Raw genomic sequence first — 288,358 nt, forward strand, 5'->3', positions numbered from 1 at the left:
GGCAGAGGGCCACAGGGGGCTTGTATGCCCTGCATCGTCCACCAAGGCGGAGGATTGTCCAAGTTAAGTAGCTCTTGTCACCCCGATGCTCCGACCACCCTCAACAGGGGATATTTCTATTTTTGTTGAATCATTTTGGTGTATACCTGCATATGAATACATTGGGATAGTGTAAAAGTGCTATGCTGTCAACCTGAGATTTTCCTTCTTGAAACCATTTTGCTACTTACTGATTAATTACATGTCTGCTGCATGATTGTTATTGCTTGACATACATACCTTCTTTAAAACAAAATGTGCAGTTCCTCCGGACATTTTGTGCTCCAACCCTAAGCCTGTATTCCATCATTTGGCAATGCAACATGTCATATTGTGGATATTCCACTGCACTACAAAATAAAAAAGGTAATTGGGGGCACACCCGGATTGTGAATCTGGCAGGAATGGTGCTATGCAGTGACCAGAATTTATACATAATACAGATTAAGGAACAGCGCACTCATAAAATATATTTCAAAATTCTATAAGGATACTTAACAGCACCTATCTCAGCAAACAAATATGGGATTCAGTTCCACCATATGGCCATATTGCGTTAAGCCAAGCATTACTTCACAGTACCCCAATATCAGTGGGTCCTACACTAATTTCAACATGGGAGACAAATCAAGTAGTGCTAGTGCTAAATAAGCTGATGTGTAATTAAATGATCTATTTGTAAGAGCACTGTGAATATATATAATGGAAAATTAAAGTGATAAATGCAATTTAAAAAATTCAGTGTCAAAACTAAACAATGAAAGTGCTTTGACAATGCAAATTATTTAGCTGCTCAATGAAAATTATAATTGAAGTAACATTACTATCCAAAACCTCCTCAATTATATACCCGTGGTCACCCTGAGGGTACTCTGAAGCTGGGGGGCACCATTCCTGCAAGATGCATGTTCCGGGTGTGCCCCCAATTCCCTTTTGTTTTTACTATGTAAGTTTGGAATCCAGACCAGATTTCCTTTGGGCTTTGAAGCCCAAATTGAAGTTTGTGAAGTTTGTACCAAAAATGTAGTAGTGTGAAGTACAGGGGAAGTAAGAACAATGCAATAAAGCTCTGCCTCAGTTGCAGAGATGCTCTGCATTGCATGGTGTATTGATAATGATTTCTCCATGATATCCAGGATGTTTGCTAGGAATTATGGAACTTTTTCAACTTACATTGTGCGCCAGTAGTGTACGCACAAAGTACATAAAGGTTTAGGCACTCCAAGGTTTAGAAACGGCAATTTATTGAAGCCCAATGCCACCCAACGTTTCAACCTACACGGTCTTTGTCACGCTTTGTCAGCTTGACAAAGACCGTGTAGGTAGAAACGTTGTGTGGCATTGGCATTCAATAAATTGCCGTCTCTGAACCTTGGACTGCCTAAACTTTTTTGTACTTTATGCGTACTGTTATTGGACCTGGTGCCGAGTCCCGGTTTGGTCGCATCCTGGCTCAGGGTGATGGGATAGAGGTCAGTTCCTTATTGTTTCTTTGAAAGTAGTGTACGCACTGTCACCACATCCTTTGTTTTATTTTTTATGCACTTACTCTAGAGCCATGTCCTGACAAAAAAACATAACTTTTGCTCTAGCCATTGCTAATTAGGATGGGATTAACAATATTTTTTTTTTCTGGCAGCAATGGTCACCAGGGGATAGGAGTCATTATTGCAACTCACATCACATGCATTCATGCGTTACAGCCCCCAATGTGCTACTTCAGCTTCTCTTAAATATGTTGTAAGTGGCAACTATTTGACGGGATTTTGGTAGTGAAACTGGACTGCAAATCTCAGCATGCTTATCAGGAGCTAGCTAAGCAAACATGGTTTTGTAATCATGGCACAAACCAAAAGCACATGGAGAGACAAAGTATATCAAATAGCTAGTTGCAAACTATACAAACACTCCCTCAAATGTTACAAGTATCCAAATATCTATGTAATATAGAATGCACACTATAACCACTACGAATAGTCAAAAGTATAACTTTATTCTGTACAAAAAGTACTACAGTGAAAAAAATACAGAAAAAAATATATAAACACAATGACAGAAGCAAGGGCAAATACAATAATGCACTCCTACAAAGTAAAAAAAAAATAATTAACCAGCCTTAGGACAGAGACACGAGTCACCAAACCCCCAACGTTTCGGCACCAACCGGCTGCCTTCATCAGGTACCCTTGATAAAGGCAGCCGGTTGGTGCCGAAACATTGGGGGTTTGGTGACTGACACCCTAAATACTCAAACAATATCCCGGAAATAGGCGTGAGTAGTGCCTATCCATAAAAGTGGTGACACTTTTATCATTGCTCCCGGTATTGTCAAAAATCTTAGAAAAATTTGTCCACACGCAACTATGTGAGTATTACCAACAATCAAACTATTTGACCCCTGATCAATCAGGCTTTCGCCAGAATCACTCCACTACAACTGCCCTCGTAAAAGTTTGCAATGACATCCAAACTGGCATGGAACAAGGAGACCTAACTGGAGCTATTTTCCTTGATTTTGCTAAGGCCTTTGACACAGTAGACCACGACATTCTACTGCACAAACTCAAAAACTCAGGTATTGGTGATCATTCGCTAAACTGATTTCGATCGTATGTATCGGAACGCTCGCAATATGTGTCCATTTCTGACAGCGACTCCCTCCCTCTCCCAGTCACGTGTGGTGTTCCCCAAGGTTCCATTCTCGGCCCCCTACTATTTTCATTATTTATAAATGATCTGCCTAATGTCTGCAACTCCTCAAATGTACACATGTACGCAGATGACACAGTAATCTATGCGAGCAATTCCGATCTACCGCAGCTTGAGGCTGTGCTCCAAGACCAGTTTACAGAGGTAGAAAAGTTGATCGCAAAAAACAAACTGTTCCTGAACACTGACAAAACTGTCCCTATGATCTTTGGAACAGTACCTAAATTACATAAATTACTCAATTCCCACCTATCCATCAAGACAATTTCAAATGGCACACTGACCGCAGTCCACTCTTTCAAATACTTGGGTATGATGTTAGACCCCAATCTATCTTTTGGCCTGCACATAGAAAAGCTTGCATCTAAACTTTATCCGAAACTAGGTGCCCTGTACAGAAACAAATCCTGCCTAAGCCCTTCAGTAAAGGAAAAGATTGTACAGCAAATGCTGATGCCAATCATTGATTATGGGGATGTAGTATATGCATCTGCATCGCAATCCCACATTAATAAACTCAACACATTTTTTAACTCGTTCTGCCGATTTGTGCTACAATGTAATTACAGGACCCACCATTGTGACATGCTAAAAGAACTAAACTGGCTGTTGCTGGAATCCAGACGCACCCTTCATCTTTCCAGCCTTGTGTTTAAGAGCTTTTCTGGGAAACTCCCATGCTACCTGAACGCAATGCTTTCCCCGGCTGTTCCCACTTCCTACAACCTCTGATCCAGTACCAACACTTTACTTAGTCTACCTCAATATAAAAAGAAAGCAGCTCAATCCTCCTTCTCCTACAGAGCACCGCATTTGTGGAACGACCTCCCGCACAAATTAAAATCTTCCCTAAGCTTAAAGTCCTTTAAGAGATCCCTCTCTACATACCTCAAAACAGAATGCACCTGTCATGGTTGATTATATATTTCCTATTAAATTTTGTATATATTGTATATTGATATTGTTTTTGTATTTTATTGTACACTAACAGTAACAATGCAATGATTTGTGGACCCAGGATATACTTGAAAACGAGAGAAATCTCAATGTATCTTTCCTGGTAAAATATTTTATAAATAAATAAATAAATAAATCACACACACAATCTGACAAACAATGTATATCAGAATGTGTGTGTGATTTCCAGGATTTTTTTTATACCTTAATAAATTAATGACATTTAGCATATGTTAAACCCCCCCATTAATATTATTTCTGAGCAAAGGCCCTGTTGGGTGCCCTGCCCTTTAAGAGCCTGACAGGGTCCCTGCAGTATCTGCCCGCTGGGAGGAAGTATTAAACAGCCTGTCACTTCCACCCAGCTAAGAAGACAGCCGCATGGGAGGGAGGAGGCTGGAGGAAGCTGGAGCACACACAAATGTGGAGGCAGAGAAGAGGCTAGAGTGAGCAGCTACATGCTCACTCCCATCAGCCTCAGCCAGGACACAAGGTAAGCTAAGGGTGGCTGCAGAGCAAATTATTATGCCTTGTGTGTGTATGCTAGTGTGTGTTGGTTTATATCTGAGTGTGTGTGTGTGTGTTTATGTGTGTGTAGATGAGTGAGTGTATGTGCCAGTGTGTGTATGTATCTAAGTGTGTGCATGTACCAGTGAGTGTATCTAAGTGTGTGCATGTACCAGTGTTTTTGTGTGTGTATATCTGTATGTCAGTGTGTATCTGAGTGTGTGTGTATATGTGCAAGTGTGTGTATCTGTGTGTCAGTGTGTATCTGAGTGAGTGTGTATGCAGTGGTGTATCCTGGTTTTGTGCTGCCCTAGGCAGGACAAAACTCAGGCGCCCCCCCCCCACCCTCCCCCCGCGCGCCACCCTCACCCAACCTTTACCCCACCCCGCATTCTAAATACACACACACACACTGACAGATACGCATACACTAGCTAACAGAAACACACACTCGCTAACAGAAACACACACGCACTAACAGACACACTCACACTCAGTAACAGACAAACACACTCACTAACTAGCAGACACACACACTAACTAACATACACATACACTCACAGGCAAACACACACACTAACAGACACACACACACACTCACTAACAGACACACACTCACACTCACTAACAGACACACACTCACTAACAGACACACACACACACACTCACTAACAGACACACACACACTCACTAACAGACACACACACACTCACTAACAGACACACACACACACTCACACTCACTAACATACACACACTCACACTCACTAACAGACACACACTCACACTCACTAACAGACACACACACTCACACTAACAGATACACACTCACACTCACTAACAGACACACACACTCACACTCACTAACAGACACACACACTCACTCACATTAACACTTTTTTTTGTACTTTAACCCCCCCAGCCTCCTTACCTTTGGGAATGCTGGGGGGGCGGTCATCTTTCTCCCTGGTGGTCCAGTGGCTGCTGGGCGGTCGGGCGCTGGCGGGCGGCTGGCGAGGGAGCACTTCCTCTGAGCTGTCTGCTCAGCTCCCTCGCGCGCCGCACAGTGAGGCTGGGAGGCGGAGCCGGAATATGACGTCATATTCCGTCTCCCAGCCTCACTGTGCGGCGCGCGAGGGAGCTGAGCAGACAGCTCAGAGGAAGTGCTCCCTCGCCAGCCGCCCGCCAGCCCAGCATGTCTTGTTAGCCGCGAGGCTAACAGGACATTTGCCTTGGGCATTTGGGGGCGGCTTTTTTTGCCGCCCCCTGGAAAATGCCGCCCAAGGCAAATGCCTTGTTTGCCTCGCGGCTAATACGCCCCTGTGTGTATGTGCCAGTGCGTTTATCTGTATATATCTAAGTGTGTGTATGTGCCAGTGAGTGTATTTAAGTGTGTATATACCAGTCTGTGTATCTGTATGTTTATGAGCGTGTGTGTATCTGTATGTCAGAGTGTATCTGAGTGTGTGCCAGTGTGTGTATCTGAGTGTGTGTGTGTGTATGTGCCAGTGTGTATCTGTGTCTGTATGTGACAGTGTGTGTGTATATGTCAGTGTTCGTATCTGTGTGTCAGTGTCCATATCTGTGTGTGCATGTGACAATGTATGTGTCAATTTCCGTATCTGTGTGTCAAGGTATGTGCATGAGACTGTGTGTTAATAGTGTGTGTAAATAGTTGGAATATGTAAATAGTTGTGTACTGTCATAGTAAAATATCATGTCATTGTTCATACATGTTTGGTGGCTGTGTGTGTTTTGGGGCGCGCATGTGTGGGTGTACATCTCTGGGCCCATGAATGTGGAATAGACCCATTGTGAAGGATTTCCCACAACCCGTTCGGTTGTCTCCACTCCCTGCTATTTTATTCACTGGATTATTTTGTTTATTTTTCGTTGTTCGGTAAAACATTTGTTTTACCGAACGGAGACCACCCTGGGTACCAATTAGAACGTGGAACACTGAGTAACTATACGAAAACTGCAAGTTAATTGAATGCTCCTAGGTGGCCGCCATTTTGTGCATACGAACGCACGTGGTGAGAACAATGATTGGCGGCCATCTTAACTCCCGAACGCGGCCAGCAAGACTTGGTCGTCGAGTGCCTGGAACTGTTTGGGGCATAGCACTCCCATACGTTTGGGCATAGTCCCATACGAACTACTTCCCCATACGAAAAAGAGACTAAAAAGGGATTTCCAAATGGTCCTCCCAAATATCAGTCCCTATACCCTTAAAGGAGGAACAAACTATTCTGCACACTCTGAGTTCACTCTGGAACTACTCAGATTTGTTCTTACACATAATTATTTTGTATTCCATGACAGGTTCTACCACCAGGTGTGGGGGGCAGCGATGGGGACAGCCTGTGCCCCATCATATGCGAACCTACACCTGGGATGGTGGGAGGAAACAGTCATTAGATCAGCTAAATTCTCATCTTTTGCCCCTACATCTATGGGCAAGATACATAGATGAAATCTTAATAGTATGGAAAGGTACATCTAAAGACTTCAATACTTTTGTGGCTCTTCTAAATGAAAATGACTCTAATCTCAGATTTACTTCTAAAGTCGGAGGAAAAACTCTCAATTTTCTGTATCTATCGACAACAAACTATCCATCCAGACTACTCTCTTTAAGAAGCCTACAGCTTCTAATAGCCTGCTAGACTAGGGTAGTTTTCATCCAAAGCCCCTAAAACAAGGCATTCCTATAGGCTAATATTTAAGGGCCCGTAGGAATTGCAGCACCACTCAAGAATTTAAAACCCAAGTGGATATATTGCGACAGCAGTTTAAGGACAAGGGCTATCCCAATCGGTGTTTGAAGAAAGCGTATAAGAGAGCCTGAGAGTCAGACAGAGAGACTCTATTGAGCAACAACAAACACGTGACATCTACTATCTCTGCTCCTCGTATGATTGCAACGTATGATGCTGGATGGGATAGAGTAAAATCCGGTATTCAGAGGTTCTGGCCCCTTCTAACGGGGGATGTCCACCTTAAAAAGATTTTTGGACAAAGAGTGGAATTGACGGAACGTAGAGGCAGAAACTTGAGAGATATTTTAGTTCCCAGCCCTTTCCAACCACCAGGCCCTGACACCAAGACCTGGCTTAATAGACCTATCACTGGTACATTTCAATGCGGGCACTGCGTTGCCTGTAAATATATAAAACGTTATTCCAAGAAAGTGTCTGATAGTGAAAATAAACAGGTCTTCTATATCACTTTATTTTTTAATTGTAATACTTTAGGGCTGGTATATTTGCTTACCTGCGAATGTGGATGTAAATATGTGGGAAAAACTTTCCGTCCTTTCAAAGATAGGTCACCTAAACTCACCACTGAGACGCCAATAGCCTTTCACCTTAAGGAACATCATGCAGGAAAATCACATGGCCTGCGATTTTGCGGATTAGAACTAGTAAAACGTGACAAGAGGAGAAGTGACTATGACAGGTTCTTAAGGCAACGTGAAAGTTTTTGGATTTGCAGACTAAAAACTTTGCAACCCAAGGGGTAAAACGAAGGCTTCTCCTTTGCACCATTCATTTAAAATCTGTGTATTCCTTTCCAATTATTGGGAAATGTAATGGCTGAGGAATGAGATGTATATATTCATCACTCAAATCTCTCCCTGTCTAGTGATATCCATAGATTCCTGGCTTAGCTAAGATGTAATGCAGCAATTAGCCAGGGGTTATATTTTGACTCCTGTGTGGGGGGGGGGGGGGGGAGGGGGGATGAGAGGAAGAGATTCTCTATTTATACCAATTACATACACAGATATCCTATTTTGATCAGCTGTATTTATATGTTTGAAAGGAGTAGAAACACTACTTAGGACCATTTAACATGTAGTCTTCTATTCGGCAAATGAGGGGTTAATACATCCCCTCATGCCAAGCAGACACTCATGCCACTCACTTGCCCATTCTCCACCCACCAACTGATGCGTCTGGGAGTGACGATGACGTCATGAATTGTATGGGTGGAGACTAGGGGGTTTAAAATGTGGCATTTCCCTACATTCTGGTAAGCTCTTGATAAAGGCACATCTTGGCGCCGAAACGCGCGTTGAGCTGAACTGAGACCACGGGTCTTTTACTTAGAACGTCTACTCTTTTTTCTAGATGCAATTGGGAGGGGGGTTTTGGCATTCGTCAGGACTTAGTTTTAATTTATTACCCATCCGTAATCTTAGCTATTATACTAGATTACCACTTAGGAACAAACAGCCAGGCGATTATTAGCAGACAAGAAGCTGTATATATACTCCTAAAGGTGGTGTTATACTAGATTAATCACTAGGACTACTTCTGCCCATATGTAACATAGAGTGACTTAGCACCCTGTATATAGACGGGGCTACAATACTAATGTCCAGTGATCGGGACTATGATGTGGTATAGATTGTTCGATATAGAGAGTGTATAGGTGCTTGCACCTAGGTCCGGCCGGACTCATCTGACACTTGGTTTCTCTCTATCGGCATTATCCTTCTTTACCTGCAATAAGGGGGCTTCTCTTTGAGTATTACAATGGGGGCTGGAATATTGTTATATCGGCTAGTATCCTGGCTATATTACTAGTGAGGCAGCACTGCCGTTTACCTCCCCCAGATACTCTATTTTTCCCTCGGTATGGTCCTGACGTATGTAACTCCTACCCATATTCAGAAATCAAGTGTATTATACCTTGTGTAGCTGAACCAGCTTCGCCACTGGGCATTGGAGAAGACGGATTGCCAGCCTCCTGCCATGTGACTATGGCCCCTGGGATGTATTGCCTCCTCTCCTGTACTGCTGAGGATTGCAACCAACCAGGTGGATTTGGCTATGGAGCTTGTGTAGTGTCCCATGTTGGTAGCAACAGTAACATGCACTACCTGAATAGCAAGACTGGTAATTTGCATATTCTGGTAGATTTGCATATCGCTAATTCTGCATGCAGGAGAGACATTTTGTGTTAATTATGGTCTTCCCCACCCATTTATAAATATGTAATTATGTTATAATAAGTCACTGTATGTTGCCTCTTGCCTGCTATGATTTGACTGTTTGTAATTTTATTGAGTTTTCACAGCAATGTTACTGTAATGACCATATGGGCTAGTCCCAAGTAAAATAACGTTTTAGACAGTTCTACTTCACCCTCAATTTGGAGTCCTGTCTGTTATTGGGGGAATCTGCTACAAGGGATTGCTATGCTCTGCATATTCCCTTGCTATAATCACTCATAAGCTCTTTTAAGAGCTTGTTCCTGCTTTGCTCTGAAGGAAGAGAGGTTCAGCCTGCGGTGGTTGGGGTGTCGGCTAGAAAGCTTGGAATCCTCAAGAAGCGCTGGCAGCATCCATCAACGCAGGTACCCAGGCGGCGTGCCAGGTGATCCGTTACACCTTGTAAGGGCATTAATACCTACACTAGGCAGGACATAATCACCTATTGCCTAGTGAGAGGCAATTTTTTTGATGTCATGTCGCTTCAGTAGGTTTAAATTGACTTCCTTAGATTCACACAAAAAGTAATATTGGGGGGGCGGAGCCTAGCTGCCAATCAGGGTGGATGTGCCAAAACCCAGCTCCTGCAATATCTGCCTGATTTTGGGGAAAAAACCCCGTAAACCTGGCACTGATCCACTCTAAAGGGGCACGATTGAACGGGGAATCTCGAGGTGCACCTCTGGACACCCTAATCGACGACCTACTCACCCGAGACCCCAAGTTGCGGTGACCGAGGCCTACGGAATGGCTGGCAGAGGGGAGACGGCCGCTTCCCTTTCCTCCTACCTGTACCACGACCTCGACGCTCAATCATCCTACCCCCCCCCCCCCTGGGACCGGTGGGGGATATCCCGGTCCTCGCCGCGAGCTCAGAACGAACCTATAAACAGCGTGGGGGCATCAGGGCCGGCGACACGAGGCCCATCGAAAATGGCAGCGGAGTATTCACGGCTGCAGCAAACTCAGCTTACAGCACCTGAGCAGAGCTCCGACTGCGGCACAGACCTCATGCAGCGTCTGGATGCACTATTCCATGATTTCTGGGTGAAGCTCCAGCACCGTGCACAGCGCGCCAAGGCAAATCGACCAGATCCCTTGACCCCAAGAAAGATGAGCTATGGGCAGCCGGGCGAGAGGGGAACTCCCTCGGGCATAGCACCGGACCAAAAGCTGATACTCACCTATCCCAGCCCACCCGGGCTGAAGGCCAAACGGGCCTCAACCCGCAGGCGTCGGCCAAATGGGCGGAAACACAAGCGGCAATCAACCCACAGACCTTCCGCCACCCCCACGAGGGGGAGACACTCGGGCAAGGTATGCTACCGAGTCTCAGGCCAGAAGACGCAGGCCTACACACCAGCCTGGGGCAGGAGGGACACCCCCACCCCCGCCAGAGCGGCAGCATCTCCTCAGGACCAACCGGAGAACCTCAGCCACATTCCCACAGAAGGAATAGGATGAAGGGTGATTCCCCACAATCTCTCCTCTGACCCGCATACGCTAACCCACGGGCCCAGATGCAAGTGCCGGTGACGGAGATCGCTGCATACCAGTTTGAACTCATGTGCTGATGACTGCTTTTTGCCAACCATTGAATATCTTATTTACGCTTGTTTATATTAACCTTCTATCAGTCAAGCTTAGAACGCTAGAGGTTTAATTTTATCACTGCAGAATCGCACTGTTAATTGTATCGCATTTGCATGCATAGACTTTTATATCCGTTAAGCGCATAGTGAGATGCGAGAGTCAGAATGCCACTCAGATATACTGCCTAGTCAGCCTCTTAAGTAACGATTTTTCTTCTCTTTTTATTTCTATTTTTGTGTCTGAGTTTAAGATTGAGCATGTTTGAGCCTGTATACCAGAAAACCGATACATCTCGTTTCTGGGCTTGCCTGGGCAGCTTATCCACCTATATAAGCCTAGTATTCACACACCGAGGCTACTTACCTGCAGGGTTTAAACATTAAGACATGAGTTTCTTCTATAAGCTCAGTCGTAAGCATCTAGCTCCTTATGATGGGTCGCCTCTAAGCTTAACTTACATTACTACTGTAACCATGCTTCACTGCAATAGCCTGTGTAACTTACCAGCAATATAAGCTTGTACAACTCGTGTTATTACTACACTTTAAGCCGCTGCTGTAATGCTTTAACTACTTCTGCCTACTTATATTATATTATATTATTATAAAATTGTGCCTGTAAATCAAAACCCCGCATGTTTAGCGAGGGATATGCCTGAGGAATGCTGTCGGGGCACCTCAAGACTGTTTGTACCAACTCATTGCACTGCAAAAAAAAAAAATGAAAAAAAAAAAAAAAGTTATATTGGCCACTGAGACACTGTTGCAAATGAATTACTAGCAACAGTTTATATTAAAATCTCAGTTGCTAAAAGTAGGAGTTACTTGGTGTGATGTATATATTGTTTAATTAATAGAACAGTAGACGTTTTTTATATACACTTTTCACTTTATTGTATACACACTTTTATTATTATTATTTGCTATTTTTTTTCTCAAGAGGGATTAATAAAAATTTATTATTTTCTATAAGTTCTTCTTATGTTCCAATACTGGCAATTTATCACCGTATACTAGTGGAACAGCCTCCTTTAAGGGTATAGGGACTGATTTTTGGGAGGACCATTTGGAAATCCCTTTTCAGTCTCTTTTTCTTTTTTATATTAATTTTCTTGGGTTATGCCCTAATACCCTACAACCTACTCAACTCCCTTGAGGGAGGTTTTTCTTTCTCCGTCACTGTTGCTGTGCTTTTTCTACTTCCCCATACGGTAGACGAACGGCGTTCGGGAGTTTCAAACAGATGAACAAGGGGAGCATTCTACACAAATCATCTTTATTTCATCTATGGCGTTTTTCGTATAAATCCATCCGAACGGAGACCGGCTCTTGCTGCCAATTCTATAGAACTCTTGGTTAACTTTTTATGGCCAGCAGATAATTGAGTTTAGTATGTTCCTAAAAATCAATTATCTCGCTGGCTCAGAGGAGGAGTCTGATGTTGTATAAATGGAATGCCCTTGCTTCCATTAAATCAGTATTGTTCCAGCATTAAGCTTTGGCTCATGTGTGGATTATTATGCAACACCAGCAATATTTCACCCTGTGGATTATTGGCGATATTGTTTTATGGGAATAAGGGAATGATTGACGGTGATACATATTCAGACCGTCACACCCATCAATCCTGATTTTTTTTTAAAAGTTTTTTGTTAACTCCTTACATTCTTATGTTCTAAAATGTTTTGCAGAGGGAATAGAGAGTGAAAACTTGGGAGAGAGGAAAGGAAAATAAATCTTGTGTGGACTGGCTGGCTACAAAATAATGAACTCAAATGGTTACTCCAATCCCTTTTTCAAATGGAAATTTGTATTATTTTCCAGGTAAATATAACAATGTGCATGCAAGCACGTGAGAATACAATAACACACAGCAATACAATGACATGCGAAATAAAAGCACATTGAAGGCAGTGAGTCCGAGAGGCATCATGGCGTCTTCCTCGATGCATTGGACTGTCGTCGTTTTGTACTTTTTATACTGTTGGAGGTGAAATCTCTGTTGTACAGTGAGAGAAGTGTTAATAACATACAACAGAAGATACATAGCATTTACATTGTAATATGAAAAATACTCGGTTGGCAGCTTTGATAATGTATGTAAGTCTTTCATGGACTTCGTTGTCGTGGGTGTCCATACTACTGCACATGTTGGATATCGTGGAATATATATCTAACGGATTGGTGTTGGGTATTTTTTTTTCCAATAGAACCTCTCAGACAGTCTGTCATTGCTCTCACTTCATAGAACTAAGTTACTGTATGGAATATACAAAGTGGGTAATGCTGTTTAAGAAAGAGAGTTTCATTGTTCAGGATTATGAGTAGGGAAGTGTATTAGTGTGATGCATTTTGCCCGTTAGTGTAGCGTTAGGCAGGTTCCACTTATGTGTTTCTTGGTATTCCGATGGGAGTATCAAATTTACCTGTGTTGTTAAGTATATGTGTCGCAGAGATAATGATGTTAGAGCAATGTTGGGTTAAGAAGTAAATTATAGAGTAATGATATGGTTTAGTAATGATATTGTTTAAGCGCCACCTGGTTGAGTCTTGTCTGCCTGTAAATAGGCTTCCCACCTGGTCCGTGCCTAAAAAGCACCCTTGTTTAGACTGATATGTGTATGTCTCATATACTTGTAATCAAGTAATTTGATGTAGTAATATGTGTCTAAGACAAGTGGTGATTCTGTGGATTTCCATGTTCTGGCTTTTAACTTGTTAGCCGCAATAAGTATTTGGAAAAGTAAACTAGAGTCTATTTTGTTAAATTCCCTGAATGTAATGAATAGGTCAACTTCAGGTTTGAGTGTAAAGTATCAGTGCATTATATCGGAGAGAATTTTCTCAACCATCTGCCAATATGGTTTAAATTTGGTACACACCCACCAAGTGGTACACCGTCCCTTTGTCTGCCCAGCACCTCCAGTATCTGTTGCAGGAGTGTGGGCAAATAATTGACAGTCTGTCAGGCAAAATATACCACCGAAAATATAGTTTACACATCAATGCTAAATGGGCTGCACATGTTGTTCTGCTCTTGTGTGCCGTAAAGGCGTTGTGCCATTAAGTAGAATCAAATGTGCAGTTTAGGTTGGTTTGCCAAGCCAACATGTATCTGTCCCTGGATTCCGTATCTCTATTGTTCAAAATGTTGTAACTGAGAGACAGTTTTTTTGTTTTTTTTCAAATCTTTATTTTTTGGTGCTTAGAATTACAAACATGCTTGTGGTGCCACAACAACAGAGACAATCTCATGTAAACATATCAAAGTATACAATGTCACTTGATAAAATAGCACAGTTTTGGTATAATAGACATGCTCAACATGCTCTACCTACAACAGAAGTTGGATTGTCATGGATAATAATTAAAGTAGACTATGTAAACTGATGGTATGGTTAGTCTTAATAGCAAGGTATGAAAAACAACATTAACTGCATAGAATTATGATCATAGAAGCTGTAACGGCTACCCAGTTAGTGAGAGGGTATCAGCCGTTGGAAACGTCCTTTTTCCCGGCAAGTCGCTGTGTAGTAGTGGAGTTGCTTATTCCCATTCACTGGATCCAAGTAAAGAGTCAGGCAGAGCTCTTAAAAGAGCCAGGTGATTATGCTGTAAATCCCCTTTCAAGAACGAGACAAGGCTACGTTTTGAAGGGTCAAGAAGAACTGAATTTTAATGGCATACACTCTCCTTTTATGGCGGCCACCCAGGGACTTAAACAAAGCGTTCGTGTGTTTCCCATGAAGACTGGATTCGCCGATCAGGGTGGTAAATTACAACATAATTAGGTAGCAGGGTGGTCCGGTGTTCAGTAGTTTGCATTCGTATGATGAATGCTGTGTCCATACCGTCTGGGTCTCACAATTGAGCGAATGTTTTAAAAGTCCCGAACTGCTTTATAGAAAAATCCTCACGAAAGCAGGTAAGAACCTTCAATTTGTATCCAGCTTGATGTCCTTTACGGAGTAAAAAATATATCTTTATAATCCGAGGTTTCTGTTCCTGTGTATGTTCCCGGCTAGCTCTTAAAAGGCTGGTAATAGTAAATGTTCCCAGGCACAGGGTGGGGTTTTGTTACAGAAGCCACATGAGATAAGATGGTATTTTTGGAAGCAGGGACAGGAGTCCCATGCATTAGAATGTAGTGCATCATGAAGTGACAGGTTAGTGATTATGCCATACATGAAAACTAGAACGGGAATATGCTATCTGAGGGGTATGCCTGCTGAAATCCCAATAATGGAAAAATAACGGCTTCTCATGTATATATAAAATAAAGAGAAAGAAAAGCAAAGTGTGTCACTGCATGGCCTCAGGTTATACAAAGAGTAAGTAACGTGCTAGACAAACTATATTTATATCGCTCGGTACTATTAAGATAAAAACAATTGAAAAATTAAGATGAAACAACACTGTGCAATGCTGAAAATGAATAGCAGATAGCATCTCCATCTACAGTTCTGAAAACACCACAAGCGAGCCACGGAGAAGAGTTCATCACCGTGCCAGATGCCGTACAGCATCTTGCTTATGCAGGACTATGTGGGGCACGTTGATGCATCGGATGTCGAGTATTGCTGTGACTGCACCAATCCTTGGGCCCAGGTTGAAATGGGTGTTACCTCCCTAAGTACATGGATCCCCCTGTGATGTGCGTTAGGACTGCAGGTTCTTGGGAATTCCGAATCCCTGCTGTCCCTCTGGGTATATGTATCATGAGTTGGGTATGTATCCACATGGGCCCCCGGCCCAAAAGAAGAAAGGGTAATCCCAGCAGCTGCATGGGTCCGAGGTTGAGCAAGAGAGATTTAATGTGGAAGTCGGCATTGTCTGCGCTGGCTACAATGTGCTGCAGGCATTTTATGCACACTGCAAGAGCTTCGGGAGAGGTCGTCACTCTGCACCATTGTGGCAGGTTTCTGTATATATAGGGTAAATTTTCACCAGAAGTCAGTGAAGAGTGCAACCAGCTTAGTGGACAAGTCAGCTTGCTTACTTGTCCAGAAAACAGGGCTTACCGTGCTCTCTTTGGGTCTTGAAGGGGGTGATGTGGCGGCCATCTCAGGTTTGCCCTGTAGCTGCTGAAGGTTCTGCTGTGGTAATGAGGTGAGTATCTCCAGTGGGAACCGGGATATCCCCTACTGGTCCAAAGGCAGGAGGGATGGGGGGGGGGGGCAAGGGAAGATAGAATATCCTGAAGAAATTAAAGAAACGTGTAGAGCACGAACAAGAAGAAGGAAAGGCTTTTGCAGCTATTTGCTATTCATACCTTGCATTACCACACGTAATATGCCTATTGAGGGCCACTTCTAAAAGCAGATGTGGTTAAAGTAACCCTTTAAAGTTAACTGTATACATTGTGCAAGAGCTCCTTGTCACGGTTCTCACCGCGACATCCAGACTGCCAGACAAGGTCGCCCCAGAAGTGCCCAATAGAGGATTTGAACCTGAGTACTCTGCAGTCCTGGGGCTGCTGTTTTTTTGCCTCTGAGCCATCATACAGCTCAGGAAATATCCAGAAGTCTACTCTTGCCTTGTCTCCAGCATCTGAGACTGCTCCTGTCACTCATGGTTCACCTGTGGCTGATCACTGATTAGCCAGGTATAAGACACTGCCTCTCCCTGAGGGCAGTGTCAGTTCATTGACTCTGGTTCAAGTATTGCTGTTTCGTGTTCTCCTGTTGATTCCTGACCGTGGCTTGTTATTTCGTGTACCCTGACTTCTGGCATCCTCTGACCTCGGCTCTCTACTGGTTTATCCTGATTTCTGGCACCCACTGACCTTTGGCTTACCAACGACGATTCTCCTGTTTATGTCCGTATCTGCACTATGACTTGGAGCATCATCCTGCACAGCCCCCGTGCACCGACTCACAGGCCAGGTGAATTCTTACCTGACCACCTTGGCCTGTGTTTACTTGCAAGGGTGAGCACATATATCTGCGCTACAGCCTCCCATTCAGGTAAGCCCTGACACTCCTGCTGCTTCTATTTATCTTACAGACCAACATCCTTTGTCATTATATGACAGTGTGGAAAATTCACATTATGCTATGCTCATTGCATCTACATCTTTCTCTCTCCAGGCTGCATACCAAGCAGAACTCCATTAAGATTGCCCAGAGTACTAGGCAGGGTGACAGATTGGGGCCCCCTCCTAAATTCTTAGGGCTCTATTTTTAGGAGTGGTGTGTGCTGACTGAGTGTTGTGTGTGTGTGTGTGTGTGTAGTGGCTGAGTGTTGTGAGTGGAGGAGGATGAGAGCTGTATGGGGAGAGGCTGAGTGTGTCTGTGTGGAGTCTGAGTGTTGTGTGTAGGCGAGTCTGAGTGTGCCTGTATGGTGTGTCTGGGTATGTATGCTCCCCCTTCCTCCTGCTTACCTTCCCTTGTGGTCCAATGGATCTCTGGTGGTCCAATTGAGGAGTTTCATTGTCTGTACCAATATCAGTGTGCCCTCACAGTTCTGGTGCTCAGTCATTGCTGACTCTGTGTCTGATCTGCCTGCTGTCTGCCGACATCATCAGAAGTGGTGGACTGAGCCAATCACAATGCTTCCCAATAGAACGGGCTGAGATTGTCAAGGAGGCAGATTAGGGGCAGAGCCAGCACAAGTCAAACACATCCCTGGCCAATCAGCATCTCCGCATAGAGATGTATTGAATCAATGCATCTCTATGAGGAAAGTTCAGTGTCTGCATGCAGAGGGCGGAGACACTATATGTCAATATTGCAAAGTGTTCAGCCCTGCCCCAGGAAGCACTTCTAGTAGTCCTCTGAGGAGTGGCCAGATGAATTATTACTAGGGTGTAATGTAAACACTGCATTTTCCCTAAAAATGTGTTTACTGCAAAAATCCTGAAGGGAATGATTCTACTCAACAGAACAAATGCAATAATATTCTGCAGTGCAGTGTGTATGTGTGTATATATATATATATATATATATATATATATATATATATATATATATATATATATATATATATATATATATATATATATATATATATATATATATATATATATATATATGAAACATGGGGGATGGTTGCACTCACCTAAACATGCTTAAATGGGGTGCTGCTGGGGGCCATATTATACAATAAACAATACACAAGATCCAGCGCACTCTCCTATCTACTAAACAGCAACTTCAATGTTGACAGATTTTATTAGTTTGTAAAAGTTTTTTTTAAAAACACCTAATCTAGGCAAAAAAATGGGGATTTAGTTACATTATATGATCATACATTGCATAAGCCTGCCCCAACGTCAATGTACCCCATCTTTGGCAGGTCCTACTCTCACAGTCTAATGTCTGCTCTTATGAGATTAACCACTTACTTGGGAAAAAATTCCATCTGAGGCTCTCTGCAGTACAAGGCTAAATAGGGACCTGGGATGAGGCACCTGTAACAGGGAGGGGTGCAAAACCAAGGAGTTGGCTAGACTCCCAAATATATATAGGAAACATGGGGGATGGTTGCACTCACCTAAACATGCTTAAATGGGGTGCTGCTGGGGGCCATATTATACAATAAACAATACACAAGATCCAGCGCACTCTCCTATCCACTAAACAGCAACTTCAACGTTGACAGATTTTATTAGTTTGTAAAAGTTTTTTTTAAAAACACCTAATCTAGGCAAAAAAATGGGGATATATATATATCTCGAACAAGTCACCCAGACCACTTCTTCTCATTGAAAGGGTCTAGGTGCATTATACCTGTCCCCTTAACCCTGCAATGCAAAACACTACATTTTTTGAGAAATGTACAAGTTTACATTGCAGGGTTAAGTTCACCTCTAGTGACTGTCAGTATGGCAGCCACTCAAGGAATTTCCACTGCACTGACTCAGCTTTCCTATGGTGAAATTTGAATGCATGTGCAGAACTTGCTGCACATGCACATTAGGTATCTAAGGAGGAGTATTGTATTGGACATTGGTGGTAGAGGCCATTCTTTATGAAGAGCTATGGACATTATATTGTTAGCAATACAGGTATGTCTTCCTAATGCTATAATGTTCCTTTAAGGTGAAAATAAAAACAAAAGAGGATCCTTTTTCAGAGAAGTTTACAGTTTACATGAAGGGAGTAGTAAGAATACATTAGCTAATGAACAATGTAATCAGAATAAAAGAGATTGTCAAGTGTGCAATATGTATCCGACTAAATAAATAAATAAATCTACGTATGAGATGTGACTGTGTGAGTGCATGTTATCTGAAGTTAGATAGTGGTTGGCTGGTGAAGGAATTGTACAGTAAGTTGTAACGGTTTCTTTAAAAATGGTCTAACAGAGCCATCTTTTAAAATTAAGTATGCATCAATATTTAATAAATTAAATAACATAATCCCCTAGGGATCATCTACCTCTCAATTTCACCGCAGCAACAATCATATCAGATGCAAAAAAAGGCATCCAAGTAAAGCGTCCAGATTTTGCAGGCATTTCCAGGGATATCGTGCACAACTGGCGTAGTTTTTCCATAGTGAATATATGTCACATTTTGGCATCTGTTTGGCATTCTCTGGTATACAGGAGAAATGATACAAAAGGCAAAATATGGTATTTTTAAGTAAATCAATTATAAGTTAAGAAAATTTGAACTTACCATTCCTGACCATTTCAGTAAAGCAAGGCACAATCTATTATAGCAAAAATTTCCAGTGACTGACTTCACGCCAATATTTTGGAAAAGTGGTGATAGGTAAATCGTGCTTAAGAAGATGTAACACTTTTGGATAATGGAGGTAGACACGGTAGAACCAAATTAGCTAACAGGGTCTCCTTTCCTCTAAAATTGATGTATAGTAAACTTAGGTATGTCACATGAAGGTGGAAAAAGCAGCAAACAACTGAAATTGCTAAGGTACCTCTATCCCCATAATTACCAGAATTTAAGTAGCAAAAAATAGGTGACTGTACAGGCATTCATGAAAATCTTGAACTGTAGTCTACACCATGTTGCGCATTGTATGGAGAATATAAAACAAGATGGAAATTTGTCGTTTTATATCCACATGGCGCTTTTGAGATATGGAGTGTGGCCGATCGGCCCAAATTCATCCTGATCTCAATTCGGCCAAAATGAAATGTTTATGTCTTTAAGATAATTGAATCAATATTGCATATACCATACATAACCATATATATATATAAAGTAGTCCTGTCCATTTTTTGGAATTTGTAACTGCATTTTGTACTTTGGTTATATTTGTGTTACTACACAAATATAACCAAAGTACAAATTAGAGGGTGTTAATTCATATGGCCACAATCGCATTGTCACTATCACATTGCATGGAGTCTGCATGTACAGCGCTTCCCTGTCAGAGCTTAACCCTTTTCTGATAGAGGTGTAACTTCAACTCCGACAGCAGGTCCATTCCGTGGGCTGTAATTGTTATGATGCTTGGTGTAACCTTTTTGAGGTTATCAGGAATATGAATGTAATATACAAGAAAAGAGAGCGCTAGTACTAAAATGATGACTGGCTAACGTGATAACCAATGAATAGTCTAGATAAAATATATGAAAATAGTATAGTGGCTATTTCTGTAAAAATCAGCAGCTAAAAACAAAATAAATTTCCCAAGTCCTATTTAGAGATGCACATGTAGGTTTCAGCGCTTGATAGATAATCCCCTTATTAGTAATAAGGGTGTCTAAATGTAAGGAGCAATAAAAAACAATAAGACATATATAAATGTGGTTAAAAACAAGATGAAAGAAAAATAGTAAAAACCAGCTAAAGTCCAAAAATAATTGTCCAAAAATAATAGTGGAAAAATACCAATATAAAGGAAAATCCAAAGTCTGCAAAATTGGAGTATGAGTCCTGCACAAAAAAAGTCCAATGATGTAATGGAGGGTAGGGGTCCAAATATATGTGAAAATACCTTAGATAGAGGGAGACAGACACGGTATATAGTGTAACTCTATAACAAAATTTATTATTCCAGGTATAAAAATCCCCCCCTACATAAATACTCTTACATGAATAAAATGAAGATACTCATCATGAAGCAGAAAACAACTCTGTGCTCGCTCGTTGTAAGTTCAAATGAAGCTCCGGTTCCCCAAGAGGACAGCAGCTGCCCGGTGCACTCAGGAGGGCTGTCTGTAATGGCACTGGCAGGGAAACAACTTGTGGCGAATGCAGCTTCAGTCAGGAGCCTATGGAGCAGGATTTGCTGCAGATGAGATCTCTGTTGGCACCTAATCAACGCGTTTCGCCCTTTCTCCGAGGGCTTTTTCAAGATAGGTGCTTCATGCCTGGCTTGGCAGTTACATACTTTGCCGGGCAAAACTAATTCAAATTAGTTCAATAATGTAGCTTCAATAAAAGGTGGAATATTTTAAACCAACATAAATGTACCAAACTCAAAATAGTAACACCCAGGTCTAATTCAGAGGGCAATAACATAAAAATATATACATAAAAAATACTTATAGAACACATAAGACCTAAAGTATACAATTGTAACAATAATTGGAGTTGTTATATCTGTGCATCTTACAAAACACATAAGACCTAAAATATACAGTTGTAACAATAATTGGAGTTACAGTTGATACATCTGTGCATCTTACTCTAACATTGTAATATTTGATGAACTATCTTTGTAAGTATACAGTGATGACTAAAATGTTTCACTATTAGTAGTTTGATACGTGTTCTTGATGTATTGAATAAAAATAAAAATAATATAAAAGTAAATAAGCAATCTTATCTCAGAGGTAGCATTATTGATAAAATGCAAACATAGATTAACCAGAAATCCCACATTTTTCTTTAGGGACAGAAATTTGGTTTATCTCTTAAAGGGTAAGTGTTTGATATTATGCCCAGGACACCCCACATAACAAAAAATATAGGGGACATTGTGATGTTCTGTATTGAAACTAAAACCTAAAACACTATGCTCTAGATGTAACGATTTTAGATGCTATATAAACCATGATATCCTTGGGCTTTTTTCTAAGGGTACATATCCCAGATGGATTATAATATTCATAGATTCCTAACCATAAAGAAGAGGTATACATGCTAATCCTTGTGTATCAAAAATAAAATGTAAAAATGTATGTAATGAAAAAAGATGAAACACATAAATCGATCATATAAAAACTATAATATATTCACTAGTTCTAGTTCTGCATTTAAGCCCGAGGGGGTAAGGGTCTTCAAATTGTAGATCCAGAACATTTCTCGGTATGTTAAAATTTTGCTAAATTCCCCTCCCCTCCAGGGTACTTCTATCTTTTCAATACCACAATATGACAGGAGTGTGGGATCACAGTTACGATATATTTTGAAGTGATTCGAGGGTGTGTGTTTTTCAAATCCTCTTTTTATATTGTAGACATGTTCCCTGAGTCTAACTTTGAGTGTCTACAATATAAAAAGAGGATTTGAAAAACACACACCCTCGAATCACTTCAAAATATATCGTAACTGTGATCCCACACTCCTGTCATATTGTGGTATTGAAAAGATAGAAGTACCCTGGAGGGGAGGGGAATTTAGCAAAATTTTAACATACCGAGAAATGTTCTGGATCTACAATTTGAAGACCCTTACCCCCTCGGGCTTAAATGCAGAACTAGAACTAGTGAATATATTATAGTTTTTATATGATCGATTTATGTGTTTCATCTTTTTTCATTACATACATTTTTACATTTTATTTTTGATACACAAGGATTAGCATGTATACCTCTTCTTTATGGTTAGGAATCTATGAATATTATAATCCATCTGGGATATGTACCCTTAGAAAAAAGCCCAAGGATATCATGGTTTATATAGCATCTAAAATCGTTACATCTAGAGCATAGTGTTTTAGGTTTTAGTTTCAATACAGAACATCACAATGTCCCCTATATTTTTTGTTATGTGGGGTGTCCTGGGCATAATATCAAACACTTACCCTTTAAGAGATAAACCAAATTTCTGTCCCTAAAGAAAAATGTGGGATTTCTGGTTAATCTATGTTTGCATTTTATCAATAATGCTACCTCTGAGATAAGATTGCTTATTTACTTTTATATTATTTTTATTTTTATTCAATACATCAAGAACACGTATCAAACTACTAATAGTGAAACATTTTAGTCATCACTGTATACTTACAGAGAGTTCATCAAATATTACAATGTTAGAGTAAGATGCACAGATGTATCAACTGTAACTCCAATTATTGTTACAACTGTATATTGTAGGTCTTATGTGTTTTGTAAGATGCACAGATATAACAACTCCAATTATTGTTACAATTGTATACTTTAGGTCTTATGTGTTCTATAAGTATTTTTTATGTATATATTTTTATGTTATTGCCCTCTGAATTAGACCTGGGTGTTACTATTTTGAGTTTGGTATATTTATGTTGGTTTAAAATATTCCAGCTTTTATTGAAGCTACAGAAAGGTATATATACCTTTAACAATTTGAATTAGTTTTGCCCGGCAAAGTATTTAACTGCCAAGCCAGGCATGAAGCACCTATCTTGAAAAAGCCCTCGGAGAAAGGGCGAAACGCGTTGATTAGGTGCCAACAGAGATCTCATCTGCAGCAAATCCTGCTCCATAGGCTCCTGACTGAAGCTGCATTCGCCGCAAGTTGTTTCCCTGCCAGTGCCATTACAGACAGCCCTCCTGAGTGCACTGGGCAGCTGCTGTCCTCTTGGGGAACCGGAGCTTCATTTGAACTTACAACGAGCAAGCACGGAGTTGTTTTCTGCTTCATGATGAGTATCTTCATTTTATTCGTGTAAGAGTATTTATGTAGGGGGGGATTTTTATACCTGGAATAATAAATTTTGTTATAAAGTTACACTATATACCGTTTCTGTCTCCCTCTATCTAAGGTATTTTCACATATATTTGGACCCCTACCCTCCATTACATCATTGGACTTTTTTTGTGCAGGACTCATACTCCAATTTTGCAGACTTTGGATTTTCCTTTATATTGGTATTTTTCCACTATTATTTTTGGACAATTATTTTTGGACTTTAGCTGTTTTTTACTTTTTTTCTTTCATCTTGTTTTTAACCACATTTATATATGTCTTATTGTTTTTTATTGCTCCTTACATTTAGACACCCTTATTACTAATAAGGGGATTATCTATCAAGCGCTGAAACCTACATGTGCAGGAATATGAATGTATCAGCACTTTTTGGCAGTTGCCAGGGGGCCCCACCGTGCTGCCCATGTGCCCAGGTTGACAGGAGAGAGCCCTGCTCAGTTGCCATGGAGATCTACCTTACCAGCCCCAGGGGCGGATCCAGAACCGAATCTCGAGAGAGGGGCACTTGGAGATTATTTACAGGAACAATCCAGGCACAATAACCTCTACAGCTCTCTGTAGTGGTTATGGTTCCAGGAGTTCCATGGCGCCCTCCCAGTGTAAGCAGTCAAACCGTTTAAAAACGGCAATGTGTGTGTGTGAGGTAAAGTGTGTGTGTGAGAGAAGTACAGTGTGTGTTTTGGGGGGCAGTATGTGTGTATGGAGGGCAGTGGTACAGTGTGTGCATGGGGCCAGTATGTGTGTGTGTGTGTTTGTGTGTGTGTGTGTGTGTGAGGGAGGCACTGTGTATGGGGTAGGAGCAGGGCCGGTGCAAAGATTTTTGGCTACACAGGGGAAGATGAATTTTGCCGCTGCTCCTCCCCCCCCCCTCCCCCCCCCCACACACACACACAAATAAGATGTATCTTTAGCGGTGTCCCGTATCCAGCCTTTTGAAATCCCCATTTAGTGTATTGTATATATTAGTGTGTCTTACACCCCCTTGTATGTGTCTTACAACCCCCATGTGTATCTCCTCCCCCCCCCCCCAGCCCCTCTGTGTGTCTTTCTTTCCCACAGCCCTTTTCTGTGGGTCTCTCCCCTCAGTCTGTTTTTTGTGTGTCCCTCTTCCCCTCAGGGCCCTTTGTGTAACTTTTCCCTCCCAAGCCATATAGACATAGATATATAGCTACACACACATACAGGCACATAGTCACAGAAATATGCAGGCACACAATCAAACAAACAGTCATACAGGCACACAGTCATACAATCAACACATACAGGTACACAGACATACAGTCATACAGACACACACATATAGATAAATAAAGACACACTTATACAAACACAGACATACAGAGACATGAAGATGCAGGCATACAGAGACATACAGAACAAAGCATACAGATACATACAGGCATGCAGAGACATACTTACACAGGCATGCAGGTACATATATACACAGAACAAGGCATACAGAGACATATGGATATGGTCATACAGTGACATACAGACACATTCAGAAACACATGGACACAGTCATATAGAGACATTCAGACACAGACATACATACACTTTCATACACAGACAGACATAGTCATACAGAGACATGCAGACACAGGTATACAGAGCAGGGGCAGATCCAGAACCTAATCTTGGGTGGGGGGGCTGGTAGTGAGTTTTAGTGGGTAATAGGGGCTCTAATTGAGGAGTTAGTGGCTGTGGTAGGGGGGCAGGGGCTGTAGTTGAGAGTTAGGGGCTGTCATTGAGTAGTTAGGGGCTGTAGTAGGAGGACAGGGGCTGTAGTTGAGAGTTAGGGGCTGTAATCAGGGGCTTAGTAAATGTAGTGGGGAATTGGGGCTGTAGTAGGGGGTTAGGGACTGAAGTAGGTTGATGGCTGCAAGTGGGAACAGGGGCTGTAGTGTGGGGGATATAGGCAGCAATTTGGGGAGAGGGGCTGTAGTGGGGGTAAGGACTGTAGTAAGGGAATAGGGGCTGTACTGGAGTTATGGGGTGTAAAAGGGAGTGGAAGGGATGTGAAGTAAGGGAGTTAGGGGCTGTAGAAGGGAGCAAAGGGGCAATGTGGTTGGAAACGGGCAGTAGAGGAGATACAGGGGCAGTATGGTGTGGGCACAGGCTGTAACGAGGGACACTGAGGCAATAAAGTGGTGTCACAGGAACAGTATGGTGGGGTAAATGGGAAGTAGAGGGGGGGCGGGGGGAACAGGGGCTGTATAGGGGGTAGGGGAAGTAGAGGGGGGAGACAGGGGCAGTAGAGGCGTGTGATAGGGGGGCAGAGGCAGGGGGCAGGGTCTGTAGAGGGAAATAGAGGAGGCACAGGGGATAAAGAGGGGGTCACATAAGCAATAGAGGGGGACATGGGCAGTAGAGGGGGGCATGGGCTGTATAGGGGGCGCATGGGCAGTATGGTGGGGAAGAGGCTTTAGAGGGAAATAGAGGGGCTGTAGACAGGGCAGGGGCTGTAGATGGAAATAGAGGGACTGTAGAGGGTCAGTATGGTGGGGCAGGGGTTATGGAGGGAAATAGAGGTGCTGTAGAGTGGCACATGGTGCAGTAGAGGAGGACAGGGTCAGTATGGTGGGGGCAGGGGCTATAGAGGTGCTGTAGAGGGGCACATGGGGCAGTATGGTGGGGGCAGGCGCTATAGAGGGACGTAGAGGGGGCATGGGCAGAATGGTGGGGGCAGGGGCGATAGAGGGAAGTAGAAGTGCTGGAGAGGGGCACATGGGGCAGTAGAGGGGGCTGGGGCAGTATGGTGGGGACAGAGGCTATAGAGGGGCTGTTAAGGGGCAGGGGTAGTATGGTGGGGTAGGGGCTGTAGAGGGGGCAGGGGTAGTATGGTGGGGCAGGGGCTATAGGGGGGGCAGGGGCAGTATGGTGGGGCAGGGGCTATAGGGGGGGCAGGGGCAGTATGGTGGGGAAGGGGCTATAGAGGGGGCAGACGCATAGAGGGGCTGTAGAGGGGGCAGGGGCAGTATGGTGGGGCAGGGGCTATAGAGGGGCTGTAAAGGGGGCAGTATGGTGGGGGCATGGGGCTATAGAGGGAAATAGAAGTGCTGTAGAGGGGCACATGGGGCAGTAGAGGGGGCAGGGGCACTATGGTGGGGCAGGGGGAGTATAGCGGGGCAGGGAGAGTATGGTGGGGGCAGGGGCAGTATAGTGTATAGTGGGGCAGGGGCAGTATGGTGGGGGCAGGGGCAGTATAGTGTATAGTGGGGGCAGGGGTAGTATAGTGGGGGCAGGGGGAGTATGGTGGGGGCAGTATGGTGGGGGCAGGGGTAGTATAGTGGGGGCAGGGGCAGTAGAGAGGGGCTGCAAAAAAAACAAAAAAACTTTTGATTTAAAAAAATAAAAATAAACAAACATACTAAAAGTTATTCCCCTTCCAAAGGCTTACCTTGGGCCAGGGAGGGGAGAACCTTACCCCTAGTGGTCTGCTGGGACGGGCTACACTGGAGGCTGGAGCTGCAGTCAGGACCGCTGGGGAGTCTGGGAGCAGTAGAAGTCCCGCTCCCTTCTGACATCATCAGAGGAGGACGGCTGACTTCACTGCCCTGCTCCTGCTGTGTGCTGGCTGCAGGGAGAGAGGTGAGATTAAAAATCCGATTCTCCAGCCAGAGGCAGGGGATTTGGATTTTTGCACCCCACTCCTCTGGTGCCCTAAGGCGGCCGTTTGTGCCGCCTTATGGATGCACCGGCCCTGGGTAGGAGTGCCCAGCAGCCGATTCAAACCTGGGTACTCTGCATTCCTGGGGATGTGATGTTACCTCTAAGCCACTATTCAGTTTCAGTATGCCAGTATCTAGCCCTGTCTTGTATCCAGCACTGGGGGCTAAACATGTATTGGAATTACTCCTGTTACTCCTGGTACACCTGATATTGATGGTCTCATTAGCCAGGTATATAACCCTGCCTCTCCCAGAGGGCAGGGTCAGTTCCTTGACTCTGGTGATCATACTGCTGTTTCGTGTTCTCCAGTTTACTCTTGACCTTGGCTTGTTTTGTTTATTCTGATTTCTGGCATCCTCTGACCTTTTTGGCTTCCCACGACGATTCTCCTGTTTTATCCGTTCCTGTACTGCGACTTGGAGTATTATACTGCACAGCCCCTGTGCACTGACTCACAGGCCAGGTGAATTCTTACCTGACCACCTCGGCCTGTATTCACTTGCAAGGGTGAGCATATATCTCACGACGATTCTCCTGTTTTATCCGTTCCTGTACTGCGACTTGGAGTATTATACTGCACAGCCCCTGTGCACTGACTCACAGGCCAGGTGAATTCTTACCTGACCACCTCGGCCTGTATTCACTTGCAAGGGTGAGCATATATCTCACGACGATTCTCCTGTTTTATCCGTTCCTGTACTGCGACTTGGAGTATTATACTGCACAGCCCCTGTGCACTGACTCACAGGCCAGGTAAATTCTTACCTGACCACCTCGGCCTGTATTCACTTGCAAGGGTGAGCATATATCTCTGCCTGCCGGACTCCCACCTCAGGTAAGCCCTGACAGTGAGGCACTGTGTGTTTTGGGGGGAGGGGGCAGTGTGTGAGAATGTGTAGCTTAGAGCAAGTATAAAAATATATTTTTATTTAAAATAATACTTCTACTTTATATCCCCCCCTCCCTTCTTACCTTTACTGAGGGAGGGGATATATTTCTTGCAATTCCTGGTGGTCCTAGTGGTGGATCGCTGGCAGTCCAAGTGGGGAGTGAACTCTAGCCTGCTGCTCCTGAGGATAGAGTTCCCTCTAGCGTTTTTCGTGGTAACCACGGCAATGCTCTGTGCTTGCGAGAGGAGGACCCAGAGGAGCTGCAGGCTGAACTCCCGGGTCCTCTCTCCCTTCCTGCTGGCTGCCAGCAAAGTGCCTGCTGACCGGTGAGGGATGTCTGTGATCTCCCTACTGGTCTGTAAAGGCACATAGCAGGGTCGGCGCTTGGATATCACTGCCCTGCAGGGGAGAGCATTGGCTCTTGGGGGAAACACTTGCCCCGTTGCCCCCCACCCCCGGATCTGCCACTGACCGGCCCAAAAGCCCTTTGATCGAGGAGAGAGAGGGAGGAGTGACCTGGGAGGCTGTGTGGATCGTTGCCGCATGTTACTATGGCACCGCTCCAACATAGCATTCTGCGCATGGGAGAAGTGAAGACAGCCTGCAGCCAGAGGAGCTGCAGGCTATATATCTACTACTCACCACAGGACCACTAGGGCTGGCTGTGTCCCCCCTCTTTCACCAAAGGTAAGAAGAAGAGTGGGGGGATGAAGACTTTATTCATGTATAGTATTATTAAAAAAATAATTTGCTCCCTGCACCCCTCAAACTCTGCAACACACACACACACAACACCCCTTACACACATAGCACCCCACACCCCCGTGCACACACACAGCACCCCGCGCACACAAACACATTCACTGCAGTCTGTGTGTATTCCGCAAACTGTGTGTTTGTATTCAGCAGTCTGTGTGTGTGTGTGTGTGTGTGTGTGTATTCAGCGTACTGTGCGTATGTGTACTCAGCAGTCTGTGTGTATGTATTGCATTTGTTGGAGGTACCTATAAATATAAGCTTAATTTTATATAGAATTTACATAGTTGTTGTTATGTAGGCAGGGCCCCAGTGCACTGCTTTGCCTGGGAGCCCATGCTGCTATTAAGATGGCACTGGCTACTTTTAGAGTTTGGATGTCGCAATTCAGTAAGGTCATTCAAGGGTCAGGAGTGAGCTGTAGTTTAAAGCATTTGCTCAAAGCCTTTTTGAAAATTGGCTTAAGCAAAGTGCACGAATACAGGCAGGGAGGTAAATCCTCTCAACCCACATCCTCTGAAGAACACAATGCAGGGAGACTGGTCAATATGAGTTTATTTATTGGGGTGTGGATACCATCTTGAGAGGACCTATTTTCTTAGACCAGGGTTCCGACAGATAACTGAAAAGAGTGTTTAAACATGGAATTCCAATTGTCTCCCTTTAGTTTCTACCCTAAATCTGCTTTAGAATAGAAGATGATAGACGGTACCATAGGAAAGACTGTCTTAACTAACAGAATAATACAGATTATAGAAAATAGGTCAGACCCATACACTAGTACGGGTGCATTTCAAAGAAGCTTGTATTACCCTGCTAAAGATCAGCATGTAGGATCTAATGATATGTATTGGTAACGTTTGGAAATTAGTCTATCAGAGAAGATTAGATGATAAATAAGGAACATAAGGCAAGAACCCATGTGCAAGTGACCTTTAAATGTAGTCATGCAACAAAAATAAGAAGGCACACATCAAAAGGGCCCCCATATGCCTCCAGAGCAGCTCTACTCTCAAATCCAAGAAAGTAAAAGACTTGCACAAATTGGAGAAGAACCAGGGCAAGAAGAACAAGAACAATATATCAGCTCTAGAAGAGCTTGAGAAAGATTGAGCTTGGCAGTAGGCTACTCTGCATCTCCCCCTTCTAACATGTGAGAAGTAAATATACAGGCAAAAGTAATGCAAGAAGTGTGTGCCTCTGTGATTTGAGACCTAGAGTATTAACACAGGGTATTAATACCGAGGGAGGTAATCTTGGCCTACAATCTTTGCCTCAAGTATTGCAACTAAGCTAACACTTGGTGAGCTCTTAGACAGCAAAAAAATTTTGTTACCTAGATGCATTCTCAGAAATATAGATACGCACTCTGTCATTTTATTCTTTGACACTGATTTGCAATATTTCTGTTAGTTTTCAGTATAGTGAGCTCTGTCAAACACAGATAGTAAGTCACAAAAGTTCACATCAGCTCATGTTCCATAGAGGATAAGGTAAATTATTGCACAAGAGAAATTCTTTTCTTTCCATGTGTTTTACAATTTTATTGCCCTACAGACAGCTGCTCGGGTTATTATACACTGGAGCGCTCCTGCCTTCTTCCCAGGGTCATCTTTACCATTGATTGGACTTTGGACGCATTTGCTTGGTCCCCCTGGATCCTGCCCTTCCCCCACACTGCCACCCCCTGCAGGGCTGTATTTGTGAGCAGTGTTTTTGTGCATTTGAATGTGAGCATGTTGTTGGATAGAGTATTTGTGTGACTGTAGAGTGTGGTATTAGTGATTGAGTGAATGGGGTGCTTTTCTATTTAATTTTTGAGTTTGAATTCAGGGGTGTGTTTGTATGTAATGTTTGTGTTTGCAGGGGTGTGTTTGCATGTTGTGTTTCATTGCTGGGATGTATGCATATACATTCACAGGTATACATACACATTAGCATGCCGATGCACACAACCACACTGATACACGGACACATCTGGACACATGCACAAACAGACTGGCATATACACATACAGACACGTACGTACATAACACACACACACTCAGATACACACACTGGTGTACACACAGAGATAAAAACACTGGCACATCCACACACAGATATACACACACTGACACAGATATGTACATACACAAAGGTGCACATACAGACACACACTGACTGAGCTAGATGCACACATACTGACACAAACACAGCCAGAAACACACTGTCACAAACACAGCTAGATACACATATTGACACTCACACCGCCAGACACACTGAAACACACATACATACAGCTAGATGCACACAGACAAACAGCCAGATACACAAGCACGCACACACACACACACACAGCCAGATACACACACTGAAACATAGAAACATAGAATGTGACGGCAGATAAGAACCATTCGGCCAGTCTAGTCTGCCCAATTTTCTAAATACTTTCGTTAGTCCCTGGCCTTATCTTATAGTTAGGATAGCCTTATGCCTATCCCACGCATGCTTAAACTCCTTTACTGTGTTAACCTCTACCACTTCAGCAGGAAGGCTATTCCATACATCCACTGCCCTCTCAATAAAGTAATACTTCCTGATAATTTTTTTAATCCTTTGCCCCTCTTTACACACATACACACATACACACGCAGGCAGATACATACAGTCAGATACACACACTGACACCACAGTCATATACACACACTGACACAAACACAACCATATACACTCATACAGTCAGACACAAACCAATACAAACAGCCAGTTACACATACATCCAGATACACACACTGGCACAAACACAGCTACACACACTGGCACAAACACAGCTACACACATTGACACACGCAGAGCCAGATACACACATACAGTCTGATACACACACACACACACACTCAATTATACACACTGACACAAACACAGCCAGATACTGACACACACAGCTAGATACACACACTGACACCGCAGTCAGATACACAAACACAGCCAGATACACACATACAGTCAGATACACACACCGACACAAATAGCCAGATACACACACTGACACAAACACAGCCAGATACACACACTGACACAAACACAGCTAGAAACACACGTTGACACTCACACAGCCACATAGATGCGCACACACACATACAGCCAGATACACACACTGACACACATACAGCCAGATACACACACTGACACAAACACAGCCAGATACACACACACACACACTGACACACACAGCCAAATACACACACACTGATACACACAGCCAGATACACACATACAGTCAGATACACACACTGACGCAAACAGCCAAATACACATGCACTAACACAAACACAGCCAGATACACACACTGACACAAAGTCAGAGGAAAATGGAAGGTCCTAAAGAATGAGATCAGGGAACTAGGAAGTAAGCTAAAAAGGACCTCCAAGGTAATATTTTCAGAAATATTACCTGTGCTTCACGCTACAGCAGAAAGACAGTGGAAGATTAGAGAGGTCAATGTGTGGCAAACCTAGCCACTTCAGACTATTCTTTTATATGTCTAAGAGTTGTCCTAGAAAAGTATTCGCTTATAAATGTGATAGAGGGCATTCTCATGCTAGGGTCGCGAAAGCCGCTAGCATTCATATGCTAGTTTCACGAAAAGTGACTTTCAACACTGTGAAACAAACAAATTACTGAATGGGAGACCACACACAGGAGGTCGGGTGGCTCCCATTAATAGATTGCAACATTATAGCGTTCCCCAGTTAATTGATTCACAGGGTGGCCGCCGTTCGGATATCGACCACGCGGCGGCCATCTTGGATTCACGTTTAGCCCAGCGGTGTTCAGTCGTCTGGTGCCTGGAACTAAAATCAGCTACTCAACGGCACGAACACCGCTGGACTTCCAGACCGTTCGGGAACACCGGTCTTTCGGTACTCTTCTTCAAAATGTGCATTCGTGTGTTTTATTGAGAATTCATGTTAAACTGTATTTTATGTGGCGTTCGGCTGATTGTGCTGGGATCTGAGCAGTAATCTACCGAAGTATGCACTCAGATTACAGCTATCTACCTATAGGTCATTCGGTACAATAGCCCGAATGTGTCAGTTATGTATTTTTAAGTGAAAAGCCCGGTTCTGCTGTACGGAGCGATAATCCACTTAACAGGATATTCTGTGGGAGTATCCCTCTCGTATAGCAGTGCATGGTGGGAGAAATGTCTTGCATGTTCAGTTCCCCATGTAGTCCCCTACTGTATAACCCCTGTAAAAGGACTTAGGAAACCCCTTGCATGGGGGACCACATAAATACTGGAGCATGTGAATAAAATAGCCAGTTGACTCCCAGAACTGTGTTTCCTCCGGTTACTGGGGGATTTGGGATATTACCTTCATTTCAGCGCTTTTCTTGGATTACTTTCTTTTACCAGCGAAGATATTGGGATTTAATATTGCAGCTCCGCTACACAATGCGTGCCTGAAGTCTTGGTGCAGGAAAGAGGGTTTGGGGTTTTTAGAGCACTGGGCCATTTTTATGTTTGGGTACAACCTGTATAGCCGTGATGGATTGCACCTAAACGGAAGAGGATCTGCTGTGCTGGGGGGTAGGATGGCTAGAAGGTTGGAGGAGATTTTAAACTAGTAGTAGGTGGGGAGGGTCAAAGCAATCTATAAAATGGAGATAGGATAGAAAGGAGATGGGCTTTAGCTCAGAATAAAGGGGGTGGAGATGGGGGAGGGGAAAGCTCAGAACAGAGGAGGTATGTAATATTGATAATTCACAAAAAGTACAAATGACTCATGATAATAGTACATGTATGCTTACTAATGCAAGAAGCCTATATAACAAAATGGGGCAACTAGAGGCAATAGAAAACATTAAACAATATGATATAATAGGCATAACAGAAACATGGTGGGATGAGACACATGACTGGGCAGTTAACTTAAATGGGTAAAGTTTATTTAGGAAGGATAGGAAAAACAAGAAGGGTGGTGGGGTATGTTTGTATGTCAACCATGAGTTAAAGTCAAATCTTAGGCATGTGGAGTGTGACAAAAATGTGGAAGCTTTATGGGTAGGTATCTGCTTGGGGCAAACAAAGGGAAATCAATTATTGGTTGGAATATGTTATAAACCACCTAATGTAAATATTAATGAGGAAGAATAGCTGTTAGAGCAAATTGGAAAAGCTGCAAATCGGGGTAACATGTTAATTATTGGAGATTTTAATTACCTGGACATAAATTGGGATAGAGTGACTAGTACTTCAGCAAGGGGAATCCGGTTTTTGAATGTGTTAAATGACACCTTCATGTCACAGCTGGTACAAGCACCAACTAGAAAGGACACTTGTCTGGATCTCGTTATAACAAACAATGTTGATCTTTTGACCAACATTCAAGTAGGGGAGCATTTGGGAAATAGTGATCACAATTTGGCAATGTTTTAAATAAACTAAAAAAAGCAAACGCACGTGGGGTATACTAAAACCTATAAGGGGAAAAAAAAAGCCAATTTCAATAAGATTAGCACAGCTCTACAACGTATCGACTGGCATATAAGTATATAAGGAAGCCAATACTACTTGCAAAAAGGCAATTAAAGTGGCTAAACTAGAAAATGAGAAATGGAAAGCCAAAGAATGCAAAACCAAATCCAGATTTTTAAAAACAAAAACAAAAAATGAAAGTCTAGGTACACTGGAAACAGAGATGGGTCTGTTAGTTAATGAAGACCAGGAAAAGGCAAATGTTAAATAACATTTTTTTTCCAGTATATATTAATGAGGAACCTATGGCAAGAGATATGCAAATAACTGCAGCAAAAAACTTGCAGATAACTTGTGATTGGATGACTCGAGACAAGGTACTACAGCAATTAATGAAAATTAATGTAACTAAAGCTCCGGGGCCTGGCAGAATTCACCCATGAGTACTTAAGGAGCTACGTGGGGAAACAAGTAAACCTCTGTATTTAATCGTTCAAGATTCTTTCAGGTATTGTACCGGAGGATTGGAGGAAAGCAGATGTCGTTCCTATATTTTAAAAGGGTTCAAAATCCTTGCCTGGAAATTATAGACCTGTGAGCTTAACTTCTGTGACTGGGAAAATACTTGAAGGGCTATTAAGGAATAATATGCAGGGATTCATTGGGAAGAACTTTGTTATTAGCAATAATCAGCATGGTTTTATGAAACATAGGTCATGTCAAACTAACCTAATTGCATTCTACAAAGAAGTAAGTAGAAGTAGAGATCAGGGTGTTGCAGTGGATGTGATCTACTTGGATTTTGCCAAGGCATTTGATACGGTTCCTCACAAAGAAATTGGTCTAGATTAATATTCTTGTTCTTGGGTAGAACATTGGCTTAAGGATAGAGTACAACGAGTTATCATTAATGGTAAATTTTCAGGCCAGACAAAAGTGGTAAGTGGGGTCCATTGGGTTTCAGTTTTGGGACCACTTCAATTTAAAATATTTAGATATATACACACACACACAGCCAGCCAGATATACATACTGACACAAACACAGCCAGACATACACAGCCAAATACACTATACACACATACAGGCAGATGCACACACTGACTCCACAGGCAGATGCACACACTGACTCCACAGGCAGATGCACACACTGACTCCACAGGCAGATGCACACACTGACTCCACAGGCAGATGCACACACTGACACATGCACACTGACTCAGACCCAGGTACACACAAATATAAATATCAATTGACATAGTTTAGCCACCTTCCTGTCTCCTTACTTTTACAGAAGGGTGGCTTCCCTAGGGTCCAGTGGGAGCTGGATGGCCGAGGTTGATGGGAGTCTGAGGAACCTGGCTACCTAAGTCCCTCTCCTCATCCTCCTGTGTGTGCCTCCTTCACATGTGCCTCCTCCTCCCCAGTGGCACTTGGGAGGAAGAGATCTCACCTCACTTCCTCCCAGCAGGCAGGAAGACAGGTTTACTTCACCTGCCGCAGCCCACCAGGAAATTATTCAGTATCCCCGTGGGGTGGGCTGTCCAGTCCTGGTTACGGGCAGGGGTCCCACAAGGCAGCTGATTTGGACCCCCCTACCCCCCCCCCCCCGGTACCCCAGGAGTAACTGGGCCCTGGGCAGCTGCCCCATTTGTCCTGCGTTAAAAATTGCCCTACTTATGTCTGTGCACTCCCTTGGTTTCATGGTTAGGTCATGGTGTTATTGAAGGTATATCTACTAAATACACCTCTGATTCCTAAACTTAGGAAGGGTGACTGTCAAAAACCAGAACCAATTTATGTTTCTTCTTAATCGGCAAGTAAAACATTTAATTGTCTGATAATATGCGTCTAGAGGATATATAATTTTTGCATTTACTATGTTATCTCGACTGGTTTAAGCCGTTTACTACTATATCTCTTTTTTGTTTCATTTATCACTAGAATCCATACTCCACAAAGTTAGTTTACCAAATCACTAAAGGGGGCTTTTTCTTAGCAGTTCCTTTGAACATATAACATCTGCTGTTTGGTGGTTGAGCATCCATTACATTAGGATTCAGTTCCCTTCCTTTTCTACTAATTCACATGACTGGATGTTTCAAACACCATTACACATTTTTGCAGTGGTTATGTTACAAGGAAGTCGTGCAGTAATTTACATATTTTGCAAACCATTTTCAGACAGCCTGACTAAAATAGAGGATTCCCAGGCACTAAAAGCCTTTGTTAAACTATGATAAAGCCTCCCAGTTTCTCTAAGGTTTAGAGGGACTGGTGGACATTGTCATAATTTGACCTAATCTTGCAGGAAGCGTGGGTCTGTTAAGAGTCTAACCTGGCACAAGCACCATGTAAGAATAGTTCAATATGGTGGTGCCAAAAGAGTTAACATTGACATGGCCCGACAGTAACCTATTTACCTCCTAAAAATATTGTCAATGAATAACAAGGAAGTGGAACCTACACTTTAGTCTTCCAAGTGGGAGACTCTGTGAGGATGTGTTGGAGAGCTTACCATTGATACATTTTTGTTTCTTTTCCATATACACAAAACAAAGGAAAAACAACTTTATAACATTTTGAAAAGAACATACAATATATGTAGTTTGTATGAAGATTCTATCTATATTAAATCAATGTTAAATCAATGTTATTCACTAAACTAAGAATGTATGCAAAAAATAGCTGATGTGCATAGATTCTCGGACCTTGCCACAGTCAAAACTTTGCTTTTTTCTGTACCAGTGTTGCCATTTAGATATGATTCATGGAAGTTCAGAGTTTAGTGAATAAACCTGAGTTTGTTTCTCCTCATTTCTTTATGCTCTCTCCATGACACCGATAGGTGCAAAGGTCATTTTCTATAATTATGATTGTCTAGATTGTCAGGGAGCCAAAAAGACTTGTTTGCAGTTAGAGTGGTGTAGACATGCGTCCTTTTTCCTCTTAGTGCCAACCATATAACTATCACAAGTTCTAGTATCACTATGGGAAAGTTCTGTGGTTGGCTTCTGACTGTAGTAGAATGGCCCTTTTTCCCTTCCCTTTGTTTGGCTGTCCGTACTCCTCATTTGTTTACCGAACTCCCATCTGTGTGGTCCTTGAGTTTGGCTATTTTAACAACCTACCACCCCTGGCTGTTAACCTAAAATTGCTCATTAAAGATAGGTTCCCCCTGTGTGGCCGCCGTTCGTATTACCAATCTGTCCTAATATAATCACTTTTTCATTATACTTATTAAATGTTATATTTTATACGTGTTATTATATATACTCTAGAGCATTCACAAGTCCATGGCTCATTTCATCCTGGGTATTCCGCTACCCAAAGATATACCAGTGTCCAGCGTATCAGAGAAGACTGTGTTATTTATCGGCAAAGGTTCATTCCCCCACTGACCAACGATTCCCCTGTTATTTTAGACTGGGTTTGAAGCCATTATCAAGGACAACTGGTTTCTTGACACATGGCCCGCAGAGACATGAAGCCTACTCTTTTAGTAACCTAACCTTCTTGTTGTAGTATACTCTATCGCAGTCACTGCACACGCCTGGGGGTCTCTTTGAGGGAGGAAGTCTGTCATTTACTACTCAAACACAGCAGTATGCAAAGTTACTTGGCTGGCAGCAACACAGAAATGTTACCTTGTCTGCCTACACATATCAGCCTGTCACAACATAGCAGCTGAAGCCTTGTCCCGATTCCATTTCAGGTATTCCTCCAAACCATCCACGGCTGCTTAACCACATACGAAAACTCCTACATTCCAGGACCTCATTCTGAATTAGCTCATCTCATGGTCATGGTAGATTGCTGGCACACGTGGCTCTCTGCTTATACCAACCATTTATATACCAGAACTCTGGCCATTTTAATAAGTTCACTTCCGAATATCGAATCGTCAATCCGTACTCCATCGATACCATGGTGACATTCACATCCTTTTGCCACCTCAACCTTAAATTAGCTAACATACACTTAAACTTATCTCATACCTACCTGCAGACATATACCTACATATTATCAACAATAAATTGTGCCAGGTCAACATACTAGACCAATTGTCCGACACTCACAGGACTACACAGGCATATGCTCTTTTTTAAGGTTACACAGTAACAATTAACTACATCAAATTCATCCTGTACGTCAGGACACAATTCATATAACTCTGATACGACTCTTCAACATATTCAGGTCATTCTTTTAGAATAAGCACTGCTTCTTCAGCTTTTAGTAAACATCCCAGCGCACATCATAAAGTGGGACATTGGAATCGTCTGCTTTCTCCAGATATCCCTCAAATGGAGAGGGAACTGAGGCAGGCATTTTTAGTACTGGTTATTAAACTGTTAAACTTTTTGCCCTCTTTTACAGGCCCACCCGAACGTCGGTTTCGGCACACCACAACCAACTAATACTACTACTATAACTCGGCTTATTGTCCCCGACTACAAATGGAAAGGCGGAACCTGTAGTTGTGGGAGGGGTTTATCCAGCCTATAAATTCACAGGCCTCCCCTTCCTCTGGGCTGAGACTTCCTGGTTCAGCCCACCCACTGCACCCTTTATTAAGCATTCACTTGAAAGCCAACACAATTAATAGAAGAGGTAATGGTGCTTGAAGTGTCTTATAATTCCTTGACTACCAATACAATATTACATTATTACATTAAAAAATAAAATAAAATTAGTTTAAAACATTGGGTGCATAGCTACAACATAAATATATGATATATGAGCACATGTGTGTACAGATTGCTATCCAGACAAGCATAAACATCATAATGTTTTCACAATTTGTATTTTTCATTTATTTGTTTATCTTTTATAGAAATATTGGGGCAATGAAAATATTTATACAGTTTTCACTGTCTCTTATTTCACATAAGAGCTGAAATATAACTATAAAAAAAAATGCTATTTTTCTAACATACAGCAGGCATGACAAATATAGATTAAAAAAAAGGTTCTCATGAAATTGCTAGCATAAAAGCTTATTGAGAATGATAGTACAATGTGAAAAGAATGTCTGCATTTGGGTATAACGCCAACATACAGTAAATACATATCATATATTTTTAAAATAAAGGCATTTTATAGCAATCAGATATAACGCTGAAAGGCATAATACCATTAATATCATTCATTCCTTCCTCACTGTAGGAATGCTATGACCTTCGAAGTGTTCCTTTACAGTTGGAAGGAGGAGGGAGGCTGCAATTATCAGGATATTTGCAAACATTACATGGAATGGAATGGGCTCCTGGCAGAGATATTCATTCATTCGGCCAATCTGGTGATTATTTCTGGGATATAAATAGAGGTAAGTGGGGCTTTATGGACTAAATTTCATTTTTCCAATGCATATAGAAGGAAAAAGACATGCAGACGCAATTTTAATTGTGATGGGGTTAATCATGAATAGCAACATATAAGTTTATGCTCCTCTCTTGCTTTTACAGACCTTTATTTTTGGAAACATATATGCTTATGTTTAACATGATCATTAAAATCACTGCAGAAATTCTAATTCTGTAACATACCTTCCAATATAGGAGGTATGGGATCCGGGACAGGTGGATGGACCAGAATGGGGGGAGGAGGACAAAGAGGGGCAGATCTTACAGTTAAAGGGTAGGCCCATCTAGAAAGGGACATGTTAGCGTGCATGGCATGCTGATTGACAGCCTATTTAGCTGGGGACACTAGGGAACAAACCTGGGGTGGTGAAAAACAAATCCACATTCTGGGCATTCCCCCTGAACTTGTGATATTTGGAGGGTATGTCCACATTATATGATGTCCGCATAAATCAGAACATATCAAAAACTACTGAGTTAATGAATTAAAAATGAGAGATTACTATATTCATTAATTAGATTTTTTTTTCAATTTAACTGTATATATCTAGTTAACCCATTGATATGTTAGAACTCTGAATGGCATTGCTCAATTACATGTTTAGTTTAAACATATTGAACACGTACTTTAAAAAAAAAATTCATACAAAATAATAAACATTATTTTTATGATACAAAATAATTTACATCATTCAAAAGCAACATCCACCTGCAAAAGAAGGCATCGGGTGTTTTTAGGATATGTGTGTTTAAATAGCATTTCTGGGCATAGATCTAAACATGGAGCAATTGTAATAAAAAGTATGCTGCTGATTTATTCCAAGTTTAGAACTTTGCCCTAGAAAAACTCTTTATCTTTAACCCCACCCAATATGACCAATACATGTAGCAAGAAGCTTTGTAGTCCCTGAGCCACACATTATTCTGCTCTTGCATCTTAACTTGCAGAACAAAAATCTCAAGCAGCAGATTGACCCGTCACATAAATTCAAGTTTTGTTTCTTTTTAAGTTATTTATCCATTTCAGTGCTTTACTTCTTATTCACTAAGGGTAATTATACCACAAAACAGCTTCTGACGTGTTCACCAAGTGCAATTAAGACCTCTCACAACTTTTTGTAAGCATCACCTTAACCCCTGAAGGGCCAAACTTCTGGAATAAAAGGGAATCATGACGTTACACATGTAATGTGTCCTTAAGGGGTTAAAAAGAAGATACATGTAATTATGACATATGTAAAATTGCTAATTTTTAAAAAAAATTTATTAAAATTGTTTAGTTAAAAAAACAACCTTTCCAATAAATCTTTTAACCAGAAAAGTACATCACGTTTGCAAGAAATGTCCTTTAAGGATGAATAAGTCAATATAGATGGAAAGCAACTTCATAGGACACCGTGAGCTAAACAAGTAAGCTGCCAAAAGACACAAAAAGTTAATAAATATTCAAGTTATCACAACAAACAATGGTGTTATGATATGAAAACCTATTTGACTGATCTTTTAACCTGTTAGTCCACTTTTCTGTAGGAGATAGCATTTTTGTTTTGTCGAGGTCTTGATGTAAAGAAACCCTTGTTGTATGGAACTCTTGAAAGGCTAGTTTTATTAATGTAAGAGTGGGGAAAGATCAGCAGCAATCCCAATCCACTCAGGTAGAAAGGCAGCATCATAATGAAAAAGTTTTAGAAATTCTGAATCCGGTAAAGTGAAATTAGTGAGGTAAATAGCTTCTCCTCCTACAAGATAACTTGCCCAGTAGCCAAAGGTCCCAATAGTCATTATTGTGTGGTTACAACTCACAAGGAGTGCAAAATCTTTCCCAGGAGTTGATTCATTGCCATCACCTGAGAAATAAACATCTCCCCTTGAGTTGTCAATGTTATCTTTGCACCAATCCATCCCATTGCTTGTCACCACAAAGATAGGCTTCTTGTACTTTTTTCGGAAGTAACCCATGGCCTTTTCCAAATATCCTCTGTCTGCAATCACTCCTTTCCATACGTTGGGCATAACACTGACATAGTCACCTCTGCGAACGTGAACTCCGATATAGGTAACATCCGTCCGTGAACCTTTCATTCCGCGTAGCACTTGATTGGCTTCTTTCTTAAGATGGTCATGGATGGTGAATTCTCTACGGATATCATCACGAAGGTGATGGTAGAAGGTCCATGAACAGGGATACCCAGTAAACTTCAGAAAAGTTTCATCAACATGCTTATACTCCTCCGACATCCAGTCGTGTATCCAGTATTCTTTGAATGAAATAAGGTTAACAGCATCTTGATGTAAGACAGGCAACGTGATTTTGAAGATAGGTGCTAAATAGGAGTGCATTTCTGGAAGGATGAAAGGTTGGCGTCCATTTGCTTTGGCTAAGGCATACAAGGTTGCATACTCGCCCATCTGATTACCTAATCTTCCATCAGGTTTAATAGTCCAAATTCCGTTAATGTCACATTTTGTAGAACTCTCACTGTCTGTATTAGAAGTGTCCTTGTTTTGTGTGTCTTGTTGCTTATTCTCATTAAGGCACATGAGAGATAGAGGTGTTAGTTTCGTAGAGAACATTAAGAATCCAATGCGAACCTGCAATCTGTATAAAACTGAGAATGTAAGAACTGACACAAAAAACATCACGCAGAACATGAACCTTTTTTTCTTTACACAGTCCATGTTTCCTTTATATCTGATGCAGCACTTCATTCACAGCGACTCTTCCATAAATAAATGAATGCCTGTTTTAAAACAGAAAAAAAATGTAAGTATCTGTTTATTACAAGGACAACAATATATATATATATATAGTGTTTACCAGTTGTTAATCTGCAAACTGTATAAAATATATCTAGTTAATCTTGACTCAATGGAACACTATAGCGTTAGGAATACAGACCTGTTTTCCTAAAGCTGTAATGCGCATGTCCCTAGTTCTGTCCATTTAAAGGACCACTCTAGGCACCCAGACCACTTCAGCTTAATGAAGTGGTCTGGGTGCCAGGTCCAACTAGCTCTTACCCTTTTTTTTTTATAAACATAGCAGTTTCAGAGAAACTGCTATGTTTATACTGAGGGTTAAGCCAGCCTCCAGAGCCTCTAGTGGCTGTCTCATTGACAGCCGCTAGAGGCGCTTGCGTGCTTCTCACTGTGAAAATCACAGTGAGAGCACGCAAGCGTCCATAGGAAAGCATTATGAATGCTTTCCTATGCGACCGGCTGAATGCGAGCGCGGCTCCTGCCGCGCATGCGCATTCATCCGATGACGTCGCAAGGAAGAAGGAGAGGAGGAGGAAAGCTCCCCGCCCGGCGCTGGAGAAAGAGGTAAGTTTAACCCCTTCCTCCCCCAGAGCCCAGCGGGAGTGGGTCCCTGAGGGTGGTGGCACCCTCAGGGCACTCTAGTGCCAGGAAAACGAGTATTTTTTTTGGGTGACTATATTGTCCCTATTGTCCCTTTAACTGTCCCTTTAACTGTCTCAAACCAGGAATTCCGAATCATCAAATAAACATTGCCGCTTCATTGCAAAATGGGATCATGGGTTCTCATCAACACAGTCTATTGAATGTTCTTCAAAGCATTTTTTTTTAGGTGGTAACAGGCAATAAGCTTTTCAAAAAATGTGACACAATGTCAAGATGGCTCTTGAATGGCTCTGGGGGTAATTCCAGTAAAATGTACTTTAGTTGTGTTATATAAAAACATATTCCTAAAAGATTGATATTCATTTTGACATGATTCATGTAATGAAAGTTTTAGATTACAGAACTACAGGATGAATCAAAAGTCAGAAGCCATCAAAACATCTGCAAGATGCTTAACCCTTTAGTGACCAGACCGCTTTTCAATTTTCTTACCATTAAGGACCAGGGCTGTTTTTACATTTCTGCAGTGTTTGTGTTTAGCTGTAATTTTCCTCTTACTCATTTACTGTACAAACACATATATATATCGCTTTTCTCGCCATTAAATTGTCTTTCTAAAGATACCATTATTTTCATCACACCATCTAATTTACTATAAACAAAATTAATAAAATATGATGAAATTTTTAAAAAAAAAATAAACCTGTTATTAGCTTTTTTTTTGTGTGCAAGTTATAGGGCAATAAGTACAAGTAGCACTTTGCTATTTCTAAACCATTTTTTTCAAAATTAACGTAAGTTACATTGATAACTGTCAGGAATCCCTGAATAACCCTTCACATGTATATCTTTTTTAAAAGAAGACCATCTAAGGCAGGGGTGTCCAAACTTTTTTCAAAGAGGGCCAGATTTGATGAAGTGAACATGCAAGATGGCCGACCATTTTGCCTGACATTCTTTCAACCATTAAGATTAAATGCAAATAAACTATTTTATGCAAAGTTTATTGCAAACGGCATACATTTTTCATTTTAGCACTTATTTTTCATATTCTGTCTCAGATCTCTTTATTCTGTCACCATACAGATCTCTTTATTTTGCCTCAAATCTTAGTATTCTGTCCCTTCTCTCTTTATTCTGTCCCTTCTCTCTTTATTCTGTCCCTTCTCTCTTTATTCTGTCCCTTCTCTCTTTATTCTGTCTCTTCTCTCTTTATTCTGTCTCTTCTCTCTTTATTCTGTCTCTTCTCTCTTTATTCTGTCTCTTCTCTCTTTATTCTGTCTCTTCTCTCTTTATTTTGTCCCTTCTCTTTATTCCTTCTCTCTTTATTCTGTCCCTTCTCTTTATTCCTTCTCTCTTTATTCTGTCCCTTCTCTCTTTATGCTGTCCATTCTTTCTTTATTCTGTCTCTTCTCTCTTTATGCTGTCCATTCTTTCTTTATTCTGTCTCTTCTCTCTTTATTCTGTCTCTTCTCTCTTTATGCTGTCCATTCTTTCTTTATTCTGTCTCTTCTCTCTTCATTCCTTTTCTTTATTCTCTCTTTATTCTGTCTCTTCTCTCTTTATTCTGTCTCTTCTCTCTTTATTCTGTCTCTTCTCTCTTCATTCTGTCTCTTCTCTCTTTATTTTGTCCCTTCTCTTTATTCCTTCTCTCTTTATTCTGTCCCTTCTCTTTATTCCTTCTCTCTTTATTCTGTCCCTTCTCTCTTTATGCTGTCCATTCTTTCTTTATTCTGTCTCTTCTCTCTTTATGCTGTCCATTCTTTCTTTATTCTGTCTCTTCTCTCTTTATTCTGTCTCTTCTCTCTTTATGCTGTCCATTCTTTCTTTATTCTGTCTCTTCTCTCTTCATTCCTTTTCTTTATTCTCTCTTTATTCTGTCTCTTCTCTCTTTATTCTGTCCCTTCTCTCTTTATTCTGTCTCTTTTCTCTCTGTTCCAGATCTCTTTCTGTCCCAGCAGGGAGAAGGAACACGCCAAATCCTGCGAGGTTGACGAGATCCCGTTACGTCGACGAGAACGCAGACTGAGGACATGCAGTCCCATGGTGTTCAAAGATCCAGAGAATCTCTAGATCTTTGAACGCCGCGGCACTCAGGGATTTACTGGTGGCCACGACATATAGATTTAACAAATTACCTGTGCTGGACTTTGTACATGACTAATTTAAGATATTAAACTTGGGGTATTTTGACTCTTTTCATGCGTGTGTGTGGTTCTTATTTGCCATCACATTCTATGTTTCTATGTCTGTCTGTCTGTGTGTGTGTGTGTGTGTGTGTGTGTATCTGCCTGCCTGTGTGTGACTGCCTGCCTGTATGTGACTGTCTGGGCAGACTAGATGGGCCGAATGGTTCCTTTTTGCCATCACATTCTATGTTTCTGTGTCTGTCTCCGTGTGTGTGTGTGGCTGTGTGTGTGGCTGTCTGCCTGTGTCTGTGTGTGGCTGTCTGCATGTAAGTGTGTGTAAGTCAGACTGTGTGTGTGGCTGTCTGCCTGTAACTGTGTATGTGTGTTACTGTCTGTACCTGTGTGTTTCTGCGACTATCCGCCTGCGACTGTGTGCATGTGATGTATTTGACAGTGTATTTGTATAACTGTGCATCTGACTGTGGGACTGTGTGCAGATAACTCTGCAAAAATATACACCTGCATTCACCCATAGGCTTAAATGCATATTTTATCTGAATGAAATACCCATCACATACAGCCAATACACCCAGCACAAATATCACATACAACCAATACACGTATATCACACACAGTTAATACACCCATTACAAATATAACACACAGCCAACACATAGCATACATATCACACACAGTCATCACACCTATCACATACACAGACAACACAAACATTACATCATATTATAGTGAGATGCATTACAGTGGAGCTCTGGTATATAAAATGCACATTACTCTGTGTTTTATAGTTAGGGAGCTCGGTTATACACTAATATACACATTAGAGTTGTATTGTTGTGTAGTGTATGATCTTGTCACAGAGCTCCACATTACTGGGAGTTTTATTGTTTTGGAGCTCTGTGATAAATGGAGAAGTAGCGCATTACTACAACATTTTATTTCCAAAGAGCTCAAGGTGAATAAGTATAATCCAGAGCTCCAAAGCAAAACCACCCACAGTATTATGTGAGATACTTAATCTGCTCCTCTGTAATGTAGGGGAGGCAGTCTGGCACTTCTGTTGGCTGCAGACCAAAGGTAGCCATCTTCCTAGCTCGGGATAATCAGAGCGCTGCCGCAGATTACCACAGGACACTGCAAGTCCCTGAGCTTGTGACCCAGTTACGCATGGTCTGTACCCAGTGGAGGGGCAGACCAGATTCAGATCAGCAACAGGAAAGGAGGAATGAATATTTGTTTTTAAATCATTAATTTAATAAATCCCCTATACAATCATTTTATAGTGGCACTCCTATACACACACACCATACATGGATGACAGGGGGGGGGCGCTGTGAAGCTTTTTCGCACAGGGCGCCTAAAGGTCTGAGGCCGACCCTGCTCCTGAGTACAACAGTCCCCACAATGTACAGATTTTATGGGTTTTTGCAAACTTCCAGGGGTCAAATGTAGGGCTTTCCCGTTTTCCATGTTTGCACATTGAAATTTGCCAGATTGGTTGCTTGGCCTATGTTGCCTTTGAGACCGTATAGCATTCCAGGAGTGAAAATTAACCCCATCATGGCATACCATTTGTAAAAGAGACAACCCACGGCATTCAAAATGGGGTATGTTCAGTCTTTTTTAGTAGCCACTTAGTCACACACCCTGGGCAAAATTAGCATTTATATTAGTTTTTTTGCATTTTTCACACATAAACTGTAATTTTCCTGATAAAATTATCAGTATAATACATTTTACTGCTCTAAAACACTAATATTTGTGTAGAGTAATGTCTCACAAGTACAACAGTACCCCTCAAGTACAAGTTTTATGGAGATTTGGAAAGTTACAGGGTCAAACATAAGATTTGTCAATTTCTGTTTTTGTAAATTGCTATTTGCCAGACTGACTAGGTTGCCTTTGAGACGGTATGGTAGCCCAGAAATGAAAATAAACCCCACCATGACATGCCATTTGAAAAGGTAGACAACCCATGGTATTCAAAATGGGGTATGTCCAGTCTTTTGTAGTAGCCACTTAGCCACAAACGCTTGCCAAAATTAGCGTTCATATTTGTTTTTTACACAAAAACTGCACTTTTACTGGTGATTTCATCGTCGTGATAAGTTTTAATGTTTTAAACACTCATATTTGTGTTCAGCGAAGTCTCCCGAATATAACAATACCCCCCTATGTAAAGGTTTTATGGTGTTTTGGAAATTTACAGGGTCAATATATGGCTTGCCCATTTCAGTTTGCCAGATTGGTTTGTTGTGTCTATGTTGCCTTTTGAGACCATATGGCAGTGGTGTATTCTGAATTTGTGCTGCCCTAAGCACGACTAATTTCGGCACCCCCTTATCTAAATTTGCCCCACCAATTCATGTCGAGGCCTTTGTTTTGACTGACAAACACACACTCACAATGTCAGACAGACACACACACTCACTATGACAGACACAAACACACACTCACTATGACAGACACAAACACACACTCACTGTCAGACACACACACACACACACATTTTCTCATACACTCACCAATTATTATTTTTTTTTTAATCTAAAACAACATATCTCCCTCATCGCTCGGCTAGAATATTAGTACTTTAACACCTAGGGGGGCCCTAAGGTGGAAGCCAGCTCTTGGGCCCCCCCGTACACAAGACAAACAAGGCATTTACCTGGGCACTTGGGGCGGTGTTTTTTGCTACCCCCCCTGAAAGTGCAGCCCTAGGCAAATGCCTTGTTTGCCTTGTGGTAAATACACCCCTGCCATATGTTAGCCCAGGAAACTGAATTAACCCTATCATAGCATACCATTTTTAAATGTAGACAACCCAGGGTATTCAAAATAGGGTATGTCCAGTCTTTTGTAGTAGCCACTTAGTCACAAACGCTGGCCAAAGTTTTTATTTGTTTTTTGGCATTTTTTGCACAAGCCGGCTATTCCGGCCATGTAATCGCGAGGACCCCACGATCACATGGCACGGGAGGGCCGGATCGGGCAGAGGGGGTCTGCCTGAACTCCCAGGAAGACCCAAGGATCGTGATCGCCAGCCATCAGGTAAGTGGGGATTTTCTATCGGACGTACCAGGTATGTCCAAGGTCATTAACGGATTTTTTTTGTCGGACGAGGTGGGGAAGGGGTTAAAGGAACACTCTAAGCACAAAAACAACTTTAGCTTAATGAAGCAGTTTTGGTAATACAGATCATGCCACTGCAATCACATTGCTAAATTATCATTTAGGAGTTAAACATTTAGGAGTTAAATAACTTTTGTTTCTGTTTATGCTGCTCTAGCCACACCCCCCCTGACTGTGACTCAGACAGCTGCTATATAAAAAATGGTTTCATTTTGAATCTTTACTTACAGCACATAGTGTTTACTTTAGAAGTTTTTATCTCTTGTTCTGTTCATTGAAATTTAGTAATGAACAAGAAGCTGTTGAAGGATCTAGCAGGCAAATAGCAGACAGGCGTTAAGACATTCTTAATCAAACCTATAGTGCAACAAGAAAAGCTAAAAATAATTGCACTCTTTTTGATGAAGTAGAAAGGCTGTGTGAGTCTCAGCCAGGGCATGTGTGTCTATTGCTGCATAAGCAAAGTAATTTAAGTCCCAGATGGCAGAGAATGGAGCAGTGAGACTGCAGGGGCATGTTATATACACCAAAATCACTTAATTAAGCTAAAGTTGTTTTGGCTCTTAGAGGGTCATTTAATGTTAATTCATCAAAATGTTGAAGATTTCAGAGGGGTACATGGTTACATAAATCTAGTCTGAAAAAAAGGCTTGCGTTAATAAAGTTCAAAATGTTGGGAAATGAAGATCGTTATTACAGTGCGTTCTTTTTTTCCTGAATGTAAAACTATATGAATACTGGGACATTTCTACAAGAACTAGAGTAAAAAGATGACTGTATTCAACATTATTAAAAGAGTCCAGAAAAAAAGTTACTAAAAGATTGCCAAATGAAATATTTCTCACGCTACAGGGACATTGCAGCATCATGAGAGCTAGATATGTCTATTCACCAAACAACCACTAAATTCTGTTTGGTTGCCAGAATTAATCTGTTACTAAATACTTTTGACTATTCACAAGTGGAAAATATGGTCAGCCAAATTTGCATGTGCATTTTATATTTTGCTATTCACCAACAGCTGAATTGCAGCCAAATTGTCTTTATTTGGTCCAATTCTCAAAACAATTTATTCTTAACCCCCCTTAAACTTTTAAGGATACCACAACTTTAAATCCCCCCAAAACATACTCTTACATTAGTGGTGCATGTCCATTTTTTTGTTAAATGGAAATTTAATTCCGATCGGGCTACAATTCGTATAGAATTTGGTTGAAAACATTTAAAAAAACGCAAACACTCTGAAACAGAATCAAGTTGCATTTGAACTGGATGTAATACAACTGCACTTCACATGCATATTACACACCTCAAACCAGTTTGTGGCTGGTATCATCCAATCAGAACCATCCATTCGTACACAACTGTAGCACTCATCAACTGCCATACTTCCTCAGCCTCACAAGAAGCTTAGTATATATCGCTGGGGCAGAGGGATGTACAATATGGAGGGGTGTACTCGAATGCTAGGCCGGTACAGAGTCACGCTTTTGTTGGTGTGTGTGCTTTGTGTGAGATGTACAACAGTATATTATTTAAAGGCTTACATAACCCAAGTCAATCTTCTTCCAACTGTATCCATCTGTTTTTTTACTATTTGTTGGTGTCACTTTTAGCTCTGTGCTTCAGCTTTTTAAATATCAAACAGAATTAAAATACAAGCACTGTATAATATAATGCTTTTTTTATGGTTCTTTAAATATGTTTTTGTGTGATCCTGTGGTTGGTGGCATATTAGTGTTTTGTTGCACGTGTCAATTTGTACTGTGCATAGATGTAGCCAAAAAAGGTACAATGTACTGACGTGCTTTTCGAATCAGCAGCCTAAGAGTGAATTTTTTTTTTTTTTTGAAATGGTAGACAGCTCTGTAAAATAAATCGTTTGATCCTACATTTTATCATAAAGTGCATTTTTTAAAATTTGGCAGTTATGAAAATGTTAAAGTGTTCAGAAAAGAAAATAGTTTTTAGACGTAACGAAAAGTCACTTTGGCACGATGCTATGAGTTCGGATGTGATTATTGAGGGTTAATTTACAAATGGTTGTAAAATGCAGATAATGCTAAACTCAGTATTGGTATGCAGAAATCAGACTATACAAGATGAGTACTCTGTGATTGGTTGTTATGTAAAGCCACCTGTAGTAATTATGGTGCCTGAAGAGCCCTGGTATTACCCTAGTGTAACGTCAAAATGTTTTAACCTCTCTAACCTTGGTCCCACTGGGTACCCATAGCTGCAGCACCTGCTTCTGGATTCTACTGAGCTAGGCCATACCATATGTCTATGGGCCATACTATACAGGGCCATGCTCATTGGCTGAAAGCATCAGCTGATTGCTTTCAGCCAATAGGAGTGGTGCTGTATTGGTTGTGCATAGCTAATTGGAGTGCCTGGTTTATGCAGTAAGGTTGTCCAACCATTCTAAAATGATTTTAAAATTACCCTGGGAATACACCAACACATGCCTAGTACTATAACCACTACAGCATACTTTAGGAGTTTTGTGTTCCTTTGAAATACAAATTCTGGAAGGATGGCCTTATACAACAATGGAAGTGCCATCAGCAGCTTGTTCTACATATTTAGCTATTGCCGATTTTTTTTCATTTCAAAGAATTTTACAGAATCCATGAAGAATATAGTTAACAAGCAGGTGGGGGAATGTGGAGGTAAAATCCTTTTATTATAATAATATGGGGGTATTATTAACCCCCACAGGATTATTATTCCTTTTTGGTTTTTTTTTTAACTTGTTTAATGTGGCAATCACTAGCAAGCCACCATATAATTAAGAAAACAAAACAATACTATCACCACAATCACGTGTGAATAGTGTGAAATTTGTATGCAATATACTTATCAGGTAACTCAAGTGGACAGCCTCCCAAGGACCACATCCCAGGTAGTGATCTTTAGACCAGAATACAAGCAAAACACATATGGGATATAGATAAACATAATGAACCCTGTTATGTTGCTCTAGATGCTTTTTTAAATAAATTCTTTATTTTGATGTGCATAAACTCATGACAAATTAGCTTGCAATGCCCAACAGCATATACAGGCACATAGGACAGCGTTTCGAAACAAATAAACAGCATTGTGGTGGTATGGCACAATTTTAGATTAATGCTAATGATATAGACAATGACATTGGTATGACAGTGTATCAGTAGATCTGAAGTGATAGTACATCATGAATACAATTAATGGTAATAACTGACAGAAAACCATAAGTATAGCTAAAGAATAACTACCCGAAAAACAGGTGAGGACCACTTGGGCTTTGGTATCCTTCTTGGAGTGGCCATCGTGGTATGGGTCACTGACCCATCTTAGTGGAGGGAAATTAAAAAGAGAATGTTGACGGGAAAGATGGCACACTCTGATGGGGGTTGGGGGAGGGAGGGAGGGAGGGAGGGAGAAGGAGAGTGCACATAGCAGATTTTCGAAGTTCCACTTTAGTAGTAATGGGAGCAGTCGTCAGAAACATGACATATACACCAGAATATAATAAGTTCAGAGAGAAAAATAAATAAAACAAAAGGGAGAGACTAGCACATATACTTATATAAGTATTACAATCAATTATTGGAACAACTATAACTTGTAGATAACTGTGGAGTTCAGAGGGCTGCACATAGCCAGAGGAAAGGGATCCCCACTGGGACATGCGTTTCAGCCTGTGTCCACTCTTGAGCGGGGGAAGAAGGGGACGATGTTCTGCACATCCCAGGTGTTACGCATAGCAGGGGTCTCCAGTGCTGTACAAGGCCAAGCTCTGTAAGGAATAAGGTGGAAGCCTCTGAGGTCGTAAGCCAGTATATATCGCCGTCTTTGGTGACGATTAGAGTAAGGAATGTAGTTAATTCTGGCCTCCCTGAGTGCTTTCGTGACTCCGTGGATGGAACATCTCCACTCCAATGCATAAGTTCTGTAGGAAGGTAAGCTGCATGCCCTCAAACTTGAGTGGGGAGTTGGATTTGAGTGCTTTCTTTATCGCCAGCTTGTCCTGAAATGTTAGAAAGTGGAGCAGGACATCTTGGGGAGCTGCAACCAGTGCCCTTGGGGACTTAGGGAGTCGATGAGTGCCATCAGTGAGAGCATGTTTTGTGCACAGTTGGGGCAGTAGGACCGAGAAGAGGCGACTAAAGAAGTGTGGTAGATCACCATCCGTAACTGATTCCGTGTCAGGGTACCTGAAGTCTCTACCTCCGAGAGAGGTAGAGACTTAGACGTCCATCCGTCCGGACGGGCTGTTTCCTCTGTTCCTCGCGGTCCATCCGGTCACGTAAACGCCGGCCGCGAGGGACTCACTTCCTTTTCTAGCATGACGTCCGGAAACCGACGTCATGACGCCAACCCGGAACGACCTGTCACTCAATCCTTCAGAGACTAATCAGGACTCGTCGGAGGCGTGTCTACCCTTCCGAGCCAGGGTATTTAAACTTGCTTCTCCCATTTGCTCATTGCCCTGTCGTGGTTCTAGTCTGCCTAGTCACACAGTGCTCTTGTATTTCTGTTATCCCTTTGGTTCTGACCCGGCTTGTTTGACTTACTCTGTTTATCTCTGTTACCCTTGACCCGGCTTGTTCCTCGCTTACCTGTCTTCTCGTTCCCTCGACCTCGGCTTGTCTTTGACTATTCTCTATATTCTCCGTACGTTAGTCCGGCCATTCTAAGGTCCGGTATACGTATCCTGTACCTGTTTGTACTCTGCGTGTTGGATCCCTGTCCCGATCCTGACATTCCGCTATGCCAGTGACCTTTAGATTATTGCTTCAGCGGGCGTTGTAAGATGCAGGATATGTCTTCCTCCATCACCTCAACCCTGTCTGTAACCGCTAACACTTCCGCCTGGACCACCGCCAGATCTACGCGGAAGAAGGCCCTGATATTGACCATGAGGTCCATAATGTCCCATTTGGACATCCTGGGTTTAGGCTGCATGATGAAAAGTTCCCCTATGCTCCGGCTTCCTCCAGCGGGTAGTTACATAGTTACATAGTTAGATAGCTGAAAAGAGACTTGCGTCCATCAAGTTCAGCCTTCCTCACACCTGTTTTTTGCTGTTGATCCAAAAGAGAAAAAAAAAAAAAAAAAAAAAAAAAACCCCAGTTTGAAGCACAATTTTGCAACAAGCTAGGACAAAAAATTCCTTATTGACCCCAGAATGGCAGTCAGATTTATCCTTGAATCAAGCAGTTATTACCCTACATTGAAAGATTATATCCTTGAATATTCTGTCTTTGCAAGTATGCATCTAGTAGCTGTTTGAACATCTGTATGGACTCTGATAAAACCACTTCTTCAGGCAGAGAATTCCACATCCTGATTGTTCTTACAGTAAAAAAACCTTTCCTTTGCCTTAGACGAAATCTTCTTTCTTCCAGTCTAAACGCATGGCCTCGTGTCCTATGTAAAGTCCGGTTTGTGAATAGATTTCCACACAATGGTTTGTATTGGCCCCGAATATATTTGTATAATGTTATCATATCCCCTCTCAGGCGACGTTTTTCTAAACTAAATAGGTTTAAATTTGTTAACCTTTCTTCATAGCTGATATGTTCCATTCCTTTTATTAATTTTGTAGCCCGCCTCTGCACTTTTTCTAGTGCCATGATATCCTTCTTTAGAACAGGTGCCCAAAATTGCACAGCATATTCAATATGTGGTCTTACCAGTGATTTATAGAGAGGCAAAATGATATTCTCGTCCCGAGAATGAATGCCCTTTTTCATGCATGACAATACCTTACTGGCCTTGGCCACTGCTGATTGACATTGCACATTGTTGCATAGTTTGTTGTCTATAACAATTCCCAAGTCCTTTTCGTGTGTTGTTATCCCTAATTCGCTTCCATTAAGGGTATACGTTGCTTGTGTATTCTTTACGCCGAAGTGCATAACTTTGCATTTTTCAACATTAAATTTCATCTGCCATTTGAGTGCCCAGTCCTCCAGTCTATCTAAATCCTTCTGCAGCAAAGTAATATCTTGCTCACATTGTATTATTTTACAAAGTTTTGTGTCATCTGCAAACACTGAAACATGACTTTCAATGCTGTCTTCAAGATCATTTATAAAAATGTTAAATAGAAGGGGTCCCAGAACAGACCCCTGAGGGACACCACTTGCCACCTCTGTCCAGCTTGAAAATTTACCATTAACGACAACTCTTTGTATTCTGTTTTTAAGCCAATGTTCTACCCAAGAACAAGCATTTTCATCGAGACCGATTTCCTTGAGTTTGAACACTAATCTTTTGTGTGGAACTGTATCAAATGCCTTGGCAAAATCCAAATAGATCACATCCACTGCAACACCCTGATCTATACTTCTACTTACTTCTTCGTAGAACGCAATCAAGTTAGTTTGACATGACCTGTGCTTCATAAAACCGTGCTGATTTTTGCTGATAACCATATTCTTCTCAAGGAATTCTTGAATATTATTTTGAGTGTTTTGAGTTTTTTGGAGCTGGGATGCATGTAATATTTTTCCTGTGTAAGCCGTTATATTGCTGGAGCTCCGTGAGTATGTGACCACTCTAGGCTCCATCCAAGCCAAGTTTTTTGTTTGTTTTTTTAGCTATTTGCCTGCTAGCTCCTAGCTCTGCCAGCAGGCAAATATTTCCTCAAATTATTAATTCACTTGCAAAAAGTGAATGAATGATATTTAGCAAAAAGTGCATCCTGACGGATACATTTAGTTTAACCTCGGCCGCCGTGCTGTTGTTTAAGAAATTTCCAATTCTTGTACTTTTAATTCGTTCAGTTGCAGATATTAGTGATTTTCTGAATGCATCTGAATTAATTTGACAGAATTGGTTGTAATCAAATGTAAATGTAATGTAATGTAATCAACCTGACCAGATTTGGCTTTAGTGCGTCGGAGAAATGCCAATGTGGTTGGAATTTGTTTATGTATTGAATAATCCTGATAGTGATATTGGTTGTAAAGACACAAGAATGTTAGGTTCAGTCTTTCACACACCTGATTCTACTGTTGATCCTAAAACAAAACAATCTGCAATTGTGCCACAAAAGTGAAAATATGACTTCTTGACAGTAGTGCCACAAAACATGCCTTTTAAAAAAAATTACAACTAAACTCTGATTTCTTCTTAAATTTAAATGTTACCACACATTAACCCCTTCAGGACGGAGTCAATAGTGCACGTTCTGATCAAAACAAAACTTAAACAAAAACTGGAATTTGCGCTATATGTCTGTTCACCCGTAGTTCCCCTCTTTCAAATTATGTGCACCCACACTTATTATATATCATTTTGTTCAGGAGAAACATGGCTTTAATTTATCATTAACTATTCATATATGGAACATAATTCGTTATAAATAAAATTTAAAAAAAATTTGAGAAGATTTTTTTTAAAATTTGTATTTCCGTCTGACATTTTAGCTGTGAATGTCATAATACTGTTAGGTTTTACTGCACAAAAATGCACATATTTGTAATCAGCGATGTCTCACGAGTACAACAGTACCCCCCATTAACAGGTTTTATGGTGTTTTGGAAAGTTACAGGGTCAAATATAGAACGTTCCATTTTCAAATAGAAATTTGCCAGATTGTTAATGTTACCTTTGAGACGGTATGGTAGCCTAGGAATGAGAATTACCCCCATAATGGCATACCATTTTAAAAAGTAGACAACCAAAGGTATTGAAAGTGGGGTATGTTTAGTCTTTTTTTAGTAGCCACTTAGTCACAAACACTGGCCAAAGTTAGCGTTCATATTTGTTTTTGTGTTAAAAAAGCAAAAAACAAATATTTGGCCAGTGTTTGTGACTAAGTGGCTACTAAGAAAGACTGGACATACCCCACTTGAATACCTTGGGTTGTCTACTTTTGCAAATGCTATGCCATCATGGGGGTAATTCTCATTCCTGGGCTACCATACGCTCTCAAAGGCAACATAACCAATCTGGCAAATTTCAATGTAAAAAGAATGAAATGCAAGCCTTATATGTGACTCTCTAACTTTCCAAAACACCATGAAACCTGTACATGGGGGGTACTGTTATTCTCGGGAGACTTCACTAAACACAAATATTAGTGTTTTAAAACAGTAAAACATATTACAACAATAATATAGTCCATAAAAGTGCTGTTTGTTTGTAAAAAAAAATGCAAAAAAATTCACTTTTACTTAAAATATCATCGTTGTAATACAATTTACCAGTTTGAAACACTAATATTTGAGTTCAGCGAAGTCTCCCGAGTAAAACAGTACCCCCCATGTACAAGTTTTATGGTGTCTTGGAGAGTTACAGGGTCAAATATAGTGCTTGCAAATTAAATTCTCTGCACTTTCTCCCTGTGTTGTCAGGTATGTCAATCAAATGTTAATTAATCAAATCACCTAATTATGTTAAAAGATTACTTAAATATACACGTAGAATTTTAATATATATGCATTTATAGGTATTTAAATTCTACGTGTATACTAATGTAATCTTTTATGTAATTATATGTATTTATCTATATATATATTTGCAGTTATTTGCATTTTATATATAGATAGATAGATAGATAGATATAGAATGTCATTCTAAATGTATTTTGTTACCTATATATATATTAATAACAAAATACAGTTAGGATGAAATTACATATGTATATATAATTTATATTAAATTTTGTTTCAATATTTTATTTATTAATTTTATTGTTTTATTTATTTATTATTGTAATTATACGTATATATATATATAATATATATATGTAGATCTATTATATATATAATATATATACATATTATTATATATATGTAACGTCATTCTAAGTGTATTTTAATACTAATATATGTACTTATATTAGTATTAAAATACACTGTATGACGTTAAATATATATAATATGTATATATATAATATATATATACATATATTATATATATATATATATTTATTTTATTTTATAACCTGTCTAATATTTTTTTTTTACACTACCTACCAGCAGGGGGACTGTCTAATATTTTAGACAGTCCCCCTACTGGCAGATCCATAGCCAGCTATAGGGGGCCATGTGATCGCTCTTTGAGAGCGATCACATGGCCCCCGGGGGCCTGATTTGCCGTGGGGGGGCTGCCTGGGCTGTCAGGCAGTCCTCCCGAAGCCGAGCGCCGGGTAGGTGAGTATCCTGGGCGCTCCAGGGCTCAAAGCCGTTACATGCCGCCGCAACGGCTTTAAAGCCCACTAAATGCGGGACGGCATGGAACACCGTAACGGCGTTAAAGGGATAACAATAATATTTGTTACAATTTCTGCAGAAACCAATAAAACAACCTTTTTAATTAGTGAATTCAAAATGTTTCTTGTTCTTAAGGGATACTGTGGATTATTCATATTAAAAGTTTTGCAACGGTTTGCAGCATAACACCCAAACACCACTATGCTGCTTAGTCTAATGAGGATGTATTAGCTTGCCAGCAATAAGTGCCTGTGATTGGCTGACTGATTTCCTATCACAGCACCCATTGTTGGTATGAACTGGTATGGCTAGAAGAAAGTGTGAAACTTAGTCACACCCCCAGTGGGTGGCCTCCCTGCCTTGTTTAGTGTTAAACTGCTTGGAAATTGTTTAAAACTGAATAGAAGGAAAGTGCCTGGGAACTCCAGGCACTATAACCAATTCAATGAAGTGGTCTGGGTGCCAAGCCCTCAGGTTTTAACCCTTCACATGTTAAGAGAAACTGCTATGTTTACATTTGGGGTTAATCCAGCCTATAGTGGCTGTCTTTTGGACAGCCACTAGAAAAGCATCTGCGACGCTGAGTGTCCACAAGGAAGCATTGAGAAATGCTTTCCTATGGACACTTTGAATGCGCGTGTGGCACCTACCGCGCATGCGCATTCGGCTCTAATGATGTCAGACGTGGAAGCTGATGTCGGACGGGGAGGAGAGGTCACCAGCACCGAGGGAGCCCGGCGCTGGATTAAGGTAAGTGGCCCCCTTCAGCGCCACGGGAGGGGGCACCCTCAGGGCACTATACACCCTGTTCCAAATTATTATGCAAATTATATTTTTCTCATTTACCTAAATAATTGATGTAAATAACAGTCAGCATAATTATCATGTTATCAACTTTTAAGAGTACAATTCAAATTTGTTTTTAATTTAATTCTTTATTTTTATGTGCAAAGGTGGTTACAGGCATATATCAGGTGCCACAACAGCACGTATAAATTGAGCATCAGGGTTATCACAGTGACATTGCAGAGAAGTGTAAATTTTTGTTTATAAGTTGGAATAAGCTAGGTATAGCAGTAGCATCAATAAAGTTGGTAACCGTTTGGCATTATAACATTAAAAGAGAAACATTCTCATGGCACATAGCTGTAGCACAGTGGGAATATAGCTGGTGTCTGGTGTGGGGGTACTAGTTGTCGGCATGAGCATAGGTAGCCTATTGTTTATGCCTTTAGCTTGATGGTCTGTAGTGTGTTGTCTTGCGCTGGGGCCGTGCTACGTTGGTGGAAGCCGTGCTGTGTTTCGTGGCATGGGTTCGTAGCGACGGTGTGTGCTGTAGAGCCGGTTCTTGTATGATAGTGTCTATCCCCCTGGTGTTGAGCAATAGCGGGTGGTCTAGTGTCCCTGTCTGCTGTTGTCTAGGTGGCTCCTATTACCTCGGGGGTGGGGGGGGGGAGACTCAAAGGAGCTATATGTGAGTGGCTATAGGGTGCCCATGGCTGCAAGTGCTAGTGTGGGTGTTCCATAACAAGAAGCCGAAAGAGAAAAAAAAAATAAGAAGAAAATAAAATAAAAATAAAAAAAGAGAAAACAAACTTTTAACAACAATATGGTTCAACTGGTTTACAAGTTCAGTGGGTGCAGCAAGTGGTGTTGCTTCGGGGCTGCCTCAGGTTTTGGCTGCTGCTTTGGTTGCTGTCCCTGCTCTTCTGGGGACAAATGGGACCACTGTTGCGGGGTTCCAGGTGGAGCCGTGAGCCGGCGTAGTGCTGGTCTCCGAGGGTAGATGAGGGATCGAGGGGATTCCCAGTGTCGGTAGCAGTTCATTTGCCTCTTGCATGTCCCGGATGGTGTAGGCTGCAGTCCCGTGGTTGATGAGCAGTGTGCGTGAACCTCTCCAGTGGTAGATGATTTTATGCTGGCGTAGGAGGGCTGTAAAGGGTTGAAGTGTGCATCGCCATGCCAGAGTGGATCCCGACAGATCCGCATAGAAGGAAAGCTGCATGTTTTCGAACGGATATGTTGAGTGGTTTAGTGTGGTCTGCATTACCGCCCTCTTGTCCCCGTGGTTTTGAAAACGGACTATAAGGTCTCGTGGGGCCGTTGTTGGGGCCTTGGCTGCTCGTGGCAAGCGAAACATGTGTTCTATGGGCACCTGCCTGGCTTGATTGGGAGGTATGAGCATCTGTATTAGTCTCCTCAGTGTGTGGGGGAGCTCACTCTCCGGTATCTCCTCTCCGATTCCTCAGATTTTAATGTTCCGGCTGCGGCTCCGATCCTCTAACGTTTGCTATGCGCTGCTCGTAGGTAAGGTGCTGTTGTTTTCTGACTTGGACCGTTTGCTGCAGGAGTTGTGTGTGTTGCTTTGTGCACTGGAAGACTGCCTCCAGTGTGCCCAGGCGGCCCGTTAGGCCCTGCAGGTCCGTGCGCAGTTGGGCCATGTCGACCTGTATTCTTAGTCAGAGCTCTGCCAGGAGGCCTTTCATGACCGTAACGGTCACTGGTGAGGAGTCTGGTCTCGGGGGTGACTGGTGGGGTGGTATCCCCGTATGTGGATTCTCCGTCTCTGCCTCTGTGGTGAAGTCATCGGATACTTCCGAGCTGTAGTCGTCGTAGGCGGCCATGTTTGGGCCTTGGGCGCTGAGCGCTTGCTTCCACATGTCACCTATACTTTGGTGCTGCCGTGGGTTGTCGGGCTTTGGCTTTTTAGTTTTGCGACCCATGTCATTAGCGGCAGTCCGCGGGTCAGTTTAGTGTTGGTTTTGTTCAGATGGGTTCCTGTTAGCGGGCCCAAAGTGCTAGTTCGCTGCAGATCTCGCTTGGTGTGTGGCCATTCAGGTCGGTTGCTTGGCTCCGCCCCACAATTCAAATTTTATTGAACAAACCTCCTAATGATAACAGTATTTTTTTTAAACATAAACTTACAATGCACTGTTCCAAATTATTACGCACAGTAAGTTTCAAAACACTTTATAGGTTGTAAAGAACTGAAAATTGTCATTTGTTGTGTTTGCAGCAAATTTACTGAAATCAAAAGCTAGTTCAATCAAACTTATAACAACATTTTAACATTTTAAACATTTTAACAAGTCACGTTACATTTTAACATAGGACTCCTTATTTGATAGCGGCTTCACAAGTCTTGCATCCATTGAACTTGTGAGTTTTTGGACAGTTTCTGCTTGAATTTGTTTGCAAGATGTCAGAATAGCCTCCCAGTGCTGCTGTTTGGATGTAAACTGCCTCCCACCCTCCTAGATCTTTTGCTTGAGGATGCTCCAAAGGTTCTCAATAGGATTGAGGTCAGGGGAGGATGGAGGCCACACCATGACTTTCTCTCCTTTTATCCCCATAGCAGCCACTGATGCAGAGGTATTCTTTGCAGCATTAGATGGTGCATTGTCATGCATGAAGATGATTTTATTACGGAAAGCATAGTTCTTCCTTTTGTACCAGGGAAGAAAGTGGTCATCTTTACACCTTCGGGGACCCTAAAGGGGCCAACCAGCTCTCTTCCCATGATTCCGGCCCAAAACATGACTCCACCACCACCTTGCTGACGTCGCAGCCTTGTTGGAACCGGGTGGCCGTCCACCAACCATCCACTACTCAATCCATCTGGACCATCCAGGGTTGCACGCCACTCATCAGTGAACAGGACTGTTTGAAAATTTGTCTTCATGCATTTTTCTGCCCAATGCAGCCGTTTCTGCTTGAGAGCATTAGTTAGTGGTGTCCGAATAGAAGGTTTATGCACAGTTGCAAGACTCTGGAGGACTCTACACCTTGATGTCCGTGGGACTCCAGAGGCACCAGCAGCTTCAAATATCTGTTTGCTGCTATGTAATGGTATTTTAGCTGCTCTCTTGATCCGATGCATGGATCTGGCAGAAATCTTCCTCAATGTGCCTTTATCTGCACAAACCCACCTGTGCTCTGAATCAGCCACAAATCTCTTAATAGTGCGATGATCACGCTTAAGTTTTCGTGAAATATCTAATGTTTTCATACCTCGTCCAAGGCATTGAACTATTTCACTCTTTTCGGCTGCAGAGCGATCCTTTTTCTTCCCCATATTGTTTTTCCTTAAATTGGGCTCACCTGGCAATCTAATTATCACAGGTGTCCGAGATTGTTTTCAGTGATCAAAAGAGCCCTGAGACACAATGCTATCCATGAGTTAAACTGAAAAACACAATATTTAGTCTTTGTGATACTTAAATAGAATTTGCATAATAATTTGGAACAGGGTGTAGTATTGTGATCCTTTACATGATTTTAGTACCTACAGTGTCCCTTCTAATTTAAAAAAAAATATTTTTTTTAAAATCATGTATATTTATTTATTTTAAATGTAACTTTTTATGTGGCTGAGCAGCCATGCTGGATCAGACTTGCACGGCAGGGTAATTATGCTCCCACTGTAATCACTATGAATGATGTGCAAGATTAAACACTAAGAAGCCGTCTTGACAGGCAAGGGTACTTATTCTATAGAAAAGGGTGGAACCCATTAAGTCTAAGCACATTGCAACAATAGCACATGTTGTAGACATATGATCTTTGGCCCAATCAAGCTCTAAAAACTGAAACAACAACATACTACACTATATTTGCACTAACTTTCTTCAAATGGCCACACAGGGTCTGGAAGGCACACACAGCAACATAGAGGGGCTGTGGGAGAAAGAGACACACAAATGGGGATGTGGAGACATTCAGAGTGGCTGGGAGCAGAAGAGACAGACAAGGGAAGGGCAAAAGAGTCAGACAGAGGGATGGAGGGAGACACCCAGAGGAGCTGGGTGGACACAAAGAGACACAGAACGGCTGGGGAAGGGCAAGAGAGACAGACCGGTGCTTGGGAGAGAGACACCCGGAAGGACTGGAGGGACACCAAGAGACACATAGGGTCTGGGGAAGAGGCAAAAGAGACACAATTCAGATGACTAAAATACGACTAACACTAAAATGGCTTCTTAGTCAAAAGACTGTCTAAAACTAAACTGAAATTTGTCTTAAAAATTTACACTGTATGGCAGCGGAGCAGAAAGTATAGCGGGAAGCAGACAGAATGGGAAGGGGAGCAGGCAGTATGGCGGGGGAGGGGGTAGACTAGATGGCAGATGGGAGCAGACATGATTGCAGGGGAAAACACATTGGATGGCTGGTGAGATCAGACTGGATGGCTAGTGGGAGCAGATTGGATGGCAGGGTGAGCAAACAGTATGGAAGGGGCGCAGACAGTTTGGCAGGGGTGAGCAGACAGAATGGGACGGGAGCAGACTGGATGGCAGGGGTGAGCAGACAGTATGGCAGGAGGGAGCAGACTGGATGACAGGGGGAGCAGACTGGATAGCAGGGGGTAGTTGGCAGCATGGAAGGGGAGATTTAATATCACTATTATTATAAATAATATCCTAGGCAATGGTCCTGCTATCTTGTGGACATATGACATTTTGGTTTCAGAGGATAGTGATAGATGACTTGCCACCGGGTACCTTGTGATTTGTTTAACCCATTAAGGACACATGACGTGTGACATGTCATGATTCCCTTTTATTCCAGAAGTTTGGTCCTTAAGGGGTTAAACCCATGGCATGAAAGGGTTAATGCTTGGCATTATTTGATAAAATAATGATACACTGATATTGAGCCCCTCAATATAAAAACAAAAAAACAAACACATATAGAATTATTCACAACATCAATCAGAAAAACAATATAGCTGATATCCAATTCTGCAGCAGTTTGTTAAAAGTAGGAAATCTGTTCACTTACAGATGCAATGTATCAATTAGACACAGTGTGTTTTATGCTATTATGAACTGTAGAGAGTTTTATACTGTGTAGCCGTGATGCTTTACTCCAATATACTTGTCCAATTGTCTCTTACAGGAACTTTATAACATTAGGAATACAAATCAGGATACCTATCGCTTTACAAACTTATTCACTAAAGGGAGAATTCAAAGTGAATTTCACACGCAAGACACGGCGGACCTCTACACCCACAATTACCTACCACTCCTGCGGACGGCGCAGACCGAACTCCAAACATGGAACACAACCTACATTTCCTGGCTGGGATGCATAAACGCTGTGAAAATGTCCCTACTCCCCAAGTTCCTCTTCATCTTCCAAACAGTACCCATAGAGGCACCTTTACCACCATCCAAACCACGATCCGTAACTTCATCTGGAAAGGGAAATCTCCCCGAATTGCCCACACCCAACTGACCCTCCCCAAGCTCAAAGGGGGCCTGGCCCTCCCGGACATTCGGAAATATCACCTAGCGACACACCTCACCCGAATAATCAACTGGTCGGTACAGGCCAGGGACAAGCCGTGGGTGCAACTCGAGGCGGACAGCACCAAATGCGACCTCACGACCCTCCCCTGGATCACGAAAGAAACCAGCAAACAACTACAACACACCAACCCATTCGTGAAGGCCACCTTGCGTATCTGGCACCAAAATGGGCCCAAACACTACCTTACGACCAACCCCGGCCCACTACTCCCCTTAAGAGGCAACCCGGACTTCCCGGCGGGAGACATGGGCACAATCCCACACCCAGCAAATGGCAACACAACGCTCAGAATGATGGACATCATCACACCCCCATTCATACTCAGACCGATCAAGACCATCTTCCCGGACCAGAGGCACACCTTCACACATACGCTGGCGAGGGAACAAATGTCCCACTACGCACACTCCATCCCCCAACACCCCTACCTGACGAGAGACTGCATGGAATTCGAAACCCTGTGCAGGCAGAATGAAACTCCACCGAGAGCAATATCGCGGATTTACAATTCCCTAACGACGAACCGATACCTTTTAGCCCCCCCATGCATCAGGCGATGGGAAGAAGACGTTGAAGAAGAACTTACAGATGCGGACTGGGACAAAATCATCCTGCACATTCAAAAATCCCCGGGCTCAGCCAGACTCCAGGAAAATTCATACAAAATCCTAACTAGATGGTATTTCACCCCTGCCACCCTCCACGCTCGATTCAGTGCCGGCAACGTGCTGGCGATGCGGAGAAGAGGATGGGACTTTCCTCCACATCTGGTGGAACTGTACCCTCATCCGACCATTCTGGGAAAGTCACGCAGTGACCGACGACACTCCGCCCATGTCACCAGCCTTCTTCCTCCTACACCACACAACCACGTCCACCCCGACCTATAAGAAATCGGTGGTACCACGATTACTCAATGTGGCAAAAGCAACGGTCCCCATATTCTGGAAACAGCCACGTGCCCCCCCACTCAGATGCTGGGTGGAGGAGGTGGAGGACATAAGAAAATTTAAAGACCTGAAAGCCACAACGGCAGCGGCAAAAGAAAAGCTCATGACCAGATGGTTCTACTGGATACGACACATCGCTACAGATGAGTTCTTACAATGCCTGAACTCACCCTGAACCAAGGACACGCCACCACAAGACAACTGGGCGCCTGCACCTGGGGCAGCCCCTAGGCGGGTCACCCTCACCCACCCCTCCCCCCCACCCCGGTACATGCCAACACATACGACCCAATTACGGATGGGAGGCAACATGGACCACACAACGTACTAACTGCTCTATGAACCAACCGGTGCATCCATAATGCAACATTACATATGAGCGGCACATGAAAACCCAGGCCTCAAGTCCGGGGGCTCCCGTTTAAGTTTTGACATTACGACCTAATTTAGGGCAGGAACACCCACGTAGGGAACCACATGCCCGCACTAGCTTTCGCAAGAAGATGATCCCTGTTTGCATACTAGCTATACGCAGGCCATGACTCTGCCCAGCTTACCACAACAGACGGACTGACCCCCACGCATGCTCCACCAACCCATACCATCACCCTCCTCAATCCTCACGCCAGCGCACACAAGCCAAATTAAACAGCTAAAAGGAGGTCATACACTAACGTACTAAGCCACTGCGTAGGCTAACTTTGAATACTTATGCTTATTTGCTTAACGATTGCCTCTAATAACACCGTAATAATTACAAGTAGTATAGGCCTTAACTATAATAGACCAGCTATAACTACTACTTGAGCCTAGCAAAAGCAAATGTGCACTGTTTACTGTATGCATGAAAATAATTTGTATGACTTCTGATATGATTTTAGCACACCGCACCATTTCAAGCCTCGCAAGGCCACGTAATTACGCTGTATCACTATTTGTCACAAGCGTTCTAACGCGCTAGACATGCATAATCCTGCAAAGTATGTACAAAACTAGGTTGTATTGTTGGACATTCACTCTGATTCATTTGCCTCTGCGTAGGCAACCACAAGCTATAACTCCGCACTGTGCTCATCTTCAAAGTAAAAATAAAATATATTTGAAACAAAGTGAATTTCAAATTTTAGACCAAAACAAAATGTACTCACTTTATTCCAGCATTGAATATCTCTCGGTGCTGTTCACCTCTCCTCCCCAGGTGTTGTGTCATGGAGGAGTATTGGTGCAATCTAATGCTCCTCAAAGAGCATTCAATCAACGTTTTCCTATGAGGTTTTATTCGCTATCCGCACCTCATTTTTGATGATTTTCTCCAGCTACCAGTTAAATTTTAGGCTTCTTCCGGTAAGTTCTTTTCAGTTCTTTAAAATCGTGTGTTAACAAAGAAACTTCATGAAGCACATGATTTTACTATGTGTGCCTCAAAGGGTGTAATTTATTCACTTGGTTGTAGGTGTGGGTTTCAATATGTGGGCCAGGCTAGGAGGAACCTGGTTAGGCTGAATTAACATGTGAGAAATATGGAGACACTGATAATTACTCTGTGTCAAAGCAGTTTGGGGACTTATTTAGTTATGCGGTTGGTGAGGGAAAAAATACATTATGCTGGTAATTAAATGTGGAAGTACCACATGGGATCATCTTTAAACTTAGTATTCTTTATAAAAATGACCTGACTGAATATCAGCCTCTCACATCTGCTTTTGCGGTTGATCCAAAGTAAAGCAAATTTTTTTTTTTAAATAAATAGCTTGAGGCCCTATCCAATTGTACAACAAACTAGGAAACAAATCCTTCACTAACCCTAGAATGGCAGTCAGATATCTCCTTAAATCAAGAAACTATTACCCCACATATTAAATGTTATTTCTATGAACACTATGCTTTTGCAATAATTCAGCCAGTTGCTGTTTAAACATCTGTACAGACTCTGATAAATCCATCTCTTCAGGTAGAGAGTTCCACATCCGTATTGTTCTTACTGTAAATAACTATTTATTTTGCCTAAAGCTAAATTTCCTTTCTTCCAGTCTAAATTTATTTATTTATTTATTTATTTATAAAATATTTTACCAGGAAAGATACATTGAGATTTCTCTCGTTTTCAAGTATGTCCTGTGAGTATGTCCTAAATGAGTAACCTTGTGTCCTATGTATAGTCCCATTTATGAATAGATTTCCAGATAACATATAAACTTTTACATTCTTAGTTTAAATAACCTCTGAGAAAGATTTTGACATAGGACTGACTACATGCAGTTTTTCCTGGAGTGTAACAGGTATAATATTACATTAGATGGCAATTAGTATTTGTATAGAACAAAACAATGCATAGAAAGATATAAAGTCAACAGTCCCACTTTTGAAAATCCATTGAGCAATACAAAACACCAACTACAAAACAAACAGCAAACCATTCCTAAGCTGGTACAATGAAGCAATTAACATTCTAATACTCTTGGCTGCAAAACACTTTTTGCTTTAAAAATACAATCATTTGTTTGGACCAGGGAACAAATAGCTAACTTGTAAACATGGGCTAAAATAACAGGGTTGGGTACAGCTTTGATTTATATAATTTAACATTTTCAATGACTTGCCTGTCTTTTACAGAAATATTGAGTTGATACTTTGTTTAGATTGGGATCCCTTGATTTGCAATATTTCAGACAGGATCTCTAATAGAAACAAGAGACCAGAAATACAATTTGTCACATACAGTATATGTGACAAAAATATGCAAATTTATAGTCAGGGACAATAAGACGAGTTATAGTAGTGGTGGTGTAAATCGGTTGTGGTGTGCCCGAAACCGATGTTCAGGTAGGCCTGTAAAAAGAGGGCAAAAAGTTTACCAGTTTAATACTTTAATACGCGTTGACAATGCCTGCCTCAGTTCGCTCTCCGGTTTATGGATGCATAATGTGTATGCAAATGATTACCCTCGTCCCAGTTGTCAATGATGTGTACTGGGATATTCCACTAGAGACTGCAGAAGCAGCACCAATACTAAAAGAATGATCTTAAAATGTTGAAGTTTGTATCCAAGTGGTTTAATTGTTTTGTGAGCGAATTTAAGATTAAGGTGGCAAAGGGATGTGAAGGCTACATGGGGTCTATTGAGAACGAATTAACGATTTGATATGCTGAAGGGATCGTACAACAGCTGGACAGACCCCCAGTACATAACGGAAGGCATTGGTAGTGAGTGCTGCATACACCAGCAATCTACCGGGTGTCATAGAGGAGACAATTCAAAGCGAGGCGATGTACTGTTGGGGTTTAGAGAGGACGTTTGGTAGCTATGGGGTGTGCATGGTAGAATACGCTAAATTGAATGAGAGAAGGCATTGGCTGTTATGTTGCGACAGCTTGGTATGTGTTTACAGACAAGGTAATATCGCCATTGCTGCCAACCTAGTCAATACCTGAATAACTATGTGTTTGTTAGCGGAGAAAACAGAGCTAATACACATTCTGTGTGGCTTGAGTTTGCCTGATAGCCCCTTCTAGGGAGACTATGATGTGTGTTGTAGTCATGATGGTGTAGACTGCAAAGGGGGCTGAAGTCATGATAACGAGGGTAGCTTCTGATCTGCTGGCCACTAGGTACATATGTTATGGAATTGGTAATCCTCGAAAATGGTTGCAAATGCAGTGTGGGCAACAGTGTTTGGCCACAGAACAAGGGAATAGTCATGACTTTCTCATTCCAGTAGGAGTTCGCCATATGAGCAAGTCTGTATGAGCAACATGCGTCAAGTGTCACAGCGCAATTGTCAGCTGAAAAACCTGTGAGAGGTTAATTAGTAGGAGATGAAGTAGCAACCCTGTGGTAAAACCTAGATAATAATGGTACTTGTGATTATGAGCATAAACCCAAGCCAATCAATATGTATATGAAATAGGGACACCTAGTAGTGCTGCATCTAATTTAGAATTACCACTGAGCATTCTTTCACAAGAAGGACCTGAAGTATGTATGAAAAACATGGGAACATCACTAGTTTACTAACAGGAAGAGAAATATGTGAGATCTAGTAAGTGCCCTTGACAGGAGTTGTGGATAATACTAGGATTAGGTAAAACCGTGACAGACAGAGGCTTGAATATGGTTACATGTGTAATGAGGGGTTCTAGGTTCTCGGGAGTGCAGAGAGAGGGCCATATAGTAAGGAATTACATGGGCTTAACTAGGCAGAGAGGAATAGTCAAGCATCGTATCATAGGGTTGTAGTCGACTCTTGTAAAGCAGGAAATGTCGTATGTAATTGCCCAAATGAGTGGCTGAAATTGTGTTGTAGTAAATTGCCCGCAAAGGGCTGCATGTCACGTATGAAGGCCTAGTGAGGGCCGTGAGTAGAGGCTTTGCAGAGGATGGTTGGTAGTGCTAAATATAGGTCTTATGCCATATGTAATTGCCCAAATGAGGGGCCGGAATTGTGTCGTAGTGGAATGCCCATGGACGTCCGTATGTAACGTATGGAGTGAAGGCATAGTGAGGGCCATGAGGAAAGGTATTGCAGCGGAAGTCGGGCGATGCTAAATGTAAGTCTTAAGTCGTTTGTAATTGCCCAAATTGTGTCATAGTACATTGCTTGCGGAGGGTCATATGTAACCTATGGAGTGCATAGAGGTATGGCAGTGAAAGGCCAAATGTAAGTCTTGAGCTGCCAGGTGGATAATAGGTTGTATGAGATGTACGGATTATGGCGCGAACAGATGTAGGTTAACACTACCAAGGTTTAATGGACTCTGAATTGCGTGTCTATTTGTTTTCTCATTTTTATTTATTTATTATTATTTTCTATATGTTACACTGATCCAGGAAGTATCCACCCAGAGGAAGCTAAGGCCTGTGTATTTATAGGCCGGGTAACCCTTCCCACAATTTCAGGCTCTGCCTACGGCTCAGCCTTCCCATTTCTCCAATCCCTGTTTGTGGGCATTGGTAAGGAATTTGATGACTTTTGTTATTAGAAGAGCCAACAGAATGTATAATGTTTGTTTCTATGTGAACATAATGCCCACATGCAGTATTTATAGTTTCCCTTCCTTAATTGGTGGGGGAAGGGAAGATTGGGTTGCCATTTTAATTCCCTTTTCAGAGTGCTAGATGCATAGAATTAACCCTTGCAGAGCAACCTGCATTTCTAATAAATTAAATATTATTCTGCACCAAAGAAGTTGAAAAGCTAAATTGCTTTGTAATGCGTAACCAAAATTAACTTGTGTAATAATGATAACTAATTAGCATCTAGTTGAAAAAGCAGAACTTACTGTCCCTGATCAAATAGAGTATGGTACAAAAGTCCTAAGCTACTAGCCAGGCCGAAGGGCTATTCACCACCACAAATGCCCACTGACTTGACACCACAATTTTTGTGATGGCCAAGGATGGCCTTCAGACAAACTGTGGAAATGCCAGGTCGGTCACGATGACCATGGGCCAGTATATAAGAAAGTTGGAAGTATATCAGGTAACACTGCAATGCTCTGATACCTTTCCAAGTGTCTGCAAGAGGATGCAGTCTTACCACTGAAGATGCAGAGCAGATACCTAACCCAAAGGCACCAGGGATCGGGATTGCCCACCCTTTGCCTCTTTTTTATACTTTTATCCTCTATTCTGCCATATTATAGACCCTGCAGAGTCCACACAGTTTAGACACTATCCCCACCACAAACACAGCATAGCCCCTATCTATTTCCCACAACATGGCCCTACTTATCTACCACAGTAAAGCACTTACCTCCCAGCACAGTACAGCCCTAAGCCCTCACAGTACAACCCTTACCCTACAGTACAGCCATTTCCCCCACACAGTACAGCTCCTGTACTGTCAACACAAGGTACAGCCCCTATCCCTAAACACAGTACAGTCCATACCCCCCACCCAATGTACAGCCCCTATCTGCCAACACAGTACACCCCTCTGCATCCCACATTACAGCTGCTTTTTCCCCACACAGGGCAGACCATATCCCTCCACACAGTGCAGACCATATACCCCCCACACACAGCACATACCATATCCTCTCCATATACTACCCCACAAACAAAACACAACCAGCACCCTACAAACACAACACCACATGCAGCCTCTCCTCACATGCAAACATAAACTCTACCCTCTGCTAACCTATCCATATTTTGCCCTCTGTGACAAGTTATCATTAAACTCGGTGTATCACTATATTCGCTTGCACTGCGTTAAATAGATTAAAGACATTTCCCATGTCAGAGCTCTTCAGCAGGGCTCTGCAAATGGGATGTTCTGAAGGGGCACCGACCAGGCATGCCCACTTTGAGGTGCATGCATGCCAATAATGACAAAGCATGACTCCTCCTGCTGGTCTGCCTTAAGATGCATGTTCTGCCTTAAGATGCACGGACTGTATTTTTGTCCCAGTCCAGCCTTGATTGTGTGTGAACAGCATTTTGTTTTTTATTTGTGGTGAGATCACATTGTGGCAAATTACTATTTATGGTTTTCATGACTACAGCTAATTGCTGGTTTATAGTCGAATAAGTTAATAATACCTTTACAGCTCTCTAGGAGCTTCTTTGGACAACTTCTGTGTACTATTTAATAGTCATATCTGCCCAATCAACCGAAGCACACTGTTGGATAAAGAACTTGGGAAAAGGCAACTGTTCAGGAGAAATAGCGTCACTCTCTTGGACACCTGAAACGAGAAAAACATTTTTTTAGTGATGTGGAAGGCATCAGATTGTTACACATTAACAAAATATACACGGATATATATAGATAAGCTACATTTTAGTCTCTGAATTTTCTCTTCTGAATTTGTTAAGGCTTTTCAGTTGGCCCTTGTACAATTATGCAAAGTCAACAATTAACTCGTTGGACCATATATTTCATATTTATTTTAACTTAAGAATACATTTAGACACATCCCATGCATTCTTGCAATAAATTATGGTATTGTCTTGGTATTGTCATGGTATTGTACCTGCTACACCACACCCACTGTAGCCACTATTCCCCAAACACTGTAGCCACTATGTCCCCACTATAGCTCCTATCCCCCACCACAACCCCTATCTTCCCACTACAGCCAATATTCCCCAATACAGCCTCTAAAGCCTCTACTCTCTTACTACAGTCTCTCCCCACCCCACTACAACACCTATCCAAACTACTATAACCCCTATCTCACCCATCACAACCCCTATTCCATACACTACAGCTCCTTAATTCCCCACAACCACACACTATATCCCCTGCACGTATATACTATAACTCGTATTCCCTCCTTACACATACAATATAGTCCCAATTTCCCCACATTTTCTTACCACCTGGCTAATACTTTACCAGCACAGTTGGTATTTAAGGCTGTTTTGGCTGATGCCCTTATTGTAAAAATACCAGCTTTTTTTTAAATATCACCTATATTTTTCTGACAAGGTTGTGAAATTACTGTTTTCAGTCTGAGGGAGCCTGATCTCTGTGTGGCCCTACTACCTCAGACTGAACACGGGGAGGAAAGAAAGAGGCAATAAAATTTAAAAAATAATTACGCTATTTCTCACAACAAGCAGCCTACCTAAAACAAACAGGGGTCTAACATTATACAGTAGGGCAAAAAATAGAAAAGGTCGCACTAGATACAGAGTATATACTTTGTTTTCAGTATTAATAAAATAGCATTGTAATTAACTATGAAGGTAGCCATGCATACTATTATTACTTAGAGAATTATACATTTCTCAACATACATTTGCTGGTATAAGCTCACTGGGACCTCTTAAGTGGAATACAGTAATAATAATAATAACAACCATGAAATACAGTCAATAACAGATCCAAAGTATGCGTATTGATCACATTTTATACCTGTGCATCTCCCACAATAGCTCGAGGTAATATTCACAAAGTAATACAATTAGATTTAGCAAATCCCCATTAACACTGAGTAGCCAAAAAAATGTTCCAGACAAAATCTATGCAAATAAAATCAGTAGATCACCCTTTTTCAGTGAATTTGGCGAACCAGATAAAATGTTCAAAATACAGTCGTTAGTGAACAGATAAGCACGAAACCAAGCAACTTCAATGTGCGTATAAAGTTGCCATCTGCATCTTTGTTTTTCCATCTGTTAAACAAACTTCCTCAAGACTCCATATAGATCAAGTCTTGCCTCCATAAAAAACATCAAACATATCATTAATCTATATACAATAACAATGAAATGAAAACACAACATATATAAAAACTGAAATAGCTTCTATAAAAGACACATATAAAAACATTGTCATCTTGATGAGACTCACAAGGTTTAAGCTGCACTCTATGACTGATTCTGGTCACTGGTCCTTTTAGATCACAACCCATGCGATGGTTTTAAAAAAAAAAAATAGATGTGTTTAAAACAGTGTCCATCTGTAGAAATGCAAAATGAAGTCTGAAACGCTGTACCAAAATATTTTTTTTTCATACAAACTCACACAGACAAAAACATTTTGTTTCGTCTGAACTAAATTTCGTCCTTTGTTCATTTTTGTATGAAACTTGCCCATTATTTGCCTGAATCTACCATTTAGTAGATAACTCCCTAGATTGGTACACTTGTGGGATTGCCATATATATGGGTACGGAATTAGAGAGTTGTTTAGTAGATAGCTCCTTTTTGGTATTCTTATAGCAATCCCACAAGGTTTATGAAGCTATCTACTAGGAAGCTGAAAGACCACCCGTTGTGACGTAAGTAAGGGCATGTCTACTAAACATCCAGCAGCCAGAAAAAAAGACTAGTGAATGGACCCCTATTGTTTCCCAGTTGCTAATCCAGCACAGGTCCCCCATGTTGGAGTAACTATTAAAATAATTAACTAGGGGGGCTTATTTTCTCCCCCATGCTCCCAAATGTGCCCAGCGAGTGGAGGCCATTAATATAAACCGGGGCTTCCAACCCCCACCCGTGGCCATGGATGGGGGTTTATTAAATAAAAATGAATACAGTAAAGGGAAAAAGTATTTTATCCCCTGCTGATTTTCAACGTTTTCCCACTTACAAAGAAATGATCATTCTATAATTTTAATGGTAGGTGTATTTAACAGTGGAAGACAGAATAACAATAAAAAAAAATTCCATAAAAACGCATGTCAAAAAAGTTATAAATTGATTTGCATGTCAATGAGTGAAATAAGTATTTGACCCCTTCGACTTTGTAATTGCCAACAAGGGTTTTGCCACCAAGTACTGAGGTCAGACATTTTTGTCCCACTCCTCTTTGCAGGTCCTCTCCAAGTCATTAAGGTTTCGAGGCAGACGTTTGGCAATTCGAACCTTCAGCTCCCTCCACAGATTTTCTATGGAATTAAGGTCTGGAGACTGGCTCGGCCACTCCAAGACCTTAATGTGCTTCTTCTTGAGCCACTCCTTTGTTGCCTTGGCTGTGTGTTTTGGGTCATTGTCATGCTGGAATACCCATCCACGACCCATTTTCAATTCCTTGGCTGAGGGAAGGAGGTTCTCACCCAAGATTTTAAGGTACATGGCCCGTTTATCGTCCCTTTGATGCATTGCAGTTGTACTGTCCACTTAGCAGAAAAACACACCATAAACATAATGTTTCCACCTCCATGTTTGACGTTGGGGATGGTGTTTCTGGGGTCATATGCAGCATTCCTCCTTCTCCAAACACGGCGAGTTGAGTTGATGCCAAAGAGCTCGATTTTGGTCTCATCTGACCAGAACACTTTCACCCAGTTCTCCTCTTAATCATTAAGATGTTCATTGGCAAACTTCAGACATGCCTGTACACGTGTTTTTTTGAGCAGGGTGACCTTGCGGGCGCTGCAGGTTTTCAGTACTTCACGGTGTAGTGTGTTACCAATTGTTTTCTTGGTGACCATGGTCCCAGCTGCCTTGAGATCATTAACAAGATCCTCCCATGTAGTTCTGGACTGATTCCTCACCATTCTCATGATCACTGAAACTCCACGAGGTGAGATCTTGCAAGGAGCACCAGACCGAGGGAGACTGACAGTTATTTTGTGTTTCTTCCATTTGCGAATAATCGCACCAACTGTTGTCACCTTCTCACCAAGCTGCTAGGCATTGGTCTTGTAGCCCATTCCAGCCTTGCTTAGGTCTACTGACATCCTTGGATAGCTCTTTGGTCTTGGCCATGGTGGAGAGTTTGGAATCTGATTGATTGCTTCTGTGGACAGGTGTCTTTTATACAGGTAACGAGCTGAGATAAGGAGCACTCCCTTTAAGAAAGTGCTCCTAATCTCAGCTCGTAACCTGAGTAAAAGACACCTGGGAGCCAGAAATCTTGCTGATTGATATGGGATCAAATACTTATATCACTCATTGACATGCAAATCAATTTAGAACTTTTTTTGACATGCGTTTTTCTGGATTTTTTGGTTTTTTTTTGTTATTCTGTCTCTCACTGTCAAAATACACCTACCATTAAAATTATAGACTGATCATTTTTTTGTCAGTGGACAATCGTTCAAAATCAGCAGGGGATCAAACACTTTTTTCCCTCACTGTATATCCCGCAAGTGAGGGCTAATAAAATAATTGGGGGCTAACTGGTGACTATTGAAATAAATGCATTTGGAGATATAGTCTCCCCCCAGGCCACCCATTGGCAGCAGACAGGGGCTCTAAAAATAATGACAGGGCCCCCCGACAAAGTTGCATCAGATGAACCGAAACGCTAGTTTCTTCGCACTCATTGATGATAGTTACCATGGAACACATGCAAGTATTGCCTCTAAAGTAAAACATAAAGCAAAACCAAAAAAAGTGACTGATGTACTAGTCATGTAAAAAACTGATTGGGACACAGCTAATTTTCACATTAAACGTATGTTTTCTCAACCTTTCTATCAAGTCACTTACTGGGTTACTTACTCAAGTGAGAATTCAAAGTGAATTTAAAATTTAAGGCCAGAGAAGCCAATCGGAAAATATAGCTTTTTTCTATAGTTTTTTTTATTTTGACCTTAAATTTGAAATTCACTTTGAATTCTCTCTTTAGTGAATAATCTTGTTAATATAATTTAACTAAGGCAGATGGGGATGAAGTCTGCTCCAGACAGAAACATCTGTTTCATTGACTTACTGTGAAAATCCAGAAAGGAAAAACATAAATTTCTACATTTCTCTTGTATGGAGTCTACTAAATTATACGACAAAAAAAAACTAACAAAAAAAACCACACATTGCACATAAAGGATCATAACGTCTGCTATACTTGCTAAATGCCTTATACAAAAACTCCCAAAACAAAGTTTCCATCTGCCAGTGCCCACTTCGTTTATTTACTAACTTCATGGTCAACGAGAATACATTTCCCATGATCGGCAACCAACCGTGATGCAGGGACAAAAGCCAAAGGAAGCAATCATTGTGTTAGAAATAGTTACATTAATTCATGTTTATGAATACATTAAAAGGCATCCCGTCATCTAAAAGTGATATAAAAATAGAATTTAGACAACAATGTAATCATTGTAATGAAAATTACAATACACTATGTTTGTGTATTCCCTATTTATTGAGGAGTTAAAAATCAGAAACCACCAAAGTATCTATAAGACTCTTAACATGGTCTGTAAATACCCATAATTATCTGTTTGTTAGGCTCCATGGAATGTTATTTTAAAAATGATGTCGGATATTTTTATTTTTGATTACCCCTTTCTTACGTTTGACTCACTTTGTGTATTTCTGCTGCTAGCACAAGTCTATTTTACGTGCTGTATTCCAAATGTAAAAGTTGTTCATGTGGCTGAGAGAACTCTCTGAGAGAGTTCTGCTAGAGAAATCGGTTCCGGCTGAGCTGTGTGTATTGCTGATTTTCTTCCTAGATAATCAAGGTTTGTGCTTGAGAGTGCCAGCAGTCATCATGAAGGGGCATGGAGTGACTTTATGTATTACAAAGTGTCAGGGAGGCCCTAAATGTATTTAGTGAGGAGCCATGTATAGGTTTGCTACTGAAAATTTATCTCAAAATATACCACGTTTACAAAAAAGGCTATTAAAGGGACACTTCTACCATCATGGCCGCTGCAACTTTTAAATGTACCCTTAAAGTAACTGTATAGCGTTAGGAATACAAAAGTGTATGCCTGAAGCTATAGTCTCCTTATGCACTAAATTGATTGTGCACCCCACATCAAGTAAAGGGTTAAATAAAAACTTTAAACACGTACCTGCCGAGTTTGGCTCTTCCTCCTTTTAAGTTATCAATCTGGGGGAACCTAGTGCGCATTGGCTAGTGCCATGTGCGCATTAGGCCTCACCCACAGGAAAGCATTGATTTTAACACGCTGGACGTCCTCATGTACAGTGTGAGGATGTCCAGCGTCGTTTCGCTGAGTCAAACTTTGCAGGAAACTACTTTTATGGCTGTCTGGTATGATGTCAGTGCATAGTCACTAAAGGAAGTCTTAGCCCTTTAATGTAACTATTGCAGTTTCTCTGAAAGAGCAATGTTTTACATTGCAGAGTAATGGGGACAAGGACACGGCACCCAGAACACTTCAATGAGATAAAGTGGTCTGGGTGTCTATAGTAAGCCTTTAAAAAGTAAAGAGTGCAGTGACAATGAGTTGTAGTTGTTGTGAATTTTTAGAGTGTCCCTTTAACTAAAGATGAAATAACAATTTGCATCCTGCCTTCCAACCCCAGATCAGTACAGACACAGGTAAGGATGGCAGATCTGCATGCATGCACCTAATAACCCCACTGTCACACACAACAGTTTAGTAGCATGCTCACACACATGTATCCCATCATATTGCTGTGAATTCCAGGCTGTTCCAGATAAGGTGAAGAGATATGATTTAAGAAATAGATAGTAATGCATTTTTCCAGAACTTTAATGGATGGAGTGTGCACAATAAAAATAAAACATTAAAAAAAAAAAAAAAAAATAGCATACACCAGGAATTTAGGGTGGAACTTGCCCCATAACCTGAGACCTTTGTCATAAAGAAAGGCATGTGATTTGTGTCATATACTCATTCATGCTTTAATTGCCGACTCTCTTGTTTTTATAAACTATACCAACCCAAAGAACAGCTAATTTTGACAATTTGATACGTCACTGCTTTGTCACATAGTTCCAATTTTTTCTTTGGATAAAAAAAAAGGAAAATGTTAAAGTAAACAATGACAAAAGAGAAGCAAGTCTAGTACAGGGGACAACAAACTTTTGTACTTGTGAATCACAAATAACGTCTATCTAACCACTTGCCGGTTCAGTGATGGCTAGTATTGGAACCATAAAATTGGGTTGGCTTAGAATCATATATATTTTCAAAATTGTAGGTCAGCCAAAATAAGCCATCACATTCACATGCAACTTCTTAATTAAATACATACCCTAAGAAGTAAGTATAATTATTAAGAGCTAGATAAATCTAAATGACAATACTTTAAAAGTATATGCAAATACATGTTTTCCCTTTTGGGTACTGAAGAAACCCCAAAATAGTACAATAAAATAGGATTATATAAATATTCTTTACTGTGTTCATATGAGAAAATCTAAGAAATTCTCTCTCTATGGGAGCACTCTGTGCTGGGGAATTGCAGGTTTGGTCAAACTGAGTTTGGAAAATTCCCTTGTTGATCTCCATGATTCCTAGTTTAGAGAATAACTCCAGCATTATTCGGAGTTGTTTTATTCCTTATGTAAATACAATGGCTTACTAAACCTTTAAAGGAACACTCCAAACCCCTAAACGTACTTCTGCTTGCTGAAATGCTTTAAGGGTTAAGAATGCAACCCCTTTATCTTATCTTCCTTTCTAAGAGTGCTGATTTCAACAGAATTCTGCACATTCTTTGAATGTCCTATGTTACACCCTCCTGGCTCTTAAACAGACAGCAGAAAGTTCTTTTCATAGAGAATCATTGAATTCAATGCTTCTCTATGTGAAGCATTCAATTGGTTTACCACAGTACCTGCTGCACATGCTGTGTGGAACCTCAATACATTGGATTAACCTGGGATATTCTCACCAGTGAATATCTCCTGATGGGAGATCAGGGCAGTAGTAAGGAGACCATTTCACTGCTAAGTAACTTGCATTATGGGACAATGTAGAGGTAAACCCTACATCTAATTAAAAAAAAGAACAAACCAATGTTGGAAATAAATGGATTTACTTCTTATGCTGTTCCTTTAAGGATAACAGTTTACAGTGAAGGTTGAGTTACTGAATAACACAAAGCTAATTTTACTGAGATGAGCGATATGTTTGAATTTGTTTAAAATACTGGTATATCCAGTTTTTCTCCCATTGTTCCCAACAGGTGCAGCTTCTCAGGTAAAATACTATCATAACCGGCTCGTCTACAAAAGCAATGTTTTTTTTGTCAATCTTTCATTATTGAGACTTTAAAAGATAGTTTCCAGAATAAAGAGTTATTGCAGGTGGTAACACAATTAAAATACCAGTAATTTGCACAACACAATAAGTTCCTGTATAAACTAGCCTCGTGTTTGTTATTTAAAGTAGTGTAGCCGCTGTGGAGTACATACGCTCCTGGTATGGGTCTATGACCACTGCACATCAAAACAGGATTAAAAGGTTATACAAGATATTACCCTAATCGGGTTAGGTGAGAGTGTAGATGATGCTGAATGGCAGAATAGTGGAGAAGCTGAATCAAAGTGCACCCATCCACCATGACAGTCAGGCCCACTCCCCATAAGCAATGTTTTTTGCGAGTATTGCCCTGACTGTATAATTGCTGTTTCTAGATGCTTCAAAAATTCTAGCGGTTTTACCTGTAACATGTCAAAAAATGTAAGTTATTATTGTATCAATGTCAATCTGGTTTCTAATCGAACCTTTTTAGTTGCTCGTTGGTCCTGATGAAGATGGTCTAGAGCACTAAAAATGCACGTCGGAACTTAATCACTCTTTATGATTTAAAATTGGTTTGTGTAAGGGTATAAGGGACACTTAGTTGAAGGCCCCTGAAGAGTCTGTTCTCGTGGAGGTATCAGTGATAGGGCTCAGTGATTTCTGCATTGATGGACAGGTAAAGCCTGGGATATTATGAGCCTTTGTGAAAAATTGTTAGGGCTGCGTTTACCCATTAGACACACTGTATAGATATACCCAACACCTCTTTATGATAACATCTATATCCACACTTTCAGAGGCCATCGAGCTAGTTTGTCTGTGCCTTGATTTGAGTGTAGATTGAGGCTCACTGAATAGATTGTCCCCACAGACCCCGCTATTTATATTAAAGTTATCATAGTATGAGTTCGAGATCCAGACGGAGAAAATCGTAGACTGTGCAAACAGTATGAAATTTACAGCCATGTATTTACAACACTATTGCACTTTGTTGCATGTTGCTCGTTTCAGTCTGGGGCAAGATTTTTAAGAAACATGCTGTTTGAGCTGTTTCAGCTCATTGAAGTGGTCTGGGTGCAATGTCCTTTTTGCACTTAGTGCTGCAATGTTTAACATTACCGTTCCAGAGAAAGTCTGACTTTCATTACATTTCTAACAAGGGCTACAAGGAAACATTGTCCGGGCAGCCCTGTTACATTTATATTTATATATATACATAGAGCTACTGTCAGCAAATACTTACCTATAATTAGAGGTTATGAAAGTTTGACGGTGGCTGTGCAGCAGTTTTATAGCAGAATAAATCTCAATAACAACTGAGCAAGCAATAGCCTTTATTACTGTTAGGTTACATAGGTTATAATTTATGGCAAGGTATTGGCTTCAAGCCAATATCTGTGTATCTTTCTATCTTCCCATCAACCTTCCCTGATTTCACTATTATCTGTGTTTTTTTTTATGTTGTTTAAAATATGTTATTAAAGGAACACTGTAGGCACTATATCTTCTTCCTCTCAGTAAACTGGTTATAGTGTCTAGAGTCCTCTGGTACCGTCATTTCGTTCAGCATTAAATAGTTTTTAATTTTTTTATGTTTTCATGCTAAACAAAAGTCCCCAGCAGCCCATCCCCTCTGTGCGGCTTTGGCTAATGAGAAAGTATTATAACAAATATGTGCACAATGTGGAAAAGAGTGAATAAGAAGCTCTATGCACCTCAAAGTGGTGTCCCCGGGGGGCGGAGCCTGACCGCCAAGCCGACTGGACGCATGGGGACAGAGCTCCCGCCGAGCGAGCTCTAATCAAGGCAAAATCAGCGGCTATACTGCCCAGAACCCATCCAGGGTGCGACACCCACGACGGGTGTGCCTCGGAGAACCGGAGGATACCCTTTTTGTGCAAATCGGGGTATATAGACCGCAACACAACCTGAGGCCTACGGGAGTTGGAGCCGGGGAGAGGCGGCCGCTCTCCTCGACACCTGAGCCCCTGAAAAACGCTGCAGGCCTCCTACCCCCCCCCCCCCCCTGGACCGGGGGGGACATCCCGGTCCCCACTAGACGGGCGAGCTGAGGCAGAAAGCAAATGCAACGACTGTCTAGCGGCCAGATAGCAAGTCAACCATACCTAAGATGGCCGCTCAACGAATTGCGTACAGAAAGAATGAGGGGCAGCTAAGACACCCCAACCCCTTGGTGGCCCTGGACTGGCTCTACTCGGCCTTCTGCGAGATACTACACTCCAGGGGACTGCCCTACCCTCAAGCGGCTCGGACGGTGGCCACGTGGATCCACCCGGTGACCCGCCGTCGCCACTATGGAGCTCCGCTGGTGGCCCTCAGAGCAGCCGTCCAGCCACCTCCGACTAGGCACAAGAGAAGGGGGGAAACCGACCACGCAGACCCAGGTACTCACACCTGCATCCACAAAAGCAAGAGCAAAGCCACCGGGTCACAGACACACGCAACCCCACAAGATGGCAGAATTGCGCTCAGAAGCACCACGAGGTACCCCGGCACAATACCGCCTCACATCCGAGCCAAAGGTAAATACCAGCGGGACACAAGCCCAGCACAGAGCGACCATCGACCACATGACAGACTGGGCATCGGCTGAATAAGCAAAGACCCTGGACAGTCTCCCAGCACAAATACAGACGGCTCTGCAGGACTGCAATACCCTGGGGACTCCCCAACAAGTACAGGTCTCCCTACGTGAACCTCGCATAATGTTCTCTAGACCTAGCCTATGGGACTCATTCATAGTGGTGTTTCAAAGCCTCATAGCCAGATTATTATGCTATATGTTGTATTTTACGCGCTGAGTTACTATATAATGACTACTAACTACCACCGCTACCTGTTTCATATTGTGTCATATCGCTTTATAGCATAACCGACTGTTCTTAATTTGACTAGCATGTTCACTATATACAAACTCGTGACTTATCCTCTTGTATCTAAATATATAAAATTGTGCATTGTTCCTATATACCCCATTGCTACCTATGTTTTGAACCATGCAAGTGGACTGCCTTTGGGGCACCACATGCCTGTATGTTATCTTAAAATGCACTGCAAAAAAAAAAATTAAAAAAAAAAGTGGTGTCCCCTATACCAGTGTTCCCCAACCCCCGGGCCGCGGACCGGTACCGGTCCGTGGATCAAACGGTACCGGGCCGCCCAGGGGTGTGGGGTGTGCGAGCCTGCCGGCTAATGCAGGGCTGACATTGCCCAAATGCCAGCCCTGCAATGTGCCTGCGGACCGGAGGGGAGATCAGAGATCTCCCTCCCCGGTCCGCAGGCACTGTGCTGACAGCCGGCAGGGGAGGGAGGGAGAGAGGACCTGGGAGCTCAGCATGCAGCTCCTCCGGGTCCTCCTCTCGCGAGATTTGGAGCGTTGCCGCGGTAACCACGGCAACGCTCCAAATCTCGCGAGAGTGAACTCTAACCCTGTAACTGGGCTAGAGTTCACCTCACCACCACTGGGACCACCAGGGAATCCCCACCGGACCACCAGGGACTAAGAAATGCCCCCCCTCCTCCTCAGTAAAGGTAAGAGGGGGAGAGGAGGGAGGGGGGACATGAATATATTAAGTTCAATTAAATAAATACAAAAAAAGCCTCCCTACCCTTCTTACCCCCCATACACACACTGCCCCACAAACACTGCCCCATACACACACTACACACATTGCCCCATACACACACTACACACACTGCCCCACAAACACTGCCCCATACACACACTACACACACTGCCCCGCAAACACTGCCCCATACACACACTACACACACTGTCCCACAAACACTGCCCCCCATACACACACTGCCCCACAAACACTGCCCCATACACACACTACACACATTGCCCCATACACACACTACACACACTGCCCCACAAACACTGCCCCATACACACACTACACACACTGCCCCGCAAACACTGCCCCATACACACACTACACACACTGTCCCACAAACACTGCCCCCCATACACACACCGCCCCAAACACACACACACTGCAACTCTCACACACACTGCCACCCTCACATACACACTGCACCGCTCACACACACACACACACACAATTTTGAGTCTATGTCTTTATGCGACTGTGTTTGTGATTTTCTGACTATGTATGTGTCTGCGTGTTTTTTTAATATATGTGACTGTTTTTTTTTTTGTCTTATTAAATCAAAACAAGCGGGCCACGGAAAAATTATCAAACGTTTGCCGGTCCGCGGCGATAAAAAGGTTGGGGAGCACTGCCCTATACCACTTTAAAATCAACAATATACGTACATAGACAAGATGGAGCTTCTTAAAATGGCAATATAACAGATTTTCTGTAAAATAGAATATATACCATAGTGCAATACAATAATGCAAATAAAGTAAGGGATATGGTATATATTCTATTTTACAGAAAATCTGTTATATTGTCATTTTAAGAAGCTCCATCTTGTCTATGTACGTATAATGAGGAAGTATTGGCCCGGTCAACAATGAGCAGCTGCTTTTAGCCTATCAGAGCTCCAACTGATGGTATGAATGGGTATGACAACAAGCAATATGTAATCTCTGCCTTAGCCACACTGTCTGAAGGGGCTGGACTGTGGATGACCAGGGAGCCTTATTTGTGTTAAGTTGCTCAAACATGGTTTAGCACTTAATGGAAGGACAGTGCCATTGCCAGGGGAATCCAGGCACTATAACCAATTCAAATAGATGAAATGGTTACAGAGGCTACAGTGTCCCTTTAATGAGCCATTTACTGTATTCCATCAATGTATTACATATATATTTGAAAAGTATTAAGAAATTTGATATATTATTCCTTTCCTTAGAATAAAAATGTATCATAAAGCATATGACAGTAATTAATTCCGTGCAAAATACATAAAGACATATAAAAGACTAAAACATCAGAATAGACCAAGGTTCTATTCAGGGTTATCATCTGTTATATATATGGAAAGGGAAATGTATAAGTTGGCGTTGCATGGTGTGTGGGGTCTAATTTTTCATTTTAGCCATCCGAATATGAATTACGATATATCTGTCTTTTGGCATTAATTTAGGCAACCTTAAATGTAAAAGTGCAGCCTGGGGTGAATGATAATTTTCAAATGCACTGTAAGTGTGATAAAAAGCCTGGCAGAGTACCATGAGAATTTACATTTAGCCACTTGATCCAATTAGTGGCGTGACCAGGATTCATACTTAAGGGGAAGGGGGGCACATAAGGGACCAGGGACAAAAGTAGGGGGCAGTTATAAAACGTGTATATATATATATATATATATATGTGTGTGTGTATATATAAATGTAAAAAACTGATAAAATTTGTATCTTGTAATACCTTTTTTATTGGACTAACAGAATTTTTTAATGACAAGCTTTCGGGAGAACCCCTCTTTCTCAAGTCTGAAGCATTTCTGAGCAAGACGACACATAGAATTCAAAGTTGAGTTGTGTTACAGGGGTTGAAGCGACATGAGTGCAGATAAGACAGGTTTGATAGAACATAGACACCATTATTGCAGAGAGGGTCGTAAATATCTTATGTGAAAAACACCAGACCAAGTTGCCTGGGAACCGCACAGGCCAAAAATAGTTCCATAACAATTGTGGCTAAGTACCGCTCAGGAACCACAAAGTCCTCATGCCGAAATTAGTTTCAGAGCAGTCGCGGCTAAGTACCGCAGAGGTCCATTCATGGGTTTGGTTCATGCGAACAGTCGCCAGAGAGCCTGTGTTCAGTTCCATTCAAAACCAGGGGAAGTGCCGAACTAGGGGCACTGAGGGAAAGTGGCTAAGGGCGGCTGAGCAGGGTAGCTCCCGAACGGGGTCTCAGACCTGGACCATAGTCAGTGGGCAGGAGGCCAGCTTCCACACTTCTCCTGGAGTTCGTGGCAAACATTCGTGGGAAGGAGCGTCTGTCACAGGGATTTGTGGGAACAAAACTTGTGTGGACTGGCTGACATGAAATTAGTTAAGGTAAGGCTGACTTTTGGTCCCCTTTCTTCTACACTCACTACATACACTTTTTCTCTGTCCCAGACGGTATAACAGGAGCTGCCTGCTGGTAAAAAGGTTAGGAGAGAAGGAGTGGACATGTGAGTGCCAGGGGACAGTTGCATCATTAGATCCATTTATGCCAAGCTCAGGGTGCTTTCTGCATAGTGTGTCCTTAGTTGGTCAGCCTGTATGATTGGCAGGCAGCCTGACATGCATTCATGCCAGGCTGGACTTCCAATTCTTTGGGCAGATATGCCCCCTTTTTGGGCATGTTTGCCCAATTTTGGCGCTTCTGGATATGTGAGTCATGTCAGTGGCACACCCTTTTACCCCAACCATTGACTTCCTGCTTCATTGGACACTGCTGTTAGTAGGTATAGATTTACTTGAAAGACAAAATAATAAATTAGAGAGAGATTAGCATAGGATATGTCTTTTCTCATAGCTAGATTCTATTAGTTTCCCTTCAGTACCACCTCAACCAGACACATGACGTACGGGAGGTATGACTGTTTAAGTGTTTTTGGTCGATAAGATTCTTTAATTAGGCACATCATAAAATGTCAGCACCAGGCCCACTGGGCTCTTCATCCGGCGCCGTATACACATTATCTCACAAAAGTGAGTACACCCCTCACATTTTTGTAAAATATTTTATTATATCTTTTCATGTGACAACACTGTAGAAATTACACTCTGCTACAATGTAAAGTAGTAAGTGTACTGCCTGTATAAGTGTAAATTTGCTGTCCCCTCAAAAAAATTAAACACACAGCCATTATTGTCTAAACCGTTGGCAACAAAAGTGAGTACAAATGTCAGGCGACAAATGTCAGGAGCCAGGTTGCCATGGCGACTAGATATTTCGCCCTGGCGCCTGGCATTTGTCAGCCCTTTGCTAAGCTGAGCAGGAAATCGCAATAGGTGCCTGTAGTGTTGCGTGCAGGGGGACTGCCTGTACTGAAAGGTAAAGTAAAGTTAATAGATTAAAAAATATATATGTATATATGATATATATATATATATATTATTGTTGAAGTGCACTCACAGGACTCAATAATATTTCTAATCGTGCTGTTTATTCAAGCATCAAGTAATACAAAGAAGTGTTGACGTTTCAGTCCTTGCTGGACTTTTTTCAAGGTCTTGAAAAAAGTCCGGCAAGGACTGAAACGTAGACACTTCTTTGTATTACTTGATGCTTGAATAAACAGCACAATTAGAAATATTATTGAGTCCTGTGAGTGCATAGGATAGGTTTTGGCCCATCTTATTGAACGATACACATCTCAAGAATGTCTTAGGCTCACATATTGATATCACGGCCAGAAGAGGACGTAATATCCGGGACATGTTGGTACCCAGTCACTTCTCTATCAGGCCACCTTCCCGAGCTACTTGGTTGGGTACCCCGCCTTGTGGCTCATATGGCTGCGGAAGGTGTGTAGCCTGTAGATACATATCTAGAGGGTCCAAAACGGTGAGTGACAGTGCAGGACAAGGTTCAATTGAGATAAAGAATTTCTTTAACTGTAACACCAAGGGCCTTGTGTACCTACTGTCATGCTCCTGTGGAGTTAAATACGTGGGCAAGACATTTAGGGCATTTAAGGTTAGAATCATGGAGCATGTACGGTCTCCAAGAAATCGCCTTGAAACACCTGTCTCGAGACACCTGAAAGAACACCATCATGGTGACTCCAATAATCTGAGGTTCTGTGGCTTGGAACTAGTTAAGAGGAACCTAAGACGGGGAGACTTCGACAGAGTCCTGAGACAGAGAGAGTCAAAATGGATATATAGACTAAAAACACTCCAACCTCGGGGTCTGAATGAAGGCTTCTCTTTTGCCCCATTTATTTGACCTCATTACTATTATATCCTTTTAAGTGTCCTACCTTGGGTTATCTAGCTCTATTTACTTTACTCTATTTTATTTTATTTTATTTTACTTCATTCCACTTATTTACTTTATCTATTTATGTACTTATTTTTTATTTCTTTTTTGCCTTATTATAATTATTCCCTTGTTTACATGAGGGTCTTACTTACCAGGCCTATGTTCTACTATATATACTACACCACTCTGTTTTTTAATCCATCGATCTGCTATTCCTTCTGACTTATGAAACATTTATTTATTTATTTTTCACTTTGTTTCCTTTCTTCTGAGGTTAATTCTCTCCACTCCTATTAACCCTCCCTTATCCTCCCACATGTGTGGATATGCCATTAACAGAAAAACTTGTGGAATTGTAAAAAAATGAGACTTCCCCCCCCCCCCCCTCCACAAACTAGTGCCACTTATGGGTAGTGTGGATGGGAGTACCATTACACTACATATATACAGTGGCCCCTTATATTAATTTGCTGTGGATATGCCATCAATAAAAATAAAAATAAAAATATCTGTGGACAGTACAAAATGAGAATTCTTTTTACATATATACAGTGGCTCCTCATATTAAAATGGATGAAGGGTAATTCCCTCCAGTAATATACTGTTGGATGGAGGCATGTGTATATATATTTTGGTATACATATTCTTCTAATGGAAAGGGGGGTTTCGTGTATGTATATATACATACACCACTGCCCACAAAAATTCAATTGGGGCTATAATCTATATCTAAGACTCATTTTAGAGTCAATTCCAAAGCTAAACTACCCTTCTACGAAGAGGAATCACGTCCTGAATTCTACTAAGCACAAATCCTAAGTGCGTGCGCATGCGCAAGCAATTTGCTACGGTCATGCGCACTTCATTCATGGACAGTGATTACACTCCTCGTTTAGCCGGGATCAGCTGTTTGGCGGAACACGTTCGAATCCCTCCTCCCGTGGACAGGTAGGAGGGTCCTTAGTGGTGTGGGTATTTAAGGAGCTAAGGGAGGCTGTCACACTGCCAGCTACCTGCCCTTGAGAAAGGCGGTTTTACCGCCGAAACGCGCGTTGGGCGACCTGAGCAGGACGACCTGTATTTACATCACCATTATTATTTGGCTATGACTTAATGTTTTTGGTCATGGCTTCTACGGACTGAGACTACAGCTAGCAGGATACCCCCACAAGAGATCTTTAACTTTAAACTATACTAAAGGGATTTATGACATATGTTAAGTGTAGTGACTGAGTCTGTTTTCTGTACAATGGACTCGGTTTAGACAGCACTTTCTTTAACCGATTTGTTTCCTCTATCTCTCATCTCCCTATCCTTTCGATTTAACTTCTACTAGACTTAATATCAGGAGGTTCTTCTCCTTACTACTGGAAGTCAATGTTCAATTAGGGATCTGTTGGAAGAGTTTTTCTGTGCTTATGTCATTTATTTAATTATTATTATTTTTTATTTCCTTTTTTTCCCTACTTGATCCATGCAAAGGGGAGATCTCCTGCTATATATTACAATTAACCACTAACAGGCTGGTTTTCCTTGATACACAATTTTTTGTCAGTGTGCTCAATTGTCTCACTTAATTATACAAGAGTGGTACTACTCTGATATACTGTGACATATTTGTATTGAGCTGCACTGCTCTGATATATTGTGACTTATCTGCTTACACAAGGAAAATGCTTGAATACTTTACCAGTTAGATGTTTAGTCTCTAGTCTTTGTTTTATTTTTCACCACTTATGGTATATGAGGGTGTGTGTTGTTCACTAATTTTTGTGAGTGTGTTGGAGATTTATATTATTATTATCATAATTATTATTTTTTTGTTTCAATAAAGGTTGTCAGTTTTTAAGCTTGTACTATTGGATATCTATCAAGGGGTAGTAGTGGTGAGGTGGAGCACCCCGGTAATACGAGGAGCTCTCCTCATTACTTCTCCTGTCTGTTCTGTATATGTAGGGTTATGCCCTTTACTACCCCTGTAACCCCATTACTCCCCGCCAGAGTTCTCTTTGGCTGGTAGTTTTATTTTATATATATATATATATATATATATATATATATATATATATATATATATACGTATATTTATCTATATAGATAGAGGCATGCAAACAAAACATCAATTATGGTATAACAGAAAATTAAATTAAATTAGCAGCATCATCAGCACGGGTGTAGAAGTGTAGCTCAAGTTAACATGTCCTAGAGATTATGGGTGCCACGCACAGGGTGGTATAGTGATATCAGCCGATGCCTCGGCTCAGTATTTTAGGGGGTCTCTGGGTGTTGCTATGTAAGTTAGGTATGCCAGGGTATTTTCTCTCTCCCTCCCGGACTGTGAGGGGGCCCTTGTCCGGAATCCGTGGAACCAGGCTATGGGATATGTCAAGTCCCTCTCCGCCGCTCTACTGTGGGGGACCGGAGTGGTCCGCCTCTGGATGCGGGTGCTGCGACTCTGCTGTCGTGGAACATGCTTTGCGGTTGTTACTGGAGCGGCTCTTCGTCTTGGTTGGTTAGGCTGAGGGTGCACTGGTGCTTTGGAGGGTGCTTTGCCCATGGGAGACCCAGGCTTTGTGCGGTTCCCATCAATTCGCCTTCTCCCCTGTTGCTGAGGGTGTGGGTACTGCTTTTGAGCCTCTATCTTGTGCCAGAATTGCTCAAACAATTTGTCAAGGCGTTGTAGCATGCCTTCTACCGAGCCCGGTAGATCATCCACCAGTCTGTGCAGTTTGCGCCCCTGTTCAGGGAGCACGTCCGCCATCTTGAGTGAGTTGGCCGGGTTCGCCTCGTGGTTGGTGTCTGGCAACTGAGTGTAACGTTTGGGTATGGTGCTAGCCAGGGGGGGCCGGGATAACCCCCACCGGTCCATGGGGGGGGGGGACAGCACTAGTCGAGTATCTCACCACCAGTAGAAGCAGTAGGAGAGCGGCCGCCTCTCCTCCACTCGGTCACTGGTAGGCCGCAAAGCCTCGAGTCAGGGTTTCCAGGGGGGGGGGAAGGTCCACGGAAGGGATCTCCAGCACCACCGGGGTTTCATTCACAAGCTTAGTCGTGCTTTTGCGTCCAGGTGAGGTATTTGTTCGAGAATAATGTCAGATTTTAGTGCCATTCGTGGGAGCTCAGGCAACACACGTCTGTACTGCTCAGTAGCCAGGCTCCGCCCCCTACTTTTTACTGTTTTGAAGCACTAATGTTTGTGTTTAGCGAAGTCTCCTAAGTATAACAGTAACCCCCATTTACAGGTTTTATAGTGTTTTTGAAAGTTACAGGGTTAAATATAAGGCTTGATTTTCCGTTTTTTTCACATTCAAATTTGCCAGATTGGTTATGTTGCCTTTGAGAGCATATGGTAGCCCTGGAATGAGAATTATCCCCATGATGGCATAACATTTTCAAAAGAAGACAACCCAAGGTATTGCAAATGGGGTATGTTCAGTCTTTTTTAGTAGCCACTTAGTCACTAAACATTGTCCAAAGTTAGCGTTCATAATGTTTTTTTGCATTAACACACAAACAAATATAAATGCTAACTTTGGCCAGTGTTTTTGACTGAGTGGCTACTAAAAATGACTGGACATACCCCATATTGAATACTTGGGTTATCTACTTAAAATTAAAATGTACATGTGAGGTATGATTCAGAGATTTGACAGATAACAGTGTTACAATGTCACTATTGATAAATTTAAAAATATATATATTTTGAAACAGCAATGTCTTACTTGTACTTATAGCCCTATAACCTTCCAAAAAAAAGCTAAGAACATGTTAACATTGGGTATTTCTAAACTCAGTAGAACATTTAGAAACTATTTAGCATGGGTGTTTTTGGGCGGTTGTAGATGCGTAACAGATTTTTAAAACATTTTTTTATAGTAAATTATAAAATATGATGTAAATAATGGTATCTTTAGAAAGACAATTTAACGGCAAGAAAAACATTATATAATATGTGTGGGTACAGTAAATGAGTAAGAGGAAAATGACAGCTAAACACAAACACCGCAGATTTGTCAAAACAGCTCTGGTCCCAAAAGGTAGGAAAATTGAAAAGCGGTCTGATCACTAAGGGGGTTAATCTATTGTGCTAAAATGATTTTCTGATAATGACAATAATGCATTCAAACACACAGATACTGCTCAGATATACAGCCCTGCGGGATGGGTCAATGGTAATTCCCAAGCTGGCAAAGCATCATAGGAGTTGTATGACAGTTGAATGTCTACCTTTTAGTAATACTTGTGCCAGGGTCACATTGCATTAGTTGCACCACTGGTCACAACTTCTGGTCTACTGTGGTTATTTTCGTTGACCTAAAATCCAGTTTTGCCATACCACTGCCTCTTGCATGGAAGGTATACAGGCCCGGACTGTGTATGTATATATATAAAAAAAAAACCTCAGTGAGTCAACAAAGAAAATTAGAAACCTAGAATGTGACGGCAGATAAAAACACCCTCACTCACAGCACCCCTCTTACATACACACACACACACACACACATACACTGCGCCCCTCGCACATACAATACGTCCATATATATATACATATATATATATACACACACACGCTACGCACATTACGCTCTAGATACACGCTAGATCCCTTACCCTATATGCACTCTTAATCCTCTATACATACACACACACACACACACACACACAATCTCCTATACACACTCTGGGTCCTTTACACACTAGAACTCCTACACACACACACTGCATTCCTTGTCAGCAAACACATACAACATTCCCTATAACACTATGCCCCCTATACACACACTCTCTACAGCCCCTAGCCACACATATTACACCACAAACACAAATGAAATTGACACTCTACACACACGCAATCCCTCAAGCAGGCTCCAAACACATGCACCATACACTTTCCTGGCCCTTTTGTCCTCTGGTATCCCACTTGTGGAGACACCAGAGACAATTTAAAAGCAAACACAGCGCAAGCATGTTATTAAATTTGCTTGCGCTGCGCAGAACAAATTCAGGGCCTTTTTATAATGCCAGAGCTCTTCAGCAGGGCTCTGCGCATTGAATCAACATGCTCACTTTGAGAGGGGGCGTGCTTGTCATTAGTGATGACAAAACACACCCTCTCTAGCCCCGCCCCCTTCTTAGGGGGCCGCTTTGATTGAAAAATGCCCGGGCCTAATTTTTTTCCCAATCCGGCCCTGAAGGTGTATGTTATGTACATATCGTATTAACTACCACATAATATACAACAATGTTCTCCTTAGATTACTTATCCCAAGCCATCATGAGAGCATTTTGAATTATTCTCTATATCTCATTGTTTACCCTTTGTCTTAATTAATCCTTTAATGTCTCAGTGTGCTATCTAGCTGTGCTTAAATTGCACAGCTTTATATAAGTTGTGTGAAGATAACAAGACTTATAAAACTGGGGTATAGTGAATTTATCCCAATATACCTACGGAGAGTTTATGTAACATGAAAATATCGTTATTGACATACTTTGTGGTTTGAAAGGGGAGGATCACAATGTGTCAGAATGCTAAGAATGCAAATGATAAATATCTTTAAAAAAACAAAACCAAGTGCAACGTGAAACATGACAGAATACTGTAAACAATGTTTTAATAGAAAACACAAAGTTACAGGTCACCCGGTTTGTTCCAGTGAACTTACGATAGGCATTCCCCCCTTAAGATAGGCATTCTGTGACTTTAACACGTTAAACCTGTATCAGAAATCTTTAGGTCAGTAGCGTGCAAACCGGGTGTGCGGGACGTTATCTATGTGGCAGAGTGATCCCAGCAGATCCCGACTAAACCACAGGGATAAGGATCCACTCTAGCTCTCCAGAATGGAGCCTTATTCCTATGGTTTAATCGTGAGCTACGGTGGATATTGTTGTGTAGAATAAAATAAATAAAAATGAAGCACGTGGGTATGGTTGGGAATTCGTGTATGAACATGTATGTATATACTGTTCGTATGTCTATAAAATTTCCCTAACAAAAGTGGTCCAGGGAGTTATGCAGTTGGAGGTGGGAGTGCCAACATTACTTTTTGGGTGCCAATCAACGTATGTATCTGAGATAGCTCTTTTTTAGCTGCATGTACAAGAATTATAATTACTAAACTCAAGCTTAAATATGCTTTTTCATCATAGGTGTCAAATTTAATTGGCCTAACTGTTCCAATAAAAAAGAAACATACGTAACTACTCTTGAAAGAGTCAATCACTCTGGCTAACTAATGCAGTGGATAACTGACTAACATCTGAGTCGAGCTGAATGAAGTCGAGTTGTGCTTGTTCTAGCGTGCTTGCTAAAACCTTGAAATGTCAAGTGTTATTTCTAGGGAGCCCTGAATGAGGTTTGTGGCTGGAAACAGTCTGCTAACTCATTGAGATTCAATAAAGGAAGGGGTTTGCACCAAAATGAAATAATAAATAAATTATTAAATACATTAATTGTGATCTAGTCTACAGATGAGCTAATGTAGCGTGAGAAAGAAAAAAAAAACTGAATATTTTTTTTCATGTGAAATTTGATGAACTACTTTCAGGTTTTTTAAATCCGTTTTTTTGTTTTGTTTTTTCGTTTTGATATTTAGAACAATTACCTTCCTTTTTGTATTCCTCTGTGTGTGTTTTTGCTATGGTAGATGGATCCCCAACTGTGTTGTAAACTGCCTACTTATACTTGATCACTTTTGGATCCAATATTGATTTTACATTGTTTTTGTCTGCTACCGTTCTGCTGTATTATAGGATAACATAACCATCTAAAAAGGTTTATGAATTTTTGGGGATTAGGGAAATAAAGAGCCCATGAAAACAGTGTTTGATATATATATGAGAGAGAGAGAGAGAGAGAGAGAGAGCTTTCAGAATGCCTTTATTACCCCCATATGCCTTGTTCAGGTACTCCACACACAAATTTCAAGATCAGACAAAACTTCAATGTCAACACAAATGTAACAATGGACGTAACTGGTGAATTTGGACGCCTTTTATTGTCAAGTGTAGGTTAGTTAAAATGACCTTTGCAGGGGGCGGGGCCGGGCCGCCGAGCTGAGCGGTCGCAGGCCAGCTCGGCTCCTGCAAATGGAGGCATAAACAGCCTGTTAATCGTGATTTTGGGAGAATTTACCGGCGAAATCTGCGACCCCCAGTGACGACGGGCTGCCTGAACTGAGGAGAGGCTTGCTGGAGACAGTTCTAGTCCCTCGGAGGATGGGGCCCGCCACAAGAGACGGGACCCATACTGGCGGTGAGTGCAGTGGACGGCCGCCGCGGCACTATCCTGCCTGACGGAGCCCGACAAGCGTGGAGAAATATGCGGACCCGGCCCTGTTCCCCCCCCTGTGGGCCGGGGGGGTGATCGTGGTCCAATCCCAATCCCAGCCATGCTTACCAGCTACCAGCTCTCTGCACAAGCATCGCCATGCTGCCCGAGACCCGCACACAAGATGGCGGTGACCACATGTACAAGACCTGCACTCTCAGACGCAGGATGACCTGCAACCACCATCCGACCTGGCACACAGGGCACTACCAAGCACGGATCCGGACACCCGGAGATACTCCTGCCACAGGGAGCTCGACGCACACCGCCCACGGATATTGCATGGCCGAGAGGCCCGCACACGCTTCATCTGAGCTGGGTGCTCACCGGGAGGAATCCCCTCCACAGCCTGCCATACACCCAGGGAGAAGCTAAGGGCCCGGCGGAACCCTGGGCCCACGGACCTGATGATGGGTCCAATGGCACAAGGGCGCGAGCGCCCATCAAGGCCTCAGGCAGAAGATGAGCGGCCCTCAGAAGCACCACAGTCACATCGTAGATCCCGGTCAGCGGCCTAAAGGCATCAGACGCAAGTGGGACTCCGGATCCAGACTTGGCCCCCTGTCGCTGGACAGCTTAAGGACTAACCTAAGTAACAGACCGATGGCGGTATTTGCCCCTCTCTGTGGACTGATGTACCCCAACTTAACCCTTATAGCCTAATTATCCTCACTTAGCAGACGCTGGGGTAGACATGCTGGTCTAGCCTCTCTAATCTTAAGTACCAACTCAGCATTATGCCTTATACTAGCTAGACTAACTAAACCTGCTGCTCCATAATCAGTGCGTATGATGCTAGCATTAACATTAACGTCATTTCTATGCATGTCACTGCAGTTACATAATATGTCACAGTCTTGGGCTTGGGCAGGTATCTATCTCACTATTGATCCTTGAGCCATGCTTGTTGCTGAGCCTGGCGCAAACTCTCAGCGTGTTTAAACTCATGTTGCAGTATAACAATTAATCGCCTGTTATTGATATATGCTGTCGAACCATATGTATCTTACACACAGTATTCTGAACCCTCTAAGTTAAGCTTGTCTATAAAATATAAAAACGAAGCTGTTAATCCGAGGAGATAATGCAATGTACAATGATGTCTATAACCTGTATAACCCCTGCAAGTCTCCCTCTCTTTATTCTGTTCCACCTTAATCTATGCCTCAATAAAAGAAAGATTTACACACAAAAAAAAAAATGACCTTTGCAAAGCATATATAATTTCCTTACTTAACCTGTATCTCAAGTTTTTTTTATATTCATCATGGTGTCAACCCCATCAGACATCTCTCATGCTATTGCTTTTTTGAACTTGTTTATAACAGGTTTTTCTGATTTTTAGATAGCATAACTACCTGTTTTCTTTGTTACAGAACTAAGTCAAAACATTTAAATGATAGAGTAATCGCATTCCAGTTGCTTGTGTAACGGTGAGATTTACACTTTCACCTCCTGCCTACACACCTACATTCTGACAAATAACGAGATTTTAAAAATAAGCCAAAGATTGTCATGGTGTACCTCTAATGGTTATTCTTAAAAACAAAAAAAACAAAAGCAATTTGTATTTTATGTAATGTTTCTCATATATAAAGAAAATATGTAAAAACAGATGGTAGGTTGGCTCTGAAAGACATGATCATTGTCATGTTTCCTTTATTGGAATTTTTAGTAGGACAGGAACAATCCTTTAACAAGATATCCTATCGGTACATTTTGGGGGAATTTTTCAGTGTTGAAAAATGTGATTATTTACAGAACAAATATAGAATTTCCTGAAAGTATCAACAAGAGGTCCTACACTGACTGGAAGCTGTGTCCAATGAACACCAGTGGTAAAAAACACAAGATTTTCAACTACTTGCTTGTGTAGTTAGTATGAACTACACAGAGTTGGCACTGGTAACTTTAGTGCCGCCCAACCAATACAGTGAGTTTAAAGATGAAAGAAGTTGATCATAAAGTGAGAAGGATGAGCTAAGTGATCAAATCAAACACTAATCGGTAGCTATGCCCAGAAAGTATCACCGTAAGATATTCACCTATTTGTTGGTATAAGGAATCCACTCAGTGTTTATATTATCAACTGGCCTTGAAGACACCTATGAAAGAATAAGATAATTGTATAGATGCTCCAGCAATGAATCTTCCAACTGGGACAGTGACATATTCCTTGATGCATTTTTATTATGTGCTTTAATATAATGTAAAGAGCCGCGGAATTAGTTGGTGCTATATAAATAACAATAACAATAATAATAATACTTCCTTTGTACTTGGGGAACTTTTTCATTTCATATCATCTAGTCTTTTTGTTTTCTTGAGCTCTGGTACGTATATACCAACCACATGTCACTCTTTGACACTTGAACCCCTTTTTCCCTCTTTGCTGTCCATACATCCTACCAGGAGTTTTATTTTTATTTTATTTATTTTTTATTGAAAATTAATGTTTATCAGACCTTGATTATAATAGAATTAATAGTACTGTCTCTTTAGTTTTTTTTTTTTTAAATTAACTATTTATGTATAACTAAAAGATTATGGTCTTGTTCTTTTCTGATATATACTGTAAATGATTAGCCATATGTCATGAAGACATATACAGGGTTATTTACTAAAGTGAGAATTGTTGGGAATTCAAAGTGAATTCAAACAGGATTATTTAATAAAATGAGAATTGTTGGGATTTCAAAGTGAATTCAAACAGGGTTATTTATTAAAGTGAGAACTGTTGGGAATTCAAAGAGAATTTAAAAAGGATTATTTAATAAAGTGAGAATTGTTGGGATTTCAAAGTGAATTCAAACTGAATTATTTAATAAAATGAGAATTGTCGGGAATTCAAAGTGAATTTAAAATTGAAGGCAAGCTTTGTTAGAAAAAAAAGTCAGTTATGCTTTTATAGCTTGGCCATCTTGGTCTAAAACTACATTTTCGACAATTCTTTGAAATCCCAACAAATCTCCCTTTAGTAAATAACAATTAAAGTATTTTTATTTTGATTAAGCAGGTTATGAAAACACAAAGGGGAGAGATATCAAAGGCAACACAAGCTATTTTGGGGCAAAGTGTTACATTTTGTACCAAAGGTCGGCCAACTTGCGTCCATGGTTATTGTTCTTTAATTAGAATTTTGCTTGTGAATAATAGCTGTAGCACCCATGTTTATTATGATGAATCTCCCCTATAAACTGCTCTGGATTAGGCCTGACAGTGACTGTGCCTACCGCCACACCCATAATTTTTTTTTTTTTTATATATTTCATTTGTATCAGTATTTCATTCTTCCTTTCAACTACAGAACCATTTTATACATTCATAATACCTATTTGGGGAGCAGAAGAAGCCCTAATGCATAGATTCCTCCTACATATTTTGTTTCTACTGTGTTGAACATGCTGTTTGCTATCTATTATATTTTATAATTTGCGTATTTTCGATAAATTTCATTTACTTGGTCCATATCTCATGTCACTTGAAGACAAAGGTCTCAACATTGTGTAAGGAACACAGTGTGTAGAGAGATTTTATTGCACCATTCAAATGTTTGGTTTTTCCAATAAGAGGTTGCAAGTTATTTATTAACCCTGAGAATTATGTTGTTAATCAAGTATTATGTTATTAAAAATTGCTGGAGGTATAAAACCAAACAGTGTAGTTGGACAAACCATAAAAAAAAAAAAAAAACATTATCTATTAAATAACACAAAGTGGAGCTCCACACACTTCATCTACTGTTCCCCAAAAGAGGATTAATGGATAAATCACTTTAAATAAACAACAAAAATAGTAGACTGGCCGATCAGGTGTTCTGCAGAATTCCTGAAATCCAAGCGAAAAAGCAAAAGGGGGGGAGGGGGAAGGCAAATAGTCTAAACTTTGCCCCTGGTGCCAATAAATACATGATTGATTGGAAAAATAGATAATTGGTGGCTGGGGACAGTCATTATATCTTGATTTCATTCATATATTAAGTGAGCAACAGAGAAAAAAAACAGGAGGAAAAGTAAAAATCTATATTTATATTAATTAAGCATATAATATATAAATAATATTTTATATATATATATATATATATATATCTATAATATATAATATATAATATATAAATATATGAATAAGAATTATGAGACTATTTGTCAATCAGTTTGTGTAAATAAGATACACGGGGCTATTCTTTAAAGTGAGAATTAAAAGTGAATTTCAAATTTAAGTTTTAAGTGGTCAAGCTAGAATATTCTTTAAGTCAGATATGCTTTCCATTCAGCTACTTGTGTCTTAAATTTTAGATTTACTTTGAATTTACTTTAAATTCTCAATTTAGTAAATACCCATTGACATTGTTATTTTTCTTAATTACATTTTCATTGCATGAATTGTAATTAGTATGTTTCTACAATTTCTCATAACATCCCGCCCTAGGCCACAGCTCTATTAACAACCCTAAAATTAAAATGTCTCTGTCTATTTGAAACGTTGGGAGGCATGGAAACATATTTTTTCATGTTTCAATAAGAGGTGTGTAGCAGAATAATCATATCACCGCCATTAACTCAGTCACTGTATGGAAATACAAACCTGCATTATGTTTGCAGAATAAACAAAATAATAGGTGTGCAACATTTGTCATATGCAATAAAAAATACCTTGGGAAAAATATATAAGCACATTTACTCAGTAAATATGTATATATTACAGATGTAAAAAACAGATACAATTTGTATCTTGTAAGACCTTTTTTATTGAACGAACAGAATTTTTTTAATGACAAGCTTTCGGGAGAACCTCCCTTTTCAAGTTTGAAGCATTTCTGAGCAAGGCGACACATAGAATTCAAAGTTGAGTTGTGATACAGGGATTAAAGCGACATGAGTGCAGATATGACACAAGTTTGTTAGAACATAGACAACGTTCTTGCAGAGGGTCATAAATATCTTTCTGAAGAGCAGAGTGAGGGGGGAGAGGGAGAAAAAAAACAAGCAGACAGTGCAGAAGATGGCACACTTTATACATACACATAAATATGTATGTGCGAACGCATGAACACATATACATACAGGGGCGGGCTGGACCGGGGGGCAGGGAGTCAATTGCCCCCCAGGCCACCCTAAATCATTTTAAAACCGGACGCTGCAGGGCCGGTCCTAATGCTGCAGCCGCCTGAGCGCTCTGTAAAGAGCCTCAGGCGGCTGCAGCGCTGCTTCTCTCCTCACCTCTTCCTGTCAGTCCGTCTGGATACAGGAAACAGAAACTCCTGTACCGCGCAGAGTTTCTGTTTCCTGTACCCGGCCGGACTGACAGGAAGTGCACACTGAGTGTGCACCTTCCTATCACTCCGGCCAGCACCGCGGACCGGAGAGGAGCTCGGCCACGCTACAGGGAAGGGGAGGTAAGGGGGGAGTAAGAAGAAGAAGAAGAAGAAGGGGGGGATAAGAAGAAGAAGAAGGGGGGGATAAGAAGAAGAAGTAGGGGGGGATAAGAAGAAGAAGGGGGGATAAGAAGAAGAAGAAGAGGGGGGATAAGAAGAAGAAGGGGGTGATAAGAAGAAGGGGGGATAAGAAGAAGAAGAAGGGGGGATAAGAAGAAGAAGAAGAAGAAGGGGGGGATAAGAAGAAGGTATTTTTTAAAACCCCCTTTCAGTACTTTGATTTTTAGGTCCTTCATTGAGTGGCCAGGCTGGGTAAAGTGGTGTCACACAGGAGTGCAGTACGATCTTTCTTTGTGGTGTTTAATGGAGTGTCTGTGCAAATTAATTTTGCCATTTAATTGCTGGTTGGTTTCCCCGACCCCAATGTAGCATCCGAGATGGTATTTGGTGCATTGTATTGTTGTGTGTGGCTGTGTTGTCTGTGCATATGCGCTGACACAGTTTGCAGCAAGGTTTTTTGCATTGACTGGTCCCGTTTTCTTTATTCTTAGCATCAGTGGGTAGCTTCCTGTTGATTAATTTTTGTTGCAGATTTAGTAGGTGTAGTCAGGGACAAAAGACATATACATGATAAGTTAGATATATGAGCAAGTCGGTTGTGGTGTGCCGAAACCGACGTATCGGGTAGGCCTGTAATAAAAGAGGGCCCACCTGTAATAGTAATATGTATAAGGGGAGAGGTGGGAGGGATGAATCAGGCAGCATCAGCCCAGTGGTGTAGGGGGCCTGAGTTTAAATAGCCGGGTAACCCCTCCCACAACTTCAGGCTACGCCTTCCAATTTGTAGTCGGGGACAAAAGCCGTATACATGATAAGTTAGATATATGAGCAAGTCGGTTGTGGTGTGCCGAAAGCGACATATCGGGTAGGCCTGTAATAAAAGAGGGCAAAAAGTTGAATAAGATACCTTATTACATATCTTTAAGTTGCAAGATTCGTAAAGGCTTGTCTTACTCAACTCTAGCTCTGGTTGTGGTATGTATCTAGTAATATACTGTGGATTTCCAGCGTCCTAATGTTTATGGTGTGAGCAGGGACATTTGTCTGGAAGCAGGTGATGCTGCCCTGATTCTGGAGGAATGTCCCGAAAAGGCATTGGGGTTGAGTCCCTGCCTAGTTAATAAGGTTCTGAGGTACATTATGAATTTAGCTGTAGTGAGTGGTTTGCCCTGCAGTTAAATAGGGGCATATTGAGATTTGGTCCAGTGAGTGATAACCTGTAAAGGTCTGACATTTTGACCGGCACCTTATTGTCCGTAGGATAGTCCTTATGTCCCTACGTATTACATATGGTAAGAGGATGTGAACTGTTTGGTACTAGGATAGGCACTTAAGATATGGTGTTGTATTCCAGCCTGGTAAGTTTTGTAGTGTTAAGAGAGATTTTATAAATTATGTGGGCAAAAAGGAGAGGAGTGTCGCAATGGCGACTAGTGAACGAATATCGGTATTATGGTAATCGGTGGTAAACTTCTTGTAAAGGTGAAATCTCTATTGTATTCTCGTGATGTATAATCAGAGAGGGCAGCTCAATCCAGAAATCTGCCAAATGCTATGAGGCGAGTTAGTGCAGTATTAAGTCATGGAATGTGGGTATAGCCAGCTGCTTTATTGTCAGAGAAGCACTTGACAGGTTCCCCTATCCACTCATACTTCCCCAGGCCTTGTAGGCAGCCACTATGGGGTAGATTCCAAAGAAATGTTGACGAGGAATGGAAAGATTATTTTTATTTTTTATTTATTTTTTCTCAAGAGTCTCAACTGGCCAGGCATCTCAGAACCAAAAGTCACCAAACTAGCTGTGAAATCAGTGTGCGCAGACGCATTGGTCCATGTAACTGGGAAATTATGAGAAATGGCGGGAATAACCTGGCCTCCTATTCCGGTGTGGTATGAACCTGAAACATATGTGTAGGTCTGCTTACAACTAGTGCCAGAATGCAACTGTCGGTGGGAAGAAGCCTCAGCGGTCAGGAAATAAATGTGCAGAATAATTCTCATGGCGAACTTCAATGTGCCCAGTAGGACTGTAGATTCATTCGCCCCCTCCCCCCCCATGTGTTCTTCAGAAGAAAATGTTCCCCAGACTCCGATGCGCTGTACCTTCTCTGTAGGTGGACATGTTCTGTAGCGTATTAGTGTCAAGATGAATGCCTAAGAAGGTCAGTTTGTGGAAGTGGAACCCCTAGTGATGAAAAGTGCCATCGTCTTGTGAATACTAACCAGAGCGGAGTGAGGGCGTTCTATCGTGAGGAAGTTATCTATGATAACGGGTGACTGCAGGACATTTGCTAATATTGAGTGTTAATCAACATAGTGTGTTAGCAAATAAGACAAACAGCTTGGGGTTACTCTTTGCTCTAAAAGTTACACGTGTGGGAAAGTCATGACAATCCCTCCATAAAATGCCACGAACATGCCCTTGGAATGGCTGAATAGGTAGAAGCCTGGAGGCATAGGAAATGTCTTGCCCACCCAAGCTCCGGTCAACCCCTTTGGCATAGTGCTGGGAGAATTCCTTAGAGGAAATCAATGAGTTGAGGCTAGGGGTGGGTAAATAATATGGTTGTCAAATACCTTCTTAAGCAACGTAATTGTGTTGCGGGGTCTATTAATGCGGACTGAAGGTTCTGACACTCGTGAATACCGGACAGGAGTGTGACCAGACCTGTGTGGAACTGGTGTATGGAAACTTGATGTAGAAGTCGACTGAGTGACGGAAAGGGTGTGCTTAGAGGTAAAACTCCAGGTTGTCAATGCAAACCTTTTCTATGGTGAGGAGAAGTAGAGCCACTTACGTCACGAAAGTCTGAAGGCTAGGATGAATTCTGGGATAGTGAGTTTCTGATTGAGTCTCGGATTCTAGTGTATAGAACGACCTACAGATCATCGTAGTAGTAAGACTTGTACTCTAAGACATCGTGGGAGGCAATCAGTAAGGAAACTAAAATTAACCTTTCCAGATGTATTTGTATATGGTCAGGGACACAAAGTATGAGAGAGTAATAATGTTAACCGATGTGCTAGGGGCGGGATTTGAAAGGATAACATAACCATGAGAGGGATTTGGGAGTCCTGTGGCTGGGATGTGCGTCAGTACCTGTGGAGATTCCAGTCTCTGTAGTCCATCGTTGATGTTATGTATGGAGGCAACTGTTTGACTTCATGTGATTTGGCCTTGTGGGCAGAGGCCACTGAAATGTCTGTCAAGAACGTTGGCCTCTAGGGAACTGTAAAAACTGTCAATATAAGAGGCCATGCTGGGTGAGGCCCTAACTCGTAACCTGGAGAGGTTGATGTGAGGCGTTAGCTATGTGTTGGGCCGAGGGACATATACCTCCATATGCGGATGAGGATGGGTGTCGGCCTCACGGAATTAATAATGAGGAGGCTAGTTACTGGCATAGCTGGGTACCAGGCCGCCAATTGACATACCGGATCCGAGAATGGGACGGGTGATGATGGGTAGTTGCGAGGTGGGTAAACATACCTTGCTTCGGGTAGAATGTGGTTTCCTTGCCAGCGGAATGAGATATTGGAGAACCTAAAGGGTAATGATGGTGGGAGGCAAGTTGGAACTGGAATTGGGCTTGACTTACTGTGAACGAAATACGCCTGTATAATCGGGGTGGTTGTTCTTGAGGCTGGTCTATGAATAGGTAACCTGAGGACATAGTTGTTATAATCCTGACCCTACGATGGTGGGTACAAGATTCATAGGACATAAATCAAATATCCCTATAAGTGAGTAGGGTGAGTATTCTAGGCCACTGTCAGAGACCATGGGGAGTGTTTAATCAATACTGCGACAATAATGGGGGATAGGCAGAGTCATGAGTGACCGCTAATTGGTCCTGTGACTTCTTTAGCTAAAATACATATAGGGGGATATGGAATACCAAGCTATGAGGGCAGTTTTGAGCTATCCCGGTAGGACTTAGAATCTTTAATTATGGTCGTGCCAGCATGAGAAGGGGGGTGTATGTGTGGGGAATTAAGGATCCCCGGGCGTGGGCCTGTGTACGGCCTGGTGGAGGAATTGCGTGCCAGCGTTGGCTGATGTAACATAGAACAGTTAGAGTGGAGTTGCTGTAGGTTTAGTGATACTATGCCTGAATAGCAAGGGTCGGTTAGGATGATGAACTTGCTTGAGTAGAATACAGCAGCGATGAGTAAATAACCTTTAGTGTATAATACGTGATTATTTTGACGTAAAGTCAGGGGGAACATATGATGGTATGGTAAAGCCTGGTACACTAGGGTTTGTCCCAGGGAACATGACGATACAAATACTGAACATAGGAGTGTGACGTGTTACAAAAAAGGTTTAGCGAATAGGTGATCGTAATATACCTATCATGGGAGCAAGTATACAGATTGGCCATAACACATGGTAACAAATGTGAACATGATGATTGCCTCAGAAGAGTACCAAGTCCATGAGTGATAGAATAAGACATATGTGATATATGATGGTAATGCTATATATGTAGTGAATATTAAACGCTTACCAGAGCTGAATTAGTAATGGGAAACTGACAATATCCGTGCACAATCGTAAATAATAACAAGAAACATAGCAAACATAACCGAACTACAGGGGGCATGTAAGGAAAACCAGTAGCAGGCTAAATACTTTCAAAAAGGAACCTGGACATTTCATGTATCAGGGAACAGTGTAAAACTAACGAATTGGTACTAGGATTGTGGTGGCCGCCAGATGGCAGCATGTAACTGAGATAGACTGGAGACCAGTTCAGTAGAAATTTGATGAAAATAAACTAGCAAATAGGAATGGAACAAAGAGCAGGCAGGAGTAGGTGAACTGACTCAAGTCCAGAATGGGCGGTATGTAAGAACGTAAACGTGTGAACAATTGTGTGTTCATGAATTTGGCCCGTACAGGCAGACTCACGGTTCGTGGATTTGACTGGTACACAGGGCCGGCGCTACCATAAGGCGGCACAGGCGGCCGCCTTAGGGCGCTCCGGCCCAGGGGCGCAAATGTCTGGGTGACCGACAGGAGAGAAGCACACAGCACTCCTCTCCTGCCGGTCACTTCTTGTAGCGTGACCGAGCGGCGGCGGCAGCATCCCCACAGACCAGCCTTTCTTCCTGCATCATGCCGCGGACTGTGTGGAGGGGGCGGGGATATGAACACGTCATATCCCTGCTCCCCGCGTAGCACACAGACCGGCTGGCTCCTTGCAGGAGCCGGAAATACCGCCCCCTCCGGATCTGCATGGTTGGAGCTGCGTGGGAGAGCAGAGAGGAGGGGCTGGGAGAGGAGATCAGCCCATAACTCCCAACTACCTCAGCCACATCTTCACACTGGATTCCAGGGAAGCCACCCTCCTGCACCCAAAAGGTAGGAAACAGGAGGGTGGCTATAAAAGTATATATGATTAGCATATGTATGTGTGTGTGTATCTGTGTGTGTATCTGTATGTCTGTCAGTGTGTGAATGTGTGTGTGTCTGTATGTCTGTCAGTGTGTGAATGTGTGTGTGTGTATCTGTATGTCTGTCAGTGTGTGACTGTGTGTGTATCTGTATGTCTGTCAGTATGTGCATCTGTATGTCTCTGTGTGTAGGTGTTTGTATCTGTATGTCAGTGTGCATGTCTGTCACTGTGTCTGTGTGTGTCAGTGTGTGTGTGTGTGTGTGTATGTTGTCAATCTGTGTATCTGTATATGTACCAGTATATATATATATATATATATATGTATGTGTGTATGTGTATCGCAGTGTTTGTGGCAATGTTTGTGTAAATGTGCATACATCTCAGCAGTAAAACGCCAACACTACATACAAAGACACCCCTGCATTCAAACGTCAACAAAACACACCCCTACATTCACATAAACATACTCCATACTGTATACAAAAACATGCTTACATTCAAATACATAAACGCTGGCCTGAGATGTAAATATGTACATGTGACTGCATGTGTGACTGCTTGTGTCTTTATGTCTCTCTATGACTGTATGTCTGTGTCTGTATGTCTCTGTATGACTGTGTCTGTATGTCTCTGTATGACTATGTCTGCATTTATATGAGTTTACCTGTAAGTGTAGATTGTTTGACTGTCTGTATGCATTTGTTTGTTTGATTGTGTGTCTGTATATCTTTGTCACTGAGTGCCTAAAGAACGGTCTGTATGCCTGTATGATTGTGTGTTTCTATTTTTGTGTCTTTGTGCATATATGTATTTTTGCCCATTTATCTATGTTTGTATGGGAGAAAGAGACAAAAAGGGGCTGGGGGAAGAAATAGACATAGAATGTGGCTGGTGGGGAAGTAAGAAATAAACAAGAGGGGTTATAAGAGACACACTAAAGGGGGTGTAAGAAACAAAAGGGCAAGACATTAAAGAGAGGGGATATGAAGCACTAAAGAGGGTAAGAAAATCAAAAAGGGGCTACGAGACTCAAAGGTGAAGATGCATTTTTTTGTTTGGGGGGCAGCAAAATGCATCTTCGCCTGTGTAGCCAAAAATCCTTGCACCGGCCCTGCTGGTACAGGAAACAAATGACTTGACCCGGAAGCTTGCGGTGAGGTGAGAGGTCAGCTATGCGGCTGGAAAGTACCCAGACTTGGTGGACACAGAGGTTTGGTCCAGGAAAAGGCCCGGGAAGCTGGTAAGGGGTCTCATAGTGCCGGCGGGAACGAACGGCCAGTTCTGGAGAAGAGGTGAGAAGTCTCTGACTGCGTGTGGCTGGAACAGCGTGATGGGAGTTGTTGGAGCAGGGAGAACTTAGTCCGATCATCGTGGGAGTCTCTGACGGCATGTGGCTGTAAAAACATTCTGAACACTCTGAAAAATATTTTCCCTGAAACACCCATTTTGGCCTTCAGACAACCACCAAACCTCCAACAAAAATTAATCAACAGGAAGGTGCCCACTGATGGGAGGAATAAAGAAAACGGGACCAGTCAATGCAAAAAAACCTTGCTGCAAACAGTGTCAGCACATATGCAGAGACAACACAGCCACACACAACAATAAAACCTACAGCATTAAAGGTTCATACTCCTGCACATCCAGCAATGTGGTATACATGATTCAATGCACCAAATGCCACCTAGGATGCTACATTGGGGAAACCACACAGCAATTAAATGGCAGAATGAATATGCACAGACACTCTATTAAACACCACAAAGAAGAATCCTTCTGCACTCCTGTGGGACACCATTTTAGCCAGCCTGGCCACTCAATGAAGGACCTAAAATCAAAGTACTGAAGTTTTTTTTTTTTTTAGAAATATTCATTTGGTTAATGGACTGTCTTAAGCCTCCTGGGGAGTTACAGTTGGAGAATTGGAGAAGAGGGTGGTGGTGTTGGATAGGCGATCAGGCAAGCGGTATCGGTAGCTCCCATTAGTTGTCACTCCTGCCTAGGCACTACTGGTTTAGCAGTCTATAGTTACATGCAGCCTTGGTACGGCCCCAATGTTGACTGCATGATATGACCTGTTTTGCAATTTACATCTCCTCTCTCCCATTACCAGCCAACTTTGAATTGTAATTAAGCTTTACATAATGATGTTTTCCTGCTCCAAGTATGTTTGCCTATTCCTATAGTATTGTCTGTCTCGCTAATGACCCCTCAATTTTCGCTATTAAGTTTGCCATGGCAATGTTTGTTTTATTGTGGTTTTTTTCAAGTATCTGAAAAAAACTGTTGCTATGCATTGCCATTCTAATTTCTTCCCATGTTTATTTTCTATTTCTGAGTTTTCTGGACTTTGTCTTTGAACTTGCTCTGCGGCAGTTTCGCTCTTTCCTTTAGACCTCACCCAGAGGACACAAGCTCATCAATTTGTGTTTTAGTTCCTCTTCATCCAAGGTCAAGTGCTTTTTCGATTTGGTATGTGGCTACTGAGCTTCCTCTACAATGCATGTCAAATCAGCAAAGTGGTATCTGTTACTGAACTTCCTCTTTTACAAGGGGTCTGGTGTTCATCCAGTTTGGTATTTGGTAACATATAGGGAGTACATAGGCTTTGAGCTTACAACCTGTTTAATACGGTTTTCAGGGTGGTTGCCTATGCCACTTGCTGTGAGTCTGAGACATTTCCCCCCCAAAATGTTTGTGAATGCAGACTGCATGACTAGGTGCTTGATTGACTAAACCTGTGGCAATGGGTCTGATTAATACGCCTGACTTCAATAATTAAAAGGTGTGTCCCTTCTTCCAGATGTTATAGTCACTGGGTATTGCTATATTATATTGCCTATTCTACTTCTTTTCAAGGTCACTTCGCGCTTGATCTGTAAATAAAATAAATATTAAGTGACTGTCCCCTAACCATCTATCAGTTTCTTTTTTGGGGGGGAGTCATGGATGGATCTCCAAATCATTAATCAAATTAAAACAGTTCACCAATTGTATTTTCACTTGTTTTGTGATTTGGCCATATGGTTATTTGTAGTTGTGGAATTCAGACAAACTGTGATTCAATTGAAACTAAATACACAAGTCTACTTAAGATCTTAATTGCCAAAATTTCACTGTAATGTAAAAAAAATAAAAGGATATACAGGGCAGAAAATCCCATTATGGTGTGGATAATTCAATAAACATGTGAATACATGAAATGTTTATTCTGGCTCTGGTTTAATCATGTGTAAAATTAAAGCATGGATGGCTAGGTATCACAGAAGTAGAGATTATGCTCTCATTAATTAATAATTTAACCACAACTTTAATAGAATGTATGCATTCGTTCAAATTGATCCACCTAGAAAAAAAATGTTGGATTTGGGTAGACTGAATTTTGTCCATGCAATATTTTGGTTTTGACTAATTGAGTCCATGTCACACTTTGGTTCCTCCATAAATAATGTATATTCTGAATATGTTTTGCAGTACACTAATAGGAGCATTTTTGCTTTGGTGGTACTGGTTTCCCTGAAATGAAAAAGGAACCCAAACGGGGACCCAAATTTTCTCACCATGCACAAGATTACCTTGCAAGTATAGCAAAAATAATCAATATGACTAATACATAGTTGGTACAATCTTTATGACAAACCCTTAACGTGTTAAAGAGGAATTACTTTTCATACATGTACCTGGAATAGAGGGTCAATTAATATATCATTCTTTCATTTGACCTTATATTTTTAGAAAGCTAGATAACACTAGCTCAAACTTATGTATCCCTGTATATTTTCACAGATTTGGCAATAAAGTCCCTGTTTGGGACCCATTTACCTCTATCCTAAGTAATTTCTCTGAGGTCCCACTTCCCGGGTATGACAAGGAAATCACATCAATGAGCTCAAGGCAGCATGAGAGCATCACTAACATTCACAGATGGATTGTGAATATGCACGTGTGGCTGGCCATGGCTGACAAAGTGCTTGTGAGAGCAGCCAATATGCTCACTTGTGCTGACATGCCACTCACATATCAGGGCAGGTGCCCTGATGGACATTTCTACTCAACCCCCCTCTCAGCTAATAGATTTGTATGGAAGAAATGTTTAGTGATTAGTAAAACAAATTAGTGATTCTACTATTGTCTGCCTAAAAAAAGTGTTAAATTGTTAATTATGAATAGCAGAAAATATCACAATTCAAACACTTCTGTGCACTACCTCTGCAATACATGTATAACAGCAAATAAAACAATACCTTATATATTCAATTTATTTACAGTGTGGTTCCATATTCTGATGTATCATTAACATGGAATGCAAAAAAAAATATAGAAACAAATCATAGTGTAGCCACCAACATACTAAGCAAACTTAGAGTCAAGTTATGCCAGCTCTAGCACAAGTATGTAAGCAATTTTACCTTTTATGATGTGTATTTCCTTTCTCTCATATATGTTGACAACAAATTAAAGGGACACTATAGTCGCCCAGACCACTTCACCTCAATGAAATAGTCTGGGTGCAGTGGTCCTGTACTTCTAACCCTGTAATGTAAAATATTGCAATTTTTAAAAAAAATTTTTTAGAAACTGCGACATTTGCATTACAGGGTTTAGTGCTCCTCTAATGGTTGTCAGTATGACAGGCACTAGATGTCCTTCCGCTGATCATAGTGCTGAAGACTATGGCTTCTTCGTGATGTTGTGGAAGGTGGAGAGGTAGGCAGACCTTGGCATTGGAGAAAGGCAAACTAATATTTTATTTTTTACATTTTTATTAGAAATGAGGGGCGGGACCAGTGTAGCGCTAAGGACAGGGGCACTATAGCGTTATGAATACAGGTTTGCATTCCTAACTTTGTAGTGTTCCTTTAAGAGTTTTATATATGAAGAACCATAGGTAAGAAGATAAGTTCTCTTCACATAACGTACAACGAAAACCTGATAATCAAGAGCCACTTCAAACTGGAAAATAGTGCATCTGACTAGTACATACATTGCATGTTCACATATTTTGTTGACAGTTACATCATGATTTTTATATTTGCTTACTTTTTACATGCTATTTTTAGAATACTTGGGAGGAAAAAAATCACACGGAAAGAATCTCACTTTTTTACTAGGGAGTACTGGATGCCTTTGGCGTGGAAAAAAGTTCAAACTTACACACAAATTGTGCAGATACCTTTTAGTAAGTAGAAGAATGGTGCTCTGAGGCTGCAGTCCATAATCTTGTAGGCTATTGGTCCAGGGGTCAATTGCCCCTTAACCAGCTCTCTAATGACAATCTGAGCAAATTTATAAAGTAGACAGTGGTCCAGGCACACAAGGTGTAATCAACAACACAGGTTTTTTGGAGCAAAGTACAAGCAAAGTTTCGATCCTTAGCTTGGGGTCGAAACGTTGCTTGTACTTTGTCCAATAAACCTGCTTTTTACATATATTTATTTCTTTAAAATGACAGACCTTTAGATTATTATTGATTGTGCTCACCCCTGAGCGGTGGGTGGGGGCCCTAAATGAGAATGCGGGGGGGACCTATTGTCCTTCCCCCCCAGCCACCACCCCTGAGTGGTGAGTGGGGGCCCTAAATAACAATAAGGGGGGGAACTATTGTCCTCCCCCGGCCCCCACCCCTGAGCAGTGGGTGGGGGACCTAAATAACAATAGGGGGGACTTATTATCCTCCCCCCCAGCCACCACCCCTGAGCGGCAGGTGGGGGCCCTAAATAACAACCCCTAGTCACCCCCCACCGCCCAAAAATAATGAATAAACCCCTACCTACCCCCTTCACCCTAAAATAGTGAGGGGGGAACAAAAGAATAAGTACCTGTAAAAATAATAAAGCTTACCATTTGATGTCTGCTTTTTTCTAAAATCTTAACTTTTCAGCCCCCCAAAAGGCCATAAATCCATAATACCTGCAAAAGAAATCTGACGAAAAAGAAAAAACCCGACACTAAAAAAATAATCCATCTTCTCCCATGGAGGGCACGGCACAGACTGAGCTCCACAGGGTGAGGAAAGACTTATAAAGCCTTCACACGCCCTGCAATTAGGCTCAGAGCGCTCTGATTGGTTGCTTTAAGCAACCAATCAGAGTGCTTTGACAGGTAAATGAAGAGATTGACAGGTAAGTCTTAATTTACCTGTCACAGCACTCTGGTTGGTTGACTTGCAATCCAACCAATCAGAGTGCGCTGTGTCATTTTACACAGTGTGGGAAAGTTCCAAAGGGCTGGGGTGTAGGGTAGGATAACATAGCCCCCCCCCCCCTGCCCCATAATGTCATTTAGGGCCCCCGCCCGCCACTCAGGGGTATAGCCAGTAGGGGTAGAATTTACTAATCCTAAGTAAACATTTTCCCAAAAGATTTGATCATTTTTCCTGGAACGATGCCAGGGAACTGCTGACACCATAACCAACACAGCATGGTGTTTGGAGTGTTCCTTTAAGCATAGTTTCCGACCAAAGAGGACTTAAGATGGTCACCCCGATAGAGCAAACATAAGGTGGCATGTGCACTGATAGAGGCAGTGGCGTTCACACGATCCATGGGGCCCCGGTGCGAAAATTTATCCATGGGTCCCCCCTCCCCCGGCGCTTTCTCTGCGCGGGCCGAGGCCACTACACATGGCGGAGGGCGCCTGTTCACAGGGCTGCAACCCCTGCGACCGTGGTGTGCACGCCAGTGCATGCAGATACACATACACTTAGAGGACCACTATAGGCACTCAGATCACTTCAGCTCAATTAAGTGGTCTGGGTGCTAGGTCCCTCTAGTTGTAACCCTGCAGCTGAAAACATAGCAGTTTCAGAGAAATCACAAATCACACACACAGCACACTCACAAATCACACACAGCACCATCACACACACAGCACCCTCACAAATCACACACAGCACCCTCACACACAAATCACACACACAGCACCCTTAAACACAGCACCCTCACACACAAATCACACACACAGCACCCTTAAACACATCACACACAGCACCCCCACTGTCAGGGTACCTGTAGTCTCTACCCCTGAGACGGGTAGAGACTTAGACGTTTTTTCATCCAGACGGCATGATTCTCCCGTTCCTCGCGGTCCCCTCGCGCATGTAAACGCCGGCCGCGAGAGAACTATGCCTTTTTGTAACGTGACGCTCAATAGTCGACGTCATGACGCTATTCTAGCCCGACCTGTCAGTCAAATCCCGGACACGAATCAGGTCTCGGCGGAGGCGTGATTAGTCTCTAGAACCAGGGTATTTAAGGGAGCTCTCAGCATTTGCTCATTGCCCTGTCGTGGTTCTAGCCAGCCTAGTCACACAGTGCTCTTGTATTCTCTTGTCTTTTGGTTCTGACCCGGCTTTGTTATTACTTACCTGTCTTCTCTGTTATCCTTGACCCGGCTTGTCTCTCGCTTACCTGTCTTCTCGTTCCCTCGACCTCGGCTTGTCCCTGACCATCCTATACGTAGTATTACGTTAAGTCCGGCCATTCTAAGGTCCGGTATACGTATCTGCTACTCTTTGTACTCTGCGTGTTGGATCCCTGTCCCGATCCTGACACCCACACACATACACATACACAGCACCATCACACACATACACATCACACACAGCACCCTTCAAACACAGCACCCCTCAAACACAGCATCCATCACACACACGTACTTCACCCTTCACATACACACTACACCCCTCACAGACACTCACTGCACCCCTCACACATACACACAGAACCCCAACACACTGCACCAAACACACACACACACACACACAATAATTCCAAACATATTTATATTATATATATATATATATATATACATATATATATATATATACACACACACACACACTACAGCACCCCTCACACACATATTGCACCCCTAAACACATTACATTCCAGACACACACTAGATCCCTTACCCAACTCTGGATCATATACACATACTAGATCCCTATATACACTCTGATTCCGTTATATACACACACTCACTAGATCTCCTACACATTCTGGGTCCTTCAAACACACACTAGACTCCTGTATATACACACACACACACTGCACCACCTACACACACACTACATTCCTAACATACACACTCTGGATCCCTTATACACACACTAGATTCCTTGTAAACAAACACATGCTACACCCCTAAACACACACTCTCTACAACCACTACATCACCTATATACACACACACACTTACTACATCCCCTATACAAACATTCTCTACAGCCCCTAGCCACATATGCATTACATTACACCACAAACACAACACAACTAAAACCGACCTTATTGCAAAATACCACACCACAATCAGCTCACTCTACACACACACAATCCCACAAGCAGGCTCCAAACATATGCACAATACTCTTTCCTGGCCCTTTTATCTCCTGGTATCCATTTATAGAGACACCAGAGACAAGTTGCAAGGAAACACAGTGCAAGCATGTTATTAAATTTGCTTGCACTGTGCAGAACAAATACAGGTGTTTTTTGTTTTTTTCTCATGCTAGAGCTCTTTAGCAGAGCTCTGCCCTGGAAGAGGATTGACCAAACGCTCACTTTGAGAGGGAGCGTGTTTGTCATTGGTGATGACGAAACACACCCTCTCTACCCCGCCCCCTTCTTAGTGGGCCACTGTGCAAAAAAAATGCCCAGGACGAATTTTTCTCCCAGTCCGGCCCTGTCTACACAGACACTTAATTTCACCTTAATTGGATCAATTTCACCTTAATTGGATCAATTTATATACATACATATATGCAGCTATATACTTGCATGCCCTGCTCTGCTGTTTTCTTTTTTTTTTGGGGGGGGGGGGGAGGGGGTTAAACTAGTTTATTAACTCTTCTCTGTTTATTTACTTTTTCTGGCTATTCTCAGCCAACCTGAATCTTTTACTTTCAGGCACATCTTCCGCTATTTATTTCACCCCAATCCCTCCCTCACCTTCTCTAACATCAGTTGTTTTAAGTGTTAAACGCTATCAGATTGATTTCTATTGCTTCAGACCTGAGGAAGAGAGGGAACTCTCGAAAGGTTGTCTTTAAAATATTATGTTAGTCCATTAAAAAAAAGTATCATTGCATACTGCAATACTCTGCAATACATCAGTGTTTACTGGTTTACCACTTCTTACCACCACATCTTTTTCACAAACTTGAAAACCTCATTTTACAGTATATTTAGAATTGCAAAAATGCTAGCTTGAGTTAGAAATTTGAATTTGTCATAAACATGCCAATGTATTGTGACTTTCCAACCTGTAGACCACACTGCTGTTCACCTAAATAGAGTAATAAAAGGGGTCATCAGTCCTGCGCATAAAGTTTATACTCAAACATAAAATTTAGACTACACTATTTCACACATCCATACATACTCATTAGCTTACAGATCAGACAGATCTTATAAATCTCAATGTACAAGTTCACATCCTTTCTGTCACAATTCATTTGATGGTTCCATCATTCCTACCAAATTTGATCAGTGAATTCCTTGTATTGTTCCCTCTACACCCTCTAGGAAAAGGACCGATCATTATCATGCGTCTTCATACTTATTATTTTATCTTCCTAAATGCTGTGGTCAGTCTACTGCCAACTTGCTTCTCATTTCGTAAAATTGTCTCTGAATGCTTTGATGGCACATATGCAACAATCTTCTACCTAACCTCCACATCTTTTCTCCCCCATTTATCCTTATGGCTTCCATATTCATAATTTTTTCTCCTCTATCAAATCTTACTGCCCACCTTTGACAGCTCACTTAGTGAATGCTATCTGTAGCCTATGACTGGCTTTAAAAAAAGTCATAAAAACATCTTTCAGATTGACCAATGACATTATTCTACAGTTACCTGATATTTTTTGGATATATTGTGGTCTTCATTCTTTTCTGACACCTCTAGCAAAACCCCAGGGTAGTTGTGTCCTGTGATCTATTGTTATGCAGATGTTAATCCCCATATTTTCATCCTAATGGGGATTTTGAGAATGTCTACTCATTTCCCTCATGTTAAGTATATTGACACGTACAATTCTTTACTTGACCTATAGCATGTGGTCGTTTGGTTTCCTGTTCCGTGTGTATTTGTCTCTCTTGTACTATATGTGAAATCCAAGTGAAAACTGACTCACTATAGGTGAAGTTCTTTTTAGTTTAACCCCTTAAGGACTGAGCCAAATGTACACGCTGTGATCAAAACAAAACGTAAAGAAAACCTGGAATTTGTGCTATATGTCTGTTCAACCGTAAATTACCTCTTTCATATTATGTGCACCCACACTTATTGTATGTCATTTTATTCAGGGGAAACAGGGCTTTCATTTAAAATCAAATATATAGTTATGAAACATAATTTAATATGAATAAAATATAAAAAAATGGGAGAAAATAAGAAATGTTGTTATTGTTTTAGTTCTACATGACATTATAACTGTGAATGTCATAATACTGTTTGCTTTTACTGCAATAAAATACACATATTTGTATTCAGCGATGTATCACGTGTAAAACAGTACCCCCTATGTACAGGTTTTATGGTGTTTTGGGAAGTTACAGGGTCAAATATAGCATGTTAAATTTTTTTCACATTGAAATTCACTAGATTGGTTACATTGCCTTTGAGACCGTATGGTAGCCCAGGAATGAGAATTACCCCCATGATGGCATACCATTTGCAATAGTAGACAACCCAAGGTATTGCAAATTGGGTATGTTCAGTCTTTTGAGTAGTAACTTGGTCACATACACTGGTCAAAGTTAGCGTTAATATTTGTTTGTGTGTAAAAAATGCACAAAAACTAATTTCAACGCCAATTTTGGCCAGTGTTTGTGACTATCCAAGAAGAAAAAACTCACAGGCACTCCAACTTCAAGCCGCAGGCAGATTTATTATGACAGAATGCAACGCAACGTTTCGACCAGAAAGGTCTTTTTCAAGTGTTTGTGACTATGTGGCTTCTAAAAAAGATTGGACATACCCCATTTGCAATACCTTGGGATGTCTACTATTGCAAATGGTATGCCATCGATATTCGGGACTTCCTCAGGAGCTGGGGATAATCCGACCTTCCGCCGGAGGAAGTCCCGAATATCGTGGGACAAAACGCATAGAGCCAGCTAGACAGAAGTTCAGAGACCTCACTACCACCACGAAACCAGCTAAGGTATCCCCTAGCCCCCAGGAGTTGCGACCAAGGGACTTTGTGAGAACCCATTTACATCATTCAGTGGTTGGTGCCGGACATTTGTATCCCGGTCTCTTAATTGCACTGCTTTGTTTTTTTTACTGACATATTGTTGTCTTTTTACTGACATATTGTTTTTATTTGGAATACATTTTGATACAATTTAAGTCACTGTTTTGACTATTATAGTCATTATATCTCAGTTTTTTTAGCGCCCTCATTTGGTGAGCTTTACATCTCACTCTCTCTTTTGTACTATTTTTTCAAAACAGTAAAACGTATCACAACAATTATATAGTCCGTGTAAGTGCCACTTTCACTGACTATATCATCATTGTAAACCATTTTATTTATTTATTTTTAAAATGGGAGAAAATAAGACATTTTGTTATTTTTTTAGTTTTACATGACATTTTAACTGTGAATGTCATAATACTGTTAGCTCTTACTGCAATAAAATACACATATTTGTATTCAGCGAAGTCTCCCGAGTAAAACAGTACCCCCATGTACAGGTTTTATGGTATTTTGGAAAGTTACAGGGTTAAAAATAGTGCTAGCCAATTAAATTCCATGGACTTTCGGCCTGGGTTGTCAGGCAGGTCCCGCAAATTGTAATTAATAAAATACCTAATTGTGTAAAAATATTACATAAATATATACGTAGAATTAATATATATATATATATATATATATATATATGATTTTTTAAAATTATTTTATTTATATGTAGGTATATGTGATGTATATGTATATACTTATGTATATAGATTTATATATTTTTTTTCTACGTGTATTTTGATATCAATATATATATATATTAATATCAAAATACAGTTAGAACGAAATTACACATATATATATATATATATTTAATTATTTATTTTGTATTATTGTGTAATTTTTGTTTTGTAACATATTTACATATTTATTTATTTTATATTATATATATAAATATATATATATATATATAATTATAATTATATATATAAATGTAATCATTATAATTCTACGTGTCTTTTGAGATGAATATATATACACTTAGACAGTGTATGTGTGTATATATATATATACTTAGATCATATATATAATATATATATATATATATATATATATATATAATATATTATATATATGATCTAAGTATATATTATTGAATTAAAAACTGTTTTAAAACTATTTTTTTTTTTCAGGCAGCAGGGGGACTACCTGTTATTCCAGGCACTCCCCCTGCTGGCAATGCTGTGGACGGCTATTCCCTCCATGTGATCGTGAGGTCCTCACAAGGACCTCGCAATCACATGGCCCAGGAGGGCCGGAACGGCAGCAGGGGGACTCCCTGGCATGACAGGTAAGTCCCCCCACCGCGATCACCAACATGGGATCGCCGGTGAGCAGGTAAGTACATAGAATGGCGGGGACGTGCTATGCCGCCCGGCGGCGTTTAGAGCCGGGTCCCCAAGGATGGCGTAGCATGCCCGCCATCCTTAAGGGGTTAAATATACATAGAGAAAACACATAACGGTGAGATGTTTATTATGAAATAAATGCTATCAAGGGGCCCTGGAGACATAAGAAACAAAGAGTTAAATGGTCAAATTATTTACGAATCTCAAGAACTAGATGAGGTCACTATTTATCCATAATATCTGCTGTGTTATGTATATTTTATATATATATATATATATATATATATATATATATATATATATATATTACTGTAACGGAACCGCTGGCACCCCGACCGGGTACCCTCCGCTGACGGATGCTCCTAGTGCTTTCCGAGGTCTCCAAGCACTCCACCAGACACCATAACCACTGTAGACTCCCACGAACCGCCGCAGCTTGGTTGGGGTCTCGCCACGCTACCCACTCTGGACCCAAGGCCAGGGTCTAGCTTCCCGTAGATGGACCTCTCCGAATTCCAGAGAGCAGGAACAGGAACAAGCTCTTAGCAGAGCTCAGCGATTATACCCTGGGGAGTATAGTGATTATAGCAATCCCCAGAGTGTAGTTCTCCAATTCCCCCAAACATGAGCCGAAACTTCATGAAGGTACAAGATGATCTGAGGTGCTAGCACACCCAGTCTGCTTTTATTTCCATCTTACACATAAAAGACCGCCCACAGGGGCGGGGTAAAACAGCCAATAGCATAACGGTTACAACCCACAAGTTCCCTCCCCTCAGATAACCAGTTAACATAATTATTACAGCCAGGGAAAATACAGTTTTTATACATGTGCTATAACTTTAAAACCGTACATCCAATCTTCCCGAAAACCACATATTTGGAATCAGCACACTTTAAACATACACCCTTCAAAATCAGCCAAATCCCCCCAGTGGATCAAAAGTTAGCTGGAGGTCCCTTTATGACCGACCGCAAGCACATTTTCCTGCCCAAAACAGTTCCATAGATTTGGGCTGTGCGGCCGGTCAATTTCATGCGAAAAAACGACTAAGTCCCATTTCGAACGGGACTTAGTCTCTGGAGCTGCAAGTTCAGTATGGAAGAAGGTAAGGGTCAGCGGTGTTCGGCAAAATGTGTAGCCGATTTTAGTTCCACAGAATCTTTAGCATACACCGCTGACCGCATTCGACTGAACAAAGATGGCCGCCGCCACGTGCAATTAACCTGCAGTAACCTCACAGCCTGGGAGGTAAATTGCCTGCACACTTTAACTTCTGGGTGGTCCGCCTGTGTGGTACTTGGTTCAGTAAGCCCTATTTACTGAACCAAGTGTGGGAAAGCCAGGAACAAGTTATTTTACAGGTCTGGGGACATAGTCTTAAAGGGGCATTGTTCAGCAAAGTCACAATATGTCCCCAGACGGTTCTTAAAGGGCCATACACACACAATAAAAGTTCATACTTTTCAGGGGCCATAGTCTTAAAGGGTATTGTTACCCAAAGTCTCAATATGTCCCCAGACAGTTCTTAAAGGGCCAGCAGCAGTACAATAAAATACCATTCACTGTGCTTAAAGGGCCAGCAGTCGCACAATAAAATACAATATGCCCAAATATAGTTCTCTAAACGTACCAATTTTCAAGGGGCCATAGTCAGCAGGTAGGAGGCGGGCAAACAGGCTTCTCCAATGCCCAGTGGCGAGGTTGGTTTCGTCACAATTACTTACCTACTACATGATGTATATTACATGATTTTCTAACCTTTGGGATTGTGGTTTATTTTAATGTCGCCAGAAGCCCTCAATTAAATTTTTTTCCAAAATATACAATTTACGGTTATTTATCCTTATATGTGTCTTTCTACATTTTTTGTTTGTTTTGTTTTACTTTTAATTTAATATTTCTGCAAATGCACCATCGTTCAGCACCTTTAAATGTACATGTGTGTGGGTGTCTGTGTGTATATATATATATATATATATATATATATATGTATGTTGTATATATTTTATCTTTGTGTTAATACTGGAAATTGAGTATATCTGTATTTGTGACTTAGAACAGCATTGTGAAGGAACGCCGTCACTGAATACCATGCCCACTGCTTATTCGGGTGCTTTTCCCTTGCATTGTGTGTTTCCCCTGTGTTTTCCCATGTATCTTTATATATTTTGTGTAATATGTCTGTTTACCGCATGGAATCTGTGCGGCTCCCAGATGAGGACCACCCCATTACCCCATTAGAACGTTCACAGCAATTAATCAGAACGTTCGCACCTGCAACCTAGGTGTGAACTGCAAGGAAAGCAATTAATAAACGCTCCCCTGGGTGGCCGCCAGGGGGAGCATCCCCCTAGGTGGCCACCAGGGGGAGCATTTGTATCCCGATGAGATGCTTCCCTTGCGGGGTCTTCACACCGGACTCCATGAACGGGTCTCTGAGGTTGGTGGGGACACTGTTGGGGTACTGGCGGTCCGGATCAACCTACCTATAATTACTGTTCTCCCCTCTTGGTCGCTGCGAGGCCAGGCTCGTAGCTGCCCAAGGAGCTCTCTCACCGGACCTGCCTAAGTGGAGGCAGACACCGGAGAGAGACGCGAGACCCTGGGGCTGTGAGTCGGTTTCACAGCCGCAGAGTCCCGATGGCCACCTGGAAGTCCATGCCGACCAATCAGGAGAAGGAGCTCCCATTCAAATTGGGTTCGCTTTATTCTCCTGATGGGTCGGCATGAGTGAGCGCTGATTGGTCGCTGCAGGACGCAGGTGACCAATCCGTGAAGGAGCGCCCTTTCTATCGGGATTTCATGCCCTTTCTCCTGATTGGGCGGTGAAACCCCTCTCCTCTCTGAGCACTGATTGGTGTGATTTGGTTTAACGCCCTTTTTTTGGATTGGCTGTTGCTTGGTTTAGGCGCGAATTTTACATTCGCCAGACTAAACCAGGCAATGCTGTGGAACTAATTGCGGGGATGTACAGAGCCTCGAGCCCCAGAGTTTATATGATGATTACTCGGGCTCTGTACATGCGATAGCCCTGCTATTTGCAGAGACCCTAGTTGGGACCTGGGGCTATCCTGGGATATATGTTTAACATGTGTGACCCCTTCCCTACCTGGGGTGCAGAGCCCTTAAGTTCCCCCTCTGTGTGTAATATGTTTTAATGTGTAACTGTGTCCTGTTGGTATCTCCGAGCGGGAGATGGTTATCTGTAGCCCATCCCCCTCTCCTGCATGGGACAAAGGAAAGTGTATTAAAAGAAAGGAGACCCCCTGCAGGGGGTCTATGCATAAAAGCTGTGTGTACCAATAAAGGATTGTCAGTGTTGTAACCTCCAGAACTTGGTCTTGTCCAGTTACTGAGGGGAAGAAAGGGTTAATCCCTGTGCCAGCTTGTCGCAGCTGGTGGAGAATGCAGCAGGGAAAGTCCTTGTAAGGACCAAAACTCCTGGGTCTGTGTGCCGTCCAGCCCATGGGAGCGAATAGAGCTAGTTCCCCTATCCAGCCACAGCTAGGAAGCGGACCCTTGGCGGAGGTACCCAGCTGGACGACAGGAAACTCTGTCACAAGCATGTATATATAAAATATCGAAATTCATATAGCTGGAGTACACTTATGTATTATTCATATTAGTAGCTGATGAAAGGTAGGTGTTAATATACTGACCTATTCTAAGGGAGGGTGTCCCTATATACATGAAATATTGTTTTTATACATGATATATCAAGAACATGACACAATATGTCATCAATAGATCAATGGATGCCCTGTCCTCTTGTCCTAACAGCTATAGGGCCAGAAGGTACCCATACTATATGCCCTAATATGACCCACACATATTAGGGGCTGCACCTGTCCCTAGTTCAACAGGGTGAATCACAATCCACACCCCTGTTGACTAGGTGTCCACAAACAACAGCTTTCCAACCCCCAATATTTATTGTCTCAATTTACCCTTCTTCATCTAATAAGTATAAGAGAAGGAGGTAATATAACCCAATAAAATCAAAATATAACAAATGTACCGGGCCAAAAAGCTCAAAGATTGTGTTAATTTTGGCAGCAAATTCCAATTTAGTTTTAGTCATAGTCTTTTGACTAAAAAGCCATTTTAGTTTTAGTGGTATTATAGTCATCTGAATTGTTTTAGTTTTAGTCGCCTAATCTCCAGTAGATTTTAGTCAACACAACTAAAATCTAATGGGTTTAGTTAAAGCCTCTGTCTCTTTTGCCTCTTTCCCAGCCCCTCTGCGTCTCTTTGTGACCTCCAAGTCCCTCCGGTGACTCTCTCCCAAGCCCTGGTCTGTCACGTTTGCGCCTTCCACAAACCCCTCTGTGCTGTGTTAATTTGGCGGCACATTTCAATTTAGTTTTAGTCATAGTCTTTTGACTAAAAAGTCATTTTTTTTCTTTCATATTTTAGTCATCTGAATTGTTTTAGTTTTGGTCAACTAAATCTCAACATTTTCTCTAAAATTGTCGACAAAATGAACACTGCTCGACAATCTCCCTTCTTTTTCAGTCAGACAAATTCTGAGAAGGCTATACAAAAAACAAACAAACAAACAAAAAAAGAAAAAAAAGTAAAACCTGATGTAAAATAAAACAATCTAGATTTTTAAGTCATTATACACATTAAAGCTCCAGCTGGAGTGCTTTCCTAATAACATACATTCACACTTACTGTACATTTCCTGTCTTTTTTGAAAGACCTTAATCATCCTTTATACTGGCTGCCCATTTTGTAACTCTGTCTAACACATTCACACTTGAAGATTTAATCACTCACTGGTCAAAATGCCATTTATATGGTTGACTACAGGAAGGCTAAAATTTAGCACTACAACGTGTTTGAAACGGTCTGAAAGAAATGAAGACAACATATTGACAGGGTTTTATGTTCTGTTAAAAAAATGTGAATTGTTTCTCACATTACCTGTCAGCTTTTAATTTATATTCTTCATTTCATATTAGTACATTTTTGAAATTTTATTTAATTATGTAGCCATCAGTTTTAATGTCGGCTTATCTAAATGTTCTGTTTTTGTAACACAAACACAATTACTTGATAAATAGTTGCCACTACCTAAGTGACATGTCTCTTTATATTAAAATATTTAAGACACAACATACAAAGTAGTTGTTAAATGGATAGTTTAACAGTAGTGCATGACTGTATAAGTTGACCTGTTACACAGGATTACATTTTATATATATTAGGAGTATTCAATACAGAGCTTGTCTAATAAGCAGTTGTAATTTAAAAGACATTTAAAGACACATTTTAAAGAAATGCGATTCAGTCATAACATGTTGTTAACCAAATATTACTTTGTGTTATGTCCTTGTCAACAAGTGGGTTGTTATATCAACTGCTTGCAACCAAAAATTAAAACAAAACTTAAAATCTTGCAATAAACACAAATTTCTTGACAATGGTGTTTTTTTTTTTACAGATAGTATTAAAATCTTGGAGATACACGTGACGTATGTTTATTACATTTATTATGCTTGTTTTTTGTATGTCTTTTATACATGATATACATGTTAAAAAAAAAAAATCAGACGGTTACAAGACACCATCGTGCTTCTGCGCAAGCCACACAATGCATACCGGTCGCAATGTAACTGTCATCACCAAAATAAAGAATTGACAAAAAAAAAAAAACAATCTTGGAGATACTCAACATGTCTGTTTGTCCTTAAATATTTATGAATCATTAGTCAGTCAATTTAGTTACAAAACAAATTGAAAAACCAGCACCACCTTGTGGAAATTCAATACAAATATGCATTTCCATGCAATAGGTTCTTAGTGAAAAATTATAAATAGTAACCCAGTAAACCCAGGTGTGTCTCAATAATTGCCCGTACTAATACCTTTCTGCACACTATGGACGCTATAGGTTCTTAACACAAATTTCACAGCCACCTTTAAAACTTATAAAAAATACTTCATTTAGGGCTCTCGTTAAGAACTAAGCAGCAATATTAAAAATCTTGAAAAAATGCATATTTTAATGGTGGCAGGTAGCCCTGGATGGAACCTAGACCTTATACCATGCAAACTCTGTGCTTATGTCAGGAAGACATTCTGCAAGTTATAAAGCTCAGCCTCAGACAATGACTAATACATTGCATCAGTAGCATAGCTGCGGGGGGTGAGACACATGGCCGACACCACCATAAGGTGACACTGGCGGCCGCTTTTGTACGCACCGGTCCGGCTTGAGGGTTGCAATATCCAAGTGACTGGCAGGGTGGGAGCATGCAGTGCTCATCTCCTGCCAGTCACTTGATGTAGCGTGGCCTAGCTCTGCCAGCACCTCCTTCCAGTGTTCTGAAAGATTTTTTTTTTTTTTTTTTAAACATTCTGTGTTTATTGAGTTTTCTTTTGATTGTCAAAAGGTAGCATTACAGAAAGGAAACGGTTAATAGACAAATAATATACAAAAAAAGGTTGTGTTTGCAGGAGATTAGGTACAAAGTGTAATAGTTAATTGCCATGATTATATGGTATCTTAATATCGTTTAGTCGTTACTGGTTGTAAGATTTCTTAACCCGTCAGAAATTTCGACCAACGTCTTGTCCAGAGCAGCTGTGTCATGTCCATTGCTGCACAGGACATGACGTGGGTTAATATCGGGGCGGCAAGAGGACCTCCCTGGGTGGCCAAATGTATAGTGACGCCACTGCATTGCATTGATCCTTTTCCTGACTTTTGAGTGTTGTACCTCTCAATATTTAAAATAAACAAAGAGTGACCAGGGGCAGCACTGTTCTGAAAATATTTAGGTGATTACTAATAACAAGTTTTACAACTAAAATGTAATGGAATGTATGTAATTGTTTGCCTGCATTGTGTTTTGTGGCAACTAACAATTTAACATGTATATGCTTTAATTTGTTTTGTTAAAAATAAATATGGTTTATCACTGTATTTGGTCTGCTACAATTTAAATTATTAAAGGGACGCTTCTGGCACAAATACAACTTTAATGCATTTGTTAGATTTTGACCTCAATAATGTGTTGTATTATTTTGCATGCTCGAGTCTTTATAACGCTTGCAGAAAAAAAATGTTTATATACTTTTATATACTTTTTCTGATGATAGAAATACACTTTCCAGCCTTGGTTATGGTTTGTTAAACTTACACTGTTGATTTGAACGAATCTATGTTTACCCGTCTCCTAGCAACTGGACGCGATGATGTCCTGCACCGGGACGCGACATCTGACATCATCACGCACATCTGACGTCATTACACGTCCAGACGAACCAGGAAGTTGTTGGAACCTTCAGAGGGGTGGATGGATGCTGGAACTTGCTAAACAGCTGATTCTGATCCTGTTTGAAATGTGGGTGGCGGCACATGAAGTAATGTGAGCTCTTTATGAATATATATGTAATTATATTCATGCTACAGTTAAGGGCATTAGCATTAACAAAGGGCCACAACCCGAAGCATTGCAACTTGTATGTTTTCCTTCAAATATCTATGGTAGCACCTGGGTGTGCACTTTAAATACCAGTTGCACATTTCTCTATATTTTCTTTGTTTGGCTATTGCACTGAAGGAACTACAATGGGAGTTTTTGCTGCACGGTTTACTCATCATTCATTTCATTGATACAGTGTAGGCAGACATCCTGCCTCTACCTAACCTATCTAACTTTGCCTTCTCCTTTTTTTAACTTGGCCTGTATGAGAGGTCTGGGGAAATCTTTTGCATTTTTTCGCACAGTGCCGCAGGCCAGTGTCTGCAAACCATAAAGTGTGTGAAACAAACGGACCCTGCTATAGAAATTGTACCCTTTATTGAACAAGGGGATCAGTAGGTCCCAAAGAATTTTCCTACTTGTCCCCAGAAAGTCAGCACAGCCAGGAGGGTCCAGCTGACCATCTTTCCCCTCCTATACGCGAAAGGCAAATGTATAGCCACTTTCGCTCTCGCAAACTTTATATAATGTCATGCCATATCTAGAGTGCTTTGAGGGGATGTACTGTTTGAATCCTAATCTCCCTTTATATTTCATTAAGGATTCGTCAATTGATACATTTTGTTGGGGGGATAAACTTCAGAAAATTTATTTTGAAGATGGTCTACCAGTGGGCGTATTTTATAAAGCCTATCATATGGGGGTGATCTCTGGGGTGACAGAGAGTATTGTCATTAAAGTGTAAAAAGCAGAGCAGCAACTCATATCTTGCTCTAGACATGGTTTGGGATTACACTGGATTAGAACAGATAGGGTTTGTGCTCCAGTAAGAGTGAATTGATGGCTTCTTTATAATCCCCATGAGCATAGTAAGAACCCAGAATTTTTTCAGTTCAGCGACATCTGTGGGATGCCAAGCATGTTCCCTGACTGCATAGCTAAACGGACTGGTATTAACAAATTGGGTAGCATATATATATTAGTCTGGGAAGCAATCTCCTCCCAGATGGTATCCCCTAAAAATAACTCCATATATTGCATAGGAGAGAAGTTATCCACATTGACATTAATGTTGGCACTAAAAGGGGAGATGTTTGGCTCAGCTTACTGTGGAGGTACCCACTCCACCTTTACATTCGGCGTAGCAAGGGAAGCACAGCTTCTTGTTGCAGCCGGCTCACACACAGATGACATGTCACTAGACGTGTCAGAAAACTGACCTGGGTCAAAATCGGACGCAGTGTCAGTGGCGCCAGAGTCTGACGCCGAGAAGGCATATGCTTCCTGCAAACTGTACATACGCTGAATATTTCAATAACACACTAATTAACTAACTACCTATCTAACTGACTAAACTAACAAATTACTAACACACCATTTAAAAAATTTTTTTTACAATTAACTTAACTATGTTAAAATTACTAAAAAAAAAAAAAAAAAAGACTAAAACCACCCAATACACAGCTTTAAAAAAAAAACTCCTTAACCCCTTAACGACACAACTTCTGGAATAAAAGGGAATCATGACGGAATATATCCGTCGTCTGTCCTTAAGGGGTTAAGGGCAAAAAATAATAAATACAGACAGTACAAATGCACTGCTGTAACATGATTTGGCAGGAAAGGGGTTAAAAAGGAATTGTATTTTTTTTCACAGAGCTACAGTTTAGAACTCTTCTGGCAACAATATATCACAATCTCTGTCTCTCTCCCTCGCAAACGCGAGAGGGGCAGAGATCACTGTCAAAGTGAGTGTTTGTAACACCCACTTTGACAGCAGCCCATAATAAGCGATCGCGTGTCGCTCAGACAACATAATTGGCTTTTACTAACTGCGTTACATGCCTGGCAGATCGTAACAGCGGTATATCGGAGCCAGCGATCTCTGATCGCTCCCGCTGCTCGTTTTAAGTTATAAAGGTTCATAAAGGTTCAGGACCGTCATCAGTCCTCAAGGGGTTAAAGTAGCATTGGTGCCCAGAGTGTCCCTTTAAGCAATAAGTAAGCACATAGAAGAGAGGTTTCTAATAGACTGGTGTGCAATTGGCTTCATTACTAGAGGGCATAGTAACTTATAAAATTAGTTACGCTTGTAGGTTAAAAAAAACCTCGGATATTTAATAACATGGCTTGCGGTTACACTTTTGCATATTTCAGCACTTCCAGCTTTCAGATTTTGCTCTCTAATATTACTTATTTGCCCTTTTAGCACAAATAATTCTTATGCTACTTTCCTCTGTAGCACTAAAAGGGTTAATCTGACTACAGAAGAATGTGCATAGCACGTTTACTTACACCAGCTAGTGAATCATATTTTTGTGTTTAAAAACTGGTAGAACCACATAGTATTAACAATAACAGCAATATTTACATGTAAACAAATCCCAATAAATGCTGGGGACAGACCGCATGGAGGGAAGATCAAAGCTTCACTTTGCAGGCCTGCTTTCTGTAAAACTTATTTTGTACAGAGTTAACGTTAGGCAGCCTGGAACAGTTCTTGGTTGCCGGAGTCATGTGAGCCAGGGGTGCAACTAGCCTCTGGCACAAGAGCGCAACTATCTCTATATGTGCAGTGTTTCAGGCTGAAATACTGAACATACAGATTCCTAACACGATGACCACTTCTAAAAGCAGAAGTGATCATGGACATTGGAGTAATCCTTTGAGCCCACATATAAACCAGTTTTTCTCCTAAGAACTCACCTCCACACAATCAAATTAGTGCATTAAAAGGTGTGTTATCATTACTAAACAAAATTTAAATATTATTAATATTTCTCACTGCCTACTAATGCTATCACATAGGTACTTATTTTCTGTCGTTTTAATTACTTTTTTGGTAACTGCTATTGTTTCTGCCAGTTACTTCTCCCCCCCCCCCCCCCTCTCTTTAACTTACTATTACTTCATTTAACTCGTGTTTTCTTTTTTTATTACCAATTCTCTAACTCAGGGCACGCTGGAAGGTTTTTTGGTTTTTTTCCCCCTGCTTAACCTCTGCATTAGACCTATCGAAGGCCTCAATTTAATATTGCTGGAAACGCTTTCCAATTTATTTCATATCTTTGTATAAACTTTCAAATAGATTATGAAAATATTGTTAAAACTATTTTAATTGTGTGCTCATGCAGTTCCTTTAAGTCATTGCTTCACTTCATTTATTCCTCCTCCTCAAACTTGCAGTTCCTCCTGCTGTTATATCTCAACCTTTATCAAGTCATTACTATTTAAAATGTTCTCTAAATGCATGTCTCCCTCCAGGCCAACCCAAAGTATTTCTCTCTCTTCCACCTACTCTTTACAAAGCTTATGTCCTTTCAGTTCTACTGTGGACCTTTTTAGGTCATCCTATAATGTTTTACTTTGTGTCATCTTTTTCTACCAAAATATATTCACTTAGTAGAAAACAAAAATGATTGTGTGTGTAACTGTGCATGTGTGTGTTGAATTGTGAGTAGACAGGCGCACAGTGAAAATGTTCAGTTCTTCAAAACCACTTAAAAAAACATTTCGGGTCAGTAGAATTCAGTTCATACCGTCAGATGGCATAGCCAAATTTGATAACAAAAGAAAATTGTGAAGGCCATCAAGACAGATGCTGCCAAAAATGCTGCCTGTGACTATACTGACATGAAAAAATGGCTACAATATTGCTTGGCATAACAGCTGCGCACATTCTGAGTTACCAGAATTAGGTTATTATGTATCTGGATTGGAAAATAAAAAGGAAGCGAGAGAACTTCTGCTATCTTGTATTAATGAAAAATGGGGAGTATGAGTCATTTCAAGTTCAAAATAGAAGTTGTATCCCACAATGGAAGGGAGAATCAGGTGACAATTGATCACCCACTAACCTCTTCCCTATGTCCCACACAAATTGTTTCTCAAGTGTCCCTTACCGTATGTACTGCAGCTTGGAATTCTGCTGTGAACTACACGCCAGACATGATCAACAGAGGGAAAAGGCAGTCGATCTCCTAGCCTAGGACTACTCCTTTCCCACCCCCTGTGGACTGGTTGGGATATTCCGGTGCCCACCTGTCTGTGGGTAGATAGTAGATCTCTCCCCTGGCCACTTGGACTGTGATTGTCCCACTGGTCTTCTAGGTCTCTGGAATGAGTGGGGAGTGGACAAGGGTCAAGGTGGCCCCGGTATCCCTCAAACCTTGCACGGTGTGACAGGACCAGGTTGTTTTGCTAGAAGTGGAGGTAGCTTGGTAACAATGGGCCGCTGCTCGTTGTAAGTGAAGGGCCACGGGGGTAATGAACTTGGGGCGAGGACGGGGCTGGGGGCAGTCTCGCTTGAAGTGCCCAGGCTGGTGGCAGTTCTGATCATTCCCAACCGGGACCCGGGGGGTTACGGTCCTAACCAGGGGACCACATTGCGGGAGGGTTGCGGCCTTCGTCACCCAATTTGGCCTGTACCAGTTTAGGGTAATGCCATTTGGGATGAAGAACACCCTGGCCACCTTCCAGAGGATGGTGGACCGGCTTCTGGAGGGCCTCTAGGAGTATGCATGCGCGTACCTGGATGACATATTTAGCGATACCTGGGAGGAACATCTGGCCCATGTAGGAGCTGTACTGGACCGCATCAGGGAGGCAGGGTTGACACTGAAACTGAGCAAATGTCACCTCGGGATGGTACTGTACACCTAGGACACCGGGTGGGGCATGGGGCACAGAAACCTAAACCGGCCAAAGTTGAGGCAGGAGCCTGTTGGCCCCGTCCCAGAACCAAGACCCAGATGCTGGCTCTCCTAGGAACTGCAGGGTACTACAGAAAGTTTGTATCCAATTACAGCACCATAGCTAAGCCCTTCACTGATCTGACCCGCAATAACTTACCCCGACAGGTAGCCTGGACCCCAGAGTGTGAGCAGGTGTCCAAAAACCCTCAAGGACGCCCTGGTAAATGCCTCTGTACTGGCCGTTCCTAATCTCGAGAAATGTTTTCTCGTCCGCACAGATGCCTCTATGTTCGGATTAGGAGCAGTACTAAGCCAGGTCGGGGACAATGGCGGAGGACACTGCGTAGCTTACCTCAGCAGGAAGTTATTACCCAGGGAGGTAAGCTACGCCACCATCTAGAAGGAGCGGCTGGTGTGGGCCCTCAAAAAACTACAGCCCTATCTGTATGGACAGCAATTTACCCTGATCATGGATGGTTGGTATGGTTGTTATGGCTTAACTGGGTCTCTGGTGACAATGCCAGTCCTACAATCGTAGGACTATACCATCCACTACAGACCCGACAAACAGAATGGCAATGCTGATGGGTTGTCCAGGCAGACGACCCTTCACAATTGATTCGTGGGTGCTTTCCTCGGGCATTAACAGGCTGATCCGTTGGCATCTGCCTGCAGATGCCGGTTAGTGGTCAAGGGGGAGCTGTGTAGCGGGACCACCACTAAACTGTGAATTCATCTGGTTGTTCTGTGATGTGTGTTACTGTCTTAGCATCCCTTTTGTGTATTTTCCCTGTCTTAGTCATGTATTCCACTCTATGTGTTTGTCTGAGCTGCCTTCTCCCCGTTCGGGAGTGCCGCCATGAAGGGACTCTATTCACCTCCCGAACAGGGGCCACCACAAAACCTCATTTAGAATGTTGATACAGAACGTTCACACTTCATAACAAGGTGTCAAAACAACAAACTGCACGGGTAGCCTCAGCTCGTGCCTCCCCTGGGTGGCAGCCCGTTTATTAGACGAACGCTACCCAGGGGGAGCATTTGTGGATTGCTTCCCACCTCATTAGATTCCCGAATGAGGACCTCCCCAGCACCCATTGGAATATTCACACCAATCAATTGGAACGTTGGCAACCGGCAACAAAGTGTGAAATCGCAAGGGAAGTAATTAACAAGTGCTCCTCCGGGTGGCCGCCATTAGTACAGAAGAGGGCCAGTGAGGGGGAGCATCCGCATCACGAAATAATACATTTCCCTTTCCTGGGATTCACACAGGGACCTCGCGAACGGTGTCTTTTTGTGACAATTACCATTCTGGGGGTCCCTGAGATTGGTGCGGACATCCTTTGGGGACAATGGTGGAGGTTGGCATGCTCTCTGTTGCTGGGCAGTAAAGAGGTGGGAGGTTTCCTGCGCTATGACCCCCTCAAATACAGAGACTTCTGGGAAGAAGACTCCTGGTAGGACCCTGGGAGGGGACACTAAGGGGCAAGAACAGGGGACAAAGGGACTGGAGTTCCGTTTCCGTCAGGGGACCCCTGGGAGAAGGAGGCCCTGGGAGGGGACACTAAGAGGCAGGAACAGGGGACAAAGAGACTGGGGTTCCGGTTCCCTTACACGACCCCTGGGAGGAGACATTGTCTTCATATGTTATCCACCCCTTGCATGGGGAAAGTATAATGCTGAGTGTGGCCAATAAAGTTCTTGCTGTATCCCTGGAACTGTATGTCATCCAGTTACTAGGGGGGGATGGGTCTCTTCATTCATTGATAGCGGAGGTAACCAGCAGGGTTACCCAGGGTCAGCTACAGAGGCAACGCAATGTATGTGCACAGGCATCCTGTCTGCCTCTCGCACTCTCCGCATGTTTGATAAAGTTAACAATCAACGGATCGTGTGACTCATGACCACTGACTTCCCTAAACACATGGGGAATTTTTTTTCATTTTTACACATTCCTATTCAGGTTAACAATTTAACATTAGGAACTTCTACACATCATCTTTTGTTGTGTAATTATTACAATGCCCGTGTGGTTTCACATATGTTGGAGAGCCCATCAAGAAAATTAGGAATGGCTTATCTAAACACCACTCTGACATTCAAACTGGAAAACTTGACAAACCAGTTCTTGCACATTTTGTTGAACATAAACACACAATTAAATGAAAATATCAAATTATTGACACTGTCACCATACAAACCAGAGGGCAGGATAGACAAAAACTCCTTAAAAAACTTGAGGATTTCTGGATCCACACCTTCGATTCCTTCTAGTCCAAAGGACTGAACAGGGATTATATAGTTTCCAGTTAAGTGCTTGTTTGCACTTGAAACCTCAAATAGCCACATGCAACATGATATAATGGAGAACAGTTAGTTAATTAATTTTGCATTTGTGTATTTTCTACACATGTTGGCATTCTATTATATCCTCTCTTTTCTCTTTATTTTTTCATTCTGGTATGGTAATGGTAAACTTTGCAATATATTTATTCTCCAGCCTTAGGATGTTACTTGTAATCTAATGGGTATTTAAGCTATACATTGTATTTTGAAACCTACGCTTGACAAAGACCCTGAAGTCAGGTCCAAACATTGTCGGTTCCACGCTGGTGAAATAAATATCTGTGATATTTATTTTTGTGTTGCTGCGGGCATATTCATAATGCCAGCACTGATATGGCTAGAATTTACAGACTGTTAGCATTACATTAACATTCCAGAGATTGCTAAAGACTTCTATAGCAGTTTTAAATGACTTTATTTTAAAAATACATTGTTTAACAGTATTTACTGTATGTAGGCATTATGCTCTAAGGCAGAGATTGCTTTTTACATTCTGTTGCCATTGTTAGTAAGCTGTACTGCTTGTAATGTCTTCAGAGTCCTTAAAAATACCTATAAGCAATTTTCATTTATCTATTTTGTCACATCTACTGTAATTGCAATCTTCTTTTCGCTTTCATACTAACATTTCAGACTCTGCGTGAAATATTATATGATAAAGACAAAATACTGTCTAAAGGTTTTCAATTCCCAAATGTTTTTTTATATAATGGATGAATGACTAATTAAAAAAATTAAAATTGTTTATATTTACATAATTGTAATTTTTTACGTTTGTCTGCAAATCAGTCGATACACGGTCGAAATGTCAGTCAATGCTATGCCTTGACATGTTTGTACGCTAGCTATACATCCCTTGCTTCAAATAAATGTGAATTATGCCGATATGTTTTCAATCAAAAAGTGCTCAGAAGTGAAAGGGTTAATACGATTTCCCACATGAGTCAATATTGTTAGAAAAAACTTTCCAAATGATTTTTCTACTAAGATTCCCATTGGCTTTAATGGTGACCTCTGTATATAATTCATTGGGAAGTCTATCTAGGAGTTTTAGAACATTTGAATCGCTTTAAATCGATGCCTTGGTTAGATGCAGTGTTTTGCGAGTGCTTGATTCAGTGTTAAAGAACACGTTTTAATTACAGCAGCTCTCAGATAAATACGAGAACAGAAATGGTTAATTTTCATACAGCTCTAGGAGATAATCCCTTTCCCAGAAATTGACAGAAAACATAATCCATGATATTTATAGAAACATTCCAACATTAGAAGTTAGTGCATTTGCTTAGCAGGATGGTTCCCCTTAGCTCCTGGAAGACTAACTGACAATGATGATCTTCTAATCTAAGCCAATAGAATTGCTTCACTTAGAGAAACGTTGGGGTACTAATGTGCATGCACAGCAATCGTTGTGTGCTACAAATGGAATGCATTGAATGCCGGTCACCTCTTTATAAGAAGCTCTCACTTTCACTTTGAGCAAGGGCGAGTGAGGAATTGAACTCTCCAGGCTGTCTGGCTGACAGCTGGGAAGGTGTTACTAGGAATATTCACAAAAGTGCTGATTTATTTAAAGCTAAAATATACTCTAAGTGTTTGGAGTGTTCCTTTATTAGATAACATTTTGTAATGGACAGGAGTTAAAGGGACACTCCACTTCCCAAATGATCAAAAAAAATTAGAATAAATCACAATTTAGAACATATCCCCCCACTGATTACATGCATGCATTTAATTATGCATTTTTTTCATTAGGGATATATCTAAAAACAGCTTGCAAAGGCTGCAAATATCTTTTAACCCAGCCCAGGCTTTCTCTGGCTGTCCAATCACAGACGTCCCAATGCAGCTCAGTGAGAAGTCTTTGCATGGCAGATGATCAGGGCAATTACTGCGTCTTGAGTTTAGCTTCACTGAGCTAATCAACCAGGAAGTAACAGGATCGGTTGTCTGATTGAAGGCTGGGGGATGTAACAAGGTTTATTTATAAAAAGTGCCAATTCCTATTGTAAAGTTGTCATATTTTATAAAAATAAAAAAAGAGGGCTCACTGTTCACACATAAAGCATTTCAGCAAACCTTTTAATTCTTATTTCATTGTTTTATAATCCCTTTCAAGGAACGATATAGCGTTAGGAATACAAATATGTATTCTTAACACTATAGAGCCCTAGTCACCATTTAGGTGACTAGGGCCCTGTTCGCAGGGAATAAATGGTTAATTAACCAATTATTTGCTTACCTTAAACCAGCGCCGAGCTCCCTCGGCACTGGTGACCTCTCCTCCTCCATAGACGTCCGCTTCTTTTTTTGAATTTTTTATTTTTGGTGTGCATAAGAATTACAACAGTGCTTGCACAGCCACACTAGCTTTCACAAGCTCTATTTTCATTTGATGTAACAAAAACATGGCTTGGAGATATCTTGCACATTTTGTATTTAGAATACTATACCATGCTAGGTTAGGTATGCATTTAACTTCGAGTAACATGAATAAGTATACTTATGCTTATAATGTGATTTGAGCATTTTCAAGACATTTCAAAGTGTGGCAGTTTGGTCAGCACATTTTTGTATAATCGTGAAATTAACAGGCTAATAAACGTTGTTTGTGTAATATAACATGCTAGGGTAATTAAGCCTTACGTATGTTGGTTGGTGACATGAAAAAGGATAATGTTGGTGGTACACATAATCAATAAACGCTCAACATGTGATGTAGTGTATTGGCAGGTATGCCAGCAGTATCAATGCAAAGGACATTGCTAGAATGGTAATTGCAGTCAGAGTATGCAAATCTATTGCAGGGTAAAGTAAATAGATTTTCCGCTAATTTGCCCCTGAATGTCTGTCGCTTGGTGATGTTACCGCAAGTGTCCTTTGCGTGGTGCGAGCATTCCTGTAGGCTGCTCAGCCGATACCCTGCGATGGGAGGCTGCAGGGGTACAAGTGCCATATGTCCTCGACTGCTGGCGCTGCAGAGGTTAAAATCCTCGGTCGCTCGTCCCGCCGGACACTTTCTGGGACCCTTGTGTGGTCGTCACCGCTCCGGTCAGTCTTGCCACCGCGAGCGGCAGCTCTGGAGATGGTGTGTGCCGCTTGGAGAGGAGGTTTCTTCTGCTGTGTTCTTGGGCCGCGTCCCAGGGTCTTTTCCCCCTGGGTCCTCCGCCCAGTATGCTTGGAGCCAGCTCTGGGTAGTTTTGGACATGAGCGAGTGCTTGGTGAGTTGGCCATCTGCCTCCCCTGCTGCACAGCGACGGGGACCCTGGGCTTGCCGCTTGTCTGTTGGGGGAGGGGGGGGGTGCAGGAGGGTCAGGAGGTTTGTTCTCCCTCCTCTGCTCCCTGGCAGTCTGTGCTCCTCTGTCCTGCAGCATCCGCCAGAAATTGTTGAGCAGCTTGTCTAGCCGTTCCTCGAGTGTCGCTTGCGGGCCTTGTGTCGCCATTGCAGGGGCAGCCGCCGCCATCTTAATTTCAGCGTTGGAGCTGGGCGCAGGCCACAGAATGGCTGGATTATATGGTGCCTCGATTTGCTTGGGGGTAGTTGCTGGTGCCGGGATATCCCTCACCGGCGGGGGGGGGGGGGAGAGGAGGGCTCGTGGGTGGTCCTCCCCAGCGTTAACGTCCGCTTCCCGGGTGCTCCGGGCTGGGTGATCAGCCGCCTCACCCTCGCCCTTGCCTCCACCTAGGCCGCAAAACAGGCTGGTTGTCGCTGCAGTAGGCCCCGGTGATTCAGCCCGCGTTCCCGGCGGCTCAGCGTTTTTGGAGTGGGCTCCTTGCGATCCCCCTTGCATCCCCTACCTGGGTGGTGCAATTTAGGGGAATCTTGTAGCTTGAGAGCCGGGTTAATTCAGTTTAGATTAGGGTTTCCAGACGTCAGCTTCTGAGTGGAGCCGAATGGGCATGCGCGGCCAGAGGCGTACGTGCATTCAAACCCACCCATAGGAAAACATTACTCAATGCTTTCCTACAGGGATCTTTTTTGACACTGGACTCCCTTAGGACGTCAGCATCAAATAAGTGCAATTTACTCAGTGTAAATCGCAGAAGTGGCCACTATTGGCTGTCAGGGAGACAGCCACTAGAGGCTGGATTAACCATGCAGTGTAAACATAGCAGTTTCTCTGAAACATCACATCATGCATTATCTTGTAATGTACTGGTATTGGAATATAAGCTAAATATTTTTTGTAACATGCAGTACATGTGGCGTAAAAAATAAATTAAAATGGAGAAGTGGACATTTGTAATACTGTATCTTTCCAAGAATTATAGCAAGCATAAGCTATATGTAGGGCACTGCAGGCTGTAATATTGGGATTTTTAGATAAATATCTATTACAGCATTTATTTTTACCATTTTTTTTTTTTTATAGGTGAAGAAAGTTGATCAAAGAAATATCTTTAAACAAGACTTGATCAAGTGAGCATTTTTTTTTCAATACATCATTTAAGTGAACCAATTGGCTCTGTTTTAATACTCACAGACCCAGGCAGTCTTTTTATGTCACGCTCTTTCCCTTTCTGCATCATATTTATCTGCATTGTTGCAAAAATAGGGTTAATGTCTATAAAATGGCACTCGTTTTATTGTCATCTCTGGTGCTATTTACGCCAGAAAATATTTTCTACCTGTTTTCTCCAATATCTAAATGTACTACTAACTAATATACAACAAAGCAAAGTGTATAGATTGTCAGTGGTACCTGTGTTTAAACTCACATCGTACTAATTTTGTGTCAGTAAAAAAAATGTATACGCACGACATTTGATATCTGGAAAGCATGTACTTAGATTATAGTTACATAGTAATTGAGGTTGAAAAAAAAACGTCCATCTAGTTCAACTATGAAAAAGTACGTTTCAAGGGACACTGGGTTAAATGTCACAAATTGTTCAGAAATTTCCAACACACACTAAAAGCATACTAAAATTCCAAACAAGTTCACATTTTATTATTTGGGGAACAAAGGTGCATAATAAGAACTTGTCAGACAGGTTATTTCATAGTCCAGTGCTCATTTATTATTAACCATTATGTCATGTTCCTTATTTCCCGTTGAGTTACAAACCGAAGAAACGGATGTTAAGTATGTATTGTATGTATCTTTTGAACTATCTCTTCCAGTTGTAAAAGGTTTTAGTGGAGTTTAACCCCTTAAGGACCAAACTTCTGGAATAAAAGGGAATCATGACATGTCACACATGTCATGTGTCCTTCAGGGGTTAAAAAAAAAATCAACTACTGCCCAGTTGCAAAAGTGTTAATAGAAGTATAGAACAATCATCACTGTCCAGTTTTGAAAGGGTTAAGAGGAATATAGAAAATCCACTGCTGACTTATTGTGCCACTAATGAAGCACTTTGCATGATTTTGCACCTGCTTGTTTGAAAAGCCAGCCTGTTTTCACACGTTAAATAATCTATAAAGTTATCTATTTTATGATTCAAAATTAATTGATGCTTTTACAATTTTACATGGCTAAATAAACAAAGGGTGTGCTACATTCTTTCTGAATATTCACAGTTATTAATTATAATGCACAAAGCCATTTTCACGTATAGGGAGAAATGTATCAAGGCTATAACAATTGCTAATCTAGAGCAGCAAGCTATATAAGTGACAATCACCGTGGAAACCATTACATTATATCTTCGCCTTTAGCCATTTGCACCCACAATAGTACCTCCTTAGGTTTAATAAATCTCCCCCATAATGTTCTATTATACAGAAGGAAACAGAGGGAAATTAAGCAGTAAATGACATACGGTGTGTCTTTTTCTTGTGCAAACGACACGTCGGGGTTGTCATGGTAACAATATTTACATTACCCTGGTCATGAAGGGGTTAAGCGGTTTAATTGTATTTAAGTTTGGCGAATTGTGCAATTTGCACTTTAACTGCCCATTTACTAAACGTTTATACTCTTATTGAAATTAACACTAAAGCCTTCGGAATACAAACCTGTATTCCTAATGTTTTAGTGTCCCTGCCCCACCCCCTCGTGCGTGCCATAAAAATAATTAACTAAAACTTTGTATTTGCCAAATTGGTTATGTTGCCTTTGAGACCGTATGATAGTGCAGTAATAAGAATTGCCCCCATGATGGCATACCATTTGCAAAAGTAGACAACCCAAAGTAATGCAAATAGGGTATGTCCAGTTTTTTCTAGTAGCCACTTAGTCACAAACACTGGCCAAAGTTAGCGTTCATATTCATTTTTTGCATTTTTCACACACAAACAAATATAAATGCTAACTTTGGCCAGTGTTTGTGACTAAGTGGCTACTACAGAATACCCTGGGCTGTCTATGTTTTCAAATGGTATGTCATGGTGGGGTTTATTTTCATTTCTGGGCTGCCATACTGTCTCAAAGGCAACATAGCCAATCTGGCAAATAGGAATTTACAAAAAACAAAATTGGCAAATCTTATGTTTGACACTGTAACTTTCCAAATCACCATAAAACCTATACTTGAGGGGTACTGTTGTACCTGTGAGACATTATTCTACACAAATATAAGTGTTTTAGAGCAGTATAATGTATTATACCGATAATATTGTTGGTGAAATGTCAGTTTATGTGTAAAAAATGCAAAAAAGCAAATATAAACGCTAAATTTGGCCAGGGTTTGTCACCAAGTGGCTACTAAAAAAGATTGGACATACCCCATTTTGAATACCGTGGGTTGTCTACTTTAAAAAATATTTGGTTTGAGGGGAGTCAATTACATTGGCCAGCTTCAAAAATGGCCCAAATAGGACATGGCTGCATGATGACCACCTGTGAAAATTCCAATTTGGAAAACTGGAATGCACACCCTCCAAATAAGGTCTCATCGGGGGCGGGGCCGGGCCTCCGAGCTGAGCGGCAGCCATCCGAGCTAGCTCCGGCAATGGACCGCAATAATATAAATAAATAATGCATTAAAAGCCCACCTGGACCCGAGACAGACATGGGCATTGAGTGAGAGGTGGAACGGGAGCACACCGCATGAGCCTCAGCTGAATCACGACCGAGTTATCCGCATGACTTGCAGGATGAGCCCACGGGGCCTACGCACATGTGGCGACGACCGGAGGCGAGAGCACGGCAGAGGGAGAGAGGGGGACCCGGCCCCGCTCCCCCCCCCTCGGGCCGGCGGGGGTGATCCCTGCCCACAAGTCGAACCTCCGGAGCCTGGAGGCGAAGGGCCCATATAATGAGGGCAATCCTTCCTCATGAAGAGCCACGATGGCCGCTGAATGTGCCAGCTGCAGGGCGTTGCGCGGGGTCGCTTGGGCCCTCGGTGTGGCGGATCCCACAGATGGACCCCTCCAGGCGGCAGAATGGTCGGCGCGGAGTCGGCCCTTACCCCAGGATTTGGTGGTGGTCCAGGGAAGAATGCCCCCAACTTTGTGAGCCCTGTGTCGTCGGGGTGAGCTGGACCCCCGGCGGACCGGTGGCCGGGGAGGCGAGCGCCGGCAACATGCATGAGACCGGAGAAGGGTGAGGCACCATGGGGCTGGAGCTCCGACGGGGAACTGCAGGAGTTGGGGCGGAGCTTAAAATGCTAAAGGAATTCATAGTTTATGCTATAATACCCATAGGGGTCAATGATTGATGCTGTTTATAGCTGCGTATATAATAGCTGCCAGCTACGTGACAAGCTGTGGAGTAGCTTCTTACTATATGCCTAATAACCAGATAGCTTTATTATATATTAAGCCAGGATATTACAATGCGTTCTACATGTTTGTAGCTTTAACTGTACTGCTTATGTACTACCTGACCATGCACTGACTTATTTAGAACTGCATGATCTGTTTGCATCAGGCCTCTGAAATCCGATAGATCGGGAAGCCTTAATATCTGAGAATAAGTTATCAGGCCGTTATACATCGCAATATATCTTTCATCGCATTACATATATGACTGCATATATAATGAACAAGCACGCCTCATATAATTAGCATCATCAGCATTACCAACACGGTTCTTAAACGACAGACTGCTGATGGGACTATTATCAGAATAGCCTTGAACCAGTTATAGACACAGGCACGCTGACGGCTGTAAATACATTAAGCTTTTAAGTCCCGCGCAGCGGAAAATCAGATTCTTATCTTAAACGTATACTGTCACATACATCAGCAACGGATATCAGAGGTTCACTGGGATCATACACAGAAATGAGCTATACTGACCATATAATTACATGCCACTCCAGTGGCATGCACGGCTACCGGATTATACTTAGGCCACATTTAACATTAGAGAATACATACAATCATAGGACGCAACCAGGTGCGGACGTATATGTTACCGCAGTTAACAAACTAACAGTCTTTCATTGCCCTTTTTTATTACATTGGCTCACTGCGACATGCTTTTGATTGTGATGCTTAATTTTGAAAAGCCTATGTATACTTAATATATGTGAATATGTGCATACATTGACCTATACGCCTCTGCGTAGGCAACCGCATGTTAGTCAGATGAAACCATAATGTGTTTGTCTCATGTTAACTGTAATTTTCAAATGCACGCCTCAACGTAGGCGACTAACCGTATTAACTGTACTACACTTGAAACACGCGTTGATAAGGTGAAAACAATAAAAATATTTAAAACAAATAAGGTCTCATAGTCTCATTGATCTACTACAATGTAATATTGTAAACATAGGAACAGGAAATGTAAATGACAAATTCTTTTATCAGAAAAGTCTTTGAGATTGATTTGTCATCTACAAAATGTGGGGATGATCAGGTGACTTTCAGGTTTCTATACAATGTGTGGGCCAGTCAACAGAAATTGATATCCTTAAAGGAATACTCTAGGTAAGATAACTACTATATCTTATTGTATTGGATTGTAGGGAAGTACGGTCACTTTTGAGTAGTTTTTGCCAGCAACCAATTTGCAGCCCCTCTGTAACCTTGAGATATATTGAGAAATTTGTCTTCCTCGTTATCTAACCAAATTTAGACGGCAGTGAAAAGTTGCAAGTCCTGAAGCAAGCTTAGTTCATTAATTGCAGCCTCACAAAGCATGAAGAAATTAAGGTGACCATTGAAAAACATATCTTTTCAGCTACTTTTGTCTTAACCCCTTAAGGACCAAACTTCTGGAATAAAAGGGAATCATGACATGTCACACATGTCATGTGTCCTTAAGGGGTTAAATTTGAAATTCACTTTGAATTCTCAATTTAGTAAATAACCATGTGAGTAATGTTGAAGATATTTGTATCCACATTTGCATAGATAATAAAGGAACAGAGTTTCAACATTACCTTTGTAGCAACAGAGGAGCTGGGTTTTAGGTGCTTTCAAAATTGTTTATTTTTTGTTAAACAATGCATACAGGTTTACTTTCTCTTAGAAATCCTTAAATATTTGCAGGAAATAAAGAAGAAAACAAATTGATTGTGAGTTTAAATATCTTGTATTAAGAAACTGGCCTTAACGTTATAAGAATTTTGTTCCCCTAAAATCTGGAAACAATATTTTCCTGCTACTGATCCTGAAAGTTGTAAAAGCAAATTACATATAGAGATTTACACATAGAATGAATTAGGAACCCTGGATAATATAAAGGAGGTTGTCATTTGTTTCCATTTTTTTTTTTTTTAAGTATATGAGAGAGTTACATTTGCGAGCAGATCGATGTAGCAATCTCATTTAATTCAAGAAGCTATGGTAAAATATTATTCTTAAATAACAAATGAGAGTCAGCAGGGCACCCATACTTTTTTAAATTGAATATCTATTTACAGATATAATTTTATCTGTGCTACAATATTTATAGAGAATAAATACATTTGCCAGAACTCCAACATATCCTCAAATGGCATTTTTATTTCATTAATAAAAATGCCAAGGAAAAGGTTCCTTTGCCGGACAAAGTGGCCAGCATAGGCTGTTTTTTTTTTTTATTTACGATTCTCTGAAATTTGGTCCAAACTCGCACAAATTAAAAAGTATTCTACGTGAGATGCAGTCATAGAATATTCATTCACACTTTTGTTTGAAAGATAATACTGTATTTATGTACGTATATTAGTGAAGTTGGATTTCTTCAACAGTACATAGCACTAAATTACCTGACCTTTAACCCTACTTTAATTCCATGTATTCCTGGAGCATATTTTTGTTTAACCCCTTAAGGACCAAACTTCTGGAATAAAAGGGAATCCTTAAGGGGTTAATCCTAAAGGGGTTAAACACTACATTATTACCAATGCATCATTCGCAGTTTAACTATTTGGTTTTATTATAATTATTTATTTTTTATACAACTGACTGGCATACGCTGCTATCTTTTTAAAGTTTTAACTACTGTGGTATATTTATACATTATTACGTTTAGTATACATTTGTAATTGTGATACCCATGGTGAAGGGTATATTGCTCCACCCAGGAATTATCATCAGCATGTTTTTTTTAAAATGTTCCAATTACTTTTATCCATGCATTACACCACAACACCCATGATCTAATGCAAAGTTCAATTTACAATGTCTTCCTATCACACCAGCCTTTCCTTGTTGACCACGACCTTGGATAATCCATATCTCACTCCCACCTTCACCATAATCAAATACATAACACAAGAGACCGGAACCAGATGTTCAAAGTGTAAGCAGACTGAAACCCGTGTCACACTACTGGAAAATGTGTTACATATTAAAAATCTCTCCTTTAAAGACAAAGATTAAAAGGACACACCATTGTGTATATTAGAAAGGTTCTTGGCTGTACCAAGCAAAAACAGAATCTCTGCATTCTCCTGGGACATCCACAGAAGAACCTTTATTTAACGTGTAATTGAAGCATTGGGATTTTGTAAGCTCTGAAGCAAACACACAGTCTTCAATGCTACAATGGCACTGTATTAATTATAAAAAAAAACCTGAGAAATAAAACTGAAAAAGGTAACTGTTTTATGCAACCTGGCTAAAGAATCAGTAAGTTTTTAATCAATGGATCAAACTTTTAAATGAATTAGTAATTATATGATTCACGTATAGTTACATTGCCGTAGTGAAACGTGTTTTCTTACCTGTAAGGAGCTTGCTGTGTGTTTAGGAGCTGCCTTGTTCCTAGATTATCTGTGTACCTGTGACAAGGGACTTGTACAAACTCCTGTGGCGTGACAGGTGCACTGCTTGCTCTTACGAAGGTGGTTAGAAAAAAAAAAATCTGTATGACTATCTTGTGTGTCACTAGGTGTCTGTGTGACATTCATTATTATTATTATATGTAAAAAAGAAAAAGAAAAACAGGAGTGCTTTTTTTTTTGTTTAGGTAACTCGTGTCAGGTTTCAGACAGCCCTCATCTAGATTCTCATGAGCACATTAATAGCAGTCTGACCCTCCTCCCGGCTTTATAACTATAACAACAATAGAAGGTGTGCAAAATAACACTGAGTGAGATAGATTTGCAACATTTGAACTGCACCTCTATTGTTTTCTAGTCTCTTCTTACAAAAATAAATAATTGATTTGCAAAATACATAGGGCTCAATTTACTATACATCTGTAATTGTGATAGGGATGGTGACGAAAATATTGCTCCACACAGGAAAATGTGATGCCTCTCGTGTCCCCCACCCAAAATGTTTTTTTTCTCAGCCATGCTACTGGCGTATTTTTTCCCCCATGTTTCTCTCTTCAGAGAGCCCTACTCGCAAACACGGCTGGGGAATAATACCACCAGCAGGTAAAATAATTACAGGTAGTTTCATTTTTTTGTTATGCCTACATGCACATCTCTGACATATAGTAAAAACACCTGCTGGCAGCTAAAAATTTACTTTATGAAGAATTCTACAGCAACGAAAAATAAAAGTTGCAGTTCAAAGACAGTCCCTGCTGAAGCAAGTCTAGGAAAAACTTTTTCATCTTAAAATCACAATATAGAAGTATGACTAAAGCTATTTAAAAGCCCTTTCCTGGCAAAATGTTCACATTCATACAACCATCTTGGTGGCTTCCATTCAAAGCCTTCCTCATTCAATCCTCGGACTGCCATGGAAGTACCCGGGCAGAGACGTGAGACAGATTTCAGACCTTGGAGTTAAACCGTTTGTTAATGGTTTAAACTCTTGAAGTAAGTGAGCACCCAGAGACCTTCTCGCATCATAACAGTTTCATTCTGATGAAGTTGTTATGGTGCCCAGCATATCTCTTTTAATTGAGGCTTTAAGTTTTTTAGTGATGCAGCAAAAGAGGCAAAGCACTGCTCTTAACTGCAACAGTGAAATAAAGCACACAAGAACAAAAAACATACATTGTTGGAGGTCTATATAACCCCCAAATAACCAGAAATAATTCAGCAAATATAAAAAAAAATTGTGTTGATTGACTTGACTGATTTGTTAATAATATTGCTAATAATAGGATAGTGTTTTGAACACTATAGGGTCAGGAATACAGGTTTGTGTTCTTGACCCTATAGTGTTCCTTTAAGTACTTAGACGTGCATTTGAGTTCAAGGAACTTCATAGTTCAGGACCCTGATATTGTGAATGCACTATATCTTGTGGTTTCAATGAAGTCGCTTATAATATCTTACTTTAAAGAACTAAGAATTAAACTATATTACTCTCTATATCTTACTTTAAAGAACTAATAAACTATATTACTCTCAAGGTCAAAAGTCACAAGTGATTTGATTAAACACTAGCAGATATAATAGTAATAAACTGATTGCACAGTTGATTTAACAGGATGACCTGCAAGTCACACAAAAACGTAAAAAATAAATTAAAAAAATGATGTTCCCAAAGAACCCCAGGTTAATGCTTGATAAATACTTCTTCCTCTTCGTATATAGTAACATTATAGTAACATGGATGGTAAGTGAGTAAGTTCTGTGGAAACCCCATACCATTAAACCAGTCTCTGGGAATTTAGGTAAAAGAATGAGAAACATTTTGGGTTTTATGTCCATTGATCTTCAAGTCCAAGTTACTTGAGATAAGGGTTCCACAAGCCACCATCCTAACAGCAGAGATAAAAAAGGGTTGCCAGGCCCCTTGATATACACATAATTAAACCCCAACTAGTCAATGCACCACCAAAATCGCTAACCTATAGCCAGTTATACAAGTACATTAAATTTCTAAAGAACGGAACTACTCTCCTTCTTCTGATTATAAACCACTTGCAGTCTCAGGTAGCTCTCCTTTCTATTAGGTTTGATTGGGTTTAATGTTAGCCATTCAAGTCTCTATCTCGTGAGGCAAGCCAGGTGACTTCACACGTGACATTGGCAATGATGTCCCTGATGGATTTTCAACATTACACCATCACTGCCGATTTCATTTCCAGTGTTACTACGCACATCTAGTGGGCATGAAAATTACTCTGTGGTGCACGGTGTCCAGTAATTGTGAAATTGAAAGGGAAAATGTTTCTGATTACATTTGTTGTTTGCTTTTATCGTTCCAGTTCTGGCACAGTGCTTTCTGACTTTTAGTGAAATATAAAATAAAGCAAAAAGAGTCTTAGTGTTTGGACGCAGCAATTTTTACAGAATCTGTAGTTTCCTGGTCTATTGCCAAGAGTACACCCCTAAAGCCAAACGGAAGTACCATTTTCCAGAAGCAGGTACGACCTTGGTACTGAGAGAAACAGAGCTGAATAGAATTCATGTATTGAATGCTTTGAAGCTACAGTTTCTTAGCAAAAGTACAGATCAGGTTTACCTGCCTAAATATGTAGATTGTGTAAGTCACAATTAGAGAAGTTGCATTGAAATATATTTTTATATATATTTATTGTCATGCCTGAGGCTCGTATATCATCAGTACTCTACAATGGAAATCGCATCGCCAAATATTTGGATAAAGTCCCTCCTCTCGACGTAGGAACATATATTCTTCCTTTGAAAGGACAGAACTATGAGGGATTGAGAAATGAGAGTTCTCAGATATGTCCACTTTGCCCCAGAAAAAAGAAAAGTAAACTGAAAATAAATTAAAGCAAATTTGTGGTAATAAAAAAAACATAATTTGAAACCATGTGGTTTTCTGTTTTCCAGTAAAAGGAAACATCTTGTCATAAGTAAAGAAGAAAAATCCATTGCTAAATAATGACTGATATGACTGATAACTGATAAAAGTTGTAATTGTTCATAGATTTATTTATTGGATGAAAGGTAGGACATTTTAAGGGGAATTGTTATTTCCCAGAATTTGTAATAGTGTGCTCACTTATATCCTGTATTTAACAAATGTGTGAAAACTGAAAAAAAAATCAATGTAGAAATCCTCCAGCTGTGTTTTCCTCCTTCTTAAAACTTAAAGGACCACTATAGGCACAAAGACCACTTCAGCTCATTGAAGTGGTATGGGTGCCATGTACCCCTACTTTTAACCCTATAGCTGTAAACATAGTAGTTTCAGAGAAAACAGCCACTAGAGGCCTCTTCCACAATCCTCAATGCAAAAATTGCATTGAGGACACACTGGACGTCCATAGGAAAGCATTGAGTAATGCTTTCCTATGGGTGGTTTGAATGCACGCACGGCTCTTGCCACATATGCGCATTCAGAGCTGCCGTCGGCAGGGGGAGGAGAGGTCACCAGCGCCGAGGGAGGCCGCGCTGGAGAAAGGTAAGCGGGAAGGCGTACTTAATAACCCTATAGTGTCAGGAACATGAGTTTGCTTTCCTGGCACTATAGCGCTCCTTTAAGAGCCTCCAACTTGGTACGTATCATTCATTGCTATAACCTCTGTCCTTTTTTGTCATTGGATGTTGAGTATGTGGAGGAAACAGAAACAATGTTAATGTTTCTTCTCCTGGCTGTGCCTGGAATAAACTGGATTGTGATGGAACGTCACATGATAAAGTTGAACAGTTTTAAGTGATTTTCAATATTTTATGCAATGCTCATTTTCAGATAAGTCACAGTTCCCCTTAAAAGATTATGGGGGTTATTTGTAAAAGTGTACTGTTCTAAAAAGTAGTGCAACATGTAAAAAGGGAGTCACTAATTGTGCCGAATGGTCTCACTGGTTTACATGATGACTGGCTAACTTTTTTTCAAAACAAAAATCTTTATTTTTGCGTGATAGCAGTACAGTCTGTAAAACATTCACGTCAATGCATCCTTAACATCAGATATTAAGTGGTATTGTATAGCATAATGACATCGTTTCCAATTACAGTGTGGGTATCTCTTCTTTAACGGCCCAGTTAATGACGACACTGGGTGCTTTTTTGTTTACAAAAGACGGACAGACGAGTATATACATACACTATACAGCTGAGCACACTAGAGGGATGGTATATCAAAACAAGACAGGTGCTACTCTGAGTGCAAAGTGCTATATGCTCTGATACATTATTTTGGTTTCCATGGTGATTGGGGTTTGTTAGGCACAGGCACTTTTCCCCTGAAGAGCACATGGTTTTGCCTCTATTAATCTCCCACTAACAGTTATATTCAATAGTTCAAGTCAGTGGCACAGTAATGTATGTGGCACACACTCTAGATTTCTCTCTTCCAAGATAAAACCTCCTAAGTAAGCATACCCCTACAACAATATCTACAAACTGGACATAAGCAGAGTTGCTTACATAACTTAATTATGATAGCAGTGGATATTTGCATCAGTGCAGCACCTTTTTATTAGTGATAAGCACGGACATTCTGTTGGAAGGGAACCCAGCAAAACGTACCTGAATCCAGACACCACTGAAGATTGGGGGTGGGAAATGCTTTGAAAACTGTAGGAGACGTGCTCTGTGTCTAGGCAAACACCTAATAAGATGTACCAAATATAACCATTTTTACTGTAATTCCTTTTTTTGTAGGAGGTCAAAATGGTCAAAGCACACAAGATTATTCAGAGAAAATTGTAGGGTATCCAAAGTGAATACAATTTATGCCAAAATAGTTGAATTATAATTTTTTTTCTTGGTCAAGCCTATTTTCAGTTTGGCTATTTTATCCTTACATTTGAAATTCACTCAATTCCTGGATATTCTCACTTTAGTGAATAACCCTGTTAGACACTTTCGTCAGTTTAAAAATCTATTGAAATTACCAGCAAATGTGACTATTTTTGACACAGGAATGCTGACACACCCATGTGAATCCATGGGTGTGAACGACCCATTTTATTGCACTCAGGGGATCTTTTTCTTTTCTCATAATAGGTGAATATTTATTCATTACTCATTGATAAGCAGCATTTATTTTTATTGCTCAAACAAATTAAATCTCTATTTTTATCTTAAAGTACAAAGTTAAAAAAATGAGTCACACAACACCAAGATTGTTTCAATATACAGTAAATTTTTGTACATTCTATCTTTGGTACAAAATATGCAAATTTAATGGAAAAGAACAAGTAGTGATATGTACAAGAATCAGAGTAGGCATATCAGCTCTGCATGTGAGTGAACTAGTGTTGCCCCATAAGTGTTACAGTATAAAATACATCATAAATTAGAAAACCTGAATGAGTGGATAACATTAACTCAAAGCCTATAATATTTCTATCAGAGGAGAAGCATTAAAAAAAGGACACCATAGACACCAAAACCACTTCAGCTCATTGAAGTGGTCTGGGTGCACTGGGTGCACTGGCCCAGTTTCACTTAGTTCTGCAATGTAAATCATTGCAGTTTTATAGAAACTGCAATGATTACATTGCAGGACTAAGACTGCCTCTAGTGGCTGCCAATCAGACAGCCACTAGAGGCACTTCCTGCTTGCTAGGCAACATTTGTTCACCTGACGCTGCACATCCTCACGCTCTGCATGAGGACATCCAGCATCAGTAAAATCCATATAGAAAAGCATTGAATCAATGCTTTCCTAAGGGGAGGCCCTAAGGCTCTTGCAGTGCTCGCCATGCATGCACGTTAGTCCCCACCTCGTCGGGTGACATCGGAGGAGGCAGAGCATCGACCCATCGTTGAAAGAGATCGGCACTGGAATCGGCTAAGTGTATCAAGGTTACCCCCTTGTAAGCGTAACAAAGGAGGGGGGGGGGGGGTGCACAATACTTTTTTTTTTTAAATTCTTTATTTTTTCTGTGCATGAAAGTAACAGGCGATTGTAATGTGCCACAACAGCACGCATAGTTTATCCATCAAGATTTGCAGGTTGGCACGAAAAAGACTGCACATTTTATTTTTGGTTTGTCATCGTTGTTACAAGCTATTAACAGTTTTAAACACATATAGATTGATATCAATGGCATTATATCGTAGGTGTATTACACATAGGGAGCACAACAAGTTATAAGAGTAACGACTGTGTAAGGCGTAACATGTACAAGGCATTTTAGTGTAATGCACAATTTACAAGCTTATGGTAATGAGGTGCCTCACTAGGAGACAGGCTTATTGGACATGCAAACCATCAGCAAGATAGGGACTCCTGACCTGTGCTGCATACTGACATTTTTATTATAGGTGATGGAACTCACATCTAGTTAATCTAGTCAGACCTGCTCGATCTAAGCACTGGAGTAATACTAGATATACTGCACTCACGTGTAGGGTAACAGAGCTGTATGTTAAAAATAAACGTTAAACATGAGAGATAAGGTCGCTGCCTAGAGATCTGTTTAGAAGGTGTCCAGCTGCCTTATAGTAAACTAGTCATTTAGGGGTTGCAGGCTGTCAGCCTAGTTTTCCAGCTTATCTTCAGTCACTTTAGCGGCTCTGGATCTCAGGTACAGGAGTGCCAGGAGCCAAATCTATCTTGGTGCACTTCTGTGGCTGTCCGATGCGCTCGGTATCTCTGGGGATCTGTATCTCCGTTTCCCATGTTGCTTCATGGTGTGTAGTCTGGGCGTCGGTCGGTCGGTCGGTCCTCTATTTTGCTCTATTTTGTCAGCAAAGGGAGTCTCAGGGGAGGTGGAGTGTCCAGTTGTAGGGCTGTGTTGTGAGGTATTACCTCTGAGGGCTCCGTGCCCAGGAAGGTAGATGTGGGTGCCCGCTCCGGTCTGTGAGTCAGTGGGCAGTTGAATCCACAGGGTTCTGTCCAAGACAGTAGAGTGATGCTGGCTTAGGTGGCCCCATCTGCGCAGGTCGCCTGCCGCCATTTTGTTGCTCAGGCTCGACGTGCACCGTGCAGTGTTAGCCTGGTTTGGGGGCTGGTGGTAGGCGGTGATTCTCCCCATTGTGGACCGGGATAACCCCCCCGGCCCAGAGGGGGGGGGGAACGGGGCCCGGGAGGCACGTCTCTAGGTCGCCACACGGCAGCCGGGCTCTCTAACAGGACAGCGGCCGTCTGTCCCGCTCTTCACCCACGCAGGCCCCGAAGTCTCGCGACGCCCCTTAGGGCTCCGAAACTCCCGATCTCAGGGACTGTAGTGCCGCCGGCAGCTCCCCGGACACTTGGGGCTTCTCCTGGGCTCCAGTGCAGGTAGTAAGCTTCAGTAGGGCGCCCAAGAAGAGCAAGATTTGCCGGAGCCTCTCGAACCTGCGACCGGACAGCAGGGCGGTCAGGCCCCGCCCCCGCACAATACTTTTGTATTCCTAATGCTATGTTATTGTGTAGCTTTAGTGAAAAGCCAGTATGGACAATGATACAAATTTACAGAATTTGTTACACCAATTTTGGGAAATAATAACAACCTCAACTCAGTGAATTGTCTTTTTTGTTTGTTTTTTATTGTCAGCCAAAGGATTTTAAGCAGACCTGTACATAGCAAAGTTTGTTAAAGGAACACTCCAACCTTAGAAATAAATGTGCCATTCACACAGTAGTCACTGCTCCCTCAACAAATATTGCAGACAGTCAGTCATCTCCATAGTAATGACAATTTACCGTTGGCTTAAAAAAAATAAAATAAAAAATACCGAGAATACTGCTACCAAAGGCAATGCTATTTTTTTTTAATGACCATTAACTCATATATAGCCATACTTTTAGAATTTGCATTGAAAACCCAAATAATTTCTTCTAATGAGAAGAAGCCGGGGGGCGGGGCCTGACAGCCAAGATGGCCAGGCGTGCTTACTGAGGGCTCTTGCACCAGCAGGCACAAAAACGACTATCCTGACTACCCAAACAATGCCAGCTACACGAGACACCCAAAAAACGAAACAGGACCACACAGGGAATAGAAAGGTACCCATCCTGCACCGAAACATGAAACAAGCACCTGAACCGGCCACACGGCCTACACCAGAGCGGAGCCTGAGACCATGGGGAAGCGGCCGATCTCCCGGCACGGGACCTGCTCACAAGCGGCAATCGAACACTGCCCTGCTACCCCCCCCTCTGGACCGGCGGGGGTTATCCCGGTCCTCACGGGGGTCGATTACCCCAACAACGCGGCTCAAACAAGCGACTAAACCTGCAGCCGAGTGGGACTGTGGGGGCCCAAGCAAGATGGCAGCGCGGACGTGTCCGGCTACAAACAGCACCCTCACCACACCACCCAAGCACACCCTGGAGTTCTTTGAAATGCTCTGTGCCAACATAGGGACAAAATTCCGCACCAAGGGTCAGCACTACCACCTGGTGTTGAGGGAAATGGCGCATGGATACCCGACGCCTACCCGACGCCTCCTATGCAGATACCCACCCCGAGCCTCCAGACAGAGAAAGAGTTGGAGACCGGAATGGCGGAAATGGCGTCATACCCCCCAGACTCCGGCACTCGCCCTCACACACACCAGAGCGAGACCACCAAGCCTGCCCGACCCTCTCACCACTCAGCGGCACTGGAATCATCCGACCAACGAAGCGCAACTTACACTATCAGCCAAGTGGCTCACCGCAATGCAGCACAGCACCCTACCAATGACAGACACGGGCGGAGAGACCCTCCAAGACCTACGGGTGACAGAGCATGGCCGTGGCACCAACTCTACCAATGTACCTGGCCCACCTGTCAAGCCTCCAGAGCCGGCATTGGCTAATCAAGATGGACTGCACCGGAGACGGACTATGCTCCTACAAGCCCGTGAGCAGTGATAAAGCATAATCCCACCATACAGGCTACAGGCTCCTTACTTATGTTCTGCTTAGCACTTCTCATGATACAAGCCCATATGCCTGGTATTAGAAATATGTACCTCGCCTGATATATACACAAACCACACAGGCATACGTTATACCTAATCGATAGCTGAAGTATATTTTGCATTTAGCACACACAATATCTCCACATGCCTCCTCGCATTTATGCAGCCTGTCACTGGGGCATAGCATGATTCACCCATGGCAGCCAGGCCACGCACATGCCACTCACTCATACACAACAGGCTACACCTAACATGCATTAAGCTACTCTCCCAATACACTATCACAATGACAATCAACTTATGCTTATAAATGTATATGGCTTGTACCTAACTGTTAACAACAAACAAAAAGAAAATGTGCAGTACTATAATGCCAAACTGTGAATATTGATACATATAACATGCGTGCTGTTGTGGCACATTACACATGCTTGTTATTTCCATGCACAGAAAAAAAAAAAGAATTAAAAAAAAAAAAAAAAAAAGAAGACGCCTGCTTCATTAGGATCAGCTAACAAACAGAGGACACCAAAAGCTCAATGGAAAGGATGCTACAAGCTGATTCAGGGTAAGACCTTAAGTGCACAGATACAGGTTTTTAATTCTCTACTCAGTAATGACAGTGCAAGCATACAATACCTTAAATGTGATGTCAAATAAGCAACTCTATATATGCCTTTACAAAGTACTAATTGAGTGAGCGCCCTGGTGCAAGAAATTGTTTGGGCCCCTGTGTAGCATAAGGGAGGCCAAAAGGTAGATCACCATCTGTCATACAACTCCCACGATGCTATAGCAGTTGGGGATCTACAATTTGCCCATCCTTGCAGTGTTGTATTTGTGAGCAGTGTTTGTGTGTTCAAATGTAATCATGTTTTTGTATGGAGTATGTGTGTGCATGTAGGGATGTATTTGTATGCACCGTTGCCATTAGAATGCAGTGGTGTACTTCTATGTAATGTTTGCGTTTAAATGCAGGGATGTGTTTTTATGTAGTGTTAGCTTTTAAATGCAGGTGTACTTTAGTGTTGCTGTTTGAATGAAGGGATGTTTGTATATTTTTTTGGTATACAGTTTAATAAAAGTGTGTGTTTGTAATATTTCCATTTAAATGCAGAGGTGTGTTGGAATGTAGTGTTGGCTTTTAAATGAGGGTGTACATTTGTGTTTAGGTTTGGTAGGTTTGTGTTGGTGTTTGAATGAAAGGGTGTGTATGTATATAATGTTTTTGTTTGATTGCATTGTTGTGTTTGCATTTACATACATACATATTTATACAGATAGACATACACATTGACCCACACAGAAACATAAACTGATACATACATACACATTTAACCAGATATACATACACACTGACCCACAGATACACAGACTGACACATTGACTCATACACACAGAAGCACACTCTGACACATAAACACTCAAGACACACACAGGTACATGTACACACAGATACACACATAGATACGCACAGACACATACATAGATACACACACAGATACACACTGTTGCATACAGATACTATCAGACACACATATATAGACAATCTCAGCCTAAAGAAATAAAGTGTGCTGTGCCTGTAAAAACATGCCAACCATTATTGTGCATTCAACTTTCTAAAAAAAGTGTTCAAACAGCAAAAGTTCAGTATTGAGCAAATAGAACATCAACTTGTGCATCAATTTAAAGTGCAATTTCCATTCACATATATGTGCAAAAAGATTATTTAAAGTTCTTAATGTGTCAATACACTATACATTTAAAAGACATTATACTTGAAGTATGCAGAATTCAACAATTCAACAATGTAATAGACATGTGCAATTCGTTTCGGTCCGAATATGACGAGTGCTCTGAGCCTAATTGCAGGGCGGGGCAAGGCTTTATAAGCCTTCCCCCACCCTGCAGAGCTCAGTCTGCGCGGAGCCCTCCATGGGTGAAGATGGATTATTATTTTTTGCGCTTTTTTTTTTTTTTTTAATTTTGTTGGTTATTATGGTTTTTTATTTGGCCTTTTTTGGGGCTTAAAAAAGAAGATTTTAGAAGAAAGAAAACATTGAATGGTAAGTTTTTTTTTTTGTTTTTTTTTTTACAGGTTCTTAGTTAAAGGTCCCCCCTCTCATTATTTTTAGAGTGAGGGGGGTAGGTAGGAGGATAATTTTTAGTATTTAGGGCCCCCACCCGGTGCTCAGGGGTGCGGGCCAGGGGGGAGGACATTAGGTCCCCCCCTTATTAGTATTTAGGGCCCCCATCCGCCGCTCAGGGGTGGGGGCCAGGGGCGAGGACATCAGGTCCCCCCCCCTTATTCCAATTTAGGGCCCCCACCCGCTGCTCAGGGGTGGGGGCCAGGGGGGAAGACATTAGATACCCCCCCTTATTAGTATTTAGGGCCTCCACCCGCTGCTCAGGGGTGGGGGCCGGGGGAGGACATTAGGTCCTCCCCTTATACCAATTTAGGGCCCCCACCTGCCGCTCAGGGGTGGGGGCCAGGGGGGAGGACATTAGGTCCCCCCCTTATTCCAATTTAGGGCCCCCACCCGCCGCTCAGGGGTAGGGGCCAGAGGGGAGGACATTAGGTTCCCCCCCCTTATTAGTATTTAGGGCCCCCACCTGCCGCTCAGGGGTGGGGGCCAGAGGGAGGATATTAGGTCCCCCCCTTATTAGTATTTAGGGCCGCCCCCCACCGCTCAGGGGTGGGGGCCGGGGGGAGGACAATAGGTCTCCCCCCATCATTTTACTTTAGGGCCCCCACCCGCCGCGCAGGGGTGGGGGCCGGGGGGGCAATAGGTCCCCCCTCTAGTTTAAAAGCGGTGGGGGCTCGGGAGGGGGGACCCTATTTCTTTTGTTTTTTAAAACAGTGAGCAGCCACAGGCTGCTCAATGTTTACTAGACATGCCCCTACTCGCGGTATAGCGAGTAGGGGCAAAATGTACTAATACTAAGTCATTTTTACTTAGTATTAGTAAATTTGTCTGAAAGACCAATTTAGGACTTTCAGCCTTTTAGTAGATAACTCCCTAATACCGTGGGAATTAGGGAGTTATCTACTAAGCGGCTTCAAAAGAAGTCCCGAAGTACCGAAGTCCCGAAATTCCGAAGTGCTGAAGTTGCCGAAGTTCCGAAGTGCTGAAGTGGCCGAAGTTCCGAAGTGTTGAAGTGCCGAATTGCCAAATTTTCAGAATGCCGAACCGAAAATTTTCCCCATGCACATGCCTACAATGTAATATTGTTTAGACACCAAATATATATATATACAACTTGATATGTGTATAGCACTCACAAAGATGGAGCAGGTAAAAGACTGCTCAGGCTATATGTGCGTTAGGTATATATCCACCCTTGTCTGCAGAAAGGCGATGGACAGCTGAGATCCAATATGAACAATCTTTATTCTTTAAAATCAAAAACACACATCTTAAGATTCTCTGTCTCACCAGTCCCTCAATGTATTTGTAAGTCCTCAGTAATACCAGTTGCCGGCACTTCTGGATTCCCGGGCTGTAGCGTTCGTTACGGTGGGAGGAGTCTGATGACGTCCTCAGTGTGACGTAATTGCGTGTTTGCGTAACTACGCACGGTGTGATGACGCATTTCGCCACTCCTGGCTTCCTCAGATCATGTCTCTTGGTCTGTGTCCATCATCATTTAAAGCAGCCCAAGGGGTGTGCCTCAGTCCAAAGTCTGATATTTGGAGCTTTTAATTGGTTGTATCGCCCAAACCTGCTTATGCATGTTTTAGCCACATACTTAGAATATACAGAAGAGACAGTATGTAAAAGATACAAAATTCAAGAAATTCAACATTTATACACAAAATACTTTCACAAAACATTCAATTCAAATACACCATGACACCAGATAAAAAAGAAGGTAAATAAAATGCCATATATATATATATACATAATTTTACTAAAATAGATCATTTAAATATAGACTTTATTAATAAGTATAAAAAGCTCTAAAAAAAAGTAAAAAGATCAAACTCGATATTCAGTCCATATGGAGTTAAGGTATTTAATCCACAGACCCACTTCATTAGACTTTCAATTTTGACATTCAAAACAGAACACAGAGAGTTGAGTTTATGACATGCAGTTAATTTTATTTTATAATTTAAAAAAAAACACACACACACACCTTTATCTGTTTGACTATGTGGACTTTGAAACTACACAATCACTGGGATTAAATTTACACAGCAATAAAAAAAACTGACCAATCTCCCACATATTGTACAGACAGGTTTAAGTGAAGACATTAACTTGTTAACTATTTATAAATAGCAGCGGTACAGAGAAGAGGTGGTAAGGATGACAAGAAAGCAAAGCTCATATTCCACATGTGCAAACATATTTGTGCCATGTCATTACTGTAGTAACAGGTATCTGTGTGTGTTTGTGTGTGTTTTTTCTTAACTAAATGTGAGGGTGCCAGACAAATGGCTAATACCAGAGGTTGCAGTGGGGAAATGGAGAACCCCCTACAACATGGCACCCCTTACTTATGCCATGATTCCCTTCCTATCATACTGGTGGTGCCAACACAGCTATCTAGGCACTCAGTGAGAGGCCATGGATTTTACACAATGTCCTTTGCCTCCAATGCCAATAAAGTGAACCTCGGAACGCGAACGATCCCGCTCTTGAACAATTCGGAAGTCAAAATAAAATTCCACGTAAAAAATGTCTCGGTACACAAATGATCCTCAGTACATGAACACATCATGCGGCATTCACCTCTATGGTAACCTAGTTGGTAAACTCGTTGGTACCTCGTTACTATGATACATCACCATTCCATTCTGTTAGGAAACCGCTCTCTTCTCTACGCAAACAGCTTCATTCTGTCAGCAGAGCTCCATTCAGTTTTCAAATTGAGATAGCTCTTCTCCGTTCCACTTACGCCCTCAACTCTCATTACAGGTAAAGGGAAATAACATTTTCATTTTGTTTACTGTACATTGTGTTTATTATTTTATTTCTATGAGTTCATGCATGTAAGGGATTATTAAACAGAAAAATGTGTGTAAAATGCAGTAATTTTGTAGGTCTGGAACGGATTAATCAAATTTACATTAATTCCTATGGGAAATGTTGATTCGGTTCTCGAACAAATCGGAACTCGAACAGCGTTCTGGATTATGTTTAAGTTCTGAAGTTCCACTGTAGTCTTGTGTGATAAATCTGCAATAATGGATGAAGCACTGTTGGGTTATGTGCAGGAGAATTCATTGGCCCCTCCCAAATCGCCTGCATGAATGTATGTTCAGAAATATTATATTTACAGGAACACATCAATATAGTAACGAACAGTGTGCGTAGAAGCAGAGCTATTGATAAACATCAATGCCTTCAAACAACCATGATAATACCATCCCAACAACTGAGAATCTCCATTTCTACTCTGCAGTTTTAAGATTCCTTCCTCCTTTTTACTATATATTAATTTACTTTTACAATGTTACCATTTTTACTTATAGTTTACTACTGTTAAATTTGTACTTACAGCTAACTGTAGTAATTAATAATGTGGCTGATAGGATTTAATAGGCAGATATTTTAATATGTGCAACAAATGACTAGTCTGTTCCACCACTCCAATAAGCAAACTCCCTTTGTTAAAACATACCATAAGGACTACAACCTTGTTATCCTGCTGGCCAAGGATTTGATCCTATTAAACAGTCTAGATAAACTTCACATAGGGCAAGAGTGATGGTGCCCATAGGAAATTGTAAAAAAAGTATAAGAAAAGATGACACTATCAAAACATCTCCTATTGTATAGAGCCCGTTGTCCACACTGGGACTATTGCCCATATATTTTTTTTCTTTTCACTTTTACCATACTTAATGAAAGACTCATAAGAATGCATGAAATGCAAGATATCACATTGAATAACAGCACATATAAAATTACATATGACGTTATGAAAATGGAAACAATGTGTACTTTCGATTGAGGTCCGTGGGAAACACTGTATCAAGAGTACTAATCCAAAATATTTCACACTGAAATAGCAATATTTTACGATCTACTCCTCACTTCAGAGGTGGGTTATTATCAATAGCCGTGAACTTCAATGTGGAAAGTGTATGGCACTTTGCCTTTTCTATAAGGTGACCTATGATGCTGTATTCTTTCATGTAAAGTAGAGCCCAGTTTTCACTACATACAGAAGTCCACAAGGGTACATCAATTTGTATATAATGAAGTACAAGTGATTCCATGTTTAATGGTATATTTTCTGCCACTATGAAGGTGTTGAAAATATTTATTGTGCACCATGTGTCCACAAGTAACACGTCCCAAGGAATGAATAAGGATCAATGGTACCAGTTATCTATTACCCACTCAAAATTGATGAGACACTGGCAATGGCTAGGCACATCTGTAATCTAACCAGTTGCACACTAGGATAAATAACACAAGCTATCTATCTCCCACTCAGAGCTGGTGAAGTGGCTCTGTCAGCGGTAAGGCATTACAGTAACCTAACCAACCAATTAACCAGTCTCATAGTTGCGTCAGTGGCAAAGGCTTCCTGTCTCCCACTGCAAGTTTGTGCAAGTGGCACTGGCAATAGGTAGGCACAGCATCACCCTAACCATTTCTACACTAGGATTAATGATACAGACAATCTCCCAGTCAAAATTGGTGTAAGTGGCACTGGCAGTGGCTAGGCAGTAGGATCAATGACCACTCCCTATCTATCTCCCACTCAAAGTTAATGTAAGTAGCACTGACGGTGGTTAGGCACAGCAGCAACCTAACCAGTCTCACACAAGGATCAATGACACAGGCCATCAATCTCCCAGTAAAAACTGATGTAAGTGACCATTGTAGTGGCTAGGGATAGCAGTAACCTAAGCAGTTTCACATGACACAGGTTTAACTATTTCCTATTCGAAGTTGGTGTAAGTGGCATTACCAGTGGCTAGGTACAGCGCTAACCTAACCAATTTTACACTGGGGTCAAGGACACTGGCTATCTACCTCCCATTTAGAGTTGGTGTAAGTGGAACTAGCAGTGGCCAGGCTCAGCAGTAACCTAGCAAACCTCCTCATTAGTGTCACACTAAGATCAATGTCACAGGCTACCTGTGTCTCACACTGGCAGTGGCTAAGCACAGCAGTACTCTAACTAGTCTCACATTAGGATCAATTTTTTTTTTTTTTTAAGTTCTTTATTTTTGGCATACAAGTAGGTACAACAATGCCTGTATCGCCACAACAGCGTCAGCAGGCTCGATTTTCATAGTCATATTAGAACAATAATGTGGCATGTTGGGTATGCATACATTTTTAAATAAAAAAAGGTGACAATAACATAAGCAAGCTTTGAACAGCATGGTTTAAGCTAAAGTAGTATAGCTCGCTTGAGGTGACATGTCTGTCGCTTCTAATGTCAGGCATATAAAGATCTATAAGTCACATGAGTAGAAGTAAATGCTAGCACAAAACAGGTAAAACAATGAAGACTTCGCTTTATAGGCGTTAACATGGCAAACTAATCTGCGCTATACGGGAGGAGTGTAAGCATCTCTTTGTAAAGCTGCTGAATTGTATAGCTGGGGAGGATTTCAGCAGGCACTAGGTATGTGTAGAATGGACATAATATGTAGATGCTTCAGTAGTAGGCAGCCTGTATGCGATGAGACAAGTGGGTATATTATGCACTTTATATTCACGAGTGTCTTAAGCTGCTGTTTGAATATAATGTGTGCCTGCGTGGTACAAAGTTATAACAAACTAGTTAAGCATTTCTAGTGCTAGGCATGCATGTTTGACTCTTGAATATTCTATGTAAACAAAATAAAAAGCATGGTTAACGGTGAACATGAAGTAAAACGTTCAGGCAGTGCATATTTCGGTGGAGAGTAAAAGTAACAACAAAGGAAATGACATTGGTAGTTACAGCCCTTTCAGGAGGACCGTGCATTGTCTCCATGCAGGACCGCAGTCCGTCTCCGGTGTAGACAGCCTTTGTTAGCCAATTCCGGCTCTGGAGGCTGGACAGATGAGCCATGTGCAGCCATGTTGCATTGCCTGTTTGATCTGGAGGGGCTCTTCGCCCGGGTCTTTTGCCGGTAGAGAGCTGTGCTTCACGTAGGTAGGCCTCGTGGCTGTCAGCTCGAGTCTGTGAGTGCGGAGCCGTGCTGTGCTGGCCAGAGGTTTCCGACCTTGCTGAGATGTGAGTGAGTCGGGCGGGCTTGGTGATCTCGCTTTGCTGTGTGTGAGGGTGAGTGCTGGGTTCTGAGAGGCAAGTCTCAGATTCCCGCCATTTGAAGATCCGAGGCAGGCTCCGTCTGGGGGCCGTTTTGGGTGCTCGGGGTGGTCATCTAATCAGGTGGCGTCGGGTGGACGGGCGGATCCAGTGCCGACCCTTGATACGGAGCCCTGTCCCGATGATGGTATATAGTCTGTCAAAGAACTCCAGCTTGGGTGGCTTGGTGAGGGTGCATTTTGACGCCATTTTGCTTGGGCCCCTGTAATCTCGTTTGATTGTAGCTTCAGTCACTTGTTGTGTGTGCCGCGTTGCGGGGGCAGTAGTCCCCAGCATGGATCGGGATATCCCCCGCAGGTCCAGGGGGGTGGGGGGGGGGAAGCAGGGCAGCTTCTGGTTGAAGCTTTTGAGCAGGTCCCGTGACGGAAGATCGGGCACCTCCCCCGGGCCTCAGGCTCCGCTCCAGTTTAGGCCTCATGGCCGGTTCAGGTGCTCGTTCTGAGTTTTGGTGTGGGACAGGTATCAACTTATTCCCCGTGGGGTCCTGTGTTGTTTTCTGGGCATCTTGTGTTGTTGGTATAGCTAGGATGGTCAGGATGTTCGTTTTTGTGCCCGCTGGTGTGAGAGCTCTCAGAGAGCACGTCCGGCCATCTTGGCTGTCAGGCCCCGCCCCCCAGGATCAATTTTTTTTTTATTTGTTCATACAATGATTTAGAGTTAGGGGATTTGAGCGACTTGCCATTCACCCAAACTCTGGATGAAAGTTGAATTAAATGCACAAATCTAATACTTGGTGTGATCACCCTTTGCCTTAATCCCTCCCCATTGATTCTGCCAGGTACCCTTGCACAAAATCAGGAAATTTGTAGGCATATATTTGGCTACAAGCAAAATGTGGGAATAAACTCAATCAATATAGACTACTAACACAGTATGAAGGGCGTCATGACGTGGTGACGGCGGACGTGACGGAAGAGGAGGGGCGGAGGTTTCTGTGGAGCATGGCGTTTTACACCACGCTGTTCTGAATGCCTAAACTCCCCTACGAGACACCCTGATCCGGTAGCTGTGTCTTCTCCACAACACAAAAAGTCGTGGTACGCTGGCTCCTGACTCATTTGTAGAAAATATCGTTTGGATATCCACTACGTCCACTCCAATATTTGAGACACTAAAAACCTGCAACAATTAGCAGAGCACAACCCTTCATGAAACAGGAGGACGAAACATCAGATAAGTTGTCTACTTTATAATCCTACCAGATATAATTCACTTTCTATCTACTGTCTCGGTAGTTTAGCATATTAAAAAAAACGAATAATATATTGAAAATCAAAACGGGGACACATCCATATTAAGTGAAAGACTGCTAATTGATGTATAAATATTCCACAACCGTAATATCTTTAGTTGGCTAACTGGTAATCTCGAGATATATAAAATCTGTTATTTTTTCAAAACTGATTAAGTGGGGCCGACTAACTAAGCAGTAGCTTCATTATGGCTACAAGAAAAAAACAAGATAGCAAACTCGCTGGAAAGAAGGATAAAAAAAGATATATCCCAAGATAAATCAATGTCCATATACTTCTCTCTACAACAGCAGAAAGATAATATTACAAATAACAAACAAAATCTGGAAGAGTCATTGACCAATGTGGGTAATACCATGATTGAAGAACATGATAAAGACTTGATCACTGTTTCTCAATTACAAGACCGTTTAAGCGAAAACCTGTCTGAAATTAAGAACATATTAAAGATAAATACTGCTGAAATTAAATCCGATATTAAACAGGAATTACACATACTCATAGTCAGATTCCAAAATGTTGAAGATCAAATAGCCAAAATCGATTTACACATCAACTCTCTTAGAGATGACAATATACAAATGAACCAAAAAAATTCAAGAAATTGAGCTTAAAATAAATGATATGGAAGATAGAAGTAGACACAGATTTTGCGGAAACTGGATCACAGGAAAACTTAAAACAGACTTTATGTCAATATTTTCAAGCATTGAAACTACCTATCAATGAACATGACCATATTATAAAAAGATGTCATAGGATGTTTAAACCCCAAGCACTTCAAGCAGATATACCTAGAGACATTATTGTTTCTTTTTTCTCATCTGAATTTAAAGATACAGTACTTTGTCTTGCAAGATCAAATACGATAACAACTGGTCAATTTGGGAAGATCCAGGTTTTCCAAGACTTATCATATTCTACAAGAATGAGAAGAAAATATTTTTCCACTTCTACACAAATTCTCAGAAAATGTGACATTAGATATAAATGGTTGTTTCCTGTAAAAATCGCCCTCACTTTTGAAGGCATCAGGGAGACATTTGATTCTAATATAAAACTTCTACAGTGGTTAAAACTAAAGAATATGATAATAGAATAGGATTACAGAGTGTCTCGATGGGGACTAGGGCGTTTTCTCTTTTTTTATGAAAATTTTCTTCTCTCTTGAACTAACTCCTACATATTCTGTGGAGTATTAATTGGATATTAGAGTATATATATATATATGTACTTTTATTTATTTTTTTTGCCACACAGATCCTTTCCCCCTCTATATGTAGTTTTACTACATTTATTCCGGAGACCAATATGGACTCTAACGGATATGGTAGAAATTTCTACCGAAGGTATGAGATATTTCCGTGTTGGGTCAGACCTAAATCGGCCTGCCCTTCCCGAAAATTATGTACGAATGGTTGTATGTATGTTTGTCAGACTGAGATGATAGTTCACTTAAACTTTGAAATACACATACTTTGAGAATATTGTGTTCTAATGTGCAGGGTCTAAATACGAATAAAAAGAGTAATAGGCTGTATCATTCTCTAATCCAACATAAAATTCAAATTGCTTTCATTCAAGAGTCTAATTGGCTTAGAAACTCTAAACAAAGATGGGGGGGAGACCTATATTCAAAAATCATTCATGCTTCTATGATTGATAGGAAAAAAACTGGTGTCGCAATTATATTTAGGAATGATCTCAAATTGGAAGTTATTCATTGTGAATTGGACAAAGAAGCTAGATATATTATCTTAGTTTGTAATATTGACAACAAGCTATATCCGTTGGTGAATTTGTATCTACCTAATGTAGACCCTATAACTACTTTCTCCCAGATAATGACCAAGGTTGATAAAATCTCCAAGGGTATACTGATCATTGCCGGAGATTTTAATTGTGTATTAAATCCTACTTTGGATAAACAATCTCATGTACTGATTAATACAGACAAAAAAAAACACACAAACAAGCTAAAAGATTTAGCAATATATGTAAATTATACAATCTTTGTGATGTATGGCGTATTTATAACCCCTTTGAGAGAGACTATACTCATTACTCTAATGTGCATGGTTCATTTTCTAGGATAGATTTATGTCTAACCAATGCAAACTCCCTAAAACTGTCCACACAGTTAAGATTAAGCAAAACTTATGGGCTGATCATAGTTTCATTATTATGGAAATAGGAGATGTCCCCCATCCAGGAACCTCTACTTGGAGACTTAATAATTTACTAATTGAAAACGAAAAACACAGAACTGATTTATTGTCTCTATTAACCCATTTTTTTGAAGAAAATCGCCTTCAGGATACTTCTTGTGCGACTAATTGGTGCACACAAAAAGTTGTAACAAGAGGTTACCTGATTAAAATGAGGCATACTTAAAATAAAAATAATGGACAGTCTCTGGCAGACTTATATATTGAATTTTATAGGCTCTCTAATCTAAATAAAAAACAATCTTCTGCTGAATTAAGAGCTTTATTAAAACAAACACAAAATTTAATTAATCTTAAAGAAGAAAAAATAATTCAAATAAATATAAACAAATTAAAAGTCAATTATTATCATACGGGGAACAGAGCCTCTAAAACTCTTACAAAAAGATTACTAATTCACCAAGCTAGAAAGAGAGTGGAAAAATTAATTGATGGAGATAATATCTATACTACTCCCTCCCAAATTGGAGAAAAATTTAATCAGTATTACAAACAATTATATAATCTTAATGATACTCCTCTTCACATTGACGTTCAAAAATATCTTGAAAATATTCAGATCCCAAAAATATCTTCTTCAGAATTAGCGTTTCTCAATTCCCCATTTACTTATGAAGAAGTACAACAACAAATTGAAAAATTACCATGGAATAAAACTCCTGGCCCTGATGGCTTTACAAATGCTTTTTATAAATATATGATCTCAATATTGGTCAGCCCTTTAACTGATATGTTTAATGAGATCATTGAAAATAATTCATTCCCCAAAGAACTACTCCAATCTAACATAATTCCTATCTTAAAGCCTAATAAAGACCCTAACGATCCAAAAAATTATAGACCTATAGCTCTAATAAACGTGGACATGAAGATCTATTCCGCAATTATTGCTGCTAGAATAAATACTGTTATAGATAATTTGATCCACCGCGATCAATTCGGCTTTGTACCTGGCCGTATGTCTTCTAATAATACTAGAAGAATAATAGACATATTGGACATGGCTATTAGACATGATATTCCCCTCCTGACCCTGTCTTTAGACGCTGAGAAAGCGTTCGACAGGGTCGGGTGGGGATATCTTAGGGAGGTGCTGATGGCGTTTGGTTTCCAGGGCAGAATTTGTAACGCAATGATGGCACTGTATTCCAACCCTTCTGCCAGGACAGTGGGTCCTAACATTCTAGCTGGATGGTTTTTACTTCGAAATGGTACCAGACAGGGATGCCCACTATCCCCACTTTTATATATTCTAACTATGGAACCTTTGGCTATAGCTATAAGGAACAACCCTAACATTAAAGGATTTCCCACTCGACATACTGAAATAAAAATATCTCTGTATGCGGATGATGCTCTGATTTCACTTACCTCCCCAGAAACATCTCTGCCCTTTCTTATGCAAGAAATAGATTCCTATAGTCTGGTTTCCAATTTTAAGTTGAATATCTCGAAATCAGTTGTCATGTATACCAACTTATGAAAGAATGTGGTTAACAGACTATCGGATATATATAATTTTATTTGGTCTAAAAAGGAAATAGGATATCTTGGAATTGTCATACCTGCATGTATAGAGGATATAATGGAGATTAATATTCTTAGAATGATTAAAGATATGAATTATAAATTACAAAAATTGAAAAATTTGGAGACTACTTGGATTGGGAGAATTAACATTATTAATTCATATATATTACCACAGTGGTCCTACTTTTTTCCATGGTACCCTTGAAAATTCCAAAGATTTGGTTAAATATGATTCAATCGTATTTCTCTAAGTTCATATGGAAAAATAAAAAAACGAGAATTAGCTCTAAAATATTGTCCAAAAGATTAACGAATGGGGGCCTAAATTTTCCTAATATTATCAATACTTATCATGCAAATATGATAAGACATATTTTTTGTCTTCAAGATCCACAATTTTCTGACGAACCTTGGTATATTTTGGAATCACAGGCCGTTATGCCTAACAAACTTAAATTTTTGATGTGGAAAGAATTACAGGGTAAATCTCAATTTTTTACTCAGATTGAATCACATATACCTAGTCAATCATTAAATATCTGGCAAGAAATTAAAACATTGCTGGGCTACGCAAACAAGATACCAAAGACTTGTTCTCTGGCGGTAATTGAACAGAATGTAACTGATTTATCGTTAAATACTTGGATTGACCATGGTATAAATGTCATATCTGATATTATGATTGATAATAGATTAATACCATTTCAACAGATCGTTGATACTTATAATTTACCATCTAGAGAATTTTTTATGTATCTACGGATTAAACACTATTTACACTCTTCTATTATTGATAATATATCTCCAATTTCTAATCAATTGGAAATTATATTTTGTAACAGATCTAAGAAAAAAGTTACATCATTAGCGAATGCCCTGTTAAAATAAATAGGTCAGATACCTATCAAGATTCTAGAGTTTTGGGAAAAAGAACTAGACATACTAATATCAGAAAAGGAATGGTGCTCTTCTATTTCCCAGCTGACAAAATGTATACATGGCTTAAATGTGGTTGAATGCCATTTAAAAGTAATATATAAATGGTATTATACTCCCTTTAGACTATCTAAGATGTATCCACATCTACAGAATACCTGTTGGAGATGTGGCTCTTCTGTTGGGTAATATATACATACATGGTGGGAGTGCCCGATTTTAAAAATATTATGGTCATGGACCTTTGATATTTTGTATAAATTGTCTCACAAAAGATTGGAACAAAATCCAGCTGTAGCTATACTACATTATAACTGGAATTTGGATACACAACAAACTAAATGTATAGCATTACACTGTTTTGTGGCCGTCAAAATTATAATTGCCAGAAACTGGAAATCATCTATTCCCTTCCAAAAAAGGTATCTTATTAACCAAATTAAATTCCAACTTTCGATGGAAAATAACCTTATAAATAACATTTCTAGCTCAATGCTTAAAAAAGGTATCTATAAACTGTGGCTAGATAAATTAATATCAATATACGAATGAAAACGGATAGTTCCCAAGTTTATGTCAACCAAAATGAATTGTGCAATGTATCAAAGTTAGTGAAATATGGGAAACTTCAATATACTCCTATGTTCCAAACTGAGATAAATAAGAACTGTGGGATTTATTGTCACCTATTCTTCCTTGTAGCTTCATCCCCTGTACAGAAATATTGTTGTATTGTTGTGTGATTATAAGTTGTACATATTTATGATCCCTTACAGGACAGGATTATAATGTCATTTGCCTAAAGGTATGACCTCCATAGATAATGCTTAATCTTAATGAAAAACAACTCAAGACTCAAAATGCTTAACTGATATTGTTGTTGCTGGTCTGTCCGAATATTCACTGCTCCTAATGAATCAACATTATAGATGTGTTTTTTTTTCTTTTTATGTTTTACTTTTTTCTTGTTTTTGATTTATGACTATGTGTCGTGATGTACCTATCTCTCAGTCTGAATGTATGAATGATTGCTCGAGTGCTGTATTTATTTCTTGGAAGGTTAGCAATTACACGATTTATTGTGTTTTCCACTGATATACTCATTATATTAGGGCAATACATTTGCGAATTGATTATACTGTAAACTAAAAGCAAACTTTATAAATGTTTTTGTTATGTTTCTTAATTTCCTTCCAAGATATTGGTTGTCTGTAAAAACTAAAAAAATAACAAAATAAAGATGATTATAAAAAAATAAAATAAATATAGACTACTAACACCCCCCAGCACTTATCTAACACAACAAACACACACTACATGCACTATACAGACACTGCATCCAATAAACACTCTGCACCCACTATAAACACACACACACAGACACACTACCTGTAAGTGTTTCAATGTATGTAACTGTGTGTCTGTATGTGTGTTTGTGTATCTATCTGTGTATCTGTGTTTCAGTGTGTCTGTGTATTGTGGCAGTGTGAGGGAACACCGCTATATTAGCCCTAGAATGCCAGTCTCAGTGCTTCCTGACTAGAGGGGGTCAAACATCAGGCTGCTCTAACACTAGTTAGGGAGCTACATAAACCCTATGCAGAGGGGAATCAGTGTCTCCTGTGACGAGCTGGGGTGGAGACAGAGAGACTGTGAGCCTAAGAGGCAAAGAGCCTAACAGGCAAAGAGCCAAAGAGGCAAAGACACTGCTAAACCAGTATGCAAGGTACTCTGTGTTAGTTAGTCTCCAAAGTGGAGGAGGATTTTATTTGTGTTCAAAATTTTGTTGTGGCTAAAGTAAGGCCGGCTTGCTAAATAAAGCTTCCCTCATATTGTAAGAAAGAACTGTTTTTGTGGTTTATGACCCAAGACCTGGTCAGCCTGCTACAGTATCTATGTATCTGCATGTGTGTACTTATGTGTCTGTATATGTGTGTGTGTGTGTGTGTGTATATGTCTCTGTGTCTCTGTATATGTGTCAGTGTGTGTGGCTATGTATCTGCATGTGTGTATATCTGTCTGTCAGTGTGCATCTGTGTGTCTATGTATCTACATGTGTATCAGTGTGTATATATTTGTGTATATGTGCATACATCTCAGTACCTCAAATACACCCCTGCATTTAAACATCAACACTACATACAAGTGTAACAAGGAACATACGGTGTAACAAAGTTAATTTATAAAAGTGGCAACTTCGTTTTGCAAAATAAAAAAACCAACAACCTCTCTACGCAAGCTAAATTGCTTTAGGTATCTGGAGAGTCCCTTTAAGTAAAATGAAAATAGATAGGATAATGGGAGGTTCAATAAGTCGTAACTGGATTGTGTTTGAAGTTGTTATCCTGCATAACTTTGTCAGCATACAATTGTAACAGTCCATAGCTAACTTACATGAGAACTTTCCAGGAGCATGGAGTTCTTTGTCGCTGTGAGAAGTTATAATGAGGTTGTGTTACATGATTCACTGAGGGAAGCCAGGATAGTTGGGCAGAAGCAGAGGATCCTGATAATAGAAACATCTGTAGGGAAAGGGGAAAAAAAATTATTAGCATGATAATGACTAAGTCAATTAGAAAAGTAACATTATAAACTAAAAACATTAACTAGATTGGAAAACAGAAATAACACATGGTGGATGCATGTTAGGGAAGTGAAAGATAATAAAGTACCCTCTCCCCCAAACCTCAAAGTTAATATTTCAAAACTAAGGATAAAAAAAATTACTCACCTTTTCTCCAGCACCAAGTCTCTCTCTGTGCTGCCGGGACCTCCTCCTTGGGTTGCATCATCCTGAAATCACGATATGTTACAGTATGAGAGCAGAGCTGTATTAAGCCCAAAGCAAACAAGGAATTTGCCTTGGGTGGCACTAACCAAATGCCATCCCCAAACGCCCACTTGGACGTTCCCGGTGTTCCTCGCAGCCTCTAATACTTAGACAGTCGCCTATCTCACAGCAGCCCCACTGGACCCTCGCCAGTTCTCCAGGTAGGAAGACTGGGTGAGAATTTTGTAATTATAATAATAATAATAATTTGTGAGTGTGAGTCTGTGAGAGTGTGTGTGTGTCGGTGTGTATGTGAGTTTGTGTGTGTCAAATCAGGGAGAGTCTGTTTGTCATTGAGTGTGTGTGTGACTACCAGTGTGTGTCTGTCATCGTTTGTGTGTCTGTCATTGTGCGTGTGTGTGTCTATCAATGAATGAGTGTGTGTCAGTGAATGTGTGTGTCAAATCAGTGAGGCTGTGTCTGTAAGTGACGTGTGTATTTGTCAGTGTGTGTGTAACTATCAGTGTATGTGTGACTGTCAGTGTGTATCTGCCAGGGGTGGCTATCTAATTAGGGCATAGGGCAAACTGTGTCGGGTCCTCTGTCCCTCACTGAGGGAGGGGGTGGCAGAACGAGGGAGGGAGATTATGACAGAGTGTGGGAGGGGGCAACAAGTGGCAGAGTGAGGGAGGGGGTGGCAGGTGACAGAGTACCGGAGGGAGGCGGTGACAGATGGCAGAGTGACTGAGGGAGGGGGTGACAGATGGCAGTGTGACTGAGGGAGGGGGTGACAGGTGGCAGTGTGACTGAGGGAGGGGATGGCAGAGTGAGGGAGGGGGTGACACATGGCAGAGTGACTGTGGGAGGGAGGGGATGACAGAGGGAGGGGTTACAGAATGACTGGGGGAGGGAGGGGGTGACAGGTGGCAGAGTGACTGTTGGAGGGGTGGCAGAGAGAGGGAGGGGTTGACAAGTGGCAGAGTGACCTCCCTCACTCTGCCACCTGTCACCCCCTCACCCTGCCACCTATTACCCCCCTTCCACACTCTGTCACCATCTCCCTCCCTCACTCTGCCACCCCCCTCCACACACTGTCACCCCCCTGACAAACTGTAACCCTCTCCACACACAGTGTCATTATCCCACACACAGTCACCCCTTAACCCTGCCACTTACATTAAACCATCCTGATCCTGTCATACTCACTCCATCCAACCAAGCCGCACTCACCTCCCCTCGCTCTGCCACACTGACCCTATCACATAACCCCTCTAATCCTGTTACACTCACCTTTTATTGCACAGTTACTCTCACCTCCCCTTTTCCTGTCACACGCCTTCCTCCAACCATGCTGCACTCACCCCCAACCCTGCCACATTCACTCTGTCACATTAACACCTTTAATCCGGTCATGCTCACCTCCCTCACTCTGCCACACTCACCCTGTCAATGAACCCTTAATCCTGTCACATTTACTCCTCTAACAATGCCTCATTTACCCAGTGGTGTATACTGGTTTTGTGCTGCCCTAGGCAGGACAAAACCCAGCCCCCCCCAACCCTTCCCCCCTGCCCCGCCTTCTAAATACACACACACACACACACACATTCACTGACAGATACGCATACACCAGCTAACAGAAACACATACTCGCTAACAGGAACACACACTCACTAACAGACACACACACACACACTAATAGACAAACACACTCACACTCACTAACTGACACACACTCACTCACTAATAGACACACACACTCACTAACAGACAAACACACACCCTCTAACAGACACACACAGACACACACTCACTCACTAACAGACACAAACACACACACACTAACAGACAAACACACACACACCAACAGACACACACACTAACAGACACACACTAACAGACACACACACACACGCACCAACAGACACAGACGAACAGACACACACTAACAGATACACACTCACTCACATTAACACACTCACTTTTTTAATTTTTTTATTTAACCCCCCCAGCCTCCTTACCTTTGGGAATGCTGGGGGAGGGGGGAGGGCTCTCCCTCTTCCTGGGGTCTATTGGGGCTGCTGGGTTGCTGGGCGGTCGTCATATTCCAGTTTCCGGTATCACTCTGCAGCGCGTGAGGGAGCTGAGCAGAGCGCTCAGGGGAAAGTGCTCCCAGCAGCCCGCACGCCTGGCTGGCTTGTCAGTTAGCCACAAGGCTAACAAGACATTTGCCCTGGGCATTTGGGGGCAGCTTTTTTTGCGTCCCCCCTGAAAAATGCCGCCCAAGGCAAATGCTTTGTTTGCCTCGCGGCTAAAATGTCCCTGCATTTACCCCAACCATGAAACATTTACCCTGTCACATTACCAATTTAACTCTGTCACACTTACCTCCCCTCACCCTATAACACTCCCTCCTCCAACTATGTAATACTTGCACTCCCTCATTCTGTAACACTCACCCCCCCAACCCTGTCTCACTCACCCCCTCGCTCTGTCACACTCACCCTTACACAGTTACCCATGCAAGGGGTGTAACACACAGCATACAATGTTCCCTCCCAGGGTCCTCCCTGGGTACCTAATGCGGGAAAGGGATTTGTCCCTTTGTCCCTCAAAACCCGCCACCCAAACACAGGGTTGCCCACATGCAGGGACATGGGGTCTTCATCCCATGAGCCTCTGTACCTGGGAGACCAAGTGTGGGAAAAAGGGACTGTCTCTTTATCTCAAAGGCAAAGAGAGCCCGTCCACGGAAAAAAAAGGTCTCTTTGTCCCAGCGGACACCACAAAGCCCACCAAACTCGCCAGTGCCTCAGAAGTGCCCACATTAATCTCAGGTACCCTCGCAGCAGTACCTTCCTCAACCTGACTCAACTCGAGGGGCCTCTGTTTGAAACCCGGCAAGGGAAGTGTCTCCTTTCGGGACACGAATGCTCCCCCTGGATGGCATTCGTCAGAAATGACAGCCACCCAGGGGAGCATTCATTAACATACGTTGCAAGTGCGAACGCTCTGATTAATTGGTGTGAACGTTCTAATGGGGCACTGGTAGGTCCTCGTTTGGAAAACGAACGGGTCAGGAAACAATCCACGAACGCTCCCCCTGGCCAGTGTCCGTCTGCACGAATGGCAGCCAGCTGGAGGAGTGCTCATTAATTGTTTCCCTTGCAGTTTGACACTATGTTGCGAGGTGTGTAGGTTCTAAGCCAACATTGTAAATGGGGTATCGGGGGCGGTCCCCTTTTGTGAGGTGACTGAATATCAGACATAATAACAGACATAATATCAGATAGGCAATTCACGGACCGGCAGCGGCCCCGCCACAAATACTCATTGTGACTGCCTGTATTAGTAAATATTTGTGTCTCTGTGCATCAGTGTGTGTATGCATGTGCATGTTTATGTATCAGTGTGTATATGTATGTGTATTAGGGAATATATAGTGTGTGTGCGTCTGTCTGTGATGTGAGAGTGGTATGGTATGGGCAATGCAAAGATAAAGTTGATAGCAGCATATATTATATGGATAAATACATAATACAGAAACAATGCATCGGGAAACACATATAAGAATATACATGTAAATGGCACGCGACAGGGATGACCCCTCTCCCCGGTCCTGTTCGCACTCTCACTGAAACCCCTCCTCCAGGCCTTGAGGCTAGACTCTCACATCACGGGAATGCACATCCAGGGGGAGGTATATAAAGTTGCTGGCTATGCCAACGACCTCCTTTTAACTCTCACGGATCCGGAGTGCTCACTCCCACCGCTACTACGCGCCCTAGAAGACTACTCAAAGGTATCAGGATACCACCTAGACAAAACAGAGGCGCTACCGGTCCAAATACCTGACAACACGAGGGTAGCCCTCCAGGCCACTTACCCATTTCGATATAACCTAACACATCCACTACATGGGCACCAACCTCCCTGTGAATGTCTTTCAAACTTATAACCTAAACTATGCCCCATTACTACAACGGGCAACATCCGACTTCAGGGCATGGGAAAACCACTCCATTTCCTGGCTGGGGAGAGTAGCATGCATAAAAATGAACCTACTGCCAAGATTCTTATACCTCTTCCAAACATTGCCTGTACAGGTATCCGCCAAAGATTGCAAACGCCTACAAACCCAGAGAGATATCCTGTACCTTCCGACTAGATCAGGGGGATTAGGTCTACCACACTTCTTACACTACTTTCACCAACCAACGACAGGTGGGCACGACAGGATCTCACCCAGAAATGTGATGCTGGTGACAATCATCTCTGTTCTGTAACTTGTCTCTCCCCCACCCCTCCTTTTTTATCTGTACCCCTCAAATTTCTACGGTGTACACCCACCGCTGTTGAAAACTATATGTGATATCTGTAAGTAACATTGTTGAAAAAAATAAATAAATACGAAAAATAAAGAATGTAAAAAAAAAAAAAAAGAATATACATATAAATGATTTTAGAGTATGTGGGGGAAATGTAGAAAAAGGGGGTAGTACTAGCGCTTATTTAGTAGATGTGATATAGGTGAATCAGCTGCTATAACACCAAATTATTATCTTTAAACAATAGTGAAGTAGTGGATACAAAGGTGAAGCGCTGTATATTTTAAACAATGTGAAATATAAAAAATAGGATAATACCTTAATTTCATACACAAAAGTCCATATGTGGCATATAGTACCTTAAAAGTAAGCACAAATAAAAACAAAAATAGTGTATCCTGTGATATAAATAAATTGGTATAGAATGAAATAAATTTCCCACTCACACTTTTAAGAGCTAGTAGATATAGATCGCTTGTAGGATCCGTAAAGGCGATCCTAGTCCCTTCTTTTGGTGGGAGTTCTTCCTCTTCCTTGGTCTCTAAAATCAGGAGAGGTATATGGTGCAGTACCTTTGATATAAAATCTATAAAAGGGTAAAGCAAAACGGGTACTTACAAACCCAGAGCCATCCAAATCAGCTCTGATCAGGAGTATATGTGGTTAAGGACCACAATCCTTCTTTGTAAAAGTAGCAGGAACAATGCCAGTAGTGTTAAATAATATATATGAATACTTTATTTACATAAAAATATATAACATTATAAAAACACTTTACTAGGTATTAAAAAGTCCAATTCCATGAAGATAAGTAATCTCCAAGTTCCCAGGACGCGTTTCGCTCTGTCAGCTTCCTCAACTGGATATGTAAAAATGGAAAAGTCTTCCTTTTTGTTTTTATTTGTGCTTACTTTTAAGGTACTATATGCCACATATGGACTTTTGTGTATGAAAATTAAGGTATTATCCTATTTTTTATATTTCACATTGTTTAAAATATACAGCGCTTCACCTTTGTATCCACTACTTCACTATGTGGGGGAAATGTCTATGACATTGTTTTCTTATCTATAACTATTATGTGTTAAATAATTTTTAAATGCCCAACCAAAATTTTCATTTTTGTGTCAAATAACCACTTCAACACTGGCACTTACGTATACATGACTGCCAGGCTATACAACCATACCCCACAATCATGTAAAAAATGATTAGCTTAATTGCAAATTACATTTGTTCACTGCAAATTATGCCATAACTACAGTCAGAGAGCTCACAACGCAGCGGCATAGGGAGCTGCGACAGTGCGAGCCTCTGAAGATTTATACAGAGACTAGCTCTCTGTATCCAACTCTGCAAACCCGCCCTTCATTATAAAAACGAACAACTAAATATTGGATAAACGCCAAACAATGGTAGAGTTATCCTCTAAAAGTTAAATGTCAAGATTGGACATAGCTACCATAACCACTGTATCGCATGTAGAAAATAACCACCACCAGGGGTTAAACAATATAAAATTGGGAAATGCTTATTGAAATAAATCAATAATAGATACAGGACTCAGTGGAAAGGCACACAAAAGAAAAAAAGAGAAAAATATAAAAAATAAACAGGAAAAATAAAAAATTAAATCTAATAAAAAATATAAAATATAAAGCAAAATCAAATAAAAAATGAAGATAATGGTAGAGGGTTGCTGATATTTTGAGTATAAATAAATCAGCTAATTGGGTTATACCCTCTTTGAGTGTCTGGTAAATGCAGTCTACAAGTGGCTGAAATAATAATCTAGTTTAAGTGAATAAGCCACTGAGCTGAACAAAACAATAATCAAAGAAATCTCTCAAAGGGTTAAAACATAAATATATGTGGGAAAATATAGTGCAACTGACAGAGTACTGTTAAAAATTTATTAGTACATGAAATTGTCAAAAAAGCACAAAAAATACAAATATAAAGACTACAATTAATGTAGTATTAAAACTAGTAACAACTAATAAAATGTGGTAGTCCCAGCATGAGAGTGCAAAAATAGAGATAGCATTAATACCAGGTAGAGCAAACTTTGGTCCGAAGATGTAAAAACCACTTCCTTGCTGGCCGGACTGAAGTGGATACGGACTTTCTCGTGCTAAGTAACACTGGATTTAAGCCGCGTGCGTTCCACTGCGGCTAGTGATGCGTTTCAGCTATGCTTTCTCTCAGGAACTGATGTGTAAAGATGCCGCCTTACGCGTTTCGTGATCTCAGATCACTTCATCAGAGGATGGCATCTTGAAATCTTCAATCTGTTTTATACCCTTTCAATTTAGTCGTTTTCAATTAACCCTTTGTAAGCTTGTAAAAAAACTGCAGTATAAAGTCTTTAACACATATATTTAAAATGCATTTAAGAATAAATCCATAATAGGAAGAAATAACAATTGGAATATTAAAAAGGCATAATTCTAATATTAAAAAATTAAAGATAAAAACGTTGTTGTATAAGCATATATAAAAAAATATCATAGTGACTATTAATTGATCATTTTGTTTTTAAAAATACATATATAACGAAATATATTTGCAGCAGCTGGTAGAAAAGTTCAGCAGAAAGATATACATATAGATAATTACTCTATAATACACAATGTTACATGTAATTTGCTACAATGAGAGTTATAGAGAAAAGTAACGAATAAAACGTTTTTCACCTTGCTCATCAGGGTGTCCACTTACATGGCAACCTTGTTAGAGTCTGTGGATTCCATAAGAAGTTCAGGTGGACTAATTGCTTATCACAGTTATCAGTGTTACCAGATTTTTCTTTTTCTAATGTGTCTCAATAACTAATACTCAGAAGTAGTTATTTAATATATATTTATAATTTTTAAGAATTATTCTATAAATAAAAGTGACATTTTAATGCTAACAAGAGTTTATACATTCTTCCATCTTTACTTTCATATTATTTACACCTTTGGCGTCCCCCATTATGTTACTATTGTTTTTACTATTTATAACTCGTAGTGGTTAGGTCTTACTTTCTGTTTATAGCTAAGGTGACACACAACAAGTAACCTTTTATTTAATATGTTTGGTATGGTTAATTTCAATAAATCTTCTCAGGATCCTATAACAACTTAGGTTCATTGTTAGAAGCATCTACAAGTATACTAATAAACACCTTTGCTCTGTTATTTTGACAGATTGATTTACTGTCCTAACTGTGAAAGACCTCCATCATTGTATACCATTTGCAAATGAAGATGGCATGGTCCATTTCACATGGGATATTTTGAGTGTTTCCATATGTCCATTTCATCACAAATTTATTCAGTTGTTCGTGTTATTTTAGCATTTTTGTACCTAATGTGTTATATTACTATGTGTCAGGATCGGGACAGGGATCCAACACGCAAAGTACAAACAGGTACAGGGTACGTATACCGGTCCTTAGAATGGCCGGGCTAACGTACAGAGAGTATAGAGAATGGTCAGAGACAAGCCGAGGTCGAGGGAACGAGAAGACAGGTAAGCGAGGAACAAGCCGGGTCAAGGATAACAGAGGTAAACAGAGTAAGGAAACAAGCCGGGTCGAAACCAAAAGGATAACTGAGAAACACCAGAGCACTGTGTGACTAGACAGGCTAGAACCACGACAGGGCAATGAGCAACAGGGCGAAGTATGTTTAAATACCCTGGCTAGAGAGGATAGACACGCCTCCGACGAAACCTGATTAGTCTGTCTCGGACTGAGTGACAGGTCGTTCCGGATTGGCGTGATGACGTCGGCCTCCGGGCACCATGCTACAAAAGGAAGAGACTCCCTCGCGGCCGGCGTTTGTGTGACCGGGTCGACCGCGAGGAACAGAGGAAACATGGCGTCCGGACGGATGAACGTCTAAGTCTCTACCTCTCTCGGAGGTAGAGACTTCAGGTACCCTGACAGTACCCCCCCCCTCAGATACGCCCACCGGGCGGAAAGAACCGGGACGAGATGGAAAGCGAGAGTGATACGCCCTGCGAAGACGAGGAGCATGAACATCCTCCTGAGGTACCCAACTCCTCTCCTCAGGACCGTATCCCTTCCAATCGACCAGATATTGTACTTTCCCCCGGGAGATACGAGAATCAATAATAGAGTTAACCTCATACTCCTCCTGACCCTCCACCTGAACAGGACAAGGAGGGGCTGTTGTGGAGGAGAACCTGTTACAAATAAGAGGTTTCAGCAACGACACATGAAACGAGTTAGGGATGCGTAAGGTATCAGGAAGAGCTAGACGATACGCAACTGGATTGATACGAGACAACACCCTGTAAGGTCCAATATAACGGGGAGCGAACTTCATGGAGGGCACCTTTAAACGGATGTTCCTCGTGCTCAACCATACCCTATCACCCGGAACAAAGAGCGGAGCCGCCCTTCTACGTTTATCAGCATGTTTCTTAACCAGCATAGAATTGTGCGTAAGGATTTGCCGAGTTTGATCCCACAACTTCCTCAAATTAGCAACATGAACATCAACCGACGGCACCCCCTGGGAAGGAGAAGCCGAAGGAAGAATAGACGGGTGAAAGCCATAATTCATGAAGAAGGGGCTTGAACGAGTAGAATCGCAAACGAGATTGTTGTGTGCAAACTCTGCCCAAGGAATCAAACCGACCCAATCATCCTGGTGTTCGGAAACAAAACATCGCAAATATTGTTCAATTTTCTGGTTGGTACGTTCAGCAGCTCCATTAGACTGAGGGTGATAGGCAGAAGAAAAGTTCAATTTGATACCAAGTTGCGAACAGAAGGACCTCCAAAAACGGGAAATAAATTGGGAACCTCTGTCAGACACAATTTGAGAGGGTATCCCATGTAGGCGAAAAATCTCCCTAGCGAATATCTCGGCCAATTCGGGAGAAGATGGAAGTTTAGGCAGAGGAATGAAGTGTGCCATCTTAGTGAATCTGTCAACCACGGTGAGGATAACAGTCTGTTTTTTAGAGATAGGTAGATCGACAATAAAGTCCATGGCCAAGCAGGACCACGGCTTCTCTGGAACTTCTAAGGGGTGCAGGAATCCACAAGGAAGCGTATGAGGTTGTTTGGTCTTCGTACAAACCTCACATGCAGCGATGAAATCTTTAGTATCCCTACGTAAAGCAGGCCACCAGAAATCCTTAGAGATCAACGCAAAAGTCTTGCGAATACCAGGATGTCCCGCCATCTTGCTGTTATGGAAACACTGCAACAGTTCCAGTTGAAGAGCAGGAGGAACGAAATGTCGACCCACAGGAGTCTGTCTAGGTGCTAAATGTTGTAGCTTAACGATCTCGGCCAGTAACGGAGAATGAATCCTGAGATTCGTATTAGCAACAATATTGCATTTCGGAACTATAGAGGAAAGGACCGGCTCAGGTACAGTAGAAGGTTCATACTGGCGAGATAAGGCATCGGCTTTAGAATTTTTTGAACCAGGTCTATAAGTCAGCACATAGTTGAAGTGGGTCAGGAATAAGGACCAACGAGCCTGCCTAGAGGACAGGCGCTTAGCCTCCCCAATGTAGGACAAGTTCTTGTGGTCCGTCAGGATAGTAATAGGGTGTAAGGTTCCCTCTAATAAATGTCTCCATTCCTTTAAGGCTTTAATGACTGCTAAGAGTTCTCTGTCGCCGATGTCATATCTGCTCTCAGGGCCCGAAAGTTTCTTAGAAAAAAAACCACATGGGTGCAATGGTTTATCTACCCCCAATCTTTGTGACAGAACCGCCCCTACTCCTGTCTCAGAGGCATCGACCTCGAGCAGGAACGGTAAGGTCGTATCCGGATGGACTAGTATTGGAGCAGAAGAAAAAAGTTCTTTGAGACTCTTGAAAGCAGCTAGAGCATCAGTAGACCATGTCTTAGTATCCGCCCCTTGTTTGGTCATATTGGTGATGGGCGCAATAATAGACGAGTAGCCCTTAATGAAGCGTCTATAATAATTAGAGAAGCCAATAAATCTCTGAATAGCTTTGAGTCCCTGAGGCAATGGCCAATCTAAAATAGACTGGAGTTTGTCAGGATCCATCTTAAAGCCCTCCCCAGAAATCACGTATCCAAGAAAGTCTATCTGGGTCTGGTCAAAACTGCATTTCTCAAGTTTACAGTACAAACCATGTTGTAAAAGTTTGTGTAATACCTGTCTGACTTGTCGATGGTGGGTCTCAATCTCTTTAGAGTGTATGAGTATGTCATCCAGGTAGACAATAACACAATCATGTTGAAATTCCCTAAGAACTTCGTTAATCAAATCTTGGAAAACTGCAGGTGCGTTACAGAGACCAAAAGGCATGACCGTATACTCATAATGACCATAGCGGGTATTAAACGCTGTCTTCCACTCATGGCCTTGCTGAATTCTCACCAAGTTGTACGCCCCTCTGAGGTCCAACTTGGTGAAAATCTTAGAGCCCTTTAACCGATCAAAGAGTTCTGTAATCAAGGGGATAGGATAGGCATTCCTGATGGTTATTTTATTCAACCCTCGATAATCGATACAAGGTCTGAGTGACCCATCCTTCTTCTTAACAAAAAAGAACCCAGCCCCGGCAGGAGATGAGGATCTCCTGATAAATCCCTTGTCTAAATTCTCCTGAATATACTCCTCTAAAACAGCATTCTCTTTAGTGGATAGAGGGTATACATTGCCCCTAGGAGGCATGGTACCAGGTAATAGGTTAATTTTACAATCAAAGGACCTGTGTGGAGGTAGAGTATCAGCGTTCTTTTTATCGAATACTGCCTTTAAGTCCATGTACAAAGGAGGTATCTGTCTCTCTTTAGGCTGGGTAGTAGTGTCAGGTGTGTAAATTACAGCCAAAGGGGATACCTTCTGTAAACACCTCTCCTGACAACCCTGACCCCACGAGAGTATCTCCCCTAACTCCCAATCGATAGTAGGGTTATGTCTCTTTAACCATGGATACCCCAGGACTATGGGAACGGAAGGGGACGAAATAAGCATAAGAGATATACTCTCCTCGTGTAAGATACCAACAGACAGGCTCATGGATATAGTCTCACGAGTAATAACAGGCTCGAGTAGTGGTCTACCATCAATGGCCTCAACGGCCAAGGGGGTCTCTCTTAACTGGGAAGGAATAGTGTGCTTAGTGGCAAAGGCTTGATCGATAAAATTCTCAGCAGCGCCGGAATCTATCAATGCCACGGTCTTAAGTACTTCCTTCTTCCATGTTAAAGAAACTGGTAGTAAAAGCCTGTGATTTTTGTAATTATGCGTAGAGGACAAAATAGAAACACCCAAGGCCTGTCCTCTAGAGAAACTTAGGTGCGGGCGTTTCCCGAGCGAACAGGACAATTCAGGCGTAAATGACCTCTGACTCCACAATACATACACAATCCCTCCCTTCTCCTGTACAGTCTCTCCTCTTCTGAGAGATGAGTATTGCCTATCTGCATAGGTTCAGGAATTAGTGAGGTATTGGACTCAGGACTTAGAAATGCAGGTGCTAATTTAAAGGCAGGTCTTAGGTTCCTCTCTCGAGTGTTCTGTCTTTCTCTTATACGTTCATCAATACGAGAAATGAACGAAATTAAGTCCTCTAAATTCTCTGGTAGCTCCCTAGTAGCAATTTCGTCAAGGATAACATCTGATAACCCGTTCAAGAATACATCCATATAAGCCTGTTCATTCCACTTAACTTCTGACGCCAGAGACCTGAACTCTAGTGCATAATCCACTAATGTTCGGTTCACCTGTCTCAGGCGCAACAGTAATCTGGCTGCATTGACCTTTCTACCAGGGGGGTCAAAAGTTCTTCTAAAAGCAGCTACAAAGGCAGTATAATTGTATACCAACGGGTTATCGTTCTCCCATAATGGGTTAGCCCATCTCAGAGCTTTCTCAATGAGTAAGGTGATAATAAACCCAACCTTTGCCCTATCGGTAGGATAGGAGCGAGGTTGCAATTCAAAGTGAATGCTGATCTGGTTTAAAAAACCACGACACTTCTCAGGTGACCCACCATAACGTACAGGTGGAGTAACACGGGAAGAGGCACCTACAGTAGCTACCTCTAGGCCTGAACCTACAGAGGAAATAGGAGTAGGACGCGTCTCCTCTGGAGGATTATTAGCACGAGACAACAATGCCTGTAGTGCTAAGGCCATTTGGTCCATTCTGTGTTCCATGGCGTCAAACCTGGAATCAGAGGAACCAACCTGACTGTTTGTACCTGCAGGATCCATTGGCCCTGTCGTAATGTCAGGATCGGGACAGGGATCCAACACGCAAAGTACAAACAGGTACAGGGTACGTATACCGGTCCTTAGAATGGCCGGGCTAACGTACAGAGAGTATAGAGAATGGTCAGAGACAAGCCGAGGTCGAGGGAACGAGAAGACAGGTAAGCGAGGAACAAGCCGGGTCAAGGATAACAGAGGTAAACAGAGTAAGGAAACAAGCCGGGTCGAAACCAAAAGGATAACTGAGAAACACCAGAGCACTGTGTGACTAGACAGGCTAGAACCACGACAGGGCAATGAGCAACAGGGCGAAGTATGTTTAAATACCCTGGCTAGAGAGGATAGACACGCCTCCGACGAAACCTGATTAGTCTGTCTCGGACTGAGTGACAGGTCGTTCCGGATTGGCGTGATGACGTCGGCCTCCGGGCACCATGCTACAAAAGGAAGAGACTCCCTCGCGGCCGGCGTTTGTGTGACCGGGTCGACCGCGAGGAACAGAGGAAACATGGCGTCCGGACGGATGAACGTCTAAGTCTCTACCTCTCTCGGAGGTAGAGACTTCAGGTACCCTGACACTATGACTATGTATATCCCATGAGTATATTATCACCTTCCTCCATGTATAACTGTGTGGGAAGTCATAGGATCAAATTGTGCACATTCCAGCTCAAATTATCCTCATCACAGCTATACTATTTGCAAATGTATATTTCACATGGAGCATTCTACGGTTCTCTTTAGGTCATAATACATCAAATCATGGTATGCTACTTATGTGTCCAAAAAAATCATTAATTCCATGATGCTATTGCCTGCTCTCTAGTTCACAATAGGTTAAACAAATAACCAAATTATTATTATTATTAATATAGGCATTATATAGTGCCTATGAAATATAACAATAAGAGATAAATACAGGAACAATAGGTTGATGAAGGCCCTACTTAGATGAGCTTGCAATCTAGGGGAGGTGGGGAATAAAAACACAATAGAAAGGGCAGTGTGGGGGATGTAACCAAGAGAGTGGAGTGTGCACCTTGCAAGAGTGAGTGAGAGATGTGTTTGTGAAATAACAGCTAGAGATGGGTTTTGAGGGACATCTCAAATCATTGAAGAGGAGTGGAGAGTCTGTTGGGAGTAGGCTGGCTGTTCCAAATGAGTGGAGCTGCCTGCAAGGAGTCCTGTAAGCATGAGTTATCAGTATGGGTAAGACCAGTGGAAAAGAAGGTCATGGCAGAGCAGAGCGACCAAGAAGTGATGTACTTATGAATTTTAGTGGACGTAGAGCATCGTGAACAAAGTTCTGCATATATTTATTGAAGGTCATACATTAACACAGATGTTTTGGGTCCTAGACCTGCCTTAAAGGGCATTATATTGAGAAAGTACCTGAAACGTGTAATAAAAGAACACATAATTGAAAGATTTTTCAAATTGACTGCTCAGGTGGGCTGACTTATAACAGCACTGATTTTTACAAGCTGCTGCTGTTAAGATCTGCCATCAAACATGAGAATGCTTTAAAGGGACACTCCAGGCACCCAGACCACTTCGGCTCATTGGAGTGGTCTGGGTGCCAACTCCCACTACCCTTAACCCTGCAAGTGTAATTATTGCAGTTTTTTTTAAACTGCAATAATTACCTTGCAGGGTTAAGTCCTCCCCTAGTGGCTGTCTATTAGACAGCCACTAGAGGACACTTCCTGCTTCATAGCACAGGTTTTCTGTGCTAGAGCGTCGCTGGACGTCCTCATGCTGTGTGAGGACCTCCAGCGTCGCTCTATTCCCCATAGGGAAGCATTGAAATTCATTTTCAATGCTTTCCTATGGGGTGCGCATTAGGTCTCCTCGGCCGGCGGGCGAGATCAGTCTCGCCCACCGGCCGACGTATGCAGAAGGAGGAGCGGCGGGGGAGGAGGAAGCAGCGACGTGGGACCTGTCGCTGCCCCTGGTAAGTCACTGAAGGGGTTTTCACCCCTTCAGCAACTGGGGATTGGGGGGAGGGAGGGAGAGGGACCCTCCAGTGCCAGGAAAACGGATCGTTTTCCTGGCACTGGAGTTTCCCTTTGAGCACCATGTACTTTGCAGTAAATCATAGTAATAAGATTACATAGACTGTCTCTTTAAGATCAGTTTGATCACTGTGGGTGCATTTTTGACTCCAACCTTTTCAGACTTCTGTCCATCATATGTCTGCATAAACCTTTGTGTACAAAGAGAGAAAAAAAAACACAAGCATTCTGCATTTTAAGGAGGTGTCCTTGAGTATAGGCTATGAGTGAGGAGAGGACCTTCAAGTATGGTAAAAGTTTTGACTATGTGCAGGTTATCTTTGTTTCTATCGTGAACCTGTTCATTGTGTGTTTTGTGAAAGTCAATGTTGTTCTGTTGTTATGTTCAAAACAATGGCCTCCTGTCCTGTTCCTTGATTGTACCTTGTTAAAGCTGAAAATGCTTAGTTTCAAAGATACTTGAATAAGACACGTGTAACAGAGTTCCTGGTTTGAATACCTCCACCAGGTCATCTTCCTATCTGCTACCAGGGACCATGTAGCACTTCAAACTTTCTCACTTAAAGAGCAGGCATTATAGCAAGGTGATTGTAGCCATATCGCCCCTGTAGTGGAGCTGCAATCCTGTGACCCAATATCTCCACCAAAATCCTCTCGAGCTGGAACAAAGAACTGCTTAGTGAATATAACCTATTATGCCATTAACTGGACGACAAACAGTTCTGGGAGTACAACTATTTTTATTGAGCCAAACTCTGCCTTTTATGCACAGACCCCAGCATGGGGTTTCCATTCAATACATACAATCCCCACCCAGGCGTCTGTGTTTGGGAGATAATCGAGTCATGGACCGATAAGTTAATTATCTTATGGATACAGAGAGCTGAACATAGAAAACATAGTATCCCAAAATACAGTTAAAACACACAGGAACCCCACATCATACATCCCTGGATAGCTCTTGTCGGAGTGCCCAAGTTGTCCATATAGCGCCTGGATCCATAAGGAATTCTCCAATTGCCACCGGGATAAGGTTTTGACTGGCCGCACACATGGGAAAAGCCCAAAATGGTTCCAGAGCGAAAGTGGTCTTAGCTGGTCAAATATCAGTAGTTCCTGTAGTCAAATAAATAAGGACTCCTGCTGGCTCTTAGGGTGCGATTGTTCCTCATAGTCCATAGTACCTTCCCTCCATTTAGCTCTCTCCTGGCTGGTCGGGAACGGTGGAAACACAAGGGGTAAAAGTGGCCGGGGAAGTGAGGGTAGAGTGGACTTTGTTCCAGGGCGATGATGGCTGTTCAGTTACCTCTTGCTGCCAAACGGCTGTTAAGGGGTGAGCGCTTCGGATGAATTCAGGAATGGGAAGGTATAGAGCAAGAAGAACACAGTTCATTTGCGAAAATCAAAGGGGAATACGGGCAACCGAATAGGATAGGACAGGGTCCGACACAGCCCCTTCCACCTAAATACTAGTTGAGACATTGCATAGGGTGAAACACAGCTGAACTTGAAAACAGCATGTCTATTTATACCACAAATAGCCTTATTTACATACAATAGGGTTAGAGTTGTACACAAGGTTCCCCTTCAGGTCCTCTAATATAGCCCCCTTCCAAACAGTACAGTGAGCCCAAGTGTCATGTATGGTTTTGGGATAGTAACCAATTACTGGAGCACTGTGGTCACAAGGCTGTGGACAGATAATATCAATGGCTGATGATCACATGGGAGATTTAAAGGAGTGACAGGGAACCATTTTGATCTGGTTTGGAAATACCCCTGAACCAATTCCCTTCTGGGAAAACAAGAAGACAGGAAGGTAACATACAACCTGGCCAATCAATACATTCAATTCAGTTCTAGCATATTATCCCCACCATAGACTTATATCCCCACTATTGTAAACGAGATGACAACCAAATTGGGGAAATTGTCTGTTACACTAGTAATTGGGGAAATGTGGCAAACCTCTACTAGGAGGAAAAAGTGATCCCATCTGTCCACCTATACCCACCTCCCCAAAAACAGAACCCCTTTCTAGGCCAGGGCCCATAGTTGATGGTGGGATGGCACTTAGTTTCCTCCAGTTGGCAGGGAAATAGATGTTTCCACTGCAAGGTGTAAATTTGCAACCTCTAAGTTAAAACCTTAGTTAAGAGACATACACATTCATAACTTTCATGTTTCCCAAGAATGGTCAATGCCCCTTGTACACTGTTGGACACTGTAAATTGTATGCTTAAGAAGGATTCATCAGAGATCATTTGTATCTCTCACAAGATTGCTGTATGGTTCAATATACTTATCTATTCATCAAAATAATTCTAAGTAGTTTCCAGGCTCATCAACCACAACCACATTCTACATTTTGTACATAACAAGCTTGCTTGAGTGTAGCCAAGAAGTTACATGTTTTCCTTTCTCAAGTGTCACTAGGTGAAAGGGAATCTATTGAAATATAGCAGCTGCAGACATTGACATATATATCTCTAGGCTAACTAAGGTTAGGCTGGCAAATTTAAAGATTATTAGCATGCACTTAATTTTTTCTTAGTGAAGAATCTTGGAAACTACTTCTAAAACAAAGTATGCCAGAAGCACATAGACCATAATGAAATACCATAATGTAATACAATTTATTTATTTGTACTACATGTTTTATCGTTGAGCCTGTTCGCTTCTGTCTGCTTTACGTTTTTAAGACAAACATGTTTATTTAGTCTGAACTTCCAATTCTTGTAGACAATAGGTGCAGAAACTCCTTACTTACTTACTTACTTTTTAATTCTTTATTTTTTGTGCTTATAGTAAACATGGTAGCAAACAATGCCACGACAGGTTAAGCAGTTGTGGTGGGCAGCTCTTTTCCCCTGTGTGGGTGTGCAGTCTCTGTTACGGTCCTTGTGAGTGTTAACCACTTAGGGTATCTCCCCCTGCCTGACAGTTGTGTATGTGAGCATAGGTGTAAGGTCTCCTGTGAACTGGCATGGGGGGGAGAGATTTCAGTATATGCGACAGCTTAGTTCGGGTCTCGTAGCGTGAAGGCTTCTAGCTGTGTGTGAGAGACTCACGTTGTTTGCGTGAATGGGTGTCAAGGTGTGTGTGGTAGTACCTTCTAGCTGTCAGCAGAGCCCTGTCAGATGGAGGTTGGCGTCAGTTAGGAGAGTGGGTTAAGTTATGTATGCAGCCAACCTAATTTGTAACAGAAACTTAAAATAAAACAAAAATAACTTTAGTATAGGGTATTGCAGTCCCAAGTTATGCCGGATTTGGTCAATATGGGCAACGGAGCAGGTTGTCCCCCTGCGCTGGGTGTCTTCTAACATTTCAGGTGTCTCTGGGGCTCCCTTGGGGTGACCTCTTGTACCATAGCGGGGTTTAGCCAGGACCGACCTGTTCCATTCGGTGGTACCGCACGTAGTATACCCGCTGACATCAGGAGGGATTCCAGTTCTTCATAGCTTTGGGCCTTGTGGGTGGTCCCGTCATAGGTGAAGGATACAGCTTGCGGTGTTCCCCAGCGGTAAGGAGTCTCTCTGGCCCGGAGGTGCTGTAGGAGCGGCTGCAACGATTTCCGCCAGGTAAGTGTACTCTTGGTGAGGTCTGGGAAGAGTTTTAATTCTGTGCCCTCGAACAACAAGGGAGTTTTCCCCTTTATTGCGGCCAGGAGGGAAGCTTTGTCCGTTAGTGACTGGAACAGCAGTATTAGATCCACAGTTGCGGTTGCAGGGGCCCATGCTGGCTTTGGTATTCGGAAGAGCCCGTCCAACTTCAGAGATTTAACCTGTTTTGGAGGTAGCAGGATCCCAAGGAGGCGCCTAATATAGTGGGGTAGTTCAGTGAGGGCGAGCGTCTCCGGTATCCCCCGAATTTTTACGTTATATCGTCTCCTTTGATCCTCTAGGGCAGGGGTTCTCAACCCAGTCCTCAGGACCCCCTACCAGTCCAGGATTTGGGGATTACCTTGGTGTCTAAGGTGTTGAGAAAAAGGGAAAAAAACACCTTAGACTCTAAGGTGTTTTTTTTTTCTTTTTCTAAACACCTTAGACACACCCAGGTAATCCCTAAACCCTGGACTGGTAGGGGGTCCTTGAGGACAAGGTTGAGAACCCCTGCTCTAGGGCATCCAGCCGGTCTGTAGTGGTGTTTTGCCGTGCCTCCAGGTCATCACTCTTTGTTCCATCTTGGTCTGGTATCCTGGGTACTTGAGCAGGCCTCTAGTTTGGTAATTTTGGCCGCGGCGCCCTCTATGGCCTCTTTGTAGTAGGCCATGTCTGCCGCCAGATCCTTGCGTAGCTCCGCCAGCATTTTTTTAATTTGATCTGCGGTGACCGGATCCCCGGTTGACTTAGCTTCCTTATTGCGGTCTGGTGTGGCTCCTTCCATTAGATCTGCGGTGAAGTCCTCCGATGAGTACGAGGTGAGGTCTTCTATCAGCGCCATTTTGGACCATGCGGCCTGGTGCGTGTTCCGCAGCATATCTCCGACATCCCTGCCATGGGAGCCTTTGTCTGCTTTTAATTTTTTTGTTTTTCGGCCCATAGTCTACTCGTTGTTAGTAATGCTGTATGTGGGTTCTTCTGGGTTCAGATTCCCCCATATAAGGTGTAGTTCGATTATGTTTGAGCCGGAGCTCCAGGAGATGCGACTGGTCCGTTGCGCTGCTAGCTCCGCCCCCCATATATTTACTTTTTATATAATTTTTAATTAAAACATTTATTTGAAACTAAATTTCAATACGGTCACATGCAAACTTCAAAGGCAAACATAACAAACAGCTTAATGAAACTTCTGTAGAATGGGATTGCGAAAATAAATTTGTGCAGAAACTTTTATAAATTTAGAACTGTCATTTTTTTTAACTTGACCGAATGCTTTTCTAATCTTTGACCACAGAGTTATTACACAGTGCAATATACCAGATTATTATTTCATAGTGAATTCTATAATATCCCAATTTATATCGCTATGGCATGATTTATGATGCTGACGGTATAACGTCTTGTGTACTATAAAGTGCCATACATAGTGCTGATTTATTTGCAAGAGTTCTTTAGTAACTACTGACTGCTTTCGTTAACTCTGATTATACAAAAAACATCTAAAGAAACTACGCTTTATTCTACTAGCAAGGATCAACAATATAAACAATTTCCCAATCGTAAAAATAAAGCCAATGATGTTTACTATGTGCAACTATGAAAAAAATTAATGTAACCAATGTCACGATCTTGGAGATTGTTAACTTTATTTTAGGGTCATAGTAAGCCATTGTCTTTTAGTTTAACGGGTAGAAAACATGACTGAATAGCGGTTATTGTGTCAATTGTAAAACATATATTTGAGTTTAAAGCAAGCCGTCTAAACCAACTATATCATTCTATAGTTCTAATCCAACTAGCATCATCTTCATCAGCTAAATGACCCTGTCAGGAGGTTAAAAAAATATTTGCACATAGGTTAAGGCTATTTAAAAAAGCCTGTTGTCAAGGGGAACTATATCGTTTTTTTTTGTGTACATGTACATTTAAACAATAAATCATTTTTCCATTTTAGATTTTGTATAGAGAAGTTACAATAGCAAGATTCAAAACAATGTCTGCTTACTTTAAGGTAAACAGATAGCATAGTATGTAATCCCTTTCAGAATTCATCATGATATCTTGTATGAACAACTACGTAATGTTTAAAGTTTAAATGGCAAAGTTCTTTACATAGTAACAGGATAAGGGAAGATAACAAGCCACTTTTTGTGAAAAGTCTGTTAAGAAAAGCATAATTAACAATTACTTGTCAGAAGTGACAAGCGTCGTGGTATAACAGATCTGGTAACAAACTAATGTAATCATTTGTTTAGGGCGGGCACTCGGCATTTCCCTGTGGTTGTTGGGTGCAACCTCCAGGTCTTTACGTTTTAAAACTAAATATAAATATACGCATAAATACTAATTGTATTTTAAAGTGCTACTTTCATCCATCATCATATAAGTGGACCCAGAAACGATTTGAGCTTATGTTGTCTTTGTCGCTAAATTGGTACACTTCTCCAAAGATAACATTGACATTCTCATAATGGAATCATGAATATAAACATAGAAGTAGAAGTTGGTAAAGTGTCAAGGTAGAAGATTGGTAGACTCGCAACTTGCCTGGCCACATCTGGTTAGCTTCCTGTAGCCAGAGCTGGTATAAGACTATATAGCACCACACAAGGTACTGGATCAGGGTCCCCAACAAACCCTTTCACATAAATCGATGAACTAATTTCATTGCACCACACATGGTAAAAATTAGTTAGACTGTGCAGAAATTAATGATAATGTTAAAAAAATATTAAATTATTTTTCTAGCTCTGCAATTTGACAACATTTTGACAAGATTTCCAAATGATACAATACTGTTAGAAAAACTTTTTTAGATTAGATTGTACTTGCTGTACTTGTAACATTGGCCTGGATTTTAATATGTTGTACATGCTTTTGAAATGATTTAATATTTTTGGATAAACTTACAATTATTCAATATTATGGAAATATTCAAATTTTGTTTTAAATAGTTTTTTTTTATTTTGCACATAAATAGTAGCAGACATAGATCATGTGTGGAAAATTAATTCACTGTTTCCTTTGCAGAGACATAATAGGTCAGATAACGGACACATAATGCGTATGGTCGCCTGCGCAGAGGCACATAGGGCTAAAGCTATAGGCACCACTAAATCAGTTGCATTTAACCAATGTCGGCATAGTTTACTGTGCAGAAATGATTTGTTTCGGTTTAATTAACGGCAATTTACTAACACATAACTGTAACGCTAACAATAACCTACATGTTAGGTTAGGGCGATAGCGTAGAAAGGAGCAGTTAGTGCAAATTAAGCTGTATTGTGCACTACCATATGACTGCATAGATTAGGTATCTGTCCATAAGTCACTCAGACTGAGCTGTACTCCGTCATTAAACGTTAGCTGTCAGCTTAAGCCGTAGGCTGCCTGACCCACTTATGGCTACGTGGCAAGGATAATATGGTAATATGCAGGTTAGTAGGGCCTGTAGTAACAATAATAAACTAGGTCTTAAGTCAGTGCTGTAAGGTCAAGTACTTATCTATCAGCAATTCCTTGCAATATTATAATCAAAGTAAGGCTCGAAAGGTAAAGTATGCATGTGTGTAGACAGGCACTTTGAGCGTCTTCTCACAATGTCAGTGAGTTAATGTAAGATGTGCATAACACGAAGAGCATATTAATTTTTAAGCTGAGGTGTAAACATGTAAATATTCATCATATAAATGCAGCAATCAGGCTATTAAGTAGGCAATAATAAACAACATTAAACTTTAGCCCATGGGAGCACTGTAGCATGAACAGCGTATTCGTTTTTAAACTGAATTAGTAGAATGTAAATATTCCTCACACTAACTGGGGACTCCAACTCTCATGCAAGAGGTGATAGATGCTTATCTAAAATTATAGCCACCATAGTAGACAAAACAATTAATAGTGTAGTAAGTCATATGAGGAGAAAAAAGGGTGGGCCACTGATGTGAATCACGTGACCAGAACTGCCAAAAAGGGGGCATGTGTGTCCAAAGAATTGGAAGCCCAGCCTGGCATCAGTGTCCCTATGTATCACAGTGTTGCCCAGTCCCTTGTCTCCCAGTGTCTCAGTGTCCCCATTTCTCCTCAGTGTGTCCTGTGTCGCTAGGATACTAGGGGACATTGAGAGACTTGGGGACACAGTGAGACATGGGGACACTGAGAGACCCGGGGACACTGAGACACTTGGGGACACTGGGAGACATGGGGGCACTGAGACACTTGGCAACACTGGGAGATATGGGGGCACTGAGACACTTGGCGACATGGGAGCACTTGTGGATACAGACATGGGGACACTGAGACACTTGGGGACACTGGGAGACATGGGGGCACTGAGACACTTGGCAACACTGGGAGATATGGGGGCACTGAGACACTTGGCGACATGGGAGCACTTGTGGATACAGACATGGGGTCACATGGTGACACTGCGACATTTGGGGACACTAAGGCACTTGGGACACTGAGAGACATGGGAACACAGGCACTGGGAGACAAGTGGACACCGGGAGGCATGGGGACACTGGGAGACATGGGGGCACTTGTGGACATAGACATGGGGACACTGGGAGACATGGGGACAGACATTTGGGGACACTCGGAGACATGGGGACAATAAGGACACTGAGAGACATGGGGACACAGACACTGGGACAGACACAGACACTGCGACACAGACACTGCGACACTAGGGACACTGGCTGGGAGACATAGGGACACTTGGAGACATGGGGACACTGAGACACTAGGGACACTGGCTGGGAGACATGGGCACACGGGGAGACATGGAGACACTGTGTCCCAATGTGTCTCCCAATATTCCTATGTCTGACAGCGTCCCCATGTGTCTCAGCATCCCCATGTCTCTCAGTGTCCCCATGTCTCCCTGCTGCTTTTCCCCTCATCCCTCACTTCCCTGAGCTGTAGGCTGTCTCTGCAGGCTGTGAGCTGATGTCTGGACTCTCTGTGCTGTGTAGCTGCTTCCCCGTGGATCAGTGAGTAGAGAGAGGCAGGGAGGGATATGCTGTAACTTCCTATCCCTACCTCTCTCCACACACACAGTGACACCTACTGGCTGGTGCTGGTATTGCAGAGTAATCTCTGTTTATACTGAGAAAAATATCTGCAGTATTACTGCAGTACCGGCACAGCCAGGCAGTCTCAAATACCAGCTGTGCCAGTAAAATACTAGTCAGGTGGCAAACCTAAGAGTAGTGTGTAAAAAAAAAAAAATTGTTTAAAATGTTTCTATTTTTTTTTAAATGGGCCTATTCCATGGACCTGGGCCTGGGCCTGGAGCTGCAGCTCCAACAGCCCCTATGTTAATCCGGCCCTGACCAGCGTACTTAATTGATGGTAAACCCACATCAAAATTAAATCTTCGGTATGCACTTTTAGCTCGAAGAGTTGTGTAGAACTGGGAGACATCAGGGTTGCTTGTCATGTCCGCGGGCCCATAGTGGTGTACAGCCACCCAGGGTGTCAGGCCCCCAAACCTCTTCCCCAGGTCCTCTCTAGCCTCCCCTCCGTGCACCCCAGCACAGTGGGCACTCACGGGCAACGTGAGTCCATGCCTCCCCTCCCCCCAAGAGTCTGCAGTCCCAGTGCCTCCTGCACCTCCCCTGAACCTCCCCTGAACAGTTGGTGCCTCGGTAGGGTCATCAGATGCCCGTGAACGTCTCTCCCACTGCCAGCCGCTCAGACACGGGAGAGGGCATGCCGCCCCTCAAACACCGGTTCGCCGGAGGCAAGCAAACCCCTGTCCCGCAGGGCTCACAGCCGTGGGGACATTTCTCTCCGGGCGCCCACCAGACCCAGCGGTTGGGCATCCGTGGCTTGTGGGTGGTCTGGGTCATCTGTCCGTGTCCGTCGACCCCAGGCTTGTACATGTGGTCTGTGGTTTCTTGGGTATAGAGTCAGTTGCCAAAAATTGGAAAGAGCATCCAGTCCGGAAATGAATATCCATATCTGTACACATATCTAGTCACACCAAAAATACTGCCAATACTGATGCAACTTTATTTACAAAACAATATAACAATATGTCTATCCAACAAATAAAAAGTGATACAGCTAGAAATGAAATAAACAGTGTTTACATTCATATCTATTGTCTACCAGAGCTAAACATATGCCACAATGCCACAGCCGCCCCCCACCCACCCAGTGTTCCAGCACTGTAAGGTGCCTTTTTCAAGGGGAGACAGGTCTTTTGGACATAACATTTGTATTCAAATTTAAAGAGATTAAATAGCAATGAAAGTTGAAGGATTTTGAGAACTAATTCTATTGGTGGCCCAGTGTAATGTTGGAAATTGGACAGGACTGTACACATAGCCTCTTCTTTATAGAGATGATTGTGTAGAAGCTTTCAAAACCCACAGTAGCTAACAGGACCTGTTTATTAGTAATGTCAATATTGTGAAGTCGTGAAATTACATCAGCAGAGTCTAGGGAACATGTAGGTAGAACCAATACTGTTTTTATTAAAAGACTATCAAGCCAAACTATTCTAACAACCTATCTATGGCAGATACTATAGGATGGCCTGGGATTTTGGGCAGTATTTAAAGCACAGGGCACTTAGGGTGTGTCTCAATCAGATACTCACATATCTTTTGCCAGACGTAGCATGCTCTAGGCCGTTATGAATAGTATCAGCAGTCATTGACCCACAGCGCCCCATAGGGTTAAAGTCCATTTTCAGGTAATTAAGTAGAAGCAACATATTGTGCAGGTAGCCTGAGTAATTAATTACCACAACCTCCCCACCATTATCAAGCTGATGAATGGTGATTTAATTATCTGTAAACAGTGGTTGATACTGTACAGATAGAGTGCGAACAGTAGCCAAGCTGGTGCCAAAAATGTAAAGCCCGAGTTTAAATGCTCCTATGCTAAAACCTACAAAGTATAGGATAGGGCAATGTTAATCGGCCCCATACATCCCAGCATTTAGGGTGTAACAGATAAAATATGTAGTCAGAGGGGGGGCGTGGCTAACCGCCGAACGAGATGGCCGCTCAGTAAACTCGCTCCGGGACATGGGCTCCCTAAAATCGGCTATATACACTACTGAACCTGCTCAGACACTTACTGAACCCACTCAGGTACTTACCGCCACGATGGCCAGCTCCAAAGCAAAAAAATCTGCCGCAAGAGCGGAAAAACTTAACTTCTTTAGCCAAAAATCGCAGCCTGCAAATGAGACCGCGCGGGCGGCTGTACAAGATGGCGCGGATGACTCTGACACCACGATGCCTCACACAGACCGAGACACCTCTCAGCTTACAGAATATCTCACACAAGGGTATTTCGAACAATCTATGGAGAATATGGCATCCAAACTTATCAGCACCTGGCAGACAACTGCAGAACAGATCATGAGAGAGGTGAGGGACCTCTCAGCAAGAACCACTCTGGTGGAACAGCATTATGATGCCCTCTCATCTGCACATGGGGACATATCACAACAATTGAAGGCCCTGCAGTGCCAAATGGAACAAATGGAAACACGGGTGGCAGATCAAGAAGATGGAGCTAGGAGGAACAATCTGCGACTGCGGGGTGTACCGGAGACCGTCCTTCCTGATGACCTGCCAGTCTATGTACAAAGCCTACTCTGTGCTTATGCCCCGGACATTCCGACAGATATGCTGCTCGTTGACAGAGTCCACCGGGTGGCAAAACCGAACCACTTGCCTGACTCCATACCCCGCGATGTCCTCTTGCTGGTACATTATTACCATATAAAAGAGCTTATCCTCCAGACACACCGCAGCAAGGCTGGCGCCCATGAAGATTTCCCTTTGGTACACATTATGGCGGACATATCGGCGGCTACCCTCCGGCGCAGACGGGAATTCCTCCATATTACTACGGAGCTATGAGCCCACGGCATACGCTACAGGTGGGGCTTCCCCACGAAGATCATACTCACCAAGAATGGGAAGACGATACAGATACAGAATCCAGATGAAGGAAGAAAACTGCTCGCCAGCTGGGGCCTCGAAAACATCTCCACCACGGGAAAGCAGCCAAATTCCCCTGGGACAAGCCGCAAATCTACTAGAGACTCTACCCATGATCCTACGAACTGATTATATCTCTGAGGACAGACCACTGCAAGTATAGATATATGTATATTATTGTTATATGTTTGTTTAAGTTATATGATATTAGTGAAGCTCACGCCTTTGCCCTATCGGCCATGAGGCATGGGAACGATGCGAACATGTTGAAGCTCGCTCCCATAACCCATATGCCACATAATATGCCCCGATACCAATGACTACATTCCCTTGTGTGTGATCCTGCGGGGCCACTCCCTAGGCTGTCCTGTTAGGTTAACGTGTCGGACACGCACATCACCAGTACCCCCATCACCGGCACTAGCACGGGTCTCGCACCACGTACTGCCTTGCAGGTGTTATTAACTCTCCTCTGTGGACATGTTTAGGCGCATGACGCCTTTGTGGCTGTAACCAGGGAACTCTGACCTGCACACTCTCCACGTTATGTGACTACCGGGGATAGTGACATTTGCATGACTGGCTGTGACATGCATACCTCTGGGATGCAAACCACTGCCAGCATCAACGCAAATATATTGCTGATGAATAATTGACCAGCTATGTAGTACGAGTATACAGCACGCTTAACTCCTATTGACCCTGGGACATGGGTACGACTCAGGCGCATTACAGACACTCCACACAACCCATGCGTGACATGACATCCCACAACACGGGGGATCACATTGACATTGACTTGACAAATGCCCTGTGAAGACGCCCCCTGCAATGCCACGCTCAGCGACTGTGTCGGACACACACGCCACAACCAGGTCCTACCACCGACATGAACATAGATTCCACACCACGGCAATACAGGCAGCCTAGATATCACCACCCCCTCCCCTATGGATGTACTCAGGGAGCACACGGGATTCGCGGCACAGTGTTGAAATCATGGTCGGAGGGACTCGATGCAATTGTGTAATGTTATCAACGTGTTTTGTGAATCACTACCGCAATGATGTATATCGATCTTGTTAATACTTGCACACCTCCTGAACTTAAGATAGTATGGATCTCAGTTTAAAACTGTTATGAATGTTTATGTTCCCACCTTCAGCTGACAGTTCAGCTTACATACCCATTCCAATTGGAGCTCAATTAGCCACTCACTTGGAAGACAATTTCCAAACCCCCGCGGTGCGACTACGGTACCAGACCTATAGGTCATTTGTAAATATGCCCCACTCAACCCCACCTCCGTCCCGAACCCCATAACCGCCTGACAAATAGCCACCACTGGCAGCTCGGCCTCACCCTTACTGGAGGCACATCACCACACCACATCCGATACCATGCACAACACCAACACCATGATCATCTACTCACATAACACCAAAACACCCCCCACAAACGGAGGCTACTCTTGGAGGACGTAAAACGCATCAAGGCCGACATAATCTGTGTGCAAGAAACTCACTTCGTTACCAACCACATCCCCACGCTTGCTATAAGGGACTTTCCAATACAATACCACGCAACACATTCCTCGAAATCCAGAGGTGTCTCAATTCTCCTACATAACTCCCTAACAGTAGAAACACTTTGTGTCCAGATAGATAGTCCAGGCAGATTCATAATCTTGCAGTGCATAATCAATAACAACCCATTCCTACTGGAATGCCTCTACAGCCCAAATGACCATCAACGCAATTTTCTGCACAAAGTCCTTAACAAAACAATGACAGAGGAAACAACACCCTTAATTATCTATGGGGACCTGAATCACACCATGGACTCACGAATAGATGCAACGATACCCTGCGATTCCGCAAGGCATCTTACACTAAAAAATACGAACAAAGCTCTGGTAAAACTCACGCAAGAATACGGCCTCTATGATGTATGGCGAACCACACGCCCCGCAGCTAGAGAATACACGTTCTTCTCGCAAACACACAAAACCTATTCCAGAATTGACCATATACTCGTTTCTGGCACGCTTCTCCCACAAGTAGAAGACTGTACAATTGGCAATATAGTATGGTCCGATCATGCACCAGTGACCCTATCCATGCATAACCAATATCAACATAGAGGGAAACCACCATGGCACCTCAATGACACGCTACTTGTGACAAACCTTTCACAACAAAACTGGCAGAAGACCTGGAAAATTACTTCCAACTAAACGGTACACCGGACACCTCAATACTGTCCATCTGGCAAGCCCATAAACCGGTTATCAGAGGTCACCTAATTAGCCGAGCATCCTTTCTCCACCGCCAACGTCACCAATCATACATAGACCTACTCAAGAAGCTGAGAGACGCAACAGCGGCACACCTCCTACACCCCTCAGAAGCATATGCAGAATCCATTCAAGATATCACTAAACAACTCAATGCCAGGGCGCTTGAAAAAACAGCCTACATCCTCAAGAAACTAAAACTAACTTCTTACACCCAAGGCAATAGAGCAGGAAAACATGCTTAGCTAACATGCTTCGACGAAAACAGGCGAACTCCAAAATCCCGTTCCTGAACACCCACGCAGGTACAAAAATTCATAACCCACAAGATTTTAATGATGGAATGGCAGACTTTTACCACTCCCTTTATAATCTCAACACAGACCCTACACTCTACCAGCCCGAATCACAAGAGATAGATGACTTTCTCGCATCGGCCCGGTTGCCCACCCTCACGACAGAACAACAGTCGACCCTTACAAGTCCCATAACAATAGCTGAAATAACAGACACTATCAATTCCCTGCCACCAGGAAAGTCACCAGGCCCAGACGGACTGACTAACCTTTACTATAAACAGTTTGCCCCCTACATAGCCCCCTATCTACAGAGACTTTTCCACCATGCTCTACAGACGGGGACACTACCAAAGGAGAAGCTTATGGCACATGTCACCACCCTCCTTAAACCGGGTAAACCACCCAACAAATGCCAAAATCTGAGGCCTATATCACTGTTAAATACAGATGTAAAAATATTGGCAAAAATCTTTTCTAACAGGCTAACGCATATAATCCCCACAATCATAGGTGACGACCAGGTAGGCTTTCTGGGGGGTCGGCAGGGGGCGGATGGCACGAGAAAAACCCTAAATCTAATATACGAGATGCAACATAACCAACTCTCTGGGGTCTTCCTCTCATTAGACGCAGAAAAGGCCTTTGATAGGCTACACTGGCCCTTTCTACTGGCGGTTCTACAAAAACTCCACTTCCCAGACCAGTTTTTATCGCTAGTGAAAGCTCTATACTCATCGCCAACGGCCCGGGTAGTGAATGGGGGTTTTATATACAAACCATTTACCATTTCCAATGGCTCCAGGCAGGGATGTCTGCTCTCCCCGTTATTATACATCTTAACACTAGAACCCCTTGCCCATCTTATACGTGAACACCCAGCCATCCATGGCATCAAAGTGAAAGGAAGGGAATACAAGATGTCCCTGTTTGCAGATAACATTCTTCTCACACTTGAGAACCCACACATCTCCCTACCAAACTTTCACACGATCCTCTCCCAATACAGTAAATGCTCTTACTACAAGCTAAACCTCACAAAGACCCTAGCACTGGGCATAAACATTCCACACACAGACCTTATAACCCTGAAAAGAAACTTTACTTATGATTGGAGGAAGGACCACATCAAATTCTTAGGAGTCAACTTCACTCCCAAGATGACCGCACTATATAAAGCAAACTATGTTACGTTAAAGACAGAAATTCAAAACACTCTACAAGGTTGGAGAGGCAAATATATCTCGTGGACGGGCCGCATAGCATCGGTAAAAATGGTAATCTTGCCGAAAATCCAATATTTATTCCGTACCCTGCCGATCAAACTCACGAAAACATACCTGGCAGATCTGCAAAAAACTCTAAACGACTATATCTGGGACTACAAGAAACCAAGAGTGGCCAAAGCGACGCTATACAGAACACCAATCCACGGTGGAATGGGTCTTCCCGATATCGCAGGATATTACAGGGCTGCACATATAGCTCCCCTGGTGACAATCTCCCACCGACAGAAACCAACACCCTGGGCTGAGATAGAAAAGAATCACGCCCTAGGGCTCTCTCTCCCAACTCTAGCATGGCTGCCAAAAACATACAGGCCAAAACTCTCTGAACTACTGCCCACGACTGGACTGACCCTCTCAATTTGGGACGCGCACAGGAAAAGAATGGGGATGGTAACAACACTTACCCCGGCACTACCATTAGATGCATTTCAGGTACTAATACCAGACTTCAACCACTCCCCTTGGAAAAGACACATCTCCCAAATCATGCGAGATAACAAACTTAAATCATTGCCAGACTCCAGACTGAATTCCTACTGTCGGGCACAGCAACCTTCTCCTATATACAGCTGAGATCATGGATACTTGCCCAACCAACACCACAGCCATCACACCCAACAAACGCACACTGGACAGCGATTATCAACATCTGCATGAAGGTGAAACCTGCAACGAAACTCATCTACACAATATACGCCTCAGACCATACACATGCACTGACTAAACCACCCTCCTTCATAAAAGCATGGGAACAGGACATAGACCGTCAATTGACCGCAGAACAATGGCAAACCATCTACTGCGCCAATAAACGTATGACTCTTTCCACAGCACACATGGAACTGTCTCGCAAAATACTGTACAGATGGTACCTAGTACCCACGAGGCTAAAACACAGTTTCCCAGACACAGCAGACACCTGCTGGAGGTGCACGTCGAATAAGGGAACCATGATCCACATATGGTGGAACTGCCCATCCCTCCAACAATTCTGGTCCCAAACCTTAACACTGATCACCCAATGTACAGGAGTACGCCTACCAAACACACCAGAAACACTTCTGCTCCTACTATTTCCACAGACACCACACATACACACACGATACTTAATATACCATATTGTCATAGCAGCCCTTGCCACCATCAGCAGACGATGGAAGCAAACTGCCCCCCCCCCCCCACACTCAACCAATGCACAACAGCAATTGAATATACCAAAACATACGAGCTCCTGGCGAGAAAAATTCAACGAGGAAGACCCTACTGGGTCGAAGCATGGAACCTATGGGACAAACACAAACCAGGGTCCGCACCAAACGGGCCAACTTAACTAACGCTGCCCAAACACTCCCCCAAGAGAAGGCACCTCATATCATTACAAATAGTACGTTCACACAACGTCCACACAGAGACGCTTCAGGCAACAACCCGCTACAACACCCAAGCCTAAAAATTAACACCCCGCTCTACACATTATACACGCGTGACGAAGAACAGGCCAGCCTCACGCCTAATTCACTAATACCATACCTGTAGGGGAGTCCCCATTAGTACATCCCCAAAGACCCAGGACACCAAGCCAAGTTATGACTACTATATGTTCTGATATGTACTGTATCGCCTGCACAGTTAGGTATGCGACACGCTAAATCCACGGCAACAGAAACTAATGTATACCACTGCTCATTTCATGCTAATCACAGTACCACCCTATTCCTTTCTGTATCCAAACCCCCTCAACTTTATCTTGTGGTAATCAGAATTATCAGGTTACAACTATTATACAATCTGTTATGTACCGTAAGGTCTGTGTAGTTAGACATATGATATGCCGAATCCAAAACAACAGAAATTCATGTATCCCACTGATCATCTCATGTAAATCACTGTACCTCCCCTCTTCCTTTCTGTATCCCACCCCCGTTCAACTTTATTTTGTGAAAATAAAAATTGTCAAATTCAAAAAAAAAAAAAATGTGGTCAGAGCAGCAAAATTAAAACAGGCTAAGACCAACCCAGAAGGGCTTATCCAAGCAGCTAACGTTACAATACTGGAATGTTTTTGCCCCAAAACATTTTTTGCTTCAGTGCTCTGCTGCAGTGTAGCATTATAACAATAGGGACAAGTTAAGAATGTAGCCATCTACTATCCATACTTTAGGATCTAATGATTCCATAGTAGCTAAGTAATAGTGTTTTCAATCAGTTTGTGATAATTAAAATATAAACCAACAGGGCTGCCATCAGACATTTTGGGGCCCCTGACACAGCTCAAGGTCTATAGTGTTTGTGTGTATTAAATGCAATGTGTATAGTGAATGCAGAGTGTGTGTTTGTGTAGTGGATGTAGTGTGTGTGTAGTGAATGCAGAGTGTGTGTAGTGGATGTAGTGCTTAGTAAATACAGTGTGTGGATGCAGAATGTGTCTTTGTGTAGTCGATGTAGTGTGTGTATAGTCACTGCATAATGTGTGTTTGTGTAAGTATTTAATGTGTGTATAGTGACTGCAGGCTGTGTGTTAGTGTAGTGGATGTAGTGTGTGTAGTGACTGCAAAGTATGTGTGTGTGTTTCTGTAAGTACTGCAGAGTGTGTGTTTGTGTTAGGAAGTAGTGTGTGTAGTGACTGCAGAGTGTGTGTTTGTGTAGTGGATGTAGCGTGTGTAGTGACCGCAGAGTGTGTGTTTGTGTAGTAACTCCAGAGTGTGTGTTTGTGTAAGGATGTAGTGTGTGTAGTGACTGCAGAGTGTATGTTTGTGTAAGGATGTAGTGTGTGTAAATTTTAGTGAATAGTGTGTGTATATGTTAGTGTATAGTTTGTATAAATGTTAGGGAATAGTGTGTGTAAATGTTAGTGAATAGTTTGTGTACATGTTAGTGTATAGTGTGTGTACATGTTAGTGTATAGTGTGTGTAAATGTTAGTGAATAGTGTGTGTAAATGTTAGTGAATAGTGTGTGTACATGTTAGTGTATAGTGTGTGTAAATGTTAGTGAATAGTGTGTGTAAATGTATGGGGCTGCAAAATGTCGGGGGAAAAGCCTACAGTTTTTTTTCCCATTCATTAATAGTAATGTTTTATTCCCCCCTCCCTGTATCTCACCTGTAGCCATGGAGGGGGGAGATCACCTTGGCTGTAGCCCTGGAGGTCCTCCTGAGGCATGGTGCAGCCCCCGCTACCTGTATTCTGCAGGGGGCCCAGCTCACTTGAAATATAATTCCCAGCTACTCTGCTCTGTAGAAGTCTCGCTAGCCATGTGGAGTGTTGCCATGGCAATGCTCTGCCGATCGCGTCGCTCGCGAGACTTCAACAGAGCAGAGTAGCTGGGAATTATATTTCAAGTGTGCTGGGCCCCCTGCAGAATACAGATAGCGGGGGGCCTGCAGTGCACACATATATAGCGTTTATCGCTACATATGTGTGCACATAGCTAATGTGGGGCCCAGGATGCCCTGAGCAGTCCTGGCCCTCAGGACCGCCGGGCCCATGACAACTGTTATGCCCTGATGGCGGCCCTGTAAACCGACATGGTGATTTTGAATAAATCAAGTTGATCAGTGTCAGTATTCCAATACAGCTACATGCATTGATTTGTTTGTCTATTAAATCAGGCCAGTTTACTACAATATCCCTTAGCCAAGTAAATTAAGTTATGTGACTTGCTCTTATTCTCTGGGTAACAGCGGTTTAAATAATCGCCATTGTTACATGTAACCATGCTAAGAAACCATGTGGGCGTTTTGTTCTGTCCAGTTATGTTACTTTCCCGGACTGGAGCCTGTCATTGGTAGATTGTATTAAGAGGGATAACTCTATTTCCCGATAGTTAATCCTTTCTTTTTTTATCTTTTACCTTTTTTTTTTTTTTTTTTTTTTTAACACTGAGCTGTCAGGATGTTATGTTTTTGATACTTTTTTACCTTCTCCTTCTTTTACTCCCTTGATTTCACTAGCCCTGTGTCTTATCTCACTCTCTATTTTGTGCATTTTGGATTTTGGCTATTTAAATGCCTATATGCACTTTATGGATATCTTGTTAAAAGTCCTGAATGAGGACTGAAATGTTGATCTGGACGTAACTTACATTTATCTGCTTGTAATAAAGCTATGTAAAATATTTATATTTGCTGTGAGTGATAAACTGTAGCAAAATACGAAACAGGATTAAATTACAAATATTAGTGCATGTGGGATAAAATTTTACAAAAAAGTAGGTGATGGTATATTTGGGTTGCAATATGGAAAATAGACCATAAAACCTGAAATGGCACACATGAGATTAAATGGGAAATAGGTTGAGAGAGCGTGTAGGAGATCAAATTGTGTATGCAGGATGAAATGTCAAAAGGAGAGTACATGTGTAAAGTTGTTTGTTTCAGTATCTGAGCCTCTTTCAATGTACATAATAAAGCTGTCATAGTTTGTGTGGTATACAAAGGATTATTGACTAAAGTGATAATTCAAAGCGGATTCAAAGTGAATTTCAAATGTAGGACCAGAGTGGCCAGCCACACATAAAGCATAACCGACTTATACAATGTTTCGGGTTTGAACATTTTGAATATAATTTTTAAATTCACTTTTAATTCACCTAGCATTCACACTCTAGTAAATAACCCTGTCATAGTTTCTGACTAAAGTGAGAATTGCCAGGAATCCAAATTCAACAAACTGGGAGCATAGCTGACTTGGAGAATGTTTCCAGTTTGGTTATTTTTGCCTTAAAATTGAAATTCACTTTGAATTCCCAACAATCCTCTCTTACCTGTCTCTTATATTATGAGTTCAGTGGATAAATTACTGGAATAACTTATGTAAATTACGCATTGGACTCTATTAGATCTAATAAAAAATCCTGAATTGTGTCATTGCCATTTAATCTGGTACAGAAAACTGACCTGCAACTATACAAGCACAAGCCATCAACACATATGCCCGACCTGTCATCAGGTACCCAGCTGGAATAATAACCTGGCCAAGAGAAGAACTGGTCACCATGGATGTCAAGACCAGAAAACTACTCACTATGACTGGAGTATTCCACCCGAAATCCAGCACCCAGAGGCTGTACACCTGCCGAAAGGAAGGAGGCCGGCCTGATGAGTGTCAAGGCCACAGTCCTGGATGAAACACAGAGCATCCACAAGTACATCACAAAGATGGCTCCCAAAGATGAACTGCTAAGGGAATGCCTGAGACTTCAACAGATAGAGGATGCAGAAAAAGAGGAGGTTCCTTGGCAAGACAAACCTCTCCATGGGTTGTACCGCCGGCAGATAGTGGATGTGGCTCACATGACAAAATGCTACCAGTGGTTGGAAAAGGCAGGACTGAAAGACAGTACTGAGGCATTAAGCCTAGCATCACAGTAACAGGCACTCAGAACCAGATCAATAGAAGCTGGAGTCTACCACACCAGGCAAGACCCATGGTGCAGACTATGTAAAAAGGCCTCTGAGACAGTCCAGCACCTAGTAGCCGAATGCAAGATGTTAGCAGGAACAGCATACACAGAGAGACACAACCAAGTTGCTGGGATTGTGTACCGAAACATCTGCACAGAATATGGATTGGACCTGCCTAAGTCCAGATGGGAGATACCACAACGGGTGGTCGAGAATGACATGGCTAAGATCCTGTGGGGCTTCAAGATCCAGACAGACAAGCAAGTGCTGGCCAACCAACCCGACATCGTGGTGGTAGACAAGGAATGGAAGAGTGCAGTCGTGGTGGGTGTGGCAATACCCAGTGACTATAAAATCAGGAAGAAGGAACATGAGAAGGTGGAGAAATATCAAGGACTGATAAAGAAGAACTAGAAAGGATGTGGAAAGTGAAAGCAGTAGTAGTCCCAGTTGTGATAGAAGCACTCGGAAATGTAACTCCCAAGTTGGGGAAGTGGCTTCAACAGATTCCAGGTGGGACATCTGAGATTGCTGTCCAGAAGAGTGCAGTTCTAGGAAAAGCTAAGATGCTGCGCAAAACCCTCAAACTCTGGTAGAGTACCTGAGAATTAGTAATAAACATACCACCCAGGAAGTTTAAGAAAATCACTTTTATTTTATTTTTATATATATATATATATTTGTGTACGGGATTATGGAAGGGGCGCACATTAAAGTGTGAGTAGTTTTTAATATGTAAGAGTCGGTTGAGGTGTGCCGAAACCGACGCGAGGTTAGGCCTGCAAAAAGAGGGCCCACCCAGGTATAATGATATATAAAAAGGGTGTGGTGGGAGGGAATTTCCGAAATCGTCGAAGACAGGTGAGTAAGGGGTTTGCTGGGATTAAATAGGGTTAAAATCCCTCCCACAACTTCAGGCATACGCCTTCTATTTGTGTACGGGATTATGGAAGGGGCGCACATTAAAGTGTGAGTAGTTTTTAATATGTAAGAGTCGGTTGAGGTGTGCCGAAACCGACGCGAGGTTAGGCCTGCAAAAAGAGGGCCAAAAAGTATGTAATATTTATTAAACATAACAACATCATTTAGACATATTATAGAAAGCGAGCCTGATTTCTTCTCTGGACTTGGAATGCACCGGTTGTATGCCGAGGACTTCCAGCGTCCCATCTTCTCTACAAGATGAGTCGGAACTTGACAACTAGAGGCTGCTGTGGCGGCCCTAATACTGAATGAATGTCCCGAGAAGGAATTTGGATTGAGGCCAAGACTAATAAACGAGGAGCGAATGTATAGCATGAACTGTTTGAGAGATGTGCCAAAAATTGTACAAGCAACCATTATAATCGGAACGCACATATTATCCTGAACCACATACAATACTTACACGTATCGTAAGCCGTAGAGTACGTTTGCTTAGTATTAGTAGATAAATCTTACCTGCATAGACCAACTCCGGGCATGATCGATACCTTTTTTGACCAGCAGAGGAATTCTGGACTGCGTGTTCTTATATCTTAACTGTTACGTTTAAGCAAGGTCTGACGTCAGGACTTCAGAAGAGGCTAAGGCGGAGGATACTGCAGGGAACTTGAGATGACAGGGTTTGTGTTTATTAAAGATAATTCGTTACCTGGAGCTAGGTCTTGTAGCATGCTGTGAGGAGGAAGGAAACGTAACATGTTTGAAATATGCAAAACTCAGATGCCCATGGAAACCCATGTGTAGTAGAGCTGCTAACTAATGGGTACCAATAGGCGAAGATAAGGACTATCCCATAAGAGTCGAGGCCGTGCCGTCAGCCCTGTGTTTGAGAGAGGCCCTACCTATGATTTGGGCCAAGTAGACTTGTACTAACTACGAGCAGCAGGTTGTTAACCTCTTGTGGACAAGCGTTAACCTGACCGTACACGGTGTGATTACCTGCATCGAACCACAGCGACAAAGGACTGTAACAGGCACCTGATGTAACTAACTGTTGTGATGTGAAACGAGGAATAGAATGCAAATCCGTAACTCACCGTAGGAAATGCTCGCACAAGAGAGGAACCTGAAAAGGAGCTTAGAATGTAGTTTAAATTCAAAGACGATATGCGGTTGTATAGCAAGTACCCTATAGCAGTTACATGGTAGGCTTGGGATCGTAAATGCTAGTATTATAGGGTGCTTAGGGTGTTACGACCTAAATCGAAACATCTAGCATGACCGAAAGTAACTCCTGATGGACTTCATAAACTTAAATAACGTGAAATGTGAACGACGTCAAATGCGTGATGAATGAATTGAATGCGCGTGGAGGACCCTGTGAATGCCAAGCGTGCAGACAAGTCCCTAATTAGCAGATTAAGGATTTGAATGGTATACGTTTGGTCGAAATGGAGGCAGAGTGATGCCTCAACGTTCGATATGAAACAAGTGGGAATCCTGTTCACCCGGTCAAATCAGATTGCTAAAGCTTAACCTGTATTGCTTGTATAAGTGACATTGACGTGAAAATGAAGTGATAGTATGAGTCGATAAATGGTAATGTAGAACTCAATGTACTAAAAGCCCCCGAAATGTTGCGAAGTAATAAATAGTATAACTGTAATACATGAGTCTGGAAGCAGTCACGGTATGTACGTCAGCGTCTGGAGGAACTGACGATGGTCCAATGCAAGGCCAAACCTGTACAACGTGTAACGAGAAAGGCAACGTGTGACCAAACATACTTATTTAACCGAAGATATGTAAGAAATGCCTGAAACAAGTTGTTGGAGGAACCGCCGGTCACGGTGTCCACTAGCTCGGCCTGGGCACGTAGCGTATGTGGTACCTAAGGATCACCAGCGAGTGACAGGTTGGGGTAATATATATACTGGTAACCTCGTACTGCCATAACTAAGTATCTAGCGGACCCTTAGCCCGTAAGAGATAATGTATTGAAAGCACAGGATTAGCCTAATATGACAGTTCTGACGTACCGTTTGTATCACTGTAAGAGTATGTAATACACAATCGAAACTAAAGCGGGAAAGAAAAGCGCTAGGATACCTGATGTGGATATAGGATCTAAAACATAGTGATTAAGCGTGATGGGTTTGTAGTGTGCCGACGGCCCCCCCGGCTTACTAGGAGTGCGAGTGTGAGAGCGTGTGCGTGTGTGCTGGCTGACTAGCTAGTGCCGCAATGCGGCGAAACTATTACTCTAGGTTGGTGACAGGTGAGGCCCTGCTATTTGCCAAGCGGCTTGAGAGGCTCTATCTATGCGTTGGCGCGAGGGGGTAGCGTGGCCACTGAATAACGTGGCGGGGTGTCGGCCTCTCGGTGAAAGTTAAACATAAGATAGAATGGGAGTGACAGATGAGGCCCTCTCTATGCCACAATGCAAGGCAACTAGCTATGATTTGGCCCGAGGGGCGTAGTACCTCCAATTATGAGGATGGGTGTTGGCCTCGCGGGACCACTAACCTATGGCGAAGAAGCCAGGGGGAATAACAACTAGTGGACACCTAGGAACCTAACAGCCAGCAGTTGCTAACTAAGATGGAAGGTTTAGGTAGTGAGAGAGGACATACTACTGAACGAAACGTGGGTAGCAATGAGTTAGGATCGTACGGTTTGAGCGAAACTGGAGTGCCCAGTGAGCAAGCGGGGTCTAGATGGTCGGGACGTATAAACTAGAATGCGTGTATGCGTGATCGTATGTATGGCCCTCGGGGCTCGTGGTGCCAGACCGTGGCCTTGATTCGAAATGAAATACGAATAAACCATTTTTTTTTTTTATATATATAAAAATATATGCTGACCTTGTACATAGTATAGTTAAAACACGTACTAGCCGTTGCCGAGGCTCGCTCACCAGAACTGCAGTGTGAAATGAGATGCACCTGACCGGTAACCTATGTGCTTGTCTGCGTAGGAGTACGCCGGGTTTTTCATTTAACGCACATTGCTGCACTGACTGAGGATGAATTAGGACCGGTTCAGACAATGCTTTGTTTGTAGCGTAGATGCAGTGATCCAAAGACCCTCACAATGATGAGCGGGTCAAAGAAAGCCAGTGCTGCGTTCTTTTAAAACTACATATGATCAGCGCTCCTAATCAGATGCCCGTATGACTTCCTGTAATACCACCAGCATGATAATCAAGCCTTCTGAGGGGATTGTGTTTATGTACGAAGGATCTAACTGTGCGGAGGGAAACCTTCGCTCCATGTTCAATTGCCATGAATGTGCAACTGTGTACAGACAATGGGAGAGGGGGGTGTGGGGAGAAGAGGGGGATCACCTTCCTACCCAGTATACAGACAGTGTAATGTAGACAAGACACTGTATACAAAGACTATCCTTAAGCAGCGTGTGAGCGGCTCCAAATCCGTGCGTTGCAGGTAGCGCAGGATGAGTGTAATAGTATTTTAAGGCTGGGGAGTTAGCAATCTAACAGGTGTGTAGAGCCATGTCATACACGCAGACATGTGTGGTAAAACCGGAATACAGCAAGCAAAGGGGGCACTTTTAACCCCATCACGCCTAGGGCATGAATGCAACTCTCCGCTCCGAATTAGACAATATGTGATTGACACGTTCATTTAGACAGACACATTAACTTGCAGAACCTGCTAACCATTCCGACACACAGGAATAGCCTGTAAAATGCTCACATGTGCCTTGTATTGAATACGGCTGTCAGTTTAACAACATAGGCGCGTTAGAATGGTGACCTGCCCACAGAGCCTACATGTAGTTCCGCACGAGTTATGGTTGGTACAAAGCGTATACATACCATAAAAATTACAAGAACGGGTGAAAAGGTTAGAACAGACTTAGTTATCATCCAGATTACAGCGCTCTCCTTTCAGAGTGAGCGCTTAACCTCATCATCTCGCAGCCACCGGATGTGCAGTACAAAACTTCTGTAAAGCGTTATGCGGAGTTAGTACCACTATACTCCTCCTGCATGCAGACTATTCTCGAGAGACCAGTTTAATATGAATAAAAGAACGTTTTTTTTATTTTTTATTTATTTATTCATTTATTTATATTTCCAGAGACCCTGGCGAGTTTTCGTTTTCGATTTCGCCTGTCACAGCCTTGTGGCATCTCAGACAGTTTGGCATCGAATATGGGGCCCTGTAAAGCATTCACTGAGCCACGGCTGGAGATTGGCAATTAATCTCCATCTGTGACACTCGGGGGACGGAGAATTCATTTAACTCCCTCCATCCACCACCAGAAATCCCTCTCTCTGCACATGGGGTAAAAGTCGCAGTAACCTGGAATGTGCTAATCCCAAAGGAGAGCAATTACTTATATATAACAGCATGTCCCATGATTATCCTGTAAGAGTTTTTGGCGCTAACAGTATTGGCTTAACCTAAAGTGTTAATGTTCAATAAATGCTTCTGCTAAGTACACCATGTAATTCACAAAAGCTCGTTCATGTATATTTAATACAAATGAAATTGACGATAGCCCATGAAATAGAAACTAACGAACACACCTATTAATGTAGATGAATTATACGAACACACCTGTTATACGAATTGAATTAAAAGGGGAACAGTTCATATGAACGATTTGCCGACCTGGTATCAATATTTGATGAAATGACTATCCAAACAACGATGTGAAAATTGAGACAAACTGCTGTACATTCGTTTGAACGAACCGCGTGAATGACCCTGGATAGCCGGGCTACTAACTGCACAAAATCAATTTAAACAAAAAGGACATGTGAACTGAGTGTGACGGTCGTATAGCCGGAATAACTTACGATTGCAGTAGAAACTTGACGAAGGGACTCCGTTTGTATGTTTATACTCACAAACTTTAGCACGGAATTTCCTATGAACGCTGTAATTGTTTAAGCGCGTCGCAGCCCATGTCAGAGGTCTGCACGAACCGGAAGAGGAAGCAGGCAATTTCCGAAATCGTCGAAGACAGGTGAGTAAGGGGTTTGCTGGGGTTAAATAGGGTTAAAATCCCTCCCACAACTTCAGGCATACGCCTTCTATATATATATATATATATAAATAAATGTATATATATATATATATATATATATATATATATATATATATATATTGTTTTCAAAGCTAAATGGCTTTAGTAACATTGTTAATTTTGCTATCAACTTATGATCTTATATTTCGTGATCATCAACTTGAAGAACTAAATATATTCTCTAGCACAACTATAGCCATCTAGTGGTTGAGCCACCTGTCTGTAAAAGTAATAGGATCGTATTGTTTGCTCTGAAACTAGACAGGATTCTTTATGATCAATACACCTTTTAGATTTGCTTCTGTGATAAGCAGTGTAAAGTGTCTGAGTTACTTGAAAATGTCTTTATCTAAATCACTTTAAAACAATATTTCCAAAGGATTAACATTAAAGGAACACTATAGTTTTTGGAATACAAACATGTATTCCTATCATGTAGAAGGAAAATATAAGGGGTATACGGTGCTCCAAACAAACAATATTACAAGTGCAGCCTTGAAACACTCCAAGTGTATTGTTACCAAGTACACTTACATAGACACAAGAATACGACAGAGAAAAAAAAGTGTCAAAGCGCAAACTGTGATAATTATTCTTTACACGTAATGTAGTGCGTCTTTTCCTTAACAGCACCCTATATAAAATACAAAGCAGAGGAACCATAGTGTAACCTGTATACAAAGATATAACAGTGATACAATAAAAATAATAATACACTTGCACTTTCCAGAGCCCTTAAAGAATGACTATAAACTGTAAAGGCATATCATTCACTATTGGGATAGTTGAAGAGGTGTATCTCTGGAACCTTGAAGTCTCCGGATAAAATCAGGAACCAGGAACCGAATTGAAGATAATTAAGGTATTTTTTCTAAAATGTAGTTAAAACACAATATAAAAATAGTTCTACGCGTTTTGACCTTAAATAGGTCTTCCTCAGGTGAAATCTAACGAACAACTGACCTTTCAGGCTTTATATACCCCTATGCTACCCATACATAACAGAAAACAGCTGTGATAATTCAAACATATGTGAAAACTTCCATATATGGATCGGATCGTATGTAGCTCGCCTCCTCCAATATGGCAGCCCTTCTGGTTTCGGCCATATACGGAGAAGAACATGCCACAACAAAAATGTCCGTGCGTCATATCATATATGTCACATATGTAGCTTTTTTGTGTATTCTTAGATGTAAACATTTTAAAAATGTCTTTAGGGTAGTACAAAATATGATACAAATTTTAACTAAAAGTTTTTTTGTAAAAGAAACTCCAAATAATTTTTATCCGATCTATCAGAAATCCAAAAAGGTTTTTATCATTGCAGCACCTGCAATGCTTGTAGAAATACTAATATATCTAATAAAACCGTAAAAATGTCTAAATCTAAGAATACACAAAAAAGCTGTAAATTCAAGTCCACTATCACTCGCCACTCAAAACATTTGATATATCTACTAAACTGTAGTTGTGGTTACCAGTATGTGGGAAAAACGTCAAGGAGTTTAAGCACTAGGATTAGCGAGCACATTAGAAACATCAAAAATGGCTTTGTTGTTTTTTTTAATTCTTTATTTTTGGGTGCAGAGAGTTAAGTACAGGGGTAAACAGTGACTTGTTCAGTATTACATATCACATTAAACATTTGGCGCAGGTAGTCAAGAGGTTCTGCACTTTTTTTTAACAAGATAGGAACACGAGTAAAACAGGTTATGGCATAGTAGTGATGTACAAGGTTTATACAGTTGAGTGTCCTACTAGGCTGGTTTGTCGAGGCTCTAGGCGGTTTAGCAGTGCGAGGAGGCGTTTAGCAAAAAACATACATGCTTAGGCTAAAGAATTGACATTAACGCTTGAATGGTTGGTGAGATGCCTTAACAATATATGGGAAGTTGAGTAGGTAAATGGTACACATGCTTAAACAGAAAGATTTAAAACTAAGATGATGTAAAACTCAAGAGTGAACAGAGACAGGCATAGTAAATTAAAATAAACTGACAGGCTATACATGCTGCCTAAAACACTTTAGCTTTGAGATAATATTGCAGGGTTATTCAAAGTACAAGTAATGGGTTATAGGCTAGGCGTCACATGTAAACTGAGTGTAACTTGTAGCTAGAGGAACAATGAGTTTTTTCGATGGCACAGAGAAATGTGGTTGCAATAAATGCTATTCCTAAACATATGGTGAGTAAGTAATTGCAAGGGGCTATGAGATGGTAGTCTGAGCCAAGCATCAGGTTGCAGGGCATAGTCCTTGAGACCCGCCTGGTAAGCTCATCCTCAGCCGATGCCTATGCTCGGAGGTCGGTGGGGGCAGTTCTGGAGTGTTGCAATAATGGTGTGAAGAGAGGCCCCCCTTCTGTTCCAGGCTGTGGTTAGAGCCCGCAACATTGTTTCACGCGGTTGGGCACTCACAGTGGGGTCCTTCCCAGGATGGGTATAGCCGCGGTGTTGGAGCCTCGGTCTCCGTGGACGACGCCGTGGGAGTGCGTCTCTTGGTGCTTTCGATATGGGTGGTCTTTTGTAGATTGGTGCTCGCTTCTGGTGTTTTGCTGTGCCCGGGGGGGCCCTACTCCCCTCCTGTTCTTTCCCTCTTTGCACAGTTCTCTCGCTTTGAGTTTTCTCAGCCGGAAGGTGAGCCTCCAGTCGGGCCCAGAAGTGTCGGATGCCGCAGCAATTCGTAGCTGGAGGTCATTGATAGTCGGCAGGTAAGCGGGTGCCTGCTGCTGGATCTCATGCCCAGTGAGCCTGCTCGCCATTTTGAGAGTTTGTGTAGCGTTAAGCGAGCTATTTGTTTCCGGGCAGGGTACAAAGAGCTGGTCGGTGTGTACCGGGATAACCCCCGCCGGTCCAGCGGGGAGGTGGGGGGTAGCGTTAGGTGGGGACCACCCGGTTGTCTTTTGAACCGGGAGAGCGGCCGTCTCCCCACGGTTCCAGCACGAGTAGGCCGCAATCCTCAGGTCGGGCAAGCTAGTTAAGGAGGTGCACATGACGGGTACCCCTGAATGCAGCATCGACCCATGATCAAGAGGGTTGCCGGCAGCAGGTCATATGAGTGGGTGAGTGGGTTTGGTTGTGGCCTTTTCTCTTCCGTGTATGGCTGAAACTGGATGAGCCCCCATATTGGGGGAGGCGAGCTACATCCGGTCTGGACCATATATGGAAGTTTTTCACATATGTTTGAATTATCACAGCTGTTTTCTGTTATGTATGGGTGGTTTAGGAGTATATAAAGCCTGTAAAGTCAGTTGTTAGATTGATTGCACCTGAGGAAGACCTAATTAAGGTCGAAACACGTTGTGCTATTTTTATATGGTGTTTTAAATACCTTTATTATCTTCAATTTGGTTTCTGATTTTATCCGGAGACTTCAAGGTTCCAGAGAACTGGCGTACATACCGCAGTATGTACCGGGTATGTACGCCAGTTTGCCAGCCTCTTCTCCTGGGGGGCCTAGGAGCTGGTCACCTCAGGGCCCCCCAAGGCTGGCAGTGGTATCACTGGGCTGACGGGCGCGTGCGCAAAGGAGCATTCTCCCCTGAGCGCTCTCTGCCCAGATCCCTTGCGCGCACCGCAGTGATGACGGAGCCGGAATATGACGTCACTCCGGCTCCGGCATCAGTAAGCGGCGCGCAAGGGAGCTGAACAGAAGGATCAGCGCTCCCTTTCCGCTTGCAGGACCGGCCCACAGGCAGCCCCACTGGACCCCAGGGAAAGATGGAATCCCCTCGGCACACCCAAAGGTAGGGAGACTGTCTGTCAGTGAGTGTGTATGTATGTCTTTCACTGCGTGTGTGTCTGTCAGTAAATGTGTGTGTCTCTTAGCTAGTGTGTATGCGTCTGTTCATGAGAGTGTGTGTTTAAAACCCCTTCAGCACTTACCTTTCTCCAGCACCGGGCTCCCTTGGCGCTGGGGATCTCTCCGCCCCGATCCACCTCTCAGCACCGAATGCGCATGCGCAGCAAGAGCCGCGCGTGCATTCACACCGCCCATAGGAAAGCATGACTCAATGTCAGTCAGTGTGGCGGAAGGGCAGCGGAAGCTGCATACTGACAGCCACTAGAAGTAATCATTCCAGTTTCAAAAACTACAATATTTTACATTGCAGGGTTATAAGGACAGTGACACTGCACCCAGACCACTTCATTGAGATGAAATGGTCTGGGTGACTATATTGTTCTTTTAATATTATCTAAGTGAGCAATGGTAAATGTAACTGTAACTGCTACTGGAAAATATGATGATTTAAAAAAAAGAGGTGGTCCTCTGAGAGGACCATCCCAATCTTTGAAATCTCAGGATAGTTTGTGATTAAAAATGTAAAAGGAGATGTTGGAGGCAAATAATCCACCCAATCTAGAGGACTTTCTAGTTCAAATGTATAGTTAAAATACCCTTCTAGGTTCTACGGCAAGGGTATTACGTTTGTTGACTAACACAATTCTATACCTTCCAACTGACTGATGTCCCCAGATACCAGGGAATAGAATTAGGGTAGTAGTAGGACAGGACCCTAAACTAGGGACTTTCTTACTTAAATTGGGATAGTTGGAAGGTCTGATAATTCTGTTGTAAAAGGTATTCTAGTACAATGTTACATCAAGATTTTACTGAATGTCTTCATGGGACATCATAGATACAATTTCTGTGAAAAGAGAATACCTGAACTCAATATAACTTGGTATACACATTGTTAAAGCCACAATTTATATAGTGGAGAGGTACCTACTGGAAAATGTATACTACTACCAACAAACATATTTATATTATGTACAGCATGTATATATTATATAATATAGTAGATATCGATATACATAGATATATGTAATATAAAATCATATAGTACATATGCACATTATATGTGTGTGTATATATGAATACATTATTTAACATCATATATACATTTTACACAGCATATGTACACATTATTTAACATCCGTATTTCTATTACTTTACAGTCACCCTTCATTCAGCATCTTTACTTCCCCCGACAGTTAAATGTTAGTGGTAATACATGTTGAAAGCAAATATTTAAAAGCCTTCATGAGCACAATGTAAGTGACACACTTCTACTTGTTTCGAGATAAGACAAATATTGCTATAACTCCAGGCTATCAGCAGGAATGACTTTGCAATAAAATATTATATATCATTTTTTAAATGATCCCAACCGGTAGGAGAAGGTCATAGTATGATCCACCCACTTTTTATAATTAGACCCCAGGCAGGAGAACGGAGGGCACCAAGTCTTTCTAGTTTTTAGCTACAGTGAGCTGCTCTCTCTCTCTCTCACTCTCTGATTGTATCTCTGTGTGTCTGTGGATACGCACCACAAAGAATGCCTAGAAATATCAAATGTTGGCAACTATGAAAATAGGTCATGCATGTTTGGGAGAAGATGAAGGAGAAGGCAAGGCATAAAAAGAGCTCCAAAAAACAGAATAACTTAAATTAGCAGTACTCTTAGTCAGTGAGGACGACAGTCAAGGAAATGAACAGCAGGGCAACACCAAGCAACGCACCGTGAGGAAGTCGCATGTTAGGTAAACCATGTCAGGCTTGAAAAAAAAACAAAAATCAAGCTGAAATAGTTGTTCCCTGAGCTAAAAAAAAAAGATGTATAGGCTTTCAAAGGAAAGGCACAACATAGGGGAATCCATTCTATCAACATAGAGGGATCCATTCTGAAACCTTAAGCTGTTTTTAGATATATACTCAAGGAAAAAAAATGCATAATTATAAACATACGTGTTTTCATTGGGGGTATATGTAATACATAATGATTTTTTATTTTTTTTGGCCAGTAGAGTGTCCCTTTAAGTATGACGTGTTATATATCTCCCTCTCATAGCTGGTGTAAGTAAGTGGCCCTTGCTGAAGCTTAGTAGATACGGCATTTCACTATGTCTCAGCTGTCTCCCATTAGGATCAATGACGCAGGCTATCACCTACTCCAAACACAGGCTCAGCAATGGTAAAAGCAGAAAATCCCTTTTTGGTAGCCTTTCTCCCTTAGAATCTGAAGTCAAGGTATCTAGAAGACTCCTACAATCTCTGCACTGGTTTGGAAGGGTTTAGTCATTGAAATAAATATAGCTGTTAAACAATACCTAGGGGGCTAGGTGCCAGATGGAAGCATAATTGACGTAATTATATGGTTATGTACAAACAGTAGATAATTGACTCCTTGAGTACGCAGGCAATTGTCCATCATCTGAACTAGACTTGTGGATGGTGGGAAAATACAGTTTGGCCGAATCAATGTGTACTATATTTTTTTGTGGGGTTGCTCAGTATTCGGCCAGTGGCAGGTCGGTTAGTCCAAATACTGTTCATACTAAATATTCAGGAAAATGATTTGGACAAAAAAAGCATTACGTATATATTAAAATATTACATTTATATTTCCCATGCATTTGGTTTACAGATCAAGTGAGAAAAAGTAACCAAAAGAGGGAATAAGGAGGAGTAGCAAATCCAATTTATATGTATGCGTTTATATATTATATATAGTCTATCTATGCTATATATTTTTAAATATGTAATATATATAGTTTTTTTTTTTTTTTTTTTACTGTATCCTGATTTTTTTCCCCTTTTATTGGTCAGTTGTCACTTGATCTGTGAATTAAACCAGTATTTAGTGGCTGTTCATCCTAACCACTGATCATCCTTTGTTTTTTGTTTTTCTAGAATATAATATACAACAGTATAGAAAGATCCAGTTTGTATATAGGATCACTCACAAGATATTGGAGTACTTATACGTATAACAAGGTGCCTCCCCCTGTATTTGGGAGGCTATTATCTTTCCCGGTAACTCCAATCTCTTTTTCTTCCGATGCAAGGACATCCAGCAGGTTTGTAAGTCAATAAAGGCTTTTTTTACTAAAAGGACTAAACAAATAAGGTATAATTAGTTTCTTCTCTTCATGGACTTCCTCACAGACCAAGTATTAAAAACAGTAAAGTACAAAAAATAGCCATAAACCTCCCTGCCAAGTTCCCCTTTAAATTGCCAATTTCTTCGCCCCATTGGTCCATTAGGGGCCATCCTGATTGGATGGTGGTTTCCTCATATGTTATTCATCTGCTTTGATCATCCTAGCCTGCATTTTAATAGACATACTTGTCATTGTTAAACTCCTCCTTCCTGAATATGTCCTCCTTGCGTATATTTACGTATGCGTTCCGCTGATGATACCTGCATGCAGCAATGTATCAACCACAAGGCTGGCAAGGCTTTTGCCTTGGGCGGCACTTTCAAGGGGGCATCAAAAAAAGCCGCCCACAAATGCCCAGGCAATTGACTTGCCAGCCTCTTGTCCTGGAGGCCCAGGAGCTGGCCAGTTGGCCACCTCAGTGCCATCCTCCCCCCCCCCCCCCCCCCCGGCATATGCTAATCATTGAGGTGGACGGTGAGGGAGCACTCTCCCTTACTCAGCTCCCTTGCGCGTCCCGCAGTGATGCTGGAGCTGGAATATGACATCACTACGGCCCTGGCATCACTGAGAGGCATGCAAGGGAGCTGAGCAGGAAGATCAGAGCTCCCTCACCACCCGCCTCCACTGTGTCTGCCAGCCCGCCCGCCAGTTGATCTGCAGCCAGCCCCACTGGACCCCAGGGAAGAATCCACTCCAGCACTTCCAAAGGTAGGGAGGCTCGGTGGATTAAACTTAAAAAAAAAAAATTGTGAGTGTGTTAGTGTGTGTGTCTGTTACTAAGTGTGTTGGTGTGTGTGTGAGTGTTTTAGTGTGTGTGTCTGTTAGTGAGTGTTAGTGTGTGTGTGTGTGTATGTGTCTGTTAGTGAGTGTGTATGTGTTGGATAAAAAACAGGAGGTAGGTGCAGCATCTAAATAGTCCTCATAGGGGTATACAAGGAAAAAAGGGGAAATATAATAGTGTAGTATTTCAAACTTCGGCTGGAATAAATAGGATAAAAAAATACCACTCACACTTTTCTGGAGCTTAGATAAAGCTCCAACTTATGCGCCTGGGCGAAATTATCGTCGTCTAAGGATTAACCCCTTAAGGACCAAACTTCTGGAATGAAAGGGAATCATGACATGTCACGTGTCCTTAAGGGGTTAAGTGCAGGGTTGATTCTTCATATTATTGTAGTTGTGAGAGGTATCCTCATAGAAATTAATGATAAAAGAAACCTGTATGGTGTAGTACGTTGGGCTTTGGAACAGGAGTAGGTATAGATAAAAATGTGCACTCACATGTTATGGAGCCATAGATATGGCTCAAAGGATAGCGTATGTGCCAGGATCCTGCGGGCGGCTGCGAGGGGAGGCTGCAGTCCACTCACCCTCCAACCGTCCGCGGTCCCCTTCCTGGCGTGCGTTCGGCGGGCGGCATCCTCCCAGCCACGGATGCCGCCCGCGTCTTCCTCTGCATCCCCCAGCGGCAGCATGCATGACGCTGCATGCTGGGAGACCGCCCATTTTAATAAACGCCGGGGTCAGCCACCTGACCCGCCGTTAAAGGCACAGTGCCTCAATCACAGTGGGAGGTCTAGATATCTCCCACGTGCGATTGTTAATTTTGATTGGAAATTATCCAATCAGAATTAACCTAATGATTTAAGTACTTACCTTTCTTGTTCCTCTCTGCCCTGTTGTGGTCTTTGCTTGCTAGTATTGCTACTGAACTTGTTTCTGGTTACGTACTCTCTGGCTTGTTTATCTCACTTTGTGACTTTCTCCTACCCTTTGACCTCGGCTTGTTTCTCGTTATTCTGTCTTCTGGTTCCCCTTACTCGGCTTGTCTCTTGACTATTCTCTGTGTGCTTAGCCCGGCCACTCTAAGGTCCGGTACTGCACCTTTTCTGTGTGTGTGTTAGCGTGTTTGGTTCCCGGAATCGTGACATTACAACAGGGCCATAATGGAACCTGCTGACATTCCACAATTATTGGTTAATCAGGAAGCTAGAATGGATGGTTTAGACCACCGTATGGACCAATTTGCTCAGGCTTTACAAACCATACTGGTTCGTACCGCTCACTTGCAGCCTGGTGTCCAAGAAGCAGTTGCTACGATGCCAGAACCTGTTCCCGAGCCAGTACCCATATGCTCATGTAGTGCATATGACGCCACCACAGCGTTATAGTGGTGATCCATCATTATGTCGTGGTTTCCTCAACCAAATTGATATCCATTTAGTAATGAATCCTCGTTCCTATCCCACTGATAGAGCCAAGATTGCTTTCCTTATTAACCATCTATCCGGGAAAGCTTTAGCATGGGCTAATCCCATATGGGAAAATACATCCCCTACATCCTTTGCTGAGTTTTTGACAGCCTTTAAACGTACTTTCGATCTACCCGGTAGGGTTGCTTCTGCTTGCAAAGCTCTGCTTAGGGTTCGACAAGGGAACAGATCGGTAGCGGATTACACTATTGAATTCCGCACTTTAGCAGCTGCAGTGGTTTGGAATAATGACGCTCTCGTAACGGCCATTCAGAAGGGTTTGGCCGCTTACATCCTGGACGAAATAGCATCCAGGGAAGCCTGTCCTTCTGGATGATCTTATTGATTATATCATCCGTATTGATAATCGTATTAGAGAGACGTAGTCAGAGGCGTATGTATACACAGATGTTACCTGCTTTACCCAATACTGCGCTACTAGCATTACCCCCTTCTAGCCAACCTCCCCCTGAACCCATGCAATTGGGTGCTACTGGGTTAACTGAGGTTGAAAAATCATATCGAAGAAGGGAAGGGTTATGCCTTTACTGTGGGAAAAGGGGACATCTTCTAAGAACCTGCTCTGAATTGCAGAGAAAACTTCAGCACCTAAGGCCTATAGAGGGGCCGGCCTCGGGTGTTATGTCGTTTTCCCCTCACGTCCCCATTGCTAGACCGTTTATTACGGTTACCCTTTTTGTTAGAAATACTACTGTGATTACCAAAGCCTTGATAGATTCAGGGGCTGCTGACAATCTTATGGATGAGAGTTTTGCTAAAACCGCATCTTTGACTCTGATCCAAAAGGTCCCTCCCTTGGCCGTGGAGGTCATAGACGGTAGACCACTGGAGAAACCTCTGGTGACCCATGAGACCCAAGAACTGGTTATGTCTGTGGGTTCCTTGCACAAGGAAAGATTGTCCTTTCAAATAATCAACTCTCCTACAGCCTCTATCGTTTTGGGCTTCCCCTGGTTGGTTAAACACAACCCAATGATTGATTGGGGTTGTTTGGAGATTCTCTCCTGGGGGAAGTCTTGTCAAAGAGATTGTATGACTCGTGTTTGTTCTGTTAGCTTGCTTAATGTGCCCACAGCCAAACCACTTTCTGTTTCTGTCCCTCCTGTGTATGCAGACCTAGCAAAGCTTTTTGAAAAAAGGGAGGCAGATAAACTGCCCCTACAACGTGAATATGATTGTGCCATAAACCTCTTACGTGGTACTATGCCGCCTAGGGTTAAGGTATATCCTCTTTCCGAAAAAGAGAACCAGGAGGAGTCATGGAGGAGTACATACAGGATGCCTTAAGTAAAGGTTTTATCAGAAGGTCCTCCTCTCCTGCTGGGGCTGGTTTCTTTTTCGTTGCCAAAAAGGAGGGTGACCTAAGGCCATGTATAGACTACAGGGGTCTGAACAATATAACAATTAAAAATGCCTACTCTATCCCCCTCATCACTGAGTTGCTTGATCGTGTTAAAGGTTCTAAGTACTTCACTAAATTAGACCTCAGGGGGGCGTATAACCTTGTCCGTATAAAGGAGAATGACGAGTGGAAGACAGCGTTTAATACGCGTAGTGGGCATTACGAATATCTGGTCATGCCTTTTGGACTGTGTAATGCTCCTGCTGTGTTTCAGGACCTCATAAATGATGTCCTTCGGGATCTATTGCATGTCTGTGCCATGGTGTACCTTGACGACATACTTGTATATTCTGCTGATTTGAAGTCACATCATAATCTTGTTATTACAGAACTGACTTTATTGTAAGTTAGAAAAATGTTTGTTCGATCAGACCTCTGTGCAATTCCTAGGATATATAATTTCTGAACAGGGTTTCAGTATGGATCCTGCTAAATTGGAGGCCATACTGTCCTGGCCACTTCCCCAAGGACTTAAGGCTATTCAGCGTTTTATAGGATTTGCTATCTATTATAGGAAATTTATAAAAAACTTTTCACCACTTATCTCCCCTATAACAAAGCTGACTAAAAAAGGTCTACACCCTAGGGCAGGGGTAGGCAACCTTTTAGCAGCACTGTGCCGATATAGGATTGTGATGTCCCGTAGCGTGCCGATCCTATTTTTCTAAATTGAGGTGTGTATGCTGCCGTATTCTGCTTGTTATTTTTACTGTAATTGCTTTGTATCGTGGTATTTGTGCATATGTGAGCTATTATATTGTATATGTTCATTAGCAGTTTATGGTATCGTGTATGATACATATGAATGTGGGCTGTGTATGAGGGCTGCTTGTGGAATTGTGTGTGGATGGATATGTCACATTGTGTGTTTAGTAGTGTCTGGGGGCTGTTTGGGGTATTGCATGTGAGAGGCTGCATGTGGGGTTGTGTGCATGTGTGTGGATTGTTTGTGGTGTTGCGTTTGTGGGGATTGTGTGTATGTTTGTGTGTGGGCTGTTATTCTGCATTTCTGTGTATATCTAGCAGTGTGGGTGACTTCCCTGGGTTCCAGTGGGGACCAGGCTGGCCAGGTACAGGTCAAGGACAGGAGCTGCAACACCAGCTGCGGGCTGCTCTACTACAGTGTGGATTCTCATTCACAAGTGCTGGGAGGAAGTGATCTCAGATGTGCTGTGAAGTGATCTCTATGTGCTGCCATGCATAAATTGAGGATTGTCCTTCACCACCCCTTCGTATTAGCAGATATCTGAAGTTTTACTGGGACTCCTGATAGGCCAGAGCGTGTTTGGTTCTAGCAGCCTCGAGTGCCGTGCAAAGACACCTCGAGTGCCGTGCATGGCACTAGTGCCGTAGGTTGCCTACCCCTGCCCTAGGGTTTGGACTCCTGAAGCCCTTAAGGCCTTCGAAACTCTCAAGAAGGCATTTGCCTCTGCTCCAGTGCTACACCACCCTAATCCTTCTCTTCCCTTTGTTATGGAAGTAGAAGCTTCTGAATCAGGTGTGGGAGCAGTACTGTCACAGAGGTTATCGTATGACGAACCCCTCCATCCCTGTCGTTACTTTTGAAAAAGGTTGTCTGATCCAGAAAAGAATTACGATGTTGGGAACAGAGAACTATTAGCTATTGTGTTAGCTTTTAAGGAATGGAGGTACTTATTAGAGGGTTCTAGACACAAAATTATGGTTATAACAGATCATAAGAACCTCTCCTATATAGCTGATGCTAGAAGGTTGTCCGCCCGGTAGGCTAGATGGTCTCTATTTCTTTCGCGCTTCCAATACGTTATTACCTATAGACCTGGTTGCCGTAATGCCAAAGCTGACGCTATCTCTCGACAGTATGAACCTTTAGAATTTGTTAACCCGACTCCTGAACCTATTATACCTGCGTCTCAGATAATAGCTGCTACCCGTTTAGTTGTTTCGTCTCCTTTCCTTGATAATATTAAGACATACCAAACCCAAGCACCCCCTGAGACGCCTGTTGGTAAACTATACGTTAAAGTAAATGACAGAAAAAAGTTGTTAACTTTATTTCACACCGCCAAAACTGCTGGTCATCCGGGGGTTACCAAGACTTTTAAGGGCCTCCTTCAACAGTTCTGGTGGCCTTCACTTAAGCGAGACGTGGTGGATTACCTATACCTATAGACCTGGTCTCTATTTCTTTCGCGCTTCCAATACGTTATTACCTATAGACCTGGTTGCCGTAATGCCAAAGCTGACGCTATCTCTCGACAGTATGAACCTTTGCTTTACCCAATACTGCGCTACTAGCATTACCCCCTTCTAGCCAACCTCCCCCTGAACCCATGCAATTGGGTGCTACTGGGTTAACTGAGGTTGAAAAATCATATCGAAGAAGGGAAGGGTTATGCCTTTACTGTGGGAAAAGGGGACATCTTCTAAGAACCTGCTCTGAATTGCAGAGAAAACTTCAGCACCTAAGGCCTATAGAGGGGCCGGCCTCGGGTGTTATGTCGTTTTCCCCTCACGTCCCCATTGCTAGACCGTTTATTACGGTTACCCTTTTTGTTAGAAATACTACTGTGATTACCAAAGCCTTGATAGATTCAGGGGCTGCTGACAATCTTATGGATGAGAGTTTTGCTAAAACCGCATCTTTGACTCTGATCCAAAAGGTCCCTCCCTTGGCCGTGGAGGTCATAGACGGTAGACCACTGGAGAAACCTCTGGTGACCCATGAGACCCAAGAACTGGTTATGTCTGTGGGTTCCTTGCACAAGGAAAGATTGTCCTTTCAAATAATCAACTCTCCTACAGCCTCTATCGTTTTGGGCTTCCCCTGGTTGGTTAAACACAACCCAATGATTGATTGGGGTTGTTTGGAGATTCTCTCCTGGGGGAAGTCTTGTCAAAGAGATTGTATGACTCGTGTTTGTTCTGTTAGCTTGCTTAATGTGCCCACAGCCAAACCACTTTCTGTTTCTGTCCCTCCTGTGTATGCAGACCTAGCAAAGCTTTTTGAAAAAAGGGAGGCAGATAAACTGCCCCTACAACGTGAATATGATTGTGCCATAAACCTCTTACGTGGTACTATGCCGCCTAGGGTTAAGGTATATCCTCTTTCCGAAAAAGAGAACCAGGAGGAGTCATGGAGGAGTACATACAGGATGCCTTAAGTAAAGGTTTTATCAGAAGGTCCTCCTCTCCTGCTGGGGCTGGTTTCTTTTTCGTTGCCAAAAAGGAGGGTGACCTAAGGCCATGTATAGACTACAGGGGTCTGAACAATATAACAATTAAAAATGCCTACTCTATCCCCCTCATCACTGAGTTGCTTGATCGTGTTAAAGGTTCTAAGTACTTCACTAAATTAGACCTCAGGGGGGCTTATAACCTTGTCCGTATAAAGGAGAATGACGAGTGGAAGACAGCGTTTAATACGCGTAGTGGGCATTACGAATATCTGGTCATGCCTTTTGGACTGTGTAATGCTCCTGCTGTGTTTCAGGACCTCATAAATGATGTCCTTCGGGATCTATTGCATGTCTGTGCCATGGTGTACCTTGACGACATACGTCACATCATAATCTTGTTATTACAGAACTGACTTTATTGTAAGTTAGAAAAATGTTTGTTCGATCAGACCTCTGTGCAATTCCTAGGATATATAATTTCTGAACAGGGTTTCAGTATGGATCCTGCTAAATTGGAGGCCATACTGTCCTGGCCACTTCCCCAAGGACTTAAGGCTATTCAGCGTTTTATAGGATTTGCTATCTATTATAGGAAATTTATAAAAAACTTTTCACCACTTATCTCCCCTATAACAAAGCTGACTAAAAAAGGTCTACACCCTAGGTTTGGACTCCTGAAGCCCTTAAGGCCTTCGAAACTCTCAAGAAGGCATTTGCCTCTGCTCCAGTGCTACACCACCCTAATCCTTCTCTTCCCTTTGTTATGGAAGTAGAAGCTTCTGAATCAGGTGTGGGAGCAGTACTGTCACAGAGGTTATCGTATGACGAACCCCTCCATCCCTGTCGTTACTTTTGAAAAAGGTTGTCTGATCCAGAAAAGAATTACGATGTTGGGAACAGAGAACTATTAGCTATTGTGTTAGCTTTTAAGGAATGGAGGTACTTATTAGAGGGTTCTAGACACAAAATTATGGTTATAACAGATCATAAGAACCTCTCCTATATAGCTGATGCTAGAAGGTTGTCCGCCCGGTAGGCTAGATGGTCTCTATTTCTTTCGCGCTTCCAATACGTTATTACCTATAGACCTGGTTGCCGTAATGCCAAAGCTGACGCTATCTCTCGACAGTATGAACCTTTAGAATTTGTTAACCCGACTCCTGAACCTATTATACCTGCGTCTCAGATAATAGCTGCTACCCGTTTAGTTGTTTCGTCTCCTTTCCTTGATAATATTAAGACATACCAAACCCAAGCACCCCCTGAGACGCCTGTTGGTAAACTATACGTTAAAGTAAATGACAGAAAAAAGTTGTTAACTTTATTTCACACCGCCAAAACTGCTGGTCATCCGGGGGTTACCAAGACTTTTAAGGGCCTCCTTCAACAGTTCTGGTGGCCTTCACTTAAGCGAGACGTGGTGGATTTTGTACAGTCTTGTCGGGTCTGTACGCAGTGTAAGTCTCCTAATGTGAGACCCCAGGGTCTACTGATGCCTCTATCTGTACCCAAGAAACCATGGACCCACTTATCCATGGATTTTATTGTAGATCTTCCTCCTTCTGATAGTCAGACAGTGATATTGACTGTGACGGATAGGTTCTCTAAAATGGCGCACTTTATTCCGCTTAAGAAACTGCCTTCTGCGATTCAGCTTGCTCAGGTGTTTGCCAAGGAAGTGTTCCGCTTGCATGGGGTACCTCAGGATATCGTATCTGATAGGGGCCCTCAAATTGTCTCTCGGTTTTGGAGAGGCTTTTGTGCTGAGATGGGGGTCTCCTTGTTGTTCACTTCCTCCTATCACCCGCAATCTAATGGTGCAGCCGAACGTGCTAATCAGTCTGTGGAATTGTATTTGCGCTGCTTCACTAATGCGCACCAGGACGACTGGTCTAGCCTCCTTCCGTGGGCTGAATTTGCCAGGAATACGGTGTCTCATTCGTCTACTGGCTTAAGTCCTTTTGAGGTTGCTTATGGGTTTCGACCTTCTGTCCTTCCCGGTGCGTTCTCCGACAAGGGAATGCCCGCTTTGGACCAGCACCTCGCCTCTTTGTGGAAGATGTGGGATCAGGTCCATATTGCGCTGTCTCGTTCAGCAGCTGCTCAGAAGAAGTTTGCTGATCGCCGTATGGGTGCGGCCCCTTCTTATGCTTCGGGTGATAGGGTATGGTTGTCGTCCAGGAACCTCCGTCTCAAGGTTCCCTCGATGAAGTTTGCTCCCAGATTTCTTGGTCCCTACAAGGTGTTACCTAGGATTAACCCCGTTTCCTACTCCCTAGACTTGCCTCCTTCCATGCGTATTCCGAACACGTTTCACGTCTCGCTTTTGAAGCCCTTGCTGTGTAACCGGTTCTCTCGTCCCCTCGGACGGCCCGTTTCCCCTCGCACTGTCTCTAGTGATGTGTACAAAGTGGCTGCCTTCTCGACTCTCGTGTTTCTAGGGGTCAGCTGCAATATCTGGTGGATTGGAAGGGTTACGGCCCTGAGGAGCGGTCTTGGGTTTCGAGCTCTGATTTGCCTTCTCCCTCTTTGGTCCGCTCCTTTCATGCCCAGTTTCCTTTGAAGCCTTCTGCTTCCCGCCCTCCGGGCGGTCTTCGAGGGGGGAGGGGGTAATGTCAGGATCCCGCGGGCGTCTGCGAGGGGAGGCTGCAGTCCGCTCGCGGCACTCACCCTCCAGCCATCTGTGGTCCCCTTCCTGGCGTGCGTTCGGCGGGCGGCATCCTCCCAGCCACGGATGCCACCCGCGTCTTCCTCTGCGTCCCCCAGTGGCAGCATGCATGACGCTGCACGCTGGGAGACCGCCCATTTTAATAAACGGTCTAGATATCTCCCACGTGTGATTGTTCGTTCTGATTGGAAATTATCCAATCAGAATTAACCTAATGATTTAAATACTTACCTTTCTTGTTCCTCTCTGCCCTGTTGTGGTCTTTGCTTGCTAGTATTGCTTCTGAACTTGTTTCTGGTTACGTACTCTCTGGCTTGTTTATCTCACTTTGTGACTTTCTCCTACCCTTTGACCTCGGCTTGTTTCTCGTTATTCTGTCTTCTGGTTCCCCTTACTCGGCTTGTCTCCTGACTATTCTCTGTGTGCTTAGCCCGGCCACTCTAAGGTCCGGTACTGCACCTTTTCTGTGTGTGTGTTAGCGTGTTTGGTTCCCGGAATCATGACAGTATGAAGTGGTATGATCCCCACTCTTGAACATGTAAATAGGTCTTTTATCTTTTTTATTGTGTTTTGCACTACATATTACGGTGTACACTATTGTGGTTTTATTTGTTTCCTCCTATATATTTATCCACGGAGAACAACTATTTGCACCATATCCTTGGATGGGGATCATACCACTTCACCATATCTATGGCTCCATAACATGTGAGTGCACTTTTTTTTGGGAGGGGGGAGGAAACACCCTTGCCTAGCTACTAGGGGGGAGGGGGAGGGCACTTACAACTTTTTTGTGGGGAATAAATAGGGACATGACTCCTATGAGATTAGTTAGGGTATTGCTGTATCTAGCCCCTGCCACTAACACAAACCTTGATTAGGAAATATTTATATCCTGTTTAATTGATCCTAGCGTGAGACTGGTTGTGGCACTGTTACTGGTTTGTTACTGTTGTGCCGAGCCACCAAGTTTGATGAACTAATTTAGTTTAATAGCTCTTTCAATTTTTTTTAACTGTTTGTAGAAAGGCAATCCTTTTTTTTGGAGTGTGTTTAGTACAGTGTGTATTAAAGTCAAAGACAATGTTACATTACTTGTAAATACACCAACCAGCAACTTCAACACAAACATCTATTTAGGCTTAAGTTGTTGCTACATATACACAAGAAAACAGCGGGTAGCTGCACTCACCTAAACATGCATAAATAGGGTGCTGCTGGGAGCCAAGTTATACAATAAAAAAGAAAATCCAGCGCACTCCCTTAGCCACTAAACAGCAACTTCGGTGCTGACAGATTTTGTTAGGTTTTAAAAAAAAAAAAAAAAAACCTAATCTAGGCAAAAAATAATGGGGGTTTAGTTACATTACATGATCATACATTGCCTAAGCTTGCCAAAACATTAATGTACCCAATCTTTGGCAGGTCCTACTCTAACAGCCTAATGTCTGCTTCATGAGCTACTTACTTGGGGGAAAAAAATCGATCTGGAGTTCTCTGCAGTACAAGGCTAAATAGGGCCCTGGGATGAGGCACCTGTGACAGGGAGGGGTGCAAAACCAAGGAGTTGGCTAGACTCCCAAATATATATATATATATATATATATATATATATATATATATATATATATATATATATATATATATGAGAAAACAGGGGGCTGGCTGTACTCACCTGAACATGCATAAATAGAGTGCTGCTGGGATGTTAAAACCTCTTCAGCCACTTACCTGAATCCAGCGCCAATGTACCTCGGTGCTGGGTCAGGCTCAATCAGCTGAATTGGTCTGGGTGCCTACAGTGTCCCTTTAACCCTGCAAGTTGTGTAATTATTGGTTTCTGAGAAACTACAATAATTACCTCTGAGGGTTAACTCCTCCTCTAGTGGCTGTTTACCAGACAGCCACTAGAGGGACTTCCGGAATTGAAACGGACCTATGGTCCATTATCTGATGCTCTATGTCCTCACGCTCTGCATGAGGACCTCCAGCGTCAGATTTTTCCCCATAGGAAAGCATTGAATAATGCTTTCCTATGGGGAAAATCTAATGCGAGCGCATGCACATTAGGTCTCCCGTGCTGGCTGACATCAGCGGGGGAGGAGAGTTGGTGGAGCCTGACCCAGCGCCAAGGATCATCGAAGCTGGATTCAGGTATGTGACAGAAGGGGTTTTAACCCCGTCATCCGCGTGGGAGGGGTGGCACGAAGAAGGGGGGCGCCTCAGAACTCTAGTGCCAGGAAAATGGTTTTGTTTTTCTGCCACTATAGAATCCCTTTAATTATAAACCAAGGGTTATTTACAGGCCAGTGTTATAACAACTTCTACTGCCACAATGCAAATTCATGGCGGGAGGAGGCCTGAGAAGCAAAATACGGGCAATCTGACCTCACAAGCAGCAATCCGTCTTGGCACCTGTATACATAGGCCTAGGAACGCCCGGGGATCACCCACTAAGCACCATCCACACAAGCAAAGGAGTACGAGACGCCGACTTTGGCACAAGCCTTGTAAAGCCATCCACCATCTCCTCTTGAAGGCAGAGAGATCCAAAGTCTGTGGCAACATGGTACAGGCTCTGGAGCAGGGGGAATACCTCATCCCTACACTGCAGCAGAACTCACCTCAGTGGACTGAACATGCATAGAAGGCGGGTTCCCTGTTAGGGTATTAACTAGCTCTCAGACACAGCTCCTTATACATGTCTGTAAAGCATGTTTAATTATATTTTATGTCTCCTTTAAACAAATGCATGCTACATATATGATACATCTCATTGCTTAACATGTCTAGCAAGCTTTTTGTTTCCAACCACACAGGGCTTAGTGCAGCCAGGTTCTACGAAATTGTGCCCCAGTGGTTTTTTTTCCCCCTATGATAATAGTACATGCCTGGATACACTCTGTGAATATATTAATTTCTGCTTATAGCCCAGATGCGATTGACATTTTGCAAATGCATACTCCTGTTTATTACTCTTATTGCCTACACTCATGCTACGTTTATAAGTTATGGTTAGTTATGTCTAATGTTGGGCTATGTCTGCGTACTCTGCTGATACATCACTCATTCTAACAAATGTAGGCTTAGCCTGTTTCTTTTGTCCTACAACACTTTATTTCATAAAAATGTGCAGTATTATCAAATGCCATACACCTGTCTTTCTATGTCTTGAAATGCTTACCTTAGCTGTTGTGGAATGGCAAGCCGATTTGTAATATCTATGTACAACTAAAAGAATCTTTAAAAAAAAAAGATTCTCAGTTCCCTCATTATATTAGGTATGGAAAACCAAGTTAGTGACAAAAAATAACAAATCATCAACAAAAGCTTATTTTTAAAATGATGTATCCCTACTTCTAAGCCAGCCATATCTGGGTAACTATGTATATCACCAAAGAGAGTTCTAACTCTAAAGCAAAATTGCAGAAAGATGGGACACCCCCGGCGCGTTCAGTCCGACAAGGGAATTGGTCTAGAATGTAAACCTCTAACAAAGACACAAGCAGTTGATATATGATATAGAGATTCTATCCAACGTTTCATATTTAATCAATATTAATTTTGGGCTAAATACTTTTTGCTGTACAAGGCATCCATGAGTGAATTATGGATTGAGGGACTGTATTGCCATCTTTGACATTCATTCCATTCTGAAATAACCAGAAATGGAATTTGTAAGGACTTACAAAGCCTGGGAACTTCTTCGGGAGATCTAATTGTATACATGGCATAGTCTTTTCTGAACCATTATACTTAAAGCGAAACTACTCTAAAATGTGATATCCTTTTTCTTTAAATAGTCACATTGTAATGTTGCCCATGACATATCAGGCAGTATCTGAATTTTTGCATTCTCCAGAAGCAAATGTTGATGTTGTCTGGCTTTCTTTAGAATCTCTTCTTTCAATGCGTAAGAATAAAGACAGCATATAATATCCCTTGGTACTGGATTAGACATGCCTTTCGGCTTTAAAGCACAATGAGTTAGCCAATTGCCAGATGTGTAGTTTCTTGCCTACCTTATTAAAAAGATTTTCTAGGCTATGGAACAAACACTCGGTGTTATTTGCCTTAGGTACACCTCTCACCCGTAGGTTACAATATCAGCCTCTATTATCAAAGTCTATAATCTGTTGCACCATCTCATTAATGCAGTTTCTTTGGGCCTTAAGCAGAGACTCCAAATCAGACAGTGCAGCCTGTAGTGTTATTCTGTAGTGGTATTCTACTGTCGGCACCCGGTAATCTAAATGATTTAGTTCTTTTTTAAGGTCTTAGTTTCTTCTTTTGTTGAACATGTAATATCCACCACTGACTGCAAGATCTAACCTGACTTGCTCCATATAAAAATAGAGATTGTCTTTTGTGTAAATCTTTAAAGGAAAAGCACTTTTGAAAAAGACAGACGTCATTTAATCTCATTGTATAGACCCAACTGGATTGAGATCTTGGCGCTGCCTACATCCGGATATCCTGTTATCAGGTGTGCCATGAGTGTCCCCCAAATATGGATACTCTAAAAAATATTTCTCTTATTGCAAAAGAGCTGAATAGCCCTAGAAAATACTCAGAGAGATTAAAATACTTTGAATGGATCTGGCCTTTGTTCAGGTGATCCATATACCAAAGTCCTCTAATATAAAATTAACTGATCTTATATATGACAGAGCCTACATCTCTAACTCCTTTCAGGAAACAAAACGGTGTAGCTATACTAATCAAAAATATATTATTGAACAATGTACTTAGAGATGATGAGGGTAGATATGTCTTGACTACTGGCAACTCATATGGGCGCGCGGACTATTTTCTGAATATTTATGAATCAATCCAAATTACAGTGTGCCAGAAACTGTTAGGCATGTCAGGTTATATCCTTTTCCATCTTTATAAAGTTCTATTACCTTGTTATGCAGGTCTTTTGCCAGTTCTTTTCTGCTCCCCATGGCTCATTATCTAGCCTGCTCCGTGCGTCCACCTGAGAGCTAACAAACTCTTGACTATTCATACACAAACACTTATTGCAATTTAAAAAGCCATAGGTGTGGGAAATTAACCTTTAATTGCCACTTTAACCTGTGTGTGTCACCTTGTGTGTCTGTAACAAGGGTATGTTAACTTTTGATCTATGTGATAATAAATGGCATCATATGATCACTATCCTTCAATATTTTTTTTATTTTTTTTACCTAATCAGTCATATTTTTAAAATCAATGCCAAAATGTGACAATTTCTGCCAGGATGTGCAAATTTATTTTAGCACAACTGTATACTGCCTTGTCTAGTGCTAAAAAGGTAATGTTTTTCATTGTTGAGTACAGCATTCATCATACCTTTACAGATTCTAGAATCATACTTAGTGAAGATGCATATAAATTAAGAAATCCTGTAATGGTACTTCACAGAGACATGTCAAGGCAGGAAAACATGAATTCCAAAAGCTGCAGCAATGAAAAATTTAGTTGCTGGCAAAACCAGTTTCACCAAGTAAATATCAAAACCCCCCTTCATCGTTAAATATTGCCGTTTTATGAGTAATGCTATTTATTAAAGTACTTTTTACAGCAACATGCCATATTCTGTTGCAACATCTTTTCTACACGTGTCCTAGCTCTAGCTGCTGCTAACATATTGGTAGCCTTCACTGAACGCCCTATCAGGTTGCCCGTTACATACCGCCCAACATTTCAAATGGACAAGGAGGGACACTTTAAAGTTATAGGTGTGAGTGCGGGGGTGTGGCCAGGGGCACGGCTGTTTTGAGAAATTCTAGGTAACTTACTAATAAAAAATATTTGCAACTACAGTGTAATCTAGATCCATAAGAATGTATCGTATTACACAGACTGGTTTCTTAACACATTACTGTGAGTATTATCAGGGCCAGTGCAAGGATTTTTGGGTACACAGGCAAAGAAAATTTTGGCACCCCCCTACCCCCCCAAAAAAAGCATCTTCACATGTGTGCCTCTTAACCCGCCTTTTGTTTCTTATCCCCTTTTAAAAATGTCTTACCCCCTTTAGTGTATCTTATTCCCTATTTTACCACCTTGTGTGTCTTACACCTCCCTTGTGCATTTCTTACAAACCCCCTTTGTGTGTCTTATTCCTCCCAGCCTCTTTATGTGTCTCCTTCTCTCCCAGACCCTTTGTGTCTCTTTCACCCCCAGCCCCTTTGTATTTACACCCCCAGGCCTTTCTGTGTGTCACTTTCATCCCCATCCCATCTGTGCATCTTTCTCACCCCCAGGCCCATCTGTCTGTCTTTCTCCCCACTCAGGCCCTCTTGTGTGCGACTCTCCCCCTCCATGTCCATTAGTGTTCCTCTCTCCTCCCCTCCATGTCCATTAGTGGTTCCCTCCCCTGTGCCTTAATGTTCCTCTCCCCTCCATGTCCCCTAGTGTTCCTCTCACCTCTTTTCCCTGTCCTTTAGTGTTCCTCTCCCATCCCTTCCCTGTCCCTTAGTATTCCTCTCCCCTCCCTTCCCTGTCCCTTAGTATTCCTCTCCTCTCCCCTCCCTTCCCTGTCCCTTAGTATTTCTCTCCCCTCCCTTCCCTGTCCCTTAGTATTTCTCTCCCCTCCCTTCCCTGTCCCTTCATGTTACTCTCTCCTCCCTCCGCTGTCCCTTAGTATTCATCTCCCCTCCCCTTCTCCTGTCCCTTAATGTTCCTCTTCTCCACCATACCTGTCGTTAAGTACCCTTCATTCCCCTTAATGTTCCTCCCCATACCTGTTTCTTAGTGCCCCCCCATCCCCCTTAGTGTTCCTCTCCCTTTTCTTTTAGGGGCACCCCCCACCCCAGTGTTCCATCCCTCCCCTTTCCTTTCCCATGTTATTCCCCCTTCCCCTTTCCCAGTGTTCTCCCCCCCCCATCCAACAGTGTTCCTTCCCCCCTGTCCCCGTCCCTATGCGCCCCTCTCCCCCCCCCCCCCCCCCCCCCGGACCCTGGTGTGTCTCCTAGATTTCTTGTAGCAGAGTTGAGCAGAGCAGACAGCAGTTCAGGAGCTTCAGAGTCCACAGACTCTACATACCTGAAACCAATCAGGAACTGCGACAACCACATATGTTGCCCTCAATGTATGTATTTTTTTTTTCTTTTTTTTTTTATGCTTTTGTTTATAACTACCGCCAAATTTATGATAAGATTATGGAGAGGCTTGCATGTCATTAGTGATGACGCAATATGCACCCTCTCAAGCTGCTCCCTTCCTAGGGCTGTTCTGCCTTTAAATGCCGGGGCAGAATTTTTGTCGGCCTGTCAGCGAGTATACTTAACATCCCACACCTGGAATATCCCAGGGCACAGCATGCTCCTCACTTTAAGCTTGATAGTTCTATGTTTATTCCGGGTCTGTAACCACACCTGTTTGTAACAAGAAAAAAGTGCTTAATACCCTTATGTAAATGTTTCTTTTTGCTGATAACCACAAAGTTAAAGTTAATGGAACTGAGTTTTTTTTAAACCTATGTAAAACTTTGAGATACCTGTACAACACAATTCCCACATTTTTTTTCTCTAGCAAACTCCACACTGCATATGATAGGAGAACTACTTCTCAATCAATAACCAACTTCTTCAAAAAAATGTTAAGTGTATCAAAGAAATAAAAAAAGTGCTAGATGGCAACCTGTAAATGGTGTTACCTGTATTCTGCGATTTTGTGTTGCTCCAAATGTAAACGCTGCTATGCTGATGCCTCTAGATATATCAAAGTCAAATAATCCTCCCCCGGCAGCTGCACGATCTTTACTGGGAAAAATGAATTCAGGTTTTGCAACAGTATTACATTTACGTAAATAATTAGGAGGCTAATGTACACAAACTCCTGTAAACACTGGCTTTTCAGAGAACATTCACCTTGCCCCACTAGGGATACCTCCTGGCCACTGGAGATGCTTCTTGGGGCAGTGCTGCACAGTAGGCAGCACTGCCATTCAGCGTCTCCACGATCTGCAAGGAGACGCTGAACTTTCCTCATAGAGATGCATTGATCCAATGCATCTCTATGAGGAGGTTCTGTTTGGCTAAAATGGCACTGGACCCCATCCCTCCTCCTTGCCGACTTCAGCCAATCCATTGCATTTTCTGTAGGGAAGCATTGGATTGGCTAAATATTCTGATGATGTCACCAAGGAGGTGGTTTGAGGGCGGGGCCAGCGCAGAGCTGTAAAGGAGGTATGTTTTAACCCTTTCTAAGGGGGCTAAGACACCTAAATTTCAATCAATCAATAAAATAGAGGCAATTCTTAATATCTTGCCTGGGCCTCTTGTGAAATGTGTCCATACGCAAGTTCCTACTTTGCCTAATAGTGAATGTGGACTCTAGGCACAGTTTTACACTTCTTTTTTAGGTATTGAAGGGTCTAAGCAGTTTTGAGACAAGATTCTATCACAAGATTCTATATTTTCTAAAAAAAAGATAAAAAAAAACAACAACTCTGAGAATACATTTTACATACCTTGAACTTCCATGGTGTCTACTTTAGATTGTCAATATATATATATATATATATTTAAGACATATTTAATATATTTTTGTTATTATTTCTTTTATTGAGGCAATTGAGTATCGCATTACAGCAAAAAAAAAAAAAAAAAAAAAAAGAACCCATATTGGGGATACCGAGTTTGGCAATAGCCTAATGAAATAAACTCCAAAATAGAAAAGCCTAATTTTTAAAGTAAGACATAGACATACTAAAGATAAACAGGCTGGACTAACATGGCTGGGTGCGTTTTACAGGCTTACAGGCATCTGCAGTTAACATGGAAGACGTGTAGATTGCTATGTGGATACTAACATGCCCAGTTAAGGCTGACCAGGAGAGTGCTATGTGTATACAGGCATGTTAAGCTGTACCAGGCTGGGCATGTACTATGTAGAAACAAGCATGTTTAGTTGGATCAGGCTAGGTAAACTTAGTCAATTGCCTGGTATGCAGAAAGCGATATGGCTCAGTAGAGATACAATGAAGGTTGCGTAAAGAGTACTATATAGGTGCAGGCAGGCTAGAGATATATGTCTATGCATACGGCCTAAGTGGAACAGCCTGTGCCACCAGCGATGCCGGACATGGTTAATAAGGGTAAAATAAGCTTAAGGCCTGTCCTTGAGCACCTTAAGTACCCGCTAGGAAATAATGGTTAGACTAAGACATGCCAGCCTCGCTGCATTGAGTCAGGTGTGTGTGAGTAATTTAAGCCACAGTAGGGGACAATTGGAAACAATGACAAACATAAACAAATTAATTCTGTCACGCTCAGAAGGCAGGTGTAAATATAACATTAATATCATTAGAAAAAAAGACAAATAACTTTCCCCATGAAAGTAGAAATCAGAATTAACAGGTGGAATTAGATGCATCGGGGAGTTCAGCCAATACCCAGCATATAATGGATGCTGCACCAGTAACCCTGGTGACTCGAGTCCCACATAAGAGTACTTCATCGCCCCAGGCCTTTATACAGTCCACTGCCACAGACTTATGAGTCCCATTGTGGCTTACGACCAGGACTTGGTCTCAAGGACCTTCTACATGCTGCGTTCATACACGTTGAGCAGTGGCCTGTCGAGGGTGTTAGAGGTGCGAGTATTCCCCAAGTTGGACCGTGACCCAGGTAGATAGTGGTCAATAGCAGACCCGAGTCTTCAGCACCTACGTGCTTTCCGAGGCACCCGCCTCCTCCTCTCCCGCACTGGTGCTAAAGCAGGGCTTCTCCCAGCAAGTTGCGGTACATACACTTCTTCTAGAGCAGGGGTCCTCAAACTCTGGCCCCCCAGATGTTGCTGAACTACAACTCTCATGATTCTTTGAATTACATAGATAGCCAGAGAATCATGGGAGTTGTAGTTCAGCAACATCTGGGGGGCCAGAGTTTGAGGACCCTTGAGCTAGAGGGTCAGGCTGGAGAACGGGTGTGGTTTCAAATCTGTCCACTTGTTGCTGGATCCTGAAGCAGAATTGAGCCCATATTTGTTCAAAAGCTTGAGTGAGTCGTTCCTCATATGAGGCCCACAACGTGGGAGTTGGAAGAGCTGAGGACTTCGCATCGGTGACCATCTTGATACACAGTGTGAGCTCCGTGAGAATCATCAAAGTCAGCGAAGGTGAGTGGGCAGCACACCAGTGGGGACCGGGATAACCCTCTCTGGTCCAAAGATGAAGGTAGGAGCACGATGAGATGAAACAGTCGACCTGTGAACGAGAAGAGCGACCGTCTCTCCCCACACCGGTCTCACGTAAGCCGGCAACCGTGTCTGGCCCCACAGCTACCGACTGCTTGCGGAATCCAGATGTTCCAGATTACATAAAAGCAGCAATTGTCGAATGAAATAGCTACATTTTGCTAAATGCTCCCAGAGCTCAGCCAAGATGCGTATGGCCAGCTCAGCAGTCAGACTCCGCTCCCTTAAATAATTTGTTAACTTTAGATCAAATATATGTGAACACATTGCCTAAATAATGTTTTTTTCAAAGGCAATACAATTTGATTGCAGTAACTCTACACAGTTATTCACATATTAGTAAGTATGATCCACTGCTGATGGAGGACTAAAAGAGAAATTTGCCCCTAATATTCTGTCTACATTGATTTCACTTCCCAGCATTCAGTTCTTTGTGAATGCGATGAAAGTTGAGATCCATTTTATTTCTCTCTGCAAGAGTTCCCCCAAGAGCTCCATTCCCCTTCCAATGCATCATGTATATACCTCTATAACTGCTACATACGTTTCAGCAAAATAAGGTAATTTGCCAAACAAATTGCAAAACTGTGGTCAAACTAGTCAAAGCAGAAACATTCTACATCTAATCTTTTTTTTTTTTTTTTTTTTTTACCAAAATAGTGCATCTCTTTTCAGTTCAAGAATTTTATTTTTTACTAAACAACAAATCGAAGCATATAGAAAACCTCATATTTGCAACAAATTATAATTCCCATCTCAGCTCTTGCTCTTTAGTGAATAAGCCCCATTATATTGCACAAAAAAAAAGCTAATTAGCTTTAACATTTTACTTTACCTCGGAAGCTTAGAAACGTATTGTGTGAATAGCCATCATGTGATAGAAACCCTGTAATAGAAATGCATAAATACTGTATAAATCATTGTTTTTTTTTTGTTTTTTGTTTTTTTTACTTCATAATACGTAAAGGAATGAATGGCCCAATTATTTTGAAATACACAGTGTTATTTACTAAAGTGGGAATTATCCTGTATTCAAAGTAAATTCAAAGTAAAATTCACATTTTAGACCAGGGCTCAGCAATCTGTCATACATGTGTCACGCATGGCGAGTTTCATGCTAAAGTGCATTTTATTTTCACACAGCTCTTAAAACTACTGATAGATTGTTTTAAAATCACTGAATAACAGCCATTTAATTGATTAAATTAGCCAATTAGATGAGCTTTTTTTGATAAGGTTTTTCTTTATATGTCAATGTTTATGGGACATTTGCCATGAAAATACAAAACATTCAATAAACTTGTATAATAAATCCATTGGGTAATCATGTCAATAAAAAGCACAAAATGTTGTGCTGTATAACAGATACTTTGGGTAAGTATGTAAATAAAAAAAACAAAAAAACATGATATATAGTGTTGATAATAAGAATATTGTGAGCATAACCATTCAAGTCAAGGTGAAAAAAGTACACAATAAATTGAACAGTGTTGAGAAATAGAAATAAGTATCTCAGAGAAATTGATAGATTGGGAACAACATTTCCAAGGCTAGTCCACTATGAGCACTTATGAATTATGAGCATTGAACACTACTGTAAAAGGAAGAGAACAAGGACAGAAGCATGAGAAGGATGACAAGAAAAAGAAAAAGAGGGGTATGATGAAAAAAAAGATAGAAAGCCTGGAGATGGGTTAGCATAGGGGATAATGGATTCTAGGCATACACCTAAACATCTAACGTATGACTGTGCATCTAAAACAGTCACTGTAAGGAAGTATTGATTTTTCTGAGATTTCACCCATTCACAGGGTTTTCATATTCTCATTTTTTGCTTCACTGAATTTGCTTAGGGTTTCCTTCAGTTAAAAGGGTAATCCAGATGTGGACCTGGTGCTTACTGTGCCTAGAGGCCCAGCTACATGATGCTTATAGAAGACTGAAACTATTGTCCAGGGTTGCTGTATCTCTTGTGTCAAGGGAAATTGTCTGTATTTAAGTTCTGGGCTGCCATCATTGTGAGAGCATTCGGATATGCAAATGGTAAAGGTTGTCTCTGTAATGGCACAAGTAGGCAAAAACTTTTTGAGACCTGAGTGGGGACTATCAAAAACTTTTGTTTTTGGAACATTTGCCCATTCTGATTGTTCTCATAATATCTACTTCTGCTTTAAATACTGAATTAAGCATCTGTTCCTTTGGAAGATGTCAACTGTTCGGACAGTCACGGAGACTAGTATATTCAGGCATTTGTATGCTGTTGGTGGTTGTTGGAAACCAAAAGGATTATATGTTCATAAGATTGTATCTTTTTGACCCTGTGATTCCAGGATCATATCTTTTTGACCCTGTGGATTACTGATTTACATTATTGGAGGTATTGTGAAATGTAGCAGATACGTTCCCATTGAGAATAGATAATCAACCATGCAAGAGACAACCTTATGTATCTTCTGCTATGAAGGTCTAATCAAGGTGCTTCTCCACCACATTTCCTTCTCATACCTCCAGAACTCAGGATCAACTGAGGGATACATGTGGGAAAGAATATCAGGGGTATAATACCAATGTATGCTCAATTTTTATCCTATTCCATGATAGTTTGTACTGATTGACCACTTTTGTGTGAGAAAGAAGGTTTTACTCCATTGTACCCTACCCAAGGTCATCTGTAAGTTATGTTCTTATTATTGTAAGAAATAGGAAAGAAAATAATCTGCTGACAGAGTTAAGAGCTTTTTGTACAGAAAAGCTATCATATGGCTGGTAAAGAGGAGCCAAGAATTGGAGCCTGGGTAGGAAGTAAATTAGTAAATGATTATAGTGTAGTTCAAAAGTAAATGTTTAGAGTGGCCCAATGTAGACCACCTCTGAATCCTCTGAAAGTGGATGGTTTTATGATATAAAGAAGTCTAGGTAAGCTGTATTGCTGGGCCTTGGAATATATCATATTTTACCCTAGCACCTTGATTTTACCATAGGTAGGAAAAGAACATGGTTTTCTTGTGTGAAAAAGAATTGAGGTTAAGTACAGTGAGGGTCTGAAGGAGGTAAAAAAAAAAAAGGAGGGCATTTATTTTGAGAACCCACATGATTTCCAACCAAGTGATATGAGGAAAGAACCAGTTATGCAAATCATACTATAAAGTTGTAAGAAGGCATGGGAGGTTTAATAAAAACTGTGGAGAAATCAGAAGAGATCTGAATTCCCACTTGGATGAAAGCCATCTCACATTACTAGCATTTGGGATATGAGCACTGAAGTGAATTATGTAAAGTAGAAGGGATCTCCAACCCCGGACTATAAGTATTGTAATCAATTGTGAGATTAGATATTTGGCCATGTAGATTTAAGAGAGTAGATATTTTGTATATAATTCCACCATAAGCTGAGAGAGCGCTGATATTTCATATTTATGTGTTGTTTTGTGTTATCTTTAACCATAATATTCATTGTCATGCATTGAAACATAGAATGTGACGGCAGATAAGAACCATTCAGCCCATCTAGTCTGCCCAGTATTTCAAAATAATTTTAATTAGTCCCTGGCCTTATATTAAGTCTAGGATAGCCTTATGCCTATCCCACGCATCTCCCGCCAAGAGTTCCAAGCAATTGGTGTGCATAGAGAGCTCTAGAACTGTCCACACCCCTCCTGTGGACAGAAATTCATCAGTCGGGTACCAGCTCCGAAGGCTAACATTCGGACTCCAAATATGGCCTGGCCATTCCAGGTCTGTGTGCTGTCCAGTCACCACTGCAGTTCCATCTGCACCTCGCTTGGAACCCCAAGCATTATCGTCTGATCCAGAGGCCTCTGCTTGCCACTTGTCAAGTATCAAGAGGGACTGGGGTACGTAATTTTCCTTGTCCAATGAGTAGGCATGCGGTGAGAGCGGAGTAGGTGGCGCAGTGTGTAGCTTGCCACATTTAAGAAACATAGAATGTAATGGCAGATATGAACCGTTTGGCTCATCTAATCAGCTGAATTTTCTAAATATGAGGGGCTTTTTGCCCTTGGGTGATTTAGGACAAGCCATTTCACCCTTCCAGTGGCGTTTAGTGTGGCGCAAACACTCCCTGTTAGGAGTCAAAGACATCAGATTCAGCCCTGTAGTGGGCACGCTTGGTGTTAGAGGCAACTTTAGAAGGGTCAGAGCTCACTAGAAACACCTTGGAAAGCACCTTTTCTACTGAAGCAGACATCGCTGCATTGATAATGGCCTGGAAATCTACCAGAGGGTTTTGGGAGTCCTCCATATTCAATCACAATTACAAGCCACTGGGGCTCACTCAAAGTACAAAGTACCACAAGGACAACAGTACATAGATAGTACATAGTGTTTTTGTATGTATCTTGCAGACAAAAGTTTTCTTAACTTGGATGGCACTGGCCAATACTATATCACTTTAATTGTCATGTTCAATAAGATAAAATCAATTTGAAGTTAATACGTTGACCAGGGAGTTCAGGAATTAATTTACTTGGGGACAAAAATTCAGGCAATGAAATAAAGCATCATCAAGAGTCCATTTTTGTGCATATTCTAGAGAAGCAAGCTTGGTTAGGAAGGATTGAATCTGCACAGCTCATTGCTTTTTGAATACTGGGGCTAGTTTAATGAGGTGACCACATAACAAACGTGTGTGCTTCCCAGATAGTGGAATGGGTGATCAGTGAGAGTGTTTCCTTGAAAAGGACTATAGAAGTGTGAAGTGAACTTCACTACTACCAATGTAGTAGTCATCAAGTAATGACTCATTGAGCTACTAGTTAAACATTGTAGGTTTAGACAATGGAGAGCTAAGAAGGATAGGTGCAATATCTGACCACATCATTGATCCAATTCCGCAAGAATGTAAGAGTTCAATGCAGAGGTGGAGACAGGAAAAAACTAATCTGTGCATGAGTAAGATTACTGTAAAGAGTATAAAAAGAGGAGAAACAATTTAACTAACTGATGGGAAAGGAGAAAAATAAAAGGTGGGGAAGGAAGCAGATTAACTGTGAAAGGAATGAGAATAAGGTTCCAACTTCAAAGCAGAGGAGCATTGCCTTTAGTCCTGGTAGAGAAGGATCTTAAAACCCAACAATACAATATGCATTTGGATTTATTTTTGTTAAATAAAAAATGACAAAGTGTAATATGCCGTGTGTTGTTATTATTATTATTATTATTATTATTATGTTATTATTTATATAGCGGCATCAAATTCCGCAGAGCTTTAAAATGGGTGGAAGAATGGACATGTAGTTGTAACCAGACAAGTTGGACACACAGGAACAGAGTGGTTGAGGGCCCTGCGCAATGAGCTTACATGCTAGAGGGAGTGGGGTAAAGTGACACAAAAGGTAAGGATAGTAATAGACTAGTGACATTTGCAAGAGAGGAATCAGTCGGGAGCTATTAACAGTTTAATTGATACGCTTTTATGAAGCTCGTTTGAGCAGAGTCCTTTTCAACCTATTGTTCCTGTAAGTTTTCTTGTAATTGTCCTATTTATAGTTACATTCCCCCACTCATAATATTGTAAAGCGCTAAGGAATCTGTTGGCGCTATATAAATGGCAATAATAATAATGAAGAAGTGGGTTTTAATGATTTTTTGAAGGAGTGGAGACTGGGTGAGCATCTAACGGAGGGCGGAAGCGAGTTCCACAGGAACAGTGCAGCCCTCGAGAAGTCTTGAAGGCGAGCATCAGATAGACGTAAGTTCATCTAAGGTTGTTTTTACCTACTTTTAAGACCGGCAAATAAATGGATGATTGTTATTATGTCCTGATAGTAAAACCATAGAATTCAAAGAGGGTGTACTTTTTTCCCATGACTGTACATCATTTTACATATGTGTCACAAGACCGCCATGATCACATCTTGGACAAGCACCAACGTATGACTTCAATGTCGTGAGTTAAACTTTGCCAAATCTTACCTTAGAAGTAAGCTCCAGGTCCTTGCACCATGATAACCTATCCAGTACATTGTTTGAAATCACTGACTATAGCTTTTAAAACATCTTAGAAAACATGTTCCCTACCAAGCCTAATATTAACTCATAAATAACCTTGGCAAAACCCAGCCATCATGAGATGAACCAAATCCATGTTATAGAAAAAAGGAGCAAGTAACACAAAAGTAACATTTTCTATATCATCGCTCCTATGATACCTCATCATCTATTGCAACATATTTCTACATAATAATGCTATGAACAAAATATATATTTGGCCTGCTACAGCAAAGCGATATACTATGATAATTTAAAAGTGAGTAATTAAGTATTCTGCCTTGTATAATCTTTTCTTAAACAAACTTCTTTAATTTTATATCTTCTAATTGAGCATTCAACTGTAGATTTTTTTCTAATCACACAAGTTATAATTGTAGATTATACTAGCTTTAGTGTAACTATAATCTTAATTTTATTAATGACAGGAGGCGAATATTTGCTTAAGTCTCTCTTTACTAGAACTCCACAGCAGCACATTAACATAGAGATAAAAACACCAGAGACAAAAAAAATCATGAATCTGTAAAAGGCTTCTCCCAACTAACTATTTCCTCTTTCACGCTGCGACAAATAAAGTACATGAACAATACACCACAAATACAATAACAGGAGAAACAAACATAACATAAAGATGAATGCCATGCAAACTAGAAACCGTGGAACCAGTGGGTGAAGCCTTGACCTTTATCCTGTAGAGTAGTCGGATCTAAAAACTGTAGCCAAACCATTAAACTGAAACGAGAGAAACAGAGTCGAAAACACTGATTAGCAAATGAAATGTACTGAGAAAACATGAATCCCCATCGTAAATACTGACAGTATAATATCCCAGAAAGTGAAAAAACCTGAATCCCCATCATAAAATACTGACGGTACCATATCCCAGATAAACCCCAAGTCCCCCAGATAACCAACCTAGCCCAGGAGACCAGGTGAATAAACAACAAGTCAGTCAAACCAACAAACAACAAAGGGAGGGAGAAACTGGGAGGGAAATATTCGCCTCCTGTCATTAATAAAATTAAGATTATAGTAACACTAAAGTATAATCTACAATTTTATAGCGTGACAGGAGGCTTCATATTTGCTGTTTTAACGATCGGACAGCAAAGACCAAAGAAACACGATCCGCCGTACCAACCTAAACTCTGCGAAGATAGCTCCTCAAAACCGTCAGGAAAGCGTACAATGTCTTGGAGAAAAACGCCCGCCATGTCGGTACCTGAAGTCGCAGTGTTAGGGACTGAAGTGAACCGAAAAAAACTATACGCCCCGCCAATGCCAACCACAACCAAGCGGTACATGAAGGGCGAGAAAAAGGGAAGAACCATTTAAACAAACGGTGACGTCGAACACCGTCTAAAGGTGGGAGCACTACCAAAGTAATAATATAACCCTAGGGTCCGACTAAGGCTGATGGACAACTAAGGTCCGAACCACCGAACCCATCTGAAAGAAAAAACAAGATATAATAACTGAAATAAATCCAGAATGAGTGAATGGACAAAACCGGACAGAAACCACCATAGGAGCATGACAAAAATGCGTGTACCCACTGGGGAGATGAATACCAATCCTCAGGAACCGTAAAGGGAATTCTAAGCAGAACGAGGCCCGCTGACAACAGTTGTATGCGCTACCTAATCTAATTGATATGGCAGTCCCCGGTAATAAAGTGACCAAACAATACCCGAACCCTGTAAAAGCGGTAGCAAAATTAGGAGATCCGTACCAGACCCAACTATGTCAGGGTCGCCATGCAGACCAACGTCTCACAATCCCCGAGATCAAATGAGCAAGGGTCCAGGGAATCCAGGAACTGCAGACTGAGGCACGTGTAGAAAGGTCCTGAGACCAAACAAACGGAGGAGACTCGTCCGCGTCTCCGTGTCGAACACTCCTCGAGGGAAGCGTCCATCGCTGAGCAAACAGGTCCGTCATCCAGCCAAACTGGTCAGGGCCTGATGGGTCCTCCTCAGTGGACTAAAGTCTTGACGCCAGGTCCTCCCAGAGTACCTATTCCATATGTACGAGAAACTCGGGCAGTGGAGAGCGTAGGAGGCACCCCTTGCATCCAATCCGCCCTCCAGGACTCCATTCCTTGAGATGTAGAGGAGGTCGATATTTCCCTGGTCGAAAAAAACGAAATCCAGGGACTCTAACTAGGGAAAACGCAGGGAGCGTCTGACCTTTCGGTCTGGGAGGTACCTCGCAGGGGTTCCGGCAAGCCCGTCCAGGTAGACCGTACATATCGATCATATCGATGAAGAGTCGCGTCCGGGTCCCAACGTGTGGAAAACGAGAAAGATCTTTTCAGATAGCTCTGGTATTCCTGAATGTCCTCAATTCCTCTCAACCTGCCAACCAGGTTGTATTGTCGCCCAAATGACTGATGCACAAGATACCTATCTCACCAGGGTGAAAATAGAGGCCACCTTACCAGAACTGGGCCCCACGGTCCCTAGAAGTTTTGTGAGGGCCGCGTCTAATTCAAAGCAACTAATGAATATATGTTCAATCGTAGACTCGTGGCGGGACTCCGAGGGGCTCAGATCCCTTTATCCCAAGCACCTCCAGCGGTCCAAATTGCATTTAGGATAGGGTCGTCTGCCACCCCAGACTCGGGGCGCCGTCTGGGATGTCATTCGAAAGTGGAGGCAAGTGTGAAATTCCGGGTCAAGGGTCCAATCCCCTATAAAAGGTACGGGTTGGAGCTGAGATAAGCCTCCGTCAAGTATTTCCATGTAAAATAGGACACCTCTTATACTTCCTCGTATGTTCTGCTAGCACAACTTGCTCGTGTACCTGCGAACAATCGGCTTGCCAGTGCGGCCTTCATAGTATAGGTACTGCAGTGGGCCGCTCTCAGGATCTCCTGAATACTAGACAGGTGCTTAACCAGCAAAACCGCAGTGCCCCATCGGGGTCTAAGTCTGGGTTTGCGGCTACTTTGTTCGGGAGCCCGGCTGGGAGTACCGCTCGAATTATCATGCGGGCTTCTCAAGCCAGCGGTCTACGGGCCCATAAACGCACCGATGGTGCTAGGTGATCGGGCAGAGACCATTCCAAAGAAACCAGGTGAGCAATGGATCGAGGGTTGAACAGGGGTTCGTTTAAGGCGATCCACGAGACGACCTCTTCTTCCAAAGATGTCGGGGGCCCCTGTAGTGGACTTTGTTCTACATCTCATTGTGCCACTAGGGGCCGTCAACATAATCCACCCCCCCATCGTCCACTCCCTGCGAGGGGAATCGGTCCGCCCGCCATTCAGCTAGGGCGGCCATGGTGGGGGGTTACGGGGACCTTCACCCCTGTACCACATAGGCAATGTTGTCTGGCCGTCAAGGTCGATCATATCAGGGCTAGACACTTCTCCGGAGTCTAATCTTTCCGGGCGTCTGGTTCTGGGCCTTCACCCTACCCGTAGTGCTTATGCGCCCTTGCCTGCTCTCCACTCAGAGAGTCTGACTCATCGAAGTCGTCTGCCTTTTTAAGAAGGCGGTCACTGCCGCGTCCGGTGGTCATCGCCTCCCCCGCGCCATACAGGCAGGGCCGTCTGGCCGATTGCAGAGGGGTTAGCCGCTCCTCGGCGTCTTATCTTTCTGGGAGCCTGGTTCAGGGCATTCACCCTTCCAGTAGCGCTCATGCGCACTTGCCTGCTTTCCTCTAGGAGAGTCTGACTCATTCAAGTCACTGGTTCAGGGCCTTCACCCTTCCAGCAGCACTTATGTGCCCTTGCCTGCTCTCCTCTAGGAGAGTCTGACTCATTCAAGTCGCCTGCCATTTTAAAGGTGGGCCCTCTAGCGTTACACTCCTGATAAGCTTAAGGGCTGAAGCCAAATTCCACGGAGGCGGTCACTGCCATAGTAGTCATTGTCTGCGCTGTTAACCCGGATAAGGGTTCTCCTGTGCAGCGGTCCTAGGCAAAGCGACCTCAAGGAGTATAGATCGACGGAACTAATGCGGTAAGTCTTGTAACTGGCCGGCCCCGCCCCCCCACCCGACCACGCGGTCGCGGAGAAGTGGATGCTCGGGGCCGCCGCACTGCATGGAAAGGTAACCCCCCCACCCACGCCGTGGGAGCAGTTATACCGCGAGCGGAAGCGTGGGTCGGGTGGGGTGTGGAAGCAGAGGATCTTGCTCGGCGGATGGAGCCGGCGGGCAGGATCCAACACGTGGGACCGCCAAAGTCTTACTCCAGGGTCCCGGCGGTCGGCAACGGAAAGCGGTCAGAAGACCGCTTTCCGGCGGCCGCAAAACGGACAAAAAGTGAAGGGGGCAAAGCCACCCGGAAAAGGAAGAGGGAGGGAGGGAAAAAAGGAAACCCCACCCCAAACCCAAGAAAAAAACGATCCCCAGACATGGGGGCCCAAAACAGGAAAATGCAGAAAAGTCATAAGAGAAAATACATCCCTACAGCAAAAACTTAGGGACAGAAAAATACAATCTAAATAAATAAATAAATCATAATGGCAGTAGGAAGGTAAACACATTCTAAACAAATAAATCCCTGCAGCCATAAGAAGGTAGATGCAGAAAAACAGAGTAAATACATCAAGCAATCACTACAGCACTAAGCAGGTAGGTGAAAAAAATACAGATTAGCTAAATTAATTAATCACTAGAGCACTAAGAAGGTAGATGCAGAAAATACAGTATAGCTAAATAAACAAATCCCTATAGCACTAAGCAGGTAGGTGTAGAAAATACAGTATAGCTAAATAAATAAATCCCTACAGCACTAAGTAGGTGGATGCAAAAATACCCTCTAAACAAATAAATCAATACAGTAATAAACATATAAATACAGTAAAATATCCACAACCACCCATATATAACAGGAGGCAGTGGTACTCTGACCTGTACTGTCTGCGGAGCAGCAAAGAAAGAGGAAATAGTTAGTTGGGAGAAGCCTTTTATAGATTCATGATTTTTTTGTCTCTGGTGTTTTTATCTCTATGTTTATGTGCTGCTGTGGAGTTCTAGTAAAGAGAGACTTAAGCAAATATGAAGCCTCCTGTCATGCTATAAAATTGAATATAGTAAGACTATAACATAGTTAGAATTGAAAATGTTCTTTTCTCTTTTCTGTTAGAGGCACCAAAACATCAAAATAAAAATAATATGAACCATTAGGGGCTTCAAATCCATCATCCTACCCACAGACTATAGGCCCAGTCCCAAGAGCCCCTAAAGAATCAAAATAGGACTATTGTAACTATGGGGAGGGGTTATGGAGGCCCTGAATGCTTATTCTATCCCCAAACTAAACCCATTTTGCACACAAAGCTCCTCAACAGGATATACACTGAATCGCTGTGGAACTGTTCACTGTTTGTTTGGGTGTCACTCGGTCCTAATTGGAGAAGATGTTGGGGAGGTGATGAGGCACCTAGGGATACCCGAGAGTGCTCCTCTTCCCAGAGCTCCAAGAACACATTTTGTGAGCCGGGATCAACCAGCCACAGGTATGGAACTCCTTGACAGATCGGAAAATAGTTGCAACCCAGTGACACTATTTTGACAGTCAAGGTGCGGGTTGACGTATTATGTGTAGGGGTGCTGTCCATGAAAATGGGGTCCTGGGGGACATTTTGCACTCTGTCTGGGAGGACACAGCGGGGAATCTATCTAGTTAATTGGAACTAACACAATTAAGACCTCAGACAGAGTGCCCTTGGGAGGGGATTATTGTACTTGCCATTGTATTGTGAGGAGTACCCCTAGATGGGAAATCTACATTTGTCTTGTATAAATAGCTGTGTGTGCAATAAATGTTGTTCATTATACCCCCTGCATTAAGTTTTGGCTAACGTGTCATGGAAAAAGGTGTGACAGCCTACCGGTTGGTATGTTTGGAGAGGAACTCATTTGCAGTGGAAAGGCAAGCTCTTGCAAACACAACCTTTCCTGGTAAGAGTGATGCGGGAACCTGGAGATCTATGAGGGCATGATTGCCTTTATTTACAGAGGAAGCAAGGAAGACGTAAAGGAGCAGGCATAAAACATAAAAGTACCACATGACATCATAAACATATACAATAACCCCACAAATAATACATCCCCAAATAGCCCTGAACTGAGCGCCCAAGTTCTCTAAATAGCGCTCAGATCCATGCAGTGTAGGGGAAACGCTACCGTGTTAAAGTTCTGACCGGTCGCACACGTGGTCCTTTGCCCAAAATAGTTCCAGGGCGTTTGGTGCTCTTGCCGGACAAAGTGGTTCAAAACCGCGAACCAAGTTATCCGAGAACCGCATGGTTACCTCATGCCGAAAACAGTTCCATGACATTTGCGGTTAAGGCCCGCTGAGGTGACCGGGAACCCACAAAGTCCTCTTGCAGTAATTAGGTTGCAGAGGAATAGTTGTGAGTTTGGTACATGCTAACGGCCGCCAGGGAAAGCTGCTAATGGCGGCTGGGCAAGGTAACTCCCAAACTGTGTCCCAGACCTGGACTATAGTAGGTGGGCAGGAGGTCGGCTTCCACACTAATACAGGAGTCCCCAGGAGTCTGTGGCAAAAGTACATGGGAAGGAGCGTTTGTCACAGTCAGGGCTGGCAGTAAAGGAGCGAGGTCAAGAGTCAAGCTGAAGGTCGTAAGCCAGGAGATTCACCAATAGAAAGCAGAACGTCATAAGCCAAGCATCGGAGACAAGAAGCATGGGCAGAGTCAAAGCCAAAGGTCAGAAGTCGAGAAATTTTATCAAGAATAAGGAACCATGAACAAAAAACAGAATCAGCAACGTGGACCAGAATTAGGAATGTGGACCAGGTTCAAGAACGAGCAGCAGGATCAGGAATGAGGACCAGGATCAGGAGTCAAGAACCAGAACGCCAGGAGACTGTGAAAATGCACCAGAATACTGCACTTGGCCGTGGGGAGCACCGCCAGAGCGGCACCCTTCGCGTACCTGCTACTAAGATGCCGGAGCAGCTGCAAACTGGGTTTTTTACCTTCATTTGTATGAACTGCAAACACAGATGAGAGAAAGGCTGAACTTGATGGACGCATGTCTCTTTTTCACCTATGTAACTAAATATGCACACAGGTAAGGGACCTAGTGCTAACTTTTTCAATAATAATAAGAAAGGTTTATTTATTTATAAAATATTTTACCAAGATGGATGCATTGAGATTTCCCCTTTTTTAAGTATATCTTGGGTCCACAAAACATTGCATTGTTACAATAGGATACAATATTACAAAAATACAATATACAAACGATATATATACATATACACATACACACATATATAAATGTAATACATAACATGTAATAAATATATTCAACCATGACAGGTGCATTCTGTGCTGAGGAATATTGCCATATATCTCTTAAAAGATTTTAGATTGAATGAATATTTGACTGGGTCCCTGAGGTTATTCCATAATTATTGTGCTCTGTAGAAAAAGGAGGATCGAGTCCCTTTATTTTTTATTGCGGTATGCTAAATATCGTGCTAGTACTAGAACGGAGGTTATAGGAGGTGGGAAGAGCTGGGGAGAACATTCTACTCAGGTAGGATGGGAGCTTCCCAGAAATGCTCTTATGCACAAGGCTGGAAAGATGAAGAGTACATCGGGATTCCAGCGACAGCCAGTTTAGGTCTTTTAACATGTCACAGTCGGGGTAAAGTAATTACATTCTAGTACAAAGCGTCAAAATTAATTAAATAACGTATTAAGTTTGCATTAGCATTTTTTGCACTAACTGTTTCTTTACTGTAGGGCTTAGGCAGGATTTGTTTCTGCACAGGGCACCTAGTTTTGGGTAAAGTTTTGAAGAGATTTTTTCAATATGCAGGCCAAAGGATAGATTGGGATATAGCAACATACCTAGTATTTAAAAGAGTAGACTGCTGTCAGTGTGCTATTTGAATTTGTTCTGATACACAGTTGTTGATTTTGTAGTTTACGTAATTTAGGTACAGTTCCAAAGATCATTGCAACAGTTTTGTCAGAGTTTAGGAAGAGTTTGTTATCCGCTGGGCGACTGGGCCCCTTGCTTAACGGTTGCATGGGAGGAAGTGATGTCCGCGAATACCTTCCTCCCACCTCAAAGACATCGAGCCACGCAGGAGGCTAAGCCAGGATCCAGTGAGGAGCGGGAGCAAGGAGAGCCAGGATCCAGTGAGGAGCGGGAGCAAGGAGAGCCAGACCCCCAACTCCCAACCACCCCAGCCAGCACACTGGACCCGAGTGAAGGAAGCCTCTTGCAAAGGTAGGGAACTGACTGTGTGTGTCAGTATGTCTGTGTGTGTGTCAGTATGCATGTCCGTGTGTGTCAGTGTGTATGTCTGTGTGTGTGTCAGTATGTATGTCTGTGTGTGTGTCACTATGTATGTCTGTGTGTGTCAGTATGTATGCCTGTGTGTGTGTCAGTATGTGTGTGTGTGTGTGTGTGTCAGTATGTTTGTGTGTGTCAGTGTGTATGTCTGTGTGTTAGTATGTCTGTGTGTGTGTCAGTATGTCTGTGTGTGTGTCAGTATGTCTGTGTGTGTCAGTATGTCTGTGTGTGTGTCAGTATGTATGTCTGTGTGTCAGTATGTATGTCTGAGTGTGTCAGTATGTGTCTTTATGTATGTCTGTGTGTCAGTCAGTATGTCTGTGTATGTGTCAGAAGGTATGTATGTGTGTGTCAGTATATATGTCTGTGTGTGTGTCAGTATGTCTGTCACAGTGTCAGTATGTCTGCCACAGTGTCAGTATGTCTGCCACAGTGTCAGTATGTCTGCCACAGTGTGTCTGTGTGTGTCAGTATATCTGTTTGTGTGTGTGTGTCAGTTTGTGTGTGTATATCAGTGTGTGTATATGTATGTTGTTAGTATGTATGTATCTGTGTGTGTGCCAGTGTGCATACCTGTGCATGTATCTGTATGTAGCCGATGTGTGTATCTGCATGTGTGTCAGTGTATGTCTGTGTATCTGCATGTGTGTCAGTGTTTGTATCTGCATTTGTCAGGTTATGTATCTGTGTGTCTGTATGTTGTCATTGTGTGTGTCTGTGTATCTGTATGCTGTCAGTGTATCTGCATGTGTGTCAGTGTGTGCTTCTGTGTGCCTGCATGTGTGTCAGGTTGTGTGTCTGTATGTGTGTGTGTCAGTGTGTGTAAATGTGTCTGTATAGCTGCATCTGTATGATTGTGTATATCTGTGTATCTGCAAGTGTTTATGTGTGTGTGTATGTATGTGTATCACAGTGTGTGTGTGTATGTGTGTTTGTGGCAGTGCATGTGTATATGTGCATACATCTCCGCTTTCAAACGCCAACACTACACACACCTGCATTCAAACTTCAACACTACATATAAACACACTTCTTTTTTAAAACAACAAAATTATATATAAACACAACAGTGCATTCATAAACCAACACTACACATAAATGCATGCTGGCATTCAAAAGCCATCTCCACATACAAACACACCCCGACATTCACACAAACATACTCCATACAAAAAACATGCTTACACTCAAACACACAAATACTGCTCAGTGCTAAATACAACCCTGCATGCATGGGAAGATGGTAGAGCCCCAGCTGTCAAAGCATTGTTAGAGTTGCACAACAGATGGAGAGCTAGCTTTTGTCCCCTCTTGCCCAATATAATTCATGCACCAGAGCCCTCTCTAACCTCCGCCTCTGCGTTGGGGTGGGGGGCTTGATTGCATGCCACGGAGGGGACAACAGGATCCAGGGGGCCCAAGCTAATTTTTGCCCAGGGTCCAATCAATTTTAAAGACGGCCCTGCATACATGTGTACAGTTGAGGACTTGCAGATGTTAGGCAGATCATTTATAAATAATGTGAATAGCAGAGGGCCGAGTTTGGAGCCTTGGGGAACACCACACGTGACTGGAAGAGGGAGGGAAGCGCTATAAGAAATGGCCACATTTTGCAATTGGTCTGAAACATACGGTCGGAACCAGGTAAGCGGATGATCACCAATGCCTGAGTTTTTATGTTTTTGCTAAAGAATGACATGGTCTACTGTGCCAAAGGCCTTGGCAAAATCAAGGAAAATAGCTCCAGTTAAGTCTCCTTGTTCCATGCCAATTTGGATGTCATTGCAAACTTTTAAGAGGGCAGTCGAAGTTGAGTGATTTGGACGAAAGCCTGATTGATCAGGGATCAGATAATTTGATGCGTGTGGACGCATTTTTCCAAGATTTAGATACCTAAGTATTGTCACCACTTTTATGGATAGGTACAACTGTTGCAGTCTTCCAAAGTTTGGGTATGTATCCTGACACCAGGGATTCATTGATAAGGGTAGTGACAGGTTTTGCAATTGCTGCTGCACTGAGCTTCAGCAACATTGCTGGGATTTGATCTGGTGCACACTGTATTTTTCATTTTTAAATTATTAAGATGTTTATTAACGACACTAACAGGCACAGGTTTAAAACTGAATTTCTCTATATGAGGATTTTGAAGATTTGGCAGGGCCTGATCTTTATTTGTGGTCTGAAAATGAGTGCCAATTGTTATCTTAGCAATCAGGGTTGTAGCACATCCCAAAAAATTATTATTACAGGCATTTGCTACATCTAGGGGTTGTTGCAGTGTTTGGTTGTCCATTTTGACAGTGGAGGATTGGGAGTGGATTGTGGGGGTTTGTATGCTATTCATGATTTTCCAACAGTTTCTTGGGTTTGATAGGTTGTTGTTCAAATTTCATATGGACTATATGAAGGATGGATGACTCTCCACCCATGAAATAGAGATTATACTTTTCACTCACGAGTCCATAATACTTGTACTCGCATTGACACATTTTATCTTGATAGTGTATCTCTTGCTCAAGTGTCTAGTTGCACTATTGGGAATATTACTTGGTTCGACCATGGTCCATGACAAACTTCAGTTTAGGTGAAAAGGCACCTGGAGTCTCAATGAATCTCTTCTTTCAGATGACTCTTTTGTACAATATAATAGGGTGTATTTGACTGACTATTTCCATTACAATACTACTACAGAGGTTTCAGATACCACAGTCTGGTCCGCCCACAAGGCAGTGGTACGGGTCTCTTTTTGAAGAGATTGTCTTTCCTTAAACGTCAACTCCAAATCAAATTTATGGAGTGCTATCGAGAACTAGTACAGGTCTCCTCTCAAAATAAGATACAATCTTCCCCTGGTGTCTAAAATAAATGTGCTTCAGCAAAGAGCTTTAGAGGTTAATATTGAGAAAAAAAAAACTATTTACATAAACTACAAACCCAAAGATTTCATACCTCAGGTAAGATATCTAAACATCTTGCTGCTCGATGAAGAGCTAGAACGACCACCTCAAGAATAGCCCCCTACAATATCTGTCAAGAATTTGCTAAATTATATGCTAAACTTTGTAAATTACATAAGGATACAACTATTCATACTCCTTCTTTACCAGAAATAAGGGAATACCTTCAACCTGCTTCTCTTCCTAAACTCACTCCTGATAATATAAGACAGCTTCATCAACCCATAACATTATGTGAAATTGAACAGGCTATTATACAACTGCCATCAGAGAAATCTCCCGGAGTAGATAAGCTACCTGTAACAGTCACCAGGGGGCTTATGGAACAGTTTACCAGGAGTTGGAGCCCAGTTAAAGGAGATGGCACAGGAAGCAGGCAAAATCGAAAAACACAGTACAGATTAAGGGAAAATCCAAAGGCAGGGTCAGTCGAGAAGCAGAAGTCGGGGTTGGCAGCGTAGTAACAAAGTCGGTAAATCACGCAGAGGTCAGAGTCCAGGAAATCAGTCACTAGCAAATCAAAGATCCGGCAGGAAACACCAAACAGGCAAAATGACCAGATACTAGGTCTCAGGCAGGGCTGGCTTTTACAGCCTGCTAATTAGGTGCAGCTGACCCTAATTGGAAAATGGTTGCAGGTGATCAGTGCTGCTTAATCCAGGCAAGGGGGTCAGGAAGCAGAAAAATGCAAACAGAAACTAAAGCCCCCCGGTGGATATCATGGCAGAGAACCTGACTGGGTTGCTGGAGCTGTGAGTTCATACCCAGCCAGGAGCAGCTATGCCTTTCTGTCGCAAGGCTCGGGCCGTGCCGTGACACTACCTAATTTATATTATAAAAAAATTTGCAAAATCATAGTTCGTTACCTTTTAAAAGTATATAGGGAAGCAACTGAGACGGGCTTACAGCCTCTGGAAATTTTAATAGCCACCATAGTGACTATACCTAAACCTGACAAGATCCCGGATCTCTGTAAAATATTTTGACGCATTTCACTTTTAAACACAAATGCCAAAAGATATGCAACAATATTAGCTAATAGGTTAAAACTTATCATACCCCATCTTATACATAATGATCAAACAGGATTAGTATCGGGGAGGCAGGGGCAGGATAATGGTATTACAGAAAATGAGGGAGTCCAGCCACGGAGGTATTTTGCTAGCATTAGATGCTGAAAAGGCGTTTGACCGACTTGGCTGGCCGAGTTCCCTTCTTTGGTGATCAGACAAATATTTGCATTATACTCTTCCCCATCGGCCCAAGTATTGAAGTCAGGTTTTCTTTCTGACAATTTTCAATTCATTAATGGAACGAGGCAGGAGTGCCCCCTATTCCCCCTATTATATGTGCTTGCACTTGAACCATTATTGCATTATATTAAAGAACATCCTAAGATACATGGTGTACAAATGGGGGACCAAAATGTAAAAATCAGTGCATTTGCTGATGATATTCTTCTTTTTATTACAGATCCATTGCCCCCTCTTTTACACCAAATACGTTCCTATGGACTAGTATCTTACTATTCCCTTAATGCAGCTAAAACACAAGCTATGCCTATTGTTATACCTGACTATTAATTGGATTGGAGGTAGGATTCTATTAAATACCTAGGCCTGTTGATTACAAAATATGCCTCTAACTTATATGCAGAAAATTATATTACTCTCTGGAATAAATGTAAACAACTTTTGCAACAATGGTCCAAGTTATATTTAACGTGGTAAGAGCAGATAGTGGCATTTAAAATGTCCATACTACTGAGGTTCCAATATCTGTTTCGCACACTTCCTCTGCCTACTTTAACATCATACTTTAAGATTATACAGACCGACCTAACAAGCTTTATTCGGGCAAGGGGTAAACCTCGAGTTATGTGGAAACTGCTACAAGCGCCTAATAATTGGGAGGTTTAGCTCTACCAGATATGCAGTTGTATTACCATGCAGCTATTCTAGTGACCGCTATAGCTCACTTTCTTAAAATCACGCAACCTCAATGGGTGACTTTGAAAGCAGATATGCTAGAAGGGCATAGTATAAATTATATACTCTGGGTGCCCCAGAAACTTAGACTCAAAATCTGTTTGTTGCCTCCTCAAATTCAACTATTGATACAGATTTGGGATAAGTACAGACACAAAATGAGTATCTCGTCAGTTTTTTCATTAGCAATCACAGTTATGGCACTTCCTTATCTTATACCTACATTTAATGTACTTCCATGGCATACAAGAGATGCTTTGCATTTGTACCATTTACTAGACATGTGCAATTCGTTTCGGTCCGAATATGAATTCGGACGAATTTTGGGCAATTCGGGTACTTCCGAATGTCTGAATTGCCGAGGTCCCAAAGTTACCGAATTTCAGAAGTGTCGTGGTGCCGAAGTTCCGGAGTGCTGAAATGCCAAAGTTGCCGAAGTACCAAAGTGCCGAAGTTCCGAAGCACAGTATTGCCTAAGTACTAATATACGAACCCAGTGAAAGAAGAAGAATGTTACATTGTATACAATTTTAAATAAAAAGTATACAAACATAGCCAGGATTCAGCTGTAAGCATTTGCAACACTTACAACAATCAAGTAACATACATTCATATATAATGTAAGTTACTTAGCCTGTCAATGTAAAGACATGAATGAATTCCCACGGTATTAGGGAGCTATCTACTAAAAGGCTGAAAGACCTAAATTGGTGTTTTAGCCAAATTTACTAATACTAAGTAAAGATTACTTAGTATTAGTAAATTATGCCCCTACCCGAAATACTGCCTGTGGCTGCTCACTGTTTTAAAAAAAAAAAAAAAATAGGGTCCCCCCTCCCGAGCCCCCACCCGCGACATGCAAGTGGGGGCTTTTAACCCCTTAAGGACCAAACTTCTGTAATAAAAGGGAATCATGACATATCACACGTGTCATGTGTCCTTAAGGGGTTAAACTAAATGGGGGACTTATTGCCCCCCCGGACTCCACGCCTGAGCAGCGCGTGGGGGCCCTAAAGTAAAATCATGGGGGGGACCTATTGTCCCCCCCCGCCCCCACCCCTGAGTGGTGGGTGGGGGCCCCTAAATACTAATAGGGGAGGGGGACCTAATGCCCCCCCTGGCCCCCACCCCTGAGCGGTGGGTGTGGGCCCTAAGAAAATGTCCCCCCCCGGGTGACTAGGGGTCCCCAAACCCCTAGGCACCCTCTCCCCCCAAAAAAATGTTCATCCCCCTACCTACCCCCCCACCCTAAAAATAGTGAGGGGTATGTAGGGGCATGTCTATTAAACAGTGAGCTCACTGTTAAAAAATAAAATAAAAAATAAGCACCTATTGTCCTCCCCCCTGGCCCCCACCCCTGAGCGGCGGGTGTGGGCCCTAAGAAAATGTCCCCCCCCTGGGTGACTAGGGGTCCCCAAACCCCTAGGCACCCTCTCCCCCCAAAAAAATTTTCATCCCCCTACCTACCCCCCCACCCTAAAAATAGTGAGGGGTATGTAGGGGCATGTCTATTAAACAGTGAGCTCACTGTTAAAAAATAAAATAAAAAATAAGGACCTATTGCCCCCCCCCGGACTCCACCCCTGAGCGGCGGATGGGGGCCCTAATGTAAAATAATGGGGGGGACCTAATGTCCTGCCCCCTGGCCCCCACCCCTGAGCAGAGTGTGGGGGCCCTAAATACTATTAAGAGATAAGGACCTAATGTCCTCCCCTCGGGCCCCCACCACTGAGCGGTGGGTGGGGGCCCTACAGTAAAATAAGGGGGGGGAACTAATGTCCTCCCCCTGGCCCCCACCCCTGAGCGGCGGGTGGGGACCATAAATACTAATAAGGGGGGACCTAATGTCCTCCCCCCGGCCCCCACCCCTGAGAGGTGGGTGGGGGCCCTAAATACAAATAAGGGGGGACCTAATGTCCTCCCCCCTGAGCGGCGGGTGGGGGACCTAAATTAGAATAAGGGGGGGACCTAATGTCCTTCCCCCTGGCCCCCGAGCGGCGGGTGGGGGGCCCTAAATACTAATAAGAGGAGGGGACCTAATGTCCTCCCTTCTTGCCCCCAACCCTGAGCGGCGGGTGGGGGCCCTAAATTGGAATAAGGGGGGGGGACCTAATGTCCTCCCCCCTGGCCCCCACCCCTGAGCGGCGGGTGGGGGCACTAAAAAAACGTTAGCCCCCCTCCCAGGTGACTAGGGGTCCCCAAACCCCTAGACACCCCCTACCCCCCCAAAAAAATTTACCTCCTACCTACCCCCCTCACCCTAAAAATAATGAGAGGGGGACCTATAACTAAGTACCTGTAAAAATAAAACTTACCATTCAATGTTTTCTTTCTTCTAAAACAAAAAAAAACATAATAACCGACGCACTTACAAAAAAAAAGGGCTCCGCACAGACTGAGCTCTGCAGGGCGTGGGAAGGCTTATAAAACAATTAGGCTCAGAGCACTCTGATTGGTGGGTTTAAGCCATCCAATCAGAGTGCTCTGACAGGTGAATGAAGAGACTGACAGGTAAGTCTCTACATTTACCTGTCACAGCACTCTGATTGGTTGGTTTGAAATCCACCAATCAGAGTGCTCTGTGTCATTTTACACAGCGTGGGAAAGTTCTTTGGAATTTTCCCACGCTGTGTAATTTGACTCAAAACACTGATTGGTGGATTAAGTAACCAATCAGAGAGTTATGAGTCAAATTACACATCGTGGGAAAATTCCAAAGAACTTTCCCACGCTGTGTAAAACCTGTACGAGCACTCTGATTGGATGGCTTAAACCCACCAATCAGAGTGCTCTGAGCCTAATTGCAGGGCGGGGAAAGGCTTTATAAGCTTTCCCCCGCCCTGCAGAGCTTAGTCTGCGTGGAGCCCTCCATGGGTGAAGATGGATTCTTTTTTTTTTAATTGCGTTGGTTATTATGGATTTTTATTTGGCCTTTTTTGGGGCTGAAAAAAGAAGATTTTAGAAGAAAGAAAACTTTGAATGCAAGTTTTTTTTTTTTTTTACAGGTACTTAGTTAAAGGTCCCCCCTCATTATTTTTAGGGTGAGGGGGGGTAGGTAGGGGGATAAAAAATTTTTGGGGGGCAGGGAGTGACACATTTTTTTTAGGGCCCCCACCCGCCACTCAGGTGTGGGGGCCAGGGGGAGGACAATAGGTCCCTCTCCTTATTAGTATTTAGGGCCCCCACCCACCACTCAGGGGTGGGGGCCGGGGGGGGCATTAGGTCCCCCCCTTATTAGTATTTAGGGGCCCCCACCCACCGCTCAGGGGTGGGGGCGGGGCGAGGACAATAGGTCCCCCCCATCATTTTACTTTAGGGCCCCCACGCGCCGCTCAGGGGTGGGGTCCGGGGGGGCAATAAGTCCCCCATTTAGCTTAAAAGCCCCCACTCGCGCGTTGCAGGTGGGGGCTCGGGAGGGGGGACCCTATTTTTTTTTTTTTAAACAGTGAGCAGCCACAGGCTGTATAGCGAGTAGGGGCAAAATTTACTTATACTAAGTAATTTTTACTTAGTATTAGTACATTTGGCTGAAAGACCAATTTAGGTCTTTCAGCCTTTTGGTAGATAACTCCCTAATACCATGAGAATTAGGGAGTTATCTACTAAGCAGCTGCAATAGAAGTCCCGAAGTGCCGAAGTCCCGAAATTCCAAAATGCTGAAGTTCCGAAATTCCGAAGTTCCGAAGGGCCGAAGTTGCCGAATTTCCGAAGTGGCCGAAGTTCCGAAGTGTTAAAGAAACGAAATGCCGAAGTCCCGAATTGCGAAAATCCAGAATTTCGGAATGCCGAACCGAAAATATTCCCCATGCACATGCCTACCATTTACATAGTCAAAATAAATTGTTAGAATATACTGCACTTACAACCAAATACTACTTACCAGATTCCTCTTTTTATTCTTATCTTCAATTATGATCATATTTAATACTCCTTACCAGATTCCTCTTTTTATTCTTATCTTCAATTATGACCCTATTTAATTAAGGTTCAGAAACAACCATTGTCATCAAATGTTTCTACAACTATTTCCACTTAGGAAAAAAATGTGTATTGATAGGAAACTTTCACCTGCATGTAAGCCAACTCTATGTGCTACCAATTAATAGTAGATTACCGATTCTAAATATGCAAAGCACTTGGAAAAGGATCTCCAGTGCACATTAACTAAGAAACAATGGGAATCAGCTATGTCAGTTCCTATTGGACTAATAAAATCTTCTACACATCTAGAACAATATAGCAAAATACTTTACAGGTGGTACTTAGTACCAACTAGATTTCCCCAAGCATTTCTACTATTTGCTGGCAGTGCGGCAAGGCTATAGGCACAATGTTCCACATATGGTGGACATGTGACCTTTTGCAGCAATATTGGAAAGAGGTACACACATTAATTAAAGATACTACGGGCTGTAATTTGGCTTTTTTACCTAGCACTTATTTATTGCTCGTATTACCAGAGCTAATCCCCCGTTATAAATTAAAATTGATCATTCAAATTACTCTTACAGCACAGCAAAATATTGTGAGGAAATGGAAATCCCAGATACCTCCAAGATTAACAGATGTTCTGGCAGATTTAAACAAACAAAATACTTATGAAAGAACGTATACGTATACTTTCCCCCTCTCCCTACCCCCTGCATCTTATATGCAAGCATGAGATCTCTGGAGTACATGGAGATTGGCTAATCCCTATTTGTAAATAATTGATGTTAACTTTCACATATCGTAAATAATGTGTATATATGGCTGTATTTTTGCACTAATGGAAATATTAGTTTCAATCTAAAAAGAAAACCAATAGATTAGTCATTTCACAATAATGTGATAATCTACTATTATATATACACTGCTCAAAAAAAATAAAGGGAACACTTAAACAACACAATGTAACTCCAAGTCAATTACACTTCTGTGAAATCAAACTGTCCACTTAGGAAGCAACACTGAGTGACAATCTATTTCACATGCTGTTGTGCAAATGGGATAGACAACAGGTGGAAATTATAGGCAATTAGCAAGACATCCCCAATAAAGAAGTGGTTCTGCAGGTGTGACCACAGACCACTTCTCCGTTCCTATGCTTCCTGGCTGATGTTTTGCTCACTTTTGAATGCTGCCGGTGCCTTCACTCTAGTGGTAGCATGAGATGGAGTCTACAACCCACACAAGTGGCTCAGGTAGTACAGCTCATCCTGGATGACACATCAATGCGAGCTGTGGCAAGAAGGTTTGCTGTGTCTGGCGCTACCAGGAGACAGGCCAGTACATCAGGAGACGTGGAGGAGGCCGTAGGAGGGCAACAACCCAGCAGCAGGATCACTACCTCTGCCTTTGTGCAAGGAGGAACAGGAGGAACTGCCAGAGCCCTGCAAAATGACCTTCAGCAGGCCACAAATGTGCATGTGTCTGCTCAAACGGTCAGAAACAGACTCCATGAGGGTGGTATGAGGGCCCGACGTCAACAGGTGGGGGTTGTGCTTACAGCCCAACACTGCAGGACGTTTGGCATTTGCCAGAGGACACCAAGATTGGCAAATTCGCCACTGGCACCCTGTGCTCTTCACAGATGAAAGCAGGTTCACACTGAGCACGTGACAGACGTGACAGAGTCTGGAGACGCCGTGGAGAACGTACTGATGCCAGCATGACCGGTTTGGCAGTGGGTCAGTAATGGTGTGGGGTGGCATTTTTGGGGGGGCCGCACAGCCCTCCATGTGCTTGCCAGAGGTAGCCTGACTGCTATTAGGTACCAAGATGAGATCCTCAGACCCCTTGTGAGACCATGTGCTGGTGCGGTTTGCCCTGGGTTCCTCCTAATGCAAGACAATGCTAGACCTCATGTGGCTGGAGTGTGTCAGCAGTTCCTGCAAGACGAAGGCATTTATGTTATGTACTGGCCCGCCTGTTCCCCAGACCTGAATCCAATTGAGCACATCTGGTACATCATGTCTCGCTCCATCCACCAACGTCACGTTGCACCACAGACTGTCCAGGAGTTGGCAGATGCTTTAGTCCAGGTCTGGGAGGAGATCCCTCAGGAGACCATCTGCCACCTCATCAGGAGCATGCAAAGGCACTGTAGGGAGGTCATACAGGCATGTGGAGGCCACACACACTACTGAGCCTCATTTTGACTTGTTTTAAGGACATTACATCAAAGTTGGTTCAGCCTGTAGTGTGTTTTTACACTTTAATTTTGAGTGTGACTCCAAATACAGACCTCCATGGGTTGAAAAAATTGATTTCCATTTTTTTTATTTTTGTGTGATTTTGTTGTCAGCACATTCAACTATGTAAAGAACAAAGTATTTCTAGAATAATATTTAATTCATTCAGATCTAGGATGTGTTATTTTTGTGTTCCCTTTATTTTTTTGAGCAGTGTATATATTTTATTTTTTGTATTTCATTTTTTTTATCATTCCCCAGAAATTCTTATGAAATCTTAGAACTAATGCATTATAGTACATATCATATATAAACCACACAACTAAGTGTTGTGAGTTATCACAAAGTACCTCACTTTTGAGTAATTTTATAAAAATAATTCTCTCATAATAGGTTAATAGGTTGTGAGGAAAAGGTCATTAAGATAAGAATGGCTCCCCGGAAAGGGACCACAATCCTATACGGCACACCCAGTAAACACAAGCACAGGCAGTGGGCCTCCCTACCCCTCCTATCTCACCCCCCACACCCCCCTTTTTCTTCATATCTTCTTACTCTCCTTCTCCTCTCTTTCCTATCTCTAATCTAAGATCTCCAATAATGACACCTCTCAGTGATAGGAAAAACAGATACATCATATTCCAATCCGCGATGACTAGCAGACATCCCACACACCTACACCTTCAGACTTGACTAGGGGTGACCACCCTAAGCATGATAATACGAGACACAAACAGGCTATACACACCCGCTGGCAGTGAGATCCAGCTGGGACCCAAAAGACCTCCACCGTGAGGACGTGCCCCTCTGATACATAAGAGTGATACGAATGGATGTACGGTAGATACAGCTGAGGCACATATACACATGGAGGGCACCAAGGGGACCCCCCCCAAAAAAAACATAACGTTATACCCTCATGCAAACGCAGCAATACTACAGAACGGCCCAACTAGACTGGACGAACACACTATACCCAATGTGATCATGCAGTGATGACCCCTACAAATCTTGCAACTTACATTGATCACCCAAAGTGTCTTTTGCAAAGGATTTTTTTCCATATAAGTTTCTGCAACTGCATCTCTATAAACGCTTTTATGAAGGAAGTAGAGTCTTGTAGTGACAACTCGAATTATGAAATCAATGAGAGTAAATCAATAGTACTAGATATCAATGTAGATAAAGATAGCAGGGATCATATTAACACTAGCTATAAATTTACTTGGACAAAAACTACCTCTCCATATCTTGGTTTTCTTCTGACTAGAGATGTGTCAGATTCAATGCAGATTAACTTCCTAAATTGCCTCAAGGAAATGAACAATTCACTGAAAAAATGGAGGCACGTTGAGGTCACTTGGTGGGGAAGGATGAACTTGATTAATGCATACCTCCTTCTCAAATGGGCCTATTTATTTAAAATGCTTCCCTTAAAAATAGCTAGACCTTGGCTAGACATGATCCAAAATATGGTTACTAATTACATCTGGAGGGGAAAGAGACAGAGGATTAATAGTATTCTGCTTGCCCAGAAAATCAGAGATGGAGGTTTGGGTTTTCCAAATATTATTTGCATATATCTCGCAAATCTGATTTTCCATTTATACAGGACCCAGTTGAATAGCACAGAAAATGAAGGCTGGTATCATCTGGAAAGTGAGATATGTGAGATATGTATAATAAATTTAAGCACTATTTTGTGGTTTAGGAGCACGGACCCCCAAAATATTTCTGATAGAAAATCTAATATATGCTTGGATTCACTAATGAAAGGTTGGAAGTTGGTTAAAAAGAAGTGTGGCATAGTAAATAAATTCCCCATAAATATTAAAATGACACTGATACCACTCTATGTAAAAGATTTGAACTTAAACAGGTGGATACAAAAAGGCATCAGTCGAGTAGAACAACTAACGGAGAATTATACAATATTAACCCTTCCCACAGTTGCTTCAGGAATTTAATTTATTGAATAACGAATTATTTACATATGTAAGGCTAAAAAACTATATAAATCGAAATATTATTCGTAACCCACAGGAGGGTGTGAAGATGATATGCTCGGTGTTTAAATATGTGCAGGTGGATTAAGTAGCCTCAAAAGCTAATAGTGGATTATTAAAATTAGAAGCTCCTACTATTATAACGGCATGTCAAAAATGGGAAAAATATTAATATTAAGAGAGAGGAGTGGTGCTTCCCAAAGCATGTAAATATATTCATTCAGATCTAGACAAAATAGGAGAGCGCAGATCTTAAAAGTAAATAAAACCAAATATAAATAAGAACGTGAGTAAATTCAGCAGCTATACACATACAAAGATCCTTAAAAACTTTACACTTAATATATAAACAAAATAAAGGGTCAGCGCTATACTTGAAAACTAATTTAGGTGATCACTCTCAATCTGAAGTAACACTTATAAATGCGGATTCATGGAAATACTTCCAAGTAATAAAATAAAATACAATAAAACAGACCACCATAAGTGTAGTACTCAAATAATCATAAAAAGTCTTGCTATAGGGTCCAATAAATCTTGGGTGATGATCTTTTACAGGGTTAAGATTAGGCTGCAGCTATGTCACAGCACCTGTAGATACATTGTTGCACTGTGGGCTTTTAACCTTGAAATGATACAAAAAGACCAATCATAGCGTAATACTGCAATTTAATCAAGTTAACATACAAAACCCTTCCCCCAAATTAAAGACCCTTACATCAGCAAGTTGTGGTACTCGTTTCCAAGATACTACGATATAAACTTTAAAATACACAGAGGCTTGGCAGCCGTTACCATCATGGAAAACAGGTAAATCTACAATACAATAATAACAGAAAAAAACCCATAGTATAATACTGTTTACTTCATAAAGGGGAGTGGAAATATGTAAGTCAACAGTTTCTAAGTCAACAGTATTATACTATGTTTTTTTCTGTTATTATTGTATTGTAGATTTACCGTTTTTCCATATCTACTGATGACCTGGAGGAGTCCTTATCTGCAATACATTTAGTCCAAAGGGTAACTGTTTAGTTTTTTAACTATTACCCACTAAGAGTGTGTTCTATCCACCAGTGGGTGAATCTGTACTTTCTATATTTAGCCGTTACCATCAGTACACACTCCCACCCGATCTCAGCGATGATTAAATGAATATTCAAATGGAAAGGAGGCTGTGGCTGGCAAACGATGCTGACAGTTAGACGTGCATCCACCTCTGACAGCAGGAAGCTGTTCACACTTTGACGCGTTTCGCCCACAATATCAGGCTTTCTCAAGATAGTGTAACAGTTCATTGGGGCATGCTTATATATGCTCCTGTCTAGTTAATTAGTAAAACGTCTGTTTGTTTAATTATTCAATAAAGAGTGTTGTCTATATCTGAACATTCTTGGTCCACAGAGAACGCTATTTTACATTTGAATATTAAACAATTACAAAGCAAAGAAGCCTATACTGTATATTTATTCACTTTGTGGTTGCTGTTAAAATAATTATAGCACAAAACTGGAAAGTCTCCTCAACCTTTTCTTTAGATACAGTGGTAACACAAGTTGTGTTTCAAATAAAGATGAAAAGGATCCAAGGATCACAGGGAAAGATATATATATATATATATATATATATATATATATATAAAATCCAAGTAGATGGCTGCACTCACGGTTTTGTATAAAAGTCCAAAGTTTATTGAAGAAACATAAAAGAATTTGCGATCAACGTTTCAGTCCTTCTAAGAGGACTTTCTTCAGGATCATTCTCATTAATTTACTACTACACGGTAGGAGATAATCGAAATCCCTCTCTGTCGGTGTGTAAGTGTGTTTTTTTTGTACTGTGGAAAGTTGGTATAAGTGTAATTATGTTTGTATTTATCTAAGATCTATAAAAACCAATAAAGTATATATAAAAAAAAGGTTTCTGCAACAGGCAAAGCCTTACATATTGCTCCCATTGCCAATTTATCTTTGGCGCTATACCTTTTAGTTCAATCAATAGATGTTATTGTATTTATCAAAGATACATAAACATTTTCCCATGTTTTAAATGGAGTATCGGATGCAACAACAGAAGGATCTTTGCAACCATTTGCCGGCTACTTAAAGTAATATATGACCAGTTCTGCACAGATTTTAAAAGGACACTATAGTCACCAGAACCACTATAACTAAATGTAGTAGTTCTGGTGTCTACAGCATGTCCCTGCAGGCTCAGCGGTGAAAAAGCTGCCTTTTCAGAAAAAAGGCAGTGTTTACATTGCTGCCTATTAACCCCTTAAGGACAGAGCTTCGGAAGCTTGTCTTTCACTTAATGACAACGGCATTTTTTGCATTTTTTTCTGTTTGCGTTCAACTGCAATTTGCATTTGACTAATTTATTGCACCGACGCATATTATATACCGTTTATTAAAGGACAGAAAGGGCTTCAATTTGATGTAACATATATATATATATATATATATATATATATATATATATATATATACATGCTTATTTATTATATAAAAATACAGAAAAATGCAAAAAAAAAGAATAAATTAGTGTTTTTTTTTACAGTTTTTGCAATAATGTGTGCGCAATTAGTGCAGGTTAAGGAAAGTAATTAAAAATAAATTCATTTAGTTGTTCTGATTTACAGAATATATAATGTGTCTGGGATTTTAAGTTTTTTTTCGTAGTTACAGGTCACAAAGCACAAGGAGTAAAATAAACTTTTAATGTGGAGCGATTTTAGAATTTGGTATGTTTGTCTTGTAAGCTTAATAGCCATAAAAGAAAACAAAATTGCCACACAAAAGTATATATTTATATAAAGTAGACACCACAGGCTATTTACCTAAGGTTGTTTTGACACTTTCTACTTAGCCATTTCACCACCAATATCTGCTAAATATTGGAGTAAAATTGTGTTTTTTGGAGGTTTTGGCACACAAACTTATAACAAAGAACTTCTCATGTGTATTCCTGTACAACGTTTTATTTTGTGTTCAGTTACATCTGCTGAGTAAAATGAAACCCCCATTGTATGTCTTTGGCACTATTTTGTGAAGCTACAGTGCCATATAGGAGACCTGTCCATTTCAGTATTCACAGTAGAATTTTGAGAGACGGATTTAATGAGCCTATGCTTCCATTTGGGGTATATTTGTAGTTTTACTGTTCAAAAAAAACCCACAAAGGCCTACCATTTGTAAAAGTAGACACTCCAGGGTATCTCATAAGGTGAATATTGTACCTTAACATGCCCCCATTTTTTTTTACCAATATATGCCAAAGTATGTGGTAAAATATAATGTTGTGCATTTTTTACATACGGATTGCATTTTGTATATTTCATATGTGCCACTAAGTTCAAACCCCCCAAATTATGCTCAGCTAAGTCTTCTGAGTAAAAGGACACCCCCATTGTATGTCTATGGCACTATTTTGTGAAGCTACAGTGCCATATAGGAGACCTGTCCTTTTCAGTATTCACAGTAGAATTTTGAGAGACGGATTTAATGAGCCTATGCTTCCATTTGGGGTATTATTGTAGTTTTACTGTTCAAAAAAAACCCACAAAAGCCTACAATTTGTAAAAGTAGACACTCCAGGGTATCTCATAAGGTGCATATTGTACCTTAACATGCCCCCATTTTTTTTACCAATATATGCCAAAGTATGTGGTAAAAAATAATTTTGTGCATTTTTTACATACGGATTGCATTTTTGCTGGGCATTTTGTATATTTCATATGTGCCACTAAGTTCAAAGCCCCCAAATTATGCTCAGCTAAGTCTTCTGAGTAAAAGGACACCCCATTGCATGTCTTTGGCACTATTTCGTGAAGCTACAGTGCCATACAGGAGACCTGTCCTTTTCAGTATTCACAGTAGAATTTTAAGAGACGGATCTAATGAGCCTATGCTTCCATTTGGGGTATTATAACAGTTTGACTGTTCAAAAAAAACCCACAAAGGCCTACCATTTCTAAAGTAGACACTCCAGGGTATATCATAAGGTGCATTTTGTGCCTTAGCATGCCCCCATTTATTTCACCAATATATGCCAAAGTATGTGGTAAAAAATAATTTTGGGCATTTTTTTACATACGGATTGCATTTTTGCTGGGCATTTTGTATATTTCATATGTACCACTAAGTTCAAAACCCCCAAATTATGCTCAGCTAAGTCTTCTGAGTAAAAATACATCCCCAATGAATGTCTATGGCACTATTTTGTGAAGCTACAGTGCCATATAGGAGACCAAGCCATATCAGTTTTTACACAACTTTGAATTTTGACGCTGGGCCTATGTGCAATTTCCAAGCATTTTCGCAGGTTTTAAATTCAAACTACCCCATAAAGGCCTACCATTTCTTAAAGTAGACACCCCAGGGTATTTCCAAAGGCATATTTTGAACCTTAGCATGGGATCATTTTTCCGCTAGCTTGTACCAAGTGTAGTGGTAATAAGCGTTTTTTTCTGCCTTTTTGCACAGTATATTTTGCAAACCTTATGTGTGCTACCACTGTATAATACTTCATATGTTGCTCAGCTATGTGGTCTGAGTACAGCAATAACCCCGTATGTACCTTTGCCAGGTATATGTGGATGTTGAAGGGGCACATTTGAGACGCAGCCATTCAGTTTTTTACTAACTTTGAAGTTTTAGGCTGTGTCCATGTTCCAATTTGGAGTAGTTTAGATGGTTGGTTATTGAAACTTCCCCACAAACACATACTATTTATTAAAGAATACACCCTGGGGTAATTCAAAAGGCATATTTTGAACCTTAGCGTGGGATAATTTTTTCTCTAGTTTGTTCTAGGTGTAGTGGTAATGAGCGTTTTTAAATTTATTTTTTAACTTTTTTTTTACTTTTTTTTACTTTTTAAAACTATTTTTTAAACTTTTGTTTTGCTTATTAATTTTTTTTAAACTTCCTTAAAACTTTTTTTACAGATTTAACATTTTTCTACGTTTTTTTTTTTACCGTTAACTCCTAACTAGCAGTAAGCAGCACTAACTGTAAATTCCCCAAACTTTTTTTAACTTCATTTTTAACTTTTTAAAGCTTATTTTATTTTTTTTAAATTCTTTATTTTTCTTGTGCAAAGATTGACAGTGAGCGTGCAGAGCCACGACAGCATCCGCATGCATTTTTCACAACATTTCAAAGTGTGGCATTTTAGACAGCACATTTTTTTTTAATATAACATAACATAAGGATAGCAGGCAATTAGACATCAGTGTTTTATATTTTTCAGCATGCTAGGCTAAACGTGTACATAACAAGGCTAGTTGCGCTGAGGCTTAGAAGTATATAGAGTGGCATCGTTATAGGAGGAAGCTTTTATGTTTAAGGTGTGGTGTGCTCGTTGTTAACGACAAAGATAAGCCAGGAGCTTTACCACTAATTTTTAAACATACTTAAGTTGTCCCATGAGATAGGGCCACTTAATACAATAATGCTTGAGCGGTTAAAGTAAACACACATAAGGAACTACAGCAAAAAAAAAAAACTGTTACTATGCGATAAACTAACGTGCAGAGAGCAGTGATATTTGAAAGTTCATACATGTGTGGGTTTTTCCACCCCAGGTGAACCCCCCAGCAGCCAGATGAGAGTCCGCGGTTTAGTGACTTGGGATCTGCCTTTAAAGAATGGCGGCAGCACAGGTACGAGAGCCAGGGTACCGCCATGTTAGGCTCAGTCCAGGCCTGTGGCAGGGTGATAGTCCCCATGCTGTGTACTTCCGGTTTAGCCCTGTGTTTGCTTCTGGTGGACGCCAGGTCCCTGCAGCCATGTTGGTTGTCGGCTTGGACCTCGCAGTTGCAGGCTGTCGATCTGTGCAGATCGGCGTCCGTGTGGTGCTTTGAGTGGATCTGCTTGCAGGGCTTCTTCTCTCGCCGAGGGGACTTATTCTGCGAGAATGCATGTGTGCCCAGATGGTAGATCACTGGCTCCAGTACCCCCGCCAGTGTTGTGTTGCTGCCAGCATTGGGTCAGCGTGGTTCCGGCTGTTCTTCCACTGTGTGGTCTCAGCAGGTATTTCTGCCAGTGTGAGGCGGTTGTGTTCTGCTTCCCTTTGACTTGGCGGCTCGGCACGCGGCCTCCGCCATATTAGTGCGGCCTCCGGGTGTTGGGTCTGCTCTGGCGTGCTGGTGTCTCTGCACGCTGGTGGGCCCTGGGTGGGGACCGGGATCACCCCCGCCGGCCCTGAGGGGGGGGAACAGGGCCAGACCCCCTTAGCCCTGTGCTGTGCTCGGACCACTGGTGGGCAGGATAGCAGGGTGGCGGCCGTCCACTCTACTCACCGCCCGAGTGCCCTCCATCACGGGAGACGGAGAGCGCCCCGCCGAGGGACTAGAACTTCGCAGCAAGCCTCTCCTCGGAACCAGGGTGGCTTCTTTCCCAGGGCCGCCGTTGCCAGTCGTTTGGTGGGTATATGCTTGTTTTTTCTCGTGAAAACTGGGAAGAATTGCAGGAGCTGTTCAGTTGTGCGACCTGCCAGCATGGCGGTCCGGCCCCGTGCCCTTTAAAGCTTATTTTAAAACTTTTTTTAACGTTAACCCCTAGTTAGCCTAACACCAAATCCCCCAATTCCCCACTAACTTCCACCCTCCCCAGCTAGCTAAATATATAATTTTAAAATACTTAAAATTAATTAATGAAATAAATTTAACCCCTGAGGGTTAAAAAACAAAAGAATTAACCCTCAGGGGTTAAAAAAAAAAAATCAGATCATATTAAAATGCAATCCCTGCCAATTGATCACTGTAGTCAGTGATCAATTGGCAGGGAAGGGTTTAATTATTTATTAAAATGGTAAAGGGGGGTGGGATTTTAAATAAACGTTATTTTTTTTTTTTTACACAGGGGGCAGGATCAGTGAAGATCCGTCTCCCGGCACTTCACAGTGAACCCGGAAGTGCAGGGAGGCGGAAGGTGAGTATACACAGCACATGTGCTCGCTCTGACATGCTGTCAGAGAGGGCACATGTGCTGGGACAGCCCGATCCGGTGCTCCTGGTCTGCCTCTAATACAGAGGCAGACCGGAGCACCATTAACCCCGCGATCGCCGCGATCTGGGATTTATTTTACCGCGTGACGGACGGGGTCCGTCACTCGTCGTTAACCACCATAGGTTTTTCTATTTCAGCACTTCATTGGATTGGCTGAGATCATCAAGACCGATCTCAGCCATGGAGGTAGGGTCAACCACGGCAAGACCAGTGAGGCAACGATGAAAAGATAATTAAACTACCTTTTATCTCTGTGGCGAAACCGACCTCGCCACGTGTCCTTGGAGGGGGCTGATTGCCCGCCTCTTGCCTTTGGACTATGGACCAGACTTTATGGGAATGTGATACCCCAGATAGCCATACCATGGAGCCTATTCATATAATGAAAGACTATGGGAAAGACTTTAGCTCCATGGCAATTGTACTGTGTGAGTAGGATCTGCGCGCTATTCGGTAGTTTTGTGCGTGCAGATCCCAGCTATCTGGGGATAGGTGAAATGTATGTGTGTTATGTGTTAATGTGACTTTATGTATTTTAAAGTGTTTTATGTTGTTTTGCAACCATGTGGTTAATGGAGTCTGCCTTTAGTCCTGGGTAATTGGATTACTTCTCCAATTAACTCCAGGGCAGAAGGGAGGAAACCAGGGTGCATTGTGGGGATGTTTTTCTGCCAGCCAGAAAGGAACAAAAGATACTTTTAGTAACTTTTGAACCCCTGGTCGGATTCATGCCATTTTTTAATATGTTGTTCCCCTGAATGGATTGATTGTGGATATGTATTTTTATGTGAATGTGATGTATGGTTTTAAAGTTATGAAAGTTGTGTAAAAGTATATTTTACACTGTATGCATAATGGGATTATGTGTCACACTAAGGGGAGGGGATGTGTGGGAGGTAACATCTATGTCATTGGTTCTTTTATGCCTCCCCCTGGGTGTGGCCTGTATGTGTGAGTTGGAAATAAAAGCCAGGCTGGATGAGCCAGTCCAGAGTTCCTGTTTTACCCTCAAAGTGATGTGTCGTCTCATTATTGGGGGAAGGATTTATTGTATGCTGTTCCAGTTGACTGCTAGGAGTACAAGCCTATTCGTATGGTTCCTATTCAATGGTCTACAGCATTCATACGCTTGGGAGAATTTAAAGGTTTCTCGGATTCGGTGATTATGGTGTCTGCCAGAGTGCTTGGAGTCCTCAGGAAGCACTAGGAGCATCCATTAACGGAGGTACCAAGTCGGGGTGCCAGGTGATCCGTTACATTGGTGGCAGCGGTGGGATGGCGTCCTAGTGTGAGGTAAAGCAGCTCGGAGACACAGTACGTTTGGATTTACAAATTGAGGGCGACGCTAGTGTGCCTACAGCGTCCCTGTCTACACAAAGATTTGGGAAAATGGGGTTCGTAGACCCCTGGGCAACACACACACCTGAGGAAGAGAGTGAATTAGAATGGAGAGATAATGCCCGGAAAGAATTATGGTACGATGCCCTGGAGGAAGTCCAGTATCAACGGCAGCAGCGCCTTCCTGGTGTCGCATACCAGTTGGAGGAACAAATGGCTTGGCGGATGCCACTTCAGGGAGATCAACCTGGAGGGCAGCGGGTAAGACAACTCGAGTACCTCGTGGAAAGGGAACTGAGCCTGGACGCCTCATACCGGGCACTGTGGTGGTGCACTGTCCAGCCAGAGACGTGGAGGGCAGAGGGCATCCAGCCAGAGGGGGAGAACTACACAAGCCCTGGCCTGTTGTGGAAAGCCTTAGTGGAGGATGTCGATTTCGGCAGTCCAGCAGAGTCACGGTACTGGGCTATCTTTCATTACCGAGGTGAGATGATACAGGGCCCGAGATCTATTGGACTGGGAGAAGACCTCCGCCGTTTCGCTGCCATGGAACGAGAGCTGGAGATGGACTATGTAGAACTATTAAATTCCTGCCAGCCGCAGAGCAGGGACGCAGACCGGGAAAACTGGGTGGCAGACCCAGACCTGCTAGCCTATAGCTGGGAAAACGCGGCAGAGGTACCCCCTGCTTCACTACCAGTTGCAGAAGTAGGGGACCTCATAGACTGGTCCTGGAGAGACCCACAGATGGCAGGTGGAGATGGGATCGAGGTCTCTCTACCGGCCCTACAGGGATGCTGGGCAGTCGGCCCAGATCCCCAGCGGCAGGTTACAGTTCAGAGAGAGGAGCTTGTTACACCCTCTCTCCAGCGGCAGCCTAACCCACCAAGGGGAGACCGTAAGCCCCACACCAGCGCAGCTGGGACCGTGGTCTCTGCGCCCAAGTTACAGGGAGCTGAAGGAGCCGTCCTCCCTCCCCAGCGGCAGTGTGATTTGTTGGGGATTGGGAGCCCGGTCTCCATTCCCCAGCGGCAGAGTATCCAGCAGGGAATAGAGAGCCCAGCCCCCTTTCCCCCACAGCAGGACTCTGTGCTGGGAGGAGAGACAGTCGGTCTCCCTCCGCAGAGACGGGAAGTATGCATGGGAGAGGAGATTGTTACCACCTCTCCCCAGCGGCGGATCATTAATGTACAGGCAGGGCCGGCCTTAGGCATTTTGACGCCCTGTGCGAAAAATCTTCACAGCGCCCCCCCCCCCCGTCATCCATGTATGCTGTAATGTTTGTGTTGTCTGTGTATGTGATAGTAGGTGTGATGACTGTGTGTGATATGTATGCTATGTGTGATATTTGTAATGGGTGTATTAACAGTGTGTGATATGCGTGTATTGGTTGTATGTCACACACACACACACACACACAGAGTCAGACGGCCATACACAGGCAGACAGTCAGTCATACACACAGACACAGACAGTAATACACACAGACACACACAGAGGCAGACAGTAATACACACAGACACACACAGAGGCAGACAGTCATACACACAGACACACACAGAGGCAGACAGTCATACACACAGACACACACAGAGGCAGACAGTCATACACACAGACACACACAGAGGCAGACAGTCATACACACAGACACACACAGGCAGACAGTCATACACACAGACACACACAGGCAGACAGTCATACACAGACACACACACACAGGCAGACAGTCATACACAGACACACACACACAGGCAGACAGTCATACACAGACACACACACACAGGCAGACAGTCATACACACAGACACACACAGGCAGACAGTCATACACACACAGACAGTAATACACACAGGCAGAGAGTCACACTCACCTGACAATCCCACAGTTACCTGTGGAGTTCATTGTGGAGGGAGTGCAAGTCCTGGTGACTGTTTGGTGGGGAAGCAGGGACTCCTTCCTGCTTCCCCTGCAGCAGTTTTCCGGCGCTTTTAGCTCCGCCCCCGCCGCACGGTAAGCTCCGCCCCCGCTGCAAATTTAAAAAAAAAAAAAAAAAAAAAATTTTTTTTTTTTTTTTTTTTTTTTTAAATCCACGGCGCCCCCTGCTCCATGGCGCCCTGTGCGGCCGCACAGCTCGCACACCCCTAAGGCCGGCCCTGTGTACAGGGAATAGAGAGCCCAGTCTCCATTCCCCAGCGGCAGAGTGTTCTAATGGGAGAGGAGCTGGTTACCACCTCTCCCCAGCGGCAGCTTAATGTACCAGGGGGAGACTGTAAGCCCCACACCTGTGCAGATGGGACCGTGGTCTCTGCACTACCAGCACAGGGGGTAGGGACGGTCGGTCCTGCCCCCCCACAACAGGGCTGTTTAGCCAAAGGGGAGACAGTCTGTCTCCAGCAGCAGAGCTGTGTAACTAAAGGGGAGACAGTCGGTCTCCAGCAGCAGAGTTGTGTAACTCAAGGGGAGACAGTTGGTCTCCAGCAGCAGAGCGGTGTAACTCAAGGGGAGACAGTCGGTCTCCAGCAGCAGAGCGGTGTATTTAAAGGGGAGACAGTCTGTCTCCAGCAGCAGAGCTGTGTAACTAAAGGGGAGACAGTCGGTCTCCAGCAGCAGAGCTGTGTAACTCAAGGGGAGACAGTCGGTCTCCAGCAACCAGGCTCCAACCAGGCTCCAACCAGACTACTCCCGTGGTAGTGCTGGAAACAGGACAGAGTACCGCTGGTCTCTGCCCCCTCAGCAACCTACCAAGGCAGCCTACCAGTCCCCCACACAGCCGTGGTGAGGCACCTGAACCTGGACAAGATTCTCCCTCACCCAGGTGTAGTAACTGTTTATTGTGGGTGGGCTGCTCTGCTGTTTCTGTCTTGTGGGTGGGCTGCTGGACTAACAAGGGCACTGACCGGCAGGAGGTCAAGTACCCTGTTAGTCTGGGGGGTAAAGGGGAGAAGTGTGGCGAAACCGACCTCGCCACGTGTCCTTGGAGGGGGCTGATTGCCCGCCTCTTGCCTTTGGACTATGGACCAGACTTTATGGGAATGTGATACCCCAGATAGCCATACCATGGCGCCTATTCATATAATGAAAGACTATGGGAAAGACTTTAGCTCCATGGCAATTGTACTGTGTGAGTAGGATCTGCGCGCTATTCGGTAGTTTTGTGCGTGCAGATCCCAGCTATCTGGGGATAGGTGAAATGTCTGTGTGTTATGTGTAAATGTGACTTTATGTATTTTAAAGTGTTTTATGTTGTTTTGCAACCATGTGGTTAATGGAGTCTGCCTTTAGTCCTGGGTAATTGGATTACTTCTCCAATTAACTCCAGGGCAGAAGGGAGGAAACCAGGGTGCATTGTGGGGATGTTTTTCTGCCAGCCAGAAAGGAACAAAAGATACTTTTAGTAACTTTTGAACCCCTGGTCGGATTTTTAATATGTTGTTCCCCTGAATGGATTGATTGTGGATATGTATTTTTATGTGAATGTGATGTATGGTTTTAAAGTTATGAAAGTTGTGTAAAAGTATATTTTACACTGTATGCATAATGGGATTATGTGTCACACTAAGGGGAGGGGATGTGTTGGAGGTAACATCTATGTCATTGGTTCTTTTATGCCTCCCCCTGGGTGTGGCCTGTATGTGTGAGTTGGAAATAAAAGCCAGGCTGGATGAGCCAGTCCAGAGTTCCTGTTTTACCCTCAAAGTGATGTGTCGTCTCATTATTGGGGGAAGGATTTATTGTATGCTGTTCCAGTTGACTGCTAGGAGTACAAGCCTATTCGTATGGTTCCTATTCAATGGTCTACAGCATTCATACGCTTGGGAGAATTTAAAGGTTTCTCAGATTCGGTGATTATGGTGTCTGCCAGAGTGCTTGGAGTCCTCAGGAAGCACTAGGAGCATCCATTAACGGAGGTACCAAGTCGGGGTGCCAGGTGATCCGTTACAATCTCCAAACTGAGGATAGCCAGGGACCTAAACTGGTAGTCCAGCACTATATAGTGTTGGGAATACATGTTTGTATTCCTAACACTATAAATGTTCCTTTTAACAATTCCTGTACAGATTTTTGAGCTTTACGAGAATAAGACATTGAGTATAAAATATCATTCACTATGGACAAAGATGTAATATCAAGAGCCATGAGACTGCAACACTGCTCAATTGGGAGAGCACTGTTCCGAAACACCAACAGTTGCTGTAGCTACAGGCTCTCTGTACTCCGCGATGCCGTTCACAAAAGATCCCCCTTGGCATGCTCTACTTGATGTCGTTCACAAGAGCAAGTGCTTGGCATCCGGAGATTTGAACAAGTTCTTGCCCCAACTTGCGGGGTCAGAAAGGTTGTGGAGTCACATTCAACCGTATGGTATGTATACGTTAGGCCTTTGGGGGTACTTGCTGTCTTCTTTGATCTCAGGAAGATACTTTGGAGACTTTGAAGTGTTTGCGCTCTTTGTCAGCTTTGGATCTTTCTTCCTGTGTTTTTTTTTTTTTAGTTGAATCTGGAAAAGGCGTAAGTCTCTTGCCCTAAATGCCTTTGGCAGGCTTGAGGAAACAAGACTCACAGATACTTATTTTATCTACATTCTCCACCATTATTTTATGGCAATTTTTCTCAGTGTCAAGTTCATTAGCAATAAGAACATTTTACCTAACAGATTTTCCTGCTATGCTTTAGATCCTCTAAATCCCCCCCACCCCACCAAGAAAATTCACCTTTATCTATGGGTCTTTTAAGTCTCCTTTTGAATGGCTTACCTCCTTTTGTGTTTCTTATATCCTCTTTTGGTTGCCTTACCCACTTTAGTATATTTAATCCCCCATTTTCTTCCCTTGTGTGACTTACACCCTCCTCATGTGTCTCTTATTGTCTCCCAGCACCTTGTCTCTGCCTTCCCCATCCACTCTGTGTGTCTCTTGTTCCCCTAGCCCCTCTGCGTTTTGTTCTTCCACCTCATGTGTCTCTTTCTCCCCTTTCCTTACTTTTCTGTGTGTCTCTTCCCCCAAGTCACTCAGTGTGTCTGTGCTATTGCCCATGAATCAATGCATCTCTATAGGGAGAGTTCGGCACAATGAGGCACTGAAGTGGGAAAACCTCTAGTGACCATATGTGTCACTGCTCATAGAGGTGTTAATAGGCAGCAATGAAAATACTGCTTTTTTTCTGAAAAGGCAACATTTTCATTGCTGAGCCTCCAGGGACATGCTATAGACACCAGAACTACTACCTGACAAGACACAGCCATCACAAGATTAACCAAATACATGTTATAGAAAATGGGAAGAAAATAAAACAAAAATAAAATTTTCTATATCAGTAATATCCAAAAATATGTTCTCACTTTGCATTGTAAAAAAGTCATTTCACTTTGCCAGCTTTTCATTGTTATCTTTTAGCTTTCAGCATTAAGTTCAAATTATTGACACTAACATATATACATTCTTAAAGGGACACTATAGTCACCTGAACAACTTCAGCTTAATGAGGTTGTTCAGGTAAGAACAATAGCGCCCTGCAGCCTCTCACGTAAACATTGTATTTTCTGAGAAAATGCAGTGTTTACTTTGGAAGCTAGGAACACCTCCAGTGGCTCAGATGGCTACCAGAGGGACTTCTGAGTTCAAGACTGCCTAATTCATATTCATCAGGTTTGACATCTTCACGCATGGGTGAATACATATAACATGATATCAGGAGTCAGGAGGCACTGTGAACGCGCCTCCTGTGTCCTTTAGTTAACCCCGGAGCCTGTCAGCAATCAGAGCCGACAGTGTGGGGAGATAAGATCTCCTGCACACACAACGGCTCTAGCTGACAGGCCAGAGACCAGAGACCAGAGATAGAGACAGATAGAAATAGATAGAGTGTGTGTGTGTGTGTGTGTGGGTTTAACAATATTATATTTAACAATCTCTATAGATAGTGTTTGTATACTATATTCTCCCTATATATAATCTCTATATATAGTGTTTGTATACTATATACTTTGTGCTGGAGGTATGCGGTAGGAGGGGGGCCGAACGCACATACCCCGCACATGTGAGGTAGAGCGCTCAGTGTTCATTTATAGGGTGGCAGACGCGCATATGCACCAGATCGCTATGACGCTTCTCTAAGAGAAGCATCTGATTGAGCCCTGCTACTTCGTCATTTTGATGAAAAAGGGAGCTCGACCTGCCAAGGATCTCGGCGCTGGAATGGAGGTAACTTTTATCTATAATAGAGACTCGACAATACTTTTTATTAAGGGGAAGTTAATATGAAAGCAAGAAAGAAGGCTAGGGGACATGTCCTTCTTGCTTTAATATGTTGACTATATTGTTCCTTTAACATACCCTTATTAAAATCCCCCAGTAATCCATATGTAAACCCATTCTTGACCAATGAACTCAGCTATTGACCTTCACTTGTCCTTTCTTAGAACCTACAAGGCTAGTTCTAACCTAAAGGACTTCTCAAAGGCAAAACCTGTCTTGTAAAATGTGCCAATTTATCTTATCACATGTATCCATAGTCTCCAAAAGAGACTGGGTCTTATGAGCTGGCTGGAATACACACTCCCAGGTTTTGTTGAATTAAAAAAAAAATCTAATTTAATCAAGTCATAATTTTTTTTATATATATTTTTTTTATTTTTTGGGTGCATAGATTGACAAACAGGCTTGTACTGACATATTATCAAGAATAGATGTGACAATATAAATTACATACATGAGATAGGACATGTCAAGAGACTTGCACTTTTTATGAAAAAACATTGAAATAGTCATGTCCATCTGTGACACTTAGTAGTAGTGTGAAAACATGGGATAAAAGATAGACACGAATACTACAGGCTATATAACAATAAGATAAGTGAGGACCAGGAGATATAGCTTTGTTCATATGAGCTGATATGTTAAAACAAGAGATTGCTAAATCCTGATGAGTTCAAATGAGTATGGTGACCACCACAGCATACTTAACTGAGGCCTGAACAATATCCCCAACAAGCTCTTCAAACTGTACAGCTAAGTAAAATAATAAACTTGAAATAAAAAAATTAATCTGCCACAGTGTAAGCGTGTTAAGACGTGTTAAGACGACAGAGTGTGGGTCACTATGTCAGCTTGGTAGGTTGGCTCAGCCTATGCCTTGACTGAGAGGATCTGCTGCTTCAGGCCTCAATGCCTTGCAGGACTTGATGTGCTTGATTGCTTTGCCTCTAGCTCCAGCTACACTGACCCATGCATACATGAAGAATTGGCCACCTGCCCAGGAGAGTCCTACTTTTGACTAATCCCCTCCAGGAGCACAGACATTGGTGTCTTTACTGGGGTCCCAGCCCAGGGTGTGGGGGACTGAGTGCACCAACATCTGGATCTGAACATCCCTCAGACAGAGCAGCTTGATGTGTCCTGGAGTGGACAGTGAGCCCAACTTTAGTGCATATGTCATTCAAATCGGTAAGAAGGGTTCTCCATCATCTCTGCCCTGTAGCCATCCTTGAGGTCTGTGGTGCTGTGCTGACCGCCGCCATTTTGAGGCTCGTAGTACTGTGGGTTAATGTTTAAATCATGCCTAGTCTCTAGATAGAGACCTACCAGATTTACTCAGACTGATGTAACATTTCTGAGATGTGAGATCATCTCTGAGATTAGCTGACAGATCCTAGACACTCTAAAAGAAAGGCAAGGTCTTTAAACATGTAGTAGCACAACATCAAGTGGAGTAGTCAAACCTCTCAAAAGTGATTGTATCCTAATACGTAGTATCCCATTGTGTCAGGGATTGAGTACATGGGGTAAAATGAACAGAGCCCAAAAACATAGGGGTGTGCAACAATCTCTGCATAGGTGGTATTTGTCTAAGTAACCTCCACATGAATGCCTGGACCCAAGGTTTCCCAGCAGACTATTGTCCAGAGCATAATACTGCCTCTACTGGCCTGCCTTCTTCCCATAGTGCATCCTGCTGCCATCTCTTCCCCGGGTAAACATTGGACATGTACCTGATCTAAAACAAAACTTCATCAGACCAGGCAACCTTCATTCCACTGCTCCATGGTCCAGTTCTGATGCTCACAACCCCAGTGAAGGCACTTTAAGCAAAGGACAGGGGCATCATGGGACTCGTAGCAGTTCTGTGGCTATGCAGTCCCATACACAGCAAACTGCAATGCACTGTGTGTTCTGACACTTTATCATGGCCAGCATTCATCACCACACAAGATTTTCCGTTTTGGAGATGCTCTGACCCAGTGGTTTAACCATCACTATTTGGCCCTTGTCAAAGTCAGTCAGATCTTTTCACTTGCCCATTATTCAAGCTTCTAACACATGAAACTCAAGAACTGATTGTTCACTTGCTGCCCAATATATCCCCCACCCTCTTGAACGGTGCCATTGTAACACTATAATCAATGTTATTCACATCACCTGTCAGTGTTTTTAATGTTGTGGCTGACTAGTGTATATAACACACACACATATCATGGAATATGTTATTATATAAATAATACAACTTCTTTGAAATGCAACATTAACAAAAGAAAGTTAATAAAACTCAAAATAAAGACCACCAAATACTATTTTCTATCTGAAGGCTTATAATTTTGTCTTTGAATTTTTCCAAATGGGATAATAAAAACTAAAGAAGAATTAGCACTGAAAGTTTATATTGTATATAGTACTCAGAATTGGCTGTGGGTTTCATCCTCTTTTACACCTACAATTATTATGTGATTTTATGGTATAAAATAACTTTTGATTGCTAAAATATTAATGTATTTCAATATACAGTAGATAACCAATTTGCGGAGTTTATGTAGACAAAGTAAATATGAGCTGCATAGAAGTAGTTTATGTAGACACCATATATAGAAAACTATAGAAAATAATAATATTGATAACAAATTATTTGGACAGCTGCTATTGTTTTGTATATTTGTACCTGAAAGGTGTGCTGAGGATGTATTTCCATCTACCGACTTGTGGCACTATGTATAGGTGCTGGAAAAAACCCAAATAATGTATCTGTTGTTTCATCCAGCAAAACATCAAAGGATTTCTTGCTTTCATACCTCATAAATAAACATACAAACAAAAATGCAATTCCCTGAGGTACTAGGAAGAGAGAGACAATGCGAGATCCATTAAAACATCTGCTGTTGTTGTGCTTAACAAACAGCAAGGTAGACTACATGAAGACATTGAATGTATTTCCACTGTTTTTTGGGTTGTTGTGTTTTTTTATTCTTCCTCCCGTGGATGTTGTTTTATAGTAACTCAAACTCTTATTTAAAAAAAATAACATAAATAAATGATGTAAACTACAGAGCAATATCAAAATATGTATTACATTTAAGTATAGTTGACAAAAGCATATTAAACAAAAGTACGTAAGCATTGCATTTTTTGTGTGAAAATTGCATCCATTTGTGAATGAAAAAAAAAATCAGTAAATCTAATGAGGAAGTATATGTGAATAATTTGTAGTCGCAGCGATGGAGAAATCTAAGCACAAGAATGGTAAGAAATTTGATAAGGTGTGATTGTAAGAGGCACCAGATTTCTGCTAATGCAGATAAGAACAATTAGGTGCGCCATTCCAGGAAAAATTACTATCACATGTTTGAATGACCATTTTTATATCCGGATATTGAATTACCAGGCCAATGTGTGAATGGAATAAAATGTTGCAATGCTCAGATATGTGACCTTACCTTCCGGTACAATTATTTAAAGGGAAACTAGCTTTAAAAAAAAAAAAAAAATTAAACAAGCTTTATTTACAAAAGAACATGATGTCAAAATCTATATTCATTTTCTGAAACTGTATTGTGGACATTTACATTTTATTAAATGCTGTGCTTTTATTAATTGCTGTGTACCACAATTCTTCATGGGAGCATACACACTGTTACATATTATAAAAGAGTAGCATTTTTTTTTTTATAGTTCCTGAATATCTCACAGGATCATTTGCAAGGCGACAAAGGAGTGTCTCAAGAAGAAGCATATTAATACCTTAATTCCATAGAAAATATGTGTAGGGAGCTGAAGGTTCGAGTTGGCAAACGTCAGCCTTGAAACCTTAATGAATTGGAGAGGATCTGCAAATAGGAGTGGGACAAAATCCTTCCTGAGATGTGTGCAAACCTGGTGGCCAACTACAAGAAATGTCTGTCCTCTGTGACTGCCAACAAAGTGTTTTGCCACCAAGTACTAAATCGAAGGGGTCAAATACTTATTTCACTCATTGACATGGAAATCAATTTATAACTTTTTTGACATACGTTTTTCTGGACTTTTTTTGTTATTCTGTCTCTCACTGTTAAAATCAACCTACCATTAAAATAATATACTGATCATTCCTTTGTCAGTGGACAAACGTTCAAAATCAGCATGGGATCAAATACTTTTTTCCCTCTACAGTGAGGGATTATATATAGGAATGCGGAGCCTGGAGTTGTGGGAGGGGGCGATCCGGTCTATATAAACTCAGACTTTCCTCCATACCAGGCCGACGACGATTGGTCACTTCCGCTTCCGGTTTCCTGGGACAGTCTTCCTCGTGGTCTTCTCCCCTTGGGCCTACCGGTATTCCTTACAGGCTTCCAGCGTGTCTTCGACCCTGGCAAAAAGGATCCTGCCGGCCGCAACCACTGGGGCACCCTTACCGCCGCGTTCCCGGTACTTTTGCAGCACTTCCAGGTCGGCTGTCAGGCACCCGGAAACAGTGAGTAAAAATTACACGAATTACGTTCTTACTCATGAACCGCACCAAATCACACAAACGCCTCTATACACACTTACGGCTATACTCACCTAAACGACTAACTCAAACGTACAAACAAACTACACGAACGGGAAACTGCACACAATACCTATGACACAAAAAAGCTTATGCATATGAAATGGCTAACTATCACACGATTGGCTATTTTACGTACGGCTATTTTTCAAAGAGCTATTACACGAACGGCTGTCATACGAATGGCTATTTCATGTCCGGCTAATTTTCAAACAGCTACTACACGAACGGCCTTCATACGAACGGCTACCATATGAAACGCTTCACACGAACGACTTTACAAAGACGGCAAAAAAAATCACATTATACTAAGCTCACGAACTGCTAATTCACTTTAAAAGCAAATCAGACGAACGCATAGCTCTCACGGACAAGCACACGAAACGTACAACCGCACGAAACATGCCACAAACCACAGAGTATCAAGGCCACCCCGCCATCTACCGGCGGAAATCATTCATGACAGCTATGCATTACTAAGCCTATAACAGACACAATTATTTTATGATGGTTGTTTCAAGTGATGCAGATAGGTTATATTATGCTTAGCTTCTTAGCATCTGGTTAATGGGAAATGTTATCAACTTCTAACGGTGGTATTTGATGTTTCCCATACACTTAGCACATGTTATTTATCCTTCCAGATTGTGACTTTTCTCCCTGACTATTCACGCAATGTTATAGTTTCAAATTCCTATAATCCACGGTACAACATCAAAACACAATTACGGGATATAATAATAATAAAAAATATACCATAACCACTTAATACAACTATAGGAATTAATTACCCATTAGGTCATAAATTTACATATTGTCCTTATACGGTATAATTTCAGTACGAACCTCTATCAACATAACAATACTAATTCCACCCAGACGTGTACATTAAACGATCATACGCTCTCGAGTCTACGAACAAACCCGTAAGTTTCAAACTATACGTCACAAACATGACCATTAAGGTAGTAATTCCTTCATACCTGTATAACCTCTCTTAAAAAATCACGTCATAAAACATAAAGATGCCTACGCCTTATTAGGGCAGATAAGATAACTTTCACTCAAATTCATTAACCCGCTAGGTCCAAGACACCAAAATGGTTATTACCCCTCAAGTGAAAGAATTAATTACAAAGGTAGGTATGAAAAAAAAAAAAAGCAGTTCAAATGTCACATACATTGTATAAAGTACAGTTCACATTCTGATCACACAGACAACTGAGTCTATCCTGTCACACACTATGTCACGGAATAAGACCCTCCATTAACTTTCAGGTATGCATGCCCCCGGTTACTTCTCCTCAAACACTATTAACATATAGATCACCCAAGCTCAGGCTATAGATTGTCATGACGAGACCTACACCCATCCTCACACAGCGGTATCATACGCCTCACGTCCCAAATCATAGATAGAGTCTCGAACACTCCACATGGGGTGCAGTTAGTACCACAACTTCTTCTCCCCTCTTTCTTCTAATCACAACCCAGAGGCCTACAACTGGCAATCGATTAAAGGCACAGTAACAACCAAATCATAGCTAGAGCCTCTATTCAGACTCTTGGCAATTAGCAGGGCCTCATCACCCCAAACTTAAGTTAAGTTCTTCGCCTCCTGGCATTTATAATAGCAACCTAAGACATACCCACTACGTTACTACTATACAGTATCATATGTCATTTTAGCATGTCTCACCTGTTGTCAAGGAGAGGACTTCTTATTGCCAAGTACACCGGCCAGACTCCAACCATAGCCACAGCCATAGGCGAAAACCTAGAGACATCAGGCCCATGTTCTATGAGCTCATGGACTATCCCAAAAATAGCCACACTTAACTTAGGCGTAGAGGAATTTCATATCCAGCCACTGCCAGGAAAACTGAGCAGTGGCTGGATATGGCCAACTCAGACAATCCTCTACCAGGGCCTAGCATGCAGGCCAACATCGGCAATACTCTAGCCGGGATCCAAACCACCATGTCAGCAATGCTGGCATCAATCAATAACCTAGATCAGAGAATGGAGAAGCTGGAATCCTCTACCCCAGCTAATGTAAATGCCACAGATCTCTCGGCCACCGTAACCACCGCACAAATTGCAGTCAGACAGGGTAATGCCACCATCACGCCACCCGTACAGGGGTAAGAAACGAACATAATCACTCCAGCACACATGGTTCCACCCAATATAAAAAAGGATATTTTAGAGGGTAAGGATGTGAATCTCATGTCACTCCTCATAGCATCCCAAGACATAATCAACAATAAAACATACAACTACGGTGACTTGTCTGTGCTACTTAAAGCCAAAGACCACAGGTTAGATAAAAACTGTCCATCCCAGATTTCGTGCTAGCCTTCGGTCTCTACAGAGATGTCATTTGCTTTAATTTCCCACAACGCAGAGAGGAATTAGACCTCTACATGCACAAGTTGGTAGACCTGGGAAACAAGTACGGAGGCACTACCTTCTACGACTATCACAAGTCTTTCTCTGCTAAAGCGGCGGTGACATTCGCTCAGTTTAATATCAGGATAAACTGGAGCTATTTGCTCATCCAATTCTCACACTACCAACTTGTGCCCCATCGAACCTAATTTACCTACCACTAGCTACAGTACACCGAGCACCAGCATGTTTAAACAAAGAGGTTTAAAGGATAAACTGGGTAGACCAATAGTCTTTTTGGGGAAGGTGCAGGTATGCAACAACTTCAATGCGGGCAGTTGCAGTTTTAGTGCCTGCAGGTTGTAGTATGTCTGTACCATCTGCTTTAGAGCTCGCGCCAAGACCATGTGCCCTAATCGTCTCTTTCCCAAGAAATAAATAACGGAGGTACAAGTTGACACACTAGCCTTTTACCTTGTCACTCACCCATCTCCACACCTAGTCAATTTCCTCATCACGGGCTTCACCGAAGGGTTCCACACGGGGTTAATTGCACTGCCATAGGTACATTTGAGTGTAAACAACTTACAATCAGCAACGTCAGATCCCACCACAAGTGGATACAATATGTCATAACGAGATTCAGAAGGCTTCATGATCGGGCCATTCCATACGCCCCCGTTCACTTGCTGGCGTACCAATCCTATAGGTATCACCACAGGGAAATATAACAATAAAAAACTATTGATCATAGACCTAATGGCTCCTCATTCTCTTGTGACACCTAGCCTGAACACACTCATACCATCAGACGAATTCTCTCGGCAGTATGCCACAGTGGACAACGCAATATAGGTGATATTGGAGGCAGAAGAAGCAGCCTGGTTAGAAAACTGACATTTCCAGTGCCTTCAAACTGCTTCCAATACGCCAGTCACTGTGGCATCTACATGGAATAAAATGGAATGGCTGATCCGATTTTGCCGTTCGACTAACTTTTGGGGACAAAAGCAGCCCAAAGTTATTCGATTTGTTCTCTGAAACACTATGCTGGCCTGTTATACATGGGTGGCTGTCCAGTCGTCATACACTATCTAGATGACTTCCGCACTGTAGGAAAACACAAGACCATCCCTCTAAGCATTACGGAAACTGTGGCAATTTTCAACCCTAGGAGTGCCGGTAGCCTTGAATAAAACGGTGGGACCTGTCACCAGGTTATCATTTCCGGGTATATGCCCAGACTCAGTCACCATGCAGGCTAGGCTCCCCGCAGACAAAGTTCAGAGAATCAGGACAGAGATAGAGTTGTTTCTCAACATAGGTACTACTAACCGAGGAAAAACCTACAGTCACTACTTGGTTTTCTGAACTTTGCTATGAGAATTATCCCACAAGGACAGGCTTTTATATCGTGGTTACTCAGCCTCTTACCCAAACTATCCATGACCTCAGCATAGTCACTCTAGACCAACATGCTAGGTCAGACTTATCTATGCGGAGACAATTCTTGTCTCATTGGAACGGTACAAATATGTTAATTCCACCTTGGACAGAGTTTTCCCCAATGTTATGGACAGATGCAGCACCCCACTTAGGGTACGCAGCTATTTTTGGCGGTTGGTTTAGAAGCACATGGCCAGTCGAGACAGCTTTGTAACCCTCGTTTAACACCACATCTGCCCTTTTGGAAGTATACCCTATAGTGGCAGCTGCTAAAGTCTGGGAACACCTTTGGAAGGGTTAAACCATAAAATGCTACACTGACAACGCAGCTACTTGCGATATAATCCCCAAAGGCAGATCCTCCACTTTGACCATCATGAGGTTAGTCAGGAGACTAGAGTGGTTGACAGCCATTCTACACTTTCACCTCACCGCAGCTGATGCCCTGTC

At 42.1% G+C, this 288,358-nt stretch overlaps 1 protein-coding gene across 1 annotated transcript; it reads right to left on the reverse strand.

The window, feature by feature from the left end:
- Positions 1-41,010: 41,010 nt before the first annotated feature.
- On the reverse strand, positions 41,011-143,654 carry LOC134578034 (galactoside alpha-(1,2)-fucosyltransferase 2-like). Its single transcript, XM_063437004.1, has 3 exons — positions 143,503-143,654; positions 71,448-71,593; positions 41,011-42,522 (listed from the first exon to the last, which is right to left on the reverse strand). The coding sequence occupies exon 3, from the start codon at positions 42,488-42,490 to the stop codon at positions 41,390-41,392; it is 1,101 nt and encodes a 366-aa protein (XP_063293074.1). The 5' UTR covers positions 42,491-42,522; positions 71,448-71,593; positions 143,503-143,654; the 3' UTR covers positions 41,011-41,389.
- Positions 143,655-288,358: the final 144,704 nt, after the last annotated feature.

Source organism: Pelobates fuscus, chromosome 11 (assembly GCF_036172605.1).
Source record: "Pelobates fuscus isolate aPelFus1 chromosome 11, aPelFus1.pri, whole genome shotgun sequence".
Classification (NCBI taxonomy): Eukaryota; Metazoa; Chordata; class Amphibia; order Anura; family Pelobatidae; genus Pelobates; species Pelobates fuscus.

Excerpts from the sequence above, each read along its gene's own strand:
- LOC134578034 (XM_063437004.1), bottom strand. The coding sequence starts at position 42,490 with ATGAAGTGCTGCATCAGATATAAAGGAAACATGGACTGTGTAAAGAAA.